This window comes from Hyperolius riggenbachi, chromosome 6, assembly GCF_040937935.1.
Source record: "Hyperolius riggenbachi isolate aHypRig1 chromosome 6, aHypRig1.pri, whole genome shotgun sequence".
NCBI lineage: Eukaryota > Metazoa > Chordata > Amphibia > Anura > Hyperoliidae > Hyperolius > Hyperolius riggenbachi.
In genome coordinates, this window is record NC_090651.1 from 347,459,192 (window position 1) to 347,743,525 (window position 284,334).

The 284,334-nt window shown below is 46.9% G+C and overlaps 1 protein-coding gene across 4 annotated transcripts; it reads left to right on the forward strand.

Annotated features, from left to right (window-relative positions):
• Nucleotides 1–24,910: 24,910 nt before the first annotated feature.
• EPHA8 (EPH receptor A8) lies at nucleotides 24,911–181,390 on the forward strand. 4 transcript variants are annotated; one of them, XM_068241559.1, is made up of 17 exons: nucleotides 24,911–25,154; nucleotides 86,952–87,016; nucleotides 129,155–129,818; nucleotides 152,306–152,461; nucleotides 153,125–153,460; nucleotides 153,638–153,762; nucleotides 154,906–155,068; nucleotides 158,180–158,276; nucleotides 158,358–158,425; nucleotides 159,380–159,505; nucleotides 159,836–160,021; nucleotides 164,368–164,429; nucleotides 165,844–166,053; nucleotides 166,204–166,353; nucleotides 167,777–167,967; nucleotides 174,010–174,165; nucleotides 175,376–181,390. In XM_068241559.1, the coding sequence occupies exons 3-17, from the start codon at nucleotides 129,173–129,175 to the stop codon at nucleotides 175,488–175,490; spliced, it is 2,787 nt and encodes a 928-aa protein (XP_068097660.1). In that variant the 5' UTR covers nucleotides 24,911–25,154; nucleotides 86,952–87,016; nucleotides 129,155–129,172; the 3' UTR covers nucleotides 175,491–181,390. The 4 variants fall into 4 exon arrangements, with proteins under 4 accessions (XP_068097660.1, XP_068097658.1, XP_068097661.1 ...); XM_068241557.1 differs by lacking the exon at nucleotides 24,911–25,154 and adding an exon at nucleotides 64,312–64,431; XM_068241558.1 differs by lacking the exons at nucleotides 24,911–25,154; nucleotides 86,952–87,016 and adding an exon at nucleotides 92,758–92,837.
• The last annotated feature ends 102,944 nt before the right edge of the window (nucleotides 181,391–284,334 follow it).

The window sequence follows — 284,334 nt, forward strand, 5'->3', positions numbered from 1 at the left end:
TGATGTCTCATCGCTATTCACGGTCACCCGTCACACATCAAGAAGCAAAATAAATCGTAGAAATAATAATACTATATATATATATATACTAGCTGACCCGTGGCGTAGCATACGCCGCATAAGAGGGTAGAGGGCAGGAAGGGGGTATTGGGCACAGCGGCAGGGAGGGGGGTTGGACCCCCCTCAACTGGGTCCCCCATGTGTGCTCTACCTCCAGCTTAAGCTCAGCAGGACCCCCCCCTCACCTGGTTCCCCCATATGCACTCCCCCTGCAGCTTAAGCTCAGCACACACCCCCCCCCCTACCTGGGTCCCCCATGTGCACTCCCCCTCCAGCTTAAGCTCAGCAGGACCCCCCCCCCCCCTCACCTGGTTCCCCCATATGCACTCCCCCTGCAGCTTAAGCTCAGCACACCCCCCCCCCCCCTACCTGGGTCCCCCATGTGCACTCCCCCTCCAGCTTAAGCTCAGCAGGACCCCCCCCCCCCCCCCCCCTCACCTGGGTCCCTCATGTGCGCTCCCCCTCCTGCTTAAGCACAGTAGCAGCCGCCACTATTAGTAAGAGGCAGCAGGCGGGGATGACTCACCTCTTCCGCGTTCCATCGTGCATTCCACTGCTGTCACTTCCTGCAATGCTACCCACTGTATTGGAGTAATTTGCCTTCTTAAAACAGAAATCTGCAATAATTTAGCTATAAGTGAACATTTGTGGTTACCCACAATGCACTGCTACTAAATATGCAAATTTCCCCTTTTCCTCCTTGGCAAGCCAAGCAAGCATCCAGAGCCGCTGGTGTATAGCAAGCATGTAGCTTTAAATTTTACACAGCCATATCAAACCCAGATGTAGACAGCCTGTCTCAGACTTTTGGTCCTCCTCAGTACATGGCAGGGATTGATACGGCTGTATGCGATAGGGCTTGAACCAGTACAACAAAGTAACCAAGCAGTTCAGGGTGACCCAAACCACTCGGAATGTATAGGGGGATAACAGGGACCAAAAAGACCTCCTACTAAAAAAAAGCAAAGCTTGGTGTAATTTGCCTTCCTAAAACAGAAGGAAATATGCAATAATTTAGCTATAAGTGAACATTTGTAGTCACCCACAATGCACTGCTACTAAATATGCAAATAATTCCTTTTCACTCTTAGTAAGCCAAGCAAGCATCCAGAACCACTGGTGTATAGTAAGTAGTGTTGTCCAGGTCATGAACATTTCGGATCTTTGATCCGAATCTCTTTTGTGAGTCGAAGCATCCTAATCATCAAAATGAGTGATTTGGATCGCAAAGGGGGCGGGGCCAGGAGCTGCACGCCCCCCTCTCAGCGGGCAGCGGGGTCCTGGAAGCAGAGCAGAGATGGATCGCTCTGTTGGAGGGGAGCCAGCCTTGCAGTGACAGGTAGATCAGAGAGAGGGGACATGGGTGCCACTGCCAGATATGTGTAGAGCACACATACTGGCTGCAATGTGCTGCTCATTATAGGCTGTCTGTTCCGTAGTTGTGCACAGTAAACAAATAACTTTTGGTTTAGAAGCATAGCTCAGTAACTTTGTAGACAGCGTGCTGGCTAGAAGGGCAGGCACTGTGATTGCAGGGCAATATGATCCTCCTGCACTGTCCTAAGCAGCTGCACTTCACTTTTGGGAATGCTTTGGGGAATGCTTTCTTTCACTGTGCGACATTTGCATTCAAAGTATACAGATGAACATATAGGTGAAATATATCTAAAGCATATGATTGCAGCATGTGGGTATTGTGTGCAAACAAACATTTGTGCTCTCTGCTCGTCCCTCCTCTCTTCTCTGTCCACTCCCTGCCCGTCTCTATCCACCATCTCCCCTTCTCTGCCCACCGCAGGGAAAGTCCTGTCCTGCTAGTCATTTCACCCCCAAATGCTTCCCTAGTAAAATGATCCAAGATTCGGATCAATGATCCGATACAAATCATCCGAATTATTGAAAAGATCCGAACTTCCCATCTCTAATAGCAAGCCTATAAATTTAAATTTTACACAGCCATATCAAACCCACATGTTTCAAACTTTTGGTCCTCATCAGTACATGGCAAGGAATGATATGGCTGTATGAGATAGGGCTTGGACCAGTACAACCAAGCAGCTCAGGGTGACCCAAACTACTAAGAATGTATAGGAGGATAAAAGAGACCAAAAAGCCCTCCTACTAAAAAAAAAGCAAAGCTTGGTGTAATTTTCCTTCTTAAAACAGAAGCAAATCTGCAATAATTCAGCTATAAGTGAACATTTGTGATTACCCACAATGCACTGCTACTAAATATGCAAATTATCCCTCTTTGCCCTTGGTTTGATATGACACTACTTCTTCTTCTTGCTTGGACCAGCCCCTTCTTCTTGCTTGGACCGGCCCTGGGGGCAGGGCACTACTTCTTCTTCTTGTTTGAAGGTTGAGGCACTTAGCCTATTATATATATATATACAGGAACATCCTCACAGATTTGTACAGCGGGCATTGGCGTAACACACCTCACTGTTATAGTGAGGATCACAATGCTAAATTTTGTAATTTTGCATAATTTTCATAATTATGATTACGATCGTAATAGCAAAATCGTAATTGCAAAAAGTTACACGAAATTTCACATAATTATGAGCATATGTATAATTGTCATACATTTTGTAATAGCTAATTCATAATTATGCACTATTTCACATGATTTTGATGACTGCATAATTACAATTCATTTTCATGTCATTACGATAAGTTACACAAAATTACAAGTAAACTCGAAATTAAACACAAAATTATGATGCAGTATTATGAATCACGGCAAAATGAATTACGAGTTTGCCAAAAGTTACAAATTACCATTTTGCATCGATTACAATGCAGAATTTCGCAAATGCCAAATTTTGGCGCATCACTAACTATAATAATAATCTAAATATTCCAAATAATGGTGGATTCTGCTCTTCAGCATAGAAATGTCCACACAGACTGGTATAGCCGGGTATTGTCATGACACGCCATTGGAATACTGATATACAGAAGCAAACCTCTCCTGTGTTTTATGCATTCATCGCATTGAAATTTACAGCCAAGTGAATATTAAGAAATAGCATTACCTTAGTGGTGGGAAGCTTACAGTGGCTTGCAAAAGTATTCGGCCCCCTTGAAGTTTTCCACATTTTGTCATATTACTGCCACAAACATGAATCAATTTTTATTGGAATTCCACATGAAAGACCAATACAAAGTTGTGTACACATGAGAAGTGGAATGAAATTCATACATGTTTCCAAACATTTTTTACAAATAAATAACTGCAAAGTGGGGTGTGCGTAATTATTCAGCCCCCTGAGTCAATACTTTGTAGAACCACCTTTTACTGCAATTACAGCTGCCAGTCTTTTAGGGTATGTCTCTACCAGCTTTGCACATCTAGAGACTGAAATCCTTGCCCATTCTTCTTTGCAAAACAGCTCCAGCTCAGTCAGATTAGATGGACAGCATTTGTGAACAGCAGTTTTCAGATCTTGCCACAGATTCTCGATTGGATTTAGATCTGGACTTTGACTGGGCCATTGTTGGATATGTTTTGTTTTAAACCATTCCATTGTTGCCCTGGCTTTATGTTAAGAGTCGTTGTCCTGCTGGAAGGTGAACCTCCGCCCCAGTCTCAAGTCTTTTGCAGTCTCCAAGAGGTTTTCTTCCAAGATTGCCCTGTATTTGGCTCCATCCATCTTCCAATCAACTCTGACCAGCTTCCCTGTCCCTGCTGAAGAGATGCACCCCCCGAGCATGATGCTGCCACCACCATATTTGACAGTGGGGATGGTGTGTTCTGAATGATGTGCAGTGTTAGTTTTCCATCACACATAGCGTTTTGCATTTTGGTCAAAAAGTTCCATTTTGGTCTCATCTGACCAGAGCACCTTCTTCCACATGCTTGCTGTGTCACCCACATGGCTTGTGGCAAACAGGAATCCTCCTCCAGCCCCCCGATCCAGCGCAGGAATAATCCTCCACTCCAAGTAACCACCCCCCACCCCCCAGATGCAGCGCAGGTATCCTCCACAAGCCCCTGATCCAGCACAGGAATCTTCCTCCAGCTCCCCGATCCAGCGCAGGGTACACTTATGCCAGCTCACCTCACACCAATCACATATGCTTCTTCTGTTCACGAGCACACCTGGGAACACGTGCTTCTGGACTGGGCATGTGTAAGATCTGCACATGCCCAGTAGAGCAAAGGAACATTAGCCAAGCATGCTCAGTTTGGATGACTGAAGATGAGGAGGGGCCCTGTGCTGGAACGGTGGGCTCCACATGGATACAGGAAGTCTGTGGCCCATCCAGAGGCTTACAACTACTAAGAGAAGTATCTAACATTAGGGTTTTTTTTAACTTACTTCTGGTCAGGGCTGCTCAAATCCGATTCGGGAGACATCCGGATAGTTCTATCCGGATATCTCCCAGTTACCTGTGCGAGGTGGGCACGGGGGTCAATCTTACCTGTCTGACGTCTTCTTCGGTCCGTCCCTCGGCGCCTCCCACGATGCGGTCCAAGAGGCGGTCACGTGATTACAAACACTTCCTCCTTCCGGGTTGAAGGAGGAAGTGTTTGTAATCACGTAACGTGCGTGGAGCGCATCGTGGGAGGCGCCGAGGGACAGACGAAGAAAACGTCAGACAGGTAAAATTGACCCCCTTGCCCACCCTGCACAGGTTTACTGGGAGATATCCGGATAGCAACTATCCGGGTATCTCCCGGATCCGGATTTGAGCAGCCCTACTTCTGGTGTGCATTAAACACAGAGAACATTAGTGGTTGATTTTTTTTTAATCGGAAAGGGAATGGCCATTGTGGGAATTGTGAGTATCAAACCCAGCCTTTCCTTACTGCTCATCTGTGGTCTTTCCACCCTAAGATTGTAAATTATGGTGTCTCCACCCCTCAGAATCTGCAGAGGACCTTCCATCTAAAGCCAGCTACACAATTTGCATAACTATGTACGTATGTTGCGTACTCCTCATCATTTTAGCTTGTACTGTCTGCAAAAGTTAACATTCTTTTGTGAATTTACTGCTTAGAATGTTTCTGCTAATGAGTGGTGGCTAAACGCAGAGTTTAAGTCCCCTACAGACAGTGAAATGCTCATACACAATGTCAGATAGGCCTCCTCCTCTTGTCCTGTCATCGATGATCTCCTATGGACACACATTATCACATTTCCAGATATCCAGCAGGGATGTACTCTCGTTTGGTCACATTCTCTCACAACCAGGACTTCTCACCAATGTCATCTCTCTTTGGAATTCTCTTCTGCGCCTTGTACACCATCCACGCCTCGAGCCTGGAGACCTTCAGAAGATATAGAGACAAGACAAGACAAATAACATTTATATTGCGCTTTTCTCCTTGCGGACTCAAAGCGCCAGAGCAGAGCAGCAGCCACTAGGGCGCGCTCTATTGGCAGTAGCAGTGTAAGGGAGACTTGCCAAAGGTCTCCTACTGAATTAGTGCTGGCTTACTGAACAGGCAGAGCCGAGATTCGAACCCTGGTCTACTGTGTCAGAGGCAGAGCCCTTAACCATTACACCATCAGCCAACATAGGGGTGTGTCATTCCGGCGCCAGGCAGTTTGGCGCAGGGAGAGCTGAATGACGGCTCTCCCTGCTGCTACTAAACTTCTTGGTGGCATTAAATACTATTCTCCCTCCGAGTTGTAGCAACTCGTGGGAGATGTAATTTGTGGTCTGGCAACCACCAGAGCCCGGAATTACCATTACGCAGGACCCACAGCATAGCATTGCTGCTATGATGGCACCCAGTTCCGGCGCAACTGATCCTGGAAGATACGAGAGGGACATCAGTCAACCATCACAATGATAAGATCAGGAACAGGGTAACCAAGCCAGCATCCAGTAAAATAACAAAGAGCAAGAGAAATTCCCACAATGTCTATTTTATATTTTGTACTTTAATGTTCCAATAAAGAAAAATGGTTGAATGCATTTTGATCTCTTACACTTTCCACATTTCCACAACCACACTAATAAAATGCATATCTCCTGACAAGCGTATAACCCACCATGGGGCCCCTTTCAGAGATATATTCACTTCTGCATTACATGTTGAGGCACACTCTTCACTACAAGTCTCTTCCCCTCCTCACCTAGGGTCTCCATCCCACTACTCTCTGGAACACAGGTGTCAAACACAAATCCTGCTGCAGGCCAAATGCGTCCCTCCTTGCCATTTTATGTTGCCCTCGAGAGTTTCCAATGTACATCATTGTAAGCAGCCAAAGAAAGACAGCGCGCTGCCTTCCCCTCCAGGGGAGCACACCGGTGACAGAGTTTCTGACTGAAACATTGTTAGTTTCATCCAGGGTGCAGCAATAATCCACGGGAACCCACCAGCGAAATTAGCATGGGAACCCTTACTTGTATCCCCCGTGATACCATCTCCCCACATAGCAGAAGGCTGGAAGGAGAAGACTTCTGAGGGGGAGGCTGGAAGGAAAAGACTTCTGAGAGGGAGGCTGGAAGGAGAAGACTTCTGAGGGGGAGACTGGAAGGACAAGACTTTTGAGGGGTAGGCAGAGACACAGAGGAGTGGCCTTCTCACTTAATAATAATTAGATTCCTCCTCTGACACCTGCCACAGGAAAATCCCTTATCCCGACCCCGGGCAGCGCAGTCACATCCTGACCCCTGGCCACCAGTGCAGTCTCACCCTGACTCCTGGCACCAGTGCAGTCTCACCCTGGGCAGTGCAGTCACATCCTATCTTAGCGTCTGGATAAAAGAAGGCTTCATATACTGAGGAACTTCATCAGCCCCTCTCTGAATAGAATAAAAATAAGGTTTTCTCTGTGTGACGTACTGTCCTTAGCAACAAGAATTTGCTTCCAGAAATTCCAATCATTAGTAACTACATTAGGAGCAGATGAGGCCATTCACCAGGACAGTCCACATACGTACCATGCATGGTTCAGGGCTGCCACTGGGGATCTGGGAATGGTATTCATTTAACTCATTGTTTGCCTTTAGTCAGAGTGGGGCACAATGCATGTTATCCATCTTCAATAGGAGAAAGACACTGCCTCACATGGGTTACCAGTTCACAATCATAATGGAATCAATGACAAATGGATCACAACAGCCATGCCTCTCACAGCGGGAGAGAAGGGGGAGGGAGGATTCACCCCCACAGAGACCCTATTACAGCGTCCCATGGCAAATGAGCTTGCGGTACAGCTTGTCAAAATCACCCTAATGTCCTGAAAAGTATCAAAAGGTAAAACACTTGTATCTGGCTGAGAAAGTAGCGCTGATAAGGTTTTAGTGCAGAAAAGGTAGAGAAAAAACAACAACGTTTTGTAAAAACGAATACCTTTTAATGGCTAACTAATAGAGTTAAATGATGCAAGGTTTCTGGGATCTAGTCCCCTTCTTCAGGCATATTTCCAGATGTAAGCTGAAGTAAAACACTGATGCAGATAAATGGTAAACACGAAGATGACAGTTGTGCTGGTTACTGTTTATCCGTTAGGTGTCAGGTGATCAGCAGGCTGGAACCAGTAAGTTAGTGCAACCATACATGAAACCAGCAGGTTTCTGAAGATCATGAAGCCAAATCAATCATGTTACATAAGGTGTCATGAATCCTGTTCCACAATTTAATCCTTCTGTTAATGTCTTGAACATTTTCATAAATTTGTACTCAGAAATTTTTCTTGATTGATCATTTTTGAAGTTACCCTTAAGAACAAGTACTTTTAGATCTTGCATGCTGTGTCCTGGTTTACAGAAGTGTTGGCCCACTGGTGTGTCCATTTTACCCTCATTCATTTTAAAGCGGTGATGGTTCATTCTTGTGCGCAGTTTTTGTCCTGTTTCTCCTATATAGATTCCTCTTGAGGGACATTTCATGCAGTGTATCATGTATACAACATTGGATGACTCGCAGGAAAATTGGTCTTGTATTTGATGATATTTCTGTGAGTTTGGTATTTGTATTTGGCTTGTGCTCAAGATATAATGGCAGGTCTCACACCTTGTGTTTATTGCAGGGTAATGTGCCTGGAGTTTCTGGTGTAGATAATGCACTTCTGATAATCATTTGTCTCAAATTGGGAGGATGTCTGAAAGCAAGCAGTGGTAACTCAGGAAAAACATCCTTCAGGCGGTTTTTATGGAGTATCGGTTGTAGGGCTTTCGATATCTTCCTCAGTGTCTTTAATTTTGGGTTGTAGGTTACCACAATTGGGATTCTGTTGTTTTCAGTCTTTGGGGTGTACTTCAACAGTTCCTCTCTTGATTTTAAAGTTGCTCACCATGTTATAGATAGCAAGAACCTTACTGGCTGCACCACAGCAGTTGGTTGATGAATCAGCGCTCCCCTTTAACAAAGAACAATGAATTCTACTCTGACTACTGTCTCATTGGAAGGAAATGTTCTCCTCCAGGATTCCAGGCAGGCAATGTTCTCCTTCAAAACACACATCTTATTCTGACCAGCTCATCCTCACCCACCACTGGACCTCAACCCATTATCTTAGCTTTCTCAGTCACCAAAAGGTCACACCTGAGAGAGAGCCTTTAAAAACTAGATGCAACCTTGAGATGACAGGTCTTCAGCACATGCAGGAAAGCAGCCTTGAGCAGCAAATAATTTTGTGAAAAAATGGGAGTGGCCCCCTAGAGAAGAGATTCGGCGCTGGATCAGAGAAATGTGACTCACTCTTATCTCTGGTCACCATGGTCACTTTTAGCAGGTGCCTCTGACATCATGAGAGGTTCTGGTTGGAAGTAATCATGGTGACAGGATGTGAAACCAACAGTAGGAGAGCGGTGAGATTAGTTGCTGAATCAGGGGCATGTGAGTTACAGGCAGTAGAAGGGTTGGGGGGCCACAGAGCACAGGACAGCCCACCAGGGACAGTGAGGCCCCTTCTAAAGTGATTCCCCAAGCAATGGCTTGTGTTGCTTGTACCCTGGCGGCACCCCTGGCCTTGAGGCCAAGGGAAAGTCCACAGCAAGAAAAGCCACAGTTACTCCAAGCACAGGTACTAGGAGGTATAGCACCCTCACTGAGTGACACATAGAGCTACACCTACAGCGCAATGTGACCACAACCAACACACACCTGCTCTGCTTCACAAACGTAGGCGTATGGGTCAACCAACTTTACACTACACGTTGGAATGTCAGAGTTTTATCGCAGATAAATAATCCATCACTGGACCCAAATCAGCACCAAGTTACAGAACTGAGGTGAGTGGGCCGAGGCACCCAAGGGAGGTGAGTAAATAAGATTGTAAAAAAGTCTTACCTCAAATGAGGACTAAGCTAAGATCACTCGGTATTTATTGGTTACAGAGACGATGCATTTCCCTGGGTCCTACCCACTTTTTCAAGTCTAAGTACAGGGATGTAACTAGAACTCACCGGGCCCCCTGCAAGAACCTGGATGCAACCCCCCCCCCCGGGGCCCGCTCAGGGCTGCTTTGGGGGGGCAGGTGGGGTCACAGCATGGGGAGAGCATTGCACATCGGTGGGGAGGGGGACAGTCCTCCCCCCTCCCTCACCTCGGGCTCTCCCCTCTGTGCTCAGGTCACTAGTGCAGGACGATGTGTATACAGCAAGTGGCAGCGACGCATTCCACTACCTGAAGACAAAACTGAAGGGAAAATGCCCAAAGAACAAGCAGGAACTGAAGACAGTTGCAGTAGAGTCCTGGCAGAGCATCAGCAGGGATGAAACCCAGTGATGGGAATGGATCAGTGATCTCTGTACAGCGCTGGGGAATATGTCGGAGCTATATAAATGTATAATAAATGTATGATAATAATAGCGTGTGACTGTGGGGAGGACATTGGAGTGTAAGCTCCTCTGGAGCAAAGACTGATGGGAATACTACACAGCCAGTTCTGGAGACATAGGTGCTGCTGGCTGGTCTGGCTTCTCTGAGCTAGGTGACTTTGCAGTGATTTTGTGGTGTGAAGATATCTGGGGAAGGAGGCCAGTGACAGACAGCTCCTGGGTGGGGAACATGAGCAGCTGTCAGGCTGGCGGAGGGTTGGAGTCTGGAGATGAGACGTCAGGTAGCTGGAGAGCGACGCACTCAGCAGTCTGTAGACAAGGTGTCATGGTAGGAAACAGACGTCCGCAGCTGAACACCCCCCGCCCCCCCATTGTCTAAGCATCAAGACAATATGTTGGGCTCTGAGATTGTCGGAGGGGGCAGACACTATTGTGTGCTGCAAGAGAGGCCTGGATTGAGGGGTAGTAGCGATTACAAGGAATACGGGAGGACATTCACTTTTTTTTTCCTTTATTATAAATCGGTAAGAATTCTCCTAGTATTTTAGGGTTTAGCTATCATTAACCTTAATCTAAAACTCATCAAGGAAAAGTTTGGCCTGGACTGGAAAGGGGAACAATGTAGGCAGGGCACTCATCATAGAGCTAGCTGAACGGAGAGGGCACTGAAGTGCTAAGGTTAGGGAGGAGGTTGTGTCTTTGATTGGTGGGGGAGAAAGATTAGCAACCACTAGACACCAGGGAACTGTATAAGGGGAGGGCGACCATGTAAAATTAGGGTGTGACCAGAGAATCTGCAGGGATGTGTCTTTAGTGTCCCATTTTCCTGGCTCCAAAAGTAAGGAGGTTTGTGACGTGTGATATCACTATCAGCGGCAACTCCAGCTTCAAATTTTTAGGGGGGGCAAAAGGGAGCCAGATAGCTGGCTGGTGGGACCCATTTGGGTGACCAAAATCAAAGAGTGTATTGCGAGGTTTAGATATTTGTCCTTTACAAATATGGCTTGCTAGTTCAGCAATGAAAGGAACCAAATGTAAATATCACACAACAGAACTCAGGGACTTTTGAGCCGAGCAGATTGTCCAAATGATGGTGCTGTTATGGGAGAAAAGTTACCTACAGATGTACTTGGCTAGTAAGCTTAAATCCCTACTTGCTAGCAAACTGCTCCTATGTGGACAGATCACAGACAAATCATTCCAGCCCCTGGTCTGTATCTGACAACTTTACAAGCAAGGGGAGGGTAAGGGCTCGTTTCCACTATTGCGGTACAAATCGTCGTGGTAAAAATTTGCATGCGGATGCGAATTTCACATGCGGATGTATGCGAATTTTCATGCGAATTCGCATGAAAATTCGCATGAATGACGCTGTATGCGAATTTAAACATGGCAGTGCCGATGTGCATTTACATTGATTTCCATGCAAATTCGCATGCGAATTCGCATGAAAATTCGCATACCAAAGCCGCAGGCGATTTCCCTATTAAATACATTAGCGGTGATTCGCATGCATTCCACTCGCAGGCGAATTTTTCACCGCTGAAAAAAACGCACCTCAACAATGCTGCAGTGGAAAAAGGCCCATCCACTTGCATTACATGTGCGAATCCGCATGCGTTGGACGCATGCGGATTCGCGATAGTGGAAACGAGCCCTAAGAGGCAGGAGGGAGAGAAACATTGTGTGTGTAATTCCTTGTCTTAGTAGCTAAGCATTGCTGCAGACTAGAGCTTGTATTTCACAGCCAGGAAGCTTTGTATCAGGATAATACCATTATTTAATAGAAAAACAGTAAGCTTGCAGCTAGTAAGCCGTCCTCAGACTCTATACCTGTTGACTTACAATGTTAGAACATACAATTAGAAAGTGGTAGAGTTTATTTTGCAAATATAAGTGTCATCAGATAAATTCATAGGCAAACGCGGGGGGGGGGGGGGGGGGGATTACAGCTGCCCGGAATCCCCCCTCAGACCAGGCCTGGTGCAATGTCTGGGGACAGGCACAAGTTGAGACATCAGAATATCTGCAGGTATCCTGCAGCTCACAGCTCTGCCCCCTTTTTGTTTCCCTGCTACAGTTGACTTTGGATGGAGTAGCAGCGTGTGTACAGAGCATGGAGCAGCAGTGTGTGTACAGAGCATGGAGCAGCAGCGTGTGTACAGAGCATGGAGCAGCAGTGTGTGTACAGAGCATGGAGCAGCAGTGTGTGTACAGAGCATGGAGCAGCAGCGTGTGTACAGAGCATGGAGCAGCTCTGGGGAACTTAACAGAGTCAGGTATGAGCACAGCCCAGTGCCCCACTGCGTGAATGTTTCACTTTCTCCTTCATTAGCAATGTCGGCTGTCCTCACTATTATCTGTATCCAAACTGCTCCTGATCGATCCCCGTTGTCGATCAGGAGCAGATCGGACATTTATGAAATAATTGTCAGATCCAGTCAGACAGGAAATTGCACTATTTGTACCCAGCATGATGTCCTACCATATTATTATACTGTATTGTGCATGGCTGAGGAAGACCTTTCAGGAATCCCCTCCCTCCACCCCCCCCCCCCCCCCCCCCCCGTTGAAAATCCTGGGTTTACCCCTGACATTAATTACAAGGGATCTTGCAAGGATTGTGAGGTATATATGGCAAATAGATAAGTAGATAAGACCCTTGTTTACTTAAAGCCTATATAGACATGGAGTGTTTTTTACAGACCCCATCCTGTACCAGTGTACGCTCCTGGAGCCTGGAAACAGTTAATTGTATGTTAATGAGCGGAGGAGAACTCAGGGGCGCAAAGTGATTCCTGGGGGGACAGTGCCCCAGTGTAGTGCCGCCACTGGTCACTATGTGTACGATAGGAGCAGCGTGTGACATGTGACGTGTATAGTGCAGCACAAAGCTGACATTATGAGTATGACAGCATGTGACATGATGCCAGCACTGAGCTCAGGCATGTTTCATGCTATCAGCAGGCTTTGGCCTCTTGTCTGGTCTTGGTTCAAGGACACAACGTAGAGAACACAGCAAGTTCCTAAATTCCAGCTCTAAACATCCTCTTAGAGACATCAATAGCAGATTAAGCTCCATCGGAGAGCGATGTCCTTTTCAGAAGACACGGAGCTCCTGTTAAAGACGCAGCCTCAGGAGTCTCGCCACGCTCAGGTACAAAACACAGAAATCAATACGAAACCCCACTGTGTACAACAAACTCAAAGCGAACACTTAGGACGGGTGATAATAGGCGGCAGAACGCCAAGAAGCCGAGAATGAGGCAGCGATTACCCACCGTGATAAGAATCATTTTCCAACATACACAGAGGACAGAGAAAAACTCAGACTTATTTCTACTAATGGTCGCCCTCTGGACCCCAATAATCACCACTAACCCCACATCTAATGCATGCTGCACTGTGACCCCTCCATACCCCAATATTCACCACTAACACTACCATATCTAATGCACGCTGCACTGTGACCCCTCCATACCCCAATATTCACCACTAACACTCCCATATCTAATGCATTCTGCACTGTGACCCCTCCATACCCCAATAATCTCCACTAACAACCCCACATCTAATACATGCTGCACTGTGACCCCTCCTCCACACACACTTTGACCCCTCCCAAGCCTATTCTCCCTAACCACCCCCCACACAAACAGCCTTTCTGATGCCTAACCTTAACAGTCCCACTCCCCTCACAAAAACCCTTCCTGATGCCTAACCGTCATTCCGCACAAACCTTCTTCCTGATGCCTAACCCTAACTGTCTCATCCCTCACACACAGCAATCCTGATACCTAACCCTAACTGCCCCCTGCACAAACCTTCTTCCTGATGCCTAACCCTACCCCCCCCCCCCCCCCCCCACACACACACACACACACAAACAGCCTTCCTGACGCCTAACCACCCCCCCACCCACAAACAGCCTTCCTGATGCCTAACCGTCCCCCTCACAAACACCCTTCCTGACGCCTAACCCTAACCACAACCCCTCCCCCAAACAAACACCCTTCCTGATGCCTAATCGTCCCCCTCACAAACACCCTTCCTGACACCTAATCCTAACCGCCCCCTTGCACAAACCTTCTTCCTGATGCCTAACCCTAACCCCCACCCTCACAAACACCCTTCCTGATGCCTAACCGTCCCCCGCACAGCCTTCCTGACGACTAACCCTAACCACCCCCCTCACAAACACCCATCCTGACGCCTGTTCCCCCGCACAAACACCCTTCCAGATGCCTAAACCCACCCTTCTCCCCTACGCCCCACTAGCGAGGAAAATGTAGATGCCTCCATATTCCTTGCCGATAAATTTAATGGAACCCTATGGCAGCTCCCACATTTTCCTTGCTAGCGGGCGCCCAAATTTCCTGCTTCCGCTTTAGACAGGTGTGTGCTGACACTGCTGAAGAAAGAGCTTAGGGCAGTATAGCAACAATCTGATGCACTTTACAGTTTCTCAGGGTCTGAAATAAGAAGAAAGGCTGGGTAAGCCTCCTTTTCCAACCCCAGAACATGCCTAGGGAAAAAGGGCTGCCAGAATGAGTATGGCAGGGAGGAGGTTAATCTGTTGCAGAAAGGCTTCCTAGAGCAATGCATGCTGGGAGGAAGAAGAAAGCAGACAGATCCCTCCTGAAGCTGTATGGGACAGAGAAGCCTGGATTGCCTGCTGAACTCCTAGAGTTTGCGGAAGTTCTGAAACTACTACCTCCTTGCACTGGTAACATCCTGCAGTGGTATTTGGTGACTTTACCCCTGGGGAGTTTTCTTTGTTGCTGGAGAAAAGCTGTGTTATTTTTTAACTTATATTTTGGCTGCTGTGAAAGCTGTATTTTTGTTTTGGCTGCTACTAAATGTCAGCAAAATAAAGACTGTACTGGCTGTGGTCAGTGTGATGACTAGTGAAGATCGTCATTTGCTAACTGCAATTTCACAAAATTTTTAGTAATCTCTGTCATTCCGATTACCATCCCAATTGAAAAATTGTAATCACAAAAAATTACAATTATATACAAAATTTTCAGAATTGTAATAATTTCCATGTAAAAAACAAAAATTACATTTTTTGTGACTTGTAATTTTGTGTAATTTTTCTTGTAATGCACGAAATTTCAAAACTATGATTTAACATGACATGACGACACAAAATTACAAATTACAATGACATTAATTCCGAATTTTCCAAAAATTAAGGTTTTGTGTCCCATTTACAAATTATGCTGGGAAATGACGGCTCATCACTAACGATTGCTGCGACCCCCAGATCCCCCTGAATATGACAGCCCGTAAAACATGTACAGTATTGTACACAGGGCTGAGGAGTCGGAGCAATTTTTGGGTACCTGGAGTCGGGGGGTTTCATAAATTGAGGAGTCGGAGTGATTTTTGTACCAACTCCACAGCCCTGGTAAATATACTAAGGAGTTGAGAAGTCAGAAACGGAGCAATTTTTGGGGAGTACCTGGAGTTGGAGTCGGTGGTTTCATAAACTGAGGAGTCGGATGAATTAGGACCAGCCCTAATTGTACTATTACGTTTCTGGGGGGAAAAAAATAAACATTTTTAGGGTATATTATTAAAAACTTTTTTTTTTAACAAAAAAACAACATTTTTCTAGCATTCTTTGGAGTTTTTGATAATAATTCCCCACTTAGAGCCCTTTTTGATTTGTCAGCGCTGCATTTGCATTTTTAAAAACACACCAATGACTTTTTTTTTTTTAAAATCGCAATTGCTGCCATCGTGGCTCAATTTTACCGTCATTTAATGCAATTCAATTGGCTTGTGTTATTAAAACTGCAAACGCAGTACTGATGGATCGAAAATCACTCACAGTGTGGCTCAGCCCTAACAGAGAATATTGATGAAAAAATAATCACAGTTGGAACTCTAATAGCCAGAAAACAGATCGTCTCCAACTGGATGAAAGGATAATCCCGGGAAGGGAGATGACTGAGGGGCTCCCACGAGGGCAGCAGACAGGCAGGGGGAATCCCAGGTACGGAGCAGACAGCTAGAATCCCAGGAGGGGTACTGACTGACAGGGTAAGTCACGGAGATACTGGCAGTCAGAGGTAATCCCTGGGAAGAGAACTGACAGGCTAGGAACCCAGGAGGGGAACGGACAGGCTGAGGGAAACCCTGGGGAGTTCCCGAACGACGGGGGAATCCCCAGGATGCTGCGGTGGCAGGAGGAAGTTCCTGGAGGGGAATTGGGCAGCTGGGGAAAACCCCGGGAGTGCAGCGGTCAGCCCTGGATTTACATCACAAAAGCCTATAGGCACCCTAGACTTTGCCCTCTACAAACCCACAAACCCCCGCCAAACCGTACCGCAAGTGTGCTGTCTGGCCCAGTAGTTCCCTCTCCCCTACTTTCCATGCTTGCCATAGGTAACCACAGCTGCCCCTTAATACTGAGGATACCTCTGGCTACCTAATACTAAGTAGCTAGAGGTGCCCCCAAGTATTAGGTAGCTAGAGGAACCTCAGTATTAAGTAGCTAGAGGTCCCCCCAGCTGAAGGGAGTTCTGCCTAGGGAAGGAGGGAGAAGCTGGGGGAGGGGAGTGAGCCACCTTTTTATCATCAGGTGCCTGTAGGTATGTGTCTACAGTGCCTTATGGTAAATTCGGCCCTGGCAGCGGTAGTGACAGGCAGCTAATGGAACCAGGTACGGATGGCAGGAGACTGACAGAGAGTGCTGGGATGCTATGTTAGGCAATAGCAGGTTCAAGGTTTACAAGACAACAAGACAAGACAAATAACATTTATATTGCGCTTTTCTCCTAGCGGACTCAAAGCGCCAGAGCAGAGCAGCAGTCACTAGGGCGAGCTCTATTGGCAGTAGCAGTGTAAGGGAGACTTGGCAAAGGTCTCCTACTGAATTAGTGCTGGCTTACTGAACAGGCAGAGCCGAGATTCTAACCCTGGTCTCCTGTGTCAGAGGCAGAGCCCTTAACCATTACACCATCAGCCAACTGTTTATAGGCTGACAGGTAGACTGGCAGGCTAGACAGGGAAGGAGCGGAGATAGGGAAATGCCAAAAGGGAAACTGGAGAGGAGAGGGATAGCCTAGTCGAGGAGGGAAGTCAGGAGGGAAATGACTCGGAGGGGGAGAACGGCATGGAGACTTCGTGGCCGTGACCAGGGATGCAATAGCATCTATCTGTAAGGGTATAAAGCGGATCCGAGATGAAAAACTAACTATAACAAGTAACTTGTCTATATATCTTATCTAAAATTTAGATAGTTTACACAGCATATCTAGCTGCAAAGAGCTTCAAAAGTTTATTCCTGTGATACAATGACAGCAGCCATGTTCTGTTTGTCACAGGCTGAGGGCTGGAGATGCTATCAGCTTGCCTGTGTGTAATGTGACAAATTCAGTCGCCTCTCCTCCTCCCTCCTCCCCTCTGCCTCTGAAATCTCTGGCTAGTAACCTCCTCCTCCTCCTGCCCAGACTGAGCTCCCATAAGCCCTTGCTACACTGCCAAGGCACAAAAGGAGCTGTGGGCGAGGCTTGTTTCGTTTATAGGGAATTAGAGTATTAAAACAAAACTAAAAAAGGATTTGGTTTGAGGAATGCCCTATAAACTATATGAAAGGAACATAATTATGCAATGAATAAAAGTTTATCTCGGATCCACTTTAACTACCCTGCCTCTCAATTACGCAGGGTGCAGTACCGCCCTCGGCCACTGCGAGAAAAGGGGAAGAGCGAGGAGGAGCTGCTTGGGACTCGGCGACTGGAGGGTAACCAGTGATAGTTACCCGTCCCTCCCCCCCCTGTCTCCCGCTGCCCCTGCAGGTGCAAGGAGAGGTAAGTGTAGTGAGCTATCGTTACACCCAGCGCGATTACTGCCCTATCACCCCCCCCCTCCCAACCCCTGCTCATCTCTATTACCTCCCCATACAGCCCCATTACTGCCCTATCACCCCCCCCCCCTGCTCATCTCCACCACCTCCCCATACAGCCCCATTACTGCCCTATCACTGCCCCTCTCCACCACCCCACCATACCGCCACATTACTACCCTATCGCCCCTCCCCCCCAACCCCTGCTGATCTCCATCATCTCCCCATACAGCCCCATTACTGCCCTATCACTCCCCCCCCCCCGCTCATCTCCATCATCTCCCCATACAGCCCCATTACTGCCCTATCACTCCCCCCCCCCCCCCTGCTCATCTCTATTACCTCCCCATACAGCCCCATTACTGCCCTATCACTCCTTCCACCTCTCCATTACCTAACCATACAGCCCCATTACTGCCCTATCACTCCCCCCTCCTCTCCATTACCCCCCCCCCCCCCCGCTCCTTTCCCTCACTCCACCATGCAGCCTCATTACTTCCCTGTTACTCCTCCCTCCTGTCCATTACCCCCCCCCCCCCGCTCCTCTCCCTCACTCCACCATGCAGCCCCATTACTTCCCTATCACTCCCCCCAGCCCCTGCTCCTCTCCATCACCTCTCCATGCAGCCCCCATTACTGCCCTACTAGCCCCTCTCCTCTCCATCACCCCACCATGCTGCCCGATTACTGCCCTGTCACTCACTCTCACCTCCACTGCTCCTCTTCGTCACACCACCGAACTCCCACATTTACTACAGCTGCAACCCACTAACCTCTTCTTCACATCCATCCTATTAGTTCCCTCCACCTAGATCCTACAACCAATCCTTCCTTTCCCCCGTCCCCACCTGGCAGAGATCTGCCCTGAATAATGTTGGCACAAATGGGTTCTTAACAATGCAACAGACTGTGAAATGGTTGTGACACATCAGACATATCTGAATAACTCAATTATCAGCACTGTCAGTTCTCTGCCCTGTGTGTCACCTCATAATCCCCAGAAACGTTCTCACCATGCTAAGGAGATAAATAGTTCACTGTATTGTTGTCAGCTCCCCTCCCCTGTAATTCACCGAAACACCCCGATTCTCCATGTAATAGTGAACTTTATTTCACCCCTTACACAAGTGTGCCATAAAACTCCTGAATCAGAGGCGTCTGCTGTCCCCCTCAGGCACAGAGAAGATTAAACAAAACCGACCACGCAGCGTGCAGCTAATTAAATCTAGATACAAACACATGCCGCACATGAGGGGGGTGCAGGGGAGGTGAAATATATATCAGAATTTTGCAATGTGTAACAGGCCCTCTAAAAGTCCTCTAATTCTGACCTTCACCAACTCTACGGAATGCCCTCTAACGTAACTCCTTTCACCCTGTCCAATGTCCTTCATTCCTGATCTTCACCAGGTCTGTGAAAAACTCCGATATATCCCCTTTCATCTCATTCAAAGTCCTTTGCTCATGACCTTCACCAGGTTGGTGGAACACTCTCTAACATATCTCATTTCATCCTGTCCAAAGCCCTTCACTCCTGAGCTTCATCAGGTCTGTGGAACACTCTATAACATATCTCCATCATCCTGTCTAAAGTCCTTCACTCCTGACCTTCACCAGGTTCATGAAACACTCTTTAAGTTTGACATATCTTCATCATAATGCCCAAAGTCTTTCATTCCTGACCTTCACCAGGTCAATGGAGCACTCTGTAATATATCTACTTTCACCCTGTTGAAAGTCCATCACTCCTGACCTTCACCAGGTCAGTAGAACACTCTATAACATATCTCCTTTAACCCTAACTAAAGGCCTTCACTCCTGACATAACATTCACCAGGTCGGTGAAACACTATAACATATCTCCTTTAACCCTAACTAAAGGCCTTTACTCCTGACCATCATCAGGTCTGTGGAATACACTCTAACATATCTCCATCATCCTGTCTAAAGTCCTTCTCTCCTGAACGCCAACAGCTCTGTGGAACACTCTCTAACATATCCCCATCATCCTGTCCAGAGTCCTTCACTCCAGATCTTCACCAGGACTCTGGAACACTAATATATCATCTTTCACCATGTCTAAAGTCCTTCTCTCCTGACCTTCACCAGGTCTCTGGAACACTCCCTAAAATGTCTTCTTTTACTCTGTACAAAGTCCTTCACTTCTAACCTTTACCAGGTCTGTGGAAGAAATACATATAAAAAAAGCACATGCATCAGATTTAGATCAGAGAGGCGGTGTACAGCAAGGAAGGAAGATAATTTAGGGCAAATCCAGAATATATGTATGAGTGTTCCTTTCTCCTGACAATTCCTCCAGCACAACTGGGAAACTGCTGAATAAAATGTACTGTTTTTGAGGAGTATGATACCATGGCAGCCGAAACTCTGTATGAGTTGGGACTCATTTTTGTTTGGAGAAACGACCACAGGATGCAGCCTCTGGTATCAGCAGCACAGGAGATGGGTGATGAGGTGAACTGTGTCTTCAGCTTGTTAAATGCTACCTTAGGGTGACCACTGGTAAGCTTCACAGGAGAACTTACAATAGTGGAAAAGTTCCTTCACAAAATACTCTGAGCAATCGTGACTTCTAAAAGTTATGTTTGGCCACCTTGGCTTGAAGTTGTCTACATTGCACCTTCCTTATTAAATAAATAAATAAATAAATAAATAAATATAGTCCTCCTGTTCCCTGATGAATGGTATTAACTGTTCTCTGCTGAATACTTCCTCTTTATTAGTCCGTCTGGACATGGTCCGTTCTCGGCATGTCCTTTTCTATAACGAGGTATCTTCATGGGCATCAAGAATCTATATCATCTGCTATATCTCTCATCAAGCCTACTAATCTTGAGGGGAAGACATTTCCTGCACACAGCTGACTTCTTGTCACTTATCCACTTGACAGACATGGCAGGCCGTTAGTTGAATGGAGGAGAGATATGGGGAGCTAACTGGATGCTGCCCAGAAGCTGTGATGTCTATGGAATGGTCAGCAGACCTCAGTAAATAGGAATCTGGTTCTGCAACTCATGTAGATTTGCACAACAACAACATCGACTAAAAAACAACTTGAATAACTACAACAATATCAACAACAACTAAAACAACGGCTGCAACAACGACTAAAGAGAAAAACACTTCAATAACTACAACAGCTATAACAACAATTACAACAAAAACAACAATAACAATTACAGCAACAACTACAGCAGAAACAATTGCTCAAACTATAACGATTACAGCAACAACAATTACAATAACTACAGCACAGCAACAATAAGAACAACTACAGCAACATCAACTACAATGATAATAGTAATGATGATGATGATGGTAAATAAGGGCAGGAAGAGGTCCATTCTCTGTTCGGGGACTCTGCACAGAATACAGCACAAATTAGCACTTCAACCATGAAGTCATATTTGTCATTACAATGTGAATCAGAATGAGTATGTAATATGTCGCCTCTGCTCCCGGCTCAGGCTCTATTTGTTCTGCAGATAAATGAAAATGAACATCAAATGCAGAAGAACAGCCCCCCTCCCCCCCTGTGCCCACCAAATTCATACCGGGGCCAGAGAGCCCGACCTTTACTCTTAAGAAGCCTCCCTGGTGGGATATGTTCTGCGCTTTCATCTGACTTCAATCCAGCTGTCAGAAGATTCCCCCAAGACCCAATCCACCGAAATCTGAAGACGGAGAAACCGCAGACGATAGTCAACGTTCCACAATGCCTCGCTATCACACTCGTCGTGTCACATTATTTTACATTGTGACACTCAGGGGTGTCAGAGCTGGGACAGAGGATGTGGCCCATTCATTAGCGTAACACTCAAGGCAGGGGACACCTGGGGGAATCCCACGCGGTTTTGTGGTTTTCATACATGCAGAATCACAGCAGATGAGAAAGCTTATGTTAATCAATGGGCTGCGTATGTTTCCCATTGCTGACAGTCAGCTGACACATTTGGATAATGTACATTAAATCATAAGCAGAGACCCAGGTGCCCTCCCCCCCCCCCCCCCCCCCCCGGCTTCCTTCAGCTTGTAGATGGGCCTGGACGGTCCAAATTAGGCCAGTAATTTAAGATGAATACTCACCTGACGACATAGGAAGATGGATCCCAGCAATGTTCCCTGACCATGAGCGTTCTCCGATCCATCTTCCTACTGGCGGTAAACGCAATGGCACACGATGGGTGCAAACAGGAAACAGCACATATTTCAAAAGACATCCATCTAGCTAATATATCAATGTAAACTGTTTGTTTTGAGGCGCAAACAGGTAGTCAAGTGATCGCGATACTTTGTGCAGAGTCGTCGTGGGATCTTAAAGAGCCGGTCTGCCTTGCCGGTTGTTATCACCGCGCGTCGCCAAATGTACACGTAATTGTGCGCCTGTACCCACGTGAGATTTTAGGATAGCATAGCTCCTCAGCACACCAGCTTAACAGCTCACCTGCTGTAAACACAGTACTCTCTGGCTCCACCCCTCCTCCTATCCAGAACTCCTGTCTGGACCAAAAGCCCAGTGTGTACCACAATGGGGGAATGGGGAGGCCTCCCAGCATCTTCCCCCCGCATTCCAGAGTCCAGGCCTTAAGAAATCTGAGAGCAACGATAGGGATGGTCAAATACTAGTTGATGCAGGATTATGCTAATGTTGTATGCAGCCTTAACATGGACTAATCAAATGCATTTGAATTATTTTAAAGCTGCCTAATTTTGCATACACAATTTGCATAATTCCCCGTCAACTCAGAATTATTCGCATCTCATGAAGTTCCCTAAACAACAGCAACTGCAAGTTAGTCTAACCAATGGGCGCACTTTATCCTTGGCAGGGGCGTGACTATATGGGAGCAGCTCCTGTGACCGCAGGGGGGCCCAGAGCTGTAAGGGGGTCCCAACTGTTATTTCATTCCCTCTAATAAAAAGATCCGTCCTTTAGATCAGGTGTTTTGTGGCTTCATATTTTATGGGTGTGAAGATTATGATGGCCAGAATTGTCCGCTGACCTGGAGCTCTCCGCTGCGGGAAACAGAACAACTCTATGCTGGGTGTGATTCCAAATAACCAAAACATCTATCTCCCCTCCAGGACCAAACCCCTGAACATCTGTACTAAAGATTATAGCAAGGCCTAGACCATGGATTACTGAGCAAGGCCGGGACCATGGATTACAGAGCAAGGCCCGGACCATGGATTACACAGCAAGGCCAGGACAATGGATTACAGAGCAAGGCCAGGGCAATGGATTACAGAGCAAGGCCAGGACAATGGATTACAGAGCAAGGCCAGGGCAATGGATTACAGAGCAAGGCCAGGGCAATGGATTCCAGATCAAGGGCTGTACTATGGATTATAGAGCAAGGCCTGGACCATGGATCACAGAGCAAGGCCAGGACCATGGATTACAGAGCAAGGCCAGAACCATGGATTACAGAGCAAGGCCAGGACAATGGATTACAGAGCAAGGCCAGGACCATGGTTTACAGAGAAAGGCCAGGACCATGGATTACAGAGCAAGGCCAGGACAATGGATTACCAAGAAAAGCCAGAACAATGGATTACCGAGAAAAGCCAGAACAATGGATTACCGAGCAAGGCCACGACAAGGGATTCCTGATCAAGGGATGTACTATGGATTATAGAGCAAGGCCTGGACCATGGATTACAGAACAAGGGCTGTACTATGGATTATACAGCAAGGGCTGGACCATGGATTATAGAGCAAGGCCCAGACCATGGATTACAAAGCGAGGCCAGGACTATGGATTCCAGAGCAAGGGCTGTACTATGGATTCCAGAGCAAGGGCTGTACTATGGATTACAGAGCAAGGCCCGGACCATGGATTACAGAGCAAGGCCTGGACCATGGATTACAGAGCAAGGCCCAGACCATGGATTACAGAGCAAGGCCTGGACCATGGATTACAGAACAAGGTCTGGACCATGGATTACACAGCAAGGCCTGGGCCATGGATTACAGAACAAGGCCTGGAGCATGTATTACAGAGAAAGGCCAGGACAATGGATTACAGAGCAAGGTCAGGGCAATGGATTCCAGATCAAGGGCTGTACTATGGATTACAGAGCAAGGCCAGGACAATGGATTACAGAGCAAGGCCAGGGCAATGGATTCCAGATCAAGGGCTGTACTATGGATTATAGAGCAAGGCCAGGACCATGGATTATAGAGCAAGGCCAGGACCATGGATTACAGAGCAAGGCCAGGACCATGGATTATATAGCAAGGACCAGACCATAGATTATAGAGCAAGGCCTGGACCATGGATTATAGAGCAAGGCCCAGACCATGAATTATAAAGCAAGGCCCGCACCATGGATTATAGAGTTTGGCGATTCAGGTACATTTGCAGGGCAAGGATAGTTTAGGAAGTGGAGGTGCTTTACCATTAGTGATGGGAATTCCGGCTCTTCTTAGAGAATCGGCTCTTCTGAATCGGCTCCCATTAAAGAGCCGGCTCTTACGGCTCTGAATCGGCTCTTCATTAAATGTCACTAGACACCACTCAGAATCGGAGTAAAAGCCCCGCCCCCGTCTCCATGACTGCTTATCTGACTGGGGCAATCCCTCCTGCTACTGCTTTGCTCCCCCCCATACATCCGCCCCATACACTCCTACAAGCTGAAAGAGTAGGACTACATCTCCCAGCATGCCTCAGCGCCCTTTATCACAGAGCAAAGCAGAGCTGTGTGGGGCGGCTGAGGCATCGGCTCTTTTAAAACTGAGAACCGGTGTACACCGGCTCTTCTCGTTCGCAGCAAAGAGCCGGCTCTTAGAGCTCGTTCGCGAACGACCCATCACTACTTACCATTCCTGAGAAGCAGCTCCTGATCTTCATTCTCTTCATGATGGCACAGTACCCAACATCCTAAAGCAGGTGTGTTCCCTTGCTGCCTCCCATGCTGGTAACCGTTGGATACATGACCAGCTGGGCCCGATAAATCCAAGCCTCAGGCCAGCCACTCTTTCACCACTGACATATGTAACACCATATAATGCTCTGGTATTGTTATGTTATTGCTGCTGCCTTTAGAGGGCATAGTTCCTGGAACTATGGCAGAGAGGGAGGAGTGAGCAGAGACTTCTGGGAGCTTGAGGCGTGGCTGGTGTGTCTGGAGCCTCTCAGAGAGTTCTGGAGTGACTGGAGTTGATTTTCAGGCCTAAATCCATCAGACTGGCTGACATGTTGATTGCTGAGTGTGAAGAAGGGATCTTGTGACACAGATTTCGGCACACTGATCCTGGTGGGAGAATACAGCTGCCAGATCAGAACTGGGAGAACCTGTGAGGTTGGTGTAGTCTGGATTGTACAAGCCCTGTGGACTTCAGAAGGACCATTTCAGCTGGATTACAAAGATTGGATCTCAGTATCTCTTCTCAGAACTTCTGTCCTGAGAGTTCTGCACCTGCTGAGTGACTGTTATCAGGGATTGGTCCCTGCACCTCATGGTAGGAACTAACTTTTCAGTGATAGTGGGGCTGAGAGGTTTGGGAGTCATACCACTCCTCTTACAACAAACTGTGGACAATGTATGTCAGAACTGTTTTGCCGTAGCCTGCCATTCAGAACTTTAGCCTGGTTAACCTGTCCCCTCTCGACCTCAATGGCATCTATGCTGTTGCTAAATTGCATTTAGGGGACAACTTGCTGCTGCAATTTTCCTTACAAGGCACCCAACTGTGCACATAATGTTCTTTAAAGGGAACCAGATACAAACTAAAGAAAAGATTTTATACATACGCACGGATCGCTCCCACTCCGCCATCCACCGCTGCCCGCAACTACGAGAACCGGCTCCCGTCACTGACATCATCAGAGCCAGCTACACAGGAGAAGTGCGCCCTCTACGTATCTCTCCAGCGGCTGCTGGAGAGATATGCAAAGAGCGCACTTCTCCTACACTAGACTGGTTCCGACTGACGGAAGAGTGGGGAGCCGGTTCTTGTAGCTGCGGGCAGTGGTGGACGGCGGCGTGAGAGCAATCCGTGCGTATGGATCTGGAGGAAGCCCCAGGTATGTATAAAATCTTTTCTTTATTTTGTTTCTGGTTCTATTTAAAGGGGTATCCCAAGTGCAGAACTGCATTATAGCCCACTGGCCAGTCGGGAGTTAAATAAGGTTGCGTTGTTTGCATTTCCCTAGCAGCCGACTGTCCTACGCTGTCACCTCCGCTCCCTGCCCTTGTCCCGGTCTCCTCGCTCGGTGCGGAAGCTGACCCCGAGGTCGTCTGCACTGCGCATGCGTGAACCGCCGCTGTTAATAAAGGCCACGTTTTACGCGGCTTACTGCACAGACGCAGTAGTTCTACGCCTGCGCAGTAAGCCGCGTACAACATGGAGACCAGGCACGGAGACCGGGACAGTCGGCTCTAGGGGCTGGAGAAAGCCCCAGGTGAGTAAAGCTTTTTTTTTTAATATTTGCCTGATAACTCCTTTAAGTTACTCGTTTTGCTATGGTTGTCCGTCTTGCGCCAGTGTAGTGTACACTTCTTTAAAGTGACACTGGAGGAGCGCAGGAGGGTGCTACTTTGTATATACACATTTTATGCACTTTGAATGTGTGAAGCATATTTCTTTCACTTTTACTGTTATGACCTTGCTGAGTGTTTGATTAGTGCTATACTTCTTATTGCTTACTCTACCCCATTTTAGATCACGTTGGTCTGTGGGGACTAAACATATTGCATTGAGACTGATGTGTGCATAGTTTTGGGAAGCAGAGCGCTACTGGATACGGTAACAAGAGGCCCCATTATGGCCCATACACACGGGCTACAGCTGTTGCTGGAAACACATGGCGCATGCATGTTGTGGCGACAGGTCCTCCGTGTGTATGTTGCACGTGCAAGGAACTGTTGCTAATCAGAGCTGTCGCCAGGCGATTGACTTGGCCATTCGCCGGCAACAGCTGATGCAGGAACCCTCGCTAGTCTCAAGTCGGTGCGGTCGTGTGTATGCTAGTCTTTAGCAACTCTTGTTAGTCCGACAGTTCATTGAACCTGTGACAGAAGTTGCTGAGCAACAGTTTCCGCTATGTTGCAGACAGGATGTCGCTTGTATACAACTGTCATTGCTGGAGACTTTCAACTGTTGCTTGTCTCCATGCAACTGTGTGTATGTACATTCACTAGTAATCTAGTCTGACTCGCTACACATGGATGCATGCTGAGAGGTCACGACCAGTGCGGACTAGCTCAGACAATGCTCCCCCTTCCACAGCCACCCTCCGAGGCCAGGTGCACCTCAACTGCTGGGGTGCTGGGAGAAATCCCCATCAACAGTGGAGCACTCATGCAGGAACCTCAACATACAGTTCTCAGGAACCACTAGCCCTCCCTCCGGCTGGTCTCTGGAGCATATTATACTACATTCCAGGTCCCTGGACACTCCAGGTGGGCATTGCTTTTCTCAAGCTTTGGCAGTGGCCCTTCAGACCGGTCATCCTCTTCTACACCAAGGGTTTTATCTAACAGGAAGAAGGCTCATCAGGTGCAGATCAGTGGCTGGCTTCTCACCATTTTGGATACCACAAGAAGTTGTTGCCCACTCTGAGATTAATCCCACTGAGAGATGACTCCACAGTGCCCCATTCCTGGCCTCAGGCGTGAAGAGACCTTCCTTGTAATTTCCACCATGAAAAGGTGATCTGACCAGCCAGTCACACAATAAACATATTCTGGTGGTCCAGATGTCTAACCCTCTGCTCTGGGATAGGGCTTACCGGCTGTCTCCCTTTCTTTTGTTTTGTTGGGTTCGACAGGTCAGAGCTCCTGCAAAGGTGTCAAGATCAAAAGATGCTGAGACAATCAATGTCTTAATTCAGCGCGTTGTCACGTCTTTGTGTGCTTTGAGGGCCCTTTTGGGTTTCTACCTCAAACATGCTGGAGAAAATATAGGAGTACGGGATTCTCTCATTGCTTCTGCCAGATGAAAAAAAAAGGAGTAGAATCAATGCTACAGTCTTATTACACATATGTTTTAAGATCAGCTTCAGGCCTTTGTAATTCTTGCCAGCATGATAGACAGCGAACACTCTGAAGATTGCATGGCACTTTTCTGCTATGTTCATGTGACCAGTAAGGATCATCATGTGTATGAGAGTCTCGCCTGGCTCGTTTACAACGAGCAGTTCCAGCAGAGGAAAGCGATTCGTCCGTCCATTGAGTTAGATCACAAGGATGTCATCCTCAGGATGACGCTAATGACACCAGTGAGAGGGCTGTCACAATCCAGAGTGGGGTCAGCAGCATGGTCTCCCCAGGGCAGCTATCCGGAGAGCCGAAGGGAGTTAAATGCAATTTAATGAAGGGTCGTGTTGCTTTGGATCCTCTTGTTGGTTCAAGCACGAGTGCTGGAGGTGTCTTGCGTCCAACGCTTCAAGCAAAACAAGAATTGAAATGCAGAGTTTGCAAGCAAGAGGGATGACACCGGTGAGAATAAAAAAGATCAGCCCATACCTCAGTTGACATAACAATCGAGCAGTGACAGATGAAGCCTCTGATTCCTCGGTTGGTGGTACCTCTGCTTGGCCAGCAGCCTGGAAAGTTCCAACTTGTTCATCACCTGTCTTATGCCAATGGTGCTTTAGTGAATGACTGCATAGACCTTGTTCTCTGCTCCGTCATGCCCATGCCTCTTCCTGCCATCTTCAAAACATTTCGCTCGGGGGAGTGTTAATGGACAAAATCTATATGGAGTTAGGGTTTGAGCTACTATCAGTCCACCTGGATAGCTTTTACTTACTGTCTTTTCATGGTACAACACTGAAGATATGACACTTTAATGCAATATAAAGTAGTCAGTGTACAGCTTTTATAACTATAGATTTTCTGTCCCATCAAAATAACACACAGCCATTAATGTCTAAACTGCTGGCAACAAAAGTGAGTACACCCCTAGGTGGCGAATGTCGAAATTCTGCCCAACTGAGACATTTTCCCTCCCTGAGGGCATGTTACTGGTTAGCGTTACAAGGTGTCAGGTGTGAATGGGGAGCAGGTGTGTTATATATGGTGTTATTGCTGGTGCTGGCACCAGACTGGCCAATTACTGCCGCCCACAGCTTCTATGACCTATCAGATGTCACTGCTACTGAATGAGAACGGGGATGTGTGGATGAGGAGTGTAGTGTGTGTGTGCTAGGAGGAGGACAGGGGAGTGAAGAGGAGGCAGGCGCCAGGGGGCCCAAACTGTTAGTCCAAATGCCTCCCCCCCCCACTACATTTTTCAGCCTGAATCACGTGATTTAGGTGGCTTCGTGGTAGAACCGGCCCTGGGCCAGTGAGAGAGCATGTGCACACGCCCGCAGGAGCACCCGAAGTGTGAGAGCCGTCACAGTAGCAATGGTCGGGTGAGAGCCGTCACAGTAGTAATGGTCGGGTGAGATCATGACAAAACCAGCGGCGTCCTGTGAGGCTCTAGTGAACTCCATGTCCAAGAGTGTTAAGGCGGGGCTGCAAAATAATGGTGGGCACACAAAATATAGGCACTTTCTGCAGAATGTTGACAGTCTTCACTTAGGGGTGTACTCACTTTTGTTGCCAGCAGTTTAGACATTAAAGGATTCCCAAGTTGAAAATAAGCTAATGAAATTTGAATTGTAATTGTATCTATCCTCCTTCTTCTAAAAATGACTTTTTAAGATATTCCACCGTTTTATTTTATATTTAAATCTAATGTTTAAGTTTTTACTGTTTAATGTTTTTGCTCAATGACACATTCATTGAACTATGCCAGAGCTAAAACCTATGAGCTATTGACTCCTTTTATCTCTTTCCTGCTCACAGAAACCATTTTCTGCTAGGAAAGTGTTTTATGGCTATAATTTCTTATCAGTGAGTCACTGTAGTCTGACCCAGTGCTGAGATACAGTGGTGTAGCAATAAGGGGCGCAGAGGTTGCGACCGCATCAGGGCCCTTGGACCAGAGGGCCCTGAGGAGCCTTACCTCAACCGCAGTATTAGCTCTCTATTGGTCCTGTGCTGGTTATAATCACTTCTATAGATGTTTTAAATAGCAGTAATCATTAATAAACTCTTCCCCATCCCCTTCTTGCACCTCTGACACTGTGGTTGTCCTTGGCAGGTTTTGGTGTGCTGCATCAATTATGTATAGAGTGCTTGGGGGGCCCCAATGTAAATCTAGCACCGGGGCCCATAGCTCTTTAGCTACGCTACTGCTCAGACAGGAACTGCCACTTACATACCTGATGTTTAACTCTTTCAGGCAGAGGGGAAAAATGAACACAGTATAGTTATTTGTGCGCTAGGCACTGTACATACACATGACTATCTCATCATGTCACAAGCCACCTCGGGTATCCTTTAATGACTGTGTTTTTACACTGTTATACAAGCTGTACACTGAATGCTTTACATTTCATCAAAGTGTCATATACTCAGTGTTGTCCCATGAAAAAATATAATCAAATATTGACAACAGTGTAGAGGTGTCCTCATCTCTGAGAGATACTGTAGATAGTTATGCCAGCGCTGGTTCCTCTGAGGAGATACTGTAGATAGAGTTATGCCAGTGCTGGTTCCTCTGAGGAGATACTGTAGATAGAGTTATGCCAGTGCTGGTTCCTCCGAGGAGATACTGTAGATAGAGTTATGCCAGTGCTGGTTCCTCTGAGGAGATACTGTAGATAGTTATGCCAGTGCTGGTTCCTCTGAGGAGATACTGTAGATAGAGTTATGCCAGTGCTGGTTCCTCCGAGAAGATACTGTAGATAGAGTTATGCCAGCGCTGGTTCCTCTGAGGAGACACTGTAGATAGAGTTATGCCAGTGCTGGTTCCTCTGAGGAGACACTGTAGATAGAGTTATGCCAGTGCTGGTTCCTCTGAGGAGACACTGTAGATAGAGTTATGCCAGTGCTGGTTCCTCTTAGGAAATACTGTAGATAGAGTTATGCCAGTGCTGGTTCCTCTGAGGAGATACTGTAGATAGAGTTATGCCAGTGCTGGTTCCTCTGAGGAGATACTGTAGATAGAGTTATGCCAGTGCTGGTTCCTCTGAGGAGATACTGTAGATAGTTATGCCAGTGCTGGTTCCTCTGAGGAGATACTGTAGATAGTTATGACAGTGCTGGTTCCTCTGAGGAGATACTGTAGATAGTTATGCCAGTGCTGGTTCCTCTTAGGAGATACTGTAGATAGAGTTATGCCAGTGCTGGTTCCTCTGAGTTCTCAGATATGAGGATCTTCCCTCTCATGTGGAGAAACCATTACAACAAACAGCAGAGAATGAAGTAGAGTCCCCCACATACAACCATTAGATGACATTAGTGTCACCTGCCGGCCGCTACAATTGGCCCAATTTGCTATCTGTCACTTGATGAGATGTGAGTAGCAGGCCACAGCCTGTGCCTCCTGTAGGATCTCATGGCTGGTTCAGTGACAGAGGAGCAGCTCAGCTTTCGAGAGAGATAACAGAACATTAACGCTTTTAATATTCAACAGTCAGGAATTGTAATGGGAAGTTAGAAGTATGGCCGTGCGCCTCACAATCGCACACTTTAATGAAGAACGCCGGGGACGGGAAGGGCTGCTTAGCATCTGAATGCGTTTAATATCCTTGCAGATAAAGGTGTCGGGATAGGACAAAGCGCAGACTACTCCTTCAGCTCCCGTCGTGTCAGGGACGTACTTATTCCAATTCCACAACGTTCCTCCTCATTGAGACAACATTGTGATAAGATAATTCTGTAAAGTAGATAGCAGCCGGTGTGAATGCGGGATAATGGCCGGGGAGACAGAGGCTTGGTCACAGATCCCAACCAAAATTAATGCATTCACACGAGTATTAATCACCGCGAGAGACAAGGCAATACGGCAACGAATGCTGAGGACACCGCCATTGTGTTCTTCAGTGATTCCAGCTCTGCCAGGCTAATGCCATCCACACTCTGCCAAGCTAATGCCATCCACACTGTGCCAGGCTAATGCCATCCTCACTCTGCCAAGCTAATGCCATCCACATTGTGCCAGGCTAATGCCATCCTCACTCTGCCAAGCTAATGCCATCCACATTCTGCCAGGCTAATGCCATCCACACTCTGCGAAGCTAATGCCATCCACATTGTGCCAGGCTAATGCCATCCTCACTCTGCCAAGCTAATGATGCCAAAACTCTGCTAGGCTAATGCCAATCACACTGTGCCAAGCTAATGCTGCCCACACTCTGCCAGGTTAATGCTATCCAGACAGTGCAAGGCTCATGCCATCTACACTCTGCCAGTCTAATGCCATCCACACTCTGTCACTATAATGCCATCCACACAGTGCCAGGCTAATGCTGCCCACACTCTGCCAAGCTAATGCTGCTCACACTCTGCCAGGTTAATGCTGCCCACACTCTGCCAGGCTGACGCTGCCCACACTCTGCCAGGCTAATGCTGCCCACACTCTGCCAGACTAATGCTGCCCACACTCTGCCAGACTAATGCTGCCCACACTCTGCCAGGCTAAATCTGCCCACACTCTGCCAAGTTAATGCCATCCACACCCTAAAAAGCTAATGCCCGGATTCTGCCAGGTTAATGCTGCCCACACTCTGCCAGGCTGATGCCCTCCGCACTCTGCCAGGCTGATGCCCTCCACACTCTGCCAGGCTAATGCTGCCCACATTGTGCCAAGCTAATGCTGCATACACTCAATCAGGATTATGCTGCTCACACTCTGCCAAGCTCATGCCATCCATACTTTGCCAGGCTACTGTCAACCACACTGTGCTAGACTATTGCCATCCACGCTCTGCCAGGCTAATTCCATCCATACTCTGCTAGGCTAATGCCATCCCTACTCTGCCAGGCTAATGCTTCCCCGCTCTGCTAATGCCATTCACACTCTGCCATGCTAATGCCATCCACACTCTGCCAAGCTCATGCCATCCACACTTTGCTAGGCTAATGCTGCCCAGTCAGTCCTCTGAGGACTGAAGGGGAAAAGCAGGTTGGGTATATGCTGATTGTGCGCCACTGTCCTCGGTACGATGTCCTCCTTCTTGGGGTTCTGCAAGTGGCCACCCTACAGACGACACAGCCAGCCAGAGGCACGGAGGCAGCCACAGCCAGCAGTGTGTGAATGCCGCCGCCAGCGGCTAGACACAGCCAGAGAGGCAGAGCCCACTGTCTACACCCTCCACCCAGGTGATGCGTGTCTCCAATCTGCTGCATTTGTGGGGAAATCTGCTGCCGATAAGATTGCATTTGTTGGGAAATCTGCTGCCGATAAGATCGCATTTGTGGGGAAATCTTCTGCCGATAAGATCGCATTTGTGGGGAAATCTGAAATCTTCTGCGAATCTGATTGCATTTTGTGGTCGGCCCTCCACCATGTGGACTATTGTGCACCACTGTCCTCGGTACGATGTCCTCCTTTTCAGGGTGTGATGTCCTCCTTTTTGGGGTCCTGCAAGTGGCCACCCTACCAATATATGTAGCCAGGGGTATATGTCCCCAGTATATGTAGGCAGGGGAAGGAGAGCCCTAAGGTGAGGGAAGGAGGGGGGAGATGTCCCCCCTTCCCCACTGTGCCCACCGCTCTCCCTCTTCTCTGCGCTGCTCCCCTCCTGCTCACAGGGCGCCAATCTATGCTATGCTGAGTACTCTTCTTCGGGAGGCTGCGCCTTCATGCCCCGCCCATGTGACGTCACGGGTGGCAGTGGCAGATGGCACTGGGGGATTGGCTCCTTTTACTGTCCAGATAGTTCCCCATTAGGTCCGCTCTTCAGAAGAGCGTTCATTGGGTAGAGAGTTGTAGCATGTGGTTGGCTACATTGAGAGAAGGCTGACTATAAAATGAGGTTGTCTCTGTAATGTGTTTAGTGTGTCATGAACTTGAAAAGGAGCTATGCTCCGAAACGTCGTTGTATATTCCATGACTATCTATATATATAAAATCGGATGTATGTGTGTGTGTGTGTGTATGTGTGTGTGTGTGTGTATGTGCCGCGATCACGCAAAAACGGCTTGACCGATTTGAACGAAACTTGGTACACAGATCCCTTACTACCTGGGATGATATGTTCTGGGGGTCTCGCGGCCACCCTGCACACCTGGGCGGAGCTACAAACAGCAAATCAGATTCCACCCATTCAAGTCAATGGAAAAAATGTAAAAGGCTGCCATTCTCACAGTAATCAAGCCAGAGTCCCCACACATGGCACAGTTGGTCACTTGGTGACCGAGGTTACAAATCCAGGAAAAGTGGGCGGAGCATAAAACAGCCAATCAAATTTCAGCCGTTCATTTTAAATGGGAAAATGTAAACTGCAGCCATTCTTAGACTGGTAATCGCAGGGTTTTCAAACTTGGCACACTTGGTCACTGGGTGAATGTGATTAAGATTCAAGAAAATGGGTGGAGCCTACAACAGCCAATCAAAATTCACCTGTTGATTTTCAAGGGAAATATTTAAACTGCTGCTATTCTTACACTTTTAATGGTAGAGGCTTCAAACTTGCTACAGTCGGTCATTGGGTGACTGGGGTCCACATTCACTAAAGGGGCGGGGCCACATACAGCCAATCAGATTTCCTTGGTGGATAAACTGCTTCCATTCACACATTTTTGATGCCAGGAACCTGACAGCTCAGAAACTTGGTCATTGAGTGACTGTGCGTCAAGGTTACAAAAAGTGGGCGGAGCCAAAACAACTTTTACTGGGAAAATATAAACTGCAGCCATTCTTACACCATTAATGGCAGAGTTCTCAAACTTTGCACAGTTGGTCATTGGGTGACAGTCTAAGATTTTGGAAGGTGGGTGGAGCCTACAACAGCCAATCAAAATTCACCTTTTGATTTTCAAAGGGAATATTTCATCTGCTACCATTCTCTTATACTGGTAAAAGCAGATGCCTCAAACCTGGTACAGGTGGTCACTGGGTGACTAGGGTCCAAATTCAGGAAGGGGGCGGAGCCACAAACAGCCAGATGTGTTTATTTTTCAATTGGAATATACAAAGTATTGATACCAAGGACCCCAAAGCTGATGAACTTGATAATCGAGTGACTGTATGTCAAGGTTAGAAAAAGTGGGCGGTGCCAACAACTTCATTTTTTACATTGCAGGGTTCCCACACTTTACACAATTGGCCACTGGGTGACTGGGATGAATATTCAGAAATGTGGGTGGAGCCTACAACCGCCAATCAAAATGTACCTATTGATTTTCAAGGGGAATATTCACATTGCTACCATTCTTTCACTGTTAGTGGCAGAGGCCTCAAACCTGATACAGTCAGTCACTGGGTAACTGGGGTCCAAATTCACTAAAGGGGTGGAGCCACAAACAGCCAATCAGATTTGTTAGATTGATTTCAGCCGTTATTGGCAGGGTTCTCAAACGTGGCACAGTTGGCCACTGGGTGACTGGGACTAATATTCAGAAAAGTGGGTGGAGCCTACAGCAGCCAATCAAAATTCACCTTTTGACTTTCAAGGGGAATATTTACATTGCTGCCATTCATGCACTCTTAATGGTAGAGGCCTAACATCTGCTACAGTCAGTCACTGGGAGACTGGGGTTTAAATTCTGAAGGGAGCGGGCCAAAACCAGCCAATCAGATTTGTTTAATTTCGATGGCAAAATGCAACTTATTGATGCCAAAGACCCCAAAGCTCATAAACTTGGTCATTAAGTGACTGTATGTCAAGATTAGAAATAGTGGGCGGAGCCAAAAACAACTAACTTTTTACATGGGGAAATGTAAACTGCAGCTTTCCTCACTGAGGCGCTACACCTGCTATTGCTGGAATTCTGTTTTGTCCCCACGTTTATTGCCTGATGAAGCGGTCTTGGCCTGCGCAACGCGTTGCACTTTTGGGGTACTATATAATAAATGTGATTGCTACTTTTCAGACAGTCTTTCGTGTTTGCTTTATGGAGGGAAGTCCACCACTTCCTCCTAGCAAATTTTAAAAATTGTATCCACTTTTATTCTGCTGCCGCCTCTGTTCTCCTACTGCAGCTTTTCTTACACTGTTAATGGCAGGGTTCTCAAACTTCACACAGTTGGTCACTGGGTGACTAGGATTAATATTCGGAAAAGTAGGTGGAGCCTACAAGAGCCAATCAGAATTCACCTATTGATTTTCAAGGGGAATATTGAAACTGCAGCCATTCTCACACTATTAATAGCAGAGGCCTCAAACCTGCTACAATCGGTCGTTAAGTGTTTGGGGTTCAAATTCAGTAAAAGGGCAGAGCCAAAAACAGCCAGATTTCTTTGCTGGATAAACTGCTTCCATTAGCACAATTTTGATGCCAGGAACCCAAAAGCTCACAAACTTGGTCATTGAGTAGTAAATATTCAGAAAAGTGGGTGGAGCCTAAAAATGCCAATCAAAAATCACATGTCACTTTTCAAGGAGAATATTAAAATTGCTGCCATTCTTTCACTGTTAATGGCACAAGCCTCAAACCTGGTACAGTCGGTCATTGGGTCACTGGGGTTCAAATTCAGAAAAGGGGACAGAGCCACAAACAGTTTCATTTCTTGGGAAAATACAAATTGATGCCAAGGACCCCAAAGCTCACAAACTTGGTCACTGAGTAGTGACTTTGTGTCCAGGTTACAAAAAGTGGGCGGAACCAAAACCAAATTTCACTGGGAAAGTGTAAACTGCAGCCCTTCTTACACTGTTTATTTCAGGGTTCCCAATCTTTGCCCAGATGGTCACTGAGTGACTGAGATTAATATTCAGGGAAGTGGGTGGAGCCTATAATGGCCAATCAAAATTCACCTGTTGATTTTCAAGTGGAATACTTAAATTGCTGCCATTTTTACACTGCTAATAGCAGATGCCTCAAACCTGCTACAGTTGGTCATTGGGTGACTGGGGTTCAAATGCTGGAGAGAGGCGGAGCCACAAACGGCCTATCTGATTTGTTTAATTTCTATGGGAATATACAAATTATTGATGCCAAGGACCCCAAAGCTCACAAACTTGGTCTTTGAGTGTTTGTGCGTTAGGGTTAGAAACTGGGCGGAGCCAACACCAGTCAAATACATTCTCGGGCAATGCCGGGTCATCAGTGGGTGGAGACAATTACAACTTTCACTGGGAAAATGTAAACTGCAGCCATTCTGTTAATGGCAGGGTTTTTAAACTTTGCACAGTTGGTCACTGGGTAAATGGGATTAATATTCAGAAAAGTGGGTGGAGCCTACACAAGTGAATCAAACTTCACATGTTGCTTTTCAAGGAGAATATTAAAATTGCTGCCATTCTTGAACTGTTAATGGCACAAGCCTCAAACCTGGTACAGTTGGTCATTGGGTCACTGAGGTTCAAATTCAGAAAAAGGGACAGAGCCACAAACAGTGAATCAGATTTGTTTCATTTCATGGGAAAATACAAATTATTGATGCCAAGGACCCCAAAACTCACAAACTTGGGCATTGATTAGTGTCTTTGTGTCCAGGTTACAAAAAGTGAGCAGAGCCAAAAACAAATTTCACTGGGAAAGTGTAAACTGCAGCCCTTCTCAGGGCCCGTTTCCACTATTGCGAATCTGCATGCGTTTCCTGCATGCAGATTTGCACAGCCAATACAAGTGGATGGGCCTGTTTCCACTTGTCAGTTTTCCTGAGCGTTTTTCTGTGCAGGATTTTTCTGCACGGCAGAGCCCTCAGAATTCGCCTGCGTGTGGAATGCATGCGAATCGCCGTCAATGTATTTAATAGGGAAATCGCCTGCGGCTTTGGTATGCAAATTTTCATGCGAATTCGCATGGAAATCAATGGAAAAGCACACCGGCACTGCCATGGTTAAATTCGCATACAGCGTCATCCATGCGAATTTTCATGCAAATTCGCACGAAAATTCGCAAACAACCGCATGCGAAATTCGCATCCGCATGCGAATTTTTACCGCGGCGATTCGCACCGCACAAGTGGAAACGGGCCCTTACACTGTTTATGTCAGGGTTCCCAATCTTTGCCCAGATGGTCACGGAGTGACTGAGATTAATATTCAGGGAAGTGGGTGGAGCCTATAATGGCCAATCAAAATTCACCTGTTGATTTTCAAGTGGAATATTTAAATTGCTGCCATTTTTACACTGTTAATAGCAGATGCCTCAAACCTGCTACAGTTGGTCATTGGGTGACTGGGGTTCAAATGCTGGAGAGGGGTGGAGCCACAAACAGCCAATCAGATTTGTTTCATTTCAATTCAGATTATTGATACTAAAGACCGTAAAGCTCACATACTTGGTCAGTGAGTAATTGTATGTTAGGGTTAGAAAAAGTAGGCGGAGCCAACATCAGCCAAATACATACACGGGCAACGCCGGGCAATCAGCTAGTACTACAATAAAGTAAAAGAGCAACATATGGATGGTGCCGACTACGTTTCTCAAGTGCTCCTGGAGTGGTGATCCTATAGTCGGGCACATCGTTCTTTCCACTACAGATGGTGTGCATGACCACAAACTCAGAACGTATAATTTCTACTGATATGATACTGTTGTGTCATCTGTAGGGAGATAAGTCAACCCTTACACCCCCCCCCCCCCCCCCTCAAAAACAAAAGCATTCAAATATTTTATTCTTGATTCACTCCTCTGTATTTACAAAATAACCGATTATCCACCCTGGTGGATGGGTACCATTTTTCCTACGGAGAGCGACTGTTTAGCCTGAGTGGGGACAGTGGTTGCTAGTGGAAGCAACCCACCTTTGTGGGTAATTTTCATTGATTTTCCCTTGCATTTACACATAAACATTACTGCACCATTTGGGGTTCTTGATTCTTCCCTTTTGTCTGAACATTCCTCAGAGATCACCTGGCAGAACTAAACAGGTCACCACCAGTGATACATTTCAGAATGTAAATCAGGAAGAGGAAAGATTTTACAATGGGCAAACACTGACTAAATAATCTATAAATGAGTATTGTAAACAATAAGCAATTGTATTCATTATGTTATTTTCACTGCCGTTCCTCTTTAAGTCTTCAGTCAGGAATCATTGTACGCTCATAAGATGAAATTGCCTGGCGTCTCTGTTGGCCGTCACATTCATTATGCGAATACTCAGAGGTAACGGTGGCGAATACTCCAAACTGCGCCACAATGATTAAGTCAGTGGGTAATGGACAATCCTGCGTTTAATATCCGGCATGGTGCGGCGGATGACATGGCTACGTGACCAAAGTGCGGAGCGCGGGTATGAGGCTGGGAATTACGCCGAGCAGAACGTGAGCGACAGGCGGAGGAGAGAGGGGCTCGTCTCATCACACAACGAGGAGAGGAATAATCAGCCTCTCTGTGCAGCCCGCGGGGGCGGGGGGGGGGGGCAGATATCACCACTGCCAGCATCGGAGGAAAAGGAGCATTGCGGGGGGGCAGATATCACCGCTGCCAGCATCAGAGGAAAAGGGGCTTCGCGGGGTAGGGGGGCAGATATCACCACTGCCAGCATCAGAGGAAAAGGGGCTTCGCGGGGTAGGGGGGCAGATATCACCGCTGCCAGCATCAGAGGAAAAGGGGCTTCGCGGGGTAGGGGGGCAGATATCACCGCTGCCAGCATCAGAGGAAAAGGGGCTTCGCGGGGTAGGGGGGCAGATATCACCGCTGCCAGCGTCAGAGGAAAAGGGGCTTCGCGGGGTAGGCGGGCAGATATCACCGCTGCCGGCATCAGAGGAAAAGGGGCTTCGCGGGGTAGGGGGGCAGATATCACCGCTGCCGGCATCAGAGGAAAAGGGGCTTCGCGGGGTAGGGGGGCAGATATCACCACTGCCAGCATCAGAGGAAAAGGGGCTTCGCGGGGTAGGGGGGCAGATATCACCACTGCCAGCGTCAGAGGAAAAGGGGTTTCGCGGGGTAGGGGGGCAGATATCACCGCTGCCAGCGTCAGAGGAAAAGGGGCTTCGCGGGGTAGGGGGGCAGATATCACCGCTGCCAGCGTCAGAGGAAAAGGGGTTTCGCGGGGTAGGGGGGCAGATATCACCGCTGCCAGCGTCAGAGGAAAAGGGGCTTCGCGGGGTAGGGGGGCAGATATCACCGCTGCCAGCGTCAGAGGAAAAGGGGTTTCGCGGGGTAGGGGGGCAGATATCACTGCTGCCAGCGTCAGAGGAAAAGGGGTTTCGTGGGGTAGGGGGGCAGATATCACCGCTGCCAGCGTCAGAGGAAAAGGGGCTTCGCGGGGTAGGGGGGCAGATATCACCGCTGCCAGCGTCAGAGGAAAAGGGGCTTCGCGGGGTAGGGGGGCAGATATCACCGCTGCCAGCGTCAGAGGAAAAGGGGCTTCGCGGGGTAGGGGGGCAGATATCACCGCTGCCAGCGTCAGAGGAAAAGGGGCTTTGCGGGGTAGGGGGGCAGATATCACAGCTGCCGGCATCAGAGGAAGAGGGGCATCACAGGGGGGGGGGGCAGATATCACAACTAACAACACCAGAGGAAAGAGGGCATCAGGGGAGTAGTCATCAACGCTACCAATATTTAGAGGAAAGGGGGCATCGCCGGGTGGAGGCAGACATTACCGCCCACCACATTTAGAGGAAAGGGGGCATGGAGGGGGGGAGATATCACCACTAACATAAGAGGGGAATCGGGAGGGGGGACAGATATAACCGCTCCCCACATCAGAGGAAAGAAGGGCATCGGAGGAGGGCTGGGCAGATATCACCGCTCCCCACATTCAGAGGAAAGGGGGCATTGCTGAGGGGGTGCAGACATCACCGCTCCCCACATTAGAGGGTAGAGGGGAATCGGTAGGGGGAGGGTATAGCACCACTCCCCACATCAGAGGAAAGGGGGCCTCTCTGAGGGGGGGGAAGACTTCAATGCTCAGAGGAAAGGGGGCATTGCTGGGGGGTAAATATCACCGCTCCCCACATCAGGCTGCAGCCATCACCACTACTAACATCGTGGGGGGGGGGGGTCAGATGGTGATCACAGCTCCTCACATTGGGGCGGAATCACCGCTTGGAATCTGCACACTTCTATAGAAAGATTAAAGATAAACGGCCAAAATACTTCATACCTGAAAGAGGGACTGTTCCTCCAAAAGTGGGACTGTTGGGAGCTATGATACTTTTCCGTAGAGATCCCAGATAGAGAGCGTAAAGGTCACCGGCAGCTTTTGGCAGCTCAAGAGTCCACTAAACACACTGCGCCCAAACACCACAGAAAACCAAACAGGTGACACGATTCTGAAGAAGTGTGCAGTGCTAACCTGGGTCATATCAGAATATAGTGAGGATCGTTGATAAATGACTTGAAGGACAACTGAAGTAAAAGGAATATGGAGGCTGCCATATTTATTTCCTTTTTTAACATATTTCTCTTTTTAAACAATACCAATTGCCTGGCAGCCCTGCTGATCTATTTGGCTGCAACACTTGAGACAAGCATGCAGCTATTGTAGTCAGATCTGACAATAATGTCAGAAACACCTCATATGCTGCATGCTTGTTCTGGGGCTATGGCAGAAAGTATTAGAGGCAGAGGATAGCCAGGCAACTGGTATTGCTAAAAGGAAATAAATATGGCAGCCCCCATATCCCTCTAACTTCTGTTGTCTTTTAACCTAAATTTAGACTTCAGAGGAATAATTCTGTACTGGAGGCAGTTTTGGAAGGACTTCGCTACAGATATAAAACTCTGTACACGCTTGATTAAAGTCGGCTACGGTGGCAGATAACGACCGCTGATAATCCGGCGTGCCTGTGTATGGTAGTCCCTGACCCTCCTGCAAGCAATCAGCTGGTACTAGCAGTGGGAGACATATGGGAGCTTTCATCTTTCTTCCCTTTCATTAGGCTATGACAATGGCTCCTATGATAAAACATATACTTTTTTTGAAGGTGTGACTGCTGGCTGCATGCTTGTTCCAGGAGTAACTCTGCTGGCTGCATGTTTGTTTCACGTGTGGCGCTGCTGGTTGCAAGCTTGTTCCAGGAGTGATTCTGCTGGCTGCATGTTTGTTTCAGGTGTGACTCCTCTGGCTGCGTGCTTGTTCCAGGTGTGACTGTTGGTTGCATGTTTGTTCCAGGTGTGACTGCTGGTTGCATGTTTGTTCCAGGTGTGACTCCGCTGGCTGCATGCTTGTTCCAGGTCTGACTGTTGGTTGCATGCTTGTTCCAGGTGTGACTGCTGGCTGCATGTTTGTTCCAGGTGTGACTCCGCTGGCTGCATGCTTGTTCCAAGTGTGACTGTTGGTTGCATGCTTGTTCCAGGTGTGACTCCGCTGGCTGCATGCTTGTTCCAGGTGTGACTGTTGGTTGCATGCTTGTTCCAGGTGTGACTCCGCTGGCTGCAAGCTTGTTCCAGTTGTGACTCCGCTGGCTGCATGCTTGTTCCAGGAGTGACTCTGCTGGCTGCATGTTAGTTTCAGGTGTGACTCGGCTGGCTGCATGCTTGTTCCAAGTGTGACTACTCTGGCTGCGTGCTTGTTCCAGGAGTGACTGCTGGTTGCGTGCTTGTTCCAGGTGTGACTCCGCTGGCTGCATGCTTTGTTCCAGGTGTGTCTCCGCTGGCTGCATGCTTGTTCCAGGTGTGACTGCTGGTTGCATGCTTGTTCCAGGTGTGACTCCGCTGGCTGCATGCTTGTTCCAGGAGTGACTCTTCTGGCTGCATGTTTGTTCCAGGTGTGACTCCGCTGGCTACATGCTTGTTCCAGAAGTGACTCTGCTGGTTGCATGTTTGTTTCAGGAGTGACTGCTGGCTGCATGCTTGTTCCAGGAGTGACTGCTGGCTGCATGCTTGCTCCAGGTGTGTCTCTGCTGGCTGCATGCTTGTTTCAGGAGTGACTCTGCTGGCTGCATGTTTGTTCCAGGTGTGACTCCGCTGGCTGCATGCTTGCTCTAGGTGTGACTGCTGGCTGCATGCTTGTTCCAGGTGTGACTCCGCTGGCTGCATGTTTGTTCCAGGTCTGACTCAGCTGGCTGCATGTTTGTTCCAGGAGTGACTCTGCTGGCTGCATGTTTGTTCCAGGTTTGACTCCGCTGGCTGCATGCTTGTTCCAGGTGTGACTGTTGGCTGTATGCTTGTTCCAGAAGTGACTCTGCTGGCTGTATGCTTGTTCCAGGTGTGACTCCGCTGGCTGCATGCGTGCTCCAGGTGTGACTGCTGGCTGCATGCTTGTTCCAGGTCTGACTCCGTTGGCTGCGTGCTGGTTCCAGGTGTGACTGCTGGCTGCATGCTTGTTCCAGGTGTGACTACTGGTTGCATGCTTGTTCCAGGTGTGACTCCGCTGGCTGCATGGTTTGTTCCAGGTGTGACTGCTGGTTGCATGCTTGTTCCAGGTTCGACTCCGCTGGCTGCATGCTTTGTTCCAGGTGTGACTGCTGGTTGCATGCTTGTCCCAGGTGTGACTCCGCTGGCTACATGCTTGTTCCAGGTGTGACTCTGCTAGCTGCATGTTTGTTTCAGGTGTTACTGCCGGCTGCATGCTTGTTCCAGGAGTTACTGCTGGCTGCATGCTTGCTCCAAGTGTGTCTCTGCTGGCTGCATGCTTGTTCCAAGTGTGACTGCTGGTTGCATGCTTGTTTCAGGTGTGACTCCGCTGGCTGCAAGCTTGTTTCAGGTGTGACTCCGCTGGCTGCATGCTTGTTCCAGGTGTGGCTCTGCTGGTTGCATGCTTGTTCCAGGAGTGACTCTGCTGGCTGCATGTTTGTTTCAGGTGTGACTACTCTGGCTGCGTGCTTGTTCCAGGAGTGACTGCTGGTTGCGTGCTTTTTCCAGGTGTGACTCCGTTGGCTGCATGCTTTGTTCCAGGTGTGATTCTGCTGGCTGCATGCTTGTTCCAGGTGTGACTGCTGGTTGCATGCTTGTTCCAGGTGTGACTCCGCTGGCTGCATGCTTGTTCCAGGTGTGACTCCGCTGGCTGCATGCTTTGTTCCAGGTGTGACTCCGCTGGCTGTATGCTTGTTCCAGGTGTGACTGCTGGTTGCATGCTTGTTCCAGGTGTGACTCCGCTGGCTGCATGCTTGTTCCAGGTCTGACACCGCTGGCTACATGCTTGTTCCAGAAGTGACTCTGCTGGTTGCATGTTTGTTTCAGGAGTGACTGCTGGCTGCATGCTTGCTCCAGGTGTGTCTCTGCTGGCTGCATGCTTGTTCCAGGAGTGACTCTGCTGGCTGCATGTTTGTTCCAGGTGTGACTCCGCTGGCTGCATGCTTGCTCCAGGTGTGACTGTTGGCTGTATGCTTGTTCCAGAAGTGACTCCGCTGGCTGCATGCTTTCTCCAGGTGTGACTGCTGGCTGCATGCTTGTTCCAGGTGTGACTGCTGGCTGCATGCTTGTTGCAGGTGTGACTCTGCTGGCTGCATGCTTGTTCCAGGCGTGACTCCTCTGGCTGTGTGCTTGTTCCAGGTGTGACTGCTGGTTGCATGTTTGTTCCAATTGTGACTCCGCTGGCTGCATGTTTGTTCCAGGTGTCACTACTAGTTGCATGCTTGTTCCAGGTGTGACTCCGCTGGCTGCATGCTTTGTTCCAGGTGTGACTGCTGGTTGCATGCTTGTTCCAGGTACTACTCCGCTGGCTGCATGCTTGTTCCAGGTGTGACTCCGCTGGCTACATGCTTGTTCCAGGTGTGACTCTGCTGGCTGCATGTTTGTTTCAGGTGTGACTGCCGGCTGCATGCTTGTTCCAGGAGTGACTGCTGGCTGCATGCTTGCTCCAGGAGTTACTCTGCTGGCTGCATGTTTGTTCCAGGTGTGACTGTTGGCTGTATGCTTGTTCCAGAAGTGACTCTGCTGGCTGCATGCTTGTTCCAGGTGTGACTGCTGGCTGCATGCTTGTTACAGGTGTGACTCCGCTGGCTGCGTGCTGGTTCCAGGTGTGACTGCTGGCTGCATGCTTGTTCCAGGTGTGACTGCTGGCTGCGTGCTTGTTCCAGGAGTGACTCCGCTGGCTGCATGCTTGCTCCAGGTGTGACTGCTGGCTGCATGCTTGTTGCAGGTGTGACTCTGCTGGCTGCATGCTTGTTCCAGGCGTGACTCCTCTGGCTGTGTGCTTGTTCCAGGTGTGACTGCTGGTTGCATGCTTTTTCCAATTGTGACTCCGCTGGCTGCATGTTTGTTCCAGGTGTGACTACTGGTTGCATGCTTGTTCCAGGTGTGACTCAGCTGGCTGCATGCTTTGTTCCAGGTGTGACTGCTGGTTGCATGCTTGTTCCAGGTACGACTCCGCTGGCTGCATGCTTGTTCCAGGTGTGACTCCGCTGGCTACATGCTTGTTCCAGGTGTGACTCCGCTGGCTGCATGCTTGTTCCAGGTGTGACTGTTGGCTGTATGCTTGTTCCAGAAGTGACTCTGCTGGCTGCATGCTTGTTCCAGGTGTGACTGCTGGCTGCATGCTTGTTACAGGTGTGACTCCGCTGGCTGCATGCTTGTTCCAGGTGTGACTGTTGGCTGTATGCTTGTTCCAGAAGTGACTCTGCTGGCTGCATGCTTGTTCCAGGTGTGACTGCTGGCTGCATGCTTGTTACAGGTGTGACTCCGCTGGCTGCATGCTTGCTCCAGGAGTGACTCTGCTGGCTGCATGTTTGTTCCAGGTGTGACTCCGCTGGCTGCATGCTTGTTCCAGGTGTGACTGTTGGCTGTATGCTTGTTCCAGAAGTGACTCTGCTGGCTGCATGCTTGCTCCAGGTGTGACTGCTGGCTGCATGCTTGTTCCAGGTGTGACTCCGCTGGCTGCGTGCTGGTTCCAGGTGTGACTGCTGGCTGCATGCTTGTTCCAGGTGTGACTGCTGGCTGCGTGCTTGTTCCAGGAGTGACTCCGCTGGCTGCATGCTTGCTCCAGGTGTGACTGCTGGCTGCATGCTTGTTGCAGGTGTGACTCTGCTGGCTGCATGCTTGTTCCAGGCGTGACTCCTCTGGCTGTGTGCTTGTTCCAGGTGTGACTGCTGGTTGCATGCTTTTTCCAATTGTGACTCCGCTGGCTGCATGTTTGTTCCAGGTGTGACTACTGGTTGCATGCTTGTTCCAGGTGTGACTCAGCTGGCTGCATGCTTTGTTCCAGGTGTGACTGCTGGTTGCATGCTTGTTCCAGGTACGACTCCGCTGGCTGCATGCTTGTTCCAGGTGTGACTCCGCTGGCTACATGCTTGTTCCAGGTGTGACTCCGCTGGCTGCATGCTTGTTCCAGGTGTGACTGTTGGCTGTATGCTTGTTCCAGAAGTGACTCTGCTGGCTGCATGCTTGTTCCAGGTGTGACTGCTGGCTGCATGCTTGTTACAGGTGTGACTCCGCTGGCTGCATGCTTGTTCCAGGTGTGACTGTTGGCTGTATGCTTGTTCCAGAAGTGACTCTGCTGGCTGCATGCTTGTTCCAGGTGTGACTGCTGGCTGCATGCTTGTTACAGGTGTGACTCCGCTGGCTGCATGCTTGCTCCAGGAGTGACTCTGCTGGCTGCATGTTTGTTCCAGGTGTGACTCCGCTGGCTGCATGCTTGTTCCAGGTGTGACTGTTGGCTGTATGCTTGTTCCAGAAGTGACTCTGCTGGCTGCATGCTTGTTCCAGGTGTGACTGCTGGCGGCATGCTTGTTACAGGTGTGACTCCGCTGGCTGCATGCTTGCTCCAGGTGTGACTGCTGGCTGCATGCTTGTTCCACGTGTGACTCCGCTGGCTGCGTGCTGGTTCCAGGTGTGACTGCTGGCTGCATGCTTGTTCCAGGTGGGACTCTGCTGACGGCATACTTGTTCCAGGTGTGACTCCGCTGGCTGCATGCTTGTTTCAGGTGTGACTGCTGGCTGTATGCTTGTTCCAGGAGTGACTCTGCTGGCTGCATGCTGGTTCCAGGTGTGACTCCACGGACGGCGTGCTGGTTCCAGGTGTGACTCTGCTGGCGGCATGCTTGTTCCAGGTGTGACTCCGCTGGTTGCATGCTTGTTTCAGGTGACTCTGCTGGCTGCATGCTTGTTCCAGGTGTGACTCCGCTGGCTGCATGCTTGTTCCAGGTGTGACTGTTGGCTGTATGCTTGTTCCAGAAGTGACTCTGCTGGCTGCATTCTTGTTCCAGGTGTGACTGCTGGCTGCATGCTTGTTACAGGTGTGACTCCGCTGGCTGCATGCTTGTTCCAGGTGTGACTGTTGGCTGTATGCTTGTTCCAGAAGTGACTCTGCTGGCTGCATGCTTGTTCCAGGTGTGACTGCTGGCTGCATGCTTGTTACAGGTGTGACTCCGCTGGCTGCATGCTTGCTCCAGGAGTGACTCTGCTGGCTGCATGTTTGTTCCAGGTGTGACTCCGCTGGCTGCATGCTTGTTCCAGGTGTGACTGTTGGCTGTATGCTTGTTCCAGAAGTGACTCTGCTGGCTGCATGCTTGTTCCAGGTGTGACTGCTGGCTGCATGCTTGTTACAGGTGTGACTCCGCTGGCTGCATGCTTGCTCCAGGTGTGACTGCTGGTTGCATGCTTGTTCCAGGTGTGACTCCGCTGGCTGCGTGCTTGTTCCAGGTGTGACTGCTGGCTGCATGCTTGTTCCAGGTGTGACTCTGCTGACGGCATACTTGTTCCAGGTGTGACTCCGCTGGCTGCATGCTTGTTTCAGGTGTGACTCCTGGCTGTATGCTTGTTCCAGGAGTGACTCTGCTGGCTGCATGCTGGTTCCAGGTGTGACTCCACGGACGGCGTGCTGGTTCCAGGTGTGACTCTGCTGGCGGCATGCTTGTTCCAGGTGTGACTCTGCTGGTTGCATGCTTGTTTCAGGTGACTCTGCTGGCTGCATGCTTGTTCCAGGTGTGACTCTGCTGGCGGCATGCTTGTTCCAGGTGTGACTCCGCTGGTTGCATGCTTGTTTCAGGTGTGGCTCCGCTGGTTGCATGCTTGTTCCGGGAGTAACTGATGGCTGCATGCTTGTTCCAGGTGTGACTGTTGGCTGTATGCTTGTTCCAGAAGTGACTCTGCTGGCTGCATGCTTGTTCCAGGTGTGACTGCTGGCTGCATGCTTGTTACAGGTGTGACTCCGCTGGCTGCATGCTTGCTCCAGGTGTGACTGCTGGCTGCATGCTTGTTCCAGGTGTGACTCCGCTGGCTGCATGCTGGTTCCAGGTGTAACTGCTGGCTGCATGCTTGTTCCAGGTGTGACTCTGCTGACGGCATACTTGTTCCAGGTGTGACTCCGCTGGCTGCATGCTTGTTTCAGGTGTGACTGCTGGCTGTATGCTTGTTCCAGGAGTGACTCTGCTGGCTGCATGCTGGTTCCAGGTGTGACTCCACGGACGGCGTGCTGGTTCCAGGTGTGACTCTGCTGGCGGCATGCTTGTTCCAGGTGTGACTCCGCTGGTTGCATGCTTGTTTCAGGTGACTCTGCTGGCTACATGCTTGTTCCAGGTGTGACTCTGCTGGCGGCATGCTTGTTCCAGGTGTGACTCCGATGGTTGCATGCTTGTTTCAGGTGTGGCTCCGCTGGTTGCATGCTTGTTCCTAGAGTAACTGATGGCTGCATGCTTGTTCCAGGTGTGACTCCACTGGCTGCATGCTTGTTCCAGGACTTACTCTACTGGTTGCATGCTTGTTCCAGGTGTGACTCTGCTGGCTGCATGCTTGTTCCAGGTGTGACTGCTGGTTGCATGCTTGTTCCAGGTGTGACTGCTGGCTGCATGCTTGTTACAGGTGTGACTCCGCTGGCTGCATGCTTGCTCAAGGTGTGACTGCTGGCTGCATGCTTGTTCCAGGTGGGACTCCGCTGGCTGCGTGCTGGTTCCAGGTGTGACTGCTGGCTGCATGCTTGTTCCAGGTGTGACTCTGCTGACGGCATACTTGTTCCAGGTGTGACTCCGCTGGCTGCATGCTTGTTTCAGGTGACTCTGCTGGCTGCATGTTTGTTCCAGGTGTGACTCTGCTGGCGGCATGCTTGTTCCAGGTGTGACTCCGCTGGTTGCATGTTTGTTTCAGGTGTGGCTCCGCTGGTTGCATGCTTGTTCCGGGAGTAACTGATGGCTGCATGCTTGTTCCAGGTGTGACTCCACTGGCTGCATGCTTGTTCCAGGACTTACTCTACTGGCTGCATGCTTGTTCCAGGTGTGACTCTGCTGGCTGCATGCTTGTTCCAGGTGTGACTCTGCTGGCTGCTTGCTTGTTCCAGGTGTGGCCCTGCTGGCTGCATGCTTGTTCCAGGTGTGACTCTGCTGGCTGCTTGCTTGTTCCAGGTGTGACTCCGCTGGCTGCATGTATGTTCCAGGTGTAACCCTGCTGGCTGCATGCTTGTTCCAGGTGTGGGCCTGCTGGCTGCATGCTTGTTCCAGGTGTGACTCTGCTGGCTGCATGCTTGTTCCAGGTGTGGCTCTGCCGGCTGCATGCTCGTTACAGGAGTGACTCTGCTGGCTAAATGTTTTTTCCAGGTTTGACTCCACTGGCAGCGTGCTTGTTCCAGGTGTGTCTACAATTGCTGCGTTTAAGCGGTGATTTTGCTGGCTTACTGCTTATTCCAGGTGTGTCTATGCTGACTGCATGCTTGTTCCAAGTTTTTCTCCACTGGCTGCAAGCTTGTTCCAAGTGTGACTCCTGGCTGCATGCTTGTTCCGGGTGTGTCTGTTGGCTGCATGCTTGTTCCAGGTGTGACTACAGGGCATTGCGTGGAGGGATGGGTAGTAAGGCTGTTTTAGTTGCACATGGCAGTGGGTGGAGGGATAGGTGAGGCTGGTGTAGCTGCAACAGTGTATTTTTTTCCTCAGCGGTTGTGTAGCGTTTTGCGTTTCGCGTTTTTATTCTGATTGGTCCTGTGAATTATTTTTAATTTTGTTAGTGTGCTGAACCGCAAAACGCTAGCAAAACCGCTCAGTTTAGGTTTTGCTGAGCGTTTCTGCTAGCGTTTCAATACTTTACATTGAAGCGCTAACGCTCCCAAAATGCTGCAGGTCCTGCGTTTGCGTTTCTGGGAAACGCAAACGTTCCTGTGGAAGTTGCCCCATCCATTAACATCAGCTGAGCGTGTTGGCAAAACGCTAGCGTATCGCAGCGCTGCCAAAATGCTCAAAAAACCGCTCTTGTGGGTTCCAGCCCTCAAGGGATAGATGAGGCTGGTGTAGCTGCACAGGGCAGTAAGTGGAGGGACAGGTGAGGCTGGTGTTGCTGCACAGGGCAGTGAGTAGAAGGATAGATGAGGCTGGTGTAGCTGCACAGGGCAGTGAGTGGAGGGACAGGTGAGGCTGGTGTAGCTGCACAGGGCCGTGAGTGGAGGGACAGGTGTGGCTGGTTTAGCTGTACAGAGCAGTGAGTGGAGGGATAGGTGAGGCTGGTGTAGCTACACAGGGCAGTAAGTGGAGGGATATGTGAGGCTGGTGTAGCTACACAGGGCAGTGAGTGGGGGGACAGGTGAGGCTGGTGTAGCTGCACAGGGCAGTGAGTGGAGGGACAGGTGTGGCTGGTTTAGCTGTACAGAGCAGTGAGTAGAAGGATAGGTGAAGCTGGTGTAGCTGCACAGGGCAGTGAGTGGAGGGGTAGGTGATGCTGGTGTTGCTGCACAGGGCAGTGAGTGGAGGGATAGGTGATGCTGGTGTTGCTGCACAGGAGAGTGAGTAGAAGGATAGGTGAAGCTGGTGTAGCTGCACAGGGCAGTGAGTGGTGGGACAGGTGAAGCTGGTGTTGCTGCACAGGGCAGTGAGTGGAGGGATAGGTGGGGCTGGTGTAGCTGCACAGAGCAGTGAGTGGAGGGATAGGTGAGGCTGGTGTAGCTGCACAGGGCAGTAAGTGGAGGGATAGCTGAGGCTGGTGTAGCTGCACAGGGCAGTGAGTGGAGGGACAGGTGAGGCTGGTGTAGCTGCACAGAGCAGTGAGTGGAGGGACAGGTGAGGCTTGTGTAGCTGCACAGGGCAGTAAGTGGAGGGATAGCTGAGGCTGGTGTAGCTGCACAGGGCCGTGAGTGGAAGGACATGTGAGGCTGGTGTAGCTGCACAGGGCAGTGAGTGGAGGGATAGGTGAGGCTGGTGTAGCTGCACAGGGCAGTGAGTGGAGGGATATGTGAGGCTGGTGTAGCTACACAGGGCAGTGAGTGGGGGGACAGGTGAGGCTGGTGTAGCTGCACAGGGCAGTGAGTGGAGGGACAGGTGAGGCTGGTGTAGCTGCACAGGGCAGTGAGTGGAGGGACAGGTGAGGCTGGTGTAGCTGCACAGGGCAGTGAGTGGAGGAATTGGTGAGGCTGGTGTAGCTGCACAGGGCAGTAAGTGAATGGATAGGTGAGGCTGGTGTAGCTCCACAGGGCAGTGAGTGGAGGGGCAGGTGAGGCTGGTGTAGCTGCACAGGGCAGTAAGTGGAGGGACAGGTGAGGCTGGTTTAGCTGCACAGGGCAGTGAGTGGAGGGACAGGTGAGGCTGGTGTAGCTGCACAGGGCAGGGAGTGGAGGGGCAGGTGAGGCTGGTGTAGCTGCACAGGGCAGTGAGTGGAGGGATGGGTGAGGCTGGTGTAGCTGCACAGGGCAGTGAGTGGAGGGACAGGTGAGGCTGGTGTAGCTGCACAGGGCAGTGAGTGGAGGGATAGGTGAGGCTGGTGTAGCTGCACAGGGCAGTGAGTGGAGGGATAGGTGACGCTGGTGTAGCTGCACAGGGCAGTGAGTGGAGGGATAGGTGAGGCTGGTGTAGCTGCACAGGGCAGTGAGTGGAGGGATATGTGAGGCTGGTGTAGCTGCACAGGGCAGTGAGTGGAGGGACAGTTGAGTCTGGCTGGTGTAGCTGCACAGAGCAGAGAGTGGAGGGATAGCTGAGGCTGGTGTAGCTGCACAGGGCAGTGAGTGGAGGGACAGGTGAGGCTGGTGTAGCTGCACAGGGCAGTGAGTGGACGGACAGGTGAGGCTGGTGTAGCTGCACAGGGTAGTGAGTGGAGGGACATGTGAGGCTGGTGTAGCTGCACAGGGCAGTGACTGCTGGTTGCATGCTTGTTCCAGGTGTGACTCCGCTGGCTGCATGCTTTGTTGCAGGTGTGACTCTGCTGGCTGCATGCTTGTTCCAGGTGTGACTGCTGGTTGCATGCTTGTTCCAGGTGTGACTCCGCTGGCTGCATGCTTGTTCCAGGTCTGACACCGCTGGCTACATGCTTGTTCCAGAAGTGACTCTGCTGGTTGCATGTTTGTTTCAGGAGTGACTGCTGGCTGCATGCTTGCTCCAGGTGTGTCTCTGCTGGCTGCATGCTTGTTCCAGAAGTGACTCTGCTGGCTGCATGTTTGTTACAGGTATGACTCCGCTGGCTGCATGCTTGTTCCAGGTGTGACTGTTGGGTGTATGCTTGTTCCAGAAGTGACTCTGCTGGCTGCATGCTTGTTCCAGGTGTGACTGCTGGCTGCGTGCTTGTTCCAGGTGTGACTCCGCTGGCTGCATGCGTGTTCCAGGTGTGACTGCTGGCTGCGTGCTTGTTCCAGGAGTGACTCCGCTGTCTGCATGCTTGCTCCAGGTGTGACTCCGCGCTGCATGCTTGTTGCAGATGTGACTCTGCTGGCTGCATGCTTGTTCCAGGCGTGACTCCTCTGGCTGTGTGCTTGTTCCAGGTGTGACTGCTGGTTGCATGCTTGTTCCAATTGTGACTCCGCTGGCTGCATGTTTGTTCCAGGTGTGACTACTGGTTGAATGCTTGTTCCAGGTGTGACTCCGCTGGCTGCATGCTTTGTTCCAGGTGTGACTGCTGGTTGCATGCTTGTTCCAGGTACGACTCCGCTGGCTGCATGCTTGTTCCAGGTGTGACTCCGCTGGCTACATGCTTGTTCCAGGTGTGACTCCGCTGGCTGCATGCTTGTTCCAGGTGTGACTCCGCTGGCTGCATGCTTGTTCCAGGTCTGACACCGCTGGCTACATGCTTGTTCCAGAAGTGACTCTGCTGGTTGCATGTTTGTTTCAGGAGTGACTGCTGGCTGCATGCTTGCTCCAGGTGTGTCTCTGCTGGCTGCATGCTTGTTCCAGAAGTGACTCTGCTGGCTGCATGTTTGTTACAGGTATGACTCCGCTGGCTGCATGCTTGTTCCAGGTGTGACTGTTGGGTGTATGCTTGTTCCAGAAGTGACTCTGCTGGCTGCATGCTTGTTCCAGGTGTGACTGCTGGCTGCGTGCTTGTTCCAGGTGTGACTCCGCTGGCTGCATGCGTGTTCCAGGTGTGACTGCTGGCTGCGTGCTTGTTCCAGGAGTGACTCCGCTGTCTGCATGCTTGCTCCAGGTGTGACTCCGCGCTGCATGCTTGTTGCAGATGTGACTCTGCTGGCTGCATGCTTGTTCCAGGCGTGACTCCTCTGGCTGTGTGCTTGTTCCAGGTGTGACTGCTGGTTGCATGCTTGTTCCAATTGTGACTCCGCTGGCTACATGCTTGTTCCAGGTGTGACTCCGCTGGCTGCATGCTTGTTCCAGGTGTGACTGTTGGCTGTATGCTTGTTCCAGAAGTGACTCTGCTGGCTGCATGCTTGCTCCAGGTGTGACTCCGCGCTGCATGCTTGTTGCAGATGTGACTCTGCTGGCTGCATGCTTGTTCCAGGCGTGACTCCTCTGGCTGTGTGCTTGTTCCAGGTGTGACTGCTGGTTGCATGCTTGTTCCAATTGTGACTCCGCTGGCTACATGCTTGTTCCAGGTGTGACTCCGCTGGCTGCATGCTTGTTCCAGGTGTGACTGTTGGCTGTATGCTTGTTCCAGAAGTGACTCTGCTGGCTGCATGCTTGTTCCAGGTGTGACTGCTGGCTGCATGCTTGTTACAGGTGTGACTCCGCTGGCTGCATGCTTGTTCCAGGTGTGACTGTTGGCTGTATGCTTGTTCCAGAAGTGACTCTGCTGGCTGCATGCTTGTTCCAGGTGTGACTGCTGGCTGCATGCTTGTTACAGGTGTGACTCCGCTGGCTGCTTGCTTGCTCCAGGTGTGACTGCTGGCTGCATGCTCGTTCCAGGTGGGACTCCGCTGGCTGCGTGCTGGTTCCAGGTGTGACTGCTGGCTGCATGCTTGTTCCAGGTGTGACTCTGCTGACGGCATACTTGTTCCAGGTGTGACTCCGCTGGTTGCATGCTTGTTTCAGGTGACTCTGCTGGCTGCATGCTTGTTCCAGGTGTGACTCTGCTGGCGGCATGCTTGTTCCAGGTGTGACTCCGCTGGTTGCATGCTTGTTTCAGGTGTGACTCTGCTGGCTGCATGCTTGTTCCAGGTGTGACTCTGCTGGCTGCTTGCTTGTTCCAGGTGTGGCCCTGCTGGCTGCATGCTTGTTCCAGGTGTGACTCTGCTGGCTGCTTGCTTGTTCCAGGTGTGACTCCGCTGGCTGCATGTATGTTCCAGGTGTAACCCTGCTGGCTGCATGCTTGTTCCAGGTGTGGGCCTGCTGGCTGCATGCTTGTTCCAGGTGTGACTCTGCTGGCTGCATGCTTGTTCCAGGTGTGGCTCTGCCGGCTGCATGCTCGTTACAGGAGTGACTCTGCTGGCTAAATTTTTTTTCCAGGTTTGACTCCACTGGCAGCGTGCTTGTTCCAGGTGTGTCTACAATTGCTGCGTTTAAGCGGTGATTTTGCTGGCTTACTGCTTATTCCAGGTGTGTCTATGCTGACTGCATGCTTGTTCCAAGTTTTTCTCCACTGGCTGCAAGCTTGTTCCAAGTGTGACTCCTGGCTGCATGCTTGTTCCGGGTGTGTCTGTTGGCTGCATGCTTGTTCCAGGTGTGACTACAGGGCATTGCGTGGAGGGATGGGTAGTAAGGCTGTTTTAGTTGCACATGGCAGTGGGTGGAGGGATAGGTGAGGCTGGTGTAGCTGCAACAGTGTATTTTTTTCCTCAGCGGTTGTGTAGCGTTTTGCGTTTCGCGTTTTTATCCTGATTGGTCCTGTGAATTATTTTTAATTTTGTTACAGTGTGCTGAACCGCAAAACGCTAGCAAAACCGCTCAGTTTAGGTTTTGCTGAGCGTTTCTGCTAGCGTTTCAATACTTTACATTGAAGCGCTAACGCTCCCAAAATGCTGCAGGTCCTGCGTTTGCGTTTCTGGGAAACGCAAACGTTCCTGTGGAAGTTGCCCCATCCATTAACATCAGCTGAGCGTGTTGGCAAAACGCTAGCGTATCACAGCGCTGCCAAAATGCTCAAAAAAACGCTCTTGTGGGTTCCAGCCCTCAAGGGATAGATGAGGCTGGTGTAGCTGCACAGGGCAGTGAGTGGAGGGACAGGTGAGGCTGGTGTAGCTGCACAGGGCCGTGAGTGGAGGGACAGGTGTGGCTGGTTTAGCTGTACAGAGCAGTGAGTGGAGGGATAGGTGAGGCTGGTGTAGCTACACAGGGCAGTGAGTGGAGGGATATGTGAGGCTGGTGTAGCTACACAGGGCAGTGAGTGGGGGGGCAGGTGAGGCTGGTGTAGCTGCACAGGGCAGTGAGTGGAGGGACAGGTGAGGCTGGTGTAGCTGCACAGGGCAGTAAGTGGAGGGACAGGTGTGGCTGGTTTAGCTGTACAGAGCAGTGAGTGGAGGGATAGGTGAGGCTGGTGTAGCTGCACAGGGCAGTGAGTAGAAGGATAGGTGAAGCTGGTGTAGCTGCACAGGGCAGTGAGTGGAGGGGTAGGTGATGCTGGTGTTGCTGCACAGGGCAGTGAGTGGAGGGATAGGTGATGCTGGTGTTGCTGCACAGGGCAGTGAGTAGAAGGATAGGTGAAGCTGGTGTAGCTGCACAGGGCAGTGAGTGGTGGGACAGGTGAAGCTGGTGTTGCTGCACAGGGCAGTGAGTGGAGGGATAGGTGGGGCTGGTGTAGCTGCACAGAGCAGTGAGTGGAGGGATAGGTGAGGCTAGTGTAGCTGCACAGGGCAGTAAGTGGAGGGATAGCTGAGGCTGGTGTAGCTGCACAGGGCAGTGAGTGGAGGGACAGGTGAGGCTGGTGTAGCTGCACAGAGCAGTGAGTGGAGGGACAGGTGAGGCTGGTGTAGCTGCACAGGGCAGTAAGTGGAGGGATAGCTGAGGCTGGTGTAGCTACACAGGGCAGTGAGTGGAGGGATATGTGAGGCTGGTGTAGCTACACAGGGCAGTGAGTGGGGGGACAGGTGAGGCTGGTGTAGCTGCACAGGGCAGTGAGTGGAGGGACAGGTGTGGCTGGTTTAGCTGTACAGAGCAGTGAGTGGAGGGATAGGTGAGGCTGGTGTAGCTGCACAGGGCAGTGAGTAGAAGGATAGGTGAAGCTGGTGTAGCTGCACAGGGCAGTGAGTGGAGGGGTAGGTGATGCTGGTGTTGCTGCACAGGGCAGTGAGTGGAGGGATAGGTGATGCTGGTGTTGCTGCACAGGGCAGTGAGTAGAAGGATAGGTGAAGCTGGTGTAGCTGCACAGGGCAGTGAGTGGTGGGACAGGTGAAGCTGGTGTTGCTGCACAGGGCAGTGAGTGGAGGGATAGGTGGGGCTGGTGTAGCTGCACAGAGCAGTGAGTGGAGGGATAGGTGAGGCTGGTGTAGCTGCACAGGGCAGTAAGTGGAGGGATAGCTGAGGCTGGTGTAGCTGCACAGGGCAGTGAGTGGAGGGACAGGTGAGGCTGGTGTAGCTGCACAGAGCAGTGAGTGGAGGGACAGGTGAGGCTTGTGTAGCTGCACAGGGCAGTAAGTGGAGGGATAGCTGAGGCTGGTGTAGCTGCACAGGGCCGTGAGTGGAGGGACATGTGAGGCTGGTGTAGCTGCACAGGGCAGTGAGTGGAGGGATAGGTGAGGCTGGTGTAGCTGCACAGGGCAGTGAGTGGAGGGATATGTGAGGCTGGTGTAGCTACACAGGGCAGTGAGTGGGGGGACAGGTGAGGCTGGTGTAGCTGCACAGGGCAGTGAGTGGAGGGACAGGTGAGGCTGGTGTAGCTGCACAGGGCAGTGAGTGGAGGGACAGGTGAGGCTGGTGTAGCTGCACAGGGCAGTGAGTGGAGGAATTGGTGAGGCTGGTGTAGCTCCACAGGGCAGTAAGTGAATGGATAGGTGAGGCTGGTGTAGCTCCACAGGGCAGTGAGTGGAGGGGCAGGTGAGGCTGGTGTAGCTGCACAGGGCAGTAAGTGGAGGGACAGGTGAGGCTGGTTTAGCTGCACAGGGCAGTGAGTGGAGGGACAGGTGAGGCTGGTGTAGCTGCACAGGGCAGGGAGTGGAGGGGCAGGTGAGGCTGGTGTAGCTGCACAGGGCAGTGAGTGGAGGGATGGGTGAGGCTGGTGTAGCTGCACAGGGCAGTGAGTGGAGGGACAGGTGAGGCTGGTGTAGCTGCACAGGGCAGTGAGTGGAGGGATAGGTGAGGCTGGTGTAGCTGCACAGGGCAGTGAGTGGAGGGACAGGTGAGGCTGGTGTAGCTGCACAGGGCAGTGAGTGGAGGGACAGGTGAGTCTGGCTGGTGTAGCTGCACAGAGCAGAGAGTGGAGGGATAGCTGAGGCTGGTGTAGCTGCACAGGGCAGTGAGTGGAGGGACAGGTGAGGCTGGTGTAGCTGCACAGGGCAGTGAGTGGACGGACAGGTGAGGCTGGTGTAGCTGCACAGGGTAGTGAGTGGAGGGACATGTGAGGCTGGTGTAGCTGCACAGGGCAGTGACTGCTGGCTGCATGCTTGTTCCAGGTGTGACTCCGCTGGCTGCATGCTTTGTTGCAGGTGTGACTCTGCTGGCTGCATGCTTGTTCCAGGTGTGACTGCTGGTTGCATGCTTGTTCCAGGTGTGACTCCGCTGGCTGCATGCTTGTTCCAGGTCTGACACCGCTGGCTACATGCTTGTTCCAGAAGTGACTCTGCTGGTTGCATGTTTGTTTCAGGAGTGACTGCTGGCTGCATGCTTGCTCCAGGTGTGTCTCTGCTGGCTGCATGCTTGTTCCAGAAGTGAATCTGCTGGCTGCATGTTTGTTACAGGTATGACTCCGCTGGCTGCATGCTTGTTCCAGGTGTGACTGTTGGGTGTATGCTTGTTCCAGAAGTGACTCTGCTGGCTGCATGCTTGTTCCAGGTGTGACTGCTGGCTGCGTGCTTGTTCCAGGTGTGACTCCGCTGGCTGCATGCTTGTTCCAGGTGTGACTGCTGGCTGCGTGCTTGTTCCAGGAGTGACTCCGCTGGCTGCATGCTTGCTCCAGGTGTGACTCCGCGCTGCATGCTTGTTGCAGATGTGACTCTGCTGGCTGCATGCTTGTTCCAGGCGTGACTCCTCTGGCTGTGTGCTTGTTCCAGGTGTGACTGCTGGTTGCATGCTTGTTCCAATTGTGACTCCGCTGGCTGCATGTTTGTTCCAGGTGTGACTACTGGTTTAATGCTTGTTCCAGGTGTGACTCCGCTGGCTGCATGCTTTGTTCCAGGTGTGACTGCGGGTTGCATGCTTGTTCCAGGTACGACTCCGCTGGCTGCATGCTTGTTCCAGGTGTGACTCCGCTGGCTACATGCTTGTTCCAGGTGTGACTCCGCTGGCTGCATGCTTGTTCCAGGTGTGACTGTTGGCTGTATGCTTGTTCCAGAAGTGACTCTGCTGGCTGCATGCTTGTTCCAGGTGTGACTGCTGGCTGCATGCTTGTTACAGGTGTGACTCCGCTGGCTGCATGCTTTTTCCAGGTGTGACTGTTGGCTGTATGCTTGTTCCAGAAGTGACTCTGCTAGCTGCATGCTTGTTCCAGGTGTGACTGCTGGCTGCATGCTTGTTACAGGTGTGACTCCGCTGGCTGCATGCTTGCTCCAGGTGTGACTGCTGGCTGCATGCTCGTTCCAGGTGGGACTCCGCTGGCTGCGTGCTGGTTCCAGGTGTGACTGCTGGCTGCATGCTTGTTCCAGGTGTGACTCTGCTGACGGCATACTTGTTCCAGGTGTGACTCCGCTGGCTGCATGCTTGTTTCAGGTGACTCTGCTGGCTGCATGCTTGTTCCAGGTGTGACTCTGCTGGCGGCATGCTTGTTCCAGGTGTGACTCCGCTGGTTGCATGCTTGTTTCAGGTGTGGCTCCGCTGGTTGCATGCTTGTTCCGGGAGTAACTGATGGCTGCATGCTTGTTCCAGGTGTGACTCCACTGGGTGCATGCTTGTTCCAGGACTTACTCTACTGGCTGCATGCTTGTTCCAGGTGTGACTCTGCTGGCTGCATGCTTGTTCCAGGTGTGACTCTGCTGGCTGCTTGCTTGTTCCAGGTGTGGCCCTGCTGGCTGCATGCTTGTTCCAGGTGTGACTCTGCTGGCTGCTTGCTTGTTCCAGGTGTGACTCCGCTGGCTGCATGCTTGTTCCAGGTGTGACTCCGCTGGCTACATGCTTGTTCCAGGTGTGACTCCGCTGGCTGCATGCTTGTTCCAGGTGTGACTGTTGGCTGTATGCTTGTTCCAGAAGTGACTCTGCTGGCTGCATGCTTGTTCCAGGTGTGACTGCTGGCTGCATGCTTGTTACAGGTGTGACTCCGCTGGCTGCATGCTTGTTCCAGGTGTGACTGTTGGCTGTATGCTTGTTCCAGAAGTGACTCTGCTAGCTGCATGCTTGTTCCAGGTGTGACTGCTGGCTGCATGCTTGTTACAGGTGTGACTCCGCTGGCTGCATGCTTGCTCCAGGTGTGACTGCTGGCTGCATGCTCGTTCCAGGTGGGACTCCGCTGGCTGCGTGCTGGTTCCAGGTGTGACTGCTGGCTGCATGCTTGTTCCAGGTGTGACTCTGCTGACGGCATACTTGTTCCAGGTGTGACTCCGCTGGCTGCATGCTTGTTTCAGGTGAGTCTGCTGGCTGCATGCTTGTTCCAGGTGTGACTCTGCTGGTTGCATGCTTGTTTCAGGTGTGGCTCCGCTGGTTGCATGCTTGTTCCGGGAGTAACTGATGGCTGCATGCTTGTTCCAGGTGTGACTCCACTGGCTGCATGCTTGTTCCAGGACTTACTCTACTGGCTGCATGCTTGTTCCAGGTGTGACTCTGCTGGCTGCATGCTTGTTCCAGGTGTGACTCTGCTGGCTGCTTGCTTGTTCCAGGTGTGGCCCTGCTGGCTGCATGCTTGTTCCAGGTGTGACTCTGCTGGCTGCTTGCTTGTTCCAGGTGTGACTCCGCTGGCTGCATGTATGTTCCAGGTGTAACCCTGCTGGCTGCATGCTTGTTCCAGGTGTGGGCCTGCTGGCTGCATGCTTGTTCCAGGTGTGACTCTGCTGGCTGCATGCTTGTTCCAGGTGTGGCTCTGCCGGCTGCATGCTCGTTACAGGAGTGACTCTGCTGGCTAAATGTTTTTTCCAGGTTTGACTCCACTGGCAGCGTGCTTGTTCCAGGTGTGTCTACAATTGCTGCGTTTAAGCGGTGATTTTGCTGGTTTACTGCTTATTCCAGGTGTGTCTATGCTGACTGCATGCTTGTTCCAAGTTTTTCTCCACTGGCTGCAAGCTTGTTCCAAGTGTGACTCCTGGCTGCATGCTTGTTCCGGGTGTGTCTGTTGGCTGCATGCTTGTTCCAGGTGTGACTACAGGGCATTGCGTGGAGGGATGGGTAGTAAGGCTGTTTTAGTTGCACATGGCAGTGGGTGGAGGGATAGGTGAGGCTGGTGTAGCTGCAACAGTGTATTTTTTTCCTCAGCGGTTGTGTAGCGTTTTGCGTTTCGCGTTTTTATCCTGATTGGTCCTGTGAATTATTTTTAATTTTGTTAGTGTGCTGAACCGCAAAACGCTAGCAAAACCGCTCAGTTTAGGTTTTGCTGAGCGTTTCTGCTAGCGTTTCAATACTTTACATTGAAGCGCTAACGCTCCCAAAATGCTGCAGGTCCTGCGTTTGCGTTTCTGGGAAACGCAAACGTTCCTGTGGAAGTTGCCCCATCCATTAACATCAGCTGAGCGTGTTGGCAAAACGCTAGCGTATCGCAGCGCTGCCAAAATGCTCAAAAAACCGTTCTTGTGGGTTCCAGCCCTCAAGGGATAGATGAGGCTGGTGTAGCTGCACAGGGCAGTAAGTGGAGGGACAGGTGTGGCTGGTGTAGCTGCACAGGGCAGTGAGTGGAGGGATATGTGTGGCTGGTTTAGCTGTACAGAGCAGTGAGTGGAGGGATAGGTGAGGCTGGTGTAGCTGCACAGGGCAGTGAGTAGAAGGATAGGTGAAGCTGGTGTAGCTGCACAGGGCAGTGAGTGGAGGGGTAGGTGATGCTGGTGTTGCTGCACAGGGCAGTGAGTGGAGGGATAGGTGATGCTGGTGTTGCTGCACAGGGCAGTGAGTAGAAGGATAGGTGAAGCTGGTGTAGCTGCACAGGGCAGTGAGCGGTGGGACAGGTGAAGCTGGTGTTGCTGCACAGGGCAGTGAGTGGAGGGATAGGTGGGGCTGGTGTCGCTGCACAGAGCAGTGAGTGGAGGGATAGGTGAGGCTGGTGTAGCTGCACAGGGCAGTGAGTGGAGGGATATGTGAGGCTGGTGTAGCTACACAGGGCAGTGAGTGGGGGGACAGGTGAGGCTGGTGTAGCTGCACAGAGCAGTGAGTGGAGGGACAGGTGAGGCTGGTGTAGCTGCACAGGGCAGTGAGTGGAGGGATATGTGAGGCTGGTGTAGCTACACAGGGCAGTGAGTGGGGGGACAGGTGAGGCTGGTGTAGCTGCACAGGGCAGTGAGTGGAGGGACAGGTGAGGCTGGTGTTGCTGCACAGGGCAGTGAGTAGAAGGATAGGTGAAGCTGGTGTAGCTGCACAGGGCAGTGAGTGGTGGGACAGGTGAAGCTGGTGTTGCTGCACAGGGCAGTGAGTGGAGGGATAGGTGGGGCTGGTGTAGCTGCACAGAGCAGTGAGTGGAGGGATAGGTGAGGCTGGTGTAGCTGCACAGGGCAGTAAGTGGAGGGATAGCTGAGGCTGGTGTAGCTGCACAGGGCAGTGAGTGGAGGGACAGGTGAGGCTGGTGTAGCTGCACAGAGCAGTGAGTGGAGGGACAGGTGAGGCTGGTGTAGCTGCACAGGGCAGTAAGTGGAGGGATAGCTGAGGCTGGTGTAGCTGCACAGGGCCGTGAGTGGAGGGACATGTGAGGCTGGTGTAGCTGCACAGGGCAGTGAGTGGAGGGATAGGTGAGGCTGGTGTAGCTGCACAGGGCAGTGAGTGGAGGGATATGTGAGGCTGGTGTAGCTACACAGGGCAGTGAGTGGGGGGACAGATGAGGCTGGTGTAGCTGCACAGGGCAGTGAGTGGAGGGACAGGTGAGGCTGGTGTAGCTGCACAGGGCAGTGAGTGGAGGGACAGGTGAGGCTGGTGTAGCTGCACAGGGCAGTGAGTGGAGGAATTGGTGAGGCTGGTGTAGCTGCACAGGGCAGTAAGTGAATGGATAGGTGAGGCTGGTGTAGCTCCACAGGGCAGTGAGTGGAGGGGCAGGTGAGGCTGGTGTAGCTGCACAGGGCAGTAAGTGGAGGGACAGGTGAGGCTGGTTTAGCTGCACAGGGCAGTGAGTGGAGGGACAGGTGAGGCTGGTTTAGCTGCACAGGGCAGTGAGTGGAGGGACAGGTGAGGCTGGTGTAGCTGCACAGGGCAGGGAGTGGAGGGGCAGGTGAGACTGGTGTAGCTGCACAGGGCAGTAAGTGGAGGTATAGGTGAGGCTGGTGTAGCTGCACAGGGCAGTGAGTGGAGGGATAGGTGAGGCTGGTGTAGCTGCACAGGGCAGTGAGTGGAGGGATAGGTGACGCTGGTGTAGCTGCACAGGGCAGTGAGTGGAGGGATAGGTGAGGCTGGTGTAGCTGCACAGGGCAGTGAGTGGAGGGACAGGTGAGGCTGGTGTAGCTGCACAGGGCAGTGAGTGGAGGGACAGGTGAGTCTGGCTGGTGTAGCTGCACAGAGCAGAGAGTGGAGGGATAGCTGAGGCTGGTGTAGCTGCACAGGGCAGTGAGTGGAGGGACAGGTGAGGCTGGTGTAGCTGCACAGGGCAGTGAGTGGACGGACAGGTGAGGCTGGTGTAGCTGCACAGGGTAGTGAGTGGAGGGACATGTGAGGCTGGTGTAGCTGAACAGGGCAGTGACTGCTGGTTGCATGCTTGTTCCAGGTGTGACTCCGCTGGCTGCATGCTTTGTTGCAGGTGTGACTCTGCTGGCTGCATGCTTGTTCCAGGTGTGACTGCTGGTTGCATGCTTGTTCCAGGTGTGACTCCGCTGGCTGCATGCTTGTTCCAGGTCTGACACCGCTGGCTACATGCTTGTTCCAGAAGTGACTCTGCTGGTTGCATGTTTGTTTCAGGAGTGACTGCTGGCTGCATGCTTGCTCCAGGTGTGTCTCTGCTGGCTGCATGCTTGTTCCAGAAGTGACTCTGCTGGCTGCATGTTTGTTACAGGTATGACTCCGCTGGCTGCATGCTTGTTCCAGGTGTGACTGTTGGGTGTATGCTTGTTCCAGAAGTGACTCTGCTGGCTGCATGCTTGTTCCAGGTGTGACTGCTGGCTGTGTGCTTGTTCCAGGTGTGACTCCGCTGGCTGCATGCTTGCTCCAGGTGTGACTGCTGGCTGCATGCTTGTTCCAGGTGTGACTGCTGGCTGCGTGCTTGTTCCAGGTGTGACTCCACTGGCTGCATGCTTGCTCCAGGTGTGACTGCTGGCTGCATGCTTGTTCCAGGTGTGACTCCACTGGCTGCATGCTTGCTCCAGGTGTGACTGCTGGCTGCATGCTTGTTCCAGGTGTGACTCCGCTGGCTGTGTGCTGGTTCCAGGTGTGACTGCTGGCTGCATGCTTGCTCCAGGTGTGACTGCTGGCTGCATGCTTGTTGCAGGTGGGACTCTGCTGGCTGCATGCTTGTTCCAGGTGTGACTCCTCTGGCTGCGTGCTTGTTCCAGGTGTGACTCCGCTGGCTGCATGCTTGTTCCAGGTGTGACTCTGCTGGCTGCATGTTTGTTTCAGGTGTGACTGCTGGCTGCATGCTTGCTCCAGGTGTGTCTCTGCTGGCTGCATGCTTGTTCCAGGAGTGACTCTGCTGGCTGCATGTTTGTTCCAGTGGGCAGTGAGTGGAAGGACAGGTGAGGCTGGTGTAGCTGCCAGGGCAGTGAGTGGAGGGACAGGTGAGGCTGGCTGGTGTAGCTGCACAGAGCAGAGAGTGGAGGGATAGTTGAGGCTGGTGTAGCTGCACAGGGCAGTGAGTGGAGGGACATGTGAGGCTGGTGTAGCTGCACAGGGCAGTGAGTGGACGGACAGGTGAGGCTGGTGTAGCTGCACAGGGTAGTGAGTGGAGGGACATGTAGGGCTGGTGTAGCTGCACAGGGCAGTGAGTGGAGGGATGGGTGAGGCTGGTGTAGCTGCAAAAGTCAGTGAGTGCACAGGTCAGTGAGTGGATGGACAGGTGAGGCTGGTGTAGCTGCACAGGGCAGTGAGTGGAGGGATGGGTGAGGCTGGTTTAGCTGCACAGGGCAGTGAGTGGAGGAATAGGTGAAATTGATGTAGCTGCACAGGGCAGTGGGTGGATGGATTGGTGAAGTTGGTGTAGCTGCACAGGGCATAGATAAGTGAGTGGAGGGACAGGTAAAGCTGCACAGGGCATAGGGCAGTGAGGGGAGGGACAGGTGAGGCTGGTGTAGCTGCACAGTGCAGTGAATGAAGGGATAACTGAGGCTGGAGTAGCTGCACAGGACACAGGGCAGTGAGTGGGGGGATAATTGAGGCCGTGCAGCGGGCACAGGGTGGGCAGGCGTCTCTCCAGCAGTCAGGCTCGGTGTGTGCTGCCAGTTAGAATGTGTTGGGGGGGAGATGAGGGGGAATCACTCGCTATTGGCTGTCAGCAGATGACAGGCTCCTTCTCCTCCTCCTGGAGTCAGCCGCCTCTGTGAATGTGAGAAAATGGGTTTAAAGTGTCGGAGGATTTGGTGGTGAGCGCATCGTGCTGATCCTGCGAGCTTCCAATGGCACGAGCCCCTGGCATCGCCTGCATGCTCTGTATCGGCTTCTCCATGGTGTCCTGTGCCTCCTCCGCCAGCAGTGAAGGTAAGGCTGAGGCTGTGTGTGGTGTGTGTGGCAGGCAGAACTCGCTCTCTGCTCAGCTGCTGCTGGGGAAAGTCTCGCAGGTGACAGAAGCATCTCTCCGCTTCATTTCTCTCTTCAGGGGGAAGATCTTCAGCTCACAACTCAAACTCATTCAGATGTTCTGAGATCATCCAGGTCAAAAACCTGGTGACTTCCGGCTGTGCTTACATAGGATCTGGTGACCTATGGCTGTGTATGGTTAGGATCTGGTGACCTATGGCTGTGTATGGTTAGGACCTTTTGACCTATGATTGTGTGTGCTTAGGATCTGGCAATCTCCGGCTGTGTATGGTTAGGATCTGGTGACCTCTGGCTGTGCATGGTTTTCATCTGGTCACTCATGACTGTGCATGGTTAGAATCTGGCAATCTCTGGCTGTGAGTAGTTAGGATCTGGTGACCTATAGCTGTGTATGATTAGGATCTGGTGTCTCTGGCTGTGTATGAATATGATCTGGTGACCTCCAGCTGTCCATGGCTAGGACCTGGCGTTCTCTGGCTGTGTATGATTAGGATATGGCAATCTCTGGCCGTGTTGGTTAGGATCTAGCGGTCTCTGGCTGTGCATATTTATGATCTGGTGACCCAAGACTGTGTATGGTTAGAACCTAGCGATCTCCGTCTGTGCAAGGTAGGGATTTGGCGATCTCCGTCTGTGTATGGTTAGGATTTGGCGATCTTTGGCTGGGTATGGTTAGCATCGGGTGACCTGCGTCTGTGCATAGTTAGGATCATAGTCTGATGACTAGTGTTCAGCTCGAATGTCCCCCAAAGTAATTTTCGCATCCAAATTGCTATTTAAGATATAAATTTGTCACTGAAAACGAATATGAGAAAGCAACATGAAAACGCAAAATTTTGTTCTCGAAAATAAGGCCACATTTGAAATAAACCTGCTAACGCGAACTACTTTTCTTTCAACCCTAATAAGGATTCTAATGAACGTGTTTTCACGATTGTCCTGCTTCCACGAAAATATGTTTGTGTAATCCACAAATGTATATTCTCAGAACTTGCAAAATCATTTTGGAAAACATTTTCACGCAAAAATGGAAAATTCTTGCAAAAAGAACATTTGACTTTTTGACCATGTCTGCTGGTTAACTCTGGCCGTGCATGGCTTGGATCTGATGACCTCTAACTTTGTATAGTTAGGATCATAGCCTGGTGTTGTCTGGTCAGGATCAGTGTCTGGTGTCGCCTGGCTTGGTCTGGTCAGGATCAGAGTCTGGTGTCGCCTGGCTTGGTCTGGTCAGGGTCAGAGCCTAGTGTTTGGCTTGGTCTGGTCAGGGTCAGAGCCTAGTGTTGTCTGCCATGGTCTGGTCAGTGTCAGAGCCTGGTGTTTTCTGGCTTGGTCTTGTCAGGATCAGAGTCTGGTATCACCTGGCTTGGTCTGGTTAGGGTCAGAGCCTGGTGTTGTCTGGCTTGGTCTGGTCAGGATCCCATCCTGTTGTTGTCTGGCGTGGTCTGGTCACAATCGGAGTCTGGTGTTGTCTGGCTTGGTCTGGTCAGGATCAGAGCCTGGTGTTGTCTGGCTTGATCTGGTCAGGGTCAGAGCCTGGTGTTTTCTAGCTTGGTCTGTTCAAGGTCAGAGCCTGGTGTTGTCTGGCATGGTCTGGTCAGTGTCAGAGCCTGGTGTTGTCTGGCGTGGTCTGGTCAGGGTCAGAGCCTGGTGTGGTTTGGTCAGGGTCATAGCCTGGTGTTGTCTGGCTTGGTCTGGTCAGGATCACAGTCTGGTGTTGTCTGGCTTGGTCTAGTCAGGTGTAGAGCCTCGTGACCTGCTGGATCTTATCAGGGTTTAGAAATGGTGACCTTCTGGGTCTGGTCAGCTGTGTCTCATCAGAATTAGAGCCTAATGACAGCATGCTTGCATCTGGTTTATAGCACAATGATTTCTGTCAGAATCTGATCAGGTGTAGAGCCTTGTGGCCACCAGCTCGGTTTGATCAGGAATAGAGCCTGGTGACCTGCAGGGTCTGGGGAGGATTGTAGCCTAATTACTTCATGGTGAGTCTGGACATGTTTAGAGCCCAGTGACCTCCAGCTGAGTCTGGTCAGGATAAGGGTCTGGCATCCTCCAGATGAGTCTGGTGATGATCTATGTTTACTGACCTGCTTGGTCTCTTTGGTTTATTGCCCCATGATTTCTGGCAGAGTCTGGCTGGGTTTAAAGTTCTAGTAAACTTTGTCTGGGTCTGATGAAGAATAAAGACTGGTCGCTACGATCTGGGTCTGGTCAAGATTAGTGAAGTCAGCCTGCCTCTACTTAGTTTGGGTCACCCTGAACTTGGTTACTTTGTTCTACTTATGACTACATCCTACTGACTTCTGAATCACATCATGATTACATGTCAGTAACCTCCTGCTGGGTCTAATCATGTTTAGAGTTTGAAGTTGATTAAAATTTAAGACACATTTAAAAGACAATTAAAGTGAGAAGAATATGAGGGCAGCCATATTTATTTCCTTTTAAACAATACCCGTTGCCTGGCAGCCCTGCTGATCCATTTGGCTGCAGTAGTGTCTGAATCACACCAGAAACGAGCATGCAGCTAATCTTGTCAGATCTGACAATAATGTCAGAAACACCTGATCTGCTGCATGCTTGTTCAGGGTCTGTGGCTAAAATTATCAGAGGCGGAGGATCAGTAGGACAGCCAGGTAACTGGTATTGTTAGGAAATAAATATGGCAGCCTCCATATCTCTCTCTCTCTCTCTCTCTCTCTCTCTCTCTCTCTCTCTCTCTCTCTCTCTCTCGCTTAAGTTTTCCTTTAAGTTTGGTGACCTCTCTGGTCAGGAAGTCCAGCTCATGACTTGGGTAGTGGAGTCTGTAGGAGCTTTTGCTGGGTCAGGTGGGGAACTCTGTGAAGTCCAGCCAGGTCCAGCCAGGAGAGACGGAGCTCTCAGTTACTTGGAAATCCGCAGCTCATTGATGTAGTTCTGCTTTGATGGGAGATCTGGTTCTCACAGCCTTTCAGATGATGCTTTACTCCTCCCTGCCTGGGGCGACAAGGTGGGTGACGGGTCCTTTCATGTGTGGACAAAAGGCTGGGTACTTGCCAAACTTCATCTCTTTATCAGATGACTTACATGGCTGTGTCTGTTTCCAGGACACCCTGCAGTGATGCCTCATTGTCTGGTGACAGATGGGGGGCAAACAGGTTCATTCATGTAAAAAAAGGCGCCTGGAAAAAAAGAGCGCGGGGGATTGCCGCTAGTAGAATATCGATAAAATTACCAATATTATACTACTTAATTCCAACAGTAAAATATCGGTAATCTTTACCGATATTTTACTATGTCTTCACCTAACCCTACTCTCACACAGAAACCTCCCTGTACCAATGCCTAACCCTAAGACCTCCCTGTACCAATGCCTAACCCTAAGACCTCCCTGTACCAATGCCTAACCCTAAGACCTCCCTCTACCAATGCCTAACCCTAAGACCTCCCTGTACCAATGCCTAACCCTAAGACCTCCCTCTACCAATGCCTAACCCTAAGACCTCCCTGTACCAATGCCTAACTCTAAGATCTCCCTCTACCAATGCCTAACCCTAAGACCTCCCTCTACCAATGCCTAACCCGAAGACCTCCCTATACCTATGCCTAACCCCTCCTCTACCTATGCCTAACCCTTAACCCTCAGGTGATGCCTAACACTTAACCCTCACCCCCACCGCTAGCAGGCTCTATCCCTTCTTTGCTGCAAATTGTGGCTTTTATAATGGGCGACTATGGTGGCCCCCTTTTTCCCACAAGGGCTCCTGCATCCTTTTCTTCCTGTTCCCGAAACAGGTTTAATTCCGGGACATGATAGAATGAATCTACCCATAGAAACATCAGAGAAAACACACATGACACTCAAACTGGACATTAGTCTCCATTTGTCATATCTGACTCACAAAGCATCCAGCCTGTGCATGTCAGAGTCTGAATGTGCGTGTGTAGAGCAATGGATACATGCTGAGAATCCCCGGAAACGGCTGCCTCTATAGTAACTGCATCAGCATCAGCCCTAAAATACCCAAAATATATATTCATGTCCAAAGATAAAATAAGAGCTAATGATCAGATTTATAGAAGACAAAAAATGCAATGCAGAATTATATACATCCAATAATGAACATATATTACTTATGTTCTGACTTCATTTAACAGACCTGTATACTCAGAGTTCCATAGACAGTATTGTACAGCGTGTGTAGGATAAGATGTATAGAGATCTACAGACAGAGCACTATGGACAGTATGTGTAAGAAGATGTATAGATATCTATAGACAGGACACTATGAACAATACTGTACAGAGTGTGTAGGATACAATGTATAGATATCTACAGACAGAGCACTATGGACAGCATTGTACAGTATGTGTAAGAAGATGTATAGATCTATAGACAGGACACTATGAACAATACTGTACAGAGTGTGTAGGATAAGATGTATAGATATCTACAGACAGAGCACTATGGACAGTATGTGTAAAAAGATGTATAGATATCTATAGACAGGACACTATGAACAATACTGTACAGAGTGTGTAGGATACAATGTATAGATATCTAGAGACAGGATGCTATGGATAGTGTTGTACAGCGTGTGTAGGATAAAAAGTATAGATATCTATAGACTGGACTCTAAGGTCCGTACTGTACAGTTTGTAGGATAAGATGTATGGACAGTATTGTACAGTGTGTGTAGGATAAGCTATATAGAGATCTATACATAGCGACGCTATGGACAGTATTGTACGGCGTGTATAGGATACACTGTGTGTAGGATAAGATGTATAGATATCTACGGACAGGAAACTATGGACAGTACTGTACAGCATGCGTAGGATAAGATGTATAGATATCTATAGACTGGACTCTAAGGTCCGTACTGTACAGTTTGTAGGATAAGATGTATGGACAGTATTGTACAGTGTGTGTAGGATAAGCTATATAGAGATCTATACATAGCGACGCTATGGACAGTATTGTACGGCGTGTATAGGATACACTGTGTGTAGGATAAGATGTATAGATATCTACGGACAGGAAACTATGGACAGTACTGTACAGCATGCGTAGGATAAGATGTATAGATATCTATACACAGTACGCTATGGACAGTATTGTACAGTATCTGTAGGATAAGATGTATAGATATCTATACACCAAACGCTATGCACTGTAGTGTAAGTGTGTGTAAGATAAGATGTATAGATAATCATGTGTGGGATAAGATGTATAGATCACCATAGACTGGATGCTATGGCCAGTATTTTACAGCAGGGATAATATTTTACAGCAGGGATAATATTTTACAGTATAGGATAAGATGTATAGATATCCAGAGTCAGGACAGTATGGACAGTAATGTACAGCATGTGTAGGATAAGATGTATAGACAGCTATAGACAAGACACTATGAACGATACTGTACAGAGTGTGTAGGATAAAGTATATAGATATCTAGAGGCAGAATGCTATGGACAGTATTGTACAGTGTGTGTAGGATAAGATGTATAGATAATCATGTTTGAGATTAGATGTATAGATATCTATAGACATGACGCTATATACTGTATTGTACAGTGTCTGTAGGATAAGATGTATAGATATCTATAGACAGTACACTATGGACTGTAGTGTACAGTGTGTATAGGATAAGATGTATAGATAATCTTGTTTGGGATAAGATGTATAGATATCTATAGACATGACGCTATATACTGTATTGTACAGTATCTGTAGGACAAGATGTATAGATATTTATAGACAGTACGCTATGGACTGTAGTGTACAGTGTGTGTAGGATAAGATGCATAGATATCTATAGACAGTACGCTATGGACTGTAGTGTACAGTGTGTAGGATAAGATGTATAGATATCTATAGACAGTACGCTATGGACTGTAGTGTACAGTGTGTAGGATAAGATGTATAGATAATCATGTTTGGGATAAGATGTATAGATATATCTATAGACATGACGCTATGAACTGTATTGTACAGTGTGTGTAGGATAAGATGCATAGATATCTATAGACAGTACGCTATGGACTGTAGTGTACAGTGTGTAGGATAAGATGTATAGATAATCATGTTTGGGATAAGATGTATAGATATCTATAGACTGAATGCTATGGACTGTAGTGTACAGTGTGTGTAGGATAAAATGTATAGATAGCTATAGAGAAGACGCTATGGCAGTAATGTACAGTGTATGTAAGATAAGATGTATAGATATCTATAGACTGAATGCTATGGCAGTAATGTACAGTATATATAAGATAAGATGTATAGATATCTATAGACAGGACACTATGGACAGTGTTGTACAGCATGTGTAGGAAAACATGTATAAATATCTATAGACAGTACACTATGGACAATACTGTACAACGTGTAGGATAAGATGTATAGATATCTATAAACAGGTCTCTGTAAACAGTATTGTGCAGCATGTGTAGGATAAGATGTATAAATATCTATAGGCAGGACTCAATGAACAGTATTGTAGAGCATGTGTTGTGCCCCATCTACACGATACAATTTCACGTGCAATCGATCTAATTTGATTGGACCGAATTCGATCAGATCGATTCAACCCAACATGTCCGTTCGAGATTCGATCGATAGTGTGGTGAATTTTGGTTAGTTATCAACGCAAATCCACCACACTATCGATGGAATCCCGTTCAGACATGTTGGATTTAATTGATCTGATCGAATTCAATCCGATCGAATTCGATCACACGTGAAATTATATAGTGTAGATGGGGCTTAAGATAAGATTTATAGATATCTATAGAAAGCACAATATGAACAATACTGTACAGAGTGTGTAGGACAAGATGTATAGATAGCTATAGACAGGACACTATGGACAGTAATGTACAGCATCTATAGGAAAAGATGTAGAGATATCTATAGACAGGACACTATGGACAGTAATGTACAGCGTGTGTAGGGAAAGATGTATAGATATCTATAGACAGGACACTATGGACAGTAATGTACAGCATCTATAGGATAAGATGTATAGATAGCTATAGACAGGACACTATGGACAGTACTGTACAGTGCATGTAGGAAAAGATGTATAGATATCTATAGACAGGACACTATGGACAGTAATGTACAGCGTGTGTAGGAAAAGATGCATAGATATCTATAGACAGGACACTATGGTTAGTATTGTACAGCATGTATAGAATAAGATGTATAGATATCTATAGACAGGACACTATGGACAGTAATGTACAGCGTGTGTAGGGAAAGATGTATAGATATCTATAGACAGGACACTATGGTTAGTATTGTACAGCATGTATAGGATAAGATGTATAGATATCTATAGACAGGACACTATGGACAGTAATGTACAGCGTGTGTAGGAAAAGATGTATAGATATGTATAGACAGGACACTATGGACAGTACTGTACAGTGCGTGTGTAGGAAAAAATGTATAGATATCTATAGACAGGACACTGTGGTTAGTATTGTACAGCATGTATAGGATAAGATGTATAGATATCTATAGACAGGACACTATGGACAGTAATGTACAGCGTGTGTAGGAAAAGATGTATAGATATCTATAGACAGGACACTGTGGTTAGTATTGTACAGCATGTATAGGATAAGATGTATAGATATCTATAGACAGGACACTATGGACAGTAATGTACAGCGTGTGTAGGAAAAGATGTATAGATATGTATAGACAGGACACTATAGACAGTATTGTGCAGCATGTATAGGATAAGATGTATAGATATCTATAAACAGGACACTACAGACCGTACTATACAGAGTGTGTAGTTCATCTCAGCTCCTTTTTTTACCCTTCTTAATCGATTGTTTATTAATCAAGCCAAAAAAAACACAGAACCAAAATAAGTTGCCAAGTATAACACGAACCATAGACATCCATGTGGAAGAAAATAATATCAAACTCAATGAATGTACAATATATAGCATTGGGGACACCTCTGATGGAGTAGCCAGGTCCGCTGAAACCATGCTGACCCCTGCCTGCCTCCCTTTAACACCTTTCAGCTCTAACTGACCTATTTCTTGTTGAATCATGGTCACTTATGGCCCGCCCATGTCATGTCCCCCTCCGCTTAGCTACACCCAGCTCTGGGGACTGATTGGACTCTATGGACAGTACTGTGCAATGCATGTAGCATAAGATGTACAGATGTCTATAGATGGGACATAATGGACTACGGTTGAGTGAAATTGCTTCTTACGTTATTGCTAAGAAGTCAGTGAATATACGGCCTTTCCCAGAATGTTTGTTAAAACATTCTTTTTCAAAATACTTAAACGTTTTTGACCGTATGGATTTTAAATTATGATAGGATTATTTTTTTAAATTAATATAAGGTGAGATACCTGTTGAAGCTGCCATATTTATTTCCTTTTAAACAGTACCAGTTGCCTGGCAGCCCTGCTGATCTTTCTGGTCAGTAGGCTCTAAATCACACACCTGAAACAGGCATACAGCTAATCTTGTCAGATTTGCCATAATCATCTGATCTGCATGCCAGTTCAGGGTCTATGGCTGAAAGTATTAGAGACAGAGGATCAGTAGGACAGCCAGGCAATGTGCATTATTTAAAAGGATATAAACATGTCAGCCTCCATATCCCTCTCACCCCGGGCTCCCTTTAAATGCGGTTAAATGACGGATAAAGTATAATCTACTTTTCAGTAGTGAATAACATGTATAACAGACGCTGTCTGGGTTCTGCTTCTGCAGCTTGCGCTATATCGGCCCATGATATTGGGGTGGAACAGGGGCTCTTTGAGAGCTTTCCTATTGGTCTGGAGGAAATTACAAACATGTTCTGAGGTTACTATACTTAGTATAGCAAGTTCCAGTACATGACTCGCCGTGTAGGGCGTTGTTGTTCGCTGGTATGTGAGGATATTGGCATAGGACATGTCCCAGGATACTGTAGCGGGAGCCCCATAGGTAAGTATTATTGGTTAGTTAAAGCAGTAGGATCAGCCATACTATGCCAGGAAAAAAACACATCTATAAGTAGATAAATACTTGATCTACTTACATAACACTTGTATTACAGGTATATTGTCCACGTTTTGATTTCAGTGAATGTTATATAGTAAATGACGAGAATTCTGTTAGTGGTGGGGGCCATGTCTTCTGCCCACAGTTAAGGCTAACTCGTGATGTCATTTCTGCCCTTTACTTTTTTTCTTGTCTCCTCCAATCGCTGAGTCGCCTCAGCCTTGCTTGTAAACACAAGTGGTGAGTAGGGGATTAGGTTTCTGATAAGCAGCTGGCAGGGAAATAAAGGAAAGAGGAGGAATACATTATAGATGAAAAGAACCCCCAGGATGCAATTCTTTGGCACGGACTACTAAAGGGCCAGTGCTCCTTAAGTATGTGATAACTCCAAATCATAACAGCAGAAAAAGTTTTGAAAGTTTTGAATGCAGGCTTAGCATCTTTATCACTTAATACACTCAGACCAGTTGCTGTTGAAATTTGATTTTTATGGTGACAATACCGCTTTAAGATTGATAAAGGACTTTAGTCATCATTACAGTTTTATTCCATTTTAACTGTCTGTGGAAACTGGAAAGGGGTACATGAGGTACTCCTATACTCATTTCACCTTTGGAGGGGATGGGCATCTGGGCAGGGTTGTAACTATAGGGGAGCAGCTCCTGCAGGGGGGGGGGGGGGGCAGAGCTGTAAGGGGGCCCCAACTACTACTTCACCCCCTCAGGGGGTCCATCCTTCAGATCAGGTGTTTTGTGGCTACACTTGTTATGAGTGTGAAGATTTTGATGTCCACACTTGTTTTATGACCCTTGTGAGATGGGCCCCCGGGCTGTGAGGATCATTAGGGGTAGGCAAGGGTAAGTATGGTGCGAACACTCGGGCTAAGGGGCGTAACAATAGACCCTGCAAGGGATGCAGCCGCAGGGGGGGCCAGAAGCTGCAGGGAGCCCTGTAGGGGGATAAGTTAATTTTCCATGTCCTGAGAGACTGACAACTCAGGGCATGGATAGAAAAAAACTTTCTGCTCTCTGCACAATTGTTCTAATGACTGCATCTGCTCAGCCACTGATAAGGAATCATACAAAGTTTTGTGGACAAAGATTTGTAGACAGTCCCTATTCGGTGTGCAGCAGGCTCTTGTGTACAGTGCTGTTCTACCTCCAACCTCTCTACCCCTCCCCAAGTTCTGTGTACTGTAGTGATGCTGGAGGAGTCTGCGGAGCCAGTTGTGCTCCATCTGAAATGGACATAGTGAGTGTAATAAGCTGAGGCTGGGAGCACACTTGTCTGTTGGTTTTCTGTATGTGTTTTCTGCACACCATGGGCTTGATTTACTAAACCATGATAACTCAAATATCACACCTTATCAAAGTTATCACACCTTATCAAAGATATCACACCTTATCAAAGTTAACACGCCTTATCAGAGTAGCATAGCGAGCGCTACAAACTTATGCCTGCTAATTGGCAATGGCACTCGTCCTGCCCTGAGCCCCTGCGAGTTCGTAGCACTTGCTATGCTACTCTGATAAGGTGTGATATATTTGATAAGGTGTGATATCTTTGATTAGGTGTGATATCTTTGATTAGGTGTGATGTTGTTGATTAGGTGTGATATCTTTGATAAGGTGTGATAATGCTGATAAAGTGTGATATCTTTGATAAGGTGTAATAATGTTAAGGTATGATATTTGAGTTATCACGGTTTAGTGAATCAAGCCCCATGTGTGTCTGTATGTGTGAAAACATGCACATTTTTTCACAGAAGCGAATGTAATTGATAGAGAAAATGTGTGCAGTGCTTCACTGCTGTCTGTTTTATCTGCATGGGGAAAACACATTCAAATGTGCACTGGCCAAGTGAATAACATTGGTTCTTAGTTTACCTATGCAGAAAGTGTGTGAGGGTGGGGGGACTGGGGGGTCCCATTCAAAGTTTCGCAGGGGGGGGGCAGTGTTTTCTAGTTACGCCCCTGGGGGCCTTATCAAAGTTTTGCTGGGAGGCCCCATGACTTATAGTTACACTCCCCTGGGGGTCCCCTTGTCAAACAGGCCATTGACTTCTATGTTAAAGTAGACCTGGACTTTTGCACAGGACAGAAGGAAAACCGAGAGAAATGTACCCTGTATGTATTCAAAGTCCCACAATGCATTTGCCTTTATGAGTCATGACTGTGGCAGTCAGACTCCTGCAATGCATTGTGGGACTTGTAGTTCCTTAACAGCTGGAGGGCCAAGTTTGCCCATGCCTGGTTTAGCCCGTCTAATTCCCCCTCATCTGTGCCTAATCACAAGTTGTAATTTTACCCCTTAGCTGTGTCAGCTGACTGCCCCAGCAGAGAGTTAGGGCCAGTGCACACCGAAAGCACCAGCATAAAAGCAAACATCGCTTTTTGAAGTGATTTTGTAAGGCGATTCTAGGCATGTGCCTAGCGATTTTCTAAGCATGCCTAGCGACTTTCAGAGCGTTTTTTGTGTAGCATTTTTTATTTTTGTTACAATACAGCTGTAACTGAACAGCTTCTGTAACAAAAATGCTTGGACAATCGCTCTGTTTTAGCGCTTTTCAGGGTGATTTTCCACTTTCCTATACTTAACATTGAGGCTGAATCGCCTCAGAAATCAGCAGAAATGCTGCAGGACCCGAGTTTGGGAAAAAAGCTCATCGCTCTGGTGTGCTCCATCCCATTCAAATACATTAGCCAAGCGCTTTTTGAAGCGATGCGCTCTTGATGCGCACCAGCCCTCTATTAGTATGGGATGTTAACAATATGTCTGCTTCTGTGAAAGCAGGAAGTAGACACACTGCAGATTTATTGCAGGATTTGTATCGACTGCAACAAAGAAATGTTTTTCTTTAAAGGTAATTATGCTGTTGCTTATCCTTTAGAGCAGAGAGGAAGTTCTGAGTTCAGGTCTGATTTAAAGTGGCAATCGCAAACATTTAGGTGACCGATGTTTCAGTAAATACAGACAGCAAGCGAATCACTGGCAGGGAACTATCTGCCGGCAAGCATGCTTGTCCAGCACTCATCTCAACCACCAATGAACAGATAGAGCTGAAAATGAATCTGCATGGCAATTCCAAACCTGATTACAATTTGCAACAGAAGGTATTTGCGCTAATTGAGGAATTGTGGTTTCCCATGATGCTTTTTGGTGTCTTCTATTCCGTTATACTTTTCTAGAGGTTCTGGATCACCATTTGGGTATTCTGTAATTTCAGAATGACCACGCTAGAAGCACTACACCGAGGGCCTCCTGCTCTAACTTGCTGTAATATTCCCAGTGGTGTAGCTAAGGAGCTGTGGGCTCCGATGCAAGTTTTACATGGGGCCCCCCAAGCACTCTATACAGAACAATTAATACGGTGCACCAAAACCTGCCAATGGCAACTACAGTGTCAGAGGTGCAAGAAGGGGATGGGGAACAGCTTGTTAATGATTACCACTATTCAAAGTATCTTCAGAAGGGATTATTATGAGCACAGGACCGATAGAGAGCTAATACTGCAGTTGAGGGAGGGCCCTTCGGAGCCCCTCTGGCCCAAGGGCCCCGAAGCGATTGCAACCTCTGCAACCCCTATTGCTACGCCCCTCAATATTCCCGTGCACAGACATCGCACTGCAATATTACCTTACTTCCAATAGCATGTAATGTGAGTTACGCTATTAGCTCGATCCGCGTTACTTGAATAGCATGAGTAGTTGTTATGGTAATGTGTGTTACTAAGCGCGGTGGTGTAGTGGTTAGCGCATTCTCGCTTTGCAGCGCTGGCCCCCTGGTTCCAATCCCAGCCAGGACACTATCTGCACAGAGATTGTATGCCCTCCCCGTGTCTGCATGGGTTTCCTCTAGGCACTCCGGTTTCCTCCCACATCCCAAAAACCTATAGATAAGTTAATTGGCTTCCCCCCTAAATTGGTCCCAGACAACAATACATAAACTACACGATACATACATACATATATGACTCTGGTAGGGATTAGAATGTGAGCCCCTCTGAGGGACAATTAAGCGAAGCAGCACCGGTGATTTGGGGAATTTTGGGAATAGGAATTACGACAAAAGCGATGCTCAGACAGTAATTTGGGCGCTGTCAAAAGACAGAGCAGAAATTACTATAAAAAAAGCATAATTCGTCTGCCAACAATAGCTGGAAGCCAAATTACGCATATCCCCCGCTGTCCATAGCGACCCAGAGGGGGAATAGTAATCAACTTTTTTTGCAGGAGCGGGGTAAGCCATTTTCCGGCTTTATCCTGCACCCAAATTTCCCGGCGGCTTAATTATATGTACGCGAGTTGAGTGACAAGACAGTATACTCTGTACAGCGCTGCGGAAGTTGTTAGCACTATCTAAATACTAAATATTAATAATAGTTACCTTTAGTAATGCACGTTTCCATAGAAACTACTCGTGCTACTCGAATACTGCGGTTTGCGGTAATAGCGTAACTCGCAGTACACGCTGCTAGAAGTAACGGGGATATTGCCGTGCGATGTCTGTGCAGGGCAGCATTACCGCAAGTTAGTGCATCAGGCCTGTAATGCCTTCTGATTGATTAATCGCTCAGACTAATAGCTCATTGTTGTGATTACCCAGAGCTGAATCCTCCCGGCCGGACCGTCTCTCTGCAGCTCCCGCTCTCTCTGCATTTGCATGGACCTGTCCCCAGCACTCTGTGTGACTGATAAGTGAATGCAGCGCTGCAGAGGGTGTCAGCACTATATAAATACATATCTTTCCTTCTGTTTGCTGCGCGTATAGTCGCCATATGACCCTGTCCTCCCCTCCCCCCACATGCTCAGCTTCACAAATCTGTACAGAGACCCTGACAGAGAAAGCTGCGCTTTCCGCTTCACAAGACGCTCAGACTCTGTCACGCAATGTCCTATGTGTCACGCTATGTCCTGTGTGTCACGCAATGTCCTGTATGTCGGGCTGTGTCATGCAATGTCCTGCGTGTCACGCTATGTCCTGTGTGTGTGGCTGTGTCACGCAATGTCCTGTGTGTCACGCAATGTCCTGTATGTCGGGCTGTGTCACGCAATGTCCTGTGTGTGTGGCTGTGTCACGCAATGTCCTGTGTGTCACGCAATGTCCTGTATGTCGGGCTGTGTCATGCAATGTCCTGCGTGTCACGCAATGTCCTGTGTGTGTGGCTGTGTCACGCAATGTCCTGTATGTCGGGCTGTGTCATGCAATGTCCTGCGTGTCACGCAATGTCCTGTGTGTGTGGCTGTGTCACGCAATGTCCTGTATGTCGGGCTGTGTCACGCAATGTCCTGTGTGTCACGCAATGTCCTGTATGTCGGGCTGTGTCATGCAATGTCCTGCGTGTCACGCAATGTCCTGTGTGTGTGGCTGTGTCACGCAATGTCCTGTGTGTGTGGCTGTGTCACGCAATGTCCTGTGTGTCACGCAATGTCCTGTATGTTGGGCTGTGTCACGCAATGTCCTGTGTGTCACGCAATGTCCTGTATGTCGGGCTGTGTCATGCAATGTCCTGCATGTCACGCAATGTCCTGTGTGTGTGGCTGTGTCACGCAATGTCCTGTGTGTCGGGCTGTGTCACGCAATGTCCTGTGTGTGTGGCTGTGTCACGCAATGTCCTGTGTGTCACGCAATGTCCTGTATGTCGGGCTGTGTCACGCAATGTCCTGTATGTCGGGCTGTGTCATGCAATGTCCTGCGTGTCACGCAATGTCCTGTGTGTGTGGCTGTGTCACGCAATGTCCTGTGTGTGTGGCTGTGTCACGCAATGTCCTGTGTGTCACGCAATGTCCTGTATGTCACCCATTGTCCTGTGTTTGTGGCTGTGTCACGCAATGTCCTGTGTGTCACGCAATGTCCTGTATGTCGGGCTGTGTCACGCAATGTCCTGTGTGTGTGGCTGTGTCACGCAATGTCCTGTGTGTCACACAATGTCCTGTATGTCGGGCTGTGTCATGCAATGCCCTGCGTGTCACGCAATGTCCTGTGTGTGTGGCTGTGTCACGCAATGTCCTGTGTGTGTGGCTGTGTCACGCAATGTCCTGTGTGTCACGCAATGTCCTGTATGTCACCCATTGTCCTGTGTTTGTGGCTGTGTCACGCAATGTCCTGTGTGTCACGCAATGTCCTGTGTGTCACTCAATGTCCTGTGTGTGTGGCTGTGTCACGCAATGTCCTGTGTGTCACGCAATGTCCTGTATGTCACGCATTGTCCTGTGTTTGTGGCTGTGTCACGCAATGTCCTGTGTGTCACGCAATGTCCTGTATGTCACGCATTGTCCTGTGTGTGTGGCTGTGTCACGCAATGTCCTGTGTGTCACGCAATGTCCTGTGTGTCACGCAATGTCCTATGTGTTGGGTTGTGTCACGCAATGTCCTATGTGTCGGGCTGTGTCATGCAATGTCCTGTGTGTCATGCAGTGTCCTGTATGTCACGCATTGTCCTGTGTTTGTGGCTGTGTCACGCAATGTCCTGTGTGTCACGCAATGTCCTGTATGTCACGCATTGTCCTGTGTGTGTGGCTGTGTCACGCAATGTCCTGTGTGTCACGCAATGTCCTGTGTGTCACGCAATGTCCTATGTGTTGGGTTGTGTCACGCAATGTCCTATGTGTCGGGCTGTGTCATGCAATGTCCTGTGTGTCATGCAGTGTCCTGTGTGTTATGCAATGTCCTGTGTGTCACACAATGTCCTGTGTGTGGGGCTGTGTCACGCAATGTCCTGTGTGTGGGGCTGTGTCACGCAATGTCATGTGTGTCACACAATGTCATGTGTGTGAGGCTGTGTCACGCAATGTCCTGTGTGTCGGGCTGTGTCACGCAATGTCCTGTGTGTCACTCAATGTCCTGTGTGTCGGGCTGTGCCACGCAATGTCCTGTGTGTCGGGCTGTGGTGTCACCATGCAAACATATTGGTTGAAGATGGACCAATAGAATCCCATCAAAGTAGAGTTGCATTGGTCCATTTTCAAGCATAGCAATGCAGCTTAACCTTTACAGCAGGGATGTTTTTAGGCATAGGCAAACCAAGCAGATGCCTGGGGTGATAATTTAGGAGGTGGCACCACAGAGCTGGTCTTAGCACACTATTAACTGTCACCCCACACAAACACCCTTCCTGACTCCTAACCCTAACTGTCGCCCCGCACAAACACCCTTACTTATGCCTATCACTAACCGTTTCCCCCACACAATCACCCTACCTGACGCCTAACCTTAACCGTTCCCCCAGTTCCCTGCGAACAATGGCCATTCGCTCGTTAGCTTAGCACACTAGCATTGAACACAGACGTGTTGTCTATCACCCATAAACCTGGGTCAGATTGTGCATGAAGAATGTGTAATAGAGGAAGAATCTCCTTATTCCCCTGCAGAGTACCTGCACATCACTCTTACATGTACCCATAGTTACATTGCCTGGGGCCTGATCCATGTTCAGATTGTGCTAGAAGAATGTGTAATAGAGGAAGAATCCCCTCATTCTCCTGCAGAGCACCTGCACATCACTCTTACATGTACCCATAGTTACATTGCCTAGGGCCTGCGCCATGTTCAGATTGTGCATGAAGAATGTGTAATAGAGGAAGAATCCCCTCATCCCCCTGCAGAGTACCTGCACATCACTCTTACATGTACCCACAGTCACATTGCCTAGGGCCTGATAGATGTTCTTTGTTCCGGTCTGTACTTTCTACAAGTACTCTTACCAAGGACTAGTTTTAGGCCTCGTTCACATCTATGCATGGAAGATGGCCGTGCGATCGCACGCCATTTGCGCTGCAACCCGCTGCACTGCTGATCCCTTCCATTGACAGTGAATGGGTCAGCTCTGCGCTTGCGGGCAGAATGCATGCAGCAGTACGCAAGCGCATCATAGCGCATTGTACTGCTGCGCAGCCCATTTGATGTGAACGGCAGAAGGGCTCTCTATTCCCTTCTGCCATTCTTGCATGTTACCACGTCATTCACGCTTCCAAATGCGCACGGAAGCATGTATGATGTGAACGAGGTCTACAAAAAGTATTAGAGGCAGAAAATCAGCTTGATGGCCAGGTAACAGGTATTGTTTAACCTCCTGAGCGGTATGGACGAGCTCAGCTCGTCCATCACCGCCGGAGGCTGCCGCTCAGGCCCTGCTGGGCCGATTTTTATCAAATAAAGTGCAGCACACGCAGCCGGCACTTTGCCAGCCGCGTGTGCTGCCTGATCGCCGCCGCTCTGCGGCGATTCGCCGCGAGCAGCGGCGAAAGAGGGCCCCCCTAGCCGCCTGAGCCCTGCGCAGCGCTAAGGGCTGGATCGGAGGCGGCTGACGTCAGGACGTCGGCTGACGTCCATGACGTCACTCCGCTCGTCGCCATGGCGACGATCTAAGCAAAACAAGGAAGGCCGCTCATTGCGGCCTTCCTTGTTTATTATGGGCGCCGGAGGCGATCGGAAGAACGCCTCCGGAGCGCCCTCTAGTGGGCTTTCATGCAGCCAACTTTCAGTTGGCTGCATGAAATCGTTTTTTTTTAATTAAAAAAAAACCCTCCCGCAGCCTCCCTGGCGATCTCAATAGAACGCCGAGGAGGTTAACTACCTAACGATCGCGTCACGCCAATGGGCATGAACGCGGCGGCAGCCACAGGACCGCCTAACGCCAATTGGCGTCAAGTCCTGGGGCTCTAATTTGCATGCGCTCCGCCCCCTCTTCAGTCTCCGAGCGGCTATTTCTGCTTGGGAGACTGTTAGATGGCGTGATCGCCATCTATTTACATAGTGCAGCGCTGCGATCGGCAGCAGCGCTGCACTGGGGACAGCCGTGTGACACGGCTGTCCCCCTGGGGGACAAGAGAGCGATCGGCAGTGATAGGCTGAAGCCTATCACAGTCGATTGCTGTGATAGGCTGACTGGGGGAGGGAGGCTGGCTGGGGGAGGCAGGAGAAACTATTTTTTTTTTATAAAATAAAAACATAAATATTTATTTAAAAAAAATAAAGGTACTTATCCGTTAGCCGGGCGCATCCGGCAGGTGGCGCTAATTACTATTCCCCCTCCAGGCCGACATGGATAGTAGGGAAAGATGTAACTCTGGTGGAGTTTTGTCGCCACCTGCCGGATGCGCCCGGCTAACGGATAAGTACCAAAATAAACAACTGTGGGGCGATCAGACCCCACCAACAGAGAGCTGTTGGTGGGGGGAAAGATCACTCGTGAACTGTGTGTTGTGCGGCCCTGCAGCTTGGCCTTAAAGCTGCAGTGGCCATTTCAGCAAATATGTGCCTGGTCTTTAGGGGAGTTTACCACTGTGGTCCTCAAGTGGTTAAGAGGGAATAAATATGGCAGCTTCCATATCCCTCTCAGTTCAGTTGTCTTTTAAAATTCCTAAGCGTTGGCAGTTAAGAGACAAATTTCATGTTACATACTTTCAATCAACAAGATTTTAATATTCAAATTAGAGGAATCTGAGATGAGGAGTCGGAGTCGGTGGAATTCTAACCTGAGGGGTCGGAGTCGGAGGATTTTTGTACCGACTCCACAGCCCTGCTATTGTTAAAGCTTCTCTGTTCAGGACAAGCCTCCTCACACAGCCTCCAGTCCTTTCACTGTGGTAGACAGGGCTGCCCCCTTCTCATTGTACCCTGCAGGGAACCCCTGACCTCTGCAGCAACGGAGTTAGCTTGAAGGTATTCAGAATGGTGAATAAACAATACAAGTTATCACTATTTGCAGACAATATTCGCTTAGGGCCTGTTTCCACTACACGCAGATTCTGGATGCAGAAAAACGAACTCCAATGAAAGCCTATGGGCCTGTTTCCACTAAACGCGATTTTTCTAATGCAGATTTCCCATAGGCATTCGTTGGAGTCATTTTTTTCTGCATCTAGAATCGGCGTGTAGTGGAAATAGGCCCTAGCGCTACACACTGCGCTGCCAAATCCACACTAGCTTCTTCATGAATATGGGAGTTTATTGGATTATAAGGTGAACAACTCTAAAAATGAAGAACTTCTAACAAATAGTCACTCTTTACAAACTTTAAAATGCACATTACCCCGGCCAGTGCATGTGGAGTACCAGATCCAAGAGATATGCATGGTGTGAAACTAAATTAACGTTATGATAATTGTAATCTTTTACGATTACGCAAAATTGTATGTCAATTCTTGCAATTACGGCTAATAGGCGCAATTACGATTTGAGCATTCAATTGATTTCGTATAATCTATTTGCGTGGAAAAAAGGCAAAAACATTTTTTTTCAAAAAGGCCTTGTAGTTTTTGAGAAAATGCAAAGAAAAATAAAAAACATTTTTCCTTTGCATTTTTTAAAATGAAATTTCTCAAAAACTACTAGGTCTTTTTGAATTTTTTTTTTTTGGCTTTTTACAACTGTTTCATGGCAATTTTGGTGACAGTAGCATGTCTGGGGGCTTTGCAATTAATGACTAAAGTTGGCATGAAATTATGCGAAAATTACAAATTGGGCTTTGCTATTAACTGCTAAAATCAGCATGAAATTATGCAAAATGATCGTTCCTGATTACGTTTACAAACAACATTAATTAAGATTTTCACAAAATGAATTGATTTTGCATCATAATTACAAATTATGATGCAAAATTGCGATTATGGGCTCTATTCATAAAACTTTACTGCAAGTTCTCTGCTCAAAACAGCTGACTTTCCCGACCATTTAGCAAAGTGTTTATTCGTAAAGGCTGTTTCCGCATGAAAATCTGACATTCCTGTGCAGTGCGGGAAATTACCGCCTTGTGCGGAAATGATCACAACACATGTCACTGAAGGTTAATTCATAAAGATTAGAGCAGGCGGAATGTGTGCAGAGAGACCCGGCTGTTTAGATAAGGCGATAAGCCAGCGATAACAGGCAAGCTAATGGAGAGACAGACCTCCCAGGCAGCTGCAGAGAGAACAGAGCAGACAAGGCATTCCGGAATACCAAGGCTGTGTTTTTTTAACCCCTTGGGTACCTGTTTTCAGATAAATGCCCAGATTCAGGAGGAGAGGCAGAAAAATGCAAATGTAAAAGGATGCTGGGGCTGCCTCCTTTATACTAAAGCTGTCTCTGCAGGAGAAAATGTATCAACTCAGCCAGCAAATGTAACAACTCAGCAGCACTGCCAGTTTAGTGCGGGAATTCCCCGACCTATTATCCCAAGTGTCAACTTTTTTTATGAATTAGCACACAAAACTCTAAAATACCGATGCAGTGTTTTCCCTCCAAGATTTTTTTTACCGCAAATGTTTTATGAATAGAGCCCTATGTGTGATTATGCTAATTCTAGTCTATTCTCACTCCCCTCATTACCGAGATAAAGCACCTTCTCTCTAACGGTTTGACTGCCGTGGACATTATACCACGATCCTCTAAACTATCATTATACGATCATTCGCACCATTGTTGCTGCAATCGTGAACATGGATCGGGGAACGATTATAGGTCGCCACTGATCCCACAATCCATCTTCTCATGGGTACTAAGCTTGAGGAAGTGACTGAACATAAGGGGGTGATTGAACCACCTTGTTCTCCAGCACGCACTACAAAAAAAGTACAGTGCGGTGGTAATTACACAAAAAAGTAAACCAACCAATGCTAGAAGCCTTTCAAATAAAGTGGATGAACTTGAGTTACTGGTGAGAGATAAAGACTATGATATTGCAGAGTAACCGAGACATGGATGGATGCTAGCCATGATTGGGTGTACATTTGGAAGGTTACAGTTTTCTTCAGGAAATCTAGACCAAATAAAAAAGGAGGTGGGGTCTGTATGTTTGTTAAATCCTTCTTGTCTCCAGCTATGAAGGAAGACATAGCTGAGGATTGTGACAATGTGGAATCTGTGTGGGTAATGATTCATGCCAGAAGCAAAAATGATCAATTGCTTGATGGTGTATGTTATAAACCTCCACATATCAATGACATGGAAGAAATACATTAACTTCAGCAGATTGAACAGGCTGGAAGCAAATATGGGGTCATCATTATGGGTGATCTCAATTATCCAAACATTAACTGGAATATTGATTTTTATCAATACTATAAACAGTGACTTAATGAGACTCAGAGATGAGTCTCACTGCAGTTTTTTACTTACCCGGGGCTTCCTCCAGCCCCATAAGCATGGATGTGTCCCTCGCCGTCGTCCTCAGCGCCGCCATTCTCCCGCAGTCAACCCCCGGTAAGCGGCTCAGTTGGACTCACTCCGACTGAGTGACGTCAGCTGTGGCCCTCTGCGCTTGCACCGAAGGTCCGCGCATGTGCAGAAGGTCCTCCGCTGATGTCACTGAGCCGCTCACCGCGGCTGAACGGGGCATCGTAGGAGGACGGCGAGGGACACCGCCATGCTTATGGGGCTGGAGGAAGTCCCGGGTAAGTAAAATAAACTGTACTGAGACTCTCCTCTGAGGCTCATTAACTCTGGTGTTAGGGTTGGGGGCTGTTTTTCTTGATTTTGTCATTTCAACAAGATCAGATATCAAACCAAATCTGCAAGTTCAAGGATACTTGTGAAATTGTGTCCATAATATTGTAACTTGGGGACAACTCAAACTATGAATTCTTAAAAAGCTAACTGCAGTATAAGAAGTCTGGTAGACTGGCACTGTTCCGCAAGGGTCAGTGTTAGGTCCAATCCTTTTCAGTTTATTTATTAATGCTCTAGGGAATGACCAAGATAACCATTGAACTTGTGCAGATATTTCAGAATCCTCCAACAAAGGTTATAGTGCTAGACAAGATATCGGCTCTAAAAAGGCATGGAGGTAAAGAGACACTGAAGCGAAAAAAAATATATGATATAATGAATTGGTTGTGTACTATGAATAATTACTAGAAGATTAGCAGCAAAGAAAATATTCTCATATTTTTATTTTCAGGTATATAGTGTTTTTTCTAACATTGCATCATTCTATAATATGTGCAGATTACACAACACTCAGCATTCAAAATGAGTCTTTCAGAGCAGTCTGTGAACTAATGACCTCTCCTCTGGCAGAGCAAAAGAAAACACATGAGATAATAAAGTCAGAAAACAGCCCTCTCCACGACTTTGAAAGTCGTACAGCTTAATGGCTTTTTTGCATAGAGATAACAACTGGAGTTTCCTAACTATTCCTGTACTGGAAACAATTAGACTCATGTATCTGATCTTAATGTTTTATTTCTTAGCTGTACTACACATACAAATCATAATATCATAATTTTTTTTTCGCTTCAGTGTCTCTTTAATGTTGAAGTTTTCTCTTTTTGCTTTGTTTTGAATTATAGTTGTACTAAATCTGTTGAGCAGCATCACCAGCAGTGTCTGGAGTGACCTGAGCAATGGGTTAGCATGTAAGATGGAGTGTAGGGATCTGGGTGGTGAAATATTTCATTGCTAAGTTGGGTTTATCTTGTGTGTCAGGATTCAGGAGGTCTAATCACGTCACTTCTCTTTATAGTGAATTTACTGGACACATCCACAATTCCTGGGGACTGGGGCTGGCTGACGTATCCTCCTCATGGGGTAAGTCTGCTCAACTTCCTCTTTGTATAACGTGTCCCGTTGTGTGTGTAACTGTGCAAAGCTCCCTCTGACAGCAGCACATTAGGCTGCTGGGCACTGAATATAAGGAGAAATGCAAATATCCATAGTGCCTTTCAGGGAGTCATGGTAACAGTCTCAGGACAGGAGCGGGTCAAGGCCTGGTCGGCATAAGGGACAGTTAAAGTAGACCTGAACTCTTGCACAGGACAGACGGAAAACAGAAGGAATTGCACCCTGTATGTATTTAGAGAGTTTAGCCTAATTCCCCCGGGCTCATCTGTGACTAATCACCAGAGAAATTTGACTTCTTAGCTGTGTCAGCTGGCTGCCTCATCAGAGCAGCTAATTTGTAAACACAGGACGTTGACCCAATCTCTGATTCCATGAAAGCAGGAAGTAGACACTGCAAATTGATTGCATGATTTGTATCAGCTGTAACAAAGAAATGTTTTTCTTTAAAGGTTATTAAACTGTTGCTTCTTTTTTCAAACAGAGAGAAAGTTTAGAGTTCAGGTCCGCTTTAATGTGAAATGTGCAGAGTGCACACCAGAAAGGACAACTGAAGTGAGAGGCATATGGCGGCTGCCATATTAATGTCCTTATAAGCAATCCCAGTTGCCTGGCAGCCCTGCTGATCCTCTGCCTCAAATACTTTTAGCCATAGACCCTGAACAAGCATGCAGCAGATCAGGTGTTTCTGACATTATTGTCAGATCTGACAAGATTAGCTGCATGCTTGTTTCTGGTGTTATTCAGACACTTCTGCAGCCAAATAGATCAGCAGGACTGCCAGGCAAGTGGTATTGTTTAAGAGGAGATAAATATGGCAGCCTCCGTATTATAACTACAGTACTGCTGTCCTTTAAAGTCCTCCTCATTCCATAATGAAGCATAAATATCAGTGATGATCTCAATCTGCTAATTAAGATTACCCAAAATTTAGCATAAAATATTCTAATTGCGGGCATACATCATCTTGATTCGAAAATTCAATTGATTTCGCTTAATCCATTGGAGTTTTGTGTAATTACGCATAATTTCGCGTATATTCATTTTTCATTGTCGTATTTGAGAGAATCGATTTTAACAATTCAAAGAAAACTGTTTTTAAAACTACAAAGTCTTCTTTTGAAAAATTATTTTTTTGACTTGTTCCCACTATTCCCCTCTGTATACGTATAGATTTTGGTGATGGTAGCAAGTATGGGGGCCTTGCTATTAACTGCTAAAGTCAGCACAAAATTATGCATAATTGCAAAATTACGGTTCCTGATTGTGGTAACAAACAAAAATAATCATGATTTTTTTCCGCAAATTTCCATTATGATTTTGTATCATAATTGTGAAATATGATGCAAAATTACAATTATGCGATATTCGTGCTCGTCGCTATCGAATACCCTCCCTGAGATCTGTAATTGCACTTTTTATGGGAGCTATTTGAGTTTGTATAGAGAGAGGCAGACTGATCTGCTTCATATAGTCTCTGTGAAGTCTTTGCAGCAGAAAGGGTCTCTCACACGCTCCTGATATTAGCTTTAGATCCTGTGGACAGTGTGGACACTGCTTGCTGTCACTTGTCACCGGGACATGTTCTGTGGTCTCTCCGTTGTGTAAAAATCTGTACACAAGTCCTGCTCAACCTACATATAACCTAAAGATACACACCTGGCCACCCACTTTGCTCCTACAAAAATCATCCGACTCCAACTCCGACTCCACAGCCCTGCCTCCAACAACCTCCTCCCAACCACCCCACACATCTCGCACTCCCATGCATGACTACAAGACTTCACTAGAGCTGCCCCCACCCTGTGGAACTTTCGCCCACTGCCCATCAGACTTGACCCTTCCTTCAACACCTTTAAACAAGCCCTCCAAAGTCACCTCTTCAAGGAGGCCTACCCCACATCACTGCTGCCCTGTCTCTACCGAGAACCTCTCAATGTAAGCCTTTGGCAGGGCCCTCTCTTCTTGTGTATCATACTTGATTGTGCACTGTGTCTGCAGAAAAATGTGAACTTGTATTATTGGGACTATTACTCCAGTGTATGATCTGCTTTGTGTATCCTATTGGTTACTAGCTGATAACCCGGCGTTGCCCGGGCATGTATTTGGCTGCTGTTGGCTCTGTCCACTTTTTTGTAACCCTAACACACAAACACTCAATGACTGAGTTTGTCCTTGGTATCAATCATTTGTATTTTCCCACTGAAATGAAACAAATCTGATTGGCTGTTTGTGGCCCGCCCCCTTTTCAGAATTTTCCATTAACAGTGTAAGAATGGTAGCAATGTAAATATTCCCCTTGTAAATCAATAGGTGAATTTTGATTGGCTGTTGTAGGCTCCACCCACATTTCTGAATATTAATCCCAGTCACCCAGTGGCCAACTGTATCAAGTTTGAGAACTCTGCCATTAACAGTGTAAGAATGGTTGCAGTTTATATTTTCCCATGTTAGTTAGTTTTTCTAACCATGACATTGTCACTCAATTACCAAATTTATTAGCTTTGGGGCCCTTGGTATCAATAATTTGTATATTCTCATTGAAATTAAACAAATCTGATTGGCTGTTTGTGGCTCCACCCCCTGAATTTGAACTCCAGTCACCCGGTGACCAACTGTACCAGGTTTGAGACTTATGCCATTAACAGTGCGATAATGGCAGCAATTTAAATATTCTCCTTGAAAATCAATAGGTGAATTTTGATTGGTGTTTGTAGGCTCCACCCACGTTTCTGAATATTTATCACAGTCACCCGGTGACCAACTGTGCAAAGTTTGAGAACCCTGCCATTAACAGTGTAATAGTGGCTGCAGTTTTTCCCACTGAAATTTGTATTTGGCTCCACCCACTATTTCTAACCTTGACATACAGTCACTCAGTGACCAAGTTTGTGAGTTTTCAGGTTCCTGGCATCAAAATTGTGTCAATGGAAGCAGTTTATACAGCAAAAAATCTGATTGGCTGTTTGTGGCTCCGCCCCTTTAATGAATTTGAACCTCAGTCACTGAATGACTGACTGTAGGTCTGAGGCCTCTGCTATTAACAGTGTAAGGGCTGGTGCACACCGAGTGGCCTCTTGGCCGTTTTTGCAGCCGCTTGCGGCTGCAGATACGCTAGGGTAATGTATTTCAATGGGGGTGTGCACACCAGAGCGGAAGGCATTTTGCAGAAACGAATCCTCCCGGGGTGAGGCATTTTTTGGATTGTGGCGGCGTTTCTGCCTCCAATGTTAAGTATAGGAAAACCGCAAACCGCTCTGAAAAATGGCAGATCAGAGCGGTTTGCCAGGCGGTTTTGTTACAGAAGCTTGAAAAATGGGGGAGAAACCGAGAGCCCAATATGGTGCAGCATTTTAATATAGAGAGATCTGTTGTGAATAAATGAGATGATTATACTCGCAAGGGTGGGTCGCCACAAAGGCAACCACTGGACAGGCCGGCAGGGAGAATTGTAACCTGACCCCGCTCAGGTTTAAAAAGTCGCTCTCTGTCGATAGGAGAAAATGGGGATACACCCCTCCACCCAGGGTGGACTAGATAATATTGAGGTGCTCTACCTGGTTCATGACCTGATTTTGCACCCTCCAAAAATCGTTTGCCTGAAGAAGCGGGACTGTTAACCGTGAAACGCGTTTCACTTTTGGAGTTACTAATAAATGTTACATTAGACTGTAAGTAACCTGTCCATTGTCCGGCCTTTTTTTCAGAAGGGAGACGAGTCCACCCACTTCCCCCTTTTTAACAATTTTAACTAATTTTATTCTGCATGGCGCCTCTGTTATCATATTTCAATATTGTTATAGAAGCTGTTCAGTAACAGCTTTACTGCAACAATATATGAAATATGCTACACTGAAATTAGCAGCAGCAATCCACAAAACGCTAGCAAAACGCCTCATAAAAACAAAAAAAGCGTTTCAAAATCTGCTAGCATTTTGCGGATCTGCTAGCGGGTTTTGGTGTGCCCCAGGTCTTCGAATGGCAGCAGTTTAAATATTCACCTTGAAAATGGGTGATAGGTAATTTTGATTGGCTGTTGTAGGCTCCACCCACTTTTCTAAATATTAATCCCAGTCACCCAGTGGCCAACTGTGTCAAGTTTGAGAACCCTTCCATTAACAGTGTAAGAATGGCTGCAGTTTATATTTTCCCATGTAAAAAGTTTGTTGTTTCTGGCTCCGCCCACTGTTTCTATCCTTGACATACAGTCACTCAATGACCAAGTTTATGAACTTTGAGGTCCTTGGAATCAACACATTTTCCACTGAAATTAAACAAATCTGGATGTTTGTAGCTCCGTCCTGTCCAGAATTTGAACCCCAGTCACCCAATGACAAACCGTACCAGATTTGTGGCCTCTGCCATTAACAGTGTAAAAATGGCAGCAATGTTAATATTCCCCTTGAAAATCAATAGGTGAATTTTGGCTGATGTAGGCTCCACCCACTTTCCTGAATATTAATCCCATTCACCCAGTGACCAACTGTCAAGTTTGAGAACCTTGCCATTAACAGTAGGGAATGACTGCAGTTTATATTTTTTTCATGTAAAAATGTAGTTGTTGGCTCTGCCCACTTTTTCTAAAAATGACATATAGTCACTCAATGACCAAGTTTATTAGCTTTGGGGTCCTTGGTATCAATAATCTGTATAGTCCCATACAAATTAAACAAATCTGATTGGCTGTTTGTGGCTCCCACCGCTTTCTAGAATTTGAACCCCAGTCACCCAGTGACTGATTGTACCAGGTTTGAGGCATCTGCTATTAATAGTGTAAAAATGGCAGCAATTTGCATTTTCCCCTTGAAAATCAACAGGTGAATTTTGACTGGCTGTTGAAGGCTCCACCCACTTTCCTGAATATTTATCTCAATCACCCAGTGACCAACTGGGCAAAGTTTGAGAACCCTGCCAATAACAGTGTAAGAATGGCTGCAGTGTAAGAATGGCTGCAGAGGTCAGACGTTTCTTGTAGTTGGCCACCAGGTTTACACATACAGCATCTTGAGGGATTTTGTCTCACTTCTCATTTCAGATCCTCTCCATGTCAGTAAGGTTTTGAGGCTGATGTTTGGCACCTCTAACCTTCAGCCACCACCACAGATTTTTTGTTGGATTAAGGTCTGGAGACTGGCAAGGCCACTCTAGGACCTTAAAGAGACTCTGTAACTTCAAAAAGATCCCCTGGGGGGTACTCACCTCGGGTGGGGGAAGCCTCCGGATCCTAATGAGGCTTCCCACGCCGTTCTCCGTCCCACGGGGGTCTCGCTGCAGCCCTCTGAACAGCCGGCGACAGGCCTGACTGTAATTTCAATATTTACTTTTGCCCGGCTCCAGCGGGGGCGCTGTGGCTGCTTTCGGCTCGGAAATAGACGGAAATACCCGATCTCCGTCGGGTCCGCTCTACTGCGCAGGCGCCTGCGCAGTGCAGCGGACCCGACGACGATCGGGTATTTCCGCCTACTTCGGAGCCGACAGCCGTCAGAGCGCCTGCGCAGGAGCCAGGAAGGTAAATATTACAGCTGTATGGAGGGCTGCAACGAGACCCCCGAGAGACGGAGGACGGCGTGGGAAGCCTCATTAGGATCCTGAGGCTTCCCCCACCCGAGGTGAGTACCCCCCAGGGGACGTTTTGCCGTTACAGTTCCTCTTTAACATGCTTCTTCTTCAGCCACTTCTTTGTGCCTTGGCTGTGTGTTTTGGGTCATTATCTTGCTGGAATACCCATCCACGACCCATTTTCAGTGACTGTTTTGACTGAGGGAAGGAAGTGCTCGCCCAAGATCTGATGGTACATACATTGTTCCGTCGGTGCAGTGAAGGTGTCCTGTCCCCTTAGCAGAAAAACACCCCCAAAGCATAATGTGTTCACCTCCGTGTTTCCTGGTGGGGATGGTATTATGATAAACACATCTTATTGCAGTCCTGCCTCTCAGTATCACTGTATCCATGGCAGTGACAAAAAGCCAATGAATTTTGAGCAATATTTATTGTGACACATTCACCATATTTCATAATTGAATATGTCATTACATATATCAGTCACAGTGTCACAAGCAGCCAGGACTGACAATTAAACTTTTTCTGCTATGCCAGGCAAAATTGCAGAGTTAGGCCCGGTTCACATTAGCGTTCGCCGTCCGGAATCGCCGTGCCGGAGCCGGACCGCATGCGGAACGGACGGAACGGACGCACGGCATAGCAATGAAAGTCTATGCGTCCGTTCACATGCGTCTGTTTCGTCCGGACCGGACTCCGGCGTAAGATCCAACATGCGCTATTTTTTGGTCCGGCTCCTCCGGCAGACGTATCCGGAGCGGAGCCGGACTGTTGCATCCGGCCAATACAAACCAATGAGAACCGGAGAGCGCACAACACACTGGCTATAAAATCCGGATGTTCTACCCCACTTCCTATGCGTATTGTAGCGGCGATTTTGGATGGGGACACATGGGCAAGCATTTTGGAGTGGAGCAGCAGTGACGTTTAACGTGCTGGAGATGTTGGCAGTATGTCGGAGGTGGAGGTGAGTACTAAACAGCGGAGGGCCTGATTCCACAGGTCCACCTTCTGCTGACCTCCCAGACCCCAACATTTTTATTTTATTTCTACTCTCTTTTGCCAAACGGATCCGGATCGCATCCTGATGCAACCTGACAGGATCCGGATCGGATCCGGATCAGAACCGTACAGTTCCGGTCCGTTTGGCAGAGAACCGCAAGTGTGAACCGGGCCTTAGGCTCCCTGCACACTGCAAATCCATTTTCTGATTCTGATTCCAATTCCATTTCCGATTCCGATTTTCAACTCCGATTTTCCATGAATACATTCAACAGAAAAACGGATCAAAAAAATGCAGCATGCAGTAAATGTTAAAAATCGGAATCGGAGGTAAAAACCGATTAAAAAGCGGAATCGGAAATGCATGCAGTGTGCAAGAGGCCTAAATTAGATTCCAGGAAGGTCCTGATAAGAACTAGTCACCTCCTGCTGTTTTGCAAGCTATCAATCTGGCATCAACGCTGAAAGAAATCGTAAAACAGGGTCTATTGCAGTGATGACTAACCTTGGCACTCCAGCTGTGACAAAACTACAAATCCCATCATGCCTCTGCCTTCCCGAGTTATGCTTAGAGCTGTCAGAGTATTGCAATGCCTCATGGGACTTGCAGTTCCACCACAGTTGGAGTGCCAAGGTTAGCCATCACTGGTCTATTAGAAGGAAGCTTTCTCCAACATTCACACCTTGCTCCAGAGCTGGAGTGTAACTGATCTTATCTGATGGTTCTTTTCAAACAGCTGTCCTAAAAGAAACAGATGAACTAACTGTAACCCTGACAATCCACATTTCATCATTATTTATAGGTTTTTAGGGTGATATAAACATACGAATCAAATTATTTTTTGACAGGTTATTGAGGTCAGTTTGACACACATCCTGACCGATTTTCACGCAAATTGCACATACAGAGGCTGAACAATGCAAGTTGTCAGCCGTACTTTCCAGTTTGATACTCATGTTTCATATCTGTTAATTCATGACACCTTACTGAATGCAAATATGCAATCCATTTCTTGTAATGACTCACAGAGAGAACTGCTTGACAGGAATTCTGCCAAGATCACTCTCCCTGAAGGGGGGGGGACTGCCCCCAGCTCCAATGGCGGCTGGACTTTGCCTGTCATAGCCTCTCCCAGCTACAGAGTAGGTAAAATCCCAACGACCCACTCAGGTCCCGGGCCTTTGTTCTTTTGTTGAATTCCATCTACCCGGCAGGACACCGGCCACAAAACACCATTTTGAATTATTCAATACAAAGACTTTATCGCTTACTGGACTCCAACATGGTATTTTAAACTTTCAGGCATTCTACTTAATTTTCTCATCTCTTATGAATTCTTTACAACCAATCTGTTCAGCTGCCAGATATACTGTATTTATTTGCCAGCTTCAATATATATTTGTGTGTATAGTTTTTATATTAGAACTATTATAGCAATTGTTGATTTGTTAGCTAGGTTGCAAACAACCATTTTTACTTTGAGGAATAGCTAGCTCCGAGATAGCTTTGCCTCGTTTCAATCCGGAGAGTAGTGGCAGCAATACTACCTTGATTTCCAGTGTGAAATTCTCAACTTTATTTAACCAATTGTACATACAATCATGGTTGTATCATGTATGAGCACACAACCAATCTTAAATATTTACAGTGCTCACAGTTGGCTCGCGTCTAGAAGCTTCTAGTGGATGAGACCTGTATGGCAACTGTGACATAGTAAGATGGGATTGGTTGGTGTTTGTCACATGTATTCCTTATATAAATGCAGAAAAGACATCAGATACTTAAAGAGACTCTGAAGTCTCAAAAAAACCCAGTTTTTATTTCATAATGCTCTTAATTATTAATGTGCCACCTAAAACGCTGCATACCCGTGGCTGAATACTCACTATAACCCCCCGAAAACCCTGGGAAATATCCACTACTTTCTTGGTAGTGGATTTTGCTGCCCTAAGGAGACAGAGCTTTGGGCTGTAGCTCTGCCTCCATGCGCGTCCATCAGCACTGATCGCCGCCTCTCACCCGCCTCTCTTAGTGAAAGAAGACTGAGAGGGGCGGGGAGTGGCAGCAATCAGCGCAGATGGACGTGAGTAGAGGCAGGGCTACAGCCCAAAGCTCTGCCTCTACACGGAAGCGCTGCAAAAATCTTCCCCGGGGGATTTTGGAGGGTTATAGTGAGTATTCAGCCATGGGTATGCAGCGTTTTGGGTGGCACATTAATACTTAAGAGCATTCTGAAATAAAAACTGGGTTTTTTGAGACTTCAGAGTCTCTTTAAAGCTAATGTTAAGCTATAAAAAAATGTTTTTAAAAAAATACTCACCTATGGAGAGGGAAGGCTCCACTCCCCGCATTCCAGCGATGTCACTTCAATTTGAAGTTTTTGGGAGCCTAAGTGCTCTCGAGGATGGGCGGCTTTGTACTGCGCATGCCTGAGCGCATGAGATACCACGCTTGCGCATGAGCAGTACGGAGCCACCCGTCTTCGGGAGTACTTGGGCTGCCGAAGACTTCCGAACCTTCCTGCATTGGCAGAGAGCAGTATTCAACCCATGGGTTAGGTACTGCTACCGGGGAGCCAGCGCTGGAACGCAGGGACCAGGAGAGGAGTGGGAAGGGTCTATAGTCTACAAGGGTCTATTGTTTTGTTTTTTCAAATTAAAGTGCATCCGAGATTAACTTTTATTCATTGCATAATTGTGTTCCTTACATAAAGTTTATAGGGCATTCCTCAAGCCAAATATTTTTTTTGTTTTAATACTGTCTAAACCCTATAAACTAAACAAGCCTCGCCCACAGCTTCTCCAAAACGCCAAGGCACTCAGACCCATGTGGCAAGGGCTTATGGGAGCTCAGTCTGGGCAGGAGGAGGAGGTTACTAGCTAGATATTTCAGAGGTAGAGGGGAGGGGGGGGGAGTGAATTTTTCACAGGCTAAGGGGTGGAGATGCAGTTGCAGATTACCTGTGTAATGATGACAAACAGAACATAACCGCTCTCATTGTATCACAGGAATAAGTCATCATCAACTGTTGAAGCTGTTTGCGGCCAAATTTGCTGTGTAAACTATCTAAACTTTAGATAAGATATATAGACAAAGTTATTTGTTATAGTTAGTTTTTCATCTCGGATCCGCTTAACATTCACTTTAATAGTTCTGTCCTTGTAGCAATGAAGGAGTTACCAGCAGCCCTCTCTAGAGCTACCTCCGTCCCCCCTCTGCATTGGATCCTCCCAGCCATCCAGTAAGCGGACCCCTGACAGATCAGTGGTGTCTGGGGACCCCCTTCCTGGAAGATGAGACTTCAGCAGAGTTTGTGTCCCGGAGATACATTTTTCTTACAATCAGTCAGACGTTCTGCACCTGCTGCCGCTGTGTTGGGATAATGACTGCTTGAATGGGAGTCTCAGAAGCCTTGCGCAGCCCTCACTGGGATCCATGATGGTGACAATTATCTGTCGGGGATGCAGGATTAGCGTGACCTAGGAGACGCCACATGAGAGGCTGGCCGGCGGGGGGGAAATGTCATTCTGCTCCACTCTGGGTTTAATTGTCTGTAAAACGCTTGTTTAAGGAGGGTAATTGCAGCTGCCTAGGCATTGCCTTCAGGCAGGGGGAAGGGTCAGCCTGACCCAATCAGATCCATCCAGCGAGATCCCCAGGCCGCCATCACACCTGAGCCCCCTCACTAAAAGAGACATCACAAATAAGTGACAGCCTGAGATGACACCTGACCACTTCGTACACCTCGTCCACAGGAATAAATGTCACGAGACACAAGGTACACGCTACAGACATGGAACAGGGCTTTGCGTGAGTCACCAGGTGTCACCAGCTACCGATAATTGGATTTCTGAAGATTATCATCACATGAGGATGGAATTTTTCCAGACAGAATTGTCACCCCAAACCCCCATTTACATCAACTGTCACATAAAATCTGCTTATAATGCCAAAGTGAGGAGACACCTGACTGAACTTCACAGCAGGGGTAATATGGAGGCCACTACTGCTGACCTCTACAGTCTACAGATGCCAGGTCTACCTGGACAAACGATGCTGATCAAGTGTCTACATCATTCTTCCAGCAGGACCTCATAGTCAGAAGATGAGTGTCACAACATGGCCAACACAACTTCTAGAAGATCAGAAATGTCAGCTTATAACACATGGTGACCACAAACTAGCCTTCTCCTCCAGCCCCCCCTCCACTCCCCCCCCATGCCTTTTACTAATAGGGACTGTAAACCAGCCTGTCCCGTCATGCCCAACAGGTAGTACTCACTGGTGTTGGATCTAGTCAGCTAAGCCACAATTTAGCACAAAGATAAGAGATGCTATTCACAGACTGATTTGAACAATCAGCAGGCCCGGTTCTCTCATGAAGCAAGGTGAAACATTGCGCAGAGCTTATAGGGTCAGCATGTTTGTACTGTGTGTACCCTAACAGCATGCAGTCAGAGTAGGAGGAGAAGTAAGAGGAGAGCGAGGTGAAGAGGTCATCACTGGGGAAAAGCAGCTTGTTGTGCTGTGTGAGGAGTCTGACAGTGAGTGAGGAGGGGGGAGGCAGGAGAGCAGCAATGTTTCATTTGACTTGCACAGCAGAAGGGAGGAGGTGGCACTGCTGTCCTGACTGAGAAGGAATGGAGTGGCTGAGGGTGAGCAGATTGTTTGTCACAGCCAGCCAGTGTGCTGTTGTGTTGAGCTGCAGCATGTCATGTTTGCCGCAGGCAGCAAAAAGTCTAGAACCAGCCCTGACAATCCGGCACATAAACACAAGACACCCACAAGAACAACTAACGCCTGTTGGGCTCACAATCTGCTCTTAGGCATAGTTGTAATGATCCTATGCACAGGGGGAGTCTTTATAGGTGGAGGGAGGTGTTCCTCCCACCAAAAAAAAAAGTATCCACCTGATTTAAAGAGACACTCACACATACAATTTGTATATTTATATAAAACACTAGCTGATTGCCCGGCGTTGCCCGGGTATGTATATGGCTGGTGTTGGCTCCGCCTACTTTTTCTAACCTTAACACAATTACTCACTGACCAAGTTTGTGAGCTTTGCGGTCTTTGGTATCAATAATCTGCATTGAAATGAAACAAATCTGATTGGCTGTGTGTGGCTCCACCCCCTTTTCTGTATTTGAACCCCAGTCACCCAGTGACCAACTGTACCAGGTTTGAGGCCTGTGCCATTAACAGTTCAAGAATGGCAGCAATTAAATATTCCCCTTGAAAAGGAACAGGTGAAGTTTGATTCACTTTTGTAGGCTCCACCCACTTTTCTGAATATTAATCCCAGTCACCCAGTGACCAACTGTGCAAAGTTTGAGAACCCTGCCATTAACAGTGTAAGAATGGCTGCAGTTTACATTTTCCCAGGGAAATTTGTATTTGTCTCCACCCACTGATGACCCGGCATTGCCCGTGTATGTATTTGACTGGTGTTGGCTCCGCCCACTTTCTAACCCTAACGCACAAACACTCAATGACTAAGTTTGTGAGCTTTGGAGTCCTTGGCATCAATAATTTGTATATTCCCATAGAAATTAAACAAATCAGATTGGCTGTTTGTGGCTCCGCCCCTCTCCAGCATTTGAACCCCAGTCACCCAATGACCAACTGTAGCAGGTTTGAGGCCTCTGCTATTACCAGTGTATAAATGGCAGCGATTTAAATATTCCTCTTGAAAATCAACAGGTGAATTTTGATTGGCTATTATAGGCTCCACCCACTTCCCTGAATATTAATCTCAGTCACCCAGTGACCATCTGGGCAAAGTTTGGGAATCCTGAATTAAACAGTGTAAGAAGGGCTGCAGTTTACACTTTCCCAGTGAAATTTGTTTTTGGCTCCGACCACTTTTTGTAACCTGGACACACAGTCACTCAATGACCATGTTTGTGAACTTTGGGGTCCTTGGCATCAATATTTTGTATTTTCCCAAGAAATGAAACAAATCTGATTCACTGTTTGTGGCTCTGTCCCCTTTTCTGAATTTGGTTTTCAATATTTTTTATTGGAATTTTTTTTGGGGGGTTTTCAATAATTTTTATTGGAATTTCCCTTTTCTGAATTTGAACCTCAGTGACCCAATGACCAACTGTACCAGGTTTGAGGCTTGCAGCAATTTTAATATTCTCCTTGAAAAGTGACATGTGATTTTTGATTGGCATTTTTAGGCTCCACCCACTTTTCTGAATATTAATCCCTGTCACCCAGTAACCAGCAATGCTAAGTTTGAGAACCCTGCCATTAACCGTGAAGAAAGGCTGCAGTTTACAATTTCCCAGAAAATTCAGTTTTTAACTCCGCCCAGTTTTTGTAACCTTGACACACAGTCACTCAATGACCAAGTTTGTGAGCTTTTGTGTTCCAGGCATCAAAATTCTGCTAATGGAAGCAGTTTATCCAGCAAAGAAATCTGGCTGTTTTTGGCTTCGCCCCTTTACTGAATTTGAACCCCAAACACTTAACAACCGACTGTAGCAGATTTGAGGCCTCTGCTATTAACAGTGTGAGAATGGCTGCAGTTTCAATATTCCCCTTGAAAATCAATAGGTGAATTTTGATTGGCTCTTGTAGGCTCCACCTCCTTTTCTGAATATTAATCCTAGTCACCCAGTGACCAACTGTGTGCAGTTTGAGAACCCTGCCATTAACAGTGTAAGAAAAGCTGCAGTTTACATTTCCCCATGTAAAAAGTTAGTTGTTTTTAGCTCCGCCCACTATTTCTAATCTTGACATACAGTCACTTAATGACCAAGTTTATGAGCTTTGGGGTCTTTGGCATCAATAAGTTGCATTTTACCATTGAAATTAAACAAATCTGACTGGCTGTATTTGGCCCGCTCCCTTCAGAATTTAAACCCCAGTCTCCCAGTGACTGACTGTAGCAGATGTTAGGCCTCTGCCATTAAGAGGGTATGAATGGCAGCAATGTAAATATTCCCCTTGAAAATCAAAAGGTGAATTTGTGATTGGCTGCTGTAGGCTCCACCCACTTTTCTGAATATTAGTCCCAGTAACCCAGTGGCCAACTGTGTCAAGTTTGAGAACCCTGCCAATAACAGAATGGCTGAAATCAATCTAACAAATCTGATTGTCTGTTTGTGGCTCCACCCCTTTAGTGAATTTGGACCCCAGTGACCCAATGACTGACTGTATCAGGTTTGAGTCCTTTGCCACTAACCGTGTAAGAATGGTAGCAATGTGAATATTCCCCTTGAAAATCAATAGGTACATTTTGATTGGCTGTTGTAGGCTCCACCCACATTTCTGAATAATCATCCCAGTCACCCAGTGGCCAATTGTGTAAAGTTTGGGAACCCTGCAATGTAAAAAATGAAGTTGTTGGCACTGCCCACTTTTTCAAACCTTGACATACAGTCACTCAATTATCAAGTTTATCAGCTTTGGGGTCCTTGGTATCAATACTTTGTATATTCCCATTGAAAAATAAACAAATCTGGCTATTTGTGGCTCCGCCCCCTTTCTGAATTTAGACCCTAGTCACCCAGTGACCAACTGTACCAGGTTTGAGGCATCTGCTTTTACCAGTATAAGAGAATGGTCGCAGATGAAATATTCCCTTTTAAAATCAAAAGGTGAATTTTTATTGGCTGTTGTAGGCTCCACCCACCTTCCAAAATCTTAATCTGTCACCCAATGATCAACTGTGCAAAATTTGAGAAACCTGCCATTAACGGTGTAAGAATGGCTGCAGTTTATATTTTCCCAGTAAAAGCTGTTTTTGGCTCCGCCCACTTTATGTAACCTTGACACACAGTCACCCAGAAACCAAGTTTGTGAGCTTTCAGGTTCCTGGCATCAAAAATGTGTGAATGGAAGCAGTTTATCCACCAAGGAAATCTGATTGGCTGTATGTGGCCCCGCCCCTTTAGTGAATTTGGACCCCAGTCACCCAATGACCGACTGTAGCAAGTCTGAAGCCTCTGCCATTAAAAGTGTAAGAATAGCAGCAGTTTAAATATTACCCTTGAAAATCAATAGGTGAATTTTGATTGGCTGTTGTAGGCTCCACCCACTTTCTTGAATCTTAATCGCATTCACCCAGTGACCAACTGTGGCAAGTTTGAGAACCCTGCGATTAACAGTGTAAGAATGGCTGCAGTTTACATTTTCCCATTTAAAATGAACGGCTGAAATTTGATTGGCTGTTTTATGCTCCTCCCACTTTTCCTGGATTTGTAACCTCGGTCACCAGTGACCAACTGTGCCAAGTGTGGGGACTCTGGCTTGATTACTGTGAGAATGGCAGCCTTTTAAATTTTTTCCATTGACTTGAATGGGTGAAATCTGATTTGCTGTTTGTAGCTCCGCCCACGTGTGCAGGGGGGCCGCGAGACCCCCAGAACATATCATCCCAGGTAGTAAGGGATCTGCATACCAAGTTTCGTTCAAATCGGTCAAGCCGTTTTCGCGTGATCGCGGCACACACACACACACACACACACACACACACACACACACACACACACACACACACACACACACACACACACACACACACACACACACACACACACACACACACACACACACACACACACACACACACACACACACACACACACACACACACACACACACACACACACACACACACACACACACACACACACGATTTTATATATATATAGATTATGAGATTATTATAAAGGGGGACATTTGTGTTTTTTTAAGGATACAGTGTGCTTTTTATTTGTCTATATGTGTATATGCACCTAGGGATGGTCATAAATGCCCATTGCCGATCCCTACGAAATCCGATGAGTGTATTTCCTATTCCGTGGATTTCCACAGACATCCAAATTTCAGATTTTTGCAGAATGTTATTTTTTTTGTCAATACAATTAGTTAATTGTAAAAATAAAAAATGCGGAATCCGCTATTTTTTGTGGATGTAAGCAATTATGTGGAAACAGCGTTTCTTCTGATTGGCGGCCACGGAAAACTTCTGCATTCTCTGATTGACCTATTGACCTAATACTTTGGAAATCTTCTGATTGGCCTAAAATGACCTCTGTAATCTGATTTCTGTGGAAAAATTCTGCATTCTTTGATTGGTCCAATGCTTTCAAGTTCTGTGATTGGCCTAAAATTTCCAGGTTGCAGCAATGTGGCAATCCAATTTCTGCTGCAGAATGCCGATTTCTGAAAATGGAATTTCTCCGGAATTTTCTGACCATCCAAATATGTACCCTTTGTGTTGTGCCAAGTTTGGAGATATTGGGCGAGCAGGAGTTAATGTGGGCATTAGGATACTGGTTTTGGCATCTCTGTGGCCTGGCGAGTGGCATGGATATGTCTGTGCGAAAGCAGAAAATTTGGGCGCCCAATAATTATCATTTTGAAAATTACAACGTTATAGATTTTGACATTTTTTTTAATGGTTTTTAAAAATGTTAATGTTTTATATTTACAAATTATTTGGTTTTGAAAATTACTGTTTTGAAATGTATCGTTATGATGAACATTATAAAGTTAGAAAGGTGGGTTCTAAGGTTAGGCCTCAGGAAGAGGGGTTTTAGGATAAGGTGTCAGAAATGGGGGTTTTAGGGTTAGGCATCGGAGGCGGGAGGGTTCTGTGTGAGAGTAGGTTAGGTTAAGCTGTAGGAAAATATTTTTGTTTTATAATTTGTTTTACTATTGTTATTACCAGGGCCGGTTCTAAACTTTTTGCTGCCTGAGGCAAACTTTTGAGGATGCCCCCCTCAACAACTGGAATGATCGTACTGCACCTGACAATTGGCACCACTCGTTATAGCTGCGGTGAGCTCCCCAAAAAACACTCTCAGTATGGGTAGGTAGCCAGTTATAGGTGCCCCCAGTGTTGGTAACTAGGTACAGTTGCCCCCAGTATAGGTTAGCCAGGTACAATTGCCCCAGTATAGGTTGGCCAGGCACTCTCTTAACTTCCTGTTTCTGCCTGGTGCTACCCCAGACTTCTGCCACCTGAGAAAGTCGCCTCACTTGGCATCATGGGCAAACCGGGCCTGGTTATTACCCCCGTCAATATTCATAATTTTCATTTGACATCCGATTAATGCCGATATTTATTGTTTACACTTATATGCCCATATTTCCTTACTCCCCTATTTCATGCACACTGTCTGTGTCGGGGACAGGAAATTCTCTGCACACAATCATACGGGCTCCGGACCCGTCTTGTTAGGAGAAGCTCTGGATTTCTGCAGCAGGGAGATGTTGTTTGTGATTGATTCCATTTTCCTTCTACACGCCGTGAAAATTGATGTTTGTTATCAGCGGCGGTTTCCTGGGTCATGTGCGGGGCAAGGAAGATTCTCCACGTTCTGATCTCACATTTTATGCTTCCCCTCCGCTTTCTGGATCGACAGGGACTTCTTTTTATAGAAATTAAAGATGAATGTAGAAGTGTGACACATCCCCACAAACACTAGTGAGAATTCATCAAAGGAAAGAAAAAAAGAATCCTATCACTCCCGTTGGGGAAGACAGGAGAAGTAATTTTGCACCGCAATAAATGGAAAATATGAAATGTCTACTGCTATCTTATTTTCGGATTTAAAGGGAACCTGAAGTGAGAGATTTATCGAGGAAGCTATATTTTTTTTCCTGTTAAACAACACCAGTTCCAACGAAATACCGTACATCCTTGAAATCGACCATACATTTAAAGTGAGTCTGAAGGGATTTAAAAAGAAAGTATACTTACCTTAGGAGAGGGAATTTTTATTTTGTGTGTCCTCGGCGATCTTCTCACTATGAGGGAGATCGTCTTTGGCCTATGGAAAGGATGAGACCGGGAGCCCTTATGGTGTAGTATCGTTAGAAAAAGGAATTGGCAAACGATGTGGGTAATATATACTCACAAAGGTGGGTTGCACTTCTGCAACCAGTGGCTGTCCATGCGGAAAAAATGCGTTTCCGCTCGGTTTCTCTGAACCTTCTGGGACTGGGTGGTCGATCTCCTTCTAATCCTTAAGGGGTTCTGCCCCTACGTGCTCCTTAGAAGAGGGAAGGCTCTGGGCCTTGTAGAGCCTTCCTGCTCCTCTCCTGGTCCCCCTTCGTTCCACCGCAGTCTCCTCCGTTCAAATCTCCAACCGGGGGGGTTATAAAGTCTTCAGGAGCCGCAGTTCTGAAGCCCGAGTGCTCCCGTAGACAAGTGGCTCGAACTGTGCATGCGCGAGAGAGCAGTCGGGCTCCCAAAGACTTCTGAAGCGGCAGAGAGCAGTTACCGACCCATCGGTTGGAGACTAACGGGGGAGCCAGTGGCGGAATGTGGGGACTATAGAAGGAACGGGAAGGCTCTATAAGACCCAGAGCCTTCCCTTTCCTAAGGTAAGTATTGTAAATCACTTCAGGCTCCCTTTAAAGTGGTATTCCATACTTTAGTGGAATCGGTGTGTGCCCTTTGCTGCTTGCTTCACTTGCAGGCTCGGTCGTCGTTTCTCCCACACAACTTTTTATTCTAACTTGATGTCCACTTGGATAGTGGATATTTCCCATCAGGACCTTCACCTGCTCACTTCGCCCACTGGGCTTTGGGCTGGAAACTCAGGTTGCAAGATTTGTGCTGCTGGTAGGAAGTATGGGGGTAATTTATGGGCATCATGACTTAGCACATGCTTAGTAGCATTTGATGGCTATGCTGAAATGTTGGAACATTTGGTAGTCCTGCTGATCTCTTGGGCTGCAGACAATAGTGTCTGATTTATAGAGTAGCTGCAACATCTTCCGTAGCACTGTACAGAGTATACTGTCTTGTCACTTAACTGACCCTCAGAGGGGCTCACAATCTGATCCCTACCATAGTCAAATGTCTATGTATGTATCAAGTAGTGAATGTATCGTAGTCTAGAGCCAATTTAAGGGGAAGCCAATTAACTTATCGGTATGTTTTTGGGGTATGGGACGAAACCGGAGTACCCAGAGAAAACCCATACAGACATGGGGAGAACATACAAACTCATTGCAGATAGTGCCCTGGTTGGGATTCAAACCGGGGACCCAGTGCTACAAGGTAAGATAGCTAACGACTACGCCTCTGCGCTATTGCCTGAATAACACACCTGCCACAAGCATGTGTCATACTCACCAGCCAGGTCCCCTCCGTTGTCGCCGCGGGCGCATCCTTACGCGCGCGCGCGCGGGCACGCTGGGATTCATAGTGCCTCACTCCTGGAAATGCGCACATCGGGTTGCGCGCATGCGCACGCACGGCTGCGCGCACGCGCACTCAGCGCTGCGTGCTGTGCGCGTGCGCACGCACGGCTGCGCGCACGCGCACTCAGCGCTGCGCGCTGTGCGCATGCGCAGGCGTTAATTTTGGCGCCCATTGCCCTATTTAAACAGCTCTGCCCTTTACTCTGTGCTGTTTGTTCATACAGCGTGTGCCTAGTGAACTTGTTATTATATTTCTCGTTTTCCTGGTATTGACCCTTGGCTTGTGACCTCGACTACTCCTGTCTGCTGCCCGTCTCGATCCCTGGCTTGTATTTCCGCTGTTGATAGTCTGCTGCCTGCCTCGACCTCCGGCCTGTCCCCGACCATTCTGATCTCCGCCTGCCCTGACCTTGGCTTGTCCTGACCTCGATTTCGCCTGTACTTGGCTCTCCACACTGAGACGTCACCTGTTCTCCAACCCACTGTGGGATTATCCTGAGCGCAACCTGGTGGGCACTAGGCAGCGAAGTTCCATTTCCCCCTCCTGGGGTAGTGGTCCTGCTTCCCCCTCAAGGGGTTGTGGGTGAAGACCCGTGGTCACTTAGACTCTGCGCTTGGGTGGTTCATATCGCAGTGGGGCGGTCAACAGATTCTCCCGCACCTAACAGCAACAAACAGCCAAGATGGACGGCTCTGGAGAGCGATCCCCGTTTGATGCCCTTTGTGATCTGGTACAACAACTGACTGTGTCGGTGCAGATGGTTCAGAGGGACTGCACTGAGATCCGTGGCCAGTTCACCAATCTACAGGCCGCGGCGGCTCCTGCTCCTGCTCCTGCCCCTGCTCAGGCTCCTGCCGCTGCTCCTGTTCTGCCACCCGCTAATCCTGAGTCACTAGCTCCTGAACCCAAGTTGCCGCTGCCTGAACGCTTCACTGGGGACCCAAGCAAATTCAGACTGTTTAGGAGTGCTTGCTATCTGCACTTCACCTTGTTACCTCGCACCTTTGCCAATGAGAATGTTCGTGTAGGAGCTATCATCTCTCTGCTTCAAGGTGAACCACAGGCCTGGGCCCTTCGTCTGGTGGAACAGAGTCATGTCTGTCTGCAAGACTCCACATCCTTCTTCGAGGCAATGGCAGAACTCTATGACGACCCTAGTAAAGGAGCTTCAGCTGATGCCGCCATACGTGCTCTTCGACAGGGTCGCAGGACGGTGGAGGAGTATGTCCTGGAATTCCGTCGCTGGTCTGGCGACTTAGACTGGAACGATTCAGTACTCAAGTCACAGTTCCGTCTGGGCCTTTCCGAGACTGTTAAAGATGAGCTTGCTCGGGTGGGGATCCCAGCCACCCTCAAAGACCTCATCCAGCTCTCTATCCAGATTGACCGGCGCTTAAGAGAGAGACGTCAGGAAAGAGTTGGAATCCCTCGCAGTTCCTGGTTTCCTCCAGCGCCAGCCCTTCCTCCAGTTGCTCCTGCTGCTGCTTCCAACCTCCCGTCCTTGGATGAACCTGAGCCCATGCAGTTGGGCCTCGCCCGTCCTTCTTTGTCTCCTGAGGAAAGACAACGTCGTCGAGCCGCCAACCTCTGTCTTTACTGTGGGGCTTCCGGACACTTTCGACAGGATTGTCCCGTTCGTCCTCTAAGTAAGCTTGATTCTATCCATTCCTTGGAACTTCGTAGTCCCTTGGCTTCTGCGGCTCACATCCATCTTTCTCTCTTCCTGCAGGATTCCAGAGGAAAGAACGTTAACCTTGGAGCCATCATCGATTCAGGGGCTTGTTCTTGCTTCTTAGACCTTCACCTGGCTCAACAACTCCAGCTACCTATCCGTCAGAAGAATAAGCCTCTCCTCATTCAACTAGCTGACGGATCATCCATCCACTCTGGACCAGTCACACTGGAGACCTTTCCCCTGCTAATTACCATCAAGGATGAGCATCAAGAGTACCTCTGTTTTGATCTGATTCCCTCTCCTCTGTTTCCTGCCATCCTGGGGATGCCTTGGCTGAAGAGCCACAACCCTCTGATTGACTGGGGTTCCGGGGAAGTCTCCTTCAACTCCCCCTACTGTTCTCGCTTCTGCTTTCCAAGTGTTGGCCGCCTGCTCTGTACCAGCTCTGAAAAGGCCACTCTGGTTCCAGCCGTCTATCATGACTATCTAGACGTATTTGATAAGAAAGGGGCTGACTCTTTGCCGCCACACCGTATCTACGACTGCCCTGTGAATTTACAGCCGGGAGCGGCCATTCCTTATGGCAGAATTTATCCTCTCTCTGAACCTGAGTCACTGGTCCTTAAGGAATACATTGAGGAGAACCTTAAGAAGGGTTTCATCAGACCCTCTACGTCTCCAGCCGGCGCCGGAATCTTCTTCGTAGAGAAAAAAGACGGTTCCCTCAGGCCTTGCATAGACTATAGAGCGCTTAATGACATCACTACTAAGGATCGCTATCCGCTACCCCTGATGTCTGAATTGTTCCAAAGATTGCGGTCTGCTAAGGTCTTCACCAAGTTAGATCTAAGAGGAGCCTACAACCTGGTACGGATCCGTGAAGGCGATGAATGGAAAACGGCCTTCAGGTCCCGTTACGGCCACTTTGAGTACCTGGTCATGCCTTTTGGCCTTTGCAACGCCCCTGCTACTTTCCAACGTTTTATTAATGATGTGCTAAGGGACTTCATTGATGACTTCCTTGTTGTCTATTTAGACGATATTCTGATTTTCTCATCGTCCTTGGAAGAACATCGGATCCATGTGAAAAGAGTTCTTTCCCGGCTACGCACTCATGAACTTTATGCTAAACCAGAAAAGTGCGAGTTTGAACGAGATAACATTCAGTTCCTGGGCTTCCTAATCTCTGCGGAAGGAATAGAGATGGATCCTAACAAGGTATCCGCTATCCTGAACTGGCCGGAGCCTTCTGACCGTAAAGGGGTGCAACGATTTATCGGGTTTGCCAACTTCTACAGGAGATTCATTAAGAACTTTTCTAAAATTGTTGCTCCTATCACACAACTAACCAAGACCAATCTTCCATTCAAGTGGACACCTGAAGCCCAGTCTGCCTTCAAGGATCTAAAGACTCTGTTCACTTCTGCTCCAATTCTCCGTCATGCGGATCCTTCTCAAGCTTTCGTGTTGGAGGTGGACGCTTCTGAAACTGCAGTAGGGGCCATACTCTCACAACGGTTTGGCTCCAAAGCCCTTCTTCATCCTACAGCTTTCTTTTCCCGGAAACTTAGTTCGTCTGAGAAGAACTACGATGTTGCTGATAGAGAACTTCTGGCCATTAAAGCGGCTCTTGAAGAATGGCGTTATCTACTGGAAGGGGCGTTACATCCCATCCTGATCTTCACTGACCACAAGAACCTGGAGTATTTGCGTTCTGCGAAGAGACTGAAGCCTCGCCAAGCCCGGTGGGCCTTGTTCTTCTCCAGGTTCAACTTCCACCTGACCTTTCGTCCTGGACCCAAGAATTCCAAAGCAGACGCCCTCTCTCGCATGTTTAATGAGGGATGTGCAACTAACCTTACTTCTGACACCATCCTTCCTGCTAATTGCTTTCTTCTTCTACAGCCTGAACTGTTGGAGCAAATCAAACAAGTCCTTGCTGCAGTACCTACACAGGAAATCCCTTCAAGCCTGGTCTTCAGTGACGGCCTGTTTCTTCATAGAGACAAGGTTTTTGTTCCTACTGCTCTCCGTCAGGAAGTGCTGGCCAATTGTCATGATAGCAAGTTGGCGGGACACTTTGGAATTACCCGAACCCAGAAACTCCTTCAGAGAAGCTTTTGGTGGCCAACTCTTCCTAAAGATTGTAGACACTTTGTACTTTCATGTGAAACCTGCGCAAGATCAAAGAGTTCCAGAACTAAACCTTGGGGTCTTCTTAATCCATTGTCTGTGCCTGAGCGACCTTGGGACAAGATAGCTATGGACTTTATAGTCGACCTCCCACCCTCCCAAGGATTTACTGCCATCATGGTGGTGGTTGACCGTTTTACCAAGATGGCTCACTTTATCCTTTTAAAGGGGGTTCCTTCTGCCGCTACAACCGCCCAGATGTTTCTAAAGGAAATCGTCCGTCTCCATGGCCTCCCTTCCGAGATTGTTTCTGACAGAGGGTCTCAGTTTACCTCCCGATTCTGGAAGGAACTCTGTAAACTCCTGAACATCAAGTCCTGCCTGTCGTCTGGGTACCATCCACAAAGCAACGGCCAGACCGAGAGGACTAATCAGACACTTGAACAGTACTTGCGTTGCTTCTCTTCTGCTTCCCAAGATGACTGGTCCTCCCTACTCGCCACAGCTGAATTTGCCTACAACAACTCTGTTCATGCCGCCACTAAGATGTCACCATTCTTTGCCAACTTTGCCTATCATTCTGTATACCTACCTGGAGTGATACCCGAATCCTCGGTTCCCACCGTTCAAGACAGACTTAAACTAATAACTGAGAATTTTAGGAAATTACAGTCCATCTTGCTGGAATCCCAGGAGAGGTCTAAATGGTGGGCAGACAAGAAACGGGGAGTAAGCCCTAGTTTCGCTCCAGGGGACATGGTATGGCTATCCACGAATAATCTACGCCTCTGTTGCCCCTCTAAGAAGTTGGGACCCAAGTTTGTGGGCCCCTTCTCCATAGACAAAGTCATCAACCAGGTGGCATACAGGTTGAAACTTCCTAGCTCTATGAGGATACATCCGGTTTTCCATGTCTCATGTTTAAAGAAGGTTATTCCTGATGAGTTCAATCGCTCTGCTGTCCCTCCTCCTCCAGTGTTGCTTGATGGGCAGGAGGAGTACGAAGTAGAAAGAATTCTAGATTGCAGGAGAAGAGGAAGATCTTTTCAGTACCTGGTCAAGTGGAAAGGTTTTGGGGTTGAAGAAAATTCCTGGGAACCTGTGCAGAACTTACATGCACCTAGGTTAATTAGAACTTTTCACTCCAAGTTTCCTGAGAAGCCGTGTCCTGTAGGCACCCGGAGGGTGCCCCTGGGGGAGGGGCAATGTCATACTCACCAGCCAGGTCCCCTCCGTTGTCGCCGCGGGCGCATCCTTACGCGCGCGCGCGCGGGCACGCTGGGATTCATAGTGCCTCACTCCTGGAAATGCGCACATCGGGTTGCGCGCATGCGCACGCACGGCTGCGCGCACGCGCACTCAGCGCTGCGTGCTGTGCGCGTGCGCACGCACGGCTGCGCGCACGCGCACTCAGCGCTGCGCGCTGTGCGCATGCGCAGGCGTTAATTTTGGCGCCCATTGCCCTATTTAAACAGCTCTGCCCTTTACTCTGTGCTGTTTGTTCATACAGCGTGTGCCTAGTGAACTTGTTATTATATTTCTCGTTTTCCTGGTATTGACCCTTGGCTTGTGACCTCGACTACTCCTGTCTGCTGCCCGTCTCGATCCCTGGCTTGTATTTCCGCTGTTGATAGTCTGCTGCCTGCCTCGACCTCCGGCCTGTCCCCGACCATTCTGATCTCCGCCTGCCCTGACCTTGGCTTGTCCTGACCTCGATTTCGCCTGTACTTGGCTCTCCACACTGAGACGTCACCTGTTCTCCAACCCACTGTGGGATTATCCTGAGCGCAACCTGGTGGGCACTAGGCAGCGAAGTTCCATTTCCCCCTCCTGGGGTAGTGGTCCTGCTTCCCCCTCAAGGGGTTGTGGGTGAAGACCCGTGGTCACTTAGACTCTGCGCTTGGGTGGTTCATATCGCAGTGGGGCGGTCAACAGATTCTCCCGCACCTAACAGCATGAAGCTAATCCAGTCACACTTCAAGTCAGTGCATCTGATCTGCATGCTTTTTTCCGGGTCTAGGTCTTAAAGTATTAGAGGCAGAGGACCAGCAGGGCAGTCAGGCAACCGATATTGTTTAAATACATATGTCAGCGTCCATATCCCTTTCCCTTCAAGTTCCCTTTAAACCACAAGACAAAATCCAATTGGAGATGTATTGCCTGCCGGCAAGCTCTCTGCCCATTGTCCCAATTGTACTGCCATGTTGAATTGAGTTTCGGGACTTTGTGGGATAACAGAGATGGAGAGAAGGACAGTGCAGATGCTGAGCACTGATTGAGGAGACAAAACACAACCTGAGATCGGCTGGCCAAACAGACGGCATCAATGAGAGAAGCGGCTTTCCAGGGAAAAACAATGAATAAAGCCATGTGTGCGGCCCGTGCCAACTGCCAGGATGAGAGGAGAAGAGAGATATTCCACTGACGGCAGGAGATAAGAGCCACATAATGAAGGACGGTGGATGATCCTCCTCTACCCCCATTCACCGGCACCGTCATGAGACTCTTTGCCAAGCCTCTGGCTATTGCCACCTCACGTCCTTCACCAACCCCTCTCCACCGGCAGTTTCTCTTTCCCAAAACCCTCTTTGACTTTAATTCCAACCAAACAGAGAGGTTTGAATAGAAAAGGGAATTAGAACCTTCCCCTGTTAATTAAGACGTCCTCATTTTCCTCTCGCTGGGGGATATTATCACGATGGCAGCAGAATGGACGGACTGAAAGAAATACTTCAAACTAACAGTGTGGCATTAGCGGATGAAAGCGGCCAGGTATTGGGGCCAGACGCATGACGCAGATCACAATCACAGGATGGGCTCCTTCCAGCCACCACCGCATTCTCCGTCTCTTTTCCCATCAGGAACTGAAGTGCTTTTTGAAACCCGTTAATTAGTTTTTCTTATTTTATTCTATAGTTACGAGTAAAACATCAAAGGAATCTTGCAAGCAGTTCCTGATTCCACTGGCGAGCTCCCGTTCTTTGTGACATCTCTGATCTTCAGGCCCAACAATCACTTGGTAATTCCACAGAGGTCAGCAGGAGTCTGATCAAGTTGTGTAATCCTCATGCCATGGGTGGGGATAGCAGAGATTAGACCTGGTGGCATTGTCACCAGATCCTAGCCAGGTGTGTTCATCAGTATCTCAGCCTGCCCTATGAATCATCGATGGTGGATCAGTAATCCAGACTGATTGGCGCACTTCATACTTCCAGCAGAGGCTTCTTTTGAAGCATTTCAGCACGTCGTCCTTTGCAAGGATGTTTTCATTATGTGAAGCTATTCTGATAAAGCCCAGGAGGTTCGACTACACGAGGTGAGGAACGTCTGCTCCCCTGAGGCCCACACAGGCGCGCAATGCTGATAATTGCCAAAATTAATCTGGAAAATAAAAATGAAGGAATCCACATTCCAGGTGACAGTGTGACTTAACTTCACTCCTTATCCAATAACGTACAAAAACACGATCTATAGAAAAACGTTCTGGTTTAATAATGTAGCAGCTGAGGTCTTACGTTTTCATTGAGGTCTTTAGTAAAACTAATTCTTACACACAAATTTAGAAACTGTTTTTTAAAATGAAATATACGATTTAGAATTTATAGAGTTCAACCAGATTTCATCTTTATCTGGCCAGCAGACAGAGGAAACACGCAAAACTTAGCATCTTCATTGAGTTGCAGAGAAGATACTGGTCTTCCATTCTTTTCTCTTTACATCCAGCATGTTCCACCTCCCTCTCTCCACTCCTCTCTTTCTCCTTACTTCTATTTGTTTGCAAACCCCCTCCTCCATTTCCCTCTGTCATCCTCCTGCTACCCCAACCCCCTACCCCTTCTCATCCTCCTGCAACCCTCTCCTTCCCTTCCCCCTCTCATCATCCCTCAACACACATCATTTCAGAATTGTGGAGCAGAGGAACTGATTTGTAGTGTCATCAAAACAACTACTTCAACCAAGCAATTGGGGAACACCGCTCTACCACCTTACCACCGAAGGGAGCTGGTACAAGGGCAACAACAATGTATAGTTAGAGAAGGACTGCTTAACCCAGGGGGTAAAACCAAAATACTGTCTTTTTTTGAAGAAAGCCAGAGATCAAAAGAAGAGCTGAGGAGTGTTGGGAAGCAGTAGGCCCTTAGTCAGCTTAGTTACAAGCATCAGGCGTGCACATTTTAAGCTGGTGGTGTACCTCCCCCAGGTGGGATAACCACAGTCTAAAGGGGAACACCACCTCACATAAGGAATATACTGTAGCATCATACAAACACAAAATTGATAAAATAAAAACAGAGGAAAAACTATGGAACGTCAAAGCAAACAGAGTGAACGCTCATAAATTATAAAATAGATTTACATCTCATTTTGTATTTAGACCTTCAGGGAAACAAGTGCCCACCTGAAAGATCTAGATGGCCTCTTTTAAAGAGAAACTTCTGGAAATCACCCCCTCAAGTCGAACAGTTAACTCACTCCACTCGCTTGATTGCAGCCAGTAGAGTAGGGGCCGTAGTTGTAGCAGTCGCTGCCGCAACTGAGTCCGTGTTCCTGTCCTCCCCACTTGCTGCATGTGGGGGGAGGGGTGCAGTGGCAGGTGCAAACAGAGTGTCTGAGCAGGTAATTACAATACTCACGTTGCCAGGATCCAGCGCTCCATGCTCTTACTTCCTTATCCTGCATTTTATTTCATAGTAAAAGCACCCCTTATGGGGCAGTGTTACTGTGAGATGGAATGCAAGTACGATACAAGTATCGTGCGAATTGTAATTACCTGCTCTGCTTGCACCCGCTGCTGCGCCCCTCATCCCCCTGCTACCTATACCTGGCCACCTATACTGGGGGCACCTATGCCTGGCTACCTATACTGAAGGCACCTGTACTTGGCAACCTATACTAGAGGCACCTATGCCTGGCTACCTATACTGGGGGACCTATACCTGGCTACCTATATTGGGGACACTTATAACTGGCAACCTATACTGGGGGCACCTATACTGGGGGCCTTTATGCCTGGCTACCTATACTAGGGCACCTATGCCTGGATACCTATACTGGGGGCCTTTATGCCTGGCTACCTATACTAGGGCACCTATGCCTGGATACCTATACTGGGGGCCTTTATGCCTGGCTACCTATACTGGGGCACCTATGCCTGGATACCTATACTGGGAGCACCTATGCCTGGCTAGTGAAAATGGGGGCACTTATACCTGGCTAGTTATAATGGGGACACCTATACCTGGCTAGCTATACTGGAAACACATACTGTTTACATCCTTTCCCTTGCCTACCCCATGGTGACCCTCACAGCTTGAAGGTCCATCTTACAAGGGTCATAAAACAAGTGTGGACAATATAATCTTCACACCAGTAAGAATTGTAGTCACACATCTGATCTGAAGGATAGACTCCTTTATTGGAGGAAGTGAAGTAGTAATTGGGGCCCCCTCGCAGCTCTGTGCCCCCTGCAGTCGCAGGGGCAGCTCCCCTGTAGTTACACCACTTGACAAATATACCTGGCTAGCTATACTGAGGACACCTATACCTGGCTACCTATATTGGAGGCACCTATACCTGGCTACCATACAAGGAAGGGGGGGTTGAGGGAGTGGAGCACATCTAGCTGCCATACTGGGGTGGAAGTGGAGAGCCCATCTGGCTACAATACTAGGGTGTGTGGGGGGGGAGGACACATCTGGATACTATCAGGGGCGTAACAATAGCCCCTGCAAGGGATGCAGTCGCAGGGGGGCCCTTAGGGAGAGTAGTCCAAGGGGGTTCCTGGCTCTGGGGCCCTCCAGGGCCATTCTTAAGGGCAGGAGGGGGAGCAACACAGGAAGGGGGGAAAAGCAGGAACAAACAGCAGTGGGAATGTGGGCCCGACACTCCCCTCCCTCACCTTGGGCTACCACCAGTGCTCCCTCCTCCAACAACAACAGTTGAAGGGGGCCCCATCCAAAGTTTCGCAGGGGGGCCAGTGATTTCTAGTTACGCCCCTGGCTACTATACTGGTGTGGGAGGGAGCACATTGTTTAATGAAGGAATGAAAGAGGGTGGGGGATGTCCTTATTCCGCATTGGGGGTCTGTAGCTATGCCACTGATCACAGCGCAACTTACAGACTGTGAAGGGTCCTTAAAGTTATAAAAATAAAAGCAGTGATTGGCAAGATCTTGTTTTGGTAAAATAAAATAATTAGTACATTAGACATTATAATAAAATCTATGGAAACAGCTTGAGGTACTTGGTCCAGTTTTTGGTTCTTTGAATTGAAGATGTGGTAGTGGTTCTGGTTTCTTCCTCGGCACAAACACGAGACTCGGTTATATTCCTACAACCCCGTAGATTACATAATGACTAATGCTGGGTACACACGATGAGATTTCCCGTTCGATTCCCGGATCGATTCGATTAAATCAAACATGTTCGATTGGATTTCGATCGATTTTTTCATGATAGGTATGCAAAATCGACGGAAAAAACGATCGAAATCCAATCGAACATGTTTGATTTAATCGAATCGATCCGGGAATCGAACGGGAAATCTCATCGTGTGTACCCAGCATTAGAGAAAAGTCAGGAAACTTCCAGAGAACGAAGTGTTGAAAAGCCGTGCTGGCCTGTCCCGCAGAGACCTTGGCTTTCGGCATGTGTGTTGGTTGGCCTCCATCCCTCAGAGAAGGTGTTAATAGAATGATTGGTGTCCTGGGCAGCAGAGTGTGAACGTGGCCTAGCAGAACGCTTCCTTTACGTCACGCCATTGTTGTGCTTGTTTATGACTTTGTATTAAATATGTGATTATTTTTTCAGCCTGCAGCAATCTGTTATTATTGACATCAGCGAATGTAATCTTCGGACGCTCCTCCACCCCAATTAGCCCGGAGTATGTCTGCACTGTTTTATTTAAAATGTATTTTGGGAGAATTCACCTGTGAAATATGTGAGTGAGATGAGTTTGTGGCTCTAATCACAGATAAGGGGAATGTTCAATATTGCAGCCGCAGATAGCAAGAAAATGAAGAACATCAAGTTACTGTTAGATATATTAATTCTGAGTGAGTCATGTGAGGCGGCCAAGTCCCTACGTGGTTTCTGTGGGCTTTTTTTCTCTGTAGCTCTACAGAAATCGCCCAATGCACAGCGACTCCACAATGTGAGACTGGAATTAGGATAGTGAGGGCTCCATACAGTGACTGTGAGATCAGGACAGTGAGGGCTCCATACAGTGACTGTGAGATCAGGACAGCAAGGGCTCCATACATTGAGTGTAAGGTCAGGATAGTAAGATCTCCATACAGTGAATGTGAGATCAGGACAGTGAGGGCTCCATACAGCATGCCCCCCAACTGTCCCGAATCCTGCGGGACTGTCCCGATTTGGGGGGGCTATCCCGGTATGACCCCTCCCAAGTCCCAGGCGGCAGTAGGCAGAGAGGGTGAAAAAAAGGATCGGGGCGCCTGCCGCGCCGAAGTGGGATGCCGGCATTACATTTCTACCTACCTCCCTTCCTCTGAATCTGCCCCCCTGTGTCCCCCCTGGAGGTAGAGTGCGGAGCGGGATGTCATCTTACCGGCGTCCATCCATGCGTACCGACATCTGACTTCACTCTGCTTCCTGTGACGTCACAGGAAGCTGAATGAAGCTAGATGTCAGTACGCATGGATGGACGCCGGTAAGATGACAGCCCACTCCGCTGTAATGTAATGCCGTCATCCCGCATCCCACTTCGGCGCGGCTGGCGCCTCAATCATTTCTTTTTTGCCTTCTACAGTGGCACCCTCTTCCCCACTCATGGCCATCCTCACCCTCCTCCCCACCCACGGGCACCCTCACCCTCTTTCCCACCAACAGGCAGAGTATATGAGGGAAATATTTATTAAAAAATATAAGGGGATAAAATATTAATTTAAAAAAATAAATTTTTCAAAAAACTTTATGGTGGGCATGACTAGGGGGTGTGGTTATGGGTGACTGCCTAAGTGTCCCGATGTCTAATTTAAAAATGTTGGGAGGTATGCATACAGTGAGTGTGAGATCAGGATAGTGAGGGTTCCATACAGTGAGTGTGAGATCAGAATAGTGAAGGTTCCATACAGTGAGCTTGAGGTCAGGATAGTGAGGACTCCATACAGTGAGTGTGAGATCAGGATAGTGAGGGCTCCATACAGTGAGCTTGAGATCAGGATCGTGAGGGCTCCATACAGTGAGCTTGAGATCAGGATAGTGAGAGCTCCATACAGTGAGTGTGAGATCAGGATAGTGAGAGCTCCATACAGTGAGTGTGAGATCAGGATAGTGAGGGCTGCTCCATACAGTGAGTGTTAGATCAGGATAGTGAGAGCTCCACACAGTGAGTGTTAGATCAGGATAATAAATGTTCCATAGATTGAGTGTGAGATCAGGATAGTGAGGGTTCCATACAGTGAGTGTGAGATCAACATAGTGAGAGCTCCATACAGTGAGTGTGAGATCAGGATAGTGAGAACTCCATACAGTGAGTGTGAGATCAGCATAGTGAGGGCTCCATACAGTGACTGTGCGGTCAGAATAGTGAAAGCTCCATACAGTGACTGTGAGATCAGGAAAGTGAGGGCTCCATACAGTGAGTGTGAGATCAGGATAGTAACGGTTCCATTGAGTGAGCTTGAGGTCAGGATAGTGAGGGCTCCATACAGTGAGTGTGAGATCAGTATAGCGAGAGCTCCATACAGTAAGTGTGAGATCAGGATAGTGAGGGCTCCATACAGTGAGTGTGAGATCAGGATAGTGAGAGCTCCATACAGTGAGCTTGAGATCAGGATCGTGAGGGCTCCATACAGTGAGTGTGAGATCAGGATAGTGAGGACTCCATACAGTGAGTGCGAGATCAGGATAGTGAGAGCTCAATACAGAAAGTGTGAGATCAGGATAGTGAGGGCGCCATACAGTGAGGGGGAGATCGGGATAGTGAGGGTTCCATACAGTGAGCTTGAGATCAGGATAGTGAGAGCTCCATACAGTGAGTGTGAGATCAGGATAGTGAGGGCTCCATACAGTGAGTGTGAGATCAGGATAGTGAGAGCTCCATACAGTGAGTGTGAGATCAGGATAGTGAAGGTTCCATACAGTAAACTTGAGGGCAGGATAGTGAGGACTCCATACAGTGAGTGTGAGATCAGGATAGTGAGGGCTCCATACAGTGAGTGTGAGATCAGGATAGTGAGGACTCCATACAGTGAGCTTGAGATCAGGATCGTGAGGGCTCCATACAGTGAGTGTGAGATCAGGATAGTGAGAGCTCCATACAGTGAGTGTGAGATCAGGATAGTGAGGACTCCATACAGTGAGTGTGAGATCAGGATAGTGAAGGTCCCATACAGTAAACTTGAGGGCAGGATAGTGAGGACTCCATACAGTGAGTGTGAGATCAGGATAGTGAGAGCTCCATACAGTGAGCTTGAGATCAGGATCGTGAGGGCTCCATACAGTGAGTGTGAGATCAGGATAGTGAGGGCTCCATACAGTGAGTGTGAGATCGGGATAGTGGGGGCTCCATACAGTGAGTGTGAGATCGGGATAGTGAGGGCTCCATACAGTGAGTGTGAGATCAGGATGGTGAGATCACCATACAGTGAGTGTGAGATCAGGATAGTGAGGGCTCCATACAGTGAGTATGAGATCAGGATAGTGAGGGCTCCATACAGTGAGCTTGATATCAGGATAGTGAGGACTCCATACAGTGAGTGTGAGATCAGGATAGTGAGAGCTCCATACAGTGAGCTTGAGATCAGGATCGTGAGGGCTCCATACAGTGAGTGTGAGATCAGGATAGTGAGAGCTCCATACAGTGAGCTTGAGATCAGGATCGTGAGGGCTCCATACAGTGAGTGTGAGATCAGGATAGTGAGAGCTCCATACAGTGAGTGTGAGATCAGGATAGTGAAGGTTCCATACAGTAAACTTGAGGTCAGGATACTGAGGGATCCATACAGTGAGTGTGAGATCAGGATAGTGAGAGCTCCATACAGTGAGCTTGAGATCAGGATCGTGAGGGCTCCATACAGTGAGTGTAAGATCAGGATAGTGAAGGTTCCATACAGTGAGCTTGAGGTGAGAATAGTGAGGACTCCATACAGTGAGTGTGAGATCAGGATAGTGAGAGCTCCATACAGTGAGCTTGAGATCAGGATGGTGAGGGCTCCATACAGTGAGTGTGAGATCAGGATAGTGAAGGTTCCATACAGTGAGTGTGAGATCAGGATAGTGAAGGTTCCATACAGTGAGTGTGAGATCAGGATAGTGAGGGCTCCATACAGTGAGTGTGCGATCAGGATGGTGAGATCACCATACAGTGAGTGTGAGATCAGGATAGTGAGGGCTCCATACAGTGAGTGTGAGATCAGGACAGTGAGGGCTCCATACAGTGAGTGCGAGATCAGCATAGTAAGAACACCATATAGAGTGAGAGTTTAAGATAGTGGAAGTTAGTGCATGTTCGCTCCTCCTTATTATTCAGGAGTTTGAAGCAAAAGACCCTGAAGTCCCCTAAACACTGTGTGATTCTCTTTGAAAAGATTTGCCAGAAGAGCCCCATTGCTTTGCTGCCCCCCTTGCTTTTCAATGCACACAATATACTCAACAACACTTGTCTGTGTGAGTTCACATCCCGAGATGCATCCACCACCTGCTCTTCTGTTGTGATGTGGAAATTAAAATGATTCCTTTTAGGGCTTATTTACACTAAACACTGAAAAACGGATGCATTCTAACTGATCCGTTGTTCCATAGCAGTGCATTGTGAAAAGCTTTCAGTTAAAATGCATACAATGTGAACTGACCCATAGGGAAACATGGACACTGGACTGCAGGTTAGTTATCCGTTCAGTTATAACTGACAGCAACTGATTCAGTGTGAATAGACCCTTACCAAAGTTGTGAAGGCGGCAAAGATTTCTGACGTTTGGTTCTCTGGAACATAGGGATGAGTATTTGGACAAACAGTTTGGGCCACCTGATGCCTGCCTCCTCCCTGCTCTCCCACCCGCCTTCCTGGCATAGGCACTACCCTACCCTCCTCATCAACATGTTCCAGAATCCCCATCCCCATTTGACCAGTGGCACATGCGCATGCGCCCTTCCCTGTGATATAAGCAGGTGAGGTGTCGCCGCTTATCGAGGCATGCTATGGTAACACACCATCACCAGCAAGAGATCACCATGGCTAGTCAGAGCAGTATCAGATTTAGGATTGGCACACCTTGCCGTGGATAGTTGGGTGCTCAACCTTGATGTAGAAGCAACATCAGTTCATTACAAACGATTCAAGGTCGGTCGGCACACCAATTCAAGTTTCCAAGCACATTTATTGAATGCACATCGTGGTTTCGGTCTCCCTCTAGGAGGTTGTCCTCTCCTTTGGTTTGCTCCTACCACCCACGGATATATGCCGTCTTGGTGGTCCTGGCAGATCTGTCTGTATTTTTCCTGTTTCCTTTGTTGGACTTGTGCTTTATAGTCCTCGGTTTCTTTGTTGATCACCTTAATTTGCTCTGCAAGTTTGGTGTCGGCAATCTTCAATTCGTCCAACCTGATCTGTACAGGTGATGACTCCTTTTCCACTTGAGCTAGTAACACTCTGACTTCCTCAATGATCATGAGCATATAGTTAAGTGAATGCTGCGTGGACAAAGCGCACCATCTATCTCAAAACTCCCTCTTGTTCCGGCTAATCGTTGGTTGTATTCCCAATCTAAAACCTTTGGGGATCTTTTTGTTGCGATAATATTCCGATAGTGTGTTGCCGTGGAGCTCCAGATCAACTTTACGATTTTTCAGGCAACGTAGAACCTTCAATAGATCTGTGGTGTTGTCCTCGCCAAGGCCATCACTCTTCACATCGGGAAACAAGATATTTTCAATATCTTCCTGTGTATAGTGAAAGGTTGGTTCGCTAAGATCCTCAGCCATCCTCCCAAAGGTGAAGCAGTTAAAAACAATGTCAGTTCCTCAGTGTGACCGACTTGTTATCTGCAGATGCTGAAAAAGTCTGTAATTCCAGAATGCGTCAGAGAGATCGCCATGGCCAGTCAGAGGGGAAGCTTTGGCAGGCAACCAATCAGATGAGGGTGCTGGCACCAGACCAGTGCATCAAAGCTGCCCGTTGGAACTTTTTTTTCTAACTGGTACTAATGGTCTTGTGCGTGGGACATGGCATCGTCATTCGGCCAATAACTGCAATAAGTCAGTAGCAGTGACATCTGATAGGTTACTGCTACTGATGGAGTGCAGCAATTGGCCCAATAACAGTGCCGTAGTCCCGCCCGCTTAATCATTGGCACCAGTTAGCAAAAAGAGCAGCGGGTGGCTGTGATTGGCCAGGCTGGTGCCAGCACCTCCACCTGATTGTTTAGGTTTCGGGGGGGGGGGCTTTGGGTAGGTGGCGGTTCATCAACCAAAGTTTGCTTCAGGCAGCGGAGAATGTAGAACCGGTCCTGTTCATATAAATGTACTAATAATGTAGGAAAACATCTTTATCTATTATTAAACACAACCTCATCGTCCTGAGGCTTGCTCCTTCGATGAGCAACTTTCTCTTCTGCAAATATCCCCGAAAACTCCCTTCCACCACTATCAGCTGCACACAGATGTCCATGCTAGGTCTGGCCGAAGGAGAAAATTGTATGTTTTGCTGTGGGGATAACAATCGATGTATTAAAGACCTGAAATTAGCATTTGCTTGCCACGTCCTCTGAGCCTTTGTCCATGGCCTCTTCCTACCTAGATCTCCCCTAATGAAGCAGATTGTTATCACACGTCCACCAGTGGGGGACAGACGGCTATTTCGTGAACTGTAGCAGCTGTAGAACATGAGACTTCCAGCCAGCTCGATGTTTATAGGCTTAAGAATTGTACCTGCTGCTCCCATCTCATTTCAATTCCAAAACAAGGCATTTCCCGCAACGCTGAGACTTTGAAATAAGCATATCATTATAGACGGATTGGCTGAGCAGCGAGTCTGCGATTAATTTCTGTAGAATACAAAGTGATACAGAGCTGTCTGGGCTGAAGGGTGTCCAGAGAGGATCCATCTATTAATATGTACTGCGAGTGGAGGAGAGCAGAGACACCAGTACTGTCTGCATATAGTTACCACAACTATCCGTAATGCACTCCAACCATATCACACCCACATCCAGATACAGACCAAGGTGTCCTCCAGCCGTATCACACAACATGTCCCGATACAGGCCAGGGTGTCCTCCAGCCATATCACACATCATGTCCAGATACATGCCAGGGTGTCCTCCAGCCATACCACTCAACATGTTCAGATACAGGCCAGGATGTCCTCCAGCTATATCACACAACATGTCCAGATACAGGCCAGGGTGTCCTCCAACCATATCACACATCCAGATACAGACCAAGGTGTCCTCCAGCCATATCACACAACATGTCCAGATATAGGCCAGGGTTTCCCCCAGCCAAATCACACAACATGTTCAGATACAGGCCAGGGTGTCCTCCAGCCATATCACACAACATTTTCAGATACAGGCCAGGGTGTCCTCCAGCCATATCACACATGTCCAGATACAGGCCAGGGTTTCCCCCAGCCAAATTACACAGCATGTTCAGATACAGGCCAGGGTGTCCTCCAGCCATATCACACAACATGTCCAGATACAGGCCAGGGTGTCCTCCAGCCATATCACACAACATGTCCAGATACAGGCCAGGGTTTCCCCCAGCCAAATCACACAACATGTTCAGATACAGGCCAGGGTGTCCTCCAGCCATATCACACAACATGTCCAGATACAGGCCAGGGTGTCCTCCAGCCATATCACGCAACATGTCCAGATACAGGCCAGGATGTCCCACAGCCAATTTACAAAACATGGCTAATTTGGGCATGGGCACGAGGCCCAGCACTCACTATTTATCGGGCGTTGGGTTCTATATGAGAGTAGGGTTAGGTTTAGTTATAGTAAAGTATTGGTATTTAATACCAATATTTACACTTTAATAGTGTCATGTAGAGCAGAGGTCATGTGACGTGTGTTATGTAGAGCAGAGGTCATGTGACGTGTGTCATGTAGAGTAGAGATCATGTGACGTGTGTCATGTAGAATAGAGATCATGTGACGTGTGTCATGTAAATCAGAGGTCATGTGACATGTAGAGTAGAGGTCATGTGACGTGTGTTATGTAGAGCAGAGGTCATGGGACATGCGTGTTATGTCCTCGCTCTGTACTCAGGCAGTAATGGATTCCTTCCTGCTTCAGGAGAAATGACTTTATTTAAATTATTTGACAATGTGAGAAGCACAATAGAAAGGCTGAAGATTTCCGGGGACTTTAATCACACGGAATATGATTGAATAATGAGATGCGGTCACGCATGGAAGATTCTCAGCACTGCTGGGTCAGGATAAACACACGCCTGGGAGATTCACTCTTACACTGCCCATTATTCCAATCTGAGCGGCCAGCCATAGTGTCCCTGCACTGTCCCAAGCGTCCACAGACAGGAGCCAGACATACGTGTGCGCATATATACAGTGTGTGTGTGTGTGTATATATATATATATATATATATATATATATATATATATATATATATATATATATATATATATATATCTATATATATATATATATATATTGTGTGTGTGTGTGTGTGTGTGTGTTATAACAGGAGCCTGACACATGTGCACCTCTATATATACAATATCTCACACAAGTGAGTACAGGTAGTCCCCGGTTGAAGAACGATATAGGTAAGTTCGTTCTTAACCTGAATCTGTTCTTAAGTCGGAACACTGTGCCATCTCTGTCCCCTGTACCTCCTTTGTGCCCTCCTGTGCCTCCAGTATTCCCCTCTGTGTCACTTCTGCCCCCTGTGCCTCCAGTGTCCCCCTCTGTCTCACCTCTGCCCCCTGTACCTCCTCTGTGCCTCCAGTGTCCCCCTCTGTCTCACCTCTGCCCCCTGTACCTCCTCTGTGCCTTCCAGTGTCTCCCCTGCCCCCTATACCTCCTCTGTGTCCCCCCATGCCTCCAGTGTCCCCCTCTGTCTCACCTCTGCCCCCTGTACCTCCTCTGTGCCCCCCTGTGCCTCCAGTGTCCCCCTCTGTGTCACCTCTGCCTCCTGTACCTCCTCTGTGCCTCCAGTGTCTCCCTCTGTGTCACCTCTGCCCCCTGTACCTCCTCTGTGCCTCCAGTGTCCCCCTCTGTGTCAGCTCTGCCCCCTGTACCTCCTCTGTGCCCCCCCATGCCTCCAGTGTCCCCCTCTGTCTCACCTCTGCCCCCTGTACCTCCTCTGTGCCTCCAGTGTTCCCCCTCTGTGTCACCTCTGCCCTCTGTACCTCCTCTGTGTCTCCAGTGTCCCCCTCTGTGTCACCTCTGCCCCTGTACCTCCTCTGTGACCCCCTGTGCCTCCAGTGTTCCCCCTCTGTGTCACCTCTGCCCTCTGTACCTCCTCTGTGTCTCCAGTGTCCCCCTCTGTGTCACCTCTGCCCCTGTACCTCCTCTGTGCCCCCCTGTGCCTCCAGTGTCCCCCTCTGTGTCACCTCTGCCCCCTGTACCTCCTCTGTGCCTCCAGTGTCCCCCTCTGTGTCACCTCTGCCCCCTGTACCTCCTCCTGTGCCTCCAGTGTCCCCCTCTGTGTCACCTCTGCCCCCTGTATCTGCTTATATAAGTTTAAAAGCCATTTTTTCTTTGCATTTTTAAAATAGATTTTCTCAAAAACTACAAGTACAATCTGAAAAAAATGTTTTTGGCTTGTTGCCACAGAATCCATGCCTTTTGTATGGGCAGGTTGTTCGTAAGTCGGGCGTTCGTAAGTCAAGGACACCGTTTACATTTTTGTAAATATTTTAATATAGCTTTTAATGGGACAGCACTGAAGATCTGACACTTCCATAGAAAGTAGTCAGTGTACAGCTTGTACAACTGTGTACATTTACTGTCCCATCAAAATAACTCAACACACAGTTTGCAATTATTTTCTTTTTTTCATAACTGGGGTAAAATTGAACGCGCATGTGTGATACATTGATCATTGATTTGTCAAAAGTTACAATCAATTTGAAAAACAATTTTCACATCAAAAAATGGGCCTGATCCAATTTACTTCTACGAAGTTTTCTCCTAGGAGATCGTTTTTTATCTTCTGTTTAAAATAATTTTTCAGCACTCTGCAGTTGAGAAAGTACCAAAAGGTAGGTGAGGAAGTACTGTCAAAATTATTTAGAGTATTTTCTTGCTTGTTAGTGGCTTAAAGAGACTCTGTAACAAATGTTTCAGCCTTAGTTCTTCTATCCTATAAGTTCCTATGCCTGTTCTAATGTGCTCTGGCTTACTGCAGCCTTTCCTAATTGCACTGTCTCTGTAATAAATCTTATCTCCTTTCCTCTGTCGTGTCTGTGGGCCTAAGGCTTGAATGTGTGGAATGTGCTGCTTGTGATTGGATAGAAGCGATACACACCCTCTGCAGGCCCCCTGCACACTCTGTATGACTCACACACTCTGTTTATGTGAGCCTATCACAAGCTGGTTAGTTTGTTTGTAAACACTGCCTAAAACTGGCAATTACAAGCCAGGATTGCAGCAGAGAGTGGCAGAAACAGCACAGAGGGGCACAGGAGAAAATAAGAATAAATATTCTTAGTGTAAGAATCTTATCTCCTTTCCTCTGTCGTGTCTGTGGGCCTAAGGCTTGAATGTGTGGAATGTGCTGCTTGTGATTGGATAGAAGCGATACACACCCTCTGCAGGCCCCCTGCACACTCTGTGTGACTCACACACTCTGTTTATGTGAGCCTATCACAAGCTGGTTAGTTTGTTTGTAAACACTGCCTAAAACTGGCAATTACAAGCCAGGATTGCAGCAGAGAGTGGCAGAAACAGCACAGAGGGGCACAGGAGAAAATAAGAATAAATATTCTTAGTGTAAGAATATTAGAGTACAGATTCTCTTTAAAGAGACTCTGTAACAACAAAAACCTCCCCTGGGGGGTACTCACCTCGGGTGGGAGAAGCCTCCGGATCCTAATGAGGCTTCTCACGCCGTCCTCTGTCCCACGGGGGTCTCGCTGCAGCCCTCCGAACAGCCGGCGGCAGAGCCGACTGTAGCTTCAATATTTACCTTTGCTGGCTCCAGCGGGGGCGCTGTGGCGGCTTTCGGCACGGAAATAGATGGAAATACCCGATCTCCGTCGGGTCCGCTCTACTGCGCAGGCGCCGGAAACTTGCGCCTGTGCAGTAGAGCAGACCCGACGGCGATCGTCTGCGCAGGAGCCAGGAAGGTAAATATTACGTCAACGATGCACGGAGGGCTGCAGCGAGACCCCTGAAGGATGGAGGACGGCGTGGGAAGCCTCATTAGGATCCGGAGGCTTCCCCCACCCGAGGTGAGTACCCCCCAGGGGACGTTTTGTCGTTACAGTTCCTCTTTAAAAGGCATTTCATTGATAAGATGTGAAATATCACCTAGAAGAAAACTTAGCAGCAAAAGTGAATTGGATCAGACCCAATATGTTTTACTAATACTAATTTAAAAACCAAATTAGTAAATTAAGTTGCCAAGATCAAGCATGCAGATGGAAAAGAGGAGGCGGGGGCCAAGGACAGAGCCATGTGGTACTCGCACAGACAAAGGATGTGAAACTCGGTTGAGGCAAGCAACAATGTCCGCCTCTGCCCAGAATCCAGCATCTGTGCGGGAGCCACCAACCTCAATCGCTTGGCCAGCCACCCGTCCTGACAGATCACATTGGCTAAATGACCGCCTAGAGCATTGTTCTCCCCATGTACCCCACCCTCAGCATGATGTCACTCCCCTCCCCCTCCCCCCATGCCACACCACCCTTGAAGAGAACATGCTGCTCACTTGCAGGCAAAGCATCTGCACAACTCTGCAATGTCGCTTGAGGTGTCTTTTCCTAATTCCCCCCATTGATTGGATTTATGTACGGGCTCTAAAGGCTCATACACACGGGGTACGGCCGTCGCCGCAACCACGTGGCACGCGCGTGTTGCGGCGACAGTTCGCCCGTGTGTATGACGCGCGCGCCCCCAACCGTCGCCCGTCGGAGCTGTCGCCAGGCGATTGACATGTTCAAACGCCGGCTAGAGCTGTCGCCGCAACTTCGCCGGAACTGTCGCTAGTCCCGCATGTGTATGCGGACTAGCGACAGCAACCCACACACAGCACACGGAGCTTCCGGCGGGGGGGAGGAACCTCGGCGACAGCTTCCGCCGCATCGCTAATCCCTCTGCTGCCGTGTGGATGCAGAGGGACTTGGCGACGAGCTGTCGCCGAGCTGTCGCGCACACGCTCCCGTGTGCTAGCGACAGCTACAATTGTCCCCCCGTGTGTACTTAGCTTAGGAGACTGTGAAAGACCTTCCAGAGGGATAAAAAGATATCCAGGAGAGGGAGAGGCCCTTTATGCCTATAGATGAAAGGATCTGTAGGAATAAGGCGTGGTCAACACTATCAAACGCTGATGACAGATGGAGAAGGACGAGTATGGAATAATGTTCTTTGGATTTAGCCGTAAGGCCACTTTAGTAAGGGCTTTTTGTGTGGAATCAGGTTAAACCTCCCCCATAACCTCTCTCCACTCAACAACCAATCGCCCCCCCCTTTTCACAGATTCACATAAATACACACATAGCCTACTCCCCACCACACACGCGCACACACAACCTCCCCTACCCCCTGATAGGAGGTGCTAATCTCAGTACATTATTCTGCATAATAATACCCTGTGGACAATGGCCATGGGGATCAGGACACAGTATCAGGAGAGAGTCTGTCATCAACTTTTCTTCTTATATTAAGGAACAAATACTAATACTCATTATTTTAACACTGTGGACAGATTTTCATATTTTTTATGTGATTATTTATAATTAGCTTTATGATCTGTTTCTGATACTTAGTGAAGAACAATAATAATAATTGTCCTGGTTTGTCTCCTTGGTCATTGATCTGGAGGTCACTTCTGTGTTGTAGGTTTTATGTGTTAGGTTAGGTGTGTTATAGCAGTGTTCCCCAGCCCTGTCCTCAAGGCCCAACTGTACATGTTTTGTGGAAATCACACAGACAGGTAATCAGTTCTGCTGAGACACTAACCCACCTGTGAAGGTTTGTGGTTTCCTGCAAAACATGTACTGCTGGTGGGCCTTGAGGACAGGGTTGGGGAACTCTGTGTTATAGGTTTTATGTCTGGAGGCCACTGTTGTGTGTTGTAAGTTTTATGTCTGGAAGGAAAAGGTTGTGTGTTGTAGGTTTTATGTCAGTAGACCATGTGTTTTGTGTTGAAGGTTTTATGTCCGTAGACCATGTGTTGTGTGTTGTAGGTTTTATGTCTGGAGGCCACTGTTGTGTGTTGTAAGTTTTATGTCTGGAAGGCAAATGTGTGTTGTAGGATTTATTTCAGTAGGCCATGTGTTTTGTGTTGAAGGTTTTATGTCCGTAGACCATGTGTCGTGTGTTGTAGGTTTCATGTTTGGAAGCCACGTGATGTATGTTGTAGGTTTGATGTAATTTTGTTCTCTTTGTCCTTTTCCTTCAGTGGGACTCCATCAATGAAATGGATGAGTTCTTCACTCCAATACACACCTACCAAGTGTGCAACGTCATGTCCCCCAACCAGAACAACTGGCTGCGGACTAACTGGGTCCAGCGGGATGGTGCCCGCCGGGTGTACGCTGAGATCAAGTTCACCCTGAGAGATTGTAACAGCATGCCAGGGGTGCTGGGCACCTGCAAGGAGACCTTCAACCTCTACTACATGGAGAGCGACCGGGACATGGGCACCAGCACCCGTGAGAGCCACTTCCTGAAGATTGACACCATTGCTGCAGATGAGAGTTTCACCAGCGTGGACCTGGGGGTCCGCAGGCTAAAGCTGAACACGGAGGTGCGCGGCGTAGGACCCCTCAGCAGGCGTGGCTTTTATTTGGCCTTTCAGGACATTGGGGCTTGTATTGCCATTGTATCTGTGAGGGTGTATTACAAGAAGTGCCCGTCTATGGTGAGGAACTTGGCTGCTTTTTCTGAGGCCGTAACTGGAGCTGATTCCTCCTCCCTTGTGGAGGTACGGGGGGAATGTGTGGGACACTCGGAAGAGAGAGACACCCCAAAAATGTACTGCAGTGCCGAAGGGGAGTGGCTTGTTCCCATTGGGAAGTGTGTTTGCAGCGCCGGATTTGAAGAACGCAGTGACTCCTGTGTAGGTAGGATGGACCATTTTCGCATATCACAGCTTTCAGATGTCGAGAGCAGTAAACTGAAACACCTGATTGCTAGAAGATGCCTCACTTTATAGATGTTACCTTCTACCTCCTTCCTCCCATTAGCAAATCTAACACATATTCCATCATCCCAGAATCCTCAGTTATTCCTTAAAGTGAATTTGAGATGAACTTTTACTCATTGCATAATTGTGTTCCTTTCCTATTGTTTATAGGGCATTCCTCAAGCCAAATACTTTTTTGTTTTTGTTTTAATACTCTAATTCCCTATAAACTAAAGAAGCCACACCCAAATGTGTTCAGAGAGCCAAGGCACTATCAGACAGTAGCAAGGGCTCATGGGAGCTCAGTCTGGGCAGGAGGAGGGGGAGGTATTACTAGCCATTGATTTCAGAGGTAGAGGAGGAGGGAGGATTAGGTTTTTTTGCTCAAGATGCAGATAAGCCTGCCTCTGTAATGTTTACAAACAACATGGCTGCTGTCATTATATCACAGGAATAATCATTCTATTAAAGCTGTTTGCAGCTAGATTTGCTGTGTAAACTATCTAAACTTTAAATAAGATATATAGACAAGTTACTTGTTATAGTTAGTTTTTCATCTCGGATCCGCTTTAAGGAATTCCAGGTGAGAGTGATAAATAGGCTGACATATTTATTTACTTTTAGACAATGCAGATTGCCTGGCTATCCTGCTGATCCTCTAATACTTTTAGTCATAGACCCTGAACAAGCATGCTGATCTGATGTTGCATGCTTGTTTCAGGGTTGTGACTCACTCTACTGATACCAGAAGATTAACAGGAGTACCGGGCAACTAGTATTGTTTAAAAGGAAATAAATATGGCAGTCTCCATATCAATTTCACCTTGGGTTCACTTAAACTTTAAAGTGGATCCCAGATGAACTTTTACTCATTACTTAATTGTGTTCCTTACATATAGTTTATAAGGCATACCTTTTTTTAATACCCTAATTCCCTATAAACTAAACAAGCCTCGTTCACAGCTCCTCCAGCACCCTGGCACTCTGAGACCCATGTAGCAAGGGCCTATGGGAGCTCAGCCTGGGCAGAAGGAGGTGTTACTAGCCAGAGATTTCAGAGGCAGAGGGGAGTGAAGTTTTCACAGGCTGAGGGGTGGAGATGCAGAGCAGCTTGACTGTGTGTAATGATTACAAACAGAACATATCCTGCTGTCATTGTATCACAGGAAGAAATAATCAAATACTGTTGAAGCTGTTTGCAGCTAGATATGCTGTGTCTAAACTTTAGATAAGATACTGTATATAGACAAGTTACTTGTTATACTGTAGTTAGTTTTTCATCTCGGATCCGCTTTAAACCCCGTGAAAGTTTTTTCTGTTTTTTTTTTAACATGGGAAGATCTGAATGTTGCCCCAAAAAATGTTCAGGCAAAGGCAAAATGTGTAAGATGCTTTGGGAAGCCTCTGGCTTGACCACTTTCAAAAAATGCCAGCATGGTTGGTGGAAAGCTTAAAAACGCGCCTGGGGTTAGGAGGAAGGAAGAATGATGGTAGGAGTTGAAATTTACATACGGTGCTAAAGAGCTTCCAGTGTGTTGTGAAATATTTTATGAAAAGAAATTCTGTGGTGCCATAGCTTGCAACCTCCTTATGGGAATGGATGGGACATCCCAGGGTATTCCGGAGAGAGTAGCAGTAGACATGTAAGTGTCTGGGATACTTTTGGGGCCTACAAGCTTTGTCAGCTATTGCAGAACAGCAGCAGATACACAGGAGGAAACACAAAACTGCCATCCAGTGGCATAGTTAGGGTGGAGCAGGCCCTGAAACTTCAGGGCCCATAGGTGTAGAGGTGGGGCAACTACTAACCTTCCCTTTCTCTGATACTCCAGATCAGGTGCTCTTGTAACTTACCTGATGGCCACACTTGTTTTTTGTGCCTTGTAAGATGGCCCCTCAGGCTATGAGGGTCACCAGAAGAGGCAAAGGAAAGGTTGTGAACATTAAGTTACCCCATCAAAGTTCTTTCTGGAGGGGCCTCAGAATTTGTAGTTACACCCCGGCCATCACCACCAAGAATGAGACATTTTTGAGGGCTTCACAGTTGGTTCTTCTACTTCTGTCAGTGTTATGGTGGCCACTAATGATCCAACCTTTTTTATCCAATCTTACCATTTCTATGTAATGTAAGGGAACTGCCTAAATTATCCATTCAGTATATTCACTCAATTTACCCTTCTACTACATACAGTAGATTTGGTAAGGGTGGATGAAAAAGATTGGATCACTAGTGGCCACCTTTAACCTATTTTGGTTCCTGGACGTAGAAACTACGTCCAGGAACCATGTGCGCTACCGCACGCTCCCGCGGCCGATCGCGCGCGTGCACGCGCACTCCCGGCCGCGGATTCGGTAGCCAGGGAATCAATGTATCGGGCTAGGGTGCCCGATCACTGATTCCTCTCCCCCGCTGAAAAAGCGACAGCTTCTCTCGGAAGCTGCTCCTTTTCTGGCCGTTCCCTCCCCGATGCGTCACTCTAAGCGTATGTTACGCTTAGAGTGACATCATGTAAACGAACTCAAACCCAAAAAGTAATACTACAACTGAAAATAAAAATAAATTAAAATGAAAACACATTTACATTATAAATCTATTGTTTACCTCCCACCCTCCCAAAACTACCCAAATAAAATGTTTACTATAAAAAAAAAAACCATTACAATAAAAAAAACAAAAACATGTAAATATTTACCTAAGGGTCTAAACTTTTTAAATATCAATGTAAAGATGAAATATTTCTATATTTTTTTTATTTTAAACTTGTTAATAGTGATAGATGCAAAATGGAAAAAATGCACCTTTATTTCCAAATAAAATATTGTCGCCATACATTGTGATAGGGACATAATTTTAACGGTGTAATAACCGGGACATATGGGCAAATACAATACGTGAGTTTTAATTATGGAGGCATGTATTATTTTAAAACTATAATGGCTGAAAACTGAGAAATAATGAATTTTTCCTTTCTTTTCTTATTCTTCCTGTTAAAATGCGTTTACAGTAAAGTGGCTCTTAGCAAAATGTACCCCCCAAAGAAAGCCTTATGCTGGGAATACACGTTTCGTTTTTGCCTTCGTTTTAGCCTTCGTTTCGATTGTGCCTTTTGTCCTTTTCGTTCCCGAAATAATCGAACGTACGGTTAATATCACCACCCACGGTTTCGTTTTTTTTTTTCGATTCTGATGGTTTCGTTTTTCCAATGATCGAAGGCTGCAAAGAAACGAAACGAAAATCCCTTTTTACAGGGACGGACTAACATAAACGAATATATAATCGATCTGAACAGCCATCAAGCCTACCAATGGCTCGATTAGATGGATAAAGAGAGATAATATCAAACATGTTCGATCACTAGTCGTTCGTTTTTGGGGTCTATTAATCGAAACTATAATGAGATTATGACTATTTTCACATACGTTTTCAACACTCGATTCGTTTACTGAACGAATCGAAGGCTAAAACGAAGGCAAAAACGAAACGTGTATTCCCAGCATAATTGGTGGCGGAAAAAACAAGATATAGATCAGTTCATTGTGATAAGTAGTGATAAAGTTATAGGCTAATGAATGGGAGGTGAACATTTCTCACGTGAAAACCACGGAACCTGAATGGGTTAAGCATGGTGGAGCATCAGCAGCAGAAACTGAGCTTCCGATTATTGCTGTACCCGTCCCACCATAAAATCACTTCTTAGGGTGCAACTGGGCACACATGCAGGGGCGTAACTAGAAATTACTGGGCCCCCCTGCGGAACTTTGGATGCCCCTACCACCGAAACAGATGTAGTAATTAGAACAATTGTGTAGAGAATACAAAGCTTTTTTCTTTCCGTGCCCAAACTCCTCAAACATCACTACAGGACACAGCACTTGGGGAGGGGTAGAGAGGTTTCTGGGTAGAACCGCACTGTACACAAGAGCCTGCTGAACACTGAATAGGGACTGTCTACAAAACTTTGTATGATTCCTTATCAGTAGCTGAGCAGATGCAGTCATTAGAACAATTGTGCAGAGAGCAGAAAGTTTTTTTCTCTCCTTGCCCTTAGTTGTCAGTCTCTCAGGACAGGGCCTCCTTTGGCTTATGGGCCCCCCTGAGGCTGCATCTCTTGCAGGGTCTATTACGCTCCTGCACACACGTTTCCACCAATATTTTATGAACCAGTTAAAATTCTGAGGCCTTACTCACAATTTTGAATCAAGGAACGATTCATACTTCCATCCTGGTGACCACGTATAATCCATCCCTCTATATAATATTGCAGACACTCAAGTCCCCGAGGAGGCATCGCTAATCAATGATTTATCAGCCTCACTATGCCTCACACACTACATCTCCTCTCACTTCCCATCATCACCTCTTCATACCTGCCCAGACACTGATCATCTTCCTCCAGCCCTTAAAGGAAACCAGAGACAACACATACAAACTGGGGCTTCCTCCAGCCCCACGCGCACGGATCGCTCCCACGCTGCCGTCCTCCGCAGCCTACAGCTCCAGTACCGGGTCTCGTACCTTCCTCCAATCGCGGCCAGTCTGCGCAAAAGGAAGCGCGCTCTTTATTTATCTCTACAGCGGCCGCTGGAGAGATACAAAAATATTGCATTTCCTCTTGCGCAGATTGGCTGCGACTGGCCTCACTAACGGAACCCCATACCGGAGCTTCAGGCAGCGGAGGTTGGCGGCGTGTATCGATCTGTGCACATGGGGCTGGAGGAAGCCCCAGGTGTATATAAAACGATAAGTATGCGTCGTCTCTGGTACACTTTAAGAATGGCTGCTGGCCAGAGCAGGATCATGCACAAGTCAACCTAGACAGGTGCCTGGGACCTAGTGGGCGACAAGGGGCCTGACTGACACCTTTTTTGACTCCTCTCCTACCTCAGCTTACCGGAAAGAATATAATGGGGAGCCAAACCAACTACCTTGCCTTTGGCCCCACTTCGTCTTATTTCTTACTTTGCTGCTGGAGCCCTTTTATAGACCACAAGTGGTTAAAGTCCAGAAAGGTGCACTGGGCTCTGCATCCCATGAGTCACCTCCCTCACGAGTCACCTCCCCATGAGTCACCTCTCCCCCATGTGTCTCCTCCCCCACGAGTCACCTCCCCCACGTGTCTCCTTCCTCACGAGTCACCTCCCCATGTGTCTCCTCCCCCACGAGTCACCTCCCCCACATGTCTCCTCCCCCACGAGTCACCTCCCTCACGTGTCTCCTCCCTCACGAGTCATCACCTCCCCCACGTGTCTCCTCCCCCACGAGTCACCTCCCCCACGAGTCACCTCCCCACGTGTCTCCTCCCTCACGAGTCACCTCCCCCACATGTCTCCTCCCCCACGAGTCACCTCCCTCACGTGTCTCCTCCCTCACGAGTCATCACCTCCCACACGTGTCTCCTCCCCCACGAGTCACCTCCCCCACATGTCTCCTCCCCCATGAGTCACCTCCCCACGTGTCTCCTCCCTCATGAGTCACCTCCCCCACATGTCTCCTCCCCCACGAGTCACCTCCCTCACGTGTCTCCTCCCTCACGAGTCATCACCTCCCACACGTGTCTCCTCCCCCACGAGTCACCTCTCCCCTGGTGTCCTCTCACCCCAAGTCTCTCCTCATGTATCTCCTCTCCAGGGTTCATATGCAGTTAAGTTTTTGTCCTGAGTTTTCTACCAGTAGATAATTTTTCATCTTCTATTTAAAATACCTTTTCAGCACTTATAAATAAGCAAATAAAAAAGTATACAAAAAAAAAAAAGGGTGAAAATGTACTATAAAAAAATGTCTGAGTATTTTCTTGCTTGCTGGTGGTTTAAAAGCCATTTTATTGATAAGGTGTGAAAGTATTACCCAGGAGAAAAGTGAATTACATATGGGCCACATGTCTTCATAATTCTCTTTTGTTTCATGCTGACTGCAGAACATAAATGGCAGCTTTGGCACCAACAACTTTAAAATGTGTGTGGGGTGATCGCTTTTTTTCACCAGCCTAACGCTACACATTGGGCCTGATTCACAAAGCGGTGCTAACAGTTAGCACTGTGGTGAAAAGTCCTTTATCACGCCTAAACTCTGTTTAGGCATGATAAGTTTAGGTGTGATAAGTTTAGGTGTGATAAGTTTTTTTAGGTGTGATAAGTTTAAGCACCAACTGGGCTAGCACCGCAGTGCACAGCTGATCAAAAGTTTTGCGCTAGCAAAGTCTGGTGCACTTCGCATAGAGTTTAATGGCGCTGCTTTGCGTGCGGGACTTTGCATGCGATCTAAACTTATCTAAACTTATCATGCCTAAACTTATCATGCCTAAACTTATCATGCCTAAACTGAGTTTAGGCATGATAAAAATGGTTATCACGCCTAAAGTCTTTAACTGGGTTATCACCGCTTTGTGAATCGAGCCCATTGTACATACTGTATGTTATTACTGTAGTATTCTGCTGCTGCTGCTCTTTTTCTGCTCTCTCTTTTTATGTTCTTTCTTTCCCTGCTCTCTCTTTTCCTGCTATTTCCTGCCCTCTCTTTCTCTACTGTTTCCTGTTCTCTTTTTCCCCTCTCTATCCCTGCTCTTTCTTTTCTTGCTCTCTCTTTCTCGCTCTCTCTCTCTTTTCTTGCTCTCTCTCTTTATGTTCTTTCTTTCCCTGTTCTCTATTTTCCTGCACTCTTTTTCTGCTTTTTCCTTTTCTCTCTTTTCCTGCTTGCTTTTTTTTCTGAAATTTCTTGCTCTCTCTTTCCCTGCTTGTTCTTTTCTGTTCTCTCTTTTCCTCCTATTTCCTGTTCTCTTTTCCTTCTCTCTCTTTTCCTGCTCACTCTTTTCCTGCTCTCTTTTCTTGTTCTTTCTCCATTTCTGCTCTCTTTTGCTCTCTTTTCCTGCTCTCTCTTTTCTATGTACTGCTCTCTCTTTTCCTGCTTTCTATTTTCCTGCTCTCTCTTGTACTGCTCACTCTTTCTCCGCTCTTGTTTTTCCTGCTCTCTCTTTTCTTGTTCTTTCTCCTTTTTTGCCCTCTCTCTTTCCCCGCTATTTCCTGCTCTCTTTTCCTGCTTTCTTGTTTCCTGCTCTCTCTCTCTATCCCCACTATTTCCTGCTCTCTCTTGTACTGCTCACTCTTTCTCCGCTCTCGTTTTTCCTGCTCTCTCTTTTTCTTGTTCTTTCTCCTTTTTTGCTCTCTCGCTTTCCCTGCTATTTCCTACTCTCTTTTCCTGCTTTCTTGTTTCCTGCTCTCGCTCTCTCTTTCCCTGCTATTTCCTGCTCTCTCTCTCTTTTCCTGCTTTCTTATTTCCTGCTCTCTCTCTCTTTCCCTGCTATTTCCTGCTCTCTCTTTTCCTCTCACTCTTTCCTGAGTTCGGCCATTTTCTTGTCTCTCCTCTTTGTTCTCAGATGAAGATTATTGGGAAGAAATAAAACTTCTCAGACACATTACACTCAGCTTGCGCTTCCAGCTGTGTAAATGCTGATAGATTCGGCTGACGGTCATCCGAGCAACTCTGTTGTCTTGTTGCTGGATAATCTTTGTGGATAAGCTGGTGAATTGCGGCCTCGGAGGGCTTCTTTAGCGTATGATGTGTTTGCTGTTGGTTGTGTAATGGCCACCGAGCGGAAAGGTGTCCTCTTCTTCAAACAGGGAAATGATGTTTGCAGAGACACTGTGGCCACGCCGCTCCTCTCCAGCACCCGCCTCAAGGTTATGGAACGCCGGCCTTATCTTCATGCTGATTAATTAGATTCTAATTATTGGGAAATATTTACACAGGACATAAAAGCAGATCTGTGGCCGTCTGAACAATCCAATGCTGCCCGCTATCCTTCCACTTAATCATCCTGTAGATGCAAAAAATGTACAGAGAGCAGCGCTGTGTGTAAACTGGAGGCGCAAGACACATAGACCACCTAACAGGCCCCCCATCCCATCTGTACTCAGAACAGGTCACCTTGGTACTTACCTGACCCATTTAACAAGTGCAGCCATCATGTCCCCAATAGGAGTCAATGACATGGCTATGTACTCTATAAAGTGCTGCAGAAGATGCCAGTACTATATAAACACAATATAATAATAATAATAATAATAATAATATGGTAGGACGTTAAACTATGACTATGGTAGGATTAGACTGTGAGCTCCTCTGAGGACAGTCAGTGACATGACTATATACTCTGTAACGTGCTGCAGAAGATGTAAGAGCTATATAAATACATAATAATACGGTGGGACATTAGACTATGACTGTGGTAGGATTAGACTGTGAGCTTCTCTGAGGACAGTCAGTGACATGACTATGTACTCTGTAAAATGTTGCATAAGATGTCAGAGCTATATAAATACATAATAATAATAATAGGTTAGGACATTAGACTATGACTATGGTAGGATTAGATTGTGATCTCCTCTGAGGACAGTCAGTGACATGACTAAGTACTCTGTAAACTAGTGCTGCAAAATAGGTCAGCACTATATAAATAAATAATAATAATGTGGTAGGACATTCGCCTATTTCTATAGTAGGATTATATTGTGAGCTCCTTTAAGGACAGTCAGTGACATGACTATGTACTCTGTAAAGTGCTGCAGAAGATGTCCGCTATAAAAATATACAAAAATCATAATAGGGTAGCACATTAGGCTGTGACTATGGTAGGATTAGATTGTGAGCTCCTCTGAGGACAGGAAGTGACGTGACTATGTACTCTGTAAAGTGCTGCAGAAGATGTCAGCTATAAAAATACACAAAAATCATAATAGGGTAGCACATTAGGCTGTGACTATGGTAGGATTAGATTGTGAGCTCTTCTGTGGACAGGAAGTGACGTGACTATGTACTCTGTAAAGTGCTGCAGAAGATGTCAGCTATAAAAAATACACAAAAATCATAATAGGGTAGCACATTAGGCTGTGACTATGGTAGGATTAGATTGTGAGCTCCTCTGAGGACAGAAAGTGACGTGACTATGTACTCTGTAATGTGCTGCTGAAGAGGTCAGTGCTATATAAATGCATGGCTGGATAGTATACTGGTGAAGTGCACCACCTCTGACATAGGTGATCATTGTTGAAATCTTAGCCCTTCTTTCAATAAGCCAGTACCTAGTTCTTGGGTAACACCGCTGCCTGCTGAACGTGCCCTAATGGCTGCAGCTCTAAAGCGCTTTTAGTCCGAAAGGAATTTGGCAGTCTCACAAATTTTCACCTAAACACTTTCACAAATTACATTGAAGTTAACAGTGCAGAATTTAGCAGTTAATGGCAAAGTCCCCTTACATGCTCTAATCAATAAATATGTGAGATGTGTTAAAGGGGAACTAAACTCAGACCTTCCTCTCTGCTCTAAAAGATTAGCCACAGCATGATAACCTGTATGGGAAAAAAATGTTTTCACTACAATTTATGGAAATCCTAAAAAAAATGTTTTTATAATAGTAAGCAAAGCGCTCAACAGTCACTTACAACCCATCAGACGAAGTCCTTTCTAATATAGTGTGAAGATCAGATCAAATATAAGCAGTTCCTTTTCTTCACATAAGACCATCTTCTCAGCAATCATTTTTAGAGTTAAGCATAGTGAAGCATAATATCTCCAGAAGGATAAAACAAATTACGCTCACTAAATCCACTGGCTGACCAAATTTTGTGGAAATTGTGCTTCACTGTGCTTCACTCTGAGAATATGTGAAGAAAAGGAACAGTTTATAATGCTATGTTAGGAAGGACTTCGTCTGATGGGTTGTAAGTGACTGTTGAGCGCTTTGCTTACTATTATTAAAAAAAAAATTCTCAGGGGCACACTACCCTATCGGCTTAGGGAACCAGTCTTTATCTGTCTATCCATTTACAGATTGATTGTTAAATAGAGTAGCGCACTTATTGGTTATTTATATAATCCTAAAAAAAAGTACTTGTTTTCACTTTTTCAGAAGACACATGAAAGGGTTAAGCCTCGGTGTTTGCTGTATGAGAGGTGCCTCTGCCGAGCTCTCCAGCAGTCTATTCACAGCTGCTGATAAGAGCTAATTAGAAACATTTATCAGCCTAAACAAACACAGAACACAGTGAAGTTAATTTCATAAGCAACTAGGGACCCGATGGCGTAAACTGCACAAAAATGCCATGCATGGGGAATGCACAGCAATGTTACTGTTACTACCCATTTATTCCCTGTAGTAAGGAGAGCAGTGGGAACCAGGGAGAAAGTCACTTTTAAAAATGTGATAGGAAAAATGGTTTTCAAATGACAGATAAATGTATCTACCGATCAGCATGGCCGGATTTCTGGAAAGGCCGCTAAGGCCCAGGCCTTGGGCGGCTGCAGGCCTAGGGGCCACCTGGTCATGACAAAGAGGTTGATACATATAGAAGAGGCAGCAAAACATGAAAAAGGGAACCTTATGTCCAAGGAGGCTGTTCGTGAAAGAGAAGCGCTGCAGCCCATGGATGGTACATATGGAAAAGAGGGCTACACATAAAATGGAAGGGGCGCTGCTGTGAGTGACAACACACAGAAAAAGTATAAATCTGGCCTTGCCCATCAATAATGTACAATGTACATTTATCCCCTAAAACGGCTGTGGGTTTGGGGGTTTCCTGTGGGTCGGTATGCAGTTACTGTGTACTGATACACAGGCAATCCCAATGCAAGAAGTAAAGGTTTGCCCAGGGATCGCTGTACAGCTGCAATACTGCTCCATAAGGATCCCTGGCAAATATACCTATTATCTACACACAAAAAATAAAATTACATTGGTTCCCCTCCAAGGTCTCTGTAACCCCCTTGTCACCCATGCTGGCTGGCATAGCCAGATTTCCAGAGCACAGACCGCGTGGGGCTCCGCACCCTGAGCTATACCAGCCCGCATGGTCCATGATGTAGGAGAGAGGGGCAGCATAGCTTCACTTGTGCCTCTCACCTCTTTCAGTTTCTTCTGTCATTTTGATAGAGATGGAGAGAAGTTTATTTTAATATCTTGAATGGCCGTCTAGCTTTAAGTCTAGCTTTAATGAGCTCATTAACTTTTGCTTTAATTACTTTGGCTTAATTGTAATGACTGCACTGTGGGAAGGTGTTTGCAGTAAAGTTCTGCAGATAATAGTGTGGCGGCGACAGTGCCACATTACAGGTGTATTATCTGCCGTGTCCCTCCGGATGTCCTTCCAGATGTCTGCTCTGGCTGGACTCTTGTGGGCATCTCTGACATTTCCAGGATGTGTCGCTGCAAATCAATGAGAAGAAACTTCCAGCCACCAGTGTTCTGCACGTGTCATTGCATGAAGCTTGTGTGTGTGGTCATTGCTGGGCTGACAATCACTTGCCGGCTAGTCCCTTATTACTGGTCACTTGTCAACGGTCACGTAACTTGTTGCCAGTCACTTGTCACCTGTTGGGGATGCTGATTCTGAAGTAGCAAGGCTGCAGCTGGCTATGTCCTCTAGCAACAAGGGGGGGAGGCAAACAGGAGTCCAACTAAGGCCAGGCGAGTGGGTGTGGCTGTGGCTGTGGAAGACCCAGCTGATGCACATTGGTACCAATGACAAAGTTAGTGAAAGCAGGAAGGTCTTAAAGGGAACTAGAAGGTAAACTCGAGCCAAGTGAGTTTTTCAGAAATACAGCCAGTGCCATGTGCTTCACCAGAAAGGCAGTAGGAGCTTAAAGGGAACCTGAAGTGAGTAAAATTATTAAAAATAAACACAGGACGTAGCTGCAAATAAATATTACATACTAACCTCACCATCTGTTCCTCTCTGAAGCTCGCCATTTTCTTTTTACAGTGATCCCTTTCAGTTCTGACAGTATGTCAGAAATGAAATATACCAGTTGCTGTCAGTTATATATCAGCAGCTGTCAGTTACAACTGAATGTGCAAGGTAATGTCTATGTTTCCCTATGGCTCAAGTAGGTGATATTACAGTTTAACAGTGTGCTGACCAGGAAGTGGTTATGGGGTAATGGCCATTTTTAAAATGGAGGACGGAGAATTCCATTGATCACAGTGGAAAAATAGGACGTAGGAGAGGAGAAATAGATTGAGGAGTAGGTAGACTACACAGGAGGTAAGTATGGCCCGTGTATAGTTATTTTGACTTTTTGTTTTCAGTTCAGGTTATTTTTAAGGTGGTAAATACGTGGCTGAGAAGTTGGTGCAGGGAGGAAGGGTTCAGATTCCTGGAGAAGTGGGCAGACTTCGCAATCATCTAGAGACTCTACAGTAGGAACGGTCTCCACCAAAATGCGAAGGACACAGCTGTGCTCGGGGAGAAGATGGTTAGAAGGCTGGAGGAGACTTTCAACTGGGGGGAGGGGGGAACTAGAGAGTATCAGGAAACTAGCCAGATTATTAAGAAATTGGAAACCTGGGATTATAAAGGCTGGAGAGTAGGATATGGGGAGCCCAAAGAGGTGACTAGATATAAACAGTTGATTGAACCTTTTTCTGCTTCAATATGTGCTACTGAAAAGCAAAGTGTGGTGATAGTAACATTAAAAGTATGCTAACCAATGCTAGAAGCATTTCCAATAAATGGATGAAATATTACTAACCAGCGCTAGAAGTATTTCCAATAAATAGATGAACTTAAGTTGCTGATGAGAGATAAAGACTGTGATATTGTAGGCATAACAGAGATGTGGATGGATGCTAGCTATGGTTGGATGATGAATTTGGAGGGTTACGGTTTCTTTAGAAAAGACAGATCAAGTAAAAAAGGAGGGGTGCCGGGTCTGTATATTTGGTAATGCCTCCTTGTCTCCAGTTATGAAGTAAGGCGGGGCAGGGCTGAGGACTGTAACGGTATAGAATGTCGATGGGAAAGTATCCATGCTGGAAGCAAGACTTGCCAATTGCTTCTTAGTGTTATACACCTCTAGAAATGACGGAGCAGAAATACAATTACTGCAGCAGATCAGATTTAACAGCCAACACAAGAGCAACAGCGTGTTACTGAGAGCACCGCACTTAACGCATGGTGCTTGGGTTAATGGAAGTCTTTGGGTGACACACTATGTGAACGGAGGAGCGGGTTGTGTTGCGGCAAGCATGCGCGGACCGGTGGGAATCCAAGCAGGAAGTACATCGCTGAGTTGGGGCTGGCGCTATGCATATAACCCTCTCTGCGCACTGTGCCACAGGTTTATATGTTTGTCATTTTTGCGTTGTGATGCAGGGCCGCCACCAGAAATTTTGGAGCCCCTCAAACATCATTTGGCCTGGGCTCCCCCTCCCTGGGACCACCCACTGGTTGCTGTGCCCACCCACTAGCCACCCCACCCCTGTGTCTGTGCGTGAAGTGTGCTGCGGCGAGAAATGTGCATGGCTTCGACACTGAAGAAAGTGGCATGCGCAGCGTGATGTGGCAAATAGTGGGCGTGACCATGGCATGTTGTGAGTGGAGCCAAATACTAGCAAAATACAGGTAGTCACCGGTTAACAAATGAGATAGGGACTTGTAGGTCCGTTTTAATCCTTTATCCATTCTCCTTTGTCCCCCTCTTTTCTTCCTGTGCCTCTTCTGAACCCATCTGTCTCACTTTAGTTTGTGCCTCTTTTGTGTCCCTCTCTGTGACCTCATGTTCCCGTTTCATCTCATTTATCCCTGTGCCTCTTTTGTCCGCCTCTGTTCCCCCTGTGCCACTTTTATCCCCCAGCTTGTCCCCCTGCCCTAGCCAGGTATAGGTGCCCCCCCAGTATAGGTATCCAGGCATAGGTGCCCCCCCAGTATAGGTAGCCAGGTATAGGTTCCCCAGTATAAGTAGCCAGCTATAGGTGGTGCCACAGTATAGGTAGCCTGGTGTAGATACCCCCAGTATAGATAGCCTGGTATAACTGATGCCCTAGTATAGGCCAGCAAGATACAGGTGCCCCAGTATAGATATTCAACTATAGGTGGTGCCCTGGTATAGGTAGTCTGGTATAGTTGCCCCCAGTATAGGTAGCCTGGTATGGTTGGTGCACCAGTATAGGTTAGCCAGGTACAGGTGCCCCAGTATAGGTAGCAAGCTATAGGTGCTTCAGTATAGGTAGCCAAGTATAGGTGGTGCCCCAGTATAGGTAGCCAGGTATAGGTGGTGGCCCAGTATAGGTAGCCTGTAGCCAGATATAGATGGTGCATAGTAAATACGAAGGAGGCACTCAATTGGCTTTCAAACTTGCATTTTATCAAATCCCAGTAATACACAACATCATCTGTGCAGAGGAGATATAGGTGGTGCCCCAGTATAGAATGTCCGCTGTAGCGGGCTCACTCATCTGCTCCCCACGTTCAAGCGATGATGTCACTCTTCTCTCAGTGCTGGAACACGGTATGCTAGTTAGTGAGCCACAGGCCCGCAGCCAGCACATGCGGCGCTTCCATCGCTTTGGGGGGGCCCAGGGCTCCCAGAAGCACTGGGCCCCTCACTGCACTGTCAGTTGTCCCCCCCTGATGGCTGCGCTGTTGTGATGGGATGCAGCAGGAGCATCGCTTACCCACCACAACGCAAAAAATAGATATATTACCTAAACAAAGACGTGTAATGATGATCATAAACATCTGGGCAGCACAGTGGCGTAGTGGCTTTCGCCTTGCAGCACTGGGTCCTGCTAGCTCAATTTCATCGGAGGCAGCTACAAGATGATTTAGCAGATCCCAGATCTGCAACCCAGGTAAAATTCTCCCCCTTCTAAGTGAATACTCTCTCTCCAGCTAAGAGACACAGAACCACAACACTCAAGTTTATGGAACAGCATCTCTGTCTAGCTAAGAGGTACAGAAACCACACAACACTCAAATTGGTGGAAATGCATCTCATAAAGTTTATATTGCATGTGGTATTTGTGATACAGGTACACACAGTCCATTTCTTACAATCCCCCACTTGAAGGTGATCGAAAGTTATGCGAGAACCTTCACCAAAATGTAACAGTCCGTAGATCCACAAAAGGGATTAATTTGGATTCCAATGACCATAAAAAGAGTCCATGAAAGTTCAAAGTAAAACAGTCCATAAAGTCCTTTGTTCAAATGTTTTTCCAGGCTGCAGATTTTAAAGTTCATCCAGTGTGGATGCATTCAGTAGATCAATTATTAGTTCCACCTACAGTTGAGCAAAATAACAGAACACAAAGCAACACAATTCACAGACTCACAAGTCTTATTATTTAGCTTAGGCAGTTTTGATAAGGCTTCTGATTGAAAATGACTATGATATACAAAGACACTGCATGGGACCCATAACATTTTCCAAGTTTACCCTTTTGCAGACTAGCACACACTCCATCCACTACTACTCCATGTTCAGGTCATGCCTAGAATGCAAACATCTGCCATTACCTGCCCAGCTCACAGTCTCAGCTCTCTGATCACTCACCACTCTGGGTGGTCACACTCCAGCTCTGTGTGGCTTCCATTGCCGAGTCCCTATCCTAGCTTTCACTGGTTCACAGTGTTTTTTTTCGGTTGCTGAGCTTTGAACTTAGACATCCATGGCAAGTTACACCTGCCTCTCCACTTACTCAGCCCGCACTGACAGTACCACGTCATACTCTGGCAGCACTCAAGCATGCCACTTACCAAGCCAGGATGGACTCATGAGGCTCCCACACTCAGTTTGTGAGGCACACGGCGCCTCACATGTCACAGATGCTGGGAAATTAGCCAAAGAGCTCCACACTCTGTGATTCTGAAACAGACAGGTTAGCAGACAAAGCACAGCAATGGAACCTCATTATGATTTCATAGCTTCAAAAGCATATGCGTGAACTATATTACCCACTAAGTACAATAGTACTGCAAACTGATTTCAATCACTAGGGTCACCCATGTCCTTGTACATCAGCATCATCTCCAATTGTAATTCTGTAAACTTGCAACACATAGAAAACATTATAAAAACATAACAGACTCTGATATCTGGACCGTAATGCTTTTACAACACTCTGGAAAACGATCTCTGTACACAACAATAGGCAGAGTCTACACTGAAACCATGTGGCTGCTACACCACATGCTGCTTGCTCACTTTTTCCCAAAATCTGTCTGCAGTATAACATCAATATCGGACCTTAAACACAAATCCAACATGCAATACACAATGTTTAGAGAGACTATTCACTATTTCACACAGTACTGCTTTCTTAATTGGGGCATCAGACTCTCTATTATCTTTAGAAATATCAGATTCCTGGAAAGCTTTCTTTGGGCATCAGACCCATCTATTTTCTTTAGGAACATCAGATTCCTGGGAGAGGCGCTACAGAAGCGATTTCCTTCCGGGTTCTATTAATCCACTCTGACAGTACAGGGTGGTAATAAAAATAATTAATCACCCGATACTGTATATGGCGGATCCAACTTCTTGACACCAAACTGCTAGCTCAATTTCATCGGAGGCAGCTACAAGATGATTTAGCAGATCCCAGATCTGCAACCCAGGTAAAATTCCCCCCCCCTTCTAAGTGAATACTTTCTCTCCAGCTAAGAGACACAGAACCACAACACTCAAGTTTATGGAACAGCATCTCTGTCTAGCTAAGAGGTACAGAAACCACACAACACTCAAATTGGTGGAAATGCATCTCATAAAGTTTATATTGCATGTGGTATTTGTGATACAGGTACAAATATTGATGAATTCCAGAAAGCAACATGTACAGTAAAATCCAACCATATAAACACATAAAGCTTAGAAACCAATGCCCACAATGTATACATTAATATGTAACCTGAATGCAGCTTCCCAATATGTCCTACAAATACAACCCATATTACCCGGAACCATTACATGATCTTATCTTACCCATTCAAGAGAAACAGCTCTAACAGCAGACCACAGAAGACAAAGAGTAGAAGCAGCATGCTGAAAGACCATATACTCATTGACTCCACCCCCTCACCATACATCACTTCCCTTGAGGAAGCTTAGTGTCATTGGCTGAAATAATGCTTTTCAGCAGATTTAAATTTTATCGCCGCCTAAGGTCAGTTAGCAGGAGGTGAAGTCTTTTGTCTTAGAAACATGTGCTCTAAGAATGGTGCAATGCCTGCCCAAGCAAGCTATGAAACACACAGTCCATTTCTTACAGGTCCCCAGTTCGAATCCCAGCCAGGTCAACAATGTATGTTCTCCCCGTGTCTATGTGGGTTTTCTCCGGGCACTCCGGTTTCCCCCTAAATTGGCCCTAGACTATGATACATATGCTACACGATACATACATAGACATATGATTGCAGTAGGGACTAGGTCAGGCATGGGCAAACTTGGCCCTTCAGCTGTTAAGTCCCACAATGCATTGCAGGAGACTTACAGCCACAGTCATGACTCATAAAGGCAAATGCATTGTGAGACTTGTAGTTCCTTAACAGCTGGGGGGCCAAGTTTGCGCATGGACTAGGTTGTGAGCCCCTCTGAGGGACAGTTAGTGACCAGACTATATACTCTGTACAGCGCTCCGTGATATGTTGGTGCTATATAAATAGTTAAATAAAATAAATAATATTTGCTAATTAGGATTACGCAAAATTTCATGTACAATTTAGCAATTATGGCCACATGTATTTGCAGTTTGGAAACTCAATTGATTTTGTGTAATCCATAATCGTAATTTTTTAAAATTACGCATAATTTTGTGCTGAATTTAGTGGTTAATACCAAAATTACTACATATATATAGGGGAATCATTTTTTTTTTCAAAAAGACTGTAATTTATGAGAAAATTGATTTTAAAATTCTAAGGAAAAATGGTTTTTCAACTCAAAAATAAAATTTTGTACAGAAAAAAAAAATTCCTTTGAACTTTTTTGCCTTTATCCCAATTTTCCCCTTAAAGCGGTATAAAACCCTGACATAATATTCAATAAAAACATGTTTTCCTACTTTTTATATGCCATGTGGTTATCAGCTTTGCATTTGTGCATAAGTATTATTATTCATTTAGAAATTACAAGTTCCCAAAAGTACAGTTTTTTGCTTCGAGAGTTGCCTTTGCATTTTATTCATAACAGTTTTTATTCATTATGTATTGAAGGCAGAAATGCTTTGAGTGTCTGTCTGTGTCCAGGAGCTTCTGCACAGTCAGAGAATGTGTCACATTCCTCACTTGATACAATTAAGTAAACACAAGATAACATTATCTACACTTGAGATGCGTCCAGATTTCTCTGCACTGAACTTTCAAGTCCTGTGTGTAACCCTTTGAATGCTGTTCTAGTAAAAAAAAAATGCTGGTTGTATATAATATGCTGTAAATAATTTTTTAGAGCAAAGAAGAAATGCTGGGTTATATTCCGCTTTAAGATACGTAGCATTTTTGGTGATCATAGCATGTATGAAAGCTTTGCTATTAACCGTGAAATTTGGTCCAAAATTACGTGTTATAACTAAATCAAGGATACAAATTAGTTAAAAAAAATTCTTTTTCAGAAATTTTGCTTTATGATTTTGCTTCCTAATTGCAAATTACAATGCAAAATGATGGTCATGCAAAATGTGTGCTCATTACTAGATGTGAGCAGGGGTACTCACTAAGTGTAGTAGTCTTATAGTATAGTAAATTACAGGGCAAGGTGATTGTAATCTGCTAATTACTAGTATGAGAAATTTCGCCTACAATTTGAAAAGTCAATTGATTTTGTGTAATCCATCCATAATTTTGCATGATTACATGAAATTGCATGCAATTTTGTGCCGACTTTAGCAGTGAATAGCAAAGCACGCAGTACATGCTATTGTCACCAAAATTGCTACTTATGTTAAAGAGGAACTTCAGCCTACACAAACATACTGTCATTAAGTTACATTAGTTATGTTAATTAAAATAGATAGGTAATATAATCTCTTACCCACCCTGTTTTAAAAGAACAGGCAAAAGTTTGATTTCATGAGGGCAGCCATCTTTTTGGTTGAAAGGAGGTGACAGGGAGCATGAGACACAGTTCCAACTGTCCTGTGTCCTGATCACCTCTCCCAGTTGCTAGGCAACGAGAACAACAACATAGGAAATCCCATCATGCTTTGCACAGCATCAGAGGGAAAATGCCCGGGCAGTTTTCTTTGATGGGGCGGAGTTTAGCTTCTGTATAGCTAATAATTAGGCTTAGGTAATTAAAACAAAGTTCTGATGCTGTGAAACTGTTAAAGAAACACCAAGCCTTTTCAGTGCTGCTGAGTAGATTTTTAGTCTGGAGGTTCACTTTAAGGAGAATAGTGGGAACAAGTCAAAAGAGTGGGAAGTTCCGCTCATTGTGCAGTCACATCATATTGTAGTAATTATTGAATTCTTTACTAGGGATGAGCATGAATTTAGGATAATCTTCATTTTGCATCATAATTAGCAATTACAATGTGAAATCATAATGCAAAATTTTGGGAAAAATCTTAATTTTTTTGTAACTAAAATCGTAATGGAAAATTTCAGTGGAAAATAGTGTATATTCGTTTATATCGTAATCAGGAACTGTAATTTCGCAGTTACGCATACATTTGCATAATCGTGTCCACTTCCGCGGGTAGTGGTAACACCCATTCATGAAATGGTCACCAAAATTGCTACGAATATTAGGAGAATAGTGGAAAAAAGTCAACATTTTTCAAAACGACCTTGTAGTTTTTGAGAAATTGATTTTAAAAACAACAGTTTAAAAACCATTTGTCCTTTGCATTATTAAAACCGATCTTCTCAAAAACTACAAGGTCTTTTTGAAGTTGGCCTGAAATTACTCAGAAATTACACAAAATTGCAAAAATAGTACAGTTCCTGAATATGGTTACAATCAAAATGAGTTATGTTTTTTCCCAAAGTTTCACATTATGATTATGCCAAATCCGTGCTCAGCACTATTGCTGAAAGTAAATGCTGAAAGTAAATGGCTAACTTTCAAACAGATTCTTTTTGACTATTGCAAAATGTATATAACTTATGGGAGAAAAAAATTCTAGATCTAGACAATGGTTAGTATGGATAAATAATACCATTCTGGACATGATTAAGTGAAAAAGGAGTGTCTTTAGGGCCCTAAAGCAAGGAGGTACTGGATCTGCATAAACTGCATCACATGATAATTACACGCGGAATGCAGGAGAAGCCGGCACTAGAGTGAGCAGTGAGGGTGATGCTCGGTGTAGGTGGGAGATACACTGCTTCCACTGCCTGATACATACCTCCCAACTTTTTGAGATAAGAAAGAGGGACACTTTAACCACTTGGCATCCAGACCTGGTTTCCCACTTATGGACCAGAGAAGTTTTGACAGTTTAGCTATGTACTTATTTAATCAGAAATAATTTTATCCCTACTTATGACACAGAAATAAAATATATATTGTTTTTTTCAAGACAAACTAGGCTTTCATTGTATGCCATTTTTCCCCTCGAACAATTTTGTTTTCTATGAATTTTAATGGGAAAACAAGGAAAAAATTAGAAAAAAACACATTCTTTCTCAGTTTTACCAGTTCCAGTTTAAAAATAAAAAGTGCTATTGTTGATAAAAAACACAAATTTTGTTTGGCTATTCTTACCGCTTATCACAAAACTTAGATTATGTTCCGGTCACAATTTATGGTGAATATTTGATTCTGAAATAATGCTACAGAGTGTATTTTTCACGATGAAATCAGGGAAATAAAAGTATTTTTAATGGTAAAAATCAATCTCATTAGCTCAGGAAACATATTCCCATTCACCAATTAATGCTGCATCAGATGGTGCCAGAAATGTGCACAGGAGCAAGCCCAATCCTGCACAGCACTGCTTCTGCTATAGGACTTATATTTACTGACTCGTGGCTTAGATGAAGTCATAGATATACTGTAGTGGTGGATAAAGTGGTTAAGACATACCCTGCCACACCTCTAGGTGCTAACCACGCCCCCCACCACCACCACACCCCTCGCCATGCATATCACAAAGAATTCAGAATCAAAAGATGTCGTTTTATCATTCAGGTGACACTGGTTGTTTTTATCACTGCTAGTTTTACTTCATTTTAACAATTGAAAATAAGAAATATATACATTTAATTGATGGGAATAAAGTTTAGAGTCAGTTGAAGACTTTTTCCATAGAAAAATACATATATTAACGTAGATCTGTACACCAGTCTTGAAAGAGGGACAAATAAGGAAGAAAGAGGGACAGAGGAATTTGGTTCCCAAAGAGGGACTGTCCCTTTGAAATAGGGACAGTTGGGAGCTATGCTGATATTCTGCACTGCTGTATAAAGTGGGCTGGGAGAGCACAAGACAAGAACGGGTATGGGAGGCAGCACAGGGAGTGAAGGAGGCCAACGGAGAAAGAAGGCGGCACATGGAGACAGAAGGAATCACAGGTGGACAGAAGGAGGTACAGGGGGACAGAAGCAGGAAGGGGGAGACAGAAGGAATCACAGGGGACAGATGGAGACAAAGGGAGGCAGAAGGAAGGAGAGGGAGACAGAAGGAATCAGAAAGGGGCAGAGGGAGACAGAAGGAATTGCAGGGGGACCGAAGGAGGCACTGGGGGGCAGAAGCGGGAAGGGGGAGACAGAAGGAATCATAGGGGACAGATGGAGACAAAGGGAGGCAGAAGGAAGGAGAGGGAGACAGAAGGAATCAGAAAGGGGCAGAGGGAGACAGAAGGAATCACAGGGGGACAGAAGGAATTACAAGGGGACAAAAGGGGGAAGAGAGAGACAGAAGGAATCACAGGGGGACAGAAGGAATTACAAGGGGACAAAAGGGGGAAGAGAGAGACAGAAGGAATCACAGGGTGACAGAAGGAATTACAAGGGGACAAAAGGGGGAAGAGAGAGACAGAAGGAATCACAGAGGGACAGACAGAGGCACAGGGGGGCAGAATGAAGCAGAGAGAGATAGAAGGAATTACAGAGAGACAGAAGGAGGCACAGGGGGACAGAAACAGTCATAGGCCGACAGAAGGAAACAATTTTAATTCCTGTATACTGATTAAAAAAAAGTTTTATGCACTATAGAGCAATCCATTTCCACATCTTTCTCTAGATATCTTGCATACCATCCCACAAGGCATTTGGAGGAGCAGCAGCTTTGTGATTGTTTAAAGGGCAACCGGAGTTGAGGGGCAGTTTATGTACTTAAAGGGTCTTCCTCTGTGCATTATGTTATGTGCCCCTAGTTGTGGAGCCGGCTAGCCTGCCTCCAGCAGGGAACCTCTGCCCTGTTTCCTTTTTACTGTCCCCTGAGATGATCAGTAACATGAAATGCTTCGGGTAACTGAGCCGCAAGGTGCAGCAGATGCAGCACATAATGAGCAGCGCTGAGCCTTATCGCTTCAGCTTTCTTGAGAAATAAAACTAATTTACCAATAATGATTCAGGTGTCCAGCAAGGTGTGGTGACCTGCAGGGATTTATACACATCTTATTGCGGCCTCACTGAATGCTTACTATCGTGATGTCATACAATGTGTGAAGTCATCATTATAGTCACATAACAGTCCTTGTCTTTCTCCTGCAGCGTGTGATCTGGGCTACTATAAGGCATCGCCGGGTGACCAACTATGCTCCAAGTGTCCCCCCTTCAGCCACTCGGACACTCTGGCCGCCCAAATCTGTGAATGTGACTCCACCTACTACCGGGCAATGACTGACCAGCCCACCTCTGCCTGTACCCGTGAGTTATGGTATTTATTATTCTGACTAAAGAACCATAATGACACCCACCACCTCCTGTACTGTACATATGTGTTATTATATATTACAAAGACTGATATTCCATAAACATAAAGACAAGTGTTGGGAGTTCCTCAGTCATTTCTATAACTATTTGGTGACTGGCAGAATTGTACAATTACTAAGTGCTTCCAAAGGGAAATCTACTCTGAACTGGTAACTACTTGAACCAGGCCTTTAAGGCAAGGGGGGCAATTGCCCCAGGCCCCTCTGACTGCTTCCAGGCTCCCTGCACTGTCTCACCCCCTAGGTGGTAGAGGGCTGCCTGCCATGTTATATGATAGCATGGGTTAGTGTGAGGTGTATAGATAGGGGTGTGGTTAGGGTGGGCTCAGTGTGAGTTGTATAGATTGCGGTGTAGTTAATGTGAGGGTTAGTGTTAGGTGTATAGATCATGACATAAGCCAGACCCTTTCCCATTACATATAGTATGACACAATATGGATTGTGTCATACTATATACAGTATGATATGAAAGCCAATATCCCATCATAAGCCACGCCCCTTTCCCTTTACATACATCAATGGATTGTCATGTTATGTGATATCATATGAAGGCTATTATTTCAGCATGACCTCCCACACTGTCCCCTTTTTTTCCCAGGTCCTCCTTCTGCTCCGGTCAACCTCATCTCCAGTGTTAATGGCACCACTGTAACCTTAGAATGGAACCCACCGCGAGATGCAGGAGGGCGTAGGGATGTCACATACAATGTCATCTGTCGGCGTTGTGCTTGGGACGCTGGTCAGTGTGAACCATGTGGGGGAGGAGTCCGTTACACCCCCCAACAGATGAGCCTAGCTAAGACCTCACTTATTGTGGCCAACCTGCAGGCCCACATGAACTACACCTTCTGGGTGGAGGCTGTTAATGGTGTGTCAGACTTCAGCCTGGATCCACGAATGTTCTCCATGGTTAATATCACCACCAACCAAGCAGGTAGGTGGTTGTGGGTAATCTGGAAGAAAGGGTTACTTAATGACCTTCAATAAAGTTCCACCATCATCCAAGGTACCATGTAGGGTGACAATAGGAAGTTGTACTCAGACCAGTGTGGTTCCATAGTCCATAATAGTGAGAGTACATCATTCAGAAATGACCCTCTGCCTCTGTCAGCTCCTTCACAGGTGGTGAACATTCGCAAGGAGAAGACAACTCAGAACAGCATTGCACTTGTATGGCAGGAGCCAGAACAACCCAACGGAATTATCTTGGAATATGAGATAAAATACTTTGAAAAGGTGATTTTTATTGCCATTATTGTTGTAACAGCAAAGTTTTAGATCTAAGCTCTTTTCCTGGGGATCTACAATGCCCGTGTTACCATACATAGTATATAATGCCTTTAGTGAAATATATCCTGTTTGCTTGACTTGATAAATGCTTAAAGTGAATGGGAACCCGTTTTGAAATAAAAAAGTCAGATACTCACCTAAGGAGAGGGAGGCTCTGGGCCCCATTATAGAGCTTTCCCTCTCCTCTCCCGGGCCTCGTCATTGCGCTGGCTCCCCCGTAGAGGTATTCGACCGTTTCGGTCAAATACCGCTGTTCCCCCGTTGAAGGGAGGCTTCGGAAATGCTTCGGGAGCCCGAGTGCTCCCGAAGACGGGCCGCTCTACATTGCGCACGTGCGAGCGCCCTCTGTGACGCACTCGCGTGTGCGCCGCCTATCTTCGGGAGGACTTGGCTCCCGAAGACATCCGAAGTCCCCGCGTCAGCGGATGCGAACGGGGGAGCCAGCGCAGCACCGAGGGCACCTGGAGAGGAGAGGGAAGGCTCATTTGGACCGTGCCTTCCCTCTCCTTAGCTGAGTATCTGACTTTTGTTTATTTAAATATGAGGTTACATTAGCTTTAAAAAAAAGGTCCGATTTATACTTCTTCCGCCCCAAGCCAACATTCTTGCAGCTTCCCTTCCATGTGCAGCACCACTCTCCTACTTCTTGTGCAGCACGCTCTTCCATGTCTGACATTCATGTACAGCACAGCAGCCTACGTCAGTTCTATACAGATCCCTTGGGCAGCAGCTGCCTATTTCCATGTTTTGCTCCTTCTTGGCAACCTTTGTATTCCATTTGCAGCCTCTTCTTCCATATATGGCAATCCCACTTCCATGTCCAAGGCCCAGGCCTCGGTGGCCTTTCCAGAAATCTGGCCCTGACTAGAAATCTGCTGTTTGTGTATTACATTCAAATGTCCAGGCTTTCCAGTCTTCCCTAGCAGTGACAATAATACCTTCCTTGTCCTCCATCATTCTGGGTAACTTGTTTGCAGTGGCCACTATTGATGAGAGCCTATAGCAGCGATTGTGGTGATCTATAATAAAAGCATGTGACACATGTACAACTTTTTGCCTTTTCTAAGTCACCTTGTTGTTGACCTCCAGGACAAGGAGATGCAGAGTTATTCCACACTGAAGGCCAAGGAGACCCGAGCCATAGTGAACAGCCTCAAACCTTCCACCCGCTATGTCTTCCAAGTCAGAGCTCGCACCTCGGCCGGCTCCGGGAGGTTCAGCCAAACTGTAGAGATTGAAACTGTCAAAGCAAGTAAGTGAGAAGGCTGAGGGATATCTGTCAGGGCCACATTGAGGAAGAGGCGAGAGAGGCTCCAGCCTCAGGGCGCTATGGAAGAGGAGGCACACAACTCACTCAGCTATCATTGCCCTATTATGTTTGAATCAGAGAGAAATAAGAAAAGGGGATACATGGCAGTGTCTGCAAGCCAGATAACTATAGATTAAGGTGTTGGGGGCCGTGGGGCGCCTCTTATGCTGGACATACACGGCTCGATTTTGCCGCTCGATTATCCTTCTCAATCGCGCCGCCTTAATTCCGCAGTCAATTCTTTTATCTTTTTCCATTCACTTCAATCCGGAATCGAGAGTCGAAATGATCAGGAGGGAGATCGGACATGTCGGAAATGATCTATCAAGCCATCTTAATGACTCAGAATCGAGCCGTGTATGCCCAGCATAAGTCTAATAGCAATCAGTGTGTGACGGCTGGGGAGGGAGTGATGGAGGAACGCACTTTGGTGTCTCACCCTTGGGTGCTGGAGGACCTCGTCCCGGCTTTGATATCTGTGACTTGTGTTTCTTGACATTTCACTAAATACTAGACAGGAGATAACAGTGAATTTCATGCTAGTATAATGTGATATTTCATAGCTATTATACAAGCTCATTTCTGGTTGAACACGTTGGACGTATGTCTTTTTCAACCCAAATAACTATATAATAATTGATGCTGACCACCTGACATGAACAGATCATCGGTAGGTTGTGTTCAATCACCCCACAGGCTAAAGACAAATACAATACACTGCATTTTGATTTGGAAGATAATACACTGTATTTTTTCTGAAAGTGAACCTGAGACGGCGAGGGAGAGAAACAGTACACATACCTGGGGCTTTCTCCAGGCTGATAGCTCCCTCACTGTCCTCCTTCGCAGCCTGGATCTTCTGGAATCTGGCCTCGAAAGTCCTCTAGTCTGGGGCATTTTGCGTATGCGCAGCGTGGCCATGCGTGCTCCTGTTGCCGGGAGCTCTCGACGACAGGAGCACACTGGGGGATCTCACCTGGCCAGACTGTGCTGGCCCCGACTGGAAGACTTTCGGGGGCCAGATTCCAGATGATCAAGGCGGCGAAGGAGGATGGCAAGGGAGCAAACAGCCTGGAGGGGGCTGGAGGAAGCCTCAGGTATGTATTATTTTTCTCTCCCTCGCAGGTACCCTTTAATGACTATTGCTATTTATAAACTGCACTACTAATATATGCACTGTGACACCTGGGTTTCACAGTCCCTTTATATATATATATATAAGTGTTTGTATCCAGTACTGCATCTGCTATTAATATTTTTATTATCCAATATCATTATGAGGTATGGTCAAGAGATGACCTATTTGCATACAATGTGTTTTTAATACACGTCATGTCATAATTCTATATATGAAATAACATTTTTCATACTTCTCATTGGTGCTGATTTCTGGACATTTTTTCTGGGAAAATTCAGATTTGTATAAATACAATATACGTTATGATGATTTACCCACAAACAGGGGCGTAGCAATAGGGGGTGCAGAGGTTGCGACCGCATCGGGGCCCTTGGGCCAGAGGGGCCCCAAAGGGCCCTCCCTCAACTACAGTATTACCTCTCTATTGGTCCTGTGCTCATAATAATCGCTTCTATAGATACTTTGATTAGTGGTAATTATTAACAAACTGTTTCCTATCCCCTTCTTGCACCTCTGACACTGTAGTAGCCATTGGCAGGTTTTGGCGTGCCAAATGAATTGTTATGTATAGAGTGCTTTGGGGGCCCCATTGTAAAACTTGCATCGGGGCCCACAGCTCCTTAGCTACGCCACTGCCCACAAAACAGGGAAGAAAGTGAGCGCTCCACCAAAGAATCCATAAATAATGCTTCTAGGTCAAACTACGGCCCACGGGCCAAATCCGGCCCGCGTGTGCTGTACATCCGGCCCAGCGATAGGCAGCCGATTGCTCTCTTTTTCCCGCCTCCCTCCCTGCAGAGTTGCGAGTGGGTGATTAGCGGGGGCTAACTTGCCTACATAGTGCTTCCTGCATTGCGTCTCCATAGTAACAGGCCATCACCTGACACGCGTCACATGAAATGCCAGCGTATTACACACTGGCTGCCAGCCTCACGGTATGGCCTGTTACTATGGAGACGCGACACAGGAACCACTATGTAGGTGAGTTAACCTCCGCCAATTGCCCGCTCACGAATCTGCAGGGAGGGACGGGGGAAAGAGAGAGGAGGAGGCCAGGCATGCTAGGAATGCAGTCTGCCGAATGCAGCCTGGGCTGCACCAAGTTTGCTCAGTCCTGTTCTAGGTGGTTGAATTGCCAGAATGTTTGGAAAATGGTGTGGATTGGATATACTTCACACAGACTTTCTTTGGAAATTTCAGGGCCGTTCTAGTAACAATAGGGCCCCTGGGCAAAATAAATCTGGGGGCCCCCTGACAGCCCCCCCTTAAACCAGAATGTGGCATGAGTGGCCTTTTCTTGCATCCAAATTTCCCCCCAGGGCCCCTGAGTTGGCTGCTTCCCTCCCAACCACCTCCCAACTTAATTGTGCTCCCTGGGGCCCCTGCAGAGTCTTTGGCAGTGTAGTGTCTCACCTGTTCTGGTGGGCAGGCTCCTCCGTCAGTCTGTGGCTCCATGCACTCCAATCTTCTTCCTCACAGGGGCGCCTCTCCTCCACGACCGAATGCATGTTATTACGTAATATCATGCCACAGGTCACCGAGAAGATGCAGCCAGCGGTGGATGAAGATGTAAGTGCACAGAGCCAGGACATGTGAGATGCTTCTCCGCCAAAGACTCTGCAGGGCCCCTATAGAGCAATAGGTATGTTGGGGGGGCCCTCTTTGCTTCTATGGTAGTGCTGGCCATTTGGAATTGTATGATTCTTGCTATGGCTTGTGATGACCTTAGCAGGGTTATAAGGTTCACCTGACTCATATTGTTTCATTTGCTTAAAAAAAATCATAATAGTAAGGGAAACGTTGGGTTGCTTGCATGACGCTTGTCCATGGTTGGAGAGGGTAAATCTGTGACGTTGGATTGGAACGTGGTGAACTGTGAATGCCCATTGTCTTGTTTTATGGTTATTGTATTTCAGCATCCCTGCGGTATGACACGATGACCATTGTGTGGATCTGCCTGACACTAATAACGGGTCTCGTCATTCTCCTAACTTTCCTTATCTGCAAGAAGCGGTGAGTCTCAGAATCCTTGTGGGTACATGGCCTCCATACTGTTGGTGGACATGGTCTCATTTGTCCATCTGTCCTCCTCAGGCACTGCGGATACAGCAAGGCCTTCCAGGACTCTGATGAGGAGAAGATGCACTATCAGAACGGACACTGTGAGACCTTTTCACTACATCATAACAATAGTATCAATACAGACATCTCAACCTCACTGTCTTCTGTTGTCTCTCTACTTGTCTCCCGCTTCACTCCTGCCACTCTGTCTTACCCTCCCTGCCCATCTGTCTGTCCTTGCTTCCTCCTGTCCCTCTGTTTGTCCCTTCTACCTCCTGCCCTTCTGTCCATCCCTTCTCTTCCTCCTGCCCCTCTGTCTCTTCCTCCTGTCCCTCTGTCTCTCCTTCCTGCCCCTCTGTCTCTTACTCATACCTCTCTGTCTCTCCCTCCGGCCCCTCTGTCCCTCCCTCCTGCCCCTCTGTCTCTTACTCCTGCCCCTCTGTCTCTCCCTCCTGCCCCTCTGTCTATCGCTCTCCTTCCTGCCTCCTGCCCCTCTGTCTCTCCCTCCTGCCCCTCTGTCTATCGCTCTCCTTCCTGCCTCCTGCCCCTCTGTCTCTCTTCTTCCTGCCCCTCAGTCTGTCCCTTCTCCCTCCTGCCCCTCGGTCTGTCCCTCCTTCCCCTCTGTCTGTCACTACTCCCTACTGCCCCTCTGGACTGTCTCTGAATCCTGTCTTCTTGTCTCTGACTCCTCCCTCATGCCCCTTTGTCTGTCTCTCCCCATCCTGCCCCTCTGCCCCTACATCATCTACTAGGTAATTAATAAATAAGTTGTAGAGTGCTGAACCCAGTACCAATCACTGTGGGACCCCACTGCTAATTGTCACCCATTTTGAACATGATCCACATTGACCACAACTGTTTTCTTTCTGTCTGTTAGCCAGTTCCTTATTCACGTACATAGATTCTTATCCAATCCTTGCATCCTCAGTTTCTGCATGAGAATGTTGTGGGGAACATTACTGAAGGCCTTTATATAGTCCAAGTATATCACATCTACAGCATTCCCAATATACATATTTTCCTTTCATTAATTTCTCTCTCCCTCTCTCTTACAGTGACCTTCACGGAGCCTAAGCTCTATGTGGACCCTCATACATATGAAGACCCCTGCCAGGCTGTCCATGAATTTGCCCGGGAGATTGAAGCTTCCAGAATTAAGATTGAAAAGATAATTGGATCAGGTGTGTAAAGTTTCTCACCAAAAAAGTTGGTCAGTTACATTTCTCAGTATAAATATCTCTTCAACTATTCCTCCCTCTCTATCACTGTTATATTGCCTCACCTTCTGTTGTCCAGTTATGTCCCCTCCACCCCCCAGTGCTGTTATATCGTCTCCCCTCTGTTGTCCAGTTTTGTCCACCCTCCAGAATTGTTGTACACAGTATTGTAATTTATTCTATTATTATTCTCCACTCTTGGACTGTGAATTGCTCATTCTCATGGAGCTTGTGGGCTGTTGATCCATTTCTGGACCCTCTTCCTCCCCCTCACTTCCTGTCTTGTCTCCACAGGGGAATTTGGAGAGGTCTGCTATGGACGCCTAAAACTCCCAGGAAAGCGAGAAATTCCAGTGGCCATCAAGACCTTAAAAGTTGGCTACAATGAGAAGCAGCGGCGGGACTTCCTGAGTGAGGCCAGCATCATGGCGCAGTTTGATCACCCCAACGTCATCCACCTGGAGGGAGTAGTGACAAGAAGTACGTCCCTCAGCTCAATACTGCTATTGCTTCATTGGAGGCTTCTGTGATGCCAGCTAAAGACTCAGATACTAGCTATACAGAGAAAAATTAGAGCAGTATTGTACCTACAAAGTGGGGAGCAATGACCACTAGGGATGCGCATTCAGATTACAAGGAATTGAAAATTTCAGTGGTTCCGAACCGAATTCCGCGAAAATCCGATTTACCGCAACTCTGTAATTTTAGCTCAATCACAGGACTCGTAAGCATTGGACCAATCAGAGAATGCAGAATTTCCACAGTCATTTTAGACCAGGGGTGGTCAAAATTGTACACTTGGACCTAGTCGCGGGCCAACCTCAATGTCCAGTGGCCCCCTCCCTTATAAAGTTTCCAGGTGTCCAATGTTCTCCATCTTCCCCTATACAGTTTCCCCATAGGGCGTTACTGGTGTTCTAGGGCTTCACCTCAAATATAAATTCCCTGATGGTCTACAGAGGGTCAAACATAATGCAAAGTGGAGAAACCACTTGAGGGCAAAATTGAATGGCTCTGAGGGCCATATTTGGCCCACAGGCCGGAGTTTGACATGTATGACTGACCAATCACAACACTGATTTTCCGGTTTCCGATTTTATTCTATTTTTTGTCATTTTTTTGCATTCACTAATGCAAAAAATGACAAATGAAATACTCCTCGAAAATCGGAAATTGGCATTGGCTGAAATTGAAATTTCGGAAATAGGCATCAGAAATAGGCATTTCCAACCATCCTCTTAGGACCACACAGGACCAGTGCCAAACCAAGGTTGGGTGCCTCTCTAAGAGAAGGTAGTGATAGGAAAGGGCTGTTACCTTAACGGAGTTATCAATCAAAATGTGCTGCTCCATGATATACTTACCCAGGGCTTCCTCCAGCCCTTTACAGCCGACATGTCCCTCGCAGCATCTCCGATCGCAGCGCTGACCCCGGGTCCCCGCCGGTGTAGAGGCCGACCTCCTCTACTGCGCCTGCGCGAGCTCCGCTGTCAATCAAGCCCATGTTGTTCACTGTCAATCAAGCCCATGTTGTTCACAGTGTACTGTGCAGGCGCAGTAGTTCTTCCCCTGCGCTTGATTGACAGCGTAGCCTGCGCAGCTGCAGTAAGGACGACCTCGAGGTTGGCCTCTGAACTGGAGGGGACCCTGGGCCGTCAACTGCGAGCAGAGATGCTGTGCGGGACATGTCGGCTGCAAGCGGCTGGAGGAAGCCCCAGGTAAGGATAGCATGGGGCAGCACATTTTGATTGATAACTCCTGTAGCCACTTTAGGTTCCGGGATTTTTGCCTCAGGTTCCTGGCAGTTTTGGCATTTCAGCTGTGGCACTATTGATACAGCAATAACTTTTAACAATCACATTCAGCGCTCACAGCTACAATATACTGTTACATCAATGGTGTTAGTTAAAATGTCCTTTTAAATCAACTCCTATCAGCAGTACTGCTTAAATTTCACAGTGATCGATATATAGAAGTTCTTAAGCCGGGGGCTGCAAGATCTGCCTAATGGTTTAGGCCAAAATAGTCCAAAATACAAAATATCTCTGCGCTCTCCCTTCTTCCACAGTATACAGCAATAATAAATCCCCTTACGGATACAGACTCACCAGATCCCAGTGGCCAAATTGACCAAGACTCGCATTCAGGGGTGTGGGCCCCCCCGTCGCCTCTCTGGCTCTTATGTGATGTCTTCTGCTCGTTCCGTCTGTCTTGTACTTCAGGCAGTCCAGTGGGGGGAGATAAAAAAGGAGAGAGGACCCGCCTCTAATAGTGCATTACTCCTTTTATTAAAATGTTAAAACTTAAAAAACAATGGTGCAGAGCAGCATAGGTAAGGCGGTTTCTGTATACAGGTTTAACCTTCCTGGCGGTAAGCCGCGCAGGAGGTTTTCTCAGGCCCTGCTGGGCCGATTTGAGTAATTTTTTTTTTTTGCTGAACGCATCTAGCACTTTGCTAGCTGCGTCAGCACTTCGATCGCCGCCGCCCCGCGCTCGATCGCCGCTATCCGCGTCGCAACACAGCCCCCCCCCCCTAGACCCCTGCGCTGCCTGGCCTATCAGCGCCAGGCAGCGGCAAGGGGTGGATCGGGACTCCCTTAGACGTCACGACGTCCATGACGTCGGTGACGTCATCCCGCCATGGCGACGGGGGAAGCCCTCCAGGAAATCCAGTTCTTTGAACGGGATTTCCTGATCGCCTATCGCCGGAGGCGATCGGCGGGGCTGGGGGGATGCCGCTGAGCAGCGGCTATCATGTAGCGAGCCCTAGGCTCGCTACATGATTTAAAAAAAATAAATAAATAAAAAAAACGGCTGCACTGCCCCCTGGCGGTTTTTAATATACCGCCAGGAGGGTTAAGCTGGTGAGGGGACTTAGCTCCCGGGTGGCTGCCTCACTCACCGCCGCTGCCTCTTCACACGCCTCTACCGCTGCACGCCGCTACCGCTGCATTAAAAACATCCACGCTGGGGATCACATCAAGTGACGCCGCTCAGCTCCAATGTGGTTGCGTGCGCGTCACACATTACGCATCCACGCGCTTACGTCACTCCCAAGCTCCGCCCCGGGCGTGGATGCGTAACGTGTGACGCGCACGCAACCACATTGGAGCTGAGCGGCGTCACTTGATGTGATCCCCAGCGTGGATGTTTTTAATGCAGCGGTAGAGGCGTGCAGCGGTATCGGCGTGTAAAGAGGCAGCGGCGGTGAGTGAGGCAGCCACCCGGGAGCTAAGTCCCCTCACCAGCTTAAACCTGTATACAGAAACCGCCTTACCTATGCTGCTCTGCACCATTGTTTTTTAAGTTTTAACATTTTAATAAAAGGAGTAATGCACTATTAGAGGCGGGTCCTCTCTCCTTTTTTATCTCCCCCCACTGGACTGCCTGAAGTACAAGACAGACGGAACGAGCAAAAGACATCACATAAGAGCCAGAGAGGCGACGGGGGGGGGGGGGGCCCACACCCCAGAATGCGAGTCTTGGTCAATTTGGCCACAGGGATCTGGTGAATCTGTACCCGTAAGGGGATTTATTATTGCTGTATACTGTGGAAGAAGGGAGAGTGCAGAGATATTTTGTATTTTGGACAGCAATAACTTTTACTTATGACATTGAAGTAAGATATATACTGTATATATATCATTTTTTTCTGAGAATAGTTTAATTTTATAGTCATTCTACATGTAAAAAAGAGTCCTAAACGCGGAGAATACAAGTTTTTTTCACTAGGCAACAGGGCACTGAAGCATCTACATCACCGTAGTGATCATGTCCGATCGCTACAGGTGGCAGTTATTTCAAGTGACAAGAGATTTTAGGCCAAGTAGTTAATTGGCTTTGTAGGGATTAACACTTCAATACAGGAAAATATTGTTTTTAATATGACACTGTCACTTACTTTTTTAAATGGGCACGTGCACACACAATTGGGGCGGAGGCACGTGCCCGCATGGGAGCGGAGGTGGTGAAGTCTCACGTCCAGGAACCTACAGAAGCACTAATCTGGTCAAGAGACCCACGTCCAGAAACCATGAGTGGTTAAGCCATTGATTGTTTGGTCCAGAAATTCTATAAGTGGTAAAGAACAGTGATAGTGAAACTGCATGTACATTTTTGCAGTTACGGTCACACATAATTACAATTTGGAAATTCAATTGATTTCATGTAATCCATCCAAAATTTTGCCAAAATTTGTGCCGACTTTAGTAGTCAATAACAAAGCCCCCATGCATGCTATTGTCACCAAAATTGCTACGTACGTTATGTTAACGGGAATGGTGGGAACAAGTCGAAAACATTTTTTCAAAAAGACCTTGTAGAAAATCCTTTACATTTTTAAAATTGATTTTCTTAAAAACTACAAGGTCTTTTTGAAAAGTTTAGACTTGTTTCCACTATTCCCCTTATTGGAAGTTAAATATTAAGTAGTCGTAAAAGTATTAGGAGTACTAGTCGAAGTAGGAATTGAAGTAGTAGGCGTATGAGGAGTAGTAGTAGTAGTAGTAGTAGTATTAAACATAGTTAACAGTAATAGTAGGAGTAATGGTAGGAGTAGTAGAAGTAGGAATATTAGGCGTAATAGAAGGAGGAGGAGTAGGATTAGGAATAAATAGTATAGGTATTAATAGGACTAATAGTAGGATTATTAGGAGAAATAGTAGCAGACTAGGAGTTACAGTAGGAATAAAAGAAGAAGAAGAAGTAGTAGTGAGTAGGAGTATTAGGAATAATAGTAGGAGTAGTAATAGGAGGAATAGTAGGAGTAATACTATTGGCAGTTGGAGTACTAGTAGTAATAATATTCCCTTGCTTGTGTTTTGCAGGTAAACTGACAATGATTGTGACGGAATATATGGAGAATGGATCACTGGACGCCTTCCTCAGGGTGAGGAGCAGTGACAACCCTCTAGCTTCTCCCCTCCTACTCTCCCATCATACTTTGTACTTTTTAAACCCCCTTGCCATTCCAATTATGTCGGTAAGGGGGCGGCGCAGCACTTTTAATTTTTTTTTTTAAAATTATGTAACTAGCCTAGCGCTAGCTACATGATAGCCGCTGAGCAGCGGCATCCCCCCACCCACTCCGATCGCCTCCGGCGATCTGCGCAAGCAGGAAATCCCTGTTCAGAACAGGATTTCCTGCTTGGCTTCCCCCGTCCCCATGGCGACGATCGCGATGACGTCACCGACGTCATGGACGTCAGAGGAAGTCCCGTTCCACCCCTCAGCGCTGCCTGGCACTGATTGGCCAGGCTGCGCAAGGGGTCTAGGGGGGAAGGGGCGGCGCGGCGGGTAGCGGCGAATCGGGGGGTAGCGGCGGCGATTGCATACTACATGCAGCTAGCAAAGTGCTAGCTGCGTGTAGAAAAAAATGCAATTCAAAAAAAAATTGCAATTCTCCTGCGCAGGTTACCCCGAGCTCAGCTCGGGATAACCGGTAAGGAGGTTAAAGAACCCGAGGCAATTTTTACTAAAGATAATAGGACACAGAGGTATGTTCTCTGAACAATGACATGCCTCTGTGTTCCTCTGGTGCTGCTGCCAGTCCCCCCTGGGCTCTGCTGTCCCCCCTGAAAAATAGCGCCACGCTAGAGACAATCTGCTTGTCGCTAGCCTTCTGTTTACCTTGTATTTGTCAGTCTCTCTGCTCCTCCGCCTCCTCCATTGCATGGCTCCCCACCTCTGTCTGTTTCCTCCAATCGGAAGCTAAGCCACGACCCGGAATATTTCCTGGGTCGTGGATTAGCTTCCGATTGGAGTAAGCTGACAGAGGCCAGGAGCAATGCGGGAGGAGGCGGAGGAGAACACAGATTGACACATGCCAGGTAAACAGCAGGCTAACGACAAGCAGATTGTCTCTAGCCTGGTGCTATTTTTCAGAGGGGATAGCAGAGCCCAGGGGGGGACTGGCAGCAGCACCAGAGGGACACAGAGGCATGTCATTGTCAGAGAACATGCCTCTGTGTCCTATTATCTTTAGTAAAAACTGCTTCGGGTTCTCTTTAATTTGCCCGTACACTTATCAATATTTCCTGTCAATTCCCAACAGATAAAATCACTCTGGTCAGAATATAGTAGATGGTAGAGCAGGAAGATGTGAGCGGGTTAAAAGGTTCCTCCACTTCTCTATACCTCGTGTTGTCCTGTTATAAATATTTTCTACAATGGAGTCAGGACAGAGCAGCGGGAGGGCTGTGAGATGAAGCCATGTGGAGGAAGCGAAGAAGATATAGCAGGTGTCTTCATGCTATAGACCCCCAATAGACGGGGACATTATCAGATGTTTTGGTGTCTTTCAGAGCCGCGATGGTCACTTTACCATAATCCAGCTGGTTGGCATGCTGAGGGGAATTTCTTCAGGAATGAAATACCTCTCTGACTTGGGATTTGTACATCGTGATTTGGCTGCACGGAACATCCTGGTGAACAGTAACCTGGTGTGCAAAGTTTCTGACTTTGGTCTGTCTCGGATATTAGAGGATGACCCTGACGCTGCCTACACAACCACAGTTAGTATCTGACCTACTTTAGGAGAACCTTATTCAACTCAAACCTACCTTAATGGCAAAGTTCTATGAATGTGCGATCTGACGTAAGAAATAAATGTAGGATATATCACCATGTAAACGTATAGTAACCCTTCTTTAATGTTTCTACAGGGGGGTAAAATCCCCATTCGTTGGACAGCACCAGAAGCCATTAGTTACAGGAAGTTCTCTTCTGCCAGTGATGTATGGAGTTATGGCATAGTAATGTGGGAGGTGCTGGCATATGGAGAGAGGCCATACTGGAACATGACCAACCGAGATGTAAGGAAGTCATTCTCTGCTCATCGTTATGTGTTAATAATAATCGGAAGGCAGGTTTCTACTCATGTCTCAGTAACATATTCCTGAATAGTGGTGACCATGTGACAGCAGCATAAGCTCCAACACTGTCACACAACCAATTCCAACTCAAGTGACAGTCCCTACACTTCGACACGCACTCTGGCAAGTCAGTCACGCTACCCTATAGCTTTCAACACTATTCCCTACACCTCAACACACACTCCAGTACTGACAGGCAACCTTATACATTCCAACTCAAGTCCCTACACCTTAACACAAACTCCAACACGGCCACTCACCTTATAGTTTCCAACATCTCAATTCACCCTCCAAAAGTGCCTACACCTTCTGTGACAGCCTCTCCTCATGGAGAGCGTTGCTTCTGTGACTGTCTATCCTTATGGAGTGCATTGCTTCTGTGACTGTCTTTCCTCATGTAGTGCGTTGCTTCTGTGACTGTCTCTCCTCATGGAGTGCGTTGCTTCTGTGACTGTCTCTCCTCATGGAGTGCATTGCTTTTGTGACTGTCTCTCCTCATGGCGTGCCTTGCATCTGTGACCACCTCTCCTTATGGCATGCCTTGCTTTTGTGACAGTCTCTCCTCATGGCATGCCTTGCTTCTGTGACTGTCTCTCCTCATGGAGTGCGTTGCTTCTGTGACAGCCTCTCCTCATGGAGTGCCTTGCTTCTGTGACTGTCTCTCCTCATGGAGTGCCTTGCTTCTGCGACCGTCTCTCCTCATGGTGTGCCTTTCTTCTGTGACGGCCTCTCCTCATGGTGTGCCTTGCTTCTGTGCCATTTTCCCCTAATAACAAGCCTTGCTCTTGTGACAGTCTATCCTTATGGCACATGTTGTTTCTGTGACCGTCTTTCCTCATGGAGTGCCTTGCTTCTATGATTGCCTCTCCTCTTGGCGTGACTTGCTTCTGTGACCATGGGCTTGATTCACTAGACCGTGATAGCTCATATGACGGGCGTTTCACGTGCAAACGCAAATTTTCATGCGAAAACGAGATCGCTTGCACGTAAAATGCGCAATTGCCCGTGCAAATTCAAATGCAAAAATGCGAGCGGAAACGGTCGTGATATGAGTTATCACGGTTTAGTGAATCAAGCCCCAAATCTCCTCATGGCGTGCCTTGCTTCTGTGACCGCCACTCCTTATGGCATGCCTTGCTGCTTTGACTGTCTATCCTTATAGCGTGCCTTATTCTTGCAACCATCTCTCCTCATGGTGTGCTTTATTTTTGTGACCGTCTCTTCTCATGGCATGCCTTGCTTCTGTGACTGCCTCTCCTCATGGTGTATGTTGCTTCTGTGATCATCTCTCCTCACATTTTTGATGTAAATTGTAAACAGCAGTATAATATTAATGGTTTACTCATTGCCTTTGATGGTTTAGGTGATAAATTCGGTGGAAGAAGGTTACCGTCTTCCGGCCCCGATGGGTTGTCCAACAGCCTTACACCAGCTCATGCTGGACTGCTGGCAGAGGGACCGCAATGAACGTCCTCGTTTCTCACTCATCGTCAGCATTCTGGACAAGCTCATCCGGAACCCAGAGCACCTCAAACTGAGCGCCACCATCAACCGGTAAGTGCTGCGACCCAGAACTCTGCTGACCCCAGTGTGGGAACAGGGCATAAGCCTAAAACTAAACGAAGCCCCGGGTTGCATTTTCTGGATAAGATAACGCAAGTGGCAATATTTTCAGGAAACTATTTGAGATGACTGGAACTCACCCCAATCTTGCCATTACTTGTGCTGAGATGATTCAGGGGCCATGGCCTGAATGTCATGTTATCTCTTTGCCTAGTTGTGTTTGGAGATTTTAGAGGTCATTTTTGCTTTAATGTGTTTGAGCATTAAGGAATAGAGATGGGCCGAACGGTTCGCCGGCGAACGGCTCCAGGTGAACTTCGGGTGGTTCGCCTTCACTGGCGAAGGCGAACTTTCTCAGAAGTTCGATTCGCCCCATAATGCTCTATGAGGGTCAACTTTGACCCTCTGCATCACAGTCAGCAGGCGCATTGTAGCCAATCCGGCTATACTAAGCCCTGGAGCCCCACCCCCCCTTATATAAGGCAGGCTCTGGCGGCCATTAGCCTCACTCGTGTGCCTGCTAGAGAGAGAATAGGGACAGCTGCTGCAGACTTGTTCTCCTAGGGACAGATTAGTCAGGCTCTTGCCTTCTTAGCTTGCTTAGCTAAATCTTATTGCTATAATAGCGCCCCAGAAAAGCTCTTTTCAGAGCTCATCCTGCTCGTGTGATCAATTTTTTTTCTGTGTTTGAAACTGACACTTGTGTTTTTTAGACAGCAGGGGCAAACGCAGGATTTTTAAGGGGGGGATTCCTGAAAGGTCCAGAAGCACGTATGTCCCCGAGTGCTTCCGAATACAGGTGGCTCCATACTGCCCATGCACAAAAGTGCGCTGGCGTATTACGGAGCTGCCTATCTTTGGAAGTACTCAAGGACACGAGTGTTTCTGAGGGCTTCTGGTAGCAGCAAATTTGAACGGTGTACAGCGCTGGCACAACTCCCCGAGAGAGGAACGGGAGATAGACTTAGTTTGGACAATTCAGTGGAATATGCCACATAATGTCACATAGCGCAAGCGATACCCATATGATGCAGGGATATATGCATCTGCGGAAGATGGCGGCGCTATATAAATACTAAATAATAATATTTTGCCTCACCAGAATTGCACTTTTATTTAGCTTTCCTGTATGACAAGAACACACAGCCAGCTCTAGGGGAAGAGGGAAACAATGGTGAATGAAGGAGGCTGTTGCACACTAAGAGTGCTTCTGAGCGTTTTTCAAATCAACAGTGATTTGAAAAGCGCTTGGCTAATGTTACCCTACGTGTGTGTTCCCACAGCAGCGTTGTGACTTTTTCAAAATCGCAGGTATACTGCATGTAGCTTGTTTTTGAGCGATTCATTCAAAAATCGCTCTGAAGATCGCTTCACAAAATCACACTCACAAATTGCTAGCGATTGCTATTGTCATTTTGGCGTGCACTAGCCCAGAGAGAGGACTGGAGAAATTGAGAATAGCCGGAGATGGAGCAGAGACTTATCTGTATTGCAGTCCCACATCACACAGGCTACTTGCCTGTAATCGGACTCCTGTCCCTGTCAGTCTCTCACACAAGTCAGAAAGAAGCCCTCCTGGAGTCTAGGGACTGTCAAAAACTTTTCAACTTGTTTAACACCTTATACACACATGCAGTCATTATAACAATGAGGAGACACCAGACAGATGTTTGCCCATGGTCCCTGAGTCCAGGCAAGCTCTGCATCATGGTGTGCATATTTACCAGCTTGCCTGCCCTCTAATTGCATCATGTCTGACACTTCTGTACTGTGGAGAGTCCAGGACTCCAGAATCAATATTCTCTCACTGCAGGCTGCATCTTGTGGGGGAAGCTCGGCTGCCTCTCTCATTCTATTAGCTGGAGGAAGGCACCAGAAGTAAGAAGGGAGGGAGAATGAGGCTGTTTATATTATGCGGGCTTCCCTGGCTGAATACACAGCTCAGTGCAGGGGGGAGGTTCCAGACACCCGGAATAGCCCCCTCCGTTCGCCAGTGGACAGCATTGCTAATTCATACTGTGTGTCCCACTGCCAGCAGCAGCAGCACATTCAGTGACTACCTGTGTGTGTGAGACACTTGTGTTGCTTAGACAGCATTGCTAATTCATAATGTGTGTGTCCCACTGCCAGCAGCCCACCAGCATTCAGCAGCACATTCAGTGACACCTGTGTGTGTGACAGGGAGCTGCACATTGTACTACCTACCCAGTACTGCATTTACCTACTACTAGTACCTGTTGTGTTTAGTTAACCCACCTCATCACTGCATACACCTACGTTTGTGTTGAGTGAACCCACCTCGCTGCACATAACTACCTTTTGTGTTGAGTGAACTTGCCTCACTGCATATAACTACCTTTTAAGTTGAGTGAACTCACCTCACTGCATATCTACCTTTTCTGTAGAGTGAACTCACCTCACTGCATATAACTACCTTTGGGTTGAGTGAACTCACCTCACTGCATATCTACCTTTTCTGTTGAGTGGCAGACACAAATGGCAGACTTGCCCGCCTCCATATGATTCTCGTGAAAGGAATGTGGTATCCTCTTTGCCCGCCATAACTGGTTCTCGTTAAAGGATTTAAAGTACATTCATTTGAAATACAGCAAGCCCTCGATAGTCCTCCTGTATTGTTATTTTTGGTCACTACCTCGGGGCGGGCGTGCATGCCTGCCTGCTGCCCTCCTTGGGTGTGTAGTGGTAGCCGTTGCTCAGGCTCCACACCGGATTCCATCCCTCATTCCCCGGCCATTACCCGGGGTCACAATGCCAGACTTGCCCGCCTCCATAGGATTCTCATTGTAGCGGTACTGAACAAGTACACAGCAAGTAGAAAATGTAATTTAAAAACAAAACGTAAGCTTTTTAACAATGCCATGGAAAGTTGAGAAGGCAGTCACACATTACCTGACATCACTGAGTGAGGAAGAGCAATCTCGCCATGTTGCGCAGTAGTCCAGCATGGCCGTTACTACACAAACAGCTGGTAACTTGCGGTGCGCTACACACTTAGTTTGGTGCGTCAGTGTGAAGCAGTACTCTAATTACACTACCTGATTGATGTATACACATGCAAGATGTTTTAAAGCACGTTAGGCCTGCAATTTAGCATTTAATGTGATTTCTGCCCTTAAAACGCTGTTTTGCTTCACATCCAGATTTTTCCCCGGGACTTTTGGCATGTATTCCACTCCGCCATGCCCCCCTCCAGGTGTTAGACCCCTTGAAACATCTTTTCCATTACTTTTGGGGCCAGCATAATTTTTTCTATTTTTCAAAGTTCGCCTCCCCATTGAAGTCTATTGCGGTTCGCGAACTTTTCTGCAAACCGAACCTTCCGCGGAAGTTCGTGAACCTAAAATCGGAGGTTCGGCCCATCACTATTGAGGAATGAGTCTACCTTATTATGATTTTGAGGGAACTGTCTACATATGTTTAGGCGACACAATAATGCAATTTTATGATTAATTTATTTATATTTGTGGGGGTACACTGTCTAATTATGTTGACTAAAGCCATCGCTCTACCTGATTATGTTTTTTGAAGGAAATGCTGCTCATTGTGATGTTTAGGGCACACTGCTGAATTCTGTGTTTTGGGGGAACATGCTGCCTAATTGTTATGTTAGAGATTGGCCTATTTAATTAGCATCTAAAAGTGGATGTTGTGGAGAATGTCTATTTTATTACATCTTATATGTATATTTGTATGCGTACTAGGGCCCTATTTTGTTTATTAAAGGACACCTAAACTGAGAGTGATATGGAGGTTTCTATATTTATTTCCTTTTAAACTATACAAGTTGCCTGGTAGTCCTGCAGATCTCTGAAACAAGCGTGAAACTGATATTATATAATTTCTGTTAGAAACATCTGATTTGCATGCTTGTTTAGGGTCTGTGACTAAAGGTGCTGTGATTGATGTCGCCTGTTGGATCAAGGCCCGATCCCCTTGGGTGACATTTCTGGGCCGGGGAGCACAGACGTGTGTCAGACACACACAGGGCTTGATTCAGTAAACCGTGCTAACCCAGTTAGCACGCCTAAAGACTTTGGGCGTGATAACTAGGGTGCTAACTGGGTCAGTACCATTTACTAAATTTACATCGCGCGCAAAGTCCCACACTGAAAACTTTGCGTGCCCACAGCGCGGTGTGCGCGAAATGTCGCATTGCGGTGCGACGAAAACGGTGCGTTGATGCGCCTATAAGGTCGCATTGCATGCGACTTTAACGTCACATGGTGCGACATTAAGGTCGCACCCAGCGGTGCGCGCCCAAAGTTTTGCGTGCGGGACTGTGCGCGCGATGTGAATTTAGTAAAGGGTGCTAACCCAGTTCGCACCCTAGTTATCACGCCTAAAGTCTTTAGATGTGAATTTATCATGCCTAAACTAACTTTAGGCATGATATAGGGCTTTTCACAGGCGTGCTAACACTTAGCACGGTTTACTGAATCAAGCCCACAGTGTTACTATGCAGAGGGACGACTGAGGGACGCTGGAGCATGATGTTACATGCCGAGCGAGGGAGCTGCGTGAACAACAGAATCACCCGTTGCTGGGGGTGAATAGATCCTCCGGGCGAACAGCTTGCTCGTCGGGGCCGCTGCACACACACCTGATTATCAGATGAATCGGTTGTTATCGGCCGCCTCTGCTAATTTGAGTCAGGCGTGTGTACGAGGCTTAAGGCCTCGTTCACATCATTTAGTGCAGATGGCTGTGCGATCGGAACGCAATGCGTACAATCGCACGCCATGTGCGCTACTATGCGCTGCAGATCCCATTCATTACAATAAATGAGATCTGCGCTGCGATTCCCGAAAAAATATGCAGCAATGCGATAGCGCATCGCGCATATGATGGAAACGGTAGAAGGGCTGTCTATGCCCTTCTACCGTTCTTGTGTGTCGCACACTATGCGCGCTGCCAAAATGCGCACGGCAGCGCGCATAATCTGAACGAGCCCTAAGAGTATTAGAGGCAGAGGATCAACAGGACAGGCAACTGGTATTGTTTAAAGCGAAATAAATATGGCAGTTCGGGTGCCCTTTAATGGAGTCATCAGGCAAAATCCTGAGGTCGTCTCTACTGCGCCTGTGCAGTACATCGCGGACTTGATTGACAGCGGCACCTGGGGTGGCGCGCTAGAGGAGGTGGGCCTCTGCATCGGCAGGGACCCTGGGCCGTCGACTGATGCGGAGCTGCAGCATGGGACATGTCAGCTTCAATGGGCTGGAGGAAGCCCCGGGTAAGTAGAGCAAGGGGGGGGGGGGGGGATTTGGGGTTTGCCTGATGACTCCTTTAAAGGAGAGGTAGCTTAATTCAAAAGTGTGTTTTTTTTGTCAGGCCTACTATCTTTGAATTACACCACTGCTAGGTTCATGTAAATTTCTCTCCACCCATGAGCCATCATGACCACACCCACTTTTTTGCCACAGCGTGCTAGGCATGCCACACGTTCTCACACTGGCAGTGCAAAGGGATGCCTCAAGTCTTTCAGATTCCTGACCACACCCCTGATTGGAATGTGTGTCATTCTATAATGTGTGTCACAACTCGGAGTGAACTGTCAGATTAGGAGTAGATCGCTCCCTAGGGGTGGTCGGTGATTCTGCACCTACACTCACAAATCCTGACACATTTCCGCAGCAGTAATTCCACCATGATCTGTCCGATTACTGGAGAAATCCCACCTGATTTATTGGATTTCTCCGGCATTAATTTTAGCAGGCTTCCCGCAGAGTGCATGTTCTGTATTTATGACACAAATGAATCCTGGAGCCGAGATAAGCACGACTATGTAGGACGAGGTGAGACCTCAATGAAGGCATGTTTTATTAGATGATATTCAGAGATTGAGGACACATGGTGGCTGCATGATGTAAGCTAAATGATTACACACACCACATCATCTCATTTATGGTGATTATTCACACAGCAGGCTGGCAGTCCTCCTCCACCCCCCCATACACACACTTACTGATGTGTAATTAGCTGACTGTGACCTAATTCTCTGGTCTCTCCTAGATTCACCCACCCACGGCTGGACAGAGGCGTCTTTGACTTTGCCAGCTGTGCCACAGTGGACGATTGGCTGTACTCCATCAAGATGGGGCAGTACAAAGAGAACTTTGTGATGGGCGGGTATCGTACCCTTGGGATGGTAATGAAGATGAATATTGGGTAAGCTCTTCTCACATCTGGCAGTCATGTTGTCAGACTAAAAAAGGGCTCAGAGGTCTGGTCAGTTCATGAAAGAAGTCCATTCAGATAACTTATCTATGCATGGATGCCCCAACAAGTGAACTTGCCTGGGCAGGGATGTTGAGAGTCTGGTCACTTAAGGAAAGAAATTAATGCAGAAGACTAGTTTATCTATGCACAGGCTCCCAAAAGGTGAGAATGTCAAGGCAGGGATAGTGAGAGGCCTGTCCATTTCAGGAAAGAAGTCCATTTAGTAGACCATGCATGGGTGTTTTAACAAGTGAGAATGTCAAGGGACTGATGCTGAGAGTTCTGCCCATTCCATGAAAAAGTCTATTCAGATGACTACTCTATGCATGGGCACCCCAACGAATGAAATTGTCTGGGCGGGGATGCCTGTAAGAAGTCCATGTAAGAATTCAGTAAAGAAGTCCATGCACAAGACTATTCTATGGAGCAGGGGTGCCCCAACAAGTGAATGTCAAGGCAGGGATGCTGAGAGGCCTGTCCATTTTAGGAAAGAAGTCATTGCAGAAGACTGTTCTATGCATGGGCACCACACAAGTGAGAATGTCAAGGCAGGGATGCTGAGATGCCTGGTAACTTCAGAAAAGAAGTCCATTCAGAAGACTATTCTATGCATGGGTACCCCAACAAGTGAGAATGTCTAGGCAGGGATGCTGAGAGGCGTGGTGACATCAGGAAAGAATTCTATTCAGTAGACTATGCATGGGCACCCCAACAAGTGAGAATGTCTAGGCAGTGATGCTAAGAGGTCTGGTCACTTCAGGCAATAATTCTATTCAGTAGACTATGCATGGGCACCCCAACAAGTGAGGATATCAAAGCAGTGATGCTAAGAGGTCTGGTTACTTCAGGAAAGAATTCTATTCAGTAGACTATGATGGGCGCTCCAAAAAGTGAGAATAACAAGGCAGGGATGCTGAGGGGCCTTTTCACTTCAGGAAAGTTAGTTATAACAGTCTTTTGCCCCCAAAAGGCTTGTAATTGACAGAATTAAATTACATTTAAGTTATATTTTATTAGGCTAGCACTTAAGGGTATTTAGAGCCAAGGTTTCAAACCCCCCTCCTTTACCCATAATAATGATTTCCCATCTGCCCACAGTTTCCACCAATGATTTGCTTCCCCAGTGTCACCTCTCTTCCTTTGTCTCCCGTCCCCACAGAGACATCCGGAGGCTCGGCATCTCATTGATAGGACACCAGAAGAAAATCCTCACAAGTATCCAGATCATGAGGGCTCAGCTCATCAACACACTAGGACCCAGAATGCATCTGTGATGAAGACTGTGGCTAAGCCGCCATACTGAATGTGGGAAGGGAACCTGTGCGTAGCCGCACGTCTGCTGCTATCCTAAGATCATGTGACTGAGCGGCCACAGGACTTCCTCTTCATTGCAGCCATCTTGTTCTGGGCTTCCCATGTGATGTGTTTACATAGAGATCCTTTCCTGCTGAGATCTCAATCTAGCAATAGTATCTGTGGAGAATACAGGGTGTGACCGCCATCTCATATGGATGCTGCTCTTTCCCTCCCCTGCGGGGGATGGACCTATAAAAATGTCACATGGCTTCCTGTGGACACACCTCCTCCATGCCACATGTTATTTGACCCCTCTGTGTGATTTTTGTTTGCTCTGGGGTTACAGTCATGATACAGGTTCCAGTACAGACCTCTGTGTGTCCGGCACCTAGCGCTGTGCAATAACTCTACGTAGCTTTTTGTGTGCCGACCCTTTTGTCATGGCATCACCTGTAATCACCACTCAGTGAACTTTGCCCTGGGAAAAGCCTGCTTGTGTTATCTGCATTAACATAGCAGATGTACGAGGCAGTCCGTGGCAGAAACATGGATGGAAAATTATAGCAATATGATCACTGAACCTAGTAGGCAGTTGTAGCAAAATAGCAAATAAACTGGAAGGGCATGTATACCAATATGGTGGCCACACTGCAAGGGTAATTGTAATGTGGTGATTGCAGCAATATGATGGTGTCACTTGAGGGGCAATTATACCATTACTGAAGGTGCAATGAGAAAGAGAGCAATTCTAGCAACATAATGGCTCCACTTGAAGCAGAATTGCACAAATGTGGAGTCTACACTGATAGGGCAATTGCAAAATTATGGAAAGCAGTGGGAGGGAAAATGTGCAATATGCGGTGCAATGTGGCAGCTGTACTGGGTGGGCAAATGTGCAATATAACATGTAATGTCCCAACTATACTAGGTGGGCAAATGTGCAATATGGCATGCAAAGGGGCAGCTGTACTGGGTGGACAGTTGTGCAATATGGCATGCAATGTCTCAGCTGTATTGGGCGGTAATTTTGCAATTTGGCATCCAGTGTGGCAGCTATACTGGGGGGCAAATGTGCAATATGGCATGCAATGTCGCAACTGTTTTGGGCGGGCAATAGTGAAATATGACATGCAATGTTGCAGCTGTACTTTGCAGCCAAATGTGCAAAATGGCATGCAGTGGGGGAAATGTACTGGGTGGGCAATTGTGCAATGTGGCAAACAGTGTGGCACCTGTACTGGGTGGGCAATTGAGCAACATGGCATGCAATGTTGCAACTGTACTGGTTGGGCCATTGTGCAATATGGCCTACAGTGTGGCAGTTGTACTGGGCAGGCAATTGTGCAATATGGCATGCAGTGTGGCAGCTGAACTGAACAGGTAATTGTGCAACATGGCATGCAATGTCGCAACTATACCGGGCAGGCAATTGTGAAATATGGCATGGAATGTTGCAGCTACACTGGGCAAGCAATTGTGCAATATGACATGCTGGTAGGGTAATTGTATTATGGTGATTGCAGCAATACAATGGTGTCACTTGAGGTGCAATTATACCATTGCTGAAGGTGCACTGAGAGAGACAGAGCAATTCTAGCAACATAATGGCTGCACTTGAAGCAGATTTGTGCAAATACTGAGTCTGCAATGGCCCGGCAATTACAAATTTGTGAAAAGCTGCAGTGGGCAGGCAAATGTGCAATATGGCATGCAATGTGGCAGCTGTACTGGGTGGGGAAATGTGCAATATGGCATGCAATGTGGCAGCTGTACTGGGTGGGGAAATGTGCAATATGGCATGCAATGTGGCAGCTGTACTGAGCGCGCAATTGTGCAACATGGCATTTAATGTTCCAGGTGGACTGGGAAGCATAATTCAGTATGCAGGAAATCCTGTGTTATTCTTAGAACACAGGCTAGGAATGAATAGATACTGGCTGTAATATGCAGATCATTGATCGAAATCCACAGCATATCAGACATCCCAATATGAGGATAGCCCATACAATTCAGAAGCTGCTACACAAATCAGTGATACCATGGTTACGTATACACCAATGTGTTGTGCTATACAGAGGTCTGTAATACAACCAATCCTAATATTCTTCCTAATGTGCAATGTGAGCATCCATTAGAGAGCTCAGATATGTGATATAACCTGAACACCTCCGAGAACAGAGACAGAGGATATACCATGGAGATATGAGGTGTGATACAGGCCTATGAGATATAGAGATATGAAATGTAATATGGAGATTATAAGCTTTAATATAAAGTTATAAGATGTACTATGAATATATGAGGTGTTATGTAGAGATATATATGAATATACATTCCTAATCTATACATTTAATTAAAAAAAAAAGAGGTATGAATGATACAGTGTATCCTATAGTTAGATTTCATTCTTTATGTCCTGCTGAAAAAAATGGATACTGCAGAGCTGAAGAAATCTCATCCTATAAAGTGCAGCTAAATAACCACAGAAATGACTGAATAGCAGTAATATATAAAGCAATACAGTAGTATGAGTAGAGCCAAAGTTCTTGAGAAATTATTAGCGGGAGTCATTATTTTGCCCGGATGATTGTGGTGGAGTCATATGTCCCCAGTTGCCAGGGAATGGTTGGGTGCAGTTAAAGTTACCCAGGAATGGTTGGGGAAGAGAAATAGTCCCCTGGAAATGTTTGGGTTGGAGTTATATTTCACCAGGAATGGTTGGGGTGGAGTTATAGTTCTCCAGGAATGGTTGGGGTGGAGTTATAGTTCTCTAGGAATGGTTGGGGTAGAGTTATAATTCTCCAGGAATGGTTGGGGTGGAGTTATAGTTCTCTAGGAATGGTTGGGGTAGAGTTGTAGTTCTCTAGGAATGGTTGGGGTAGAGTTGTAGTTCTCTAGGAATGGTTGGGGTAGAGTTATAATTCTCCAGGAATGGTTGGGGTGGAGTTTTAGTTCTCCAGGAATGGTTGGGGTGGAGTAATAGTCCTCCAGGAATGATTGAGGTGAAGTTATAGTTTTCCAAGAATGGTTGGAGAAGAGTAATATTTCACAAACAATGGTTGGGGTGAAGTTATAGTTCACCAGGAATGGTTGGGGTGGAGTTATAGTTCTTCAGGAATGGTTGGGGTGAAGTTATAGTTCTCAAGGAATGGTTGGGGAAGAGTAATCGTTCCCCAGAAATGTTTGGAGTTGCATTATAGTTCACCAGGAATGATTGGGGTGGAGTTTTAGTTCACCAGGAATAGTTGGGATGGAGTTGTAGTTCTCCAGGAATGGTTGGGGTGGAGTTGTAGTTCTCCAGGAATGGTTGGGGTGGAGTTGTAGTTCTCCAGGGATGGTTGGGGTGGAGTTGTAGTTCTCCAGGAATGGTTGGGGTGGAGTTGTAGTTCTCCAGGAATGGTTGGGGTGGAGTTGTAGTTCTCTAGGAATGGTTGGGGAAGAGTAATAGTACCCAAGAAATGATTGGGGTGAAGTTATAGTTCCTCATAAATCATTGGGGTGCAGTGAAAGGCCTCCAGGAATGATTGGGACACCGTCATCGTTAGGATAGTTTTTCACCCGTCAGAAGTAATTAGAGGGGTAATTAGGAAGTGATGACAGTAAGATAATTCATAATCTGGCACAATCAATAAACTCACTTCCTCTATCAGTGAAGCAAAGCAAATAGAAAGCAAGTGAAGGTTTTTCTTCCCCTAATCATGCCACAGATATTCTGCGCTACGCCACATTTTGAAGACAATCAGTAAATGTCACTTTACTACCTTCCATCCAGATCTGCGAGGACACAGGACATTTTCTAGGATCTGGAGTTTCACCTTTCTACGGTCCCAATGAAGCTTCAATTTCTTCTACTGATTACCGTATATTTGGTGCTTTTCATACATTTTCTATTTGTTAGGTTGTTGGGGGATTTTGTCTATTTTTGGGTGACATTTTACCCCCGTACTGGACTATTTCTACCTGCTGTCAGGCTGTCCTGAGTTGGGAAAGCCAAAAATGTGTCATGGTCATTTCACACGTTCTCCAGGGTGGAGGAATCTGAGAGCCAAGAGCAGAGACTTCCACCTCCAGACAGGGCTGGAACATTCAGAGAGAGCCGCAGGAGGTTCCTAAGACAGATTGTCATTTTTGGACATGAATCCATTTATCAGTGGTGTGTACACTGCATTCATGCTTCTAGATTTACCATAACAAACTCTTCTATGCTATAGTAATAAATGGCAGAGCAACAGAACACGAGACTGATCTTCACCAGTTATAGCCGCTGCAACAAGGAAGCACAATCACTGGAGGAACTAGGTTTCCTGTTGGACTTTTCGTGAGCAGACTAATTGCCAGCTCTCAGCAGTGCTGGTTGCACTAAGACAAAGTGTGCAGATGCAAATGGCAGGTACTTGCTGGCCCCACCCTAAGGCTGTATGCAGATCTTAGGCCCATGCATCAGAAATAGAATTATCAGTGTAGGACCTGCAGGGAATGTGCTCCTCTGGGCACCAGCCATGTCAGTTAGTTGGTTACACAGAGGAAGGGCCACCATAAGACAGCATGGTGTGGGTCCAACACAAGGTACACCTCAGGGCCCTCTTGTCATATTTTGGGCTTCCCATCCTTCGACTTGGTACAGGAGTATTGCCTAGACCCCTTTATGTTGAACTGTCCTGCAGAGAGGTTGATTCTGTGTTGAGGCATCCCAACAATTATCTCACAACTGGAAATTGTTTTAATGGTATTTATTTCATAGAAAGCAAAACATTTTTAAACTGTGTTTTGATATATCTGATCATTGTTGTTCTCTTCATTCCTAGGGTCTCAACACATGGTACACGTACCCCGGGGGGTACTTTAGTAGGGCTCAGGAGTACTTGTCATATTCTATCTTTCGTAGTAAGATAAGAGATTTAATCAAATGATGGATCATACATAAACAATCCTGAATAAGGACTTCTAGTTAATTAAAAGTATTAAGAAAAGTTTGAAAAAACCTTTATACACAATTATAGAGTCCTCCTAACAAACATATACAGTATGTGACGGGTACGTGAGACCATTTTTCCCACGGCAGAAGATACTTGAGCCAACTAAGTCAATAAAGGGGTATATGCTATAACAAGGTTGAGAAACCATGTCCTAAATCCTTGAGGATGACGGACCTGATTCTGGACTCTTCCAATCTGTTTTCCAGATCTAGTGCGAGTAAATCATGAACTAACGTCCTGACATGTGGTGTGTAGCCATCATTGTCCCTAACTGGGCATCTGTGGCGGTGACTGCGGCTTTCATTGTCCCTGACTGGGTATCTGTAAGTGGCCTGGGCGACATATGAGAACGACCAGTGATTGAACACACATTGACAGTGTTGCCGTGCCCGCAGTCACCGCCAGGCATGTGCCCACATACAGAAGTCGCTGCTATTACGTGTCTGTGTTCCTAGTGTTTACAGAGCTGTATTTGTCTTGTGCCACAGAGAATTGTGGTTCTTGGTACTAAGCGCTGGGCGCTGGTGGTGAAATGGAACATATATGGAATATATGGTGTGCATGTTTCCGATGAGTGACGGATAATCTGCTGACCTCACAACCATACAGAACTGTCTGTATTCCGCACATGTACATAGAGAGCACACAACCAACACACACTTCCTCCCGCTAGTCCTGCCCCTTCCTGGAGGGGCAAGGTGACTTTTCTACGCATATTATTATATTATATACAGACCATTTCTTCCTATGGAAGCGCTTTTTGTATGGGAAATCTAGATTGCTGGTTTATTGTACATCTCTCTATGTGCTTCTTGACATCAAACAGGAGAAAACCTGTACATTTGTGAAATCATCCTCTCTATGACATCATGGACAATCTTCACTCTATATGATTGGAATAAACTAACATTCAAAAGAGTCTTTGGCTGATTTATTGTATGGATGTGTGAGCAGCAGAGATACATATATCAATCTCTACGAACATGAACTTCTAATGATCTCCTTAGGCAAGTATAACAAATGTGGTCCTAAAAACCTGAATATTAAACTTTTAGAAACCTCATTATGGCCTGATATTACCCAGGAGCAGGCAACATAATAAACATCCAGACCAGGATTCCAGATTCACGTCTGTTCCCCAGTGAAAATGTTCCTTAAAGAGAACCTGAACTGAAAATTAAAAGTCAAAATAAACATAAACGCGCCATACTTACCTCCCGTGTAGTCTACGCCTCAATCTCTTTCTCCTCTCCTGCGTCCTGTTTGTCCACTGTGATCAATGGATTTCCCTGCTCTCAATTTTGAAAATGGCCATTACCTCATAACAGCTTCCTGGTCAGCACACTGTTAAACTGTAATATCGACCACTTTAACCATTGAGAAACATGGACATTACCTTGCACATTCAGTTGTAACTGACAGCAGCTACTGGTATATTTCAGTTCTGACAAAATATTGTCAGAACTAGAAGGGATCACTATAAGAAAAAAATGGTGAGCTTCTGAGAGGAACTGATGATGAAGTAAGTATGTAATATTCATCTGCAGCTTCATCAGCTGTTTATTTTAAATAATGTTACTCAGTTCAGGTTCCCTTTAAGGGATCAGGCATTTCTGGTGCTGCAGCTGCACACTTCAGAAAATGGGTAGATGGTGCCATCAGAAGGAAGATGAGTAGACGGTGCCACCTGAGTGGGGATGACTCCAGGGTCCCTCCAGAGGGAAGATGAGTAGATGGTGTCACCTGGGTGTGGTTGGAGATGAGTGGATGGTGCCACCAGAGGGAAGATGAGTAGATGGTGTCACCTGGGTGTGGTTGGAGATGAGTGGATGGTGCCACCAGAGGGAAGATGAGTAGATGGTGTCACCTGGGTGTGGTTGGAGATGAGTGGATGGTGCCACCAGAGGGAAGTTGGGTAGATGGTGTCACCTGGGTGTGGTTGGAGATGAGTGGATGGTGCCTCCAGAGGGAAGATGAGTAGATGGTGTCACCTGGGTATGGTTGGAGATGAGTGGATGGTGCCACCAGAGGGAAGATGAGTAGATGGTGTCACCTGGGTGTGGTTGGAGATGAGTGGATGGTGCCACCAGAGGGAAGATGAGTAGATGGTGTCACCTGGGTGTGGTTGGAGATGAGTGGATGGTGCCACCAGAGGGAAGTTGGGTAGATGGTGTCACCTAGGTGTGGTTGGAGATGAGTGGATGGTGCCTCCAGAGGGAAGATGAGTAGATGGTGTCACCTGGGTATGGTTGGAGATGAGTGGATGGTGCCACCAGAGGGAAGATGAGTAGATGGTGTCACCTGGGTGTGGTTGGAGATGAGTGGATGGTGCCACCAGAGGGAAGATGAGTAGATGGTGTCACCTGGGTGTGGTTGGAGATGAGTGGATGGTGCCACCAGAGGGAAGTTGGGTAGATGGTGCATCTCATTGGTCTCCTCTGGTGTTAGTATTGCTCAGATCTTCATCTGTTTACTTTGATGCTGTTCCACCAAACAAATTCAAATACCGTATTCTGGATTCCTGAACCAGATCCTGAATCCGAAGACTGCTTCAGTCAATGGGGAAATATTTAGTGAGGTGATTCAGCCTCTGGAAATAAACTACAACATTAAATTTAACACAGAGGTGCCTCGGGAACATTATACCGCTATACATTATCCTGCTCCCAAAAACAACAACAAAAAAAGAAAATATGTAGGTGAGTGGAGAGAAACTTTTTGCCTGTGAGAGAAATACAAGGAAAAAGCAAAAACGATCCATAACTTTGTGGGGACCCTTTTATCCATAAATGCAAATCACTAAAGGTAGCCACACATTTTGCTGTTCAAACATTTTGATTGAATCTGCCAGAAATCTGTTTCACGACGTGTGACAGCATAGGCAAACGCAGGGGGGGATTATAGCTGCCCAGAATCCCCCCCTCACACCAGGGCCACTTGCCGTGTCTGGGGACAGGCACAAGTTGAGATACCAGAACATCTGCAGGCATCCTGCAAATTATAGCACTGCCCCCTTTCTTTCCATGATACAGTAGATTTTGGATGGAGCAGCAGTGTGTGTACAGAGCATGGAGCAGCAGCGTGTGTACAGAGCATGGAGCAGCTCTGGGGAACTTAACAAAGTCAGGTATGCGCACAGCTCTGTGCCCTGCTGTGTGAATGCTTCACATTCCCCTTCATTAACAATGCCGGCTGTCCTCATTATTATCTGTATCCAAACTACTCCTGATCGATCCTATTGTCGATAAGGAGCAGATTTGACATTTAGGAAATAATTCTCAGATCCTACCATATTATTATGCTGTATTGTGCGTGGCTGAGGGAGACCTCTCAGGAATCCCCCCATCGAAAATCCTGGGTTTGCCCCTGGACAGATTGTAACTTCAATCTACTTCAGCCGAAATACGATGGACATTATCAATTGGACCAGGTGGAAAATCCTGATAGATCGGGGGCAGGGCAGGAGTGATGGTTTGATTGATGTTCAATAGATTTTATGCTGAAATCTATTCAATATCTATGTGCAGTGTGTGGAAGGAATATATCTCTTTCAGATTAAAATCAGATCACATTCCATTTAAAGAGGGATCTATCATTTTGCCACATTGAGTGGTGATCTATAAAGGTGTGGAGACCTTAAAGGGGAACTGAAGAGAGAGGTATATAGAGGCTGTGATGTTTATTTCCTTTTAAGCAATACCAGTTGCCTGGCAGCCCTGCTGATCCTCTGCCTCTAATACTATTAGCCAAAGCCCCTGAACAAGCATGCAGCAGATCAGGTGTTTCTGACTTTAAAGTCAGATCTGACAAGACTGACTGCATGCTTGTTTCTGGTGTTATTCAGATACTACTGCAGAGAAATAGACCAGCAGGGCTGCCAGGCAACTGGTATTGATTAAAAGGAAATAAATATGGCAGCTTCCGTATACCTCTTACTTCAGTTCCCCTTTAAAGGACAACTGAAACGAGAGGCATATGGACGCTGCCATATTTATTTCCTTTTAAGCAATACCAGTTGCCATGTTGATCCTCTGCCTCTAATACTTTTAGCTATAGACCCTGAACAAGCATGCAGCAGATCAGGTGTTTCTGACATTATTGTCAGATCTGACAAGATTAGCTGCATGTTTATTCCTGATGTTTTATCAGACACTACTGCAGCCAAATAGGCCACCAGGGCTGCCAGGCAACTGATATTTTTTAAAAGGAAATAAATATGGCAGCCTCCATAATCCTCTCACTTCAGCTTGCCTTTAAAGCCATTTCTGTACCTGCAAAAATCAACACCCTATTAGAAGTTCAACGTCTCTTTTTAATAGCTTTGTCAGTAACCCCCCCAAAAAAACATTTATTTTAAGACATGTCAATCACTGTCCCAGAGACTCAGCCATATTTAGCTCAGTGGTGATACCGTGCTTTATAATGCTTTATGGAGTCATACATCACAATGTGTGTATATAAATCTTAATGAAGATTGTAATGCTCGAACTACGATTTTGTGAAATTTTGGATAATTTTTGTAATTGCTATTGTGATCGTAATTGAAAAATTATAATCATGAAAATTACGCAAAATTACGACCATACAAAAAAAATTGTAATTGCAATTGTTTTTGTAATTACTACTATCATTTTTGTGTTTACATTTTCACAATTACTACAATTTTCATAAATACAAGTATTTATTTCCGTACAAATGTCTGTGTAAAACACGGAAACCCGTAATTTTGTGCAATTTTCTTGTTTTATGAAAAATTACAAGTAACACAAAATTAAACATGAAATTACGCTTTCATGTGAAATTACAACACAGGATTACAAATGTACGAATTTTCTAGTAATTACGAATTACAATTCTGTGTCGTAATTGCAAATTTGATGTCGTAATTACAAAATCGAGGAATGTCGGCTCATAATACTAAATCTCACACTACGCATTTACATCACACTCTCTAAAGGTTAAAAAGGTCCCCCAAATTTTTTTTTTAATTTGATACAAGAATCCTGTATATGTGTCTCACTGTGTATATACACAGGTCGTGCCCACCTTGCAACAAAAGTCTGTGATAAGAAATCACACTTCCATTTGTACAGTTTAGAGGACCTCAGTCGCAAAAATCTTAAAATTTAAAATATATGCAAACGTATACAGATAAGAAGTATTTTTCCTCCAGAGTAAAATGAGCCATAAATTACTTTTCTCCTATGTTGCTGTCACTTACAGTAGGTAGTAGAAATCTGACAGAACTGACAGGTTTTGGGCTAGTCCATCTCTCCATAGGGAATTCTCAGCATGGCCATTATTGTTTATAAAGACACTCCCTGCAAAAGATTTATACAAAGATGCTGGGCAGCCGGCCTGTTCACCGTACACTTTTTTAGCAGTTGGACAGAGCAACTTAGTGCTTTTGAAAATAAAGAACAACCCTGAGAACCCCATTGAGTAGATGGGCTAGTCTAAAACCTGTCAGTTCAATCAGATTTCTACTACCTACTGTAATTGACAGCAACATAGGAGAAAAGTAATTTATGGCTCTTTTTATTCTGGAAAAATACTTACTTCTTATTTATATATGTTTACATATATTTTAAAGTTTAAGATTTTCTTGACAGTGGTCCTTTATGCAATAAGTTTTGAATCAGGATGATATTATTAATTGGCTAATGTAGAAGAAAAGCAGTAAGCTTTCGGCTATCAAGCTTTTGTCAGACTGATTCCTGTATACTGACAAAATTTAGAACATAGCTTATATACACTGGACATTGAAAATGAGATACATTGGCTATCATTCATAAAGCATTTCCGCATGCGGAAATGCTTAATACCGCTGACTTTACCGAACCCTGAGCAAAATCCCCATTCATAAAGGCTCTTTCCGCATGAAAAGCTGACATTCCCGTGAAGAGCGATATTTCCGCCTTGTGCGGAGTTTTTCTAGATTAATCTAGAAAAAGTAACAAACACGTCCATTCATAAAGATTAGAGCAAGCGGTATGCGGAAGGAAAATACCGCTTGCTCGACAGTAGCGATAGGCGGGCGGATTACATATAAATGAATGGGACAGACCTCCCAAGCAGCATCAGACAGAGGAGCGCAAGGAGGGAATCGGGCAGCTTTTATGTTTCCGCATGTCTTCTGCCACGCTACCACCAGCTTCCTCCAGAAAACCTCCGCACTTGTATCGCAACAGGCAACTTCTTTATGAATGACCACCCTGAAGTCTTAAGTACCGTTTGCGGAGAAGAGCGGTGTTTTCCCGCACTACCGACTGCACCTTTATGAATGATAGCCAATGTTCTGCAATAAATGTCATTGGATGCCTAATTACAACATCAAGAGGGTTCCACAGGGATGCTAGCTAATTTATGACAAAAAAAGATATGACCACTTGTCTACTTGAACACCACATTCCACAGACTCAGTGTAATGAGGAGACATCGTAACTCATTCAAACATAACTTGGTCAGGTTAGATACAATGTTTGTTATAGGCTAAAGCAAATGGTAGAATTGTAAACCCTTCTTACCATCACAACAATTAAAAAGGAATTATGGCACAATAAATAAAAAGTAAAAGGATAGTGGGATTTAAAAACCAACATATCTGCATAAGAAATTGTAATCCTTATTTGAACCTGCATCTACAGTTTTGAACCAATATACAGTGGTTTGCAAAAGTATTTGGCCCCCTTGAAGTTTTCCACATTTTGTCACATTACTGCCACAAACATGAATCAATTTTATTGGAATTCTACGTGAAAGACCAATACCAAGTGGTGTACATGTGAGAAGTGGAACGAAAATCATACATGATTCCAAACATTTTTAAAAAATAAATAACTGCAAAGTGGGGTGTGCATAATTATTCAGCCCCCTGAGTCAATACTTTGTAGAACCACCTTTTGCTGCAATTACAGCTGCCAGTCTTTTAGGGTATGTCTTTACCAGCTTTGCACATCTAGAGACTGAGATCCTTGCCCATTCTTCTTTGCAAAACAGTTCCAGCTCAGTCAGATTAGATGGACAGCGTTTGTGAACAGCAGTTTTCAGATCTTGCCACAGATTCTCGATTGGATTTAGATCTGGACTTTGTCTGTGCCATTCTAACACATGGATAGTTTTGTTTCAAACCATTTCATGCGTTTTGCATTTTGGCCAAAAAGTTTCATTTTGGTCTCAACTGACCAGAGCACCTTCTTCCACATGGTTGCTGTGTCCCCCACATGGCTTGTGGCAAACTGCAAACAGGACTTCTTATCCATGTCTGTTAACAATGGCTTTCTTCTTGCCACTCTTCCATAAAGGCCAACTTTGTGCAGTGCACGACCAATAGTTGTCCTATGGACAGATTCCCCCGCCTGAGCTGTAGATCTCTGCAGCTCGTCCAGAGTCACCATGGGCCTCTTGATTGCATTTCTGATCAGCGCTCTCCTTGTTCCGCCTGTGAGTTTAGGTGGATGGCCTTGTCTTGGTAGCTGTACAGTTGTGCCATACTCCTTCCATTTCTCAATGATCACTTGAACAGTGCTCCGTGGGATGTTCAAGGCTTTGGAAATCTTTTTGTAGCCTAAGCCTGCTTTAAATTTCTCAATAACTTTATCCCTGACCTGTCTGTTGTGTTCTTTGGACTTCATGGTGTTGTTGCTCCCAATATTCTCTAGACAACCTCTGAGACCATCACAGAGCAGCTGTATTTGTACTGACATTAGATTATACATAGGTGCACTCTATTTAGTCATTAGCACTCATCAGGCAATGTCTATGGGCAACTGACTGCACTCAGACCAAACTGGGCTGAAAAATTACGCACACCCCACTTTGCAGTTATTTATTTGTAATAAATGTTTGGAATCATGTATGATTTTCATTCCACTTCTCATGTGTACACCACTTTGTATTGGTCTTTCATGCTGAATTCCAATAAAATTGATTCATGTTTGTGGCAGTAATGTGACAAAATGTGGAAATCTTCAAGTGGGTCGAATACTTCTGCAAACCACTGTATAAACTTTGTCTCTCTTATTAGCCTTTCGTTGTGCGATTTGAAGCCACCCATTAGTACAGTGATAAGAAGATCACTTAAACTGTGGCCATAAATTCCTAGTGGCATTTTGCACACGTGATCATATTATATACCACATTACAAGAATCACATAAAGAGTTTCCTCCGTACCTAACATGGGTTCAACAAGAAACAACCATCCGTAGCACTCCTGGGGACTATGCTCCCTGTCAGATGTGGCTGGTCGCCCATTGCCTCCTCTTCCCTAGGTCTACCTCTCATTTGTATGATGTTACCAAGTCTGCGCCTCAACCAGTGTGTGTTGGAAATGTGCAAAGTGTTGCATCCTGAAAAAGGGGAATTGTAAATAAGGACTCTCAGCCAGAATTTATCCTCTACCTCATGTTTATTGAGAATTTATTCAAACAAAATAATCTGCATAGCAGAAAAAAAGTTTTCAATATAAAACTATTTCACAATCACTTTCAGTTTTGTCCATTTAACAGTCATACAAAAGTGCTGATATAAAAGCATCTATTCCTGAACAGGTAGTAACTTTTCTGCCTGATCTTTTAAACATCATATATCCACTGTGACACGTTTCCAGCATGGCTGACTGCAGGTAGTCAATATCAGTGATGATACCTACGAGTACGTAGGGACTCTTAATAAAATAAAACTGTGGAATATCTTAAAAAGTCATTTTTAGGAGAAGGAAGATTGATACAATCGTTTGTTTCATTAGCTTATTTTCGCCTCGGGTGTCCTTTAACTGTGCCTGTCGCAGCAAAAAAAAGCAAACACGATTTTTTGAGCACCATTATAGGGGCCCATTGAATTACCGGTAAGCAGGGGAACGTTGGGCACAGGCAGTGAGCGATAAATAATGGGGTTCAGGGCCTGCAGTCCCAATTTCCCCGACTTATCGATTATTCAATAATCTTCCACAGATAGCGGGTGCCCAAATTTCCTGCTTACATACCTAATAGTAAAGGAGGGGTTGCACCTCTTGCTACCGCAGTGTAACAGAGTGCCCAATAGTGGTGCTCGTAAAGGGTCAAATTTCGTGTAATTTTTCACAACTACACGCATAATTGCGATTACATTACGTACAGCATACTACACTTGTGAATCGTAATTACGCCTGTAATTACACAATTACACGTGACTGGCGTTCAATGCGTAAAAATATTTGTAATCTATTTGTCAGTGTACTGCGCATGCCCATGCATTAGTTAAATATTCAATGGGAAAAATGCGTCCGTATGCGAAAAAAAAATGTGTTCAGCAGCCAATATACTGCACATGCGTGGCAATTATTCAATGCAAAAAAACCATTCGTATGTGTAAAAACCTTCACGTCTGAAATTACATGTAAATTACGCTGCCATGCGTAATTATTGTTAGTACTTACATTTACATGCAAAATCCGCAAGTTTTGCATTACAATTACGATGCGTAATTGCGAATAACGATTCATAATTACACAGAGGTGTAATTTCTGCCCACCACTAGTGCTCCAAGTCGCGACCACCGTCGCCTGCAGCTCTTTTTTACTTCATGTTTGCCTAAAGCTCCTCCTTCAGGTTAGACACAGAACTGTGCGGTTCAGTTCGAGTTGTTGTTTTGCAGCACCTGATGTGTGAGAAGAAGGTTTCGGCTGGACCTCTATGAATGATGTGTGTTTGTGGAGTGCGTTGGTGGAAGAATACCTGGAGGAAGCGCTACACTGTTGTCCCTTCCTTCCTGGCCCTGGTGGCCCCGTGTGTCCACTTGTGTATCCCCTCAGGGTGACTGGCACCGGAAACAACATATCTCCCATTTTTTGGGATAAGAAAGAGGGACACTTAAAGAGACTCTGAAGTCTCATTTTGTACCTAGTTTTTTCATATAATCTTGTTGTACATGAATGTCCCACTAGATTCGCCGCATCCCTTCTGCAGTTGAATGATTTATTCCTGTGTAATAGACCAGCAACGTTCTACGACTTTGCTGGTCACAGATTGTGCTGCCCTGGCTCGCTACCTGGAGAGGCTGAGCTTTGAGCTGTAGCTCAGCCTCTCCGCAATCAATCTCCACGAGTCTCTGCCTCCTCTCCGCTCCTCTTAGTGAAGGAAGACTGAGAGGGGCGGGGGAGAGGCGGCGATCAGCGGGGATTGACTGCGGAGGAGGCAGAGCTACAGCTCAAAGCTCAGCCTCACCAGGAAGCGAGCCAGGGCAGCACAATCTGTGACCAGCAAAGTCGTAGAACGTTGCTGGTCTATTACGCAGGAATAAATCATTCATCTGCAGCAGGGATGCAGCGAATCTAGTGGGACATTAATGTACAACAGGATTATATGAAAAAACAAGGTGAAAAACGAGACTTCAGAGTCTCTTTAAGTACGGTGACCATACGTCCCACTTTACCCGGGACAGGTCCCGCCTTTGGGGGGGGGCGCAGTCCCAGGCTGCATGAGGTCCCGGAAAACGTCCCGCTTTTAGCAGCGGGATGTCCCTGCCTCTGTACTTTGGCCACCGTATCTGTATGAACTGGCTGCGGTGTCTATAGACGCCGTGCCAGTTCATTGTCCGCAGCCCCGCTCCAGCCTGCATAGTCTCTTCCGTTCCGGCAGGTGAGCAGGGCTATGGGAAGATGGCTGCCGAAGCCCTGTACTGGAGACAATTTGTGTCTCCAGTACAGGGCTTCGGGCGCCATCTTGCCGTAGCCCTGCTCTGCCTGTCAGCGTGGGAGACTGCAGGAGGAGCGAGATGGTCCCAGGAGCAGCGTGCCAGAGGCCGAAGACTTCTGTCAGGTGAGTAAATGCTTTTTTCCCAGGTGAAATGCTGCCCAAATTGCATTTATTTTGTGCTGACATGTTTCTCACATTGCGTTTATTTTGTGCTGACATGTTGCTCACATTGCGTTTATTTTGTGCTGACATGTTGCTCACATTGCGTTTATTTTGTGCTGACATGTTTCTCACATTGCGTTTATTTTGTGCTGAAATATTGCTCACATTGCGTTTATTTTGTGCTGACATGTTTCTCACATTGCGTTTATTTTGTGCTGACATGTTTCTCACATTGCGTTTATTTTGTGCTGACATGTTGCTCACATTGCGTTTATTTTGTGCTGACATGTTGCTCACATTGCGTTTATTTTGTGCTGACATGTTGCTCACATTGCGTTTATTTTGTGCTGACATGTTTCTCACATTGCGTTTATTTTGTGCTAATCAATCACAAGAACTCAGAAAAGCACTCAGGCTTTGTTCACATCTAAAATCGCAATCACTGAGGCCAGCGTTTCGCGATTTTGTTTTTTTTCCTCTCCTGGCACTTTCTTGCACTCTTCGATTTTGTATAAAGTGCTTTTCTAAGCGCTTTTGCAGAGCGATTTGTTTGTTCATTTCCTGACGCAAGTCAGGAAGTGAACTCTTTGACCTGGAAAAGAATAAATACAATGTATTTATTCTTAAAAGCGCTGGGGAAATATACAAAGCGATTTCCCTATACCTTCCATTGAGGCAAATCGCCCTAAATGGTACAGGCAGCGCTTTGGTGAGCGGATCGGAATCAGACCGCTCAGATGTGAACACTCTCATAGGGAATCATTGCACAAGCGCTTTTAGGGCGTGTAGCGATCGGTGTCAGCACACAGAGAGAATCTGATTATTGATGATCTGCAGAATCATCAACAATACAGATGTATACCTGATTATGGATGATCTGCAGAATCACCGATAATACAAGTATGACTAACCTCAGGACACCTAATAAAGTGTAAGTGTTTGGTGTAACTGTAGGCTATCTCCCGAGAAGCGGGAGATATAGGCAGCTCGGCCAAGAACCACCTGAGGGGCAGGTGGCCCTGGGCAGTGCAGAGACTATCTCCTTGAGAGAGAGAATAGTGAGAACCTTGCAACCAGAGATATCTAGAAATCAGGTAATAGACTGTACTGCAGCCAGGGGACTCCAGGGTAAGAGGCCACTGGCTGCTAACAGTCCGGACTCTCTGAGGAGCGGGAGTCCTAGTTGCAGCTGACACTTGGTGGAATCGTGTCACTGCTAGTATAGATAGACTGAGCACTCAAAGGGTGAGTGACAGCCTGGAAGGTCGGGCAGGCCAGGTCGGCAACACACGAGCAGATGAGGTACAGAGACAGAAGACTGATTCGGTAACCGGGTACAGGCAGGGTCTGGCAACAGGTAGGCAGATATGCAGAGGTACTGAATCAGAAAGCAATAGAGAGGTCGACAGAACAAATAGTCATAACAGAAATAGAGCAGAGTCCTAGCCTGAGGTGTGAGGTCCTTGGTCTCGACACCCAGGAACTTGTCTAAGGTATAATACAGTAATGACACAGTATTCCTAAGCTTGGGTGTGAGGTCCTTGGTCACAACACCCTGGAACTGGTCTAAAGTATAACACAGCAATGACACAGCAATCCTAAGCTTGGGTGTGAGGTCCTTGGTCTCGACACCCCGGAACTGGTCTAAAGTATAACACAAGCGTAATCTGGCTAAGTGTGAATTCCCAGGTCCTCCTGGTTCTAACACACTGTGGGATCTGACTGAGGTCTGAGTGCTCACACATAAGTATTCGCAACAGCAGACAAACTGAGACTGACAAGCAAGATCTATAGATAGTGCAGCGCTCCTCAGCGCCGCCCAGCGCCACTCAGCCAATCACCCACTGCGCTGGGATCAACTGATCGTCCTGACACTTTTTGGGACAATTCTGCACCTTATGACCCTCCTCTGCACAGTATAAACAGAGCTGTTCTGTTTTCCTGCGATTCTTTTCCACCCGTGTCAATTTTGACTGTCCAATTTGCATTGGCTCTGGTGGAGGAGAGGCGTAGGAGACATACCTTAAAGTGTTCTTACCCCGGGTTTGCTTCTGATAGCGTAAACGGCGATCAACCCGTACTGCTAAAGCGATTGCCTCATCAATAGATTTTGGTTCAGGGTGACCCAACATCAAATCAGAGACTGCTTCTGACAACCCTGATAAAAAACAGTCTAACAAATGTCCCCCACCTAGCTGACACAGACCACTTCCTGAATTCAGCTGCGTAGACTTCTACCGGATCCTTGCCTTGACGCAAAGTCTTAAGCTTCCACTCAGCAGTGGAGGCAATGTCCGGATCATCATAAATTATGGCCATGGCCTTAAAAAATTCCTCAACTGACGTTAAAGCCTCATGCCCTACCTTAAGGCTATATGCCCAAGTTTGAGAATCCCCTGACAAAAGGGTCTTAATAAATGTAATTCTCTGTGCCTCAGTTCCTGATAAATTGGGTCTTAACTCAAAATACGATATTACTCGATTCTTAAAAATCTGAAAGTCAGATCTATGACCAGAAAACCTTTCGGGTACAGACATACGCAAGTCTGTAACTGGAGGGGATCGCACTGCATTTACAGCCGTCTAAAGGACCTGTATGGACCCAGACAAAGCAGTGATCTGGGTCTGATGACCGTCCAGCACCCTGATGAAATTCTCCACCGAGGTGGTGAGTGCATCAAGACGGCTGTTGAGTGCGTCCATTTTGTTTTTCAGGTCTGCCATTCTGTAACGATCGGTGTCAGCACACAGAGAGAATCTGATTATTGATGATCTGCAGAATCATCAACAATACAGATGTATACTTGATTATGGATGATCTGCAGAATCACCAATAATACAAGTATGACTAACCTCTGGACACCTAATAAAGTGTAAGTGTTTGGTGTAACTGTAGGCTATCTCCAGAGAAGCGGGAGATATAGGCAGCTCGGCCAAGAACCACCTGAGGGGCAGGTGGCCTTGGGCAGTGCAGAGACTATCTCCTTGAGAGAGAGAATAGTGAGAACCTGGCAACCAGTGATATCTAGAAATCAGGTAATTGACTGTACTGCAGCCAGGGGACTCCAGGGGAAGAGGCCACTGGCTGCTAACAGGCCAGACTCTCTGAGGAGCGGGAGTCCTAGTTGCAGCTGACACTTGGTGGAATGGTGTCACTGCTAGTATAGATAGACTGAGCACTCAAAGGGTGAGTGACAGCCTGGAAGGTCGGGCAGGCCAGGTCGGCAACACACGAGCAGATGAGGTACAGAGACAGAAGACTGATTCGGTAACCGGGTACAGGCAGGGTCTGGCAACAGGTAGGAAAATATGCAGAGGTACTGAATCAGAAAGCAATAGAGAGGTTGACAGAACAAATAGTCATAACAGAAATAGAGCAGAGTCCTAGCCTGAGGTGTGAGGTCCTTGGTCTCGACACCTAGGAACTAGTCTAAGGTATAACACAGCAATGACACAGTATTCCTAAGCTTGGGTGTGAGGTCCTTGGTCACAACACCCTGGAACTGGTCTAAAGTATAACACAGCAATGACACAGCAATCCTAAGCTTGGGTGTGAGGTCCTTGGTCTCGACACCCCGGAACTGGTCTAAAGTATAACACAAGCGTAATCTGGCTAAGTGTGAATTCCCAGGTCCTCCTGGTTCTAACACACTGTGGGATCTGACTGAGGTCTGAGTGCTAACACATAAGCATTCGCAACGGCAGATAACCTGAGACTGACCAGCGAGATCTATATATAGTGCAGCGCTCCTCAGTGCCACCCAGCGCCACTCAGCCAATCACCCACTGCGCTGGGATCAGCTGATCGTCCTAATCAGCTGATCCCTCTCCTACTGGCATAAAGGTGCTGCCTCCCAGCACGCGCACGTAGCTCTCCATCTGTGTGCACTAGAAGGCTCAGATACACCAGACGCATGCTGCTGTGCGGAAACCGCCGGTCTGAACGCGGAGACAGCCGCCCCGCTGCCAGACCGCGCGGCGGCATCTCCCCAACCCATTACAGGGCGATTTTGAAAATCGCCGGCACTTAAAAAAAGGCGAAACGCCCTAGGTGTGAACAGGCCCACATAGTGTGGATCCAGCCTAAGTGAACGACTGTGGTCTCCCACAATGCATCACTACTGAATATGCAAATTACCTCTTAAACCTGGTTTCACACTGGAAACCAGCATCAGTGATGCGTCGCGCCCAATGCACCGCATCACTCCGTCACACCGTCACAAACAGGCCGTTGGCAAAGAACTAAGTGACGCATGCTTGCCGACACTTCCTGCTTCGGGAATGTGGAAGTGCATGGAAGCATATTGACGTCGAATCAGTGTTTTTTTTAAATGCGTCGCCTTAGACTAACATGACTTCCGGGCCAATGCACCTCGCCGCTAACATAGTTCTATCCCTGCGTCAGAGATGCCGCAAAAACGTCACTTCCCTCTTGTCGCGCTTTAACCTAGCAGTTTGAAGGTTCCCATAGACCAGCCTTTCTCAACCTTTTTACCCCGGAGGAACCCTGCAAATAACTTTTGGATCTCAAGGAACCCTTGCAAACAATTTTTCGATCTTGAGGAACCCCTACATTTATTTTGCAGGAGGCATGGTCTTTAAAAGTAGGTGAGGCTATTAATTTCACTACCTCCTATTACACTGCCACTCATTATACTGTCAAAAAGTAGGGATAATAAAAATTGCACCCTGCAGGAAGAAAACACAGAGACAACAGGAGCCCAAATGGTGCAGTATGTCACAGTACCAGAAGCATGTAAAATATGCGAATGTATTATACTCACAAAGGTGGGTTGCAGAAGGGCAACCGACCACTAGAAGCAGGTGGAGATGTATAACCCCGACTCCACTCGGGTGACCAGACAGAGCTGGTGATGGTCGCACTCTTGATAAAAAGCAAACCTCAAATGACCTAAACTGGTCAAAGAGGGTTGATCCCCCTCCAAAAGGAGGGTGAAGGCACAAGGTAAAGGGGGAAGAGGCGCCCAGAGCAGATAAAATACGTTAAAAAACCTTATTTGTGGCTACAAGCACTATTAGGCACTGCTATTTGGCCTGAGGAAGTGGGTATGCACTCACGAAACGCGTTGCCAGTGCAATAAAATTTTATTAATACGTGAATTTGTCTTCATTGAGGTAAGCCACCTCACTTTTTTCATTTTATTTGTTTTTAACGTATTTTATCTGCTCTGGGCGCCTCTTCCCCCTTTAACTCATTATACTGTGCTCATTATTATTCTGATCCCAATTTAGTGCTTCTTTTTACAGTACCCCCATTATAATGTGCTCTACTATACTTCCCTCACCATGGGGTAAAATGCCATGGAACCCCTGCAGAGTCCTCAAGGAACCCTGGTTGAGAAAGCCTGCCATAGACTTTCATTGCACGTCGGTGGGATGCGGTAAAAATACTGCACCGCCTAGGTGTGAAAGGGCCCTAACAAAGAGGGCATAAAGAGTTCATATTCAGTATTGATGCTGATGCTCCCACAATGGGAGACCACAGTCGCTCACATAAAGCTGAATTATCGCAAATACCGTCTGTTTTAAGAAGGCGAACTACACAAAGAGGGACTGTCCCTCCAAAACCGGGACAGTTGGGAGCTATGGGAAACAAGCTGGGACACAGTTAGCAGTAACAGATCTTTCCACACTTTACAGGGCTGAAATGAGGTTTGGCTGGAGTCGGGCTTTAGCATCAGCTGTGAGTTACTTAGTAAAGCAACATTAATTGGGAATATCCAGACAGCGATGTGAGCTGATGTGCGAGCTGCGGCGAGGGAAAGCGTCTGATTGGCTGGTGTCTCAGATGCTGGCGGGGGTAATGTGAATGTGAGGTGCCCGAGGGGGCAGCTATTCCAGGCACACATCACATCGGAGAGGGGGCTCCGGAGATTAGCGGGCAGCAGCTTATTGATGTATTAGGGGGGTGACGCTCGTTAGCTGAATTACACGAGACGTTGCTGGCGGTTGGGGGTCACCGCCGGGTCTCTGCGACTCCTGGTGAGAGCGGGGTCTCTTGTGATGTGACGGCCGGATGACTCCAGTCATTGTTGTCACGTTATTGGACAGTAATTCCCCTCTGTATCGGGGGTCTCCAATTTGACGATCATTAAATCTAATCCGTGCGGGTGACCGGCGTGAGACGATTACCGGATGATAACGCGCCTCTCGCTGGGTGATAGGATTAAACAAATGAAGAAAAGTATTAACTGGAAGATATTTCTGGCGAGGATTTCATGCAAATTATCATCAGGAAAACAGATTGCCGCCGGCAGGAGAGGAAATTGTCTGCCGAGCGGCTAATAGCCGGATAAATATCCGCAGGGTCCGGGGGGCTGCCGACTGGGAGGGAAGGGGTTAAGAGGTGATTTATGCCTCATGTCGCCATAAACCTATATTAGCAGAATAAACTGTGACAATTATCACAACTGCAGCCCCTGATTCACAGGCTGGGCCCACAATTGCACTGTAGTCATTTTCTACAGATGATTTTGTGCATGTAGAAGTGTGCGGTTTAACGTGCACTTCACCCACCATAGACCTCCGCATGCTCGGACTGGGCCGCCGGGGTGCCAGGAGAATTCCCGGTGGGCCTTCTTGTGCTTTAAAAATGGTGTCGGTGCCAGTTGCCATGGCACCGACTCTGCTCTCTTAAAGGGCCTCTCCACAGTGTGCCTCCCGGTCCCTGCTGCCTAACATTTATATCAGCGGGGACAGTGGAGGCAGGGCTAGGGAGCACAATACTCGCGGTCGGGTGCACGACAAATGCGGAAGTGACGTCATTAGTCACTTCCTGCATGTGAAGTGTATCAGTCCGTGCGGGTAGTGTGCGCCCTGGCCCTGCTCTGCCTCTCTACTGTCCCCGCTAATCTGAGGTGAGGTAGTGCAGCAAACAGCCCTCCCACCAGCAAAGCCCCCAGCACATCACCGCGCAAAGCCCCCAGCCTAGCAAAGCACCCAGCCCAGTAAAGCACCCAGCCCAGTAAAGCACCCAGCCCAGCAAAGCACCCAGCCCAGCAAAGCCCCCAGCCTAGCAAAGGGCCCAGCAAAGCCTCCAACAAATCACCCCACAAAGCCCCCAGCCTAGCAAAGCACCGAAAAAAGCCCCCAGCCTAGCAAAGCCCCCAGCAAATCACCCAGCAAAGCCCCCTAGAAAATCACCCTGCAAAGCCCCCAGAAAATCACCAGCAAAGCCCCCAACCCAGCAAATTGCCCAGCAAGGCCCCCACCAAATCTTCCCAGCAAAGTCCCCTGAAAATCACCCAGCTAAGCCCCCAGCACAGCCTACCAGCCCAGCAAAGCGACCAGGGCAACAACTACCAAATAGCCAGCAAAGCAGGCAGCGCCCAGCCCAACACCCAGCAAAGTGCCCAGCCTTCCACAGCACCCAGCAAAGCGCCAGGCAGCACTGGCTACTTAATACTGATATATATGGGCACATGGCTAGTTGGCTACTTAATTCTGTTTTCTGGGGACATGGCTACTTAATTTATGTATACAGGGCCCAATTGGCTACTTAATTATTATTTCTTGTCACGTCTGGCTATTTAATTTGTTCATTATAAGGCACCCGGCTACTTAATTATCTTATCTGGAGGTGTGTGACTATTTCATATTTTTATTTAGCGGCATGTGGGTCAGAGTTATTTTGGGTACCTGGAGTCAGTCGGTGGTTTCAATAAACTCAGGAGTTGGACAATTACACAGCCCTGGTAAAAATTAGACTAAGGAGTTAAAGCGATTTGGGGTACCTGGAGTTGGAATCAGTGGTTTCATAAACTGAGGAGTCGAAGTTGGAGTTGTACCGACTCCACAGCCCTGATCATGAGGCATGTAACTACTTGATTATTTTATCTAAAGTTTTTCAAGGCAGACCCACTCTCTGTGAATGACACCACTACTTATTTCATGTACATTTGGGTCTGCCCATGACCCATCATGACCACTCCCATGTTCCAGTGCATGGCCACGGCCCTTTTTTTGCTGCAGCGCAGGGAAGTTTCTGCTGCTCCCTGCACTTCTCCAATCCTCTTCCAGTCCACCACTGCTTGCAGAGACCCTCTTCTTTTTCATGGTTGTGCACCTATCCGTGTATGATTGCGGCCACCCTGTGCAGGTGTTGTGTATGGACGGCTTTCTGTTACTGCTCAGGCATGGTTGGTACACCTCACTCAGCCTACTCTCTTCCACTCCCCTGAGTACGCCTCAATTACCCTCTGTCACTTCCCTAAGGACTCCATACCCTCTCTCTGTCATTATCTGACACTCCCCTGAAGACTCCTCAATCTCCCTCTGACACTTCCCTGAGGACTCCTCTTTTTCCCTTTGTCACTCCCTGACACTCCCCCGAAGACTCCTTACTTTCCCATTGTCACTCTCTGACACTCCCCTAAGGACCATACTCTCCCTCTGTCACTTTCTGACACTCCCCTTAGAACTCCTCACTCTCCCTCTGACACTCCCCTGAGGACTCCTCCCTCTCCCTCTGTCACTCCCTGACACTCCCCTGAGGACTCCTCCCTCTGTCACTCCCTGGCACTCCCCTGAGGACTCCTCACTCTCCCTCTGTCACTTCCTGACACTCCCCTGAGGACTTCACTCTCTCCCTCTCTAAATTATGAATGCTATATTTTTGATTGTTTTCTTTTATCTTTTTTAAATAAAAGTTAATTGTGGGGGAAAAAATGATGAATGCAGCAATCATTAATGTTTCGAATAAATTGCGAAAAAAAAACATTTGCACAAACCAAAATAGTGGGAACAAGAAAGATTTTTTTTTTCATTGGTCTGTAACACCTACACCTCTCCTTGTTAAATTATTTTTAACTATTTTACATACAGTATTTTTGGGCACATCCACTATTAATTGTATTACCAATTACACTTCTGTTGGTAGGTTGTATTTTTAGAGATGCTCTTTGGGCCCTTTTCGCCTGCTACCCGCCATCGCAAGCCCAGTAGCGCTGCATTGCGATCGCACAAGCAGTAATTTCCACTAGTCACAATTGTGTCATATAGGCGTTGGGAACGGAGCGTGTTCGTAGCTAGAATCGCGCAAGCTGGCGTTTGCGTGCAGGGGAAATGTGACATGCACTAGTGGGAAATGAGCAGCGATTTAAGTGTACATTGCGTTGCTTTAGCGATCAGCAAAACGGCTGCGATCTGCTTTTTAAATTACACAATTTTATTCAAAATAAAAAGTACAATAAATTAATTTAAAAAAAAAAAAAAACTAAACCTGGCAGCAGCGATCAGAGCCCACCAATATAAAGCTCTGCTGGTGGGCAGAAAAGGGGGGCAGACCTGGTCACTAGGGCGGTGTAAGCCTGTTGTCCTTAACGGGGAACTTTAGATTAAACAAGCATACTGCCATTAAGTTACATTAGTTATGTTAATTAAAATAGGTAGCGTGCATGAAAAAAGGGTGCCGTGAAAAAAGGGCCCAAGTTGATAACGAAATAGCGCCGGTGGATAACGAAATCTGATAACGATAATCGTTATCAAGCTTTGTTAAAGATAAATACCTTTGTAAAAACAGACGAGAAATAATAACGAAAATATATTAACATTAAATATTGTTATGTAATTCAACAATACAGCTTAACCCAACCCTCCCATCACATAGAACCCTCCCCTGGTGGTGCCTAAAACCAACCACTCCTAACCCTAACCACCCCCGGTGGTGCCTAATCCTAACCCCCCGATGGTGCCTAACCCTAACCACTATAACGTTGCAAGCTTCTACAACGATAACATGCTTCAAAAACTATAATGTTGTTAACGATATTTATCACGGCGCCCTTTTTTCCTGCTACCGATAGGTAATTAATCTCTTACTCACCCTGTTTTAAAAGAACATGCAAATGTTTGTGATTTCATGGGGGCAGCAACATCTTTTTGGTTGAAAGGAAGTGACGGAGCATGAGACACAGTTCCAACTGTCCTGCGCGCTAGGCATCAAATTTCAAATTCAAAATTTAAAAAAACAAATTTGCTCCAAAACAGCAGAAGGAGAACAACAACATCAGAAATCCCATCATGCTTTGTACAGCATCATGGGAAAAATGCCCGGGCAGTTTTCTTCTGTGCAGCTAAAAATGAGGCTTGGGTAAGAAAAACAAAGTTCTGATGCTGTGAAACTGTTAAAGATACACCAAGCCTTTTCAGTGCTGCTGGGTAGATTTTTAGTCTGGAGGTTCACTTAGGCCTGGTGCACACCAAAAACGCTAGCAGATCCGCAAAATGCTAGCAGATTTTGAATCGCTTTTTCTTCTTTTTCTGTAGCGTTTCAGCTAGCATTTTGCGGTTTTGTGAAGCGTTTTTGGTGTAGTAGATTTCATGTATTGCTACAGTAAAGCTGTTACTGAACAGCTACTGTAACAAAAAACGCCTGGCAAACCGCTCTGAAGTGCCGTTTTTCAGAGCGGTTTGCGTTTTTCCTATATTTAACATTGATCCGCAATCCAAAATCTGCAGCAGCCCGGGAGTATGCGTTTCTGCAAAACGCCTCCCGCTCTGGTGTTCACCAGCCCAGTGAAATACATTACCCTAGCGGATCCGCACTCGCAAGCGGATCGCAAACCGCAGCAGAACCGCTCTGGTGTGCACTAGGCCTGAAAGTGGTTAAAAAAAAAAAGCTGAGGTAATTTGGCCACCGGCAATAGCCGGTCCACGAATTACATGTCCCCACCGAGTTGTGACAACTCAGAGGGGGAATAGTATTTAACATTAGTATTTCAGCAGGAGCAGGCTGAGCCATCTGTCGGCTTCACCGTGCGCCCAAATTTGCCAACGGACGTTTTAAATGTACGCCCTACCACCCCTTGGCAAGTGTGGACAAACTTATGAATTTACAAGGGGATCAGCTAATTATTGCCCCCACTAATAATGATTATAATGAATGATAATAATAATAGTAGTACAGAAGTATGCGTAGGGTCCTCAGTCAGCAGACTCCCCCATTTGTCAGGCAGCCGCAGATAAATCCGCTCATTAGGCGAGTTTATTTCCTGAGGACATGACGAGGGTCAGCGAGTCTCCGATCGCCAATTCTCACTGGTTTTCAGCTTTCTCTGTGCAGGAAGATTATGAATAAAACATAAAATTGATATTTTTTTTTTTCTTTTCACAATTATTTCGGAGGAATGTGCCAGGCATTTATTATGGTTAGATTAGAGGGAAACGCGGGTTTATGAATAAAAAAAACCTCATCAGGAGACTTCAAACGCGGAATAAACATCAGCTGCCCGGCTTTCATGTGACACGTTTTCCGAGGAGAGACGCGCGGCATTTTACTGATGAAGAGAACCTGTCAGAGCCAGGCTGGCCTGCTGACCCCCAGGAAAATGATGTGTGGAAGATGGGTGGCAGCTGGGTGACTTGGCGTGACATGGCAGAGACAGTGACAGGCAGGAGAGTGATGGCTCCGCCGAGGACAATCTGCCACTTCCTGTCGTCCTCTTCCTAAATAAACATCTAGTATTATAAGGAGCTATTCCTTCCATCCCTGCAGCTCCACCCATCACGTGACCATCCATGGTGACATCTCAGTAGCTTAGGAAGTCTGGTGGGTCCATGGCATGCAAGAACATATCTAGAATAAAGTCAGTATTTTGGGGGCAAATATTCTCATCTGTGTCAAAAAAAAAGTGGAATAGTCATCAAAACAATGGCGCACCACAGAGTGGCATGGAGTAGATGGAGATAAGAGAGGACATTGCCCACCGGCTCCATTTGGCTGAGACGATCTGCCAGGCTATACAAGATCACAAATGTGTAGGGGGGGTTGGGGGCTGCTTCACATATCCTAGATTCTCAGCAGAGGCAGCCTGTAACAAGCAGAACTATCTAGTGTCTGCACAAGACTTATGGTTTTGGTCTGTCAGTGAGGATGAAAGTGATGTTCTGATCTCTCAGTGGGGTTCTGGTCTGTCATTGGGGTCCTTACCTCTCAGTGGGGCCTAGTCTGTCAAAAGAGTTCTACTCTGCCGGAGGCTTCCTGTTCTCTTAGTGGGGTTCCAGTCTCTCAGTGGAGTTCTGGGCTGTCAGTGAGGTCCTGGTCTTTCAGTGGAGTTTTGGTCTGTCAGTGATATCCTGGTCTGCCAGTTTATTGGCATGACCAAGATAAATACAGGCATTACGAAAGCAAGGAGAAATGGGGGGCATGGAAGGGAGTGAGTCCTAGGGAGAGGTGCAATAGGTAAGCTGTCTGTGGACACTTTTAGGTTTACAGTTCATGATGTATGCTCCTCTTAGTCTGTGGCATGTTGTGGCCTAGTGCAGGGCTTTTCAACCCTGTCCTCAAGTACCACCAACAGTGCATGTTTTGCAGAAAACCACACACAATCACAGGTGAGGTAATTAGTGCCTCAGCAGAGCTGATTAACTGCCTCTGTGGATTTCCACAAAACATGCACTGTTGGTAGTACTTGAGGAGAGGGTTGAAAAGCCCTAGCCTAGTCAGTGTACAGCAAATGTCACCATAGATTTCTCCTCTCAGTCTAGGAATGGCTTGTGATATATTGTGCAGCAATTGTCACTTTTGGTTCCTCCTCTCAGTCTGTGGCATGCTGTGATGTAGTGTGCAGTGATTGTCACTGTGCATTCCTCCTCTCAGTCTGTGGCATGCTGTGACGTAGTGTGCAGCGATTGTTACTGTGGATTTCTCCTCTCAGTCTGTCTATTGACGTAATACAAATTTCACTGAGAAAATGTAAACTGCAGCAATTCTTACACTATTAATGGTAGGGTTCTCAAACTTTGCACAGTTGGTCAGTGGGTGACTGAGATTAATATTCAGAAAAGTGGGTGGAGCCTACAAAAGCCAATCAAAATCCACCTATTAATCTTTAAAGGGACTCCGAGCACAAAAAAAAAAAGAAAGTTGTACTCACCATGGGCTTTCTCCAGCCCAGTGCTGGTCGGGAGGTCCCACGCCGGCGTCCTGGCTCCTCTCCTTCTCCCCGCTCCGGAATGGCTGGCAGGCCGCAGCCCGGGCGACACTCTCCCGAGTGTCGGGCTTCTTCTTCCGCATATGACGCGGATTACGTCACACGCCGGCCGCCTCGCGTCATCATGGCGGCCGGCGTGAAAGTACTGCGCATGCGCGCTTTGTTCGCGCATGCGCAGTACTTTCACGCCGGCCGCCATGATGACGCGAGGCGGCCGGCGTGTGACGTAATCCGCGTCATATGCGGAAGAAGAAGCCCGACACTCGGGAGAGTGTCGCCCGGGCTGCGGCCTGCCAGCCATTCCGGAGCGGGGAGAAGGAGAGGAGCCAGGACGCCGGCGTGGGACCTCCCGACCAGCACTGGGCTGGAGAAAGCCCATGGTGAGTACAACTTTCTTTTTTTTTTTGTGCTCGGAGTCCCTTTAAGGGGAATATTTAATTGATGCCATTCTTGCATTGAAGCACCTGTACCTGGTGCAGTTGGCCATTGGGTGATTGGGGTTAAAATTCAGAAAAGGGGTGGAGCCACAGCCAATCAGATTTATTTTATTTTCAATGCAAATTATTGATGCCAAAGACAGCAAAGCTCACAAACTTGGTCATTAAGTAATTTTGTGTTAGGGTTAGGAAAAGTGGGTGGAGTCAGCACCAGCCAAATACATACCTGGGCAATGCTGTGGGCAGAGACAAACACAAATTTCACTGGGAAAATGTAAACTGCAGCCATTCTTACACTATTAATTGTAGGGTTCTAAAACTTTGCACAGTTGATCACTGGGTGACTGGGATTAATATTCAGAAAAGTGGGTGGAGCCTACAAAAACCAATCACAATTCACCTATTGATTTTCAAGGCAAATATTTAATTGCTGCCATTTTTGCACAGTTAATGGCACAAGCCTCAAACCTGGTACATTTGATCATTGGGTGACTGGGGTTAAATATTTAGAAAAGGGGTGGGGCCACAAACAGCGAATCAGATGTGTTTCATTTCAATGATTCATACCAAAGACCACAAATCTCACAAACTTGGTCATTGACTATTGACAATTGTGATTTAGGGTTAGAAAAAGTGGCCACAGCCAACAGCAGCCAAATACATACCCTGGGAAACATTAGGACATCAGTGGGTGGAGAAAAATACAAATTTAACTGCCAGAATGTAAACTGCAGCCATTCTTACACTGTCTGTCAATGGCAGGGTTCTTAAACTTTGCACAGTTAGTCACTGGGTGACTGGGATTAATATTCAGAAAAGTGGGTGGAGCCTACAAAAGCTAATCAAAATTCACCTATTGATTTTCAAAGGAGTGGAGCCACAGCCAATTAGATTTATTTCATTTCTTCTTCATCTTCTCATGGATCCCCGAGAACATACAGCTACAAAGTAAAACTACGGCGAATGTATTGATTAAACCAACTTTAAGGATACTATCACAGACAATAAAAATGAGTGATAAACAAATGGGCATCTCCCCATTAATGACCTTGAAAGACAATAAGGGATTTCCACCGGCCAGCAACATAAACTTGTTTGAAAGAAATAATATTGCAATGGATATTAGAATACTTGATTTGATAGGCAATAAAGAACTTAAAACCGATAGTCTTCTAAACAAAAATGGAGGGAAAGGGTTTTGGTGGGTAAATCAAGTTAGTAGCTATATTAACAAACTAAGATCATCGGGTAAAAGAATAAAGGAAAGATTAAATATATTTGAGAAAAATATCTATACAAAGAGTTGCCCGAAAGGAATAATTTCCTACTACTATATATTTTTGCAGATCTGTATGGTGTGACGCCACCAGCGTATTGTGACGGCTGGGAGAAGGATTTAGATAGAAATTTAGCTGATAGATGGCATAATATATGGCAGAGGTTGAGTACAATTCATGATACTAGTTTATTGTTAGTGCAATATAAAGTGCTGGCAAGATGGTACGTGACACCGAAGAGGCTTAATAAAATCTCTAGAACAAATAGTGATAAATGTATTAAATGCAGTAAAGGAATGGGAGATGAAGTACACATGTGGTGGAGAGGCCCAAAAATTCAAGAATTTTGGGGTAACTTGGAAGCTTTTGTAGTGGGTGGCGAGGTGACGAAAGGTGAAAGGTTGACGGTTGAGGGAGTGATATTCAGTACCTCAAATCAAGGGGATGACAAAGTGTTGAAGCTTTTGAAAGAAATGGGAACATTGGTAGCTAAGGCTTTAATTATAAAATACTGGAAAAGCAATATGACTCCGACTGTAGAAGAGTGGTGCAGACATATGGGTGAAACTTTGACAGTATATGAGGATGGGTCAACAGAGGGAACACAGGTAGTAAAGGAATATAGAGACATGTGGGAGGATTTATTGTATAAACGGGAATAACCTCAACTGTTTTATCACCAATGACATATAGCCATAGTGGGACTTGGAAAAGATATGCCAGAGGAGTCTGCAACCCAGAGATTACATCAAAAACTGGACAACAGCAGACGCATTAGATTAGGGGGTGGATATTGAGGCCCTAGGGGACAGGGATCCAAATGGGGGTATGCAGAATTTCTCCCCCTGTAGGAGATGGATCCAGGGTCATCTCATGTAAACAGGGGTTTGGCATGGGATATTATATGTACTGGCGATATGTGGAAAACTGTATATTATGGTAAACACAGGGCAATAGGAGTGATAGCCCAGGAATATCGGTTCAAAAGGAAATTATTGGTGAAGAATTGGCAAAAGATAGAACCTATGCAGCTGTGTCAAATACAATGAGCCCTATGACTGGGCACAGTAGCTAAGTAACCCCCATCAACTAACATGAATTGAAGGCTTAATTAATGCTAGATTGTGAGTGTAAATTATAGCAATTAAATTTCTATTAAATTTCCATACAAAGTAGGTGAATGAAATCAAGGAAGTATGGATATAATTTGAGCAGAGAGCCACATGGAATTAGTTAGGAAATTTTAAAACATTTTTTTTTATATTATTTTCATATTTATTTCCATTTTTTAGAGATTAGGTAGGAGTGCGATATAATTGTGTCAATAATTGTGTCAATATATATGGCTGTTAATGGTTTATCCAGCAGATGGCCCCATTGTAGACCATTGAATGCACTCCATTGTCTAGGTCTAGCGTGTAGATAGAAAAAATTGATGCTGTTAGAGTTTTCTCCACTAGATGGCTCTACCATAGACTAAATGGGAGTGAGAGCAAACACCAATAATTTCCGCATTATGCGGTTCAGGCGGCCAAAAATGACGCAATGGATGCGACTAAGGAGCTCGCTGCTATAAGAGACGTCGGCGTGCCTGTGACGTCAGCCCCTGATGAGTCCGATTGGACGAAACGCGTAGGGCGGAGCCAGGTGCGACTGACGTCACAGAGCAGCGGGACCCTATGCACGGAGACTGAGCGCCGGCAAACCTCGGGAAGCGGGAGTACGGGACGCCGACACCGCGGTGAGAGGGAGATATTGCTGGGCTAAGGAGCCCGATATGCGCTTTCATCTTTTAACGAAGTGAGTGTACTGAAGTGCGCAGGCCGGGGAATGCTTCTAAACAGTATTATGCTATGTGCTATTATCTGTTTTTACATGTTCTGTATGGAATAAATTGGAGTTTTTACAAGAGACAGACCGGAGCTGTGGATTCTGTTGCCGGTTGGCAAAGCGCTAGATCCACCTGGAGTCTGAGGTGGCTTTTATCCGGTGAGCGGCTGTATTATAGGGAGTGGATGACACAAGGAGTGAAACACACTGAGCACGGAAGTTCACTGGGTGTATATGCAGGGGCGTAGGAATAGGCCCTGCAGCCCCTGCGCCCGCGGGGGGGCCCGGCCCCCCCCCTGGGGCCCGCTCGGGGCCGTTTTGTGGGTGCTGGAGGGGTGGCAGCATGAGGGGAAAGCCTTGCCCACAGTCGGCGGGGAGAGGGGTAGTTCCCCCCTCTCCCTCACCTCGGGGCTCTCCCCTCTGCGCTCCCCTCCAGCTCGTAAGTGTGTGGGGCTGTGGTGGGCAGCGGGCAGCGGCGGGCAGATACATACCTGCTTCCGTGCGTTCCATCGGAGACTTCTCCCTCTAGCGGCTGACGTCACTTCCGGAAGTGACGTCAGCCGCTAGAGGGAGAACTCTCCGATGGAACGCACGGAAGTAGGTATGTATCTGCCCGCCGCTGCCCACCACGGCCCCACACACTTACGAGCTGGAGGGGAGCGCAGAGGGGAGAGCCCCGAGGTGAGGGAGAGGGGGGAACTACCCCTCTCCCCGCCGACTGTGGGCAAGGCTTTCCCCTCATGCTGCCACCCCTCCAGCACCCACAAAGCGGCCGCGAGCGGGCCCCAGGGGGGGGGGGGGGGGCGCTCTGAAAATCTGCAGGGGGGGCCCGGTGGGGCCTAGTTACGCCCCTGTGTATATGCATGCTAATCAGCTATATTGTTGGTAATGCACTATGTGGAATTTGTTCATTGCAGATATATAGATATTAAGAAGAGGAGCGCTGTCACAACCTTTTCAACAGGGAAGAAAATATTAACTAAATAGACCGTGGGAAATACCTGTCTTCTCTTTCTGACAATATTCCCTTACTGGCCCTGTACTGCACTTCACTGGATTGGTACCCTAAAATATGACTCGACTGATGAGAGATGGAAGAAATAAAGATATATCCCTGTAGGCCCACGCTTTGTAAGGGGGGGAGGGGGGGGAGAGGTATGGATGAATAGTAGGATGAATGGCTGGATGTATGGAATTTTTGGATGTATTAGGTCCTAGAAATGTATGGGAGTATGTTTTGTATGGTCGGAGTTTTGTTTTATATAGATGATTAATATCATATGGACTATGATGCAAACTTGGGCCCAAAGCCACAGGAGCATTGCAGTGAAGTGCATCTAATCGGCTGGGCAATAAATTGAGCTGAAGTCCATAAAAAAAAAAAAAAAAACAGAAAAAAAAAAAAAGATTTATTTCATTTTAATGCCAATTATTGATGCCAAAGACCGCAAAGCTCACAAACTAGGTCATCATTGAGTAATTGTGTGTTAGGGTTAGAAAAAGTGGACAGAGCTAACACTAGCCAATTACATACCCGGGCAACGCCGGGCGACCAGCTAGTATACAATATTGAGCTGTATAATCCTACTAATATAATAAATGGGAAAGTTCGGATGTTTGGATGTTTGTTACTCGATCACGCAAAAATGGCTGAACGGATTTGAATGAAATTTGGCACACACTAGTACATTACCTGGAATAAAGTATAGGATACTTTTTATTCCCATAACCAAAAAGGGGGCGGAGACAAATACAAATTTCACTGGAAAATGTAAACTGCAGCCATTCTTACACTGTTAATGGCAGGGTTCTCAAACTTTGCACAGTTGGTTACTGGGTGACTGGGATTAATATTCAGAAAGGTGAGTGGAGTCTATAAAAGCCAATCAAAATTAACCTATTGATTTTCAAGGGGAATATTTACATTGCTGCCATTCTTGGACTGTTAATGGCACAAGCCTCAAACCTGGTACAGTTGGTCTTTGGGTGACTGAGGTTCAATTTCAGAAAGGGGGTGGAGCCACAAACAGCCAATTAGATTTGTTTCATTCCAATGCAAATTATTGATGCCATACACTGCAAACCTCACAAACTTGGTAATTGAATAATTGATTCATTGTGTGTGAGGGTTAGAAAAGTGGGCACAGCCAACACCAGCCAAATACATAAGCGGGCAACGCCGGGTCATAAGTGGGCGGAGACAAATACAAATTTTACTGGGAAAATGTAAACAGCAGCCATTCTTACACTGTTAATGGCAGGGTTCTCAAACTTTGCACAGTTGGCTACTGGGTGACTGGGGTTAATATACAGAAAGGTGGGTGGTGCCCACAAAAGGCAATAAAAAATGACCTATTGATTTTTAAGGGGAATATTTAATTGCTGCCATTCTTGCACTGTTAATGGCACAAGCCTCAAACCTGGTACAGTTGATCATTGGGTGACTGGGGTTTAAATTTATAAAAGGGGGTGGAGCCACAAACAGCCAATATGATTTGTTTCATTTTAATGCAGGTTATTGATGCCAAAGACCGCAAAGCTCACAAACTTGGTCATTGAGTAATTGATTAATTGTGTGTTAGGCTTAGCAGCCAGCACCTGAAAAATACATAAACGGCAATGCCGGGTCATCAGTAGGCGGAGACAAATGCAAATTTCACTGAGAAAATGTAAACTGCAGCGATTCTTACACTTTTAATGGTAGGGTTCTCAAACTTTACACAATTGGTCACTGGGATCACATTGGGTGACTGGGATTAATATTCAGAGAAGTGGGTGGAGCCTACAAAAGCCAATCAAAATTCACGTATTTTCAAGGGGAATATGTAATTGCTACCATTCTTGCACTGTTAATGGCACAAGCCTTAAACCTGGTACAGTTGGTCATTGGGTGACTGGGGTTCAAATTCAGACAAAGGGGTGGAGCCACAAACAGCCAATCAGATTTGTTTAATCTCAATGCAAATTATTGATGCCAAAGACCGCAAAGCTCACAAACTTGGTTATTGAGTAATTGTGTGTTAGGGTTAGAAATAGTAGGCGGAGCCAACACCAGCCAAATACATACCTGAACAATGTTAGGAAATAAGTGGGTGGAGAAAAATACAAATTTCATTGTGCAAATGTAAACTGCAGCCATTCTTACACTGTTAATGGTAGGGTTCTCAAACTTTGCACAGTTGGTCACTGGGTGACTGGGATTAATATTCAGAAAAGTGGGTGGAGCCTATACAAGCCAATCAAAATCCACCTATTGATTTTTAAGGGGAATATTTAATTGCTGCCATTCTTGCACTGTTAATCACCTGTACCTGGTACAGTTGGCCATTGGGTGATTGGGGTTTAAATTCAGAAAAGGGGTGGAGCCACATCCAATTAGATTAATTTTATTTCATTGCAAATATTGATGCGAAAGACCGCAAAGCTCACATACTTGGTCATTAAATAATTGTGTGTTAGGGTTAGGAAAAGTGGGCAGAGCCAACACTTGCCACATACATACCCGGGCAACGCCGGGCGTCCAGCTAGTGTATAATATATATAAATGCGCAGGGGTGTAGCAACAGCCATAGCAGCCATGGGGCCCTGGAGCAGAGGGGGCCCAGGTGGTACTTGATCTATTCACTATTAACTTTCCTTTGTTCCTCCTCACTGTCCCTTTGTCTCAGCACATGGACTATATGCAGTGAACATAGCATGAGAATGTAAAAACATACCTCCCGACTTTTGAGATGAGAAAGAGGGACACTTAAGCCACGCCCTTTCCACACTTCTGATCACGCCTCCAGCACACCTCGAACACCACATAGATTTCATAAGAAAAATATGTTGTTTTATAATTCAAGTAACACTGGTCCTTTCTATCCTGGTTCATTTTCCTTCATAGTAACATTTGAAAATAAGAAATATATCAATTTAAAGAATGGGAATCAAATGTAGGGTTTGATTCACTAAGACAAATAGCATGCCTTATCAGAGATAACACACCTTATCAAAGTTAATATGCCTTAGAGTAGCATAGGGAGCGCTACGAGCCCGCAGGGGGCTCAGGGCCGGACGAGTGGAGCTCTCGTCATTGCCAATTAGCAGGCATAAGTTTGTAGCGCTCTCTATGCTACTCTGATAAGGCGTGTTAACTTTGATAAGGTGTGTTAACTCTGACAAGGTATGCTATTTGTCAGTGAATCAAGCCCTTACAGTCAATTAAACACATTTTTCAGTAGATAAAACATATATTTACATAGAAAGAGGGACGAAGTCCTGAAAGAGGGACAAATGAGAGGAAATAGGGACAGGGGTCCCAAAGAGGGGCTCTCCCTCCAAAAGTGGGACAGTTGGAAGCTATGGTAAAATGTCCAGTTAACTCACATCTATAGGCAGGGGCGTAGCAATAGTGGGTGCCGAGGTAGCAACCGTATTGGGCCAGAGGGGCCCCGAAGGGCCCTCCCTCAACTACAGTATTAGCTCTCTATTGGTCCTGTGCTGATAATAATCACTTCTATAGATACTTTGAATAATGGTAATCATTAACAAACTGTTCCCCATCCCCTACTTGCACCTCTGACACTGTAATTGCCATTGGCAGGTTTTGGTGCGCCATATCAATTGTTATGTATAGATTGCTTGGGGGGCCCCATTGTAAAACTTGCATCGGGGCCCACAGCTCCTTAGCTACGCCACTGTCTATAGGGTAGGGAAAGGTGGCATTGCTCAAGAGTGCCTACATCTGAGGACCCCATGAAAGTTTTTATAAGGGGCCTTTTTATCTCTAGCTATGGCTCTGATAATGAGTAATATATAATTTACAGCATGGCCTGTGGTAATGGGTAAGTAGGGTTTAGTAATTGGCTGTCACAGGTCAGTGTTGTCCAGTCTAGCAGCACAGTGGATGGACATAGAGAGGAGAATGGATGGGTTCCTGACTGCTGGCACAGTTTTGCAGTGTGGATTTTGCTGAGAGAGACCCCCGGACCCCCGGCTCAGCAGGTCAATGAGTTTCCAGTCACTGAGCCCTTCCCTCCCCCCTCAGCGGCAGTTGATCCCAGCACGCCATCATTGTCATGTCAGCTTTCACAAGGCTGACAGCAGTCGCGGCACACGCCATCCAGGCACGAAAATCCTGTCACGAAAACATGCAAACAGATCAATGCTTCATATTCTGCCCTCCTTTCCATCACAGCAGGGGATCCACGCCAGCCACACGCTACTGCTTAACCCCTGACTGCCAGTCACACGCTACTGCTTAACCCCTGCATGCCAGTCACACGCTACTGCTTAACCCTGCCAGTCACACGCTACTGCTTAACCCCTGCATGCCAGTCACACGCTACTGCTTAACCCCTGCATGCCAGCCACACGCTACTGCTTAACCCCTGCATGCCAGCCACATGCTACTGCTTAACCCCTGCATGCCAGTCACACACTACTGCTTAACCCTGACTGCCAGTCACATGCTACTGCTTAACCTCTGCATGCCAGTCACACGCTACTGCTTAACCCTGACTGCCAGTCACACGCTACTGCTTAACCTCTGCATGCCAGTCACACGCTACTGCTTAACCCCTGCATGCCAGTCACACGCTACTGCTTAACCCCTGCATGCCAGTCACACTCTACTGCTTAACCCCTGCATGCCAGCCACACGCTACTGTTTAACCCTGACTGCCAGTCACACGCTACTGCTTAACCCCTGCATGCCAGCCACACGCTACTGATTAACCACTGCATGGCAGCCACACGCTACTACTTAACCCCTGCATGCCAGCCACATACTGCTTAACCTCTGCCTGACAGTCACACACTACTACTTATCCCCTGCATGCCAGTCACAAACTACTGCTTAACCCCTGCATGCCAGTCACACACTACTGCTTAACCTCTGCATGACAGTAACACACTACTGCTTAACCCCTGCCTGACAGCCACACACTATTGCTTAATCCCTGCATGCCAGCCACATGCTACTGCTGAACTGCATGCCAGCCACACACTACCGATTAACCCCTAGCTACATGCTACTGCTTAACCCCTGCCTGACAGTCACATGCTACTGCTTAACCCCTGCATGCCAGCCACACGCTACTGCTTAACCCTGACTGCCAGTCACACGCTACTGTTTAACCCTTGCATGCTAGCCACACACTTCTGCTTAACCTTTGCTTTCCAGCCACACGCTACTGTTTAACCCCTACATGTCAGACACACGCTACTACTTAACTCTGCCTGCCAGTCACATGACATTGCTTAACCCCTACATGCCAGTCACACACCTACATGCCAGCCACACGCTACTGTTTAACCCCTGCAAGCCAGCCACATGCTACTGCTTAACTCTGCCTGCCAGACACACGCTACTGCTTAACCCCTACATGCCAGTCACATGCTATTGCTTAACCCCTGCCTGTCAGTCACACGCTATTGCTTAATTCCTACATGCCAGTCACACACTACTGCTTAACTCCTACATGCCAGTCACACACTACTGCTTAAGGAAGCAGCAGATTTGGGCGCATGCGACAAGTGGACAAAAAGGGCGCCCCATTCACTCCCATTATAAATATCGTTTAATGGGCGCGGAACAGGGAAAAAAGGGCGCCTGAGATTATTAATGTTTTACAAACGGCGCCCGGAGATTTTTAATGTTTTATAACTGTGCTTGTGATAATTTACGTTTAGAAAATGAGCCCGTGACGAATAACGTTTATAAAAATACTAAACATATTTATCCTATTTAATTAAAAGATTATTTAATATTTTAACCCTTACTGTTTGTAAAACATTATTATTCACAAAATAAAGTGATCAGTACGTAACGTAAATTGCAATATATTTTTTACAATCACTATTTGTAATTTCTAAAACATTATTATCCACCCAAAAAAAGTATTTAAATTTTTTATTTAAATGTTTTATTTATTAATGTTTGTAAAACATTATTATCCATAGGGGGTCTTAGGTTTAGGCACCACCAGGGGGGTCTTAGGGTTAGGCACCATCAGGGGGAGGGTCTTAGGTTTAGGCACCAACAGGGGGGGTCTTAGGTTTAGGCACCCCCAGGGGGGTCTTAGGTTTAGGCACCACCAGGGGGGTCTTAAGTTTAGGCACCACCAAAGGGGCTTAGGGTTAGGGATAGGTACAGGGAGGGCTTTGGGGTGGTTAGTTTTAGGCACCACCAGGGGGGTCTTAGGTTTAGGCACCACCAGGGGGGTCTTAGGTTTAGGCACCACCAGGGGGGGTCTTAGGTTTAGGCACCACCAGGGGGGTCTTAGGTTTAGGCACCAACAGGGGGGTCTATGGGTTAGGGATATGTACAGGGAGGGTTCTGTGTGAGAGTAGGGTTAGGTATAGTTTTAGTACAATTTTAATTATACTAATCAACAGTTATTATGAATGTACTTATATTAATATCATTGTTATAAACAATATTTTCACATTTTATTATAATAATAAACGATACATCAAGATTATTCATAACAATATATAATTATAATGTTTAAACAAATAATACTGTTTTTTTAACAAACGTAATTATAAGTTTCAGTTTAGAAACAGGGAAGATTAACGTTTTAAGAATTGCCGATTTCATATACATTATTTAATGATTTATAAATTCTTAAAACACTATTTGTAAACGAAATTCTACACAATATTTTTATAAACGATAATACTGCTTATCGTTTACACCACGCGCCCTTTTTTCCCGACGCCCTTTTTTGGTGTACGCACTGCTTAACCCCTGCATGCTAGTCACACACTATTGCCCACCTCCTACCTGCCAGTCACACACTACTGCCTGACAGTCCCACACTACTTGTCTGACAAAAATAGCTCCTGAAATGTACATTTACTGAACTGGTATGTGCAAAAAAAAAATGCAATCAGAGAATGGTAAATGCACAAAGACAGAAAATGGCAGCCAGAATGACCACAGCCCGAGGGGACTGCCGGAGGCTATTCTGGATTCCTAATGTCAGCCTTGCTAAGTCATCCATATTTGGTTTCTTGACATCCCAGGGTGCCATGTTCTGGGCAGGGATGCTGCTTGGAGCCTCGCCCACATCAGGGGCCTCCCATACTGCAAGGGCACCCCGTCTTTGACTTGTATGGCTACCGCTGCCTCCCCATCACTCACACCTCAGATGACCCACAAGGTGAATGGATGGGAGAGCAGTGCAGTGACCAAGTGAGGTCATTGCTTACTTCCTGCATTAAAAGTGTGTCGCACAGTTACTCCCATGGCTACCTATACTGGGGGGACACCTTGGCTATCTACACTGGGGTGGCTATCTATACTAGGGGGACGCCTTGGCTACCCATACGGGGGTGACTATACTGGAGGAACACCTTGGCTACCTACCCTGGAGAATGGCCACCTGTACTGGAGAGGGTTCACCTATGGCTATCTACCTATACCGGAGAGCTAAAACATTTTGGGGGGAGGACCTTTGGCTACCTATTATTATTACGGGCGAAGGGGCCTCTGGATGTGGTGCTACAAATGATGAGCCGCTTAGGGCCACAAAAACCTTAGCAGCACCCTTGCTGATGTCCAGCTTACTAGTCTGACAAGATAGTCTGACCTGGTGAACTCTTCAGAGATTAGCTTGTATGATGTCTTCACTCCATCTGCTCTTCACACTAACATGCGGAGGATACACTGGAGCAGTCACATGGTGTCTGGTGGGTCATCATTAATGCCTGATGGATGTCTGGTTTATGGTGGATGGTGGCTAATCTGTGAGATGGAATCATCTATCCCACCATTCCAGGTTCATTCCAGGTTTGGTTGTAGAACAGGTTGTAAAAGCTTATTAGCAGACTGCCTGATGGACTCCATGTGTGTGTGTTTACTTCCAACTAAGGAGGAACCAGCAACATTTTCAAATTCGTTCTTGCGGCGAACTGGCCCTAATCTCCCTTACTGAGATTCTCATGAAATCGGCAATCAAGATCACTATGTGGTGGCATTGGATGAGACCAAGAACTTCTCCTTGTAACCAAACGTAAATTGTGCCTTAACATTAGTACAATCTTGCAATTGATTTTAGCCCTTGACTTTTTATCATAACGGAGCTATACTATGTAAGGTTTCTCATCCTATGAGGTATTTATCATCTACTGAACTGCTGATCGCCTGAGTGGGAGAGAGAAGGTGAAGAGGAGATCAGGGCACAGACGGTGCCGGACAACGATATGAGCGATCTTTGACCAATCTCACAGTGGCCAATTGGACTGGGTGAGTGTAATACCATATGAGACGTGAATTGAATGCGGTGTTCACACTGTGGAGCACTATCTATCACTCTAAGAATTTGGTCAAGGTGAAGCTGAAACCTACATATAGCGCATACACTTTGAAAGACTGGTCCTTGGGAATAGACATTCGACTCAATATTATTTTAGACCAATAGGTCACTCACTCTTTTTTAATGATCTGTTAATCCAACTGTAGCACTTTTCTTACAATATTTATATTTAAGCCCTTAATAAGATGTGATTTATCGATCATTTAACTTTCATTTTTGATAGTTTCATTTTGATTTATGATAGCTGATTTTGTCTAATCAAATGTGCCAGTTTCATCACACTAATTTGCAAGCTTCTCGTGGTCCATTCAGAAGTTTAGCCAAAAATCTTGCAAACTTGCGAGCATTTCTTTTGTCTGTCCCTATCCCCAACATTATAAGGAATGTACAAGGCTGTAAGGCTAGCTGTTCATAACTGAAAGTCTACTTCATGGGAACCATTTATCTAAATGTGGGCCAAATATATGAAGGTCAAACCATCACCAAGTTCCTCGTTCTTAAGGCCAAACTTTCACTAACTTCCTTACTCTTTAGGTCAAACCTTCACCAAGTTCCTCATTCTTTAGACCAAACTTTCACTAAGTTCCTTACTCTTAGGGTCAAGACTTCACTAAGCTCCTCTTTTTTTTAGGCCAAACTTTCAGCAACCTCCTTACCTTTTAGGTCAAACCTTCACCAAGTATCTCGCATTTTAGGTCAAACCTTTGCCAAGTTCCTCACTGTTCAACCCTCACCAGTTTACTTTCTCTTTAGACCAAACCTTCACAAAGTTCCTCTCTCTTTAGACCAAACCTTCACCAAGTTCCTTTCTCTTTAGACCAAACCTTCACCAAGTTCCTCTCTCTTTAGACCAAACCTTCACCAAGTTCCTTTCTCTTTAGACCAAACCCTCACCAAGTTCCTCTCTCTTTAGACCAAACCTTCACTAAGTTCCTCTCTCTTTAGGCCAAACCTTCACCAAGTTCCTCTCTCTTTAGACCAAACCTTCACTGAGTTCCTCTCTCTTTAGACCAAACCTTCGCTAAGTTCCTTTTATTTTAGACCACACTTTTGCCAAGTTCCTCTCTCTGTAGACCAAAACTCCTCCAAGTTCCTCTCACTTTAGACCAAACCTTTGTGTAACGATCGGTGTAACACAGAGAGGATCTGATCATCGGTGATCTGCAGTATCACAGAAAATACAGATATATACCCGATTATTGATGATCTGCAGTATCACCGATAATCAGATATATTTCTAACCTCTGGACACCTGAGTAATATGAGTGTTTGGTGCAACAGTAATACTTTGAGGAGAGCACCCGTATAGAGGGTGCTAGGCAGTATGAGATACTGCTCAGAGAACAGGTTCCTTCCAATGGTCTGATGCTCCCCAAGGGGCGGAGCCAGGCTGAGAGTGGGAAGGACCAGGGAGTGAGTGACACCAATGGTGAAGTGCCACTAACAGGTCTGTGAACTATCTCCAAACAGGGAAGATAGTTCTCGAGGTCAGACAGGCCAGGTACCAGACAGACAAATCAGATACAGAGACAGGAGACAGATACGGAATCTTAAGACAAGCAGGGTTCAGCAACAGAGTATCAGATATAGCGAAGTACCAAATCAGAGAACAAGAGAGTGGTCAGGAAAGCAGAAAGTCATAACAGATAATAACAATGCCTAGTCTTAGGTGTGAGCTCCGTGATCATCAACACCCTGTAACTAGTCTGATATATAACAGAATGATAATACAGTTCCCTGGTTTTGGGTGTGAGTTCCTTGATCATCAACACCCTGGAACTAGTCTGAAGTATAACAGAATGGTAATACAGTTCCCTAGTCTTGGGTGTGAGCTCCTTGATCATCAACACCCTGGAACTAGTCTGAAGTAATAACAGATTGGTAATACAGAAAATATCACAGATACTGGCAAGGTCTGAGTGCTACCACGTAGTGATCGCAACGCCAGACACCAGAGAAATGACCAGCACCCAGTATATATACACCAGCGCTCTCCTGCGCCTCCCCTAAGTGCTGGACCAATGAAACCTGGTAGAATTGTCAGCTGACCGGCTGGATCAGCTGACACCCTTCTGACTGTCATAAAGGTTCTGCCTCTCAGCCTCTCTCTTCTGAACCTGTGGGGACTATCAGTCCCAGCCACACCAGACATGTGTTGTAATGTATCTGCTGGTTTGAACGCGGGGCCAGCCGCACCGCTGTCAGAGCATGCGGCGGCCTCTCCGCGTTATTATTATTATTATTATTATTTATTGTATTTATAAAGCGCCAACATATTACGCAGCGCTGGACAATAAATATATACAATGATACAAGGATGACATACATAGGGTTATACACATAGAACAAAGTTATACATACAAATTGTACAAAATACATGATCATGCAATATGGGCTGGTTAGGTAGGCCCAGTAATACAAGTACAGTCTGTCATAGGACAGGAGCACATGATCCTGTAGATTACACTAGGGAGTGGAGGACCCTGCCAGAGGCTTACAATCTAAAGGGAGGGGTGGAAACACTAGGGGGGGCTGTTAAATATTCCTTAGAGAGTTACTGTGTGGTAGGAGGTGGGTAGGCCATCATAAAGAGGTGGGTTTTGAGGGCTTGCTTGAATGTGTTGAAAGAGGGAGCAAGTCTGATGGGTGGTGGAAGGGCATTCCAGAGGGTGGGGGCAGCTCTTGAGAAATCCTGGAGGCGGGCATGGGAGTGTGAAATGCTCGGGGTGGTGAGGCGAAGGTCGTTGGAGGAACGGAGGGGGCGACCTGGTGTATACTTGTGAACAAGCTGCGAGATGTAGGTAGGGCATGTTTTGTGCACAGATTTATACGCCAGGCATAGAATCTTGAAACTTATCCTGAGACGGATAGGGAGCCAGTGCAGGGATTCACAAAGGGGAGATGTGGATGCAGAGCGGTGCGAAGAATGGATGAGTCTTGCAGCCGCGTTCATCACTGATTGAAGGGGGGCAGTGCGTTTCAGGGGGAGGCCAGAAAGGAGTGAGTTACAGTAATCAAGGCGGGAGATGATGAGGGCATGGATGAGCAGTTTGGTCGTGTCCGGGGTTAAGAATGGGCGGATCTTGGAGATATTACGGAGGTGGAAATTGCAGGCTCTTGTGATGTTTTGGATGTGTGGGATGAAGGAGAGGTCAGAGTCCAAGGTGACACCCAGGCAGCGGGCCTGGGAGGTAGGGAGAATGGTTGTGTTGTCGATTGTGAGGTGGAAACCTGGGATGGGTGCAGCAGCATGGGGTGGAAGGATCAGGAGCTCAGTTTTGTCTAGGTTAAGCTTTAGGAACCTAGCTGACATCCAGGAGGAAATTGCTGAGAGACACGAGGAGACCTTGTTTATGGTGGTGGCTGAGAGATCGGGGGTATGGAGGTAAATCTGAGTGTCATCTGCATAAAGGTGGTAATTGAAGCCCAGGGAGGAGATAAGCTTGCCAATTGAGGAAGTGTATATGGAGAAAAGAAGGGGGCCTAGAACAGAGCCCTGGGGGACCCCAACTGAAAGGGGGGCAGGAGTTGAGGAGGAGCCATTGAAGGAAGTGGTGAAGGAGCGATTGGATAGGTAGGAGGAGATCCAGGCCAAGGCAAGCCCATGGATGCCCATGGACTGTAGTGATTGGAGGAGGAGGGAGTGGTCAACAGTGTCAAATGCTGCAGAGAGGTCAAGGAGGAGCAGGATGGAATAACTGCCTTTGGCCTTGGCAAGGGTAAGGTCGTTGACCACCTTGGCGAGGGCTGTTTCAGTTGAGTGCGCAGGTCGGAATCCAGACTGTAGGGGGTCAAGTAGGGCATTGGTGTTGATGTATTGGGTAATGCGCTGGTGGACTAGGCGTTCGAGGAGTTTAGAAGCATAGGGAAGGAGGGAGATTGGGCGGTAGTTTGAGGGTAGGGATGGGTCGAGTGAGGGTTTTTTCAGCAGGGGAAGCACAGTGGCCTGTTTGAATGCTTTGGGGAAGATGCCTGTGGAAAGGGAGAGATTGAACAAGGAGGTGAGGACTGGGGCCAGGTCAGAGAAGTGGGGACGAAGAGTATTCGCGGGTACCGGATCACAGGGAGAGGATGTGGGGGGGGAAGCCACTAGCAGCAGGCTGACTTCATCAATGGTGGCAGGAGCAAAAGAGGCGAGGGGTGGATGAGACAAGGGAGCCGCTGGGAGGGAAGGCAAGGGGACAACCTGAGACGCATTGGTAAGGGAGGGATGGAGGAGGGAAATTTCATTGCGTATTGTTGCAATTTTAGTGGTGAAGTGGTTGGCAAGGTCATTGGCTGAGAGGGAGGAGCTGGGAGGGGGAGGAGTGGGGTTGAGGAGGGAATTGAAGGTAGCAAAAAGCTGTCGAGGGTTGGAAGCTTGGGTTACAATCAGTGCTGCAAAGTACCTTTGTTTAGCCTCGGAGAGGGCAGTGTGGAAGAGTAACAGTTTGGCCTTGTAATCTAGGAAGTCAGCATTGAGATGTGATTTCCTCCATTTCCGTTCGGCTGCTCGAGTTTCTTTCCTGAGGTTACGTGTGTGGGTATTGTGCCAGGGTTGGGGGTTGGGGGGCTTGATAGGGCGGAAGATTGAGGGGGCAGCTTGATCTAAAGCAGATGAGAGGGCAAGGTTATATTGTGCAGCCGCTTCATTGGGGCATGTTAGGGTGGGTAGGTGGGAGGAGAGGGAGAGAAGGGGACTTGCTAGGACATTTGGGTTGAGATTACGTAGGTCTCTCTGCCATCGACCAGGCTGAGGGGTGGGGAGAGAAGTTGTTGGTGGGGAGATAGTGAAGGTGAGGAGGTGATGGTCAGAGATAGGGAAAGGTGCGATGTCCAGGTTGCTGAGGGAGGTGGACTTTGAGAATATGAGGTCAAGAGTATGACCAGCGCGGTGGGTGGTGGAATGTATCTGCTGGTTTGAACGCGGGGCCAGCCGCACCGCTGTCAGAGCATGCGGCGGCCTCTCCGCGTTATTATTATTATTATTATTATTTATTGTATTTATAAAGCGCCAACATATTAGCAACAGAGTATCAGATATAGCGAAGTACCAAATCAGAGAACAAGAGAGTGGTCAGGAAAGCAGAAAGTCATAACAGATAATAACAATGCCTAGTCTTAGGTGTGAGCTCCGTGATCATCAACACCCTGTAACTAGTCTGATATATAACAGAATGATAATACAGTTCCCTGGTTTTGGGTGTGAGTTCCTTGATCATCAACACCCTGGAACTAGTCTGAAGTATAACAGAATGGTAATACAGTTCCCTAGTCTTGGGTGTGAGCTCCTTGATCATCAACACCCTGGAACTAGTCTGAAGTAATAACAGATTGGTAATACAGAAAATATCACAGATACTGGCAAGGTCTGAGTGCTACCACGTAGTGATCGCAACGCCAGACACCAGAGAAATGACCAGCACCCAGTATATATACACCAGCGCTCTCCTGCGCCTCCCCTAAGTGCTGGACCAATGAAACCTGGTAGAATTGTCAGCTGACCGGCTGGATCAGCTGACACCCTTCTGACTGTCATAAAGGTTCTGCCTCTCAGCCTCTCTCTTCTGAACCTGTGGGGACTATCAGTCCCAGCCACACCAGACATGTGTTGTAATGTATCTGCTGGTTTGAACGCGGGGCCAGCCGCACCGCTGTCAGAGCATGCGGCGGCCTCTCCGCGTTCAACCACACTGCTAGTGGTAGGTCCATACGTGCAAACCGCCGCTTCGGACGCGGACTCCGCCATGTTGGACGCGGAATTAGCCGCCTTACTCTGAGTACTCGCGGCGGCTTTTCCGCGTTTTCTCACACTTTGCCAAGTTCTTTGCTTTTTATCCCAGGGCTGTAATTTGCATTCGCTGCTTTTTGGAGTCATCATACACCTTGCTGAAGAGAGGTGAGATGTGCGAAACAGCCAAATGTCTGCCAGCACACATCACACCAGCATTTCGTATATAATAATACAGCGCTTTATATAATAGCAGATCCGTGATAGCTGCTCCGTGTATCAGAGAGGTTGTGCTGTCATCTCCCAGCCGTCCTGTAGTCTGCATGAAGAATGAATGAGGTAGCGTGCAACTCCACATCTTCTCACCCTATTAACACTGATCATTAATTCATAGGAGAGGAAACCCTCCCTGTAGCCGGAACCCATCCCATCTGTCTACAGAGCAGAGAGTCACGGAACACAGCATTGTAGATAGAGCTCCAAGCCGATACATACAGCACAGTGTTACCTATATGTATATATAGACCCTTTATGGCCTTGGGGTCCATCTTACAAGGGTCATAAAACAAGTGTGGACATCATGATATTCACACCTTTAACAAGTGCTGCCACAAAAACACCTGATCGGAAGGATGGTCCCCTGTATCAGAGGGAGAAACGGGTAGTATTTGGGGACCCCCACAGCTCTGGCTCCCCCTGCGATCACAGGAGCTGCTCCCACCTAGTTACAGCCCTAATTTATAACCTTCACACACTCTGCAATGTGTTCTCTGCTCTTATGTTATTCCCATCACCCTCCTGCAGCATTTTTCTCCACACTACAGCCCACCACAGTGATTCATTTACAAACTAAGTATGCCAATGTGGACAAAATGCAAAATAGGGAAACCGAGAGCCCAATATAGTGTAGTACGTATTGGAATAGGGAGGATAAATAAATAGTAAGCAATTTATACTCACAAACCAGGGTTACCGCACAGGCAACCACTGTAGATGCAGGTGGGGAGATTAGGTTTGTCCCCACTCAGGACTAAGATGTCGCTCTCTGAAGATCAGGAAAAAAGGGTATAAACACCCCTCCACCTTGGGGTGGACACAAGTATAGTAGGAGGTGTACAGAGGCACTAAAAGGATAAAATATACTGAAATTGTTAAAACAGGGAGGCGGTAATGGACTCAACCTTCCAAACAGACACAAAAGCTGTCGATTTTTAAGCACGAAAAGTTTATTCACATACTCCGATAAAACAGGCAACGCGTTTCGCAGGTATATTCCTGCTTCCTCAGGCAATAATAGGAGTATCACACAGCAAGGAGTCTAGTACACACCTAGCGCCTCTGGCGTGTACTAGACTCCTTGCTGTGTGATACTCCTGGCAACTACAGTGTCACAGGTGCAAAAAAAAGATGGGCATACCTCCCAATATTTTCACATCAGAAAGCGGGACACAGGCCACACCCCTAATCACACCCCCAACACACACCCTAGTCACGCCCACCAAAAAGATTTTTTTTAAGAAACTTTTTTTTTTTACTCCCTTAAACTAAATAACTAATGTGGGGAGTAGGGTGAGGGTGCCGTGGCTGGGGAGGAGGGTGAGGGTGCCCATGGGTGGTGAGGAGGAGAAAACAAAATGATCGAGGCGCCAGACACGCCGATGTGGGATGCGGGTCAGCATTACATTCCCCCCTCCCTTCCTCCTAATGTGCCCCCCAGTGTCCCCCTGCTTGCAGAGTAAAGTGCGCAGCAGAGCGGGATGTCATCTTACCGTCCATCCTCACGTACCGGCATCTTGCTCTTCTCTGCTTCCTGTGACATCACAGGAAGTAGAGTGAAGCCAGATGCCCGTACGCGAGGATCAATGGTAAGATTAGATGGCAGCCTGCTCCGCTGTACACTTTACTCTGCAAGCAGGGGGACACTAGGGGGCAGATTAGGAGGAGGGGGGATGTAATGGCGGCCACCCATCCCGCATACCGCATTGGCGCGGCTGGTGCCTCAATTATTTTTACCCCCTCTCTGCCCAGCCGACCGAGACACTGGGGGGCCAAAATGGGATAGCGGGAGATCACTATTGCACAAATAATGGTAGTTGTGAAGAAAAGCCCAATTAGCTATTGGAAATAGACCAGACCAACATAGTCCTCAGCATAAACAATCTGTATGCACCATGCCAACAAATAAACATAAATACTACAAAAATGAGAATTGGCTCTTGGGTGCATACAAATTACCATAATTTATTAATTTCAAAGTTCTAGAAAAAAGATTCTATTCAAAAAACACAAAAACAGAAAACAAAAAACATAAAAAACTCAAAAAAACACAAATAACAAAATAAGACAGAAAACCATCACTTTAAATACATATAGTATAAAAAAGAGTATCAACCCACACTATTCATGACCTAAGGGAGGCTGCAGTCCTCCACTATAATACAGTTCCCAATATTAATGTGCACATGTAATGATCTCCAAAGAATAATGGGAAACTCGATGACCAAGGATAAGTACAAATTCCATGGACTGATGGTCTAGCATGCTCCTGATGCTATCTTCACAGTCCATGGAATTTGTACTTATCCTTGGTCATCGAGTTTCCCATTATTCTTTGGAGATCATTACATGTGCACATTAATATTGGGAACTGTATTATAGTGGAGGACTGCAGCCTCCCTTAGGTCATGAATAGTGTGGGTTGATACTCTTTTTTATACTATATGTATTTAAAGTGATGGTTTTCTGTCTTATTTTGTTATTTGTGTTTTTTTGAGTTTTTTATGTTTTTTGTTTTCTGTTTTTGTGTTTTTTGAATAGAATCTTTTTTCTAGAACTTTGAAATTAATAAATTATGGTAATTTGTATGCACCCAAGAGCCAATTCTCATTTTTGTAGTATTTAGGGATAGCGGGAGAGCCCCCCCAAATCGGAAGAGTCCCGCAGGATTCTGGAAAGTTGGGGGGCCTTGGATGGGGAACAGTTTGTTAATGATTACCACTATTCAGGGTATCTATAGAAGTGATTATTATGAGGAGGACAGGAGCAATAGAGAGCTAATATTGTAGTTGAGGGAGGGCCTTTCGGGGCCCCGATGCAGTCGCAACCTCTGCAACCCCTATTGCTATGCCCCTGTCTCCTGGGTGACAGGTTGGCAGTTGTCTCCTGGGTTACAGGCTGGCAATATTTTCACAGGTTGCAGGCTAACAGTGGTCTCCTGGGTTACAGGCTGACAGTGGTCTCCTGGGTTACAGGCTGACAGTGGTCTCCTAGGTTACAGGCAGGCAGTGTTCTCCTGGGTTACAGACTGGCAGTAGTCTGATGGGTTACGGGCTGATATTGGTCTCCTGAATTCCTGGCTGGTAGTGGTCTCCTGGCTTACACGCTGGCATTAATCTCCTAGGTTACAGGCTGACAGTGGTGTAGTAGTAGCATGGAGAGGGTCAGGCAATGTAAATATAGATTGTAGGACACAGTGAGGTCGGAGTGCCTCCACATAACACTTGATGGGGGAGGGCTGACAGTTGAAGCTAATGGAAGCTGTGCGGCCGGCGTGTGTGCGAGAGCGGGAAGTAACGAGGAATGATATGGCGCCCCCTGGGACAGCTTGACACGCTATTCCTCTTGCATGGACGAAGCTTTACACGCAACTGTTGGCACAACAGAGAAAATAGCCGGGATATGATCTTCTTTCCTCTCTCACTCATGAAGCACAGAGAGCTTCCCCCTCCTCTCCTGGGCTGACCCGAATCTGAGAAACCACAGTTCTGATCTCACATACAAACGCTGGAATTGTGTCACCTGAAATGGTTATTCCTGATTATTCTGAACATCAATCTAGAAACAGATCAGATGTCACAATATCATCCAACCATCTGCCGGCCGGGTCCCTTACTGTCCCCCTCCCCTCTACATAGCACAATACATGCTGAGCAACAACATTCCAACAACAACAACCCAAAATCATCTCCAACAGCTTTTCAGTGTCCACACCAGCCTTAAAGAGACTCTGTATTAAAAAAAAAATGTCCCCTGGCGGGTACTTACTTCGGGAGGGGGAAGCCTCAGACTGCTCTGGCTCCCCCGAATCCTCCCCCAATCCACCCTCAACAAGCCTGACAAGGCATGATATATTTATATATTTACCTCTCCGGGATCCAGCCCAGGTGCAGTAGCGGCTCTTCTTTCGGGCTAGGCGGAAATAGCCGAACCCGATCGGAGGGACGGAGGAAGATGGGGGAGGCCTCGTTAGGATGCAGAGGCTTCCCCCTCCCGAGGTAATTACCCCCAGAGGGATTTTTTTTATTATTACAGGTTTTCTTTAACATGACGCCTGCAGGTACATCCCCTAACATCATACATGTCTCTAGTGTTCTGCCTGCATGTACAGTCACGGCCAAAAGTTTTGAGAATGGCACAAATACAGGTTTTCACAAAGTTTGATACTTCTGTGTTTTTAGATCTTTTTGACAGTTGTTTTCTGTTAGAGGTTTAACAACATTATTACTTAAAGAGAAACTCCGACCAAGAATTGAACTTTATCCCAATCAGTAGCTGATACCTCCTTTTACATGAGAAATCTATTCCTTTTCACAAACAGACCATCAGGGGGAGCTGTATGGCTGATATTGTGGTGAAACCCCTCCCACAAAGAAATTCTGAGTACGTACTCTTGGCAGTTTCCTGTCTGTGAACCTTGCTGCATTGTGGGAAATAGCTGTTTACAGCTGTTTCCAACTGCCAAAAAAACATGCAGCAGCTACATCACCTGCCAGCAGTAAAAATGTCACCGTGTAATAAATGTCAGAATATAAATCAGGGATTTAAAAGATTTTACAATGGGCAAACACTGACTAAATCATTTATACATAATTTTTGTAAAAATTAAGCACTTTTTTTATTACATTATTTTCACTGGAGTTCCTCTTTAAAGGATACCAGAGCCCAAATGAATATGAGAAACGGGGCAGCAGGAATGTATGGTGAGCTGTCCTAATGCTCACCGCTCCCCCTGTACTCCATTCTGCCCCTCCGGTCCTCCTAATAGTGGCGTAGCTAAGGAGCTATGGGCCCCCAGTGCAAATTTTACATGGGGCCCCCCAAGCACTCTATACATAACAATTGATACAGCGCACCAAAACCTGCCAATGGCAACTACAGTGTCAGAGGTGCAAGAAGAGGATTGGGGAGTTTGTTAATTATTACTACTATTCAAAACATCCATAGAAGTGATTATTACCAGCACAGGACCAATAGAGAGGTAATTCTGTGATAGAGGGTGGACCCTTCGGGGCCCCTCTGGCCCAAGGGCCCCGATGCGGTCGTTACCTCTGCACCCCCTATTGCTACGCCACTGCCTCCTAAAGAAGCCTGGAAGCCTGCCCATGCGCAAAGAGTACCTGAAGGCTTTCTGGTCTGGGGCACAGCGTGACTTTGCTTCAGTGTGGCTTGTGGCCATGTAATTTATTCTCCCGGGGAGAAGCAGCGCTTACTGAAGGGGCTGGTGAGTGTCCCCTCTTTTCTAAATAGCCGTGGGTATGCTTATATGTGTACCCACGGCTTCTGCTCGGGGTCCTTTTAAAGGATGGGGGTGGAAGTAAATCTTGGCACAGATCTGTACATCAATCCTGAAAGAGGGACAAATGTGTAGGAAAGAAGGACAGAGGGATTTGGTTCCCAAAGAGGCACTGTCCCTCCAAAAGAGGGACTGTTGGGAGCCATGAAATACGCTATTCTCACCAGACTTTTTATAATCACGTCTTTGCATTTTCCTCCCCATTTGGCGAGAAGGGTAGCCAGACTCTGAGGAAGAATTCTGAGTCAGGAAAGAGTTACAGAATGATTTACAAATTGCCCATTTTTCACGAACACAGAGATTATTTGTAACGTCCGCTGTGGAATCTTCCAGAAAAGTGCTGCGGTAGTTTTTTACACCCAGAGCGCCCCCCGACACCCGGCCCTTCCTGACCCCACCGTGTTGTATGCGCACTACAGACGGGGGCCCCGGGGAACCGCGACGCAGATCAATCTATCCGTCTTGTGTGAAGTTGGAAGGACACCTTGAGAAGGAAGGACGGAAGAGTCGGAGATTTTCTGCCGCCGTTCCGTGGGGAGGACATCTCATATCTCCATCAACACAACTAAATGTTAACGGCAAGCGTCTGACCGGTGTGTCCACATTCCTCCGCAGCCGGCGCGTGTGCGCAGAGACACATGCTGCCGTTCCTCCTGGGAGTTTTGGTGTCACTGACATCACCTTCCCCCGGAATAAGATGAGAGGAGCGCCAGGTCTGACGCTAAGCTGAGAGCACAGAGCGCAGCGAGCGTCGCCTCCACTTACACAGACGCCACTTTCATGTGTTCCTCCTGCCGCCAAACATTTCTCTGACTCTAAATACAAACTTACAGCGACCCAAAGAGCCTCTCAGAGCTGATGAGACTCCCCACGCCGCAGATCAGAGCAGATAACAGCACAGACGCCCAGACGCCTGTCCTCTCTGCCCCGCACGTCTCGTCCAATCTGTGCCAGACTCCCGACTCACCGCCCGCCGCTGGCAGATCCAGAATTGGCTGCTGAAAGGTTAAATGTAGATATTACACAAGGCGTCAGTCATCTGATCAGCCAAGACCGCCATTATACGGATCAGGGCACGCCAGCGCCTCTGTGCCGAGCAAACGTTTACCGACATCTGTGTGTGTATATCTCACTAATATTATAAATGCAAATGTTTGGATGTTTGTTACTCAATCACGCAGCAATGGCTGAATGGATTTGAATGAAATTTGGCACACACATAGTACATTAGCTGGGATAACATATAGGATACTTTATATGCGTACATTAAAAAAGGGCGCCGGGAAAAAAGGGCGCAGGGTTTTAAACGATAAGCATGAATAACGTTAAAAAAAATTGTGCTTTATTTCATTTAAAAATAATGTTTTATAAAGTTATAAATCATTAAATAATGTGTATGAAATCGGCAATTGTAAAAACGTTAATCTTCCCTGTTTAAAAAGTGAAATTTATAATAACGTTTTATAAAACATTAATAAGAATGTTACTAAAGCTATACCTAACCCTACTCTCACACAGAACCCTCCCTGTACCTACCACTAACCCCTAGACCCCCCTGGTGGTGCCTAAACCTAAGACCCCCCTGGTGGTGCCTAAACCTAAGACCCCCCTGGTGGTGCCTAAACCTAAGACCCCCCTGGTGGTGCCTAAACCTAAGACCCCCCCTGGTGGTGCCTAAACCTAAGACCCCCCTGGTGGTGCCTAAACCTAAGACCCCCCTGGGGGTGCCTAAAACTAAGACCCCCTGCTGGTGCCTAAACCTAAGACCCCCCTGGTGGTGCCTAAACCTAAGACCCCTCTGCTGGTGCCTAATCCTAAGACCCCCCTGGTGGTGCCTAAACCTAAGAACCCCCCCCCCCCCCCCCCCTGGATTAATAACGTTTTTAAAAAATATTGTGCTGTTTTTCGTTTAAAAATAATGTTTTAAAAAATATAAATCAATAAATAATGTGTAATCATGAGAAGCAGTTATAAAACATTAAAAGTCTCCGGGCGCCGCTTTTAAAACGTTATTTTTCTCCGGCGCCCTTTTTTCCTCTTGGGCGCCCATTAAACAATATTTATTATGGGAGTGAATGGCGGCGCCCTTTTTGACCACCTGCCTCATGCGCCCAAATTTCCTGCTTCCACTTTATATCCCCATAACCAGAAAGTGGGCGGAGACAAATACAAATTTCACTGGAAAAAGTAAACTGCAGCCATTCTTACACTGTTAATGGCAGGGTCCTCAAACTTTGCACAGTTGGTCACTGGGAGACTGGGATTAATATTCAGAAAAGTGGGTGGAGCCTACAAGGCTAATCAAAATTCAGTTATTGATTTTCAAGGGGAATATTTAATTGCTGCCATTCTTGCACTGTTAGTGGCACAAGCCTCAAACCTGGTACAGTTGGTCATTGGATGACTGGGGTTCAAATTCAGAAAGGGGGGTGGAGTCACATACAGCCTATCAGATTTGTTTCGTTTCAATGCAAATTGTTGATGTCAAAGACCGCAAAGCTCACAAACTAACAAACTTGGTCATTGACATTGAGTAATTGAGTAATTGGGTGTTAGGGTTATAAAAAGTGGGCGGAGCCAACACCAGCCAAATACATACCTGGGCAACGCCGGGCTATCAGCTAGTATATATATATATATATATATATATATATATATATATATATATATATATATATATATACAGTGTGCGTATATATGCTGTGTACATATGTATCTATGTAGAAATTGCACAACATGTCAGTTGTCTGATTAGCTGAAACCACCATTATACAGATCAGCCCACATCAGCATTTCCATGCCAAGCAAACGTTTACCAACATCTGTGTGTGTTGCTTGCAAATGTTTGCCAGTCTTTTTTGCATCAAAAATACTATTTTCAATTTCAAGAACATTTTAGACTAATGAGTCAAAATTTGAAATATTTGGCTGTAGCAGAAGGCAGTTTGTTCCTCAAAGGGCTGGAGTGCGGTACAATAATGAGTGTTTGCAGACAACAGTGAAGCATGGTGGAGGTTCCTTGAACATTTGGGGCTAGTAAGAAATTGTACTTAGCACCAATGGTTCGGTCGATGTGCTGTAATCGCCTTTGGAGTCACAAGTAAATGTCCATATACTCCGTCAGATTACCATCTAAAAAACGGTTTTATTGAACAATCTTCAATTAAAATGTTACATCACTTTAAAAACCACATGTGGGTATGCCTCAGATGACGCACAGGCGTTTCGGGCCACTTCCAGTCCTTTCTCAAATCATGGCAGGCCCACACTAACAAAAAGATTGCTCACAACCCATTTATAAGGCCCCAAAGAGGACCACATAGAGAACTGCTCATTAGCATATATACATATTCATCAGCAACAAAAGCACCAATCCCATGACAGATCTCAGAAACATGGTTATATACACTAAAATTGTGTAGTCATGATCTCACAGTATAATATATACATGTACCAATACCATAGGACACTCACCCAACGCTCCTTTTTGTGTAACACACCAAGGAAAGCATATAAATACGGATCACCGTGTCCCTATACGGACTCTCAATGCAGGCACTGATAACCAATCAAAAGAGAGCCTACAACGTCCGCTTATGAAGTCCCCAGGTCGGTGTCCAATCCCCAGCCGCCTACCAGACTCACAACAACCCACTGTGTAAAAAGACGAGGGAGGAGGAGTCACCAATGCGGGAACCAATCATCTCCCTGCCGACAGCATCCGCCCGTACAGCAGGTATAAGGGTGGAGCGTATATACGCAATGTCACAACCCACCTGCTCCAAAAAGGACCAATGGCGTGCGCATAAATCAATGCGGCCGCCAATCCTATTAACGCCGACAACGTCCGCTTAGGGACACCGTGCAGGGCACATCACGTGGTGTTAAACACCACGTGGTCACTCCCCAGTCAATCACAAATACGCCGGCAAAAGAACGCGTTTGAGGCATCAAAGACAGCGGCACGGTGTGGTCACCAGGCGATGTGAACGCCCCGTGACCGCCCACCAGCCGCTCAGTATACTACAGATCAAAAATGATGCCTCTATGTATAAAAATTAGCCACGTGGGTGTATCAAGTCTGTGCCACCAGGGATTGCCAGCCTTGTGGTTGTGGTGCAGAGGTGGGGAGCGAGAGCCAAAAACGTCAGAGCCAGGACAACATGTCCAAATTTAAACAGTATACACTATACCCAAACAAGAATTTAATGTAATAGCTCAACACGTCAGGCTCCAGCTGCCCACACCGCACCAACCATTATCTGCAAGAAAAAGACCACATCTTCAGTGAAACCATAATTCATCAACTCAAATGGATATTACAAATTTAAATAAGTATAGCCAAGTCATAGTCCCTATTAAGACCCTTGGGTGCAAGGGTATCAAGTTTACTAATCCAATAATTCTCCCTCACAGCTAAAAGTTTATGTCTGTCCCCCCCCCCCCCCCCCCTTTCGTGGAATTGGTATCCCCTCAATCACCTGAACTCCAGGTCCAGGTCTATGGAAGGAATCTGTATTTGTGCAGTACTCCTTGCTGTACGGAACTTGTTCCTGAGGCTCAGTCCTCAAAGTATTACTGTTGCACCAAACACTCTTACTCCACTCAGGTGTCCAGAGGTTAGCTTATATATCTGATTATCGGTGATACTGCAGATCATCAATAATCTGGTATATATCTGTATTCCCAGTGATACTGCAGATCACCGGTAATCAGATCCTCTCTGTGTTACACCGATCGTTACACCATGTCCCCCAGAAAGTATAATTAATGTGAACCTCAAGTTATGGATAAAAAATTTTTTACTTATGTAAAGGGAAGGCTCTGGGTCCCATAGAGTCTTCCCAGCCCTCTCTCCATCCCCTTGTTCCATCAATCATGCCCCTCCCCATTAAAGTTAACACCCTCCCCAGTATAGGTAGGCACTGGCAGATACCCCCTCCCCGTATAGTCGGATGATCTCCCCCCAGTATATTCAGATGAGGTCCACCCTGAGCACAGTATTGTCAGCCAGCTATTGCCCACACACTGTCATGTAGTAAGATGTCTCCCCAGTATCACGAGTTAACCCTCCCCATATAGGTATCCAGGCGTCCCCTACCCCCAGGCCCCAGTATATGTAATCAGACATCCCGCCAAGTCCAGTATATGTAGCTAAATGTCCCCTGCAACCTCCAGCTAAGTATGTATAGCTTAATAACATGCCCCCTCCGCCAGTATATATAGTTAGATGTACTACCTTTCAGCTAACGCCCCACCCAGCCTAGTATTGTAGCTAGATGTCCCCCATGTATATAGCCAGATGACACTCCTCCATCAGCATATGTAGCCAGATGACCTCCCAACCCAGTATATGTAGCCAGATATTTCAATGTTCACTCCTCCCAAGCCCAGTATGTGTGGCCAGATGTCCCCCCAGCCCAGTATATGTAGCTAGATGCCCCCCTCCAGCCAAGTATGTATAGCCAGATGACCCTCTTCCCCAGATGTCTCCCCAGTATATGTAGCTTAGTTTCCCTAGCTAAGTACATAGCCACCAGATACCCCCCACCCCCTAGCTAATTTCCTGTTTCCCCAGCTGGACCACAATGGCGCCTCAAAGCAGAAACTACACTGCCCCCTCCTGGCTCAAGTGGGAACCTAGTTTATGAGTTTATCTTAATATTACTTCTCTCTCCTTATTTGATTCTGCCATGGCTTATCTAAAGAAGTGAGGTAGAGAAGGCTGGACAGGTCTTGCTAGGGCCTCTGTAATTTATGTAGAAATGTTGAGACTGAGCTGGTTTCTCCGAGTATCCAATATCCACAGTTTCCATTACAATTCTGACCTTACCTGGCCAGAAAATGCCTCAATATGAATAAATAATTCAATCATCTAGCGTTTAATAATAGTTCAGGCCAGGCAGAGAGCAGCTTCTCTGGTGGAGAATCAGCAAACAAACCTCCGGGCTACACATCTCTAAAGAACCAAGACTTACAATAAATGGATTCTAGAAGAGAAGAGAATTCCCAAATCTTCCGCTCTGGTATTGGATGGGATCGCATCGCTAAACAATAAACTGAATTTGAATGAAGTCCCATCCTTCCATCTTTCTAAGAACATTTGCATCTCTCTGGCATCAATAAATAATTCACATATTACTCTGTAATGCTTTCAGATTAGGACTCTAGATGACTCTCCAAAGGTCAAATATTCTCATCTTGCTCGAGTCTCTCCTATTTAGGGGACCTTTGAATTTCTATCTAAGTAGAGTATTAGCATTTCCATCATCTCAGGCTATGATGGGACATATGACGGGTTCAAAGTTCAGTTAATAACCTATGTTGGGGTCTTACTTTTGCTTGTTTCTTGCTATTTGTGGGGGGTTCTAAATCTGTTGGGGCTCTACATGTGAACCACAACCAATTCCGGGTACGACCTTGGTCGCACTTGGCGAAATAAAGATTCCGATTCTGATTCTGACTTCTGCCGATTTCTGGGTGTTCCTTGGAGCTCCGTGTTCACTTCTTTATGGACCATTGCTGTGGTGCTCTATCTTTCCCTTCCAGATACTTATCAAAGTGTCACCTCTTTTCCTTCATTGCTTTGAGAATTAGGATTGGTGTGGTAGCCCCCTGACTAGCGATGGTCGGAAATGCCGATTTCTGATTCTGCGGAAATTCTACTTTCCGCCAATGCAGATTACCGCTACTGCTTTTGGCCTTCTGTGGCTTTCCGCATCCTCTAATTGGCTTATTCATTCTAAGTCTTCTGATTGGCTTATTTACAGAATATCGGTAAGCAAATTACATGAAAAACCGCTTTCTCTGATTGGTTTATTTATTCAGACTTTTTGAGTCTTCTGATTGGCTTAAAATTACCAAATATTGGTAATGCAGATTTTCCGCCAAAATTTCTGCCGAAATCCGCAATCTCTGATTGGCTAATTCATTCTGAGTCTTCTGATTGGCTTAAAGTTATTGCATTTTGGTAAGCGGATTTTTCATGGGAATTACCACAGTTTCAGCTGAAATACGCTTACAGCACTAGTATTTCCGCATTTTGAAGCGGAAATGGGGATTTCTGATCGTAAATGCGGAAATTGCCTTTCTGCGTAATCTGAATGTGCATTCCTAGCCTAACCCTGACCCAGTAGCAGGAAGGGACTTGTAGATGGATCAGAAGCTTCACACTGACATAGAGACAGGCTGGACATCTCCTGAGGAGGGTCTGGCCGTGTTATCTTCTGCCAGGTCCCCGGACTTGCCCCAGTAATGGAACTCCTGTGGGGAGGGGATCAGAGAGGTGCCTGGCAGTCAGGCATAAGTAATCCTACTAATTTATTAGAATTCCTCCAGTTGCTTGGAATGTAAATTGTCTGCCGTGTGTCAGGATCATCTCCGCCGCTTGATACAGCAATTTACAAACAGGAGTGCGGCAAATTATAAAATTAAACACCCTGAAAGCTTTACTTAAGATTTAAGGAATTATTTCCGCATCATTTAGCATTTTCTGCTCTATTAATCTGCTTTCTGCCTGGTGCGCGTGAAACTTATTTTATGTAAAACTGCAGCAGGTCCTCCCAGCACGGCAGAACCGTCACCGACCGGGCCAATGCTGCCGGCAACGCCCAACGGCAAGCAAAGGCAAGTCCAAAAAGCATGCTGGAAGATGAAGAGGTGTTGTGAGGCCAGTTCTTCAGTATGCTGAGATTTGTTGTTCTTCAGCCATGGCCACATCTTCACTACACAATGAAGCAGTGAAAGCTGTGAGTAGAATAAGTGGAGGAAAGAAGTGAAGAGGAAAAACAAGATTTTAGAGGTTAACAGAGATCTGATGATGCCGACCGTGACATTGGAATTGTGACTAGTGAAGGACCATATATGAGACAACAGTTGGAAAAAAAGACCATCTGTCCATCAAACAGTAATAAAAAAAAATGAATGAAAAACTGCTACATCTCTGTCCAATAGCTTCACTTATGCCAACTGATCCAGAGAACGGTGAAAAACCCTGACAAGGTTTAGGCCAATTAGTTTTAAAATGTATCATTTGATACCTCTTTCTTATTTATTCCTCATATTTACTCTCTAACCAGCTCTTAGCATCTCCAGCTCAAAAACATATCTTGCATCCGTCCTTTTTATCCAGATAATCATTGAAATGTTAGTGCATGCTCAGGGGCGTCTCTAGCCATTTTGTCACTCCAGGCGAGAAATCCTGTGGCGAACCCCCCCCACCCCCCCACCCCCCCCCCCGTGATTGCCCCCAGCCCCATACCCCCCACTCCTGTGGTGAACCCCACCCCCGAAAATCATAATGCAGCAGCGTTTCACCAGAAAATACACTTATTGCAGCATGGGTTCACCAGAAAATAGTTGTAACGCACCAGAGCGTTTCACCAGAAAATATACTTATTGCGGCATGCACTCACACACAACACACAGTATACACACACACACTATACACACACGCACACAGTACACACACACTATACACACGCACACAGTACACACACATACACCGCACACAACATACACACTATACACAGTATACACACAGAGCACACTATGCACAGCACACAATAGACATACACTATACTATTATACTAATCCCGGTTTTCACTACCTTGTAGTGTGTCTGATCCCTTCTGCAGAGAAATAATGAGGAGAGAAAAGCTGAAAGAGAGGGAAGAAGATATTTGCCTCACCAGGATTGCACTTTTATTTAGCTTTCCTGTATGACAAGAAGACACAGCCAGCTCTAGGGGAAGAGGGAAACAAAGGTGAATGAAGAAGGCTGGTGCACACCAAGAGTGCTTCAGAGTGCTTTTCAAATTTACAGCAATTTGAAAAGCGCTGGGCTAATGTTACTCTATGAGGGTGTTCCCACAGCAGTGTTGTGATCGCAAACATGCTGCAGGTAGCATTTATTGGAGCGATTCTTTCAAAAATCGCTTCACAAAGTCGCATTCGCGAATTGCTAGCGATTGCGATTTTGTCATGCACTAGCCCAGAGATAGGAGGAGTGGAGTGAGACTGAGAATAGCCTGAGATGGAGCAGAGAGCTTATCTGTATTGCAGTCCCACATTATACAGAGGCTAGTTGCTGGTAATAGGACTGCTGTCCCTGCCAGTCTCCCACACAAGTCAGAAAGCAGCCCTCCTGGAGTCTAGGGACTGTCAAAACTTTTCAACCTGTTTAACACCTTATCTGCACATGCAGTTATTTTAACAATGGGGAGAGACCAGACAGATTTTTCCCACGGACCTTCCTCTGCATCATGCTGTGTATATTTACCAGCTTGCCTGCCATCTAATTGCACTTTTATCAGCTAGCCTAGTGTTTTACAATGCCTTACAACAAAAAACCTGAATACAGCAGACACAGGACCAACCCTAAATAAATGAATGAAAGGCGGCCTGGGGGGCAGTCAATGCCTGGCTGCTACAGTCTCTACTTTCATGCAGTTACCAGTAGCAGAGAGAGGGACTGAATGAATCTCAGGAGCTGATGCTGTACTCGGATCCCTGACTAGGATGAGTGCCTTCTCTCACTGACTCATTCATTACTGTGGTTCTTTGAATCATTGAGCTGAAGGAAATGAATGAATCAGTCAGTAAATCAGTCATGACTCAGGTGCTGCTGCTGCTGTGTAACCTGATACCTGAGTGAGTTGAGAGGCATTTCTCCTCTCACTACTCAGTTCAGCAGCGCCCTTCCCTCCTCCTGTCGCCCATCCCTCCTCCTGTCACCCTAGGCAAGAATGTATAGCTGCCTAATGGCTCAGACGCCTCTGTGCATGCTCTTATACTATCTCGTCTGGACTATTGTAATATACTCATTTGTGGACTTCCAAATAACAGACTCACACCCTTCTGATCTGTACTGAACTCGGCTGTTCGTCTAAATCATCTTTCTTCTCGCTCTTCTTCTGCTGCTCTTCTCAGTCAAGCTCTTCATTGGCTGCCAATTACCCAGAGGATCCAGTTCAAACTCTTAACCCCAACCTACAAAGCTCTCCACAAACGCTCTCCTCTGCTCTGTACATCTCCTCACTAGTTTCCAGATACCAACCCAATCGCATTCTCAGATCTGCACATGACCTGCTGTTGTCCTTCTCTAGAATTACCTCCTCGCATTCGCATATCCAAGATTTCTCACATGTCTCACCCACTGCTGGAATCCCGTTCTGTAAGTCTTACACACTAATTGATTTTTCTTGGCAGATTTGATCACTGTGATTGAATGTACAAGATGTGGATGTCCCAATATGGCCCCCAATCATAATTTTGATATACAGTGGGATGCGAAAGTTTGGGCAACCTTGTTAATCGTCATGATTTTCCTGTATAAATCATTAGTTGTTACAATAAAAAAGGTCACACACAGTGATATTTGAGAAATGAAATGAAGTTTATTGGATTTACAGAAGGTGCACAATAATTGTTTAAATAAAATTAGGCAGGTGCATACATTTGGGCATTGTTGTCATTTTATTGATTCCAAAATTTTTAGAACTAATTATTGGAACTCAAATTGGCTTAGTAAGCTCAGTAGTAATACACAGGTGAATCCAATTATGAGAAAATGTATTTAAAGGGAACCATAGATGAACATCAAAAAGATTTGATACATACCTGGGGCTTCCTCCAGCCCCATATGCTTTGAGAACCGGGACCCCGCTCTGCCGTCAGTCGGAGCCAGTCTAAGCGTAAGGGAAGTGCGCTGTTTGCGGATCTCTGCAGCAGCCGCTGGAGAGATATGTAGAGGGCGCACTTCTCCTGCGTAGGCTGGCTCCGATGACGTCAGTGACGGGTTCTCGTAGGTGCAGGCAGCGGTGGACGGCGGCGGCGGCTCGATCAGAGCATATGGGGCTCTTTAAGGGGGTCAATTGTAAGTTTCCTTCCCCTTTTAATTTTCTCTGAAGAGTAGCAACATGGGGGTCTCAAAACAACTCTCAAATGACCTGAAGACAAAGATTGTTCAACATCATGGTTTAGGGGAAGCATACAGAAAGCTGTCTCAGAGATTTCAGCTATCTGTTTCCACAGTTAGGAACATATTGAGAAATCATGCCGATTAACAAGGTTGCCCAAACGTATTACTATGGTGTCTACCAGTCCTGTATTCTGTCCCAGTGTCTATATTCTGTGTATACCATTGTCTGATGTCTGTATTAAGTGGCGTAGCTAAGGAGCTCTGGGCCCCGGTGCAAGTTCAGCCCCCAAGCACTCTATACATAACTATTGATACAGCGCTCCAAAACTTGCCCAGGACAACCACAGTGTCAGAGGTGCAAAAACAATATGTGGAACAGTTTGTTAATGATTACTACTATACAACTTCTATAGAAGTGATTTAATACACAGAATATAGACACTGGGACAGAATACAGTTGAGAGAGGGCCCCGGTGCTGTCGCAACCTCTGCACCCCCTATTGCGACGACACTGCCTTTATTAGTACGTACCCCATGCTGGTGCTTTATAAATAAATAAAAATAAAAGTCAAAAAATTCCTTCCCTACTCCAGGTTTCAGCCAGTCAGGCAAAATCCCTGGATCAACGTCGTTGGAGATTATCTAGTAATTATAGTCACGGATGTCCTTCAATGCAAGGAAAGCATTTAAGCCCCCTTAAAGGGATACTGTAGGGGGGTCGGGGGAAAATGAGCTGAACTTACCCGGGGCTTCTAATGGTCCCCCGCAGACATCCTGTGCTGGCGCAGCCACTCCCTAAATGCTTAGGCCCGCCTCCGGTTCACTTCTGGAATTTCTGACTTTAAAGTCAGAAAACCACTGCGCCTGCGTTGCCGTGTCCTCGCTCCCGCTGATGTCACCAGGAGTGTACTGCGCAGACACAGACCATACTGGGCCTGCGCTGTGCGCTCTTGATGACATCAGCGGGATCGAGGACATGGCAACGCAGGCGCAGTGGTTTTCTGACTTTAAAGTCAGAAATTCCAGAAGTGAACCGGAGGCGGGGCCGGAGCATCGGTGAGCTGCTGCGCGGACACAGAATGTCTGCGGGGGACCATTAGAAGCCCCGGGTAAGTTCAGGTCATTTTCCCCCGACCCCCTACAGTATCCCTTTAAAGGATTTCCGAGGTGAACAAAATAAATGTAGCTTTACTTACCTGGGGTTTCTTCCAGCCTCTAGAAGTCACGTGTGTCCCTCGCAGCAGCTCCAGCCTTCTCCTGGGTCCCGCTGGCAGCTTCTGAAGGGCGTCTTATGTGCGGGTGCATGCGAATAATGCCATTGGGAGAGTACTGTGCCTGCACAGTACTACTGCACAGGCGCAGTACGCTCCCAGCAATGTGGGCGCATTCTATTTCTCGCGTGGCCCAGGCCCACGTCCGCCCATGTGCAGAAGACCCCGAGGGGCTTCCAGCGGGACCTAGGAGAAGACCCAAGCCGTGGTGAGGGTCACAAATGACTTCTGGGGCTATAAGAAACCCCAGGTAAGTAAAGCTACATTTATTTTGTTCACCTTGGAAATCCTTTAGGGCCCATTTCCACTTACTGGTGTACGGATACACAGACGAATCACGTCAGCTGTGTCATGCATAAATATGGGGTTCGCAGCCTCCCGCACCATTTCGGATGGAAATGTTGCCCGAATCGCTAGCACAAGTGATTTGGCCAACGGCACCATTGTACCCTATGGCAGAGTTTCCCCGCGCAATTTGACTGCGAGTAAACTCTGCGGATTCGGTGGAAACGGGCTCTAAAAGGACCGCTATCACGAAAATCGCAACATTTTAAATGCATGTAAAGACATTGAAATAAGAAGTGCATTTATTCCAGAGTAAAATGAGCCATAAATTACTTTTCTCCTATATTGGCCTCAATTCACTAAGCAGTTTAGACTAGTCTACTGATGGTTTTTAGTCTACTAATGGTTTGGTCCGTTGCATAAAAGGGGAATTCACTACTACCAAATGTTTTAGACCTGTTTTTAGACCTGGTCTAAACCATTTGGTAATTAGGTGGGTAAAGCAGGGGAAATGATCAAAAGATGCAATTCACAAATGAGTAGCTATGACTGACATCCTTCACCTTTGATGAGCTCTCCTCTGCATACAATTAAACTCCTGCTTAATTAATTCAAAAGGTTCTATCCTCACCTCTAAAATACTTCACAGAATTATTTACCAACAGAAGTCAGCTGGTCTAATCTCTGTCAGAAAAAGTGGGCGTGGTTAATCCTTGTTTGCATTTGTGAATTGTGTAATTGCTGAATGTCAGACCAGGTCTAAGAACAGGTCTAAAACTTTACACCAAACCATCAGTAGACTAAAAACCATCTGTAGACTAGCCTAAACTGCATAGCGAATCGAGGCCATTGCTGTCTCTTTCCGTAGATAGTTGAAATCTGACAGAATTGACAGGTTTTGGACTAGCCCATCTCCTCATGAGGGATTCTCAGGGGTCTCTTTATCTATAAAAGCACTTAGCGAATGGCTGTTGCTCCGTCCAACTGCCAAAAAAGTGTGCAAAAAAGCGAGCAGGGAGGCTGGCGTGCATCTTTGTATAAATCCTTTTCAGGTGGAGTCTTTATAAAGAACAAAGACCATGCTGAGAATCCCCCATGAGGAGATGGACTAGCCCAACACCTGTAGGTTCTGTCAGATTTCTACTACCTACTGTAAGTGACAGCAACATAGGAGAAAAGTAATTTATGGGCTCATTTTAATCTGTAAGAAGTGTACTTGTTATTTGTATGTTATTACTTATGTGTTAAATGTTTAAAAAAATTCTTGATAGTGGTCCTTTAAACACAGATATAGGATTTGTAGTAATACATTCCACATTGTAACCACTCTACTGTTACTGTAAAGAACCCTTAACTAAATAGATGGCAAAAAACATTTCCCTCCGTACACAGATCATGTCCCCTAGTCCTTTGCACAAGCCTAGGGACAAAAAGCTCATCTTCCAAGCAGGGGCGTAGCTAAGGAGCTATGGGCCCCAGTGCAAGTTTTACATGGGGCTGTGCGGGTAGGCTGCGGCAATGGCTGGAACCAGGCTGGGTAATGTATAAGCGGCTGCATCGGGGGCGATCGAGGGGGGGTGCTGGCCAACTATACTAGCTAGCCTAGTGCTAGCTAACATATTCGGCAGCAGGGCCGTTGCTAGCCCCAAAGATCAGTGGCACGTGCCCCGAATCTATTCTGGGGTGCCCCGGATGTCCAGCATGCAGAGTCAGGCAGTGGGCGGCAGTACCCATCTCTGACCGCTTGGTCTCCAGATTTTGCAAACATCTGTTCTGGGCTGCTCCTTTTAGAGTCTGAGAAGGAATCAGACATTAGAGCTCCTAGCGTCTGATTCTTGGATGCTAAGTTTATGTAAATTTGGCCCCACCCATGACCACACCCACATTCTGGTGCCTGGCCACCCCCATTTTTGGCTGGAGTGCCCAAAAGTGCCCCGGATCTCTTAGGATCCTAGCAACACCCCTGTTCGGCAGGCATTACATCTAATAGATTTCTCCTGGGGGACTCCTAAGGCTACAAAATTGAACTGAAAAAAAAAGAGTTTCACTTACCTGGGGCTTCAACCAGCCCCCTGCAGCCACCCTGTGCCTGCTCCATCTTGGAACAATCCTCCAGTCCCCCGCAGTGGCTGAGTTTTGATTTCGGCAACAGAGCCAGTCGAATCTGCGCTTGCGCACAAGGACGCATGCGGCCTGGGCTGCGCATGCACAGTGGCCGGCAGCTCGCTCTGTAGCCACTGCAGGGGACAGGAAGAACATACCAGGACATCTCAGATGCAAGGAGGCTGCAGGGGGCTGGTAGAAGGTCCAGGTAAATGAAACTCTTTTTTCACTTATCAGGCAATTGGTATTGATTAAAATTAAATAAATATGGCAGCTTTCATAGGTCTCACACCACGTTGTCCTTTTAACCCTGGCTCTGTTAAGTCTTACCACAGGCCTAGCTCTGTTAAGTCTTACCACAGGCCTGGCTCAACGCCAAGTTCAACAAGCCACAGTGTCAGACCAGACTAACACTCTGTCCAGAAATTCAGTGTGCAACCTCAAGGCGTCCAACCTATGTCGTGGGGAATCTGCCTGGTAGATTTAAGAGCTAAGCCATTACCTCTAGCGCCGATGGCAAGAATATCTGGTAGCCTGTCCAGTCTACAATACCTTTTGGATCTCAAGCAAGGGTGAGAGCCTAGACACAGGGCAGGGAGTGAGGTTAGAGTTAGGCACAGGGCAAGGGGAGAGGTTAGGGTAAGGCATAGGCTAAGGTGTGAGGATAGGGTTAGGCACAGAGCAGGGGTGATGATAGGGTCAGGCACAGGGCAAGGGAGAGGTTAGGGTAAGGCATAGGCTAAGGTGTGAGGATGGGGTTAGGCACAGGGCAGGGGGTGAGGATAGAGTTAGGCACAGGGCAAGGGGAGAGGTTAGGGTAAGGCATAGGCTAAGGTGTGAGGATGGGGTTAGGCACAGGGCAGGGGGTGAGGATAGGGTTAGGCACAGGGCAAGGGGAGAGGTTAAGGTAAGGCATAGGCTAAGGTGTGAGGATGGGGTTAGGCACAGAGCAGGGGGTGAGGTTAGGGTTAAGCATAGGGCAAGGGGAAAAGGTTGGGGTTAGGCACAGAGCAGGGGATGAGGTTATGGTTAGGCACAGAGCAGGGGAACAGGTTAGGGTTAGGAACAGAGCAGGGAGAGATGTTATTGCTAAGCACAGGTCAGGTGGTGCGGTTAGCGCTAGGCACAGGACAGGGAGTGAGGTTAGAGTAAGGCACAGGACAAGGGGAGAAGTTAGGGTAAGACACAGGGTAAGGGGTGTGAGTAGGGTTAGGCACAGGGCAGGGAATGAGTTTAGGGTTAGGTACAAGCTAGGAGATGAGGTTAGGCGTAGGCCAGGAGGAGAGACTGGGGTTAGGCACAGAGTAGGGGGAGAAGTTGGAGTTAATCAAAGAGCAAGAGTGAGGTTAGGGTTAGGCACAGGGCAGGGAATGAGGTTAGGCATAGGGACGGGGCAATGGAAATGTGGGTGTTGTTTTGACTCTGCACAACCAAATATTGTGTGTCTGGCTATGGCAGATCAGCAGCATTCATTTGCATGTCTTCCTCTGTGGTTACATGTATAGACAAGTTTTTGGGGTGATATGGTGGCTGTGGGGTGGGGCCTCTCTGACACTCCTCCCATGCCGCGATACAAGCAGGTGCCAGGGGCATGGTTGGCCTCTATGCTCAGTACTCAGAAATAGACGGTCCACATCAGTATTCAGCAGCAGGAGCCTCCTCAGACTTCTCATTTCAGCATCTTTTCGCTAAGTGCAGCCATCAACGTGTCACAAACAGAGCCCTTCCCCCAGCCAATCATGGTGTGGAGTGTTTTTATACGGACGTGTCGCTGCACATTTCAGCAGAGTGGCGTCAGGAATTGCTTATTGAGATGGAAAGTTTTGCTGGATGATCCTGAGAGTTTACAGATAGCAGATCGTCTCCTGTGATGGAAACTGACCCCAAAACTGTCACTGAGAGAAATAAAGCAGAAAAGCAATTCCCGGCCCAGACCATCCGCTAAACGCAGCAGAGATGGCGGCTGGGGAGACTTTCCATGACACAGAGAGGTCTCAGGTGGGGCTGGGGACACTTTCCTAGACACAGAGAGGTCTTAGGTGGGGCTGGGGACACTTCCCTGGACACAAAGAGGTCTCTGGTGTGGCTGGGGAGACTTTCCTAGACACAGAGAGGTTTCAGGTAGGGTTAGGGAGACTTTCCTGGACACAACGAGGTCTCAGGTCGGGCTGGGGGACACTTCCCTGGACACAGAGAGGTCTCGGTTGTGGCTAGAGAGACTTTCCTAGACACAGAGAGGTCTAAGGTGGGGCTGGGGACACTTTCCTAGACAAAGAGAGGTCTCAGGTGTGGCTGGGGAGACTTTCCTAGACACAGAGAGGTCTCAGGTAGGGTTAGGGAGACTTTCCTGGGCACAACGAGGTCTCAGGTCGGGCTGGGGACTCTTTTCTGGCTACAGAGAGGTCTCAGGTGGGGCTGGAGACACTTTTCTGGACACAACAAGGTCTCAGGTCAGGCTGGGGACTCTCTTCTGGCTACAGAGAGGTCTCAGGTGGGGATGGAGACACTTTTCTGGACACAATGAGGTCTCAGGTGGGGCTGGGGACTTTTCTGGTTACAGAGAGGTCTCAGGTGGGGTTGGGGACACTTCCCTGGACACAGAGAGGTCTCGAGTGGGGCTGGGGAGACTTTCCTGGATACAGAGAGGTCTCTGGTGGAACTGGGGACACTTTCCTGGACTTCTGAGAGTTCTTCGGTGGGCTTGTGTACAAGGTTTATTACAAATATCATTTACAAATTCGTTTTTGACTTTGTGTTTTACTTATTTTTTCGTTTTTAAATTTCCCTTTCAGGACTGTAACAAGTACATTTTTGTTTACACTTATTTTATCATTTTAAAATTTGTTTTCATACTTATAATGCTTAAATATCGTTTTCAACCTTATTCTATTAGAAATATATCGCTATTGGTATTAACCTTGTTTTTACACTTATAATGTGTCGATTATAGTTTTCACATTTATTAATTTACTAGCTGATTGCCTGGCGTTGCCCGGGTATGTATTTGGCTGGTGTTAACTCCGCCCACTTTTCCTAACCCTAACACACAATGACTCAATTACCTAGTTTGTGAGCTTTGCATTGTTTGGCATCAATAATTTGCATTGAAATGAAACAAATCTGATTGGCTGTGGCTCCACCCTCTTTTCTGAATTTCAACCCCAATCACCCAATAACCAACTGTACCAGGTTTCAAGCTTGTGTCCTTAAAGAGACTCCGTAACAAAAATTGCATCCTGTTTTTTATCATCCTACAAGTTCCAAAAGCTATTCTAATGTGTTCTAGCTTACTGCAGCACTTTATACTATCACTGTCTCTGTAATAAATCAATGTATCTTTCCCCTGTCAGACTTGTCGGCCTGTGTCTGTAAGGCTGCCAAGTTCTTCAGTGTTGTGGTTCTGCTATAAACTCCCCCTTCCATGCCCCTCTATGCACACTGCCTGTGTATTATTTAGATTAGGGCAGCTTCTCTCTTCTCTCTTATCTTTTACAAGCTGGATAATTCGTCCTCTGAGCTGGCTGGGCTTTCACATACTGAAGAATTACAGACAAGGGCAAAGCTGTTTGCAGGAAGAAAAGAGCAGCCTGAAACTTCAGTGCATGAGAGATGCAGGGGGAAAGAAACACACAAATGATCTCTTGAGATTCAAAAGGAAGGCTGTATACAGTCTGCTTGTGTATGGATGTATTTTCTATGTGTGGACATACTGTACATCAACCTACTTCCTGTTTTGGTGGCCATTTTGTTTGTTTATAAACAAACTTTTGAAAACTGTTTTTAACCACTTTTAATGCGGCGAGGAGCGGCGAAATTGTGTCAGAGGGTAATAGGAGATGTCCCCTAACGCACTGGTATGTTTACTTTTTTGCGATTTTAACAATACAGATTCTCTTTAACAGTGCAAGAATGGCAGCAATTGAATATTCCCCTTGAAAAGCAATAAATGAATTTGGATTGGCTTTTGTAGGATCCACCCTCTTTTATGAATATTAATCCCAGTCACCCAGTGACCAACTGTGCAAAGTTTGAGAACCCTACCATTAACAGTGTAAGAATGGCTGCAGTTTACATTTTCCCAGTGAAATGTGTATTTGTCTCCGCCCACTGATGACCCAGCATTGCCCGGGTATGTATTTGGCTGGTGTTGGCTATGCACACTTTTTGTAACAAAAGAAAAAAGATGAAGCTGGCACACCTTCCAATTCTGGGTGCTTGATGTAGTAGCAAGGCAAAGCTACTGCGGTAATATCATATAGCTATAAGTCACATCAGCACACCAGTCTTTTTAAGATGCAACACACATTTTATTGTGCAAAGTTACACATAACATCCGACAATTGTTTCGGGGGCCACACAGGGTCCCCAAAACAATTGTTGGATGTTATGTGGAACTTTGCACAATAAAATGCACGTTGCATCTTAAAAAGACTGGTGTGCTGATGTGACTTATAGCTACACTTTTTGTAACAGTGACAGACAATTACTTAATTACTCAATGACCAAATTTGTGAGCTTTGCAGTCTTTGGCATCAATAATTTGCATTGAAATGAAACAAATATGATGGGCTGTTTGTGTCTCCACCCCTTTTCTGAATTTGAACCCCAGTCACCCAATAAATAACTGTACCCAGTTTGGGGCTTGTGCCATTAACAGTTCAAGAATGGCAGTAATGAAATATTCCCCTTGAAAATCAATAGGTGAATTTTGATTGGCTTTTGTAGGCTCCATCCACTTTTATGAATTATAGCTGATGAATCGGCGTTGCCCGGGTATGTATTTGGCTGGTTTAAGCTCCGGCCACTTTTTCTAACCCTAACACACAAATACTCAATGATCAAGTTTGTGAGCTTTGGGGTCTTTGTCCTCAATAATTTGTATATTCCCATAGAAATTAAACAAATCAGATTGGCTGTTTGTGGCTCTGCCCCTCTCCGGCATTTGAACCCCAGTCACCCAATGACCAACTGTAGGAGGTGAATTTTGATTGGCTATTATAGGCTCTACCCACTTCCCATAATATTAATCTCAGTCACCCAGTGACCATCTGGGCAAAGTTTGAGAACCCTTGCCAGTAACAGTGTAAGAATGGCTGCAGTTTATATTTTTCTAGTGAAATTTGTTTTTGGCTCCGCCCACTTTTTGTAACCTTGACACACAGTCACTCAATGACCAAGTTTGTGAGCTCTGGTGTCCTTGGCATCAATTTTTAATTTACCAGTGAGATGAAAAAAATCGGATTGGCTGTTTGGAGCTCCACCCATTTGAACCCCAGTGACCCAATGACCAACTGTAGCAGGTTTGAGGCTTGTGCCATTAAGGCCCGTTCACACTTGCGTTTTGGCATGCAACCGGACCGGATCCGTACGGTTCTGATCTGGATCCGATCCGGATCCGGTCCGTTTGCATCAGGCATGCATCAGGCTGCCACCCGGATCCGTGGGGTAAAAAATAAACAAAATTACTATAAAATTGTTGGGGTCTGCAGAAGGTGCACCTGGTGCACCTGTAGAATCAGGTCCTCCGCTGTAGGCCTCACCTCCACCTCCGACATACTGCCAAACAGCTCCAGCACGTGTGTCACTGCTGCTCCACTCCAGATATGCTGGGCCCATGTGTCCCCATCCGAAATGGCCGCTATAAATACGCATAGGAAGTGGGGTAGAACGTCCGGTGTTTGTCTCCAGTGTGTTCTGTGCTTTCCCATTGCTTTCATATTTCCGGATGGTGCAGTCAGGCTCCGGTCCGGGTGCGTGGGCCAGATGCTCCGGACCGAAAAATAGCGCATGTTGGAAAAGCGTCCGGAGTCAGGCTCCGGTCCAGCTCCGTTCAGGCTCCGGTCCGGCTCCGTACTGTACGGAACGGACGCGTGTGAACGTCCGCATAGCCTTTGCATTGCTATGCGGAACGTACGTTCCGTTTGTACAGTATACGGTCCGGATCCGGCCCGGTGAATCCGGACAGGGAACGCTAATGTGAACCGGGCCTAACAGTACAAGAATGGCAGCAATTTAAATATTCCCCTTGAAAATCAACAGGTGCATTTTGATTTTCTTTTTAGGCTCCACCCACTTTTCTGAATATTAATCCCAGTCACCCAGTGACCAAGTTTTAAGCTTTTGGGTTTCTGCCATGAAAATTGTGTGAATTTAAGCAGTTTATCCAGTAAAGTAATCTGATTGGCTGTTTGTGGCTTCACCCCTTTAGTGGATTTGAACCCCAGCCACTTTATGACCGACTGTAGCCGGTTCGAGGCTTCTGCCATTATTAGTGTAAGAGTGACAGCAGTTTCAATATTTCCCTTGAAAATTAATAGGTGAATTTTGATTGGCTGTTGTAGTTTTCACCCACTTTCCTGTATATTAATCCCAGTCATTCATTTACCAACTGTGTCACGTTTGAGAACCCTGCCAATAACAGAATGGCTGAAATCAATCTAACAAATTGGATTGGCTGTTTGTGGCTCCACCCCCTTTAGTGAATTTGGATCCCAGTCACCTATCAGGCAAGAGGCCTCTGCCATTAACAGTGTAAGAATGGTAGCAATGTAAATATTCTCCTTGAAAATCAATAGGTGAAATTTGATTGGCTGTTGTTGGCTCCACCCACATTTCTGAATATTAATCCCAGTCACCCAGTGACCCACTATGCCAAGTTTGGGAACCCCGCCATTAACAGTGTAATGGCTGCAATTTATATTTTCCCCTGGAAAAAATGTAGTTGTTGGCTCCGCCCACTTTTTCTAACCTTGACATACAGTCACTCAAGGACCAAGTTTATGAGCTTTGGGCTTTTGGTATCAATAATTTGTAAATTCCTATTGAAATAAAAAAAATATCTGATTGGCTGTTTGTGGCTTCGCCCCCTTTCCGGATTTGAACCCCAGTCATCCAGTGACTAACAGTACCAGGTTTGAAGCATTTGCTATTAACTGTGTAATGCTGGGTACACACGTTGCGATTTCCCGCTCGATCCGCGGGATCGATTGGATCGATTTGATTATTTCCAACATGTTTGATCGGGTTTCGATGGATACAGCCGTCGATTTTGCATACTTAATATGCAAAATCGACGGCTGTATCCATTGAAATCCGATCGAACATGTTAGAAATAATCGAATCGATCCCGCGGATCGAGCGGGAAATCACAACGTGTATACCCAGCATAAGAATGGCAGCAGGGTAAATATTCCCTTTGAAAATCAACAGGTGAATTTTAATTGGCTGTTGTAGGCTCCACCCACTCTCTTCAATATTCATCCCATTCACCCAGTGACCAACTGTGCAACGTTTGAGAACCCTGCCAGTAACAGTGTAAGAATGGCTGCAGTTTATATTTTCCTATTATTTTTGGCTCCGCCCACTTTTTGTAACCTTGACACACAGTCACTCAATGACCAAGTTTGTGAGCTTTCAGGTTCCTGGCATCAAAAATGTGTGAATGGAAGCAGTTTATCCACCAAGAAAGTCTGATTGGCTGTTTGTGGCCATGCCCCTTTAGTGAATTTGGACCCCAGTCACCCAATGACCGACTGTAGCAAGTTTGAAGCCTCTGCCATTAACAGTGTAAGAATGGCAGCAGTTTTAATATTCCCCTTGAAAATCAATAGGTGACTTTTGATTGGCTGTTGTAGGCTCCACCCACTTTGCTGAATATTAATCTGATTCTCCCAGTGACCAAGTGTGCCAAGTTTGAAAACCCTGCGATTAACAGTGTTAGAATGGCTGCAGTTTACATGTTTCCATTTAAAATGAATGTCTGAAATTTCATTGGCTGTTTTATGCTCCGCCCACTTTTCCTGGATTTGTAACCTCGGTCACCAAGTGACCAACTGTGCCAAGTGTGGGGACTCTGGCTCGATTACTGTGAGAATGGCAGCCTTTTCCATTTTTTTCCATTCACTTTAATGGGTGAATCTGATTTGCTGTTTGTAGCTCCGCCCAGGTAAGCAGGGGGGGCGCGAGACCCCCAGAACATATCATCCCAGGTAGTAAGGGATCTATGTACCAAGTTTCATTCAAATCGGTCAAGCCGTTTTCACGTGATCGCCACACACACACACACACACACACACACACACACACACACACACACACACACACACACACACACACACACACACACACACACACACACACACACACACACACACACACACACACACACACACACACACACACACACACACACACACACACACACACACACACACACACACACACACACACACACACACACACACGATTTTATATATATATAGATTAATATATTGCTTTTAGTATTACCGTTATTTTAAGATTTTAATGTGTACGTGATTGTAAGGATATTTATTCTATTATATACAGTATATTCTGGCGTATAAGACTACTGTTTAACCCTTGAAATCTTCTGAAAAGTCAGGGGTCGTCTTATACGCCAGGTGTCATTGATGCCAGGTGATACGCCGTATCCTGTTACAGACTCTCAGATCTCGCTACTGGGGACTGTAGTGAAGCGGCGCAGGCGCACATGTGCGGGATCTGAGAGGCAGAGAAGGAGGTAAATAGGATAAAAGGGCGGGTCAGAAGGGTGAAAGAGGCGTGTTTTATGGGCACAGCGCAATCTATTCTTCCATGCCGCTCTGATAACCAGGTAGACAAGGAAAGCTGACCAATCCACTCAGGGAGAGTTGACCAATCCAACCAGTCAATCTCCTATATACTGTTATATACTGGGTACCACATACAGTACAGCACCAGAATCTGTTCATACATAGCACCAGTATATGATTATTTATTTATTTTTTTATTTGGTTTGCATTGGAAGAGGGGTAGTCTTATACAGCGAGTATATCACAAACTCTATATTTTCACTGGAAAAGTTGGGGATCGTCTTATACGCCCAGTCGTGTATATACCTTTTTCTATTTATAATATTATTAATGTGTACGTGATTTTAAGGCTATTTATTCTATTACACATATATAAATTATTCTATTTATGTTATTTATAGTGAAGTATTTTAAGGATTAAATATATTATTGCTTATATGTGTGTAAGGGTGTTTGTGCAGTGGGGATGGTTAGGCACCATCAGGGGAATGGTTAGGTTTAGGCACCACCAGGGGAGATTTAGGGTTAGGCACCAGCAGGGAGGTCTTAGGGTTAGACACCACCGGGGGGGGGGGGGGGGGGTTAGGGTTAGGCACCACCAGGGGGGGGGTAGGGTTAGGCACCACCAGGGGGGTCTTGGGGTTAGGGAAAGGTACAGGGAGGGTTTTGTGTGAGAGTAGGGTTAGGTATAGTTACAGTACAATATTTGTAATATATACAATTTATTAAATTATGTATATTTACACATGGGGGGGTCTAGGGGTTAGGGATAGATCTGTGTAAGCGTACAGTTAGGTATAATTGCAGTAAAATACCTGTAACATCTACCATTGTATTACTATGCTTAATACAGGTGTAAATATTGTTTTTGTTATAGACGCTATTTGATGTTTCATTTCCGAATTCATTTTTTGATATAGACGGTATTTTGCCTTTTATTTCCGTTTATTCAACCTATTTAGCACTAGATTTTCATTTATAAGCTATAAACGAAAAATATTGTTTTACATTACAACTTATAATTTCGGCTATATCCTGCGCGCTTTTTTCCAGGCATCCTTTTTTGATGCACGCACCACCATCAGGACGGCACACAGTATGTCATTTGGTTATATTTTGGTTGGCTGTACCCCAAAAATGGTTAATATTATTAGTTTCCCTGGTGCATGCCAGTAACTTTAGGCCTCTCTCTCATACAGAGGGTGAAATGCATACTTATTTGACAGGGAAATGCCCAATTTTTCTGGCCTCTGTCTGATGCAGAGGCTGGAATTTAAATAGTTATTTGATAGGTAATTGCCCAATTTTTATGGCCTCTTTTTCATGCAGAGGCTGAAATTCAGATAGGTAATTGCCAAATGTTTCTGGACAGCTACACCAGGGGGGTAGAATTACTGGTGGGGTAATAATGCTCTCAGGTGGGTAGAATCACTTGTGGGGTAATAATTGTGATGATTTGCTCAGCTGCCTGTGCAGGCAGGCAGCCTTTTGACCATTGTGTAGGTTTGCATGCTGCAGGACTCTGGAAAGAAGAGCTTCTGTCAGTTTTGCAGCTTGTGCTTGCTGAGGAATTTGCATACGTTGTCATGCAAATTGCCTGGCCACATTCATTGGAGGCGTGTACTATAAGTACTATGTCTTTCCCACAATGCTTCGCTGTTCATAAGGATTTTGTCCTGTGTAACACTCCTGCCGGGAGTGTCAGCCATGCTCTTTGTTTGAAGATCAGCTTAGAGTAATTCCTGGAAACTGCGCTAGGCAGGTTTTCCCTAGTGCAGTTAGGATTGTTTATCTGTTTGTATGTTCTGTTGCCATTGTCCTGTCCCAACGACAGGAAATGGTTCTGATCTCTGTTCTTGGAGTATAGCTGGTGCAGCGGTTGCTACCAGCTATCTCTTCTGTTCTGTCTCCTGGGATCGCGCTAGCCACTTTTCGCTAGCGCTGGGGATCCTTCTGTTCTGTCTTCTGGGATCGCGCTAGCCACTTTTTGCTAGCGCTGGGGATTCTTCTGTTCTGCCACTCTGTACCTGGATCGCGCTAGCCACTTTTCGCTAGTGCTGTGGATCCTATCTCTCGCTTGTCCCTGTTTTCGTGTGTCTGTCTTGTCTGCTACGCTTGCTGGAGGCTCGGTGAGGTAACCGTTAAGCAAGCGCTCTCGTCCTCTGCTTCATGTTTCTCTGTTAATGGTTAGTTAGGCGTGCTTGTCTCTATTGTGCTTATCACGTGGAGACCGCGCATAACCGCGTGCACTGTTGCGAATGAGTGCGGTGTTCGCGGTTAGCTAGCGTTTGTTATTTTCCGTATCTCCTTATTGTATTATTTGCTGTGCCTTTGCTACCCTCGTATTCTATTCTGATCTGCCTTGTGTCACGTCTGGCGATCGCACCTCTCGCGATCGCGTTCCTATTTCATATCTGCTGTTGTGTGTGCTCTGTCGCGGGGTGGCGACTGGTTTGGCGCACACACATACAACCTGTCCCTTTGCTCGTTCTCATTCGCAATCGCCTCTCTTGCGAATGCGTTCTGCGCTTCGTACAATTCCTGTCTGGCATTTGTGGAGGTACAGAGGATTGGTTCCTCTGCACTCCCCAGCGCCATCTGCCGACAGGAATTTCCCTCTACAGGTGCGTAGCACCTTTTGCTGGGTGCCTGCAAATACACGCTTGTGGAAGATTTCCGCCGTATCAGCGCACGCGTTGTGCGCTGATCACGGAGAAAGTTCCACAATCGTTACAATAATGCTCTCAGGTGGGTAGAATTACTGGTGGGGTAATAATGCTCTTGGGTGGGTAGAATTACTGGTGGGGTAATAATGCTCTCAGGTGGGTAGAATTACTGGTGGGGTAATAATGCTCTTGGGTGGGTAGAATTATTGGTGGGGTAATAATGCTCTTGGGGGGGTAGAATTACTGGTGGGGTAATAATGCTCTTGGGTGGGTAGAATTACTGGTGGGGTAATAATGCTCTTGGGTGGGTATAATTGTTAGTGGGGTAATAATGCTCTTGGGTGGGTAGAATTACTGGTGGGGTGATCCTGCTCTCAGATGGGTAGACTTACTGGTGAGATAATAATGCTCTCAGGTAGGTAGAATTACTGGTGGGGTAATATTGCTCTTGGGTAGGTAGAAATACTGGTGGGGTAATAATGCTCTCAGGTGGGTAGAAATTAGAATTACTGGTGGGGTGATAACGTTCTCCGGTAGGTAGAATTACTGGTGGCCGCACTGGCCGGGATAATAACATTCTCAGATGGGTAGTTATTGGTGGGGTAATAACTCTCTCGGGTGGGCAGCAGTGGAAGTTTTGGCACCAGTAACAATGAGGGCCACACAGAAGGCCGTCATCTGTGGATCTTCCTGTCACACAAGTTTTCTGGCTCGTGTTTTAGAAGTCTTGTAATGAACTATCTTCAGAAAGACAGGCACAATGTTTTCATTGTAGTTTATCTCCTTGTTCTGCTGACAGCTGGATGAAAACTGTAATTTTTTCCTCAGGTTTTAGGCTCAGATGAGTTTAAACTCCATGTGACTCGCTTTCAAACACATGCTAATCTGTCACCTTTTGCTCCCACGTAAACTTCTGCTTTTTATCCATCTAAAGTGGCTTCCAAATATGTTGGACTTATCAGGAATAATTTTACTCAGATAAAAAAAAAAAGATCTGTGATTAAATAAGATAAATTAGGATGCATAATATGGGTTCAGTCTCCCACCTCCCTCCCCAGGGCCCGGCTGCTTTTTAAGAATCTCGCTGAGTGGAGAGGCAGCGAGTGGTGATGTCTGGTGCTCGGTGGAAGACAGAGAGTGAAGCATCATGGGAATATCCCCCCATCTGCTGCATAAACATAGCGAGTAACTTCAGGCAGAATGAAATATCAGAAAGCACTTCAAAGGCAGCCAGGCACAATTTCTGTGTCAGATTGCAGCTCTAAGCAGTCCATGTTGCCTCCCTATTAAAGATGAACTTTTGTACCCTGTCAGACATCTTAAAAACGCATAAAACATAAGTTCGTTTGCTTTTCAAGTACTTCACCGCTGAGTACCCTCCCCGGAATGGGGGCTCCGCTGGGTGATCGCTTTGTTTAATTTCATTTTATAAGAGGGGGCAACATTTCCATTGTGAACGGTGCAGCGTTCCTCTACCTCTGATGAGCCAGAATGTCCTCCTGGCGGCCAAGGATTATCTCATCCCCAGACTGCAGGGGCCGCTGCTAATTGTAGCGGGGCTCTGGGGGAGGGTGGGCTTTAGCTTCTACCGAGTAGAGTTACCATATGGAAAATAAAGAATATTCCTTGTTTGTACCCTTGAAAACATTTTACTGCTAAGCAAGTGTCTTCAAAAGTTCAAATGAAGTGAAGGAAACAGCAATAATTTTTATGGGCGGAGAAAGTGTTTCTCCAGAATGTAGAGATCATCTCTAGAGAAGTCTCACGCAAGTCCAACTAAGGCCCGGTTCACATTAGCGTTCGCTATCCGGATTTTCCGGATCTGATCCGGACCGCATACTGTACAAACGGAACGTACGTTCCGCATAGCAATGCAAAGGCTATGCGGACGTTCACATACGTACGTTCCGTACAGTACGGAGCCGGACCGGATCCGGACTCCGGACTCTTTTCCAACATGCGCTATTTTTTGTGTCCGGATCTCCGGCCCACGCATCCTGACCGGAGCCTGACCTGAGCCTGACAGCACCATCAGGAACACAGAAACCAATGGGGAACGGAAGGTACAGAACACACTGCCTACAAAAACCTGACGTTCTACCCCACTTCCTATGCGTATCCAAGCGGCCATTTCGGATGGGGACACATGAGCCAAGCATGTCTGGAGTGGAGCAGCAGTGACAGACGTGCTGGAGCTGTTTGGCAGAATATCGGAGGTGGAGATGATGCCTACAGCGGAGGAACCTGATTGTACATGTGCACCAGGTGCACCTTCTGCTGACCCCAACATTTTTTTATTTATATTTAACTATTTTTTGCCCACGGATCCGGATGGCAGCCTGATGCATGCCTGATACAAACGGACCGGATCCGGATCGGAACCGTACGGTTCTGATCAGGATCAGGTCAGGATCCGATCAGGATCCGGTCCGTTTACTTGCCAAAACGCAAGTGTGAACGGGGCCTTTTAACTGACTTTTCTGGTGCCAACCTAAATATGGACCACCACACCCAAGGAAAGTCTTAGGGATTCCTTCACTTCCTCTGAAGACAACTGTTAGTGGTGTACTTCTTCAAGGTATCAAGGGTATGAAACAGCCTTCTTTTCTTTTTAATGTAAGCTGACTTCAAGAGACCACACTTGTACATTATGGATGGGTGGCTGCTTCCACAGAGTAGATACAATTGTGTGTATTCTGGATGGATGACTGTGACGAAGAGAGGACACAACTGTCCACTCCAGCTTCATATGATGATGATGATGATAGTGATGTCACAACTTCATATGACGGTGAGGGTGCTATTGATGTCCCAGACTCATATATTGCACACTTAGTTAGTCTTTTAGGTTGCCTTGATCTTAAGAAATGAGAAGAGCTTCTTCTTCACTATGCTGAAGGATGTAGGTCTTCTATCCATCCATAGTCCTCTCATATACAGTATTTAACATATACTCTCTGATTAGCTTTCCATCAGATCTAGGTTCCCCAATTCCCATCATATTCTCCTGGCTCCTTAACATCTAGCTCACTCCTGTTTATTAGAGTCATTGGGGAGTCTTGCCAAAGGACTCTTTTCTAATACGGTAGATGTTCCACTTAAATCTATAAAAGATGGTGCCCATAGCCACCACACTAACTAGCCAATCTCTACTCTAACCAACCACTCCCTACACTAACCAATTCCTCACTACGCTTACCAGCATTGAAACTGTGCAAAGGTTTTTGGCACATGGGAAAACATAAGCGTGTGTAAATAAAATACAATTTATAATTATGTCTTTTTATTATATATAAAGGCAAAGCCAAATCAACATTTGGTTTGACTTCCCTTTACCTTCAAAATATCTATTTTTCTAGTTAGACTCACACAAAGGTTTTGAAGGACATCGGCGTGTAGGTTGCTCCAAACATCTTGGGGAACTAACCAACAACCTTCCATGTATGTTGGCTCCCTCAGATCCTTCTGTCTCTTCACGTAATCCTACACACACACTCGATGATCTGGAGGTCAGGGCTGTATTTGGTCCTCGCAATCTCATTGACTTCTTGCTTTTCTGTACACTGAGGCCTTATTCACATTGCGTTCGGCTCGCGTGTCCGCGTTGGGCTGTTTTTGAGGCGTCTTTTTTTTCCGATTCCCGGCGCTTGGGTGGGCGATTCGTTTTTGTGCTCAGCGGTTTTCTAAGCGTTTTTTCAAGCTGTTTTGTAACTCACTCCCTGACGCAAGTCAGGAAGTGAACTCTTTGACCCGGAAAAGAATAAATACAATGTATTTATTCTTAAAAACGCGAACGCAATCGCCTTATTGCGCATTTTTGTACGCGTTTTCCGATTTTTTTTATACCTTCCATTGAGGGGAGTCGCCCCGAAAATGAACCACGCACCACTTTGCTAGCCGCACCGCGTACGAACCTTCTCATAGACATTCATGTAATTTTAAAAACCGCACGCAGCCGGAAAAAAACCCCGAAAACGCCTGCAGTGTGAATAAGCCCTGAAGGTAGTTCTTGATGACATTGGCTGCATGTTTGGGGTCGATGTTCTGCTGCAGAATAAATGTAGGGCCAGTCAGAAGCTTCTCTGATGGTCTTGCATGAGGGATAAGAATCTGCTTGTATTTCTCAGCAATAAGGACACTATTAATCCTTGCAGAAAGGCCAGCTTGCAGTGAGAGTTGGATGCAAAGCAGGACATCCCTCTTATAGCGAAGCAGGTTTGCTAGCACCGGGCGCCGAAGCTGGGCACCGCTATAGCAGTAATGTTATAGTGCGCGGGGTGCGTAAGGGTAATTTGCGACTTCTCCCTCCGAGTTACTATGACTCGAAAGGGGGAATAGTATTTAATACCTCCAGGAATTTGAGCTACAGCAGGGAGAGCCGTCATACAGCTCACCCTGTGCCCAGCTCACTGGCGAGTGACGAGGTTATAATACTTACACTATAATAGACCCCTGAAAACATTCTGGATTTTTCCTGCTTTTCTTCCGGCCTCTGCACTTGGGTGGAGTTGCAGGAGGGCTCCACACAGGTCCTCCCTTTTGCCTGGGGTTTGGTTCTGGTTGTGACCTTCACAGCCTCTGGCTCAGGAGCCCCTAAGTTGCAGAGACACCTCTATGATGGGAACGTGCCTGGAGAGTGGTTAACCTGGTCAGGATTTGGTGAGGGACTCAGGCAAGGCAGCGCAAGGCTGTCCATGTTTCAATATACAGTATAATTACATGTATTTTGCCAATGTTGCAATCCCACAGCAGGAATATAAGGTTATAATCGAGTATTTATGTGGGATAAAACTCTAAAATAACTTTCAATAAAAATGTGTTTTCCTACTTTTTTTACCCATAAGTTCTCATATTTGCTTCTGTGCACAAGTAATATTGTTTGCCTACAAATTCCCAAAGTGCAGTGTATCTGCTCTGAAAGCTGCCATTGCATTGTATTGCATAGCTACTGTATTTATATATTAAAATCTATCTAGCGATCACTTCTCAGCTCTTTCTGCTTCTCAGCTCAGTACAGCTCAGTTTCAGCAGTTTGCTAAATGTATCTGACAAAGGAATGTAAACAAAAGATAATGTTATCACTTATTTGGATGCGATCAGAAGCTGTCCACTGAAGGAAGCTTTCCACTGAAGAATAAAGTGCTGTGTTTAACTGTATGAATGCTGTCTTGCTACAGTTTTTTTGTGGTAGTAGATTTAATGCTGTAAATAATCTTCAGTATAGTTAAAAATATTTTCAGTATCTCTGCCATCCCCCCCCCCCTCCGTGCCAAACTGCCATCCCCGAAACTGGCAAGATCGCCCTCTGTCGTCATGTGACAGGCGGCAATTTCCACCTAGTGATAGGGCTCTGAGTTGATACAGAGAAGACTGCTGCTGCCGCTGGATCCTGGCAAAGTGAGTCATACTAGAGCTCTGCTGCTATCCCATGGACACTGCACCAGTTCACCGTTGTACTTCTGCAGTTCCAAGCTGCTGGAGTCTTAGTAGATTACAGCAGGAGGGCTATGGGAAATGGAGTCCGAAGCCCAGCACTGGAGTCTATTTGTGTCTCCACTGCTGGGCTCCGGTGGTCATTTTCCTGTAGCCTTGAACAGCCTGTCAGCGTAGGAGATTTGCAGCTGCAGCTTCTGCAATGAAGATGGGGAGCAGCGCTGGAAGACAGAAGTGGAGTCTTCTGCCTGGTGAGTACTTTGTTTGATTTTCCAGGTTCTTTAAAGGGGAACGCTGCCTAATATGGTTTATGGGGGAAATCCTGCCTACTATATTTTTTAGGTGGGAAATGCTGAATCAAATTGATGTGTATTTTGGAGTAAACTATGCCACATTATGTATATTTTATGGAAAATGCACCCACATGATGTATATTCTGTGGGGTAAACACTGCTACATTATGTGTATTTTGTGGGGGAAAACTGTTGCAATATGTGTATTCTGTGGGGGAAACACTGTTACATGATGTGTATTTTGTGGGGAAAACACTGCTACATGATGTGTATTTTGTGGGGGATACACTGCTACATGATGTGTATTTTGTGGGGGATACACTGCTACATGATGTGTATTCTGTGGGGGAAACACTGCTACATTATGTGTATTCTGTGGGGGAAACACTGCTACATTATGTGTATTCTGTGGGGGAAACACTGCTACATTATGTGTATTCTGTGGGGGAAACACTGCTACATTATGTGTATTCTGTGGGGGAAACACTGCTACATTATGTGTATTCTGTGGGGGAAACACTGCTACATTATGTGTATTCTGTGGGGGAAACGCTGCTATATTATGTGTAATTTGTGGGGAAACACTGCTACATTATGTGCATTTTGTGGGGGAAACACTGCCACGTTATGTAAATTTTGTTTGGAAATGCTGCCATATTATGTGTATTTTGTGGGGGAAACACTGCCACATTGTGTATTTTTCTCAAACGCTGCCACAGTATGTGTATTTTTTGCAGAAATGCTGACGCATTATATGTATTTTGGGGGTGAAACACTGCCTCCTTTTGTGTATTTTATTGGAATGCTGCTTCATTATGTGTATGTTGTGGAAAATGCTGCCATATTGTGTATTTTATGGGGAAATGTTGCCGCATAATGTGTATTTTGGAGAAACCGCTGCAGCATTATGTGTATTTTGGGGAAAATGCTGCTGCATTATGTGTATTTTGGGGGAAATGCTGCTGCATTATGTGTCTTGCTGTCTGAGGGGGCCAGTCTGTTGTCCCTAGGCCTGTGTAGTTTGGTGCTGAAGAGGTCTGGCTGCTGCAATTTGCTGTTTATGAGTTGGGGAACATTTTCAAATAATCTTTAGGGTTACTTTGCCACACTTTTCACATGCCACTCTCACTCCTATTGTGGTCTGACCCCTCGGTCAAACTTGAAAGCCCCATGTGGCTCTTGAGTTAGCCTACCCCTGGACTATCCCATCTCACCATCCTGAATTCAATCCTCCAGTTTTTCATGCTAAAATTCAAAGGTACCTTTCATAGTGAAGACGCTTTAATTCTAACAAAGATCAATTAAAATCACACTCAGAAAAATCGGAAGATCAAGCGCATGTAACAAACTGATGGGCACAGCGTCACGGGGGTAAATGCTCACTTAATTTGTGCCTCAGAATCCCCACCTCCTAGACAGAGGACAACAATGTTTCAGTGGACAGACTCTGCAAATAAGCTGAGTCTGGAAGTCTTTGATGTCACTGAGTATTACTGAGATGTCACTGAGTGGACAATGATTATGAGAGAGGTGTGTGAGGCCCAGGGGCATTTGTAGACATAGAAAGGGACTACAGGCCACTGCCTAGTGTGCCATTTGTCCTGGGGGCGTTAGGCCCCTGAGTAAGCCCCGCCACCTAAAATAATCCCCGTCCAGACTAAGTACCGCCTCCCGAATGAAGCCACACCCATACGGGTGTTTGTACCTCTTACTGTACCCTTGTGCCTCCTTCTGTCTCCTTGTGCCACCTTCAGTCCCCTGTGCCACCTCCTCTGCCCCCCCCCCCCCCCATGCATCCAGAGATGGATTAAAGTGAAATGGTGCCCTAGACAAGTAACGACTTTGGGCTCACACTTGATGGCCACCTAGCTTTTTTGACAAGATTATTGGGGGTTAACCTAAACCAGGCCCCTAGAATCTCTCCACTCCCTAGACACCTGCCTAAGTTGCCTTGTGGATCATCTCTGTGTGCGTTCCTCTGTGCCTCTCTGTGTCCCACTGTGTTTCCTTCTGTCCCTTTTTGTGCTTCCCTCTGTCCCCTTGTTCCACTATCTGCACCCCTCCTGTGCTCCCCCAGTCCAGTTTGTAAAGGCAGATTTTAGCGTAGCAGAAGCTGTGCTCTAACCTCCCCTGTGGAGTCCAGTGCTGTGCCTGTGCAACCATCCTGTCTGTTTTCTGCTCCCTCTAGTGCTGCCACCTCACTTTGTAGGGTGTAATCACGCTACATGCAGTAGGAGATGCTGGGCACTTGGGCAAGTGGTGAGCGGACAGCCAGAAGCACAGCACTGGACTCCAACGGAGAGGTGAGAGCACAGCTTCTGCTGCTCTATACTCAACAAAGGTCTTTTAAATGCACGATTATCAAACAACATGAAGAAGTTGGACAACTTTTGTCAAGTAAAAGACGTGCAAACGACAAGGAGTTATCTTTGATAAGAGGCGACCAACGACTGATAAGTTGCAGCTCAAGTCAATCCAACTGTTGGACTTATTAGTCATTGGTCGCCTCTTATCAATGATAACGCCTTGCCGTTTGCACGTCTTTTTCTTGACAAAAGTTGTCCAACTTCTTCATGTTGTTTGATAATCGTGCATTTAAAAGACTTTTGTTGAGCGTGTGTATGAGCCTTTAGGGGAGCCAATTAACTTATCTACTGTATATGTTTATGGAATGTGGGAGGAAACCAGAGTGCCCAGATGAAACCCACGCAGACACAGTGAGAACATACAAACTCAGTACAGATAGTGCCCTGCCTGGGATTTGAACCAGAGACCCAGCGCTGCAAGGTGATAGTGCTATCCACTACACTGTGAGATGAGGGGAGAGGCACCGTAGAGGGGGATGAGCAGAGAGGCACTGTAGGAGCCTCTTCGGATCTCTGTAGCAGATGAAGTAGCAGTGAGTTTGCTGGCCAGTTTCCATGGAGACGGGAGTTGGTTGCACATTGCGATGCAGGAGGCGGTGATGCTGGGATGCTGGATGAGAATGGGGTCATGCAGAGTTCAGTGGCGCCCGCGCTCCCCGCTGACTGCTGACTGGCGGCCCTTTTGAAGTCTTTTGAAGCTGCCAGAACCTTATTAAACCGTGTCGAATCCTTGCTGATCAGGAACATCCAGGAAGAGCCTCACGCCTCACTCCTATTATATGTGTATCCTGCTCACCGGCACCTCCCAGAGGCTCAACTGCCCATTCATGGAACCTGGGGCATCAAAGGACATGACACCTCCCACCAGAGGCCAGGGGAAGAGCAACCACCTACCAGAGGCCAGGGGAAGAGCAACCACCTACCAGAGGCCAGGGGAAGAGCAATCACCTACCAGAGGCCAGGGGAAGAGCAACCACCTACCAGAGGCCAGAGGAAGAGCAACCACCTACCAGAGGCCAGATGAGGAGGAAGAACCCATCAGAGGCCAGGGGAAGAGCACGACCTACCAGAGGCCAGGGGAAGAGCAACCATCTACCAGAGGCCAGGGGAAGAGCAACCACCTACCAGAGGCCAGGGGAAGAGCAACCACCTACCAGAGGCCAGGGGAAGAGCAACCACCTACCAGAGGCCAGATGAGGAGGAAGAACCCATCAGAGGCCAGGGGAAGAGCACGACCTACCAGAGGCCAGGGGAAGAGCAACCATCTACCAGAGGCCAGGGGAAGAGCAACCACCTACCAGAGGCCAGGGGAAGAGCAACCACCTACCAGAGGCCAGGGGAAGAGCAACCACCTACCAGAGGCCAGGGGAAGAGCAACCACCTACCAGAGGCCAGGGGAAGAGCAACCATCTCCCAGAGGCCAGGGGAAGAGCAACCACCTACCAGAGGCCAGGGAAAGAGCAACCACCTACTAGAGGCCAGGGGAAGAGCAACCACCTACCAGAGGCCAGGGGAAGAGCAACCACCTACTAGAGGACAAGGGAAGAGCAACCACCTACCAGAGGCCAGGAGAAGAGCAACCACCTACCAGAGGCCAAGGGAAGAGCAACCACCTACCAGAGGCCAGGGGAAGTGCAACCACCTACCAGAGGCCAGGGGAAGTGCAACCACCTACCAGATGCCAGGGGAAGAGCAACCATCTCCCAGAGGCCAGGGGAAGAGCAACCACCTACCAGAGGCCAGGGGAAGAGCAACCACCTACCAGAGGCCAGGGGAAGAGCAACCACCTACCAGAGGCCAGGGGAAGAGCAACCACCTACCAGAGGCCAGGGGAAGTGCAACCACCTACCAGAGGCCAGGGGAAGAGCAACTACCTACCAGAGGCCAGGGGAAGAGCAACCACCTACCGGAGGCCAGGGGAAGAGCAACCACCTACCAGAAGCCAGATGAGGAGGAAGAACCCATCAGAGGCCAGGGGAGGAGAAACCACCCATCAGAGGTAAGAGGAGGAGCCACCACCCATCAGAGGTAAGAGGAGGAGCCACCACCCAGCAAAGAACAGGGGCCAGGGGAAGACCAATCACTCATGTGAAGTCATGGGAGGAGCAACCACTCACCAGAGGCCTGGAGAGGAGCAACCACCCGACAGAGGCTGGGGGGAGCCACCACCCTCCAATAGTGATGGACAAACATCCCAAACGTTCGCAGACCGTTCCCAAATTTTACTGCGAAAATTGCCCCATCGCCTTTAATGGCAGGAGAACTGCTAAAACTTTTAGGGCATCTCTGCAGCCCAAATTTATTTTTAAAGTGTACAAAGTGCCCAAACACCCAGCCCAGACAGTGACCGAAGGATCAATGGTAAAATATTAGCCAAAAAATATGTGCTTTACGCAAACACTTTTTTAATGGTCAACAGCCAAGCTCAAATCACCAAACTTGCAGCGTATGTTAAGAAGAACAATGGGAACAAGGGGGGAAATTTTAAAAGACCTTGTAATTTTTTTAGACAATTGTTTTTAAAGTTACAATAGGAAAAAAGTTTTTTTTTTTAAAAAAAACATGACAGAAAATGTATCACCCTATCGGTAGTGGAAATTTACATATTATAGAGAGCAGTGAATTTCATACCGGGGTTTCCAGGTGGTCCGCACATGGCCACGTGTCTCCTCTATCACGCTCCTACGACCTGGGGAGTTCTGCATACGTGCAGTAGCAATTTTTGCTTACTATGCTAGCACAGAACGCTCCTGCCCATAGGAGCGGGTTGGGGGATGGTGCACAGGACAGGGCAGCGCAACCAGCGTTCAGTGGCGGACACCAGGGCAACCAAGCAGGGATGACACTGATAGACCAGGAAAACTTCAGGGGGCTGAAAAAAGCCCCAGGTAAGTACAGTGATGGGCAGATTTTCCTTTAAGATGCTGCCACCCAGGGATAGATTGAAGTTAATGCAGCACAACTCACACAGGAGAAACTACACTCTGCAGACACTCTTGCAGTTACAAGCACCTCAACTCACACAGGAGCCACTGCACTCTGTAGCCACCCAGTGATAGATAGATTGCTGACAGTGTTGCCAACTCATCCCTTTAATTACTGACACATCTAAGTTATACAGGTTCTGGGGCTGTTTGCACATAATCAGTGTCTTAACTGCATCTACCTAGCCACAAAACCTGTATCATTCATATGCGTCAGTAATTAAAGGGATGAGTTGGCAACACTGATTGCTGATACTGCAGCACAACTCACACATGAGCCACGGTCCTCAGCTGCTACCCAGTGATAGATTGCAACTACTGTAATACAACCCACATAGAGCCACTGCACTCTGCTGTCTCCCAGTGACGGATTGCAGATACTGGAGCATAACTTATATAGGAACCACTGCCCCCTGCTGCCAATGAGAAAGATTTTACAGAGAAAGATTTTAGTTACTGCAGCTCAACTCACACAGGAACCACAGCCAGACAGGCTTTGTTCACAACTAAAATCGCAATCACTGAGGCTAACGTTTTGCGATTGTGTGAGCGATTTTTTTCCCCTCTCGGGGCTTACCTAGGCACTATGATTTTTTGTAAAACGCTTTTCAAAGCCTTTTTGCAGAGCAATTTATTTTTTCATTTCCTGGCGCAAGTCAGGAAGTTAACTCTTTGACCCAGAAAAGAATAAATACAATGTATTTATTCTTAAAAGCATGAACGCAATCGCCATACAAAGCGATTTTGTGAGCGTTTTATATTTTTCCTATACCTTCCATTGTAGCAAAATCACCCTAAAAATGGTACAGGCAGTAGAGATGGCCCGAACGGTTCGCCGGCGAACCGATTTGCGCAAACGTCGGTGGTTTGAGTCCACGGTGAACCGCAAACCATATGCGAGTTTGACCCGCCCCCTATACTACATCATTAGGTTCTACTTTGACCCTCTACATCACAGTCAGCAGACACATGTTAGACAATCAGGCTACACTCCCTCCTGGAGACCCTCCCCCCCCTCCCCCTTATAAAAGGCAGGCAGCGTCAGCCATTTTACTCACTCGTGTGGCTGCAGTAATTAGAGAAGGGAGAGCTTGCTGCAGAGAGACAAAGGGAAAGCTTAGTTAGGCTTTTTTTAGGCTTGTTAGCTTGCTCCTTTTTTTGTGTGTGTGTGTGTGTCCCACAGACACTTGTTGCATATACAGCCCTATCAGTCAGTCACAGCTGGCCCTTGGCCCCTTGGTAATTTCTACTGTGCCACTGCCAGACATAGCACATTCAGTGACTACCTGTTCACGGTACCTGTGTATGTGACAGCTGCACATTTGTAATACCAATCCCTGCATACCTGTTCAGCGCATCTACCTACGTGACCGCACGCAGTGTTATTTTATATACTAGTCACTGCACCTGTTCACGGTACCTGTGTGTGTGACAGCTGCACATTTGTAATACCAATCCCTGCATACCTGTTCAGTGCACCTATGGGTGATGTCACAGCACAACGGGATAAAGGTGCCACTGCCAGTAATCTTCCTCCTCCTCCCATATCCACGCAGGCAAGGACAGGATGCTTTAGCGATCTCATGGTGATGTCGGACATGCGGACATTATTTAGTCCAATGTCTCGCCTTAGCCCTTCCGGGTCCACCCTCCACCAACGCCTGGACCGGCAGGTAGCCGACTACCTGGCCATAAGTGTGGGGGTCTACATGAAAAGGGCGCCGGTAAAAAAGGGCGCCTGGTGGAGCCCATATATATACCAACTTCGGCTACAAAAAAGGCGCCTAGTGTAGCCCTTATAAAGTTCGGCTACAAAAAAGACGCTTGGTGTAGCCCATATAAAAACTTGGGCTACAAAAAAACCAAGGCGCCTGGTGTAGCCCATATAAAAACTTCGGCTACAAAAAAACTCGGGGATGTGTTAATTACTATTCCCCCTCCAGGCCACCATGGATAGTGGGGGAATGAAATAATTCGGCTTCCAGCGCTTGTAGCCCATATACAAACTTCGGCTAGAAAAAAACTCCGGGATGTGTTAATTACTATTCCCCCTCCAGGCCGCCATGGATAGTGGGGGAATGAAATAATTCGGCTTCCAGCGCTTGTAGCCCATATAAAAACTTCGGCTACAAAAAAAAGTCAATAATATGGGCTACAGAGGGGCACCTTACTGTAGCCGGAAAAAATATGGGCTACAAAGGGGAGCCCGCTTGTAGCCGAAAACCTTGTAGCCGAAAAAATATGGGCTACAAAGGGGAGCCCACTTGTAGCCTATATCAAAACTCGGGCGCCCTTTTCTACACCTTGTAGCCCATATTTCCAGAAACAACATTGATGTCTATGGCGGCGCCCTTTTCATACAGGCAGCTCGGGCGCCCTTTTCAACCGATCCCAAGTGTGGATGTAGACACTGCGAGCAGCGATGAACCCTTGGACTACTAGGTGCGCAGGCTTGACTTGTGGCCAGAGCTTCACAATTTGCCATCCAACTTCTGTCTTGCCCTGCCTTAAGCGTCCTGTCAGAAAGGACCTTCAGCGCAGCTGGAGGCATTGTCATTGAGAAGAGAAGTCGACTAAGTCACAAAAGTGTTCAGTACCTCACTTTTATCAAAATGAATGATGCCGGAGGGCCACTGCCCGCCCGAAGACTAAGTCAGTCCCGACTCCCCACACACAGCATCTCTGCCTGTACGCCGTGTGACTGCCTGCCCCAAGACTAAGTCGCTCCCCACACAGCATCTCTGCCTGCAGGCCACCTGACTGCCTTCTCCGCCACCACCAACAGGGTCCAGGACTCCAGGCGGATTCCTGAATTTTTAAGGCCGCTGCTAGCAGCGGCCGCTATAATAATTTTTCTGGTGCATGTACATGCCTGCCTAATTTTTCTGGCTGCACTGCAGCTGCAACAACAAAACAAAAAGCATGTACATGTGTCAATTCCACTTTGTGATTGTTACCTTGCCGCGGTGAAGGGGCTTGCGTATCACAATGAAGCAATGACCGCCGGCTATACGAGTGTCTCGGGGGGGGGGGGGGGGGGGCACACCCAAGGTAAGAAGATTGTTGCTTCAATGTGGACAGACCAAATTCGATCAGATGGACAGTCACTGTTGTTCTGTCATTGAGCTACCACAGCCCGGCGACCATATGGGCTTGAAAACCTCTATCGCCTGCATTCTGGCCACGGTGCGCACCAGTCCAGCATGGCTGTCACTACATAAACAGCTGTGTGCGGTGCGTTACACAGTGAGTTTGGTGCGTCAGTGTGAAGCAGAACTCTAATTACACTCCCTGATTGATGTATACACATGCAAGATGTTTTAAAGCACTTTAGGCCTCCAATTTAGCATGCAATGTGATTTCTGCCCTTAAAACGCTGCTTTGCGTCACATCCAGATTTTTTCCAGGGAATTTTGGCATATATCCCACTCCGCCATGCCCCCTCCAGGTGTTAGACCCCTTGAAACATCTTTTCCATCACTTTTGTGGCCAGCATAAATGTTTCTAGTTTTCAAAGTTCGCCTCCCCATTGAAGTCTATTGCGGTTCGCGAAAGTTTGCGCGAACGGAACTTTTGCAAAAGTTCGTGTTCGAGGTTCGCAAACCTAAAATCGGAGGTTCGAGCCATCTGTAACAGGCAGCGCTTTGCTGAGCAGAAAGCTGACGAAACGCACTGATATGAACTATCCCTTAAAGGGAAGGTTCAAGCAAAATAAAAAAATGAGTTTCACTTACCTGGGGCTTCTACCAGCCCCATGCAGCCATCCTGTGCCCTCATAGTCACTCACTGCTGCTCCAGTCCCCCGCTGGCAGCTTGCCGACCTCGGAGGTCGGCGGGCCGCATTGCATACATTTTTACGCATTCCCGCCAGTGCAGGAACATTAATACATACATTTTACGCGTTACTGGTTCAATGCGTAAATTTTTACGCATTGAACCAGTAATGCGTAAAAATGTATGTGTTAATGTTCCTGCACTAGCAAGCATGCGTAAAAATGTACGCAATGCAGCCCGCCGACCTCCGAGGTCGGCAAGCTGCCAGCAGTGGACTGGAGCAGCAGTGAGTGACTACGAGGGCACAGGATGGCTGCATGGGGCTGGTAGAAGCCCCAAGTAAGTGAAACTCATTTTTTTATTTTTCTTGGACATTCCCTTTAAGGATTAACTGCACAAGCGAATTTTAATATCGCCAGCGCTTAACCCATTCAGGTTCCGTCGTTTTCACGTGAGAAATGTTCACCTCCCATTCATTAGCCTATAACTTTATCACTACTTATCACAATGCACTGATCTATATCTTGTTTTTTCCACCACCAATTAGGCTTTCTTTGGGGGGTACATTTTGCTAAGAGCCACTTTACTGTAAATGCATTTTAACAGGAAGAATAAGAAAAAAATGAAAAAATTCATTATTTCTCAGTTTTCAGCCATTATAGTGTTAAAATAATACATGCCTCCATAATTAAAACTCGCGTATTGTATTTGCCCATATGTCCTGGTTATTACACCGTTAAAATTATGTCCCTATCACAATGTATGGCGACAATATTTTATTTGGAAATAAAGGTGCATTTTTTCCATTTTGCATCTATCACTATTTACAAGTTTAAAATAAAAAAAATATAGAAATATTTCATCTTTACATTGATATTTAAAAAGTTTAGACCCTTAGGTAAATATTTACATGTTTTTTTTTTTTTTCATTGTAATGGTTTTTTGTTTTTTTTATACTAAACATTTTATTTGGGTACTTTTGGGAGGGTGGGAGGTAAACAATAGATTTATAATGTAAATGTGTGTTAATTTTTTTTTTTTTTTTTTTTTTTCAGGTGTAGTATTACTTTTTGGCCACAAGATGGCTGCCATGAGTTTGTTTACATGACGTCACTCTAAGCGTAGCACGCGCTTAGAGTGACGCATCGGGAAGGAGACGGCCAGAAAAAGCTCAGCTTCCGAGAGAAGCTGTCGCTTTTTCAGCGGGGGAGAGGAATCAGTGATCGGGCTCCATAGCCCGATACATTGATTCCTTGGCTACCGCGGCCGGGAGTGTGCGTGCATGCGCACGATCGGCCGCGGGGGCGCGCGGTAGCGCGCATGGTTCCTGGACGTAGAAACTACGTCCAGGAACCAAAATAGGTTAAAAAACAGCGAAAACACCCTAGGTGTGAGTGAGCCCTTATAGATTGCAGTTACTGCAGTAAAACTCACACAGGAGCCACTGCCCTCTGCTGCCAGTAGATTGCAGTTACAAAAGCACACCTCACGCAGGAGCCACTGCACTCTGCTGCCACCCAGCAATAGATTGCAGCTACTGCAGCACAACTCTCACAGGAACCACAGTACTCTGCTGACACCCAGTAATAGATTTAGTTACAGCAGCACAACTCACACAGGAGCCACAGCCCTTTGCTTCTGCCCAGCAGTGATAGATTGCAACTTCTGCTCAACTCACACAGAAGCCACCGCAGTCTGCTGCTACCCAGTGATAGATTGCAGTTACTGCAGCACAACTGACACAGGAGCACCCATTGAAATATTTTAGCTACTGCAACTCAACTCACACGGGGGTCACTGCACTGCCACCCAGTGATCTATTCCAGTTACAGCAGCACAACTAACACAGGGCCAATGCCTTCTGCTGCCACCCAGTGATAGATTGTCTTTACAACAGCAGAACTCAAACAGGAGCCACTGCATTTTGCTGCCAACCAGTGATAGATTTCAACTATTGCAGCACAACTCACACAGGAGCCATTGCACTTTGCTGCTACCCAGTGATCAATTGCAACTACTGCAGCATAACTCACACAGGAGCCACAACACTATGCTGACACCCAGTATGGCCTGGTGCACACCAAATTCGTTTTTCTGAGCGTTTTGAGTTTTTAAATCTGCTGCTTCCCAATGTAATGCTATGGGGGTTTTTTTTTACAAAACCTCATTGCTCCAGTGTGCACAGACACATAGGATAACATTAGCAGCAGATTTAGGGCTGGTTCAGACGGGCGTTTTTGTGGCGTTTAACGCAGCGTTTCAGACGCAGCGTTTTTTGGGATCTACTGCCATCCCATGCAAGTGAATGGGAGCGTTTAGAGCTGGCTTTTGCAGGCTTTCATGAAAGCCTGGCAGTAGATCCCAGCGTTGCGTCTAGTCTCAAAAGCAACATGCTGCTTTCAGAGGCAGTAAACACGAGGAAACAATAGCAGAGACCAGAACTGCTAGCCTTGAACGCTTTTCAAAAGCTTTCAAAAGCTAGCTTTTAAACGCTGGCGTTTAAACGCTGGCGTTTGAACGCAATGCCAAGCAAAAGCTCAGCAGACGCCCGTGTGAACCAGCCCTTAAAAACTCAAAACACTCAGAAAAACTCCTCTGGTGTGCACCAGGCCTAATAGTTTGTAGATACTGCAGCACAACTCACACAGGTGCCACTGCACTCTGCTGCCACCCAGTGAAAGATTTATGTTACTGCAGCTCAACTCACACGGGAGCAACAGCACTCTGCTGACCCCAGTGATAGATTTCCGGCTTGAAAGAGGAAGCGCAATAGTGAGTCATGGTACACAGCTTTCATTACGCCTATGACGCATAATGGAATGCAGACGTCCCGTAGACTTCTGAGTAAATTAACTCCCCACTGCCTGTGGTCACACCTGAAGTCATTAGACTTCATTTGAAATCCAAATTTGAGTCCTTCTGGACTTGAAAGCCCATCCCTGATTGCAACTACTGCAGCACAACTTACACAGGAGGCACTGCACTCTGCTGCCACCCAGTGATAGATTGCATTTACTGCAGCACAACTCACACAGGAGCCACTGCACTCTGCTGCCACCCAGTGATAGATTGCAACTACTGCCACGCATGAAAAGATTGCAGTTACTGCAGCACAGGAGCTACAGCGCTCTCCTGTCCACCAGTTATAGATTGCAGTTACACAGCACCACTGCCCTCTGCTACCACCCAGTGATAGATTGCAGTTACAACAACACACCTCACATAGGAGCCACTGCACTCTTTTGCCACCAAGTGATCGATTGCAGTGAAAACAGCACTCCTCACACAGGAGCCCCAGCTCTCTGCTGCCACCCAGTGATAGATTGAAATTACTGCAGCACAACTCACACAGAAGCCACAGCCCTCTGCTGCCACCCAGTGATAGACTGAAATTACTGCAGCACAATTCACACACAAGCCACAGCCCTCTGCTGCCACCCAGTGATAGACTGAAATTACTGCAGCACAATTCACACACAAGCCACAGCCCTCTGCTGCCACCAAGTGAAAGTTTTTAGTTTAGTTAAAGGACAACTGTAATGAGAAAAACATGGAGGCTGCCATATTTATTTCCTTTTAAACAATACCAGTTGCCTGGCTGCCTTGCTGATCTGTTTGGCTGCAGTAGTGTCTGAATCACACCTGAAACAAGCATGTGGCTAATTTTGTCAGATCTGACAATAATGTCAGAAACACCTGATCTGCTGCATGCTTGTTCAGGGTCTATGGATAAAAGTGTTAGAGACAGAGGATCAGCAAGACGGCCGGGCAACTGGTATTGCTAAAAAGGAAATAAATATGGCACTCTCTATATTATTCTCATTACAGTTATCCTTTAATGCAGCAAAACGCAAACAGGACCCACTGCACTCTGTTGCCACCCAGCGATAGATCGCAGTTACTGCAGCACAACTCACACAGGAACCGCTGCACTTTGCCTCTGCCCAGTGATAGATCGCAGTTACTGCAACTCAACTCACACATGAGGTCAGATTGCAGTATACTCTACAAAATCATATATAAAGCCAGTGTATGTGACAGTACTTTTTATGGTTCTGATCCAGCTCTGAAACATGCCTGAAGAAGAAACTTAAAGTTTCGAAAGCTTGCGAATAAATCTTGTACAGTTAGTCACTAATGGTCTCACCTAAACAACCTTTGTTGTTATGTCTTCGAATTCTCTCCATGACTAATACCGCACCACACGCAACTGGCTTCAACTCACACAGGAGCCACTGCACTCTGCTGTCATCCAGTGGCATATCCCAGTTACTGCGGCACAACTAACACAGGAGCCAATCAATGCCTTCTGCTGCCACCCAGTAATAGATTGCCATTACAACAGCAGAACTCACACAGGAGCCACTGCATTTTGCTTCCACCCACTGATAGATTGCAGTTACTGAAGCACAACTCACACAGGAGCCACTGCACTCTGCTGCCACCCAGTGATAGATTGCAGTTACTGCAGCACAACACACACAGGGGCCACCGCACTCTGCTGCCACCCAGTGATAGATTGCAGTTACTGCAGCACAACTCACACAGGAGCCACTGCACTCTGCTGCCACCCAGTGAAAAAATGTAGTTACTAAAGCTCAACTCACACAGGAGGCACAGCACTCTGCTGCCAGTCAGTTATACCGTAGATTGCAGTTACTGCAGTACGACTCACACAGGAGCCACTGCACTCTTCTGCCACCGAGTGATAGATTGTAGATACTGCAGCACAACTCACACAGGTGCCACTGCACTCTGCGGTCACCCAGTGTAAGATTTATGTTACTGCAGCTCAACTCACACAGGAGCAACAGCTCTCTGCTGACACCCAGTGATAGATTTAGTTACAGCAGCAAAACTCACACAGGAGCCACTGCACTTTGATTGCAATTACTGCGACACAACTCACACAAGAGCAAAAGCACTCTGCTGCCACTCAATGATAGATTGCAGTTACTGCTGCACAACTCACACAGGAGCCACAGACAACATTCTACTGCCTGCCAGTTATAGATTGCAGTTACTGCAGTACAACTCACAGGAGCCACTGTCCTCTGCTGCCACCCAGTGATAGACTGCAGTTACAACACCACACCCACATAGGAACCATTGCACTCTGCTGCCACCCAGCGATAGATTGCAGTTACTGCAGCACAACTCACCTAGACGCCTCTGCACTCTGCTGCCATGGAGAGAAAGACTTTAGTTACTGCAGCACAACTCACATATGAGCCACTGCACTCTGCTGACTCCCAGTGATAGAATGCAGTTACACTGCAGTTCAACTCACACAGGAGCAACAGCACTCTCCTGCCAACCAATGATAGATTTGGTTATAGCAGCACAACTCACACAGGAGCCACTGCATTCTTCTGCTGCCCAGTGAAATATTTTAGTTACTGCAGCACAACCCACACAGCAGCCACTGCACTCTGCTGCCACCTAGTGATAGATTGCAGTAACTGCTGCACAACTCATACATGAGCCACTGCTTTCTGCTGCCACCCAGGTATGCAGTGCAGTCACAGCAGCACAACTCACATAGGAGCCACAGAACTCTGCTGTCACCCAGTGATAGATTACACTTACTGCAGCACAACTAACACAGGAGCCACTGCAATCTGCTGTCACCCAGTGATAGATGGCAGATCCTTCAGCATTAGTCATACAGGAATCACTGCACTTTGCTGCCACCCAGTGATAGATTACACTTACTGCAGCACAACTCACACAGGATCCACTGCACTCTGCTGCCACCCAGTGATAGATTCCAGTTACTGAAGCACAACTCACTCACACAGGAGCCACCTTGCACTCTGTTGCCACCCAGTGATCAGTGATAGTACTGCAGCACAACTTTCACAGTGACATTTATCACTTCCTAGCAACGCATGTGCCTGAGGGGCCAGGGGTGACATGCCTGCTTAACCATATTTTCCTCCACTGCTGGCCTTTGAGGAGGAGTGTTAGGAGGCGGTATTGGTAGAAAGAGGAAGAGGAGTTGGGTAGCCCATGCTTTCCCACCACACCCCTCAGCAGGGGCACCAAGTGCTTCAATGCCTCTTTTAGATTACCGCCCATCGAGCGATATAAGGCCACCCAGTGAGCGGTGCGGGACACGCAGCATCGCACTCCATGCCTGATCATCCAGTGCATAGCTTAGCATCTGTTTTGAATACAAGGTGTTTATTTGCCTCTGAGGGGCTCTGCGTGCCTCTGTTGGTAGTCATTTCAGATGCAGCTTGCTTTTAGGATGTGCTGCCTTCTCTCCTCTGTTGTCTAAAAAAAATAATGTGTAAGCCTTTTTATGGCCAGTCACTCCCAGGTTCACACTATGCTTGTTTGGTAATTAGTTAGAGGTTAGGGTCCCTTCCAGAAGAATGACCTCATCGTGGTGGAAGTCTGCAGGCAAACTGTTTGTGGAAGCTATTAATGTTAATTTGGTGCATCTGTTTTGAATGCAAGATGTGTATCCTGCCTTTAATTGGGCTCTGCACACCTATGCTGTTAGTCATTCAGATGCAGCCTGTCTTGGGAAGCGCTGCCACCTCTCTTTGCTGTCTAAGAAACAAGTTTACCTTATAGCTAGCTGCGCCCATTTAAAACGTTATGTTTGCATTCTGTCTTTGTTCAGACATTAGGGCTCCATTGCAAAGTTTAGAATTTGTTTTGAATACAAGGTGTGTATTTGCCTCTAGGGCGCTCTGCTCGCCTCTGTTGGTAGTCATTTCAGATGCAACCTGGTTTTAGGATGCACTGCCATCTCTCCCCGTCATCAGGCTCTCCATGGTGATGTGGGTTTGGCTGGACACCGAGAATCCCAATGCCTGGGACAGGTTATTCATAACATGCTGGTGTAGTGTACTGGCCCCTTCAGCATGCCCTTAGTGGCTGCAGCTCTTGAGCACTTTGAGTCCGACAGGAAAAAAATGCTACAGAAATGTTCGGATTTGAATTATTAGACTGGGCACAGCTGTGCGGGCAAAGTAAAAATCATTTTCTGTGTGCAACCACTCTGCTGCTCTTTTTCCTTGCGTGCCTCTGCTGGGTGCCCTGTATCTCCTCCAGCTCCACCTCCCCAACGCTCACATCCTCTCTGACTGCTTCCCTGCTTGTACCCACTTCACTTTCCTTCCATCCCTAGCCTGCTGCTGCCTTTTCTCTATGTTTCACAACTGTTGCTAACCATGCCAGAGAGAGTCCTGGAGGGTGAGATAGAGCAGGTGTCCTGTAGGGGGAAATAGAGATAGGGTCCCAGAGGGGGAGATAGAGGAGGGGGAGTCTCAGAAGATTAGATAGGAAGGGGGTTCCAGATGATGTGAGATAGGGAGGGGGTTCTGGAAAATGAGAGAGAGCAGATGTCCAGGAGGGTGAAATAGAGAGTTGGTCCTGGAGGGTTATAAATAGAGGAGGTCCTGGAGGGTGAGATAGAGAGGGCATCCTGGAGGGTGAGATAGAGAGGGGGGTCCTGGAGGGTGAGATAGAGAGGGGGACCTGGAGGGTAAGATAGAGAGGGCGTCCTGGGGGGTGAAATAGAGAGGGGGACCTGTAGGGTGAGATAGAGAGGGCGTCCTGGGGGGTGAGATAGAGAGGGCGTCCTGGGGGGTGAGATAGAGAGGGCGTTCTGGGGGGTGAGATAGAGAGGGCATCCTGGAGGGTGAGATAAAGAGGGCATCCTGGAGGGTGAGATAGAGAGGGCATCCTGGAGGGTGAGATAGAGAGAGGGCATGCTGGAGGGGGAGGCAGAGAGGGCGTCCTGGAGGGTGAGATAGAGAGGGCGTCCTGGAGGGTGAGATAGAGAGGGCGTCCTGGAGGGTGAGATAGAGAGGGCATCCTGGAGGGTGAGATAGAGAGGGCATCCTGGAGGATGAGATAGAGAGGGCATCCTGGAGAGGGAGATAGAGAGGGCATCCTGGAGGGTGAGATAGAGAGGGCATCCTGGAGGGTGAGACAGAGAGGGCATCCTGGAGTGCGAGACAGAGAGGGCATCCTGGGGGGTGAGATAGAGAGGGCATCCTGGAGAGGGAGATACAGAGGGCATCCTGGAGGGTGAGATAGAGAGGGCATCCTGGAGGGTGAGATAGAGAGGGCATCCTGGAGGGTGAGATAGAGAGGGCATCCTGGAGGGTGAGATAGAGAGGGCATCCTGGAGGGTGATAGAGGGTCCTGGAGAGGGAGGTAGAGAGAGGGACCTGGAGGGTGAGATAGAGAGGGCATTCTGGAGGGTGAGAAAGAGAGGGGGTCCTGGAGGGTGAGATAGGGAGGGGGTCCTGGAGAGTGAGATAAAGAGGGTATCCTGGAGGGTGAGATAGAGAGGGGGTCCTGGAGGGTGAGATATAGAGGGCATCCTGGAGGGTGAGATAGAGAGGGCATCCTGGAAAGGGGGTAGAGAGGGCATCCTGGAGGGTGAGATAGAGAGGGCATCCTGGAGAGTGAGACAGAGAGGGCATGCTGGAGGGTGAGGCAGAGAGGGCATCCTGGAGGGTGAGATAGAGAGAGGGCATGCTGGAGGGTGAGGCAGAGAGGGCGTCCTGGAGGGTGAGATAGAGAGGGCGTCCTGGAGGGTGAGATAGAGAGGGCGTCCTGGAGGGTGAGACAGAGAAGGCATCCTGGAGGGTGAGACAGAGAGGGCATCCTGGAGGGTGAAATAGAGAGGGCATCCTGCAAGGTTGAGATAGAGAGGGCATCCTGGAGGGTGAGATAGAGAGGGCATCCTGGAGAGGGAGATAGAGAGGGCATCCTGGAAAGGGGGGTAGAGAGGGCATCCTGGAGGGTGAGATAGAGAGGGCATCCTGGAGAGTGAGACAGAGAGGGCATGCTGGAGGGTGAGACAGAGAGGGCATCCTGGAGGGTGAGATAGAGAGGACATCCTGGAGGGTGAGACAGAGAGGGCATCCTGGAGGGTGAGATAGAGAGGACATCCTGGAGGGTGAGATAGAGAGGGCATCCTGGAGGGTGAGATAGAGAGGGTGTCCTGGAAGGTGAGATAGAGAGGGCATCCTGGAGGGAGAGATAGAGAGGGCATCCTGGAGGGTGAGATAGAGAGGGCATCCTGGAGGGTGAGATATAGAGGGCGTCCTGGAGGGTGAGACAGAGAGGGCGTCCTGGAGGGTGAGTCAGAGAGGGCATCCTGGAAGGTGAGATAGAGAGGGCATCCTGGAGGGTGAGACAGAGAGGGCGTCCTAAAGGGTGAGTCGGAGAGGGCATCCTGGAGGGTGAGATAAAGAGGGCATCCTGGAGGGTGAGATAGAGAAGGCGTCCTGGAGGGTGAGACAGAGAGGGCGTCCTGGAGGGTGAGTCAGAGAGGGCATCCTGGAGGGTGAGATAGAGAGGGCATCCTGGAGGGTGAGATAGAGAGGGCATCCTGGAGGGTGAGATAGAGAGGGCATCCTGGAGGGTGAGATAGAGAGGGCATCCTGGAGGGTGAGATAGAGAGGACATCCTGGAGGGTGAGATAGAGAGGGCATCCTGGAGGGTGAGATAGAGAAGGCGTCCTGGAGGGTGAGTCAGAGAGGGGGTCAGTGGGATAAGCTGTGGTTGGGGTTAGTTAGGGACACAGAGGTCAGGATGGGGGCATTTATCTGTCCTGTGTAAACAAGGAGATTGTCTGTGTTCTGAACAGCCCAACATGGGGCACACAAACACCAGAGACCCTCACCAGCCGTGAGTTCAAGGGCCACACTGAGACCATTTAACAAACGGTTGAAGCTGTTGTTAGCGTTTTCAGATTCCTGGCGGTAATGACACAACTGCCTCCATAATAGTTTATCAATATCACATTATTTCAAAGCAGAATTCTCCATCCCCAAACTAACAGCTCCAGAGTCTTCTATTGACTTTCTTCCTGGGCACAAAGTGGCCAAAGAGTGTCCCACAGAGAGCAGGATTGGATAATCTCACACGTTACACACTAAAGTATTGACTCTTTTTTGTAAAACAAAGAGACGAATGTCACAAACACAAAAATCCTAACTTTTGGAAGCAAGAAAAAGAACGCTAAGACACGTACCTGCCACACCTTAAGCCACACCCCAATTTTACATTCAGTGTGTCCCTTCTCTCCCCTAAACAGTTCCCTGGTGTCTAGTGGCCCCTTTTGTCCCCTAAACAGTGCTCTGGTGTCTAGTGGTCCCCCTCCCTCCCTTCTACAGTTTCCTAGCATCTAGTGGTCCCGCTCCCTCCCTTTCTTATACAACTTCCTGGTGTCTAGTGGTCCCTCCCTCCCTTCTACAGTTTCCTAGTGTCTAGTGGTCCCACCCTCCCTTCCCTATACAACTTCCTGGTGTCTAGTGGTCCCTCCCTCCCTTCTACAGTTTCCTAGTGTCTAGTGGTCCCACCCTCCCCTCCCTATACAACATCCTGGTGTCTAGTGGTCCCGCTCCCTCCCATATACAGGTCTCTGGTGTCTAGTGGTTCTTCTCCCTCCCTTTTACAGTTTCCTAGTGTCTAGTAGTTCCACCCTCCCTTCCCTATACAACACCGTGATCCTAACTCCCCATACAGTTCTTTGGTGTCTAGTGGCACCCTTCTCCCCTATACAGTTCCCTGGTGTCCAGAGATGGATTAAGGTGTAATCGGGCCCTAGACAAAGAAGTAGATTTTGTGGCCCTTGTGGTCTTTTTGGTAAGCTGAAGTGGAGAGAGAGGCCAGAGAAGGTGGGAGGTAGACGGCTTCCTACCCATTGGGCTTCAGGCAGCTGCCTAGGTTGCCTGGTGGATGATCCTGCTCTGCTGGTGTCTAATGGTCCCCCTCCCTCCTCTATACAGTTCTCTGTTGCCTAGTGGATCCCCCTCCCTCCCCTATAGAACTTGTGGTCTAGCACCTCCCATCCTTTTACAATTTTCTGGTGTCTGTTGGTACACCTCCCTCACCTCTACAGTTTCCTGATGTTTAGTTGCTACCCGCCATTCCATGTACAGTTCCCTGGTGTCTAGTGCCCCCCTTGTAGTTTCCAGGTGTCTGGTGACACTCTTACCCTCCTATACAGTGTCTTAGTGCTTAAAGTAAACCTCCAGACTAAAAATCTACTCAGCAGCACTGAAAAGGCTTGGTGTTTCTTTAACAGTTTCACAGCATCAGAACTTTGTTTTTCTTACCAAAGCATCATTTTTAGCTGCATTTTTAACTAAGCTCCACCCATCAAAAAAAAATGATGTTGTTATTCACGTTGCCTAGCAACTGGGAGAGGTGATCAGCACACAGGACAGTTGGAACTGTGTCTCAAGCCCCCTGTCACCTACTTTCAACCAAAAAGATGTCTGCCCTCATGAAATCAAACATTTGCCTGTTCTTTTAAAACAGTGTGGGTAAGTGATTATATTACCTATCTATTTTAATTAACATAACTAATGTAACTTAATGACAGTATGTTTGTTTAGGCTGGAATTCCCCTTTAATGGCCCCTCCCTCTCCTATACAGTTCCCTGGAGTCTAGTGGATACCCTTCCTCCTCTATACAGTTCCCTGGTGTCTAGTGCCCCCCTCTTATAGTTTCCTGGTGTCTGGTGACCCTCTTCCCTCCCCTGTAAATCTGACTGCTGTCTATTTGTCACATGGAACCACCAGAACACCAGGACTAACTATAACAAAAAGAGGGGGCTTTTGGCTAGCTGCTCCCATTTGATATTTCATGAATGTTTGCGTTCCGTTTTTATTCAGAGGTTAGGGCTCCTGTGCATAGTTTAGCATCACCTTTGAATAGGTGTGTATTTGCCTCTAGGGGGCTCTGCACGCCTCTGTTGGTGGTCATTTCACATGCAGCCTGGTGTAAGGTTGTGCTGCCTTCTCTCCTCTGTTGTTTAATGGCCAGCTGCTCCCAGATTCACACTATGCTTGTTTGCTAATTAGTTTAAGGTTAGCATCCCTTCCAGAAGGATGGCCTCATCGTGGTGGAAGGGTCCAGTACAGAACACTATGCATGCAAACTGTTTTTGGAAGCTAACATCTTTCAATAATGTTAATTTGGTGCATCTGTTTTGAATGCAAGATGTGTATCCTGCCTATCATTAGGCTCTGCACACCAATGCTGTTAGTCATTCAGATGCAGCCTGTCTTGGGAAGCACTGCCACCTCTCCCTGCTGTCCTAAAAAAGTGGGGGCTGTTACCATAAAAGTATAATTTAGCCGTACCTTATAGCACCGCCCAATTTTGAAACCACACCCCTTACATATAAAACAACTTTTTATGCCCTTTATAAAACTTTAATTCCTATTTTAGATGTTTTTATTTTCATAGCATTACTAGAAGAAAAAACGACATCATACAGAAAAATATACCTTTATTACAAAATTGAATGTCACCACCATACATTGCAGCTGCAACATCATTTCTGTTTTATAATAAATGGGATAAATAGGCAGATTTAATTTGGGTTTATAATCTACAGTAGCGCTTTTTATTTTAAAATAATAATAGGCAAAAGCTGAGAAACTGTGCATGTTTTATAACTTGTTTCTTCTTTTTCTCTTTTACATACATAGGAAATAAAATATATTTTTTTTTTGGGGGGGGGGGGGGGGGTACCTCCAAAAATTCAACTCTCTCCTTAAAACAAGGATGTATGTGTATCACTAAGGTGTCATAAATAGCGATTAAGTTATTGCTGATGAACTAGGAGGGGCCTAGCTAAGACATCACAACTGCTCTGGTCCATAAGGGCACTCTGCACCTGGCTTTTTAAACCCTTCAGCATGTTATTTGGCCTGAGGAAGTGAGCAGAGACCCACGAAACGCGTTGCCTGTGCTTATTAAAAATTAATTGTGTTTATATGAATTTGTCATTATTGAGTTAGCCATCTCCCCCCTTTTCTCTTATATTTTTGATGCAGTTTTATACAGTCCTGGGAGCCTCTTACCCCTTTTATGTTTTTCCATAAGTGGAAACAGGTCTGGGTTGGAGTGGCTGATTAATGGCCTGAGCACACTTACACGCTTGTGTCTGCTTAAACCTGGGGTATCGAACTCAAATACAAAGTGTGCCAAAATTGAGCTCTGGGACCAAGTTGTGGGCCAACCTCAATGTGTACTGGCCACCTCTCTCCCTAACAAAGTTCCTTAGTGTCTAATAGCCCCCTCCATCCCCTAAACAGTTCCCTGATGTTTAGTGTTCATCCCTCTCTCATCTATACAGTTCCCTGATGTTTAGTGGTCCTCCATCCATCATCTATATAATTCCCTGGTGTCTAGTGCTCCTCCTCTCCCTTCACAATTTCCTGGTGTTTAGTGGCCCCCTCCTTCCCCTATACAGTTCCCCGGTGATTAATGGCCCCCTTCCCTCTCATATACAGTTCCCTGGTGTCTAGTGGGCCCTCTCCATGCCCTATACAGTTCCCTGGTATCTAGTGCTGCCCCCTCCCCATATGGTTTTGCTGGTGATCTAGAACTTCACCTCCAATATAGCTTATCTGGTGGTCTAGAGTGCGCCAAACATAATGCAAACTGGGGAAACCACCTGAGGGCCACATCTGATGGCTCTGATGGCCAGATTTGGCCCATGAGCCGGAGTTTGACATGTATGACTGAAATACATCTGTAACATTGCCGTACCAATGGTCTAGCACCATACAAAATAAATGGGATACCGATGGGGACATCAAACTTGGAGAAGGACTTAGGAGTACTCATTGATAACAAGTTAAATAATTGTATCCAATGCCAAACCGCTGCCTGCAGCTAAAGGGAAATAAAAACTCGAGATGCTAGCATAATATTGCCTGTTTAACTCTCTAGTAAGGCCACATCTGGAATATGGAATTCAGTTCTGGGCACCACATTACAGGAAAGATATTGCAGTTTTAGAGCAGGTGCAGAGACGAGCAACAAAATTGATACGAGGGATGGAGGGAGGGACCACTAGTCTCACTTACCAAGAAAGGTTAGATAAACTGGGTTTATTTAGTCTAGAGAGAAGACGCCTTAGATCAGAGGGCAATAGCTTGGCGGATTAGCTTTTTGTCCCTAGGCTTTTACAAAGGACTAGAGGACATGATCTGCGCATGGAGGAAAAACGTTTTAGCCATTTATTTAGGAAAGGGTTCTTTACAGTAAGAGTGATTAAGATGTGGAATGCATTGCCACAGGAAGTCGTTATGGCAAACTCTATACCTGCATTTAAAGGGGGCTTAGATGCTTTCCTTGCGTTGAAAGACATCCATGGCTACAATTACTAGGTAATGCCTAATGATGTTGATCCAGGGATGTTATCTGATTGCCATCTGGAGTCGGGAAGGAATTTTTTCCCTTTTGGGGCTAATTGGACCATGCCTTGTAAGGGTTTTTTCGCCCTTCTCTGGATCAACAGGGATATGTGAGGGAGCAGGCTGGAGTTGTACTTTGTACTGGTTGAACTCCATGGACGTATGTCTTTTTTCAACCCAAATAACTATGTAACTATGTAACATCGATGTGTTGCTGAAAAGCGGACAGAAGCGTGCTAGTAGTGAGCTCAGGCCCTAAGGTGAGAGTTTATATATTGGAAGCCATGTCCTGATGATTGCACACTTCCTGCGCCGAAGAGTGTATTTTTTTGTAACCTCCTTCTCTTGCCATTGTAGCACTTCTGGAGGGAAGAGAAGTGATATCTGCCCCGTACCTCGGGACCGCGTGGGGGGACTGTGGGGGGGGGGGGGGGAATTACTGGTACAGAATCCCACCTCAGTATGTCTGTGTGTGTGTCTCTATGTCTCCCCCTTTGCTATCTCTCATTCTTCCTCTCTCCTCTCTCTCCTTCCCCCACTCTCTTCTTCCCCATAGACACACGGACACAGAGCAGGATCATCCACCAGGCAACCTAGGCAGGTGCCTGGGGCCTAGTGGGTGTCAAGGGGCCCACCTGCCACCTTCTCTGACCTCTCTCCACTTCAACTTACCAAAAAGACCGCAAAGGGGTCCCAAATCTACTACCATGACTAGGGCCCCATTACATCCTAATCCATCTCTGCACTGACACTCACTCATGTATCTTCCCCTTTACTGTCTCTTGTTTTCCTCTCTCTACCCATCCCCCACTATCTTTACAGAGTACGTAGTCATGTCACTGACGGTCCCCAGAGGAGCTTACAATCTAATCCCTACCATAGTCATAGTCTAATGTCCTACCATATTATTTATAGTATTTATATAGCACTTACATCTTCTGCAGCACTTTACAGAATACATAGCAATGTCACCGGCTTTCCTTGGAGGAGCTTACATTCTAATCCTACCATAGTCATTGTCTAATGTCCTATCGTATTATTAT

Bases quoted from the DNA above. Each gene is read 5' to 3' on its own strand.
- EPHA8 (XM_068241557.1), top strand. From the start codon at position 64,350: ATGGCACGAGCCCCTGGCATCGCCTGCATGCTCTGTATCGGCTTCTCC. The intron at 152,462-153,124 runs GTGAGTTATGGT...TTTTTTTCCCAG, and splicing joins GCCCACCTCTGCCTGTACCC to GTCCTCCTTCTGCTCCGGTC. The intron at 153,461-153,637 runs GTAGGTGGTTGT...TGCCTCTGTCAG, and splicing joins TATCACCACCAACCAAGCAG to CTCCTTCACAGGTGGTGAAC.